This window comes from Manis javanica, chromosome 1, assembly GCF_040802235.1.
Source record: "Manis javanica isolate MJ-LG chromosome 1, MJ_LKY, whole genome shotgun sequence".
NCBI lineage: Eukaryota > Metazoa > Chordata > Mammalia > Pholidota > Manidae > Manis > Manis javanica.
Genome location: NC_133156.1, coordinates 183,122,265 through 183,383,323, shown reverse-complemented (window position 1 = coordinate 183,383,323; position 261,059 = coordinate 183,122,265). Strand labels below are relative to the sequence as shown.

General features: G+C 44.6%; 5 protein-coding genes and 1 long non-coding RNA gene across 18 annotated transcripts; 2 read left to right on the top strand and 4 right to left on the bottom strand.

Annotated features, from left to right (window-relative positions):
• Window positions 1–67,195: 67,195 nt before the first annotated feature.
• On the bottom strand, window positions 67,196–180,896 carry ADD2 (adducin 2). 7 transcript variants are annotated; one of them, XM_073211820.1, is made up of 18 exons: window positions 160,685–161,060; window positions 156,635–156,711; window positions 110,603–110,720; window positions 110,226–110,341; window positions 104,350–104,566; window positions 102,539–102,677; window positions 95,913–96,064; window positions 95,397–95,477; window positions 93,648–93,797; window positions 92,168–92,311; window positions 90,198–90,296; window positions 86,012–86,185; window positions 81,451–81,708; window positions 80,477–80,596; window positions 79,544–79,633; window positions 77,515–77,662; window positions 76,052–76,177; window positions 67,196–68,833 (listed from the first exon to the last, which is right to left on the bottom strand). In XM_073211820.1, exons 5-18 carry the CDS (start codon window positions 104,530–104,532, stop codon window positions 68,526–68,528), a joined length of 2,172 nt encoding a protein of 723 aa, XP_073067921.1. In that variant the 5' UTR covers window positions 104,533–104,566; window positions 110,226–110,341; window positions 110,603–110,720; window positions 156,635–156,711; window positions 160,685–161,060; the 3' UTR covers window positions 67,196–68,525. The 7 variants fall into 7 exon arrangements, with proteins under 7 accessions (XP_073067921.1, XP_073067886.1, XP_073067881.1 ...); XM_073211785.1 differs by lacking the exon at window positions 110,226–110,341; XM_073211780.1 differs by lacking the exon at window positions 156,635–156,711.
• Window positions 166,104–183,084, bottom strand: FIGLA (folliculogenesis specific bHLH transcription factor). 2 transcript variants are annotated; one of them, XM_017660899.3, is made up of 5 exons: window positions 180,787–183,084; window positions 177,935–178,087; window positions 176,228–176,381; window positions 166,492–166,526; window positions 166,173–166,234 (listed from the first exon to the last, which is right to left on the bottom strand). In XM_017660899.3, exons 1-4 carry the CDS (start codon window positions 180,985–180,987, stop codon window positions 166,522–166,524), a joined length of 513 nt encoding a protein of 170 aa, XP_017516388.1. In that variant the 5' UTR covers window positions 180,988–183,084; the 3' UTR covers window positions 166,173–166,234; window positions 166,492–166,521. The 2 variants fall into 2 exon arrangements, with proteins under 2 accessions (XP_017516387.1, XP_017516388.1); XM_017660898.3 differs by lacking the exon at window positions 166,492–166,526 and having other exon boundaries at window positions 166,104–166,234.
• A 4,588-nt stretch (window positions 183,085–187,672) lies between these two features.
• On the bottom strand, window positions 187,673–198,774 carry CLEC4F (C-type lectin domain family 4 member F). 2 transcript variants are annotated; one of them, XM_017660904.3, is made up of 7 exons: window positions 198,637–198,774; window positions 197,637–197,753; window positions 197,216–197,323; window positions 193,686–194,804; window positions 190,912–191,063; window positions 189,910–190,028; window positions 187,673–189,265 (listed from the first exon to the last, which is right to left on the bottom strand). In XM_017660904.3, exons 1-7 carry the CDS (start codon window positions 198,695–198,697, stop codon window positions 189,115–189,117), a joined length of 1,827 nt encoding a protein of 608 aa, XP_017516393.3. In that variant the 5' UTR covers window positions 198,698–198,774; the 3' UTR covers window positions 187,673–189,114. The 2 variants fall into 2 exon arrangements, with proteins under 2 accessions (XP_017516393.3, XP_017516394.3); XM_017660905.3 differs by lacking the exon at window positions 197,216–197,323.
• A 25,791-nt stretch (window positions 198,775–224,565) lies between these two features.
• On the top strand, window positions 224,566–234,511 carry LOC108404237 (RNA/RNP complex-1-interacting phosphatase-like). 5 transcript variants are annotated; one of them, XM_073211753.1, is made up of 5 exons: window positions 224,852–225,076; window positions 226,524–226,599; window positions 229,374–229,505; window positions 231,031–231,154; window positions 234,447–234,511. In XM_073211753.1, the coding sequence occupies exons 1-5, from the start codon at window positions 224,976–224,978 to the stop codon at window positions 234,509–234,511; spliced, it is 498 nt and encodes a 165-aa protein (XP_073067854.1). In that variant the 5' UTR covers window positions 224,852–224,975. The 5 variants fall into 5 exon arrangements, 1 of the variants encoding a protein (XP_073067854.1); XR_012120682.1 differs by lacking the exons at window positions 229,374–229,505; window positions 231,031–231,154; window positions 234,447–234,511 and adding an exon at window positions 227,697–229,366 and having other exon boundaries at window positions 224,566–225,228; XR_005055899.2 differs by lacking the exons at window positions 231,031–231,154; window positions 234,447–234,511 and having other exon boundaries at window positions 224,567–225,228; window positions 229,374–229,425.
• Window positions 234,512–238,240: 3,729 nt separating this feature from the next.
• CD207 (CD207 molecule) lies at window positions 238,241–242,514 on the bottom strand. Its single transcript, XM_073216527.1, is given in 8 exon segments — window positions 238,241–238,486; window positions 239,497–239,651; window positions 240,211–240,466; window positions 240,469–240,587; window positions 241,822–241,938; window positions 242,051–242,077; window positions 242,080–242,137; window positions 242,491–242,514. Coding segments are annotated over 8 exon segments (981 nt in total). The 3' UTR covers window positions 238,241–238,261.
• Window positions 242,515–244,527: 2,013 nt separating this feature from the next.
• LOC140843140 (uncharacterized) lies at window positions 244,528–247,150 on the top strand. Its single transcript, XR_012120686.1, has 2 exons — window positions 244,528–246,115; window positions 246,880–247,150. It is a non-coding gene; the product is annotated as an uncharacterized lncRNA (long non-coding RNA).
• The last annotated feature ends 13,909 nt before the right edge of the window (window positions 247,151–261,059 follow it).

Genomic DNA, 261,059 nt, shown 5'->3' with positions numbered 1-261,059 from the left:
CAGTAATGTTTTTTCAGTCTTTATCTTCTCTGCTTTTCAGTTTTGGAAGTTTCTGTTGTGATATCCTCAAGCTCAGAGAGTCTTCCCTCAGCTGTATCCAGGCTACCAGTAAGCCTATCAGAGGCATTCTTCATTTGTGTTCAGGGTTTTTTATTTTTAGCATTCTTTTTTGGTTCTTTCTTGGGCTTTCTATGTCTCTGCTGACACCACCTGTCTATTCCTGCATGCTATCGCTTCATCCAGTAGAGCCCTTAGCATATTCATCATAATTGTTTTAAATTCCCAGTCTGATCATTCCACCACTCCTGCCATGTCTGGTTCTGATGCTTGCTCTATCTCTTCAAATTGTGCGGTTTATTTTTTTCCCCCTTTGGTACACCTCATTATTTTTTCTTGATAGCCTGACATGATGTATCAGGTAAAAGGAACTTTTATAAACAGGCCTTTTATAATGTGGTGGTGGTGGGAAGGAAGTATGCTACAGTCTTGTGAGTAGGTCTCAGTCTTTCAGTGCATCAGTGCCTCTGGGCTGTGAACTTCACAAGTCTTTAAAATTTTTCTCTCCTTTTAGGTGAGAGAGGGTGGCTAGAGTGGGCTGGAGTTGGGGATTTCCCTCCCACCAGCTTAGTTAGACTCTGGTTAACTAATTTCCCTTGAGGGCAAGCCTTGTTAAGAATAGCTCTGGGTGTCTCAAAGTGGTCACTTTTCCCCTCCCCTTCTGGAAGCAAAAGGGTATTTTTTCCCAATATTTACTCTGGGAACCTGGTCATTCTCCTAGAGTTAAATCTCCAAACTTGTGGAGGCCTCTCTATGATTGGATGCCCCTTGGAGTTTTTAACTCTTAGTTGCCCACAGTCAGCCTCCAGCAATTCAGCAATTATAGTTCTGGTTTTCTTACCCGACAGTTTCCACTCCTGAGTCTCTGCTCTGGGAAGCCAAGAACCCCTGAATCACCTGTCTCTCCAATCTTGGAGGCAGAGTTAACCAGAGCACACTCTTTAAACTTGCTTGATGAGGAAGCCCCAGCAGGAAAAACACACTGATGTTTTGGGAGTGTGTGGGGGGTAGATGCTGTGTGTGCATCCTGAGGCGCCTGCCAGAGATGGCTCAGTGATGACCCTGTGGTAAGAGTGTAATGATGTAAAAATACCTGAAGGGACTAGTAAAACTGTCTCTATTTCTACTTTTCTGAGCATTTAAAAAAATGTCAGAATCTGTGGTTTCACTTTAGGAGTAGGAGTGTTTTTTTTCTCATCTGTTTTTGAAAGAGGGGCACCTGAGAGGCGCGCATGAGCAGGGGCTGCTGCAGGGTGGGAAGGGGTGTAGAGTCCAAGGGTTTACACTTTGTTTGGAAATCAGCTTCAGGTTTGGTGTTACACATTTTTCTGAGCATTTGGGTCTATCATTTCCTATTTTTCAAGCCTCTACTATTTCTTTAAAAAAGAAAATATCAAATAGCTAAGACAGAGAGAGAAACAGGAAGGGAAGGTGGTTTGATGCTGGGGAAACTTTAGATTCAGTTGTAAAACCCACTGGAATTTTAAACCTTTTCTTGGCCTTTATTTCTACTTTTCAGAGGGTTTCCTCATCACTTAGCTTCACTACCAGAAATAGCAATTTCAGACTTCAGTGGGGGTGAAGCAATTTCTGAGAAATAGGTTGGGAAATGGTAGTTTTGGGAAAATCTTACAACTTAGGATAGAAAGAAGCCTTGGAAATATTGGTATGGTTTAAACATAATGGTTGTAGACTTATTTGTGGAATGAAGGTTAAAAACCATAACCAAAACCATGTTTGTGGAGTTGGGCTGAAGTGGAAGCTGATTAAGGGGTTAGTTTGATGATATTAACATAAAAGTTGGGTGGGGGGCATAACAGATTAACTAGAAACATGTGGCCAGCATAGTGTGCTATAGAGGTGTTTTCAGAGTGGAAGACTTCTGTTCCTGGTTAGAGAGTTAACGCCAGAATGACTCTTCAGGGCAGAGCACGCTCCTTCTGTGGTCCCTTGTTTCACCTGATACATTCAGATGCAGGACACAGCCTCCTTCCCCGAAAGGCTATGGGGGGAAAGCGAGCCTTGGCCACGCCCCTCACCCCGTTTCAGGACCCATCCAAATTGTTGCCTGCCTCCAGCCACATCCCCAAATGCCCTGGACCAGGACTTGGGAAGGCTTTTGTTGGCCTGCAATTGCTGCACGGAGGTCTTCTGCCAGCACTCCTCACGGTGTACCCCTCAGTGCAATGTCAAGTTGACACTGTTCTCGAATCATCATTGTTGATCTCAGCAAGGTGAGCGAGAAGCAAGAGCTTCTTTTTTTCAAAACAATCCATCTGCTGTGTTCAGAGGTGCATCATGGGTGCCATCCCTGCCTGGGCTTTGATCGTCCCTGGTAAATGGAACTAAATCACACCAAATGCTCAGTCCGGAGCACAGTGGCCACCTTATTCATAACATGCTTGCAAAGCGTGGAGGTGGAGACTGGCACAGTCCATGATCTAATCATTGACCTTCACCCCTCTGCAGTCTCTAAATCTGGGTTAGCCCGGATTCTTTAAAACTGAGCCCAAAGGAACTGTACACAGTTTAAAGAAGAAAAGAAAAGGAAAGAAAAAAAGGTATGGAGGCAATACTAGCCTCAGAGAGACTCATCCAAGCTGTAAACTCTGGAATAAAACAGAAACCTTGGGAACAGGTAGGAAAGGAGCAGGAGGAGGTGACTACCAAAGGGTACAGAATTTCTTTTTGGGGTGATTGGAGTGTTCTAAAATTAAATTGTTGTAATGATTGCACAACTTTATACATTTACTAAAAATCATTGAATTGTATATTTATGGTACATGAATTTTAAGGCAATAAAACTGTTAATTAAACAAAGGGGGGCAGATCACAGAAAGTTATTATATATGCAAAGAGTTATTTTGTCTGTGGGATGGGCAATGACTGGTGTCCCAGCAGGACCTAGAGGCACATCAGAACAACTCCAGAAATTCCATTTCTCTGATGAAGGCCAGTGAGAGGGAATTCCAGAGAGGCAGGTTTTGCCTTGGTATCGGGAAGGGCCTTCTGACGGTTTGCAAGGCCCCATGAGAGACAGTGATTTTTGTGAGGTAGCGCTCCCCTGGCTGCGGGCTCAAGCCCTGGGCTCTACCAACGGAGGGCACCAGAGCCTCGGCAGTGTGCTGGGGGCCCAACGCCTCCCAAGGTGGCTTCTTGCTCTGAGCCTGGCCCTTCCCCTGTCGGGATGGGCAAATCCCCTTTCCACCCTGAGGCGCTGTTTGTCCATCCAGAAGCCGGGATGGTCTTTGCTGCGTTTCTAATTCAGCCGGAAGGGGATGTCTGCGTGCCGCTCAGAGATTTGCTAGAGGGGCACAGAGACTCCCTGAAGACTTAAGGCTCACTAACAGGAACTCTGCAACCGACAGACTGCAGCTGTGCCTCTACAATAATAGTAATTAATGCAAAAATAGTAACTTCATTTTTTATTTCCTGCTGCCACTTTCGTCCTGGGCAGCTCACAAACCCAACAGAAGGAATTGTAGCCACTTTGTGGGGTGAGACCTTAAAGTACTGTTTTTGTTTGCTTGTTCTAGCATTTAAGCTTTTATAAAAAATTATAGAAGTGTATGTTGCCTGTAAAAATTTGGAAAAGGCAGAAAGCAATGAAAGATAATACAAATTAAATGAGAATCCCACAAGCCAGTGATAATCACTACTGACATATATCTTCTTACATATTGTTTTACAAAAATAGAAATGTGATACATGTGTTCGGTAAACTGATTTCTAATTTAAGAATATAGTGCAGTGTTTCCAAGTCACTAAGGATGCTTCTGAAACATTTTAATGTATAGGCAATACATATTAATGGCATATAAATGTATATCTGACACTTAATACATTCCCTATTGCTACAGATTTAGATTTCTTCTAATTGTTTTTGCTATTGGCAATGAATATTTTGAAGTCAAAGCCCTTTTCTGAAGTCAAAGTGCATATTTTTGGGTAGAGACCCTAGATGTAGAATTTTGGTTCAAAAATATATATAAACGTTATTCAGGTGTTTGCTATTTATTTTCAAATTGTCCTTGAAAGAGTTTGTGCCTATTATGCTCAAGCAAGCAGGGCATGAGGGTACCCATTTCCCCATATCTTCAATTCTAGTTATTATTATCATTATTAGATATTTGTCAAATTAGTTGGTATACAATGGCATTTCATTTTTTAAAATTTGCATCTTCCTGATTATTGACTTTGGCCATTTTTTTAAACATCAGCATTTGTTTGTATTTCTTCTTTTTGAGTTTCATGTTCATCTTCCTTGTTCATTTTTCTATTTGGCCATTTGTCTTTTTCCTACTGATTTATAAGAACAATTTATGGATACATTTGCATTACATTTATTATAGATATCAAATCTTCGCTTCCTTAAAAAGGTGCAATTGTTTTCCCTCTGAATTGTTATTTGCTTATTAATCTTATTTAAGAATTTTTTGATATACAGATTTTTTTTTACATTGTGAAAGTCAGTGATTTAGTTCTCATGATATCTGTCTGTGGTATCATTCTTAGAAAGGATTTCCTCACTATATATATATTCAGTATTATACTAGAGGTCTAGCGAGTGCAATAAGAAAAAATATATTTTAATGTATGAAGATTGGAAATGAAGTAAAAGTTGCATTATTTGCAGATTTAATGATTATGTATATAGAAAATCTACAAAAATTAACTGAATTTAGTAAGGTAGATAGATACAAACTTAATATATACAAAGTAATTGTATCTCTATATGCTAACTACAAATAACAGAAAGTGAAATTTATAAAAACCCTTTACTTTTTAACATGTATTTTAGAACATCACAGTTAAGTACTCTAAGTTCAAATATTCTCCCATAGAAAGCAGAAAAATTATTCCAAAAGATGACAGATCAATCCTGAAGACAGTTTGCTATAATTCTTTCACATAGGGACAGATCTTCTCTGTAAACATATTCTCTTTCTGATTGTCTACTGGAGTCTGGAATAAACCCTTATTTAGACTCTGTGTGTTATATATTTTTAAAATACACTGTTCAAAAGATTTGCTAATATTTTGTTTAGAAATTTTCCCCTTCTGTTGAAAAAAGAAATTGGTCTGTAATTTTTATTGTCATTTTTGCCTTCCGGGATATGTTACCTTTATTTTATAAATCAGAAAACCTTTTATAATTTTGTATCCTCTGGGGCAATTTTTAAAAACTTTTTCCTTAACTATCTTTTTTTAAAGGCTTGAAATAACTCTCTGATAAATTGTTTGCATCTGTCCTTTCAGCGTATTACATCTGCAGTCTCTGATGAGGGCCCCTCATCAATGTATTCTCCCTACCAATCCTTATATTTTGCATCCCCAGGGCTAATGCCTCCAAGGTCCACCCTTGGATGTGCTACCTGGTTCCTGCCAGTAACTATGAGTCAGGTCCTGCAATTCCTCTTGGAGCAAGAACCATATTCTTATCCTCAGGCTGGACTGAGACATGTCAGCCCATCAATAACTATGAATGATAAGGGTCGATATACTTATCTCAGGTCTCTAGGCAAGATGAGACTGCTCTCTCTAATGAGGGGGTGGTGGCTCTTCTCCTAGTGCAGAAAATTCAGGGGAATCTAGGGATTTAGAATTATCAGAGTCATACACCCAAATGTCCCCATCCTATGTCTCACAGATTTGTTCCTTTCATATGAGGACCCTGACTCGAACATGTGACACCTATTGTGGATACCTGTCTCCTTTTCTATTTTCTACCATTATCATTAGATTCTGGGTCTGATTTTTTTTTTTGATTACTTATACTTCATTCAGGTAGTCACCTCACATATACCTTTTTTTTTTTTTGAGAGGGCATCTCTCATATTTATTGATCAAATGGCTGTTAACAACAATAAAATTCTGTATAGGGGACTCAATGCACAATCATTAATCAACCCCAAGCCTAATTCTCAACAGTCTCTAATCTTCTGAAGCATAACAAACAAGTTCTTACATGGTGAACAAGTTCTTACATAGTGAATAAGTTCTTACATGGTGAACAGTGCAAGGGCAGTCATATCACAGAAACTTTCGGTTTTGATCACACATCATGAACTATAAACAATCAAGTCAGATATGATTATTCATTTGATTTTTATGCTTGATTTATATGTGAATCCCACATTTCTCCCTTATTATTATTATTATTTTTTAAATAAAATGCTGAAGTGGTAGGTAGATGCAAGATAAAGGTAGAAAACATAATTTAGTGCTGTAAGAGGGCAAATGTAGATGATCAGGTCTGTGCCTATAGACTAAGTATTAATCCAAGCTAGACAAGGGCAACAAAACATCCACGGATGCAGATTTCTCTCAAAACAGGGGGTGTGAGGTTCTAAGTCTGGGCCTGATTTTTGACAGTGTGCCCTATACGTTCTGGAAATGAGAGGTTCACTAACCACTTCTGTAGAAGTAATCTGTTCAGAATTGGCTGTCCTGATTCCATCAATTTTTCAATGCAATTAAAACCTGGACAACTTCAAAACACTTTTAATTATGATTGACTCCAATAGTTCAAATACCACCCCTCTTGCTAACGCAACATTCCATCTTCCATCTGTACCTCATCCCAGTCAACTACGGGTCAGAGTCATAGTAACTGTGATGTCAATGTATGTTAAGAGTTATTATCACCTCACCCCCACCAGCTATGGGGACCTGAAGGCTATATGACCCGTGAATGACCCACTTATAAAGTCCCAGCCTGAGAGCCCACTTTCTAGGACCACTTCCCATACCAACAGTCTTAGCTTGGGCTCCCCTAAAAGCAGAGCCTGTTTTTCAGTGAATTAATCTCTGCTTTCATTATAGCAATACCTTTTCAAGCTTTACGTTTATTTTACATTAAAATAAGTTTGTTTTTAGTCTGAAATAGTCAAACTCATAGAAGCAGAGAGTAAAATGGGGGTTGTGGGGAGAGGAAAATGGAGAGGTGATGGTTAAATGATACCAAGTTTCCATTATGCAAGATGAGTAAGCTTTCAGGGGCTGACACGCAACACCGTGACTGTCCTGAACGATAGCGTGTTGTGTACTTGACATTTGCTAAGAGGGTAGATCTCACTTGTTCCCACCACACACACACGCAATAGTAACTATGTGAGGTAATAAGTGTGTTAATTAGATGATCGTGGTGATGATCATTGCACAATGTACACATATATCAAAACATCAGGTTGTATATCTTAAATATATGCAATTTTTATTTGTCACTTATACTTCAATGAAGCTGGAAAAAAAGGAATATACAAAAAATGAAGGCTGTTGGATAGAGAGGCAAGGCAGGTGAATACAGAGATGAAACTGCCCTCTCCAATCACAGTAAACAAACAAAACCCATACAACAAACTTTCCTTCTGAGATGAATATTTAATTAATTTATTTTCATTATTCCTTTTTTAAATTAAAAGGATTTTAGGAGGTGAGTTTTTTTCTGCGTATAGCCTTGTCATATGCAAGAAGTTTCGAAACCTGGTGTTATTACTCTTGTTATTTTCAAAACCCTATTTAATGACATGTTTTACTTCCTTTCTTACCCAAGAGTTATTTAGAATACTATTGCTTAACTTCCTGGTATTTGGATTCTATTATTCAATATTTTTCTTATTAATTCTCCGTTTTGCTGGATTATGGTCAAATGGGTTTACATCTAAGAACTTTTTGAAATTTCTCTTATGACCTAATATATAACATTGGTTTGTGTGAATGTCTAATGGCCATTTTAAAGGAATATGAATTAGGTGTTTGTGGGCTACAATGTTGAAAGCTTATTGATTATATTATTTAATTCCACTTGATTCATCAAAGTGCATAAAAGGTTACCATTAAGATTATAGTCTTACCATTTTCTTCCTGATTTCTAAGGTTTTTATTTTTAATATTTAGGTGCTGTTTTATGCAGAACATAAACATATTCGTGGTCCTTATATATCATCTTCTGTGATTTGCATCTTGTGTTGATTTAATATGCTGTATTATGTTTTTTCCTTGAATTCTTCTGTTTTTGATATTAAACCCTGTTTTCTTTTCATTAATGGACTAGCTCATCCTTTTACAGAAGAGTTTTATGGGTCGCTTTATGTATTTCTATTTTTAAACGTTAATTTATTTTAGGCCTGCCTTTTGTAAACAATATACAATACTCAGATTTCTGTGGAGGAAATAGAAACCACCATAGGTGTTTCAAGTGGAAAGGGATTTAATGCAGGGAATTAGGTTTTTATTAAAGTGTTAAGGGAGGTTGGAGGAATGGAGGTTGGGGACCTCCACTGGATTATTGATTCCAAGTTACTGTTCAGGGGTTAGGAAGCTATCACTGTCACCAGCACACCACCTCTCATCCCTCCATGTTAGGGACCAGACAGGGGAATAGAGGTCTGGTCCACCACCCATCTGCTCTTTGCTCAAACTTGTTTCCTGTCAAAATCTCAATTACAATACAAATTAGTCACAGGGATGAAAGTACAGCATAGAGGATATTATCAAAAATACTGAAATGTCTTTCTGTGTCAACAGATGGTAACTACACTTACTGCGGTGAGCATTAAATAATGTAGATAACTGTTGAATCACTATGTTGTGTACCTGAAACCAATATTGTATATCAGCTACACTTCAGTTAAAAAAAAGCTTGTTTCCCATCAACTGGCAGCAGAAAGTGGCTTCCACCTCACCTCCATTACAGCAGTGGTCTTCCTCGAGGGCATTTTACCGGCCCAATCTGAATTACACCCAGCACCTTCATTTTTGAAGGCCTTTAAAAAAGGTAGCTTTTAGTTTTACAACCTCTCCAAACAGAAGGAAGATGGCATGGAAGTGAGGAGAGCCAATCCAAGGACTTGCCACGCAAGAACCGTGCAGCATGCGCCCGTCTGAATTCCGGGAGCCCTTCTGGGTCACATGGGGAGGGCAGCCCAGGCACATTTATTAGGATAAATGATATGCTGACTTAACCTTTTATTCTTAGGCTCATTGCATTTCTACTCTTCTTCTTTTCCTATGTTGTCCTATGTTAATCAACTATCATTTGCTCTTTTTTTTGTTTAGTTATTTTCAAGTTTTATATCTGATTTTTTATTCTACTACTGATTATGTTTAGATTAAATATACCTAAAGTAATCTGTATTTAGATTATATATCTGTATTTATGTACATATACATGTGTATTCATATAATATACATTATAATATAAATTAACATCTATTGACATGTGTGCTAGTCAGGGCTCTTACGGCAAATAAGGGAGGCCCTCTGCTAATTTTTAGGATTTTAGTAGAAGGATATTTGGTGGGTTATAGACTGGTGGGAGGCTGGGGAAAGGGGCAGGAGGCCAGCACCCTAGGCCCAGGTCACTGCCAGGACCAGCCTGTTTAGCGTCCTGCTGCAGCAGCACCCCTCCCCCCACCCCCCCACCCCCCTCACCCCCCCACCCCCCCCCCCCCCCACCCCCCCCACCCCCGCCTCAGCCCCAGTCCCAAGGCACAGGCCTCTGTCTGGACTTCCCTTCCTCTCAGTTAAATCCTGGGTGGGGCTTCCTATGAGCTGCCCTGAGGCCACCCACCTGGGCTCTAGTTACCAGGGGTCTGCAAGGACAGTATTTGGCCTTTGAAAGTTTCAGTTAAGATAGGCTGACCTCACATCCCAGAAATTAGGAAGATGTCAGGGGCTGGCATCCCCCACATTGACGCATTACTGCACACGCCCCTCCTTGTGAAAGATGAGAGGTTTAGTTGGTTCCCCTTATTTCTCCTCTTTAGTCTAATCACCAGGCACTTACGGGTTATCTTCTATGAATCAGAAGCTGTTGTCAGCATAACATATGGAAATCAAGAAGCTAGTTTTCGTCTTCAAGGAATGTCCAGTGTGGGAGGGTTCCTCACTGAAAGGTGTTAACATCATGGTGCACATGCTTGAAACTTGAATGTTCACAGGGTGGCGTTGGAGCAGAGGAAGGAGGGTGCTGAGCCAGTCTCAGTGGGAGAGGACTAGAGTCCGACCTGACTTCAAAAGAGGAGCACGTTCCAGGTGTCCAGTGCCTCCAAAGACAAAGGACCTGAAAATGTGGAACCCCGCAGTGCACAGGAAGTAGAAACACTTTGCTGTTACCAGGGCATGAAGTGCAAGGTGGCTCAGCACAGCTGAGGCTGGAGGGTTGGCAGAGCACCACCCGCTAGGAGAGGGTGACCCAGGAGAACGCAGGTCCTCTCCACCTCCACCAAGCTGGGGCCTGGCGACTCTTTCTCTCTGAGCTGTGCTGAGTCTTTGGGCCCACAGAGCTTCTGGCGCTGCCAGAGCCTGGGGAAAGGAGTGGCAGGGAGATGGCAGAGCTGCTAGACGTGCGGTCTCAGGAAAGCTGTACCTGGGCCATTGGGCTCAGCAAACATGAGCATTTTCACAGTTCAGAAGACACCAGAGACGGTGGCTGAACTTGAGCAGTCTCTTGGGTGAGGGGAACCCGGGGTTATTTTCTGAGGGGAAGACCATTTGAGTCTGGGAAGTTGAGCTGGGGAGGCCTAGCTGTCCCCAGAGAGGACAGCATTTGGGTATCTACTAGGGTCCCATGTTGCCTAGAAAAGGAGCAACACCCACAGAGGTACCATAAAAGAGACCTCTTCCTTGTCTGCCCTCACAGCTTGGACTCAGGATGGGAAGGGCTGGGAGGTACTCAAGAGGAGGGCTCCAATCCCTACACACCACCCAGTCTGCCCCCTAACTCAAAGCTGCTGGGCCGACAACTTTAGCCTGCTTTGGAGTTTTCCATGCTGGAGTGAACCTGTTTCAATAATTAGAAGTGTTAAAGTTCTGGAGTCTTGACAAGCTGTTGACAGTGGAGCTGCTGCCCAGTGGGAAAGGGGAGTGTGGCATAGCACACAATTACAGAGTAAGAACAGTTATGGGAAAAAATGAAACCACTTCATGTGTCTACCCCAGTGAGCAGAGTCTTCTCTGTAAATTAGCTGGGTCAGCATTTGCGGGTGGCTAACTGAGGATGCTGAGGAGGGAGCCAGCTACGTGGCAGGGAACACTGCAGAACTTCCTAAAACCCCCCTCAGAACAGCTTTCTCTTCCCAGCAGCTGCTCAAACTCCACATCCTCTTGCTCCCCCTAAGTCTTTGTCCTCCCTGTGTTTTCTTATGTAAAGCAATCTCCTGTGGCCACGGGCTCCTCCCCACCTACCAAACCTGACTAGTCGGGGCCTGACCTCAGCAGGCTGAGTCACACCCACAGGATCGCTGGGGCCCAGGGCTGCAGCCCACTTGCATCTCAGTCCATTGGGTAGCTCCTTCAGGTTTCCTGAAGAGAGCTGCTTTTTCTTCTGCCTTCTGAGTTAGATTCCCAACAGCAAGAAACCGGGTTTCTTGGGGAAATCTAAATTTGTTCATGAACTTGACCATTAATTGTTCCTCAGTTATCTGAGCCACCTGTTCCTGCCTTTCCAAACAGCACTCAGCTGTGCCCTTGAATGAACTGCTGCAGAAGTCCTGAGGTCACTGCATACTCTGTCCCCAACTTCCCTTCCCCATGGTATGCAGTGGTGAGCTCTGCCTGAATTCCACTCTGTGGTAGAGGCTTTCTAGGGCTGGCAGGCAACTGCCACAGAGCTGGTGTCTGTGGCTTTGTGCCCACATGTAATTATTAGGCTGGGCCTTGCACACCTCTGAACCTTCTCTGCTTCCAGCCGCAGGGTCCATGACCCCTGTAGTGCTTGGGGGAGCACGTCTAACCACACTGAACGTGTGAGGTATAGCAGGTGGTTGGCCTGACTGCAGGTCCCTCCATGACCTTCTGCTCACCAGTGGCCAGACAGGGGTTTGGGACATGCCCAGTCATGTCTGCGCCTGACCTCCTCGTCCATGAAAGATCTCAATATTAGCAGAAATTGAATAGTTACATACTAATTCCCAGCCTATTACCCTCTGAAAGACTTTCTTAGACTCTGCCTTGCTTACTTACAGCCACATAAAAGTATGATTCTCCATTTCACACATCTGGGCCTACACCCCCATGCTGCCCCCATGGTTCTAATTCTGATTTCAGTCCAGCCCCACCTTTTTGGAGGAGCCATTCCAAGGACCGCATGTTTCCTGATGGGCCAAGCTCTGGCTCCCTTGCATCATGAGCATAAGCAACTTGGATAGTCATCTGAAAGCTCATTCTTAACTCAGTTCTAAGGTGATAATTTACCTAAAGGTTGAAAACCCAGACAAACCACCCAATATGTCCTGAACATTCCAGGCTACCTTGCAGACCATTGTCATGGTGTCACATCCAAATAAACACAAATCCCACCTAAAAAAAAAAAAAGATTGATAAGTAATGCAGATCTTTACTGAAGTTTTCTTCTAGACCCAGAAGTTACATAACACATCATACAAAAATATCTCCTGAAATCCTCTTTAAAGAAATCTTACGCTCAAACTTTGATTTCTCATCAGTTTCTTATAGCAAGTGTTGTAAATCTAAATATCTCCAGTTTTCCGTCTTTTTCCTTCCTCTCCATCCCTTCCTATCTTTCTTTCAGCCTCTCTGTCTTTCTGCCTCTCCTTCTGTTCTGTTATTACATTTCCTTAGCATATCATCACAAACACTTCTCTGGTCAACAAAACAAAACCATCTTCCCCTAGATGCCTTAAAAGGCTCAGAAGGGACAATTCTTTTCCCACTGCAATGATTTTTTTATTAATCTTTTTATTTTGAGATAAGTATAGAGTCACATGGAGTTGTAAGAAATAGTGCAAAAAGATCCCCTGTAATTTTATCCAGTTTCCCAGTGGTGACATCTTTTAAAGAAGAATTTTTTTTTGAATATGTATTATAAGATACATATATGTATTTACAAGGAGAATATTGTAAGTTGACATACAATATTATATTAGCTTCCAGTGTACAACATAGTGATCCAACAATTACATACATTATGAAATGCTCAACACACTGTGGTTACCATCTGTCACCATACAAAGTTATTATAATATTATTGACTATATTCCCTATGCTGTACTTCCATCCCTCTCACTTATTTATTTTATAATTGGAGTTTCATTTCTCTTTATCCTCCTCACCTATTTTACCCATCCCCTCATCCCCTCCCTTCCAGCAACCACTAGCTTGTTTTCTATACTTAGGAACCTATTTCTTTTTTTTGCTCATTTTTCTTTTTTTCAGATTCCAAATATATGTGAAATCATATTTGTCTTTCTCTGTCAGACTTATTTCACTTAGCATAATACACTTTAGGTCCATCCATGTTGTTGTGAATGGCAAGATTTCATTCTTTTTTTTTTTTTTTTTTTTTTTTTTTTTTTTTTTTGAGAGGGCATCTCTCATATTTATTGATCAAATGGTTGTTAACAACAATAAAATTCAGTATAGGGGGGTCAATGCTCATTGTACAATCATTAATCCATCTCAAGCCTAATTCTCGTCAGTCTCCAATCTTCTGAAGCATAACGAACAAGTTCTTACATGGTGAACGAATTCTTACAGAGTGAATAAATTCTTACATGGTGAACAGTACAAGGGCAGTCATCACAGAAACTTTCGGTTTTGATCATGCAATATGACCTATAAACCATCAGGTCAAATATGAATATTCATTTGATTTTTGTACTTGATTTATATGTTGATCCCACATTTCTCCTATTATTATTATTATTTTTATTTTTAATAAAATGCTGAAGTGGTAGGTAGATGCAAGATAAAGGTAGAAAACATAGTTTAGTGCTGTAAGAAGGCAAATGTAGATGATCAGATGATCAGGTGTGTGCCTATGGACTAAGTATTAATCCAGGCTAGACAAGGGCAGCAAGACATCCACGGATGCAGAAGATTTCTCTCAAAGCAGGGGGGGTGAGGTTCTGAGCCTCACCTCTGTTGATCCCCAAATTCTCACCTGATGGCCCCCCTGCGACTGTGCCTGTCTTAGGTTGTTCCTCCCTTGAGGAATCTTACCCGTCTCTGGCTAACCAGTCATCTTCCGGGGCCATACAGGGAAATGTAAAGTTGGTAAGTGAGAGAGAAGCCATATTGTTTGCAAAGGTTAGCTTTTTACTTCTTTGCAGATTTATGCCCTGTGGCTTCTATGCCCAGCACTTGTCTCGAGGTATCTTTACCACCTGGAGGAATTATGATACTTGGTAAATTCGATATGAGGCACGAATTCTATTTAAAGTTTGTAATTAGGAAGGAAGAAGAAAAGCTATAGATGTAGCATATGAAGGAAACTTGGGAGGATTGATTATTTCTTTGACATATCTTCTTGTATAGTACCTTAAGTATGTATAGGTTTTAAACTACTAACTAATTTGCACACACATATTGACATAATAGGAATACGGTGACATAAACAAAGCAAATCTATAATTACCAGCCATCTCCAGTGAAGCCAAGAAAACCATTTAGGCACCCTAGGCATTTGTGAAAATTTATCTATGATATGATGGATATTTTCCAACTGTACTTGAACCATCAGACAAATTAAAGCAGCCCATTTCTGGGATCTGTTCACATCCCATATGTTCTTTTAACCATAGATAGTCTATAGTCATGAGATTTTGGGGTGCTACAACTTGCACCCCTCCCAACTCCTGGTTGAGTTCCAACAGTACAGATCCAGTCAAATTCGTTGTCTCACTGTATGCACATGCCAGCCTAGACATCTCCCTCCTCCTTCTCATGGAAAGTCCAGGAGATGGTGGGCTGGATGCAGCCACAACCGCAGCATCGTCCGGATCCCTGTGGAGGCTTTTTGATGATCATCCCCCGGCACGAGTCCTCCAGAGAGTGCTGATGCCGGAAGCTCCTCCTCATATCGTATCTTAGTTCATTTTCTGGGTATCCAAGCTAGGCCTTGATCTTCTGCGTAGAAACAAACAGACCCTTTGCCCACACTTTGACATGCCCTCTATACCACTGTGCAGAACTCATTGGAGGTCAGCACACAGTAACTGCTTTTTTTTTTTTTTTTTAATTAAGAGAAAGGAATATTATCAGAAAAGAGTACCTCCATAGCTGATCATCTGACACCCTTTAAGTGATCAACATTAAGGATATTTAAAGCATGCGTTGATCTTTGATTTACCAATAGTTTTATCCTGTTAAGGAGTAATCCCCCTTTTCTTTCTTTCTTTCTTTTTTTTTTTTTTTAATTTTTAATCTACACTTACCTGAAGAATACTATGTTTACTATGCTCTCCCCTATATCAGGTCCCCCCTAACAACCACATTACGGTTACTGTCCATCAGCTTAGCAAAATGTTGTAGAGTCACTACTTGTCCTCTCTGTGTTGTGCAGCCCACCCTCCCCTTTCTCCCTCCCCCCCATGCATGCTAATCTTAATACCCCCCTTCTTCTTCCCCCCCCTTATCCCTCCCTGCCCACCCATCCTCCCCAGTTCCTTTCCCTTTGGTACCTGTTAGTCCATTTTTGGGTTCTGTAATTCTGCTGCTGTTTTGTTCCTTCAGTTTTTCCTTTGTTCCTATACTCCTCAGATGAGTGAAATCATTTGGTATTTCTCTTTCTCCGCTTGGCTTATTTCACTGAGCATAATACTCTCCAGCTCCATCCATGTTGCTGCAAATGGTTGGATTTTTCCACTTCTTATGGCTGAGTAGTATTCCATTGTGTATATGTACCACATCTTCTTTATCCATTCATCTACAGATGGACATTTAGGTTGCTTCCAATTCTTGGCTATTGTAAATAGTGCTGCGATAAACATAGGAGTGCATCTGTCTTTCTCAAACTTGATTGCTGCGTTCTTAGGGTAAATTCCTAGGAGTGGAATTCCTGGGTCAAATGGTAGGTCTGTTTTGAGCATTTTGATGCACCTCCATACTGCTTTCCACAATGGTTGAACTAATTTACATTCCCACCAGCAGTGTAGGAGGGTTCCCCTTTCTCCACAGCCTCGCCAACATTTGTTGTTGTTTGTCTTTTGGATGGCAGCTATCCTTACTGGTGTGAGGTGATACCTCATTGTAGTTTTAATTTGCATTTCTCTGATAATTAGCGATGTGGAGCATCTTTTCATGTGTCTCTTGGCCATCTGTATTTCTTTTTTGGAGAACTGTCTGTTCAGTTCCTCTGCCCATTTTTTAATTGGGTTATTTGTTTTTTGTTTGTTGAGGCGTGTGAGCTCTTTATATATTCTGGACGTCAAGCCTTTATCAGATCTGTCATTTTCAAATATATTCTCCCATACTGTAGGGTTCCTTTTTGTTCTATTGATGGTGTCTTTTGCTGTACAGAAGCTTTTCAGCTTAATGTAGTCCCACTTGCTCATTTTTGCTGTTGTTTTCCTTGCCCGGGGAGATATGTTCAAGAAGAGATCACTCATGTTTATGTCTAAGAGGTTTTTGCCTATGTTTTTTTCCAAGAGTTTAATGGTTTCGTGACTTACATTCAGGTCTTTGATCCATTTTGAGTTTACCTTTGTATATGGGGTTAGACAATGGTCCAGTTTCATTCTCCTACATGTAGCTGTCCAGTTTTGCCAGCACCATCTGTTGAAGAGACTGTCATTTTGCCATTGTATGTCCATGGCTCCTTTATCAAATATTAATTGACCATATATGTTTGGGTTAATTTCTGGGGTCTCTAATCTGTTCCACTGGTCTGTGGCTCTGTTCTTGTGCCAGTACCAAATTGTCTTGATTACTATGGCTTTGTAGTAGAGCTTGAAGTTGGGGAGTGAGATCCCCCCTACTTTATTCTTCTTTTTCAGGATTGCTTTGGCTATTCGGGGTCTTTGGTGTTTCCATATGAATTTTTGAATTATTTGTTCCAATTCATTGAAGAATGTTGCTGGTAATTTGAGAGGGATTGCATCAAATTTGTATATTGCTTTCGGCAGGATGGCCATTTTGACGATATTAATTCTTCCTAGCCATGAGCATGGGATGAGTTTCCATTTATTAGTGTCCCCTTTAATTTCTCTTAAGAGTGACTTGTAGTTTTCAGAGTATAAGTCTTTCACTTCCTTGGTTAGGTTTATTCCTAGGTATTTTATTCTTTTTGATGCAATGGTGAATGGAATTGTTTTCCTGATTTCTCTTTCTATTGATTCGTTGTTAGTGTATAGGAAAGCTACAGATTTCTGTGTGTTGATTTTGTATCCTGCAACTTTGCTGTATTCCGATATCAGTTCTAGTAGTTTTGGAGTGGAGTCTTTAGGGTTTTTTATGTACAGTATCATATCATCTGCAAATAGTGACAGTTTAACTTCTTCTTTACCAATCTGGATTCCTTGTATTTCTTTGTTTTGTCTGATTGCCGTGGCTAGGACCTCCAGTACTATGTTAAATAACAGTGGGGAGAGTGGGCATCCCTGTCTGGTTCCCGATCTCAGTGGAAATGCTTTCAGCTTCTCGCTGTTCAGTATAATGCTGGCTGTGGGTTTATCATATATGGCCTTTATTATGTTGAGGTACTTGCCCTCTATTCCCATTTTGCTGAGAGTTTTTATCATGAATGGATGTTGAATTTTGTCAAATGCTTTTTCAGCATCTATGGAGATGATCATGTGGTTTTTGTCTTTCTTTTTGTTGATGTGGTGGATGATGTTGATGGATTTTCGAATGTTGTACCATCCTTGCATCCCTGGGATGAACCCCACTTGGTCATGGTGTATGATCCTTTTGATATACTGTTGAATTCTGTTTGCTAATATTTTATTGAGTATTTTTGCATCTACGTTCATCAGGGATATTGGTCTGTAATTTTCTTTTTTGGTGGGGTCTTTCCCTGGTTTTGGTATTAGGGTGATGTTGGCTTCATAGAATGAGTTTGGGAGTATTCCCTCTTCTTCTATTTTGTGGAACACTTTAAGGAGAATGGGTATTATGTCTTCTCTGTGTGTCTGATAAAATTCCGAGGTAAATCCGTCCGGCCCCGGGGTTTTGTTCTTGGGTAGTTTTTTGATTACTGTTTCAATTTCTTTGCTTGTAATTGGTTTGTTTAACTTTTGTGTTTCTTCCTTGGTCAGTCTTGGGAGGTTGTATTTTTCTAGGAAGTTGTCCATTTCTTCTAGGTTTTCCAGCTTGTTGGCATATAGGTTTTCATAGTAGTCTTTAATAATTCTTTGTATTTCTGTGGAGTCTGTCGTGATTTTTCCATTCTCATTTCTGATTATGTTGATTTGTGTTGACTCTCTTTTTCTCTTAATAAGTTGGGCTAGAGGCTTATCTATTTTGTTTATTTTCTCAAAGAACCAGCTCTTGGTTTCGTTGATTTTTGCTATTGTTTTATTCTTCTCAATTTTGTTTATTTCTTCTCTGATCTTTATTATGTCCCTCCTTCTGCTGACTTTAGGCCTCATTTGTTCTTCTTTTTCCAGTTTTAATAATTGTGATGTTAGACTATTCATTTGGGATTGTTCTTCCTTCTTCAAGTGTGCCTGGATTGCTATATACTTTCCTCTTAAGACTGCTTTCGCTGCATCCCACAGAAGTTGGGGCTTAGTGTTGTTGTTGTCATTTGTTTCTATATATTCCTTGATCTCTATTTTGATTTGTTCATTGATCCATTGATTATTTAGTAGCATGTTGTTAAGCCTCCATGTGTTTGTGAGCCTTTTTGTTTTCTTTGTAGAATTTATTTCTACTTTCATACCTTTGTGGTCTGAAAAATTGGTTGGTAGAATTTCAATATTGTGGAATTTACTGAGGCTCTTTTTGTGAGCTAGTATGTGGTCTATTCTAGAGAATGTTCCATGTGCACTTGAGAAGAATGTATATCCTGTTGCTTTTGGATGTAAAGTTCTATAGATGTCTATTAGGTCCATCTGTTCTAGTGTGTTGTTCAGTGCCTGTGTGTCTTTACTTATTTTCTGCCCGGTGGATCTATCCTTTGGGGTGAGTGGTGTGTTGAAGTCTCCTACAATGAATGCATTGCAGTCTATTTCCCTCTTTAGTTCTGTTAGTATTTGCTTCACATATGCTGGTGCTCCTGTATTGGGTGCATATATATTTAGAATGGTTATATCCTCTTGTTGGACTAAGCCCTTTATCATTATGTAGTGGCCTTCTTTATCTCTTGTTACTTTCTTTGTTTTGAAGTCTATTTTGTCTGATATTAGTACTGCAACCCCTGCTTTCTTCTCACTGTTGTTTGCCTGAAATATGTTTTTCCATCCCTTGACTTTTAGTCTATGCTTATCTTTGGGTTTAAGGTGAGTTTCTTGTAAGCAGCATATAGATGGGTCTTGCTTTTTTATCCATTCTATTACTCTATGTCTTTTGATTGGTGCATTAAGTCCATTTACATTTAGGGTGACTATTGAAAGATATGTACTTATTGCCATTGCAGGCTTTAGATTCGTGGTTACCAAAGGTTCAAGGTTAGCTTCTTTAGTATCTTACTGCCTAACTTAGCTCGCTTATTGAGCTGTTATATACACTGTCTGGAGAGTCTTTTCTTCTCTCCCTTCTTATTCCTCCTCCTCCATTCTTCATATGTTGTGTGTTTTGTTCTGTGCTCTTTTTAGGGGTGCTCCCATCTAGAGCAGTCCCTGTAGGATGCCCTGTAGAGGTGGTTTGTGGGAAGCAAATTCCCTCAGCTTTTGCTTGTCTGGGAATTGTTTGATCCCACCATCATATTTAAATGATAGTCGTGCTGGATACAGTATCCTTGGTTCAAGGCCCTTCTGTTTCATTGCATTAAGTATATCATGCCATTCTCTTCTGGCCTGTAGGGTTTCTGTTGAGAAGTCTGATGTTAGCCTGATTGGTTTTCCTTTATAGGTGACCTTTTTCTCTCTAGCTGCCTTTAAAACTCTTTCCTTGTCCTTGATCCTTGCCATTTTAATTATTATGTGTCTTGGTGTTGTCCTCCTTGGATCCTTTCTGTTGGGGGTTCTGTATAATTCCATGGTCTGTTCGATTATTTCCTCCCCCAGTTTGGGGAAGTTTTCAGCAATTATTTCTTCAAAGACACTTTCTATCCCTTTTCCTCTTTCTTCCTCTTCTGGTATCCCTATAATACGAATGTTTTTCCTTTTGTATTGGTCACATATTTCTCTTAGTGTTGTTTCATTCCTGGAGATCCTTTTATCTCTCTCTATGTCAGCTTCTATACGTTCCTGTTCTCTGGCTTCTATTCCTTCAATGGCCTCTTGCATCTTATCCATTCTGCTTATAAATCCTTCCAGGGATTGTGTCACTTCTGTGATCTCTTTCCTGACATCTGTGATCTCCTTCCGGACTTCATCCCACTGCTCTTGCATTTTTCTCTGCATCTCATCCCACTGCTCTTGCATTTTTCTCTGCATCTCATCCCATTGCTCTTGCATTTTTCTCTGCATCTCTGTCAGCATGTTCATGATTTTTATTTTGAATTCTTTTTCAGGAGGACTAGTTAGGTCTGTCTCCTTCTCAGGTGTTGTCTCTGTGATCTTTGTCTGCCTGTAGTTTTGCCTTTTCATGGTGATAGAGATAGTCTGCAGAGCTGGTACAAGTGACCGCTGGAAGAGCTTCCCTTCTTGTTGGTTTGTAGCCTTTTCCTGGGAGAATAGCGACCTCTAGTGGCTTGTGCTGGGCAGCTGTGCGCAGACAGGGCTTCTGCTTCCTGCCCAGTTGCTTTGGGGTTTATCTCCACTGTTGCTGTGGGCTTGGCCTGGCTGGGGCTGTTCCTCCAAAATGGTGGAGCCCCGTTGGAGGGGGAGCAGCCAGGAGACTATTTATCTCCGTAAGGGGCCTCTGTGCTCCCTGCTGCCCAGGGGGTTAGAGTGCCCAGAGATCCCCAGATTCCCTGCTTCTGGTCTAAGTGACCTGTCCTGCCCCTTTAAGATTTCCAAAAAGCACTCTCCAAACCAACACAACAACAGCAACAATGAGAGAGGGAACAGAAAGGAAAAAAAAAAGAAAAAACACGCGATTTTTTTTTTTTTTCCTCAGGTGCCGGTCCCAGGCACCCGCGCACTGGTCCTGCTGCCCTGTCTCCCTAGCACCAGGGTCCCTGTCCTTTCAAGGCTTCCAAAAAGCACCCACCCACCGGTCCCGCAGGGAAGGAACGCTCAATATTCTTTGTCCTCAGGCACTGGTCCCACGCACCCGCTCACCAGTCCTGCCGCCCTGCCTCCCTAGCACCGGGGTCCCTGTCCCTTCAAGGCTTCCAAAAAGCACTTGGCAAAAAGAGAGAAAAAAAAGGGGAAAAACGCGCGATTTCTTCCGTCCTCAGGTGCTGGTCTCAGGCACCCACCCACCGGTCCCACAGGGAAAAATGCGGGATATTCTTTGTCCTCAGGTGCCGGTCCCAGGCACCCGCTCACCAGTCCCGCCGCCCTGCCTCCCTAGCACCGGGGTCCCTGTCCCTTTTAGGCTTCCAAAAAGCACTCGCAGAAAAGAGAAAAAAAAAAGGGGAAAAACGCGCGATTTCCTCTGTCCTCAAGTGCCGGTCTCAGGCACCCGCCCACCGGTCCCGCAGGGAAAAACGGGGGATATTCTTTGTCCTCAGGCGCCGGTCCCAGCCACCCGCTCACCAGTCCCGCCACCGTGCCTCCCTAGCACTGGGGTCCCCGTCCCTTCAAGGCTTCCAAAAAGCGCTTGCCAAAAAGAGAAAAAAAAAAAAAAAGGGGAAAAACGCGCGACCTCCTCCGTCCTCAGGCACCGGTCTCAGGCACCCGCCCCCAGGTCTCGCAGGGAGAAACGCGGGATATTCTTTGTCCTCCGGCGCCGTTCCCAGGCACCTCCTCACCGGTCCCGCCACCCTGCCTCCCCAGCAACGGGGGCCCGTCCCTCTAAGGCTTCCAAAAAGCGCTCGCCAAAAAAAAAAAACTGCTCCGGTTTCTCTCCACCCGCCGGGAGCCGGGGGGAGGGGCGCTCGGGTCCTGCCGGGCTGGGGCTTGTATCTTACCCCCTTCACAAGGCGCTGGGTTCTTGCAGGTGTGGATGTGGTCTGGATGTTGTCCTGTGTCCTGTGGTCTCTATTTTAGGAAGATTTTTCTTTGTTATATTTTCATAGCTCTATGTGTTTTTGGGAGGAGATTTCCACTGCTCTACTCACGCCGCCATCTTGGCTCCCGCCCCTCATTCTTTTTTATGGTGAATAATATTCCATTGTATGTATGTACCATATCTTTACCCATTCATCTATTGATGGACAGTGTGTTGCTTCCCTCCCTATCTTGGCTATTGTAATTAATGCTACAGTAAACACAGGGCCCATGTAACTTTTCAAGTTAGTGTTTTTTTTTTCCAGATAAATACCCAGAAGTATAATAACAGGTAGTATGGTATTTCTATTTTTAACTTTTTGAGGAACCTCCATATGGTTTTCCATAGTAGCTACACCAACTTACATTCCCACCAACAGTGCAAGAGGGTTTCCTTTTCTCCATATCCTCTTCAACACTTGTTATTTCTTCTCATTTTGATATTGGCCATTCTAACAGGTGTGAGGTGATATTTCATTGTGGTTTTGATTTGCTTTTCCTAATGATTAGCGGTGTTGAGCATCTCTTCATGTTGGCCATCTCTATGTCTTCTTTGGAGAAATATCTATTTGGGACCTATGCCCATTTTTAAATCAGACTGGTTTTTTGGTGTTGAGCTGTATGAGTTCTTTATATGTTTGGATATTAACTCTTTATTAGAGATATCATTTACAAATATATTCTCCCATTCAGTTTTTGTTTTGTTGATGGTTTCCTTTGCTGTGCAGACCCTTTTCAGTTTGGTGTAGTCCCACTTGTTTATTTTTGTTGTGTTTCTCTGGCCTGGGGAAACATATCCAGAAAAAATTGCTAAGGCTGATGTCCAGGAGTTTACTGCCAATGTTTTATTTTAGAAGTTTAATGGTTTCAGGTCTTATGTTTAGGTCTTTAAACCATTTTGGGTTTATTTGTATATGGTGTAAGACAGTGGTACAGTTTCATTTTTTTTTTTTCATGTAGTTGTCCAGTTTTCCAAACACTATTTATTAAAGAAACTCCTTTTCTCCATTGTTGCCTCCTTTGTCATATATTGACTGATCATATTAGAATGGGTTTATTTCTGAGCTCTCTATTCTGTTCCATTGATCTACATATCTACTGTTGTGCCAGAACCATACTGTTTTGATTACTATTGCTTTGTAGTATAGTTTGAAATCTGGGATTGTGATACCTCCAGCTTTGTTTTTCTTTCTCAAGATTGCTTTGGCTGTTTGGGGTCTTTTGTGCCATACAAATTTTAGGATGATGTACCAAAAAATGCCATTGGTATTTTGATAGGGATTGCATTGAATCTGAAGATTGCTTTGGGCAGTATGGCCATTTTAACAATATTAATTCTTCCTATCTATAAGCACAGAATATCTCTCCATATATTTGTGTCTTCTTCAATTTCTTTCATCAGTGTTTTATAGTTTTTAGAGGACAGGTCTTTTACTTCCTTGGGTACATTTATTCCTAGGCATTTTATTCTTCTTGCTGCAACTGTCAATGGGATTATTTTCTTAATTTCTCTTTCTGCTAGGTTGTTATTAGTAGGTAGAAATGCAACAGATTTCTGTATATTGATTTTGTATCCTATGGCTTTACTGAACTCATTTACTAGTTCGAATGGCTATTTGGTGAAGTCTTTAGGGTTTTCTGTATAGAGTACCATGTCATATCACACAGGGAGTGCTCTCTCAGTACGGCTGGAGCCTGAGTGGGCACAGGCTGGGGGATCCTGGGACACTGCACAGGGGCCACTCTGGTGGGACTGTTGGAACTGAAGAGGGTCAGCTATATTTAAATTTGTGATGTGTGGGCCAGGGCAGATATAAGCTTTTGAAAAAGTAAAGAGATGAACAAGATATTTTAGCGATGGTCTTTTAACACAGAAAACAAATGTTAATATGAAATTTGGTCTGTAAGACATCCATTTGCAAATACCACTGGTAGCAAGCTTGTATAGCTTGTGTTGTGTAATTATTGTGAAAGAAAGAAAGGAATTCCATGAATTGCCTATATTGCACTGTTTGGGCACAGAATCAGTTGAGGTCAGGTAATAATAAGCAGTCCTGAGACCAGCCTTATTCATCTAATCATCTCTTATGCTGCCAAGACAATGTTCTTCTTTGTGCCACGTAGAGGCCTGGACTGTGTGATTGTAGGAATTCCCACCAACGCAGTACTTGGCTTGGTGACCCGAGAGTTCTCAGGCTACATCATCAGAGACAGCGGGTGCCATTGACACATCCTCTGTCTTGCTCCCCACATGATGGCCATTGAAAACCCCAGAGTGGGGCTCAATGCAGATCCCCTGTTCGGCGCATGCAGAGCCCCAAGGAGAATAGGACTGATGTCATCCTGTGAGGTGAAAGGCCCGGACCCAGAGAAGGCAGGCTGTGTTCTGGGTCATGACAGTTTCTACGGAGAAAAGATGTGTGGCCCTCTTTCTACTGTGGTGCGTCTGAAGCTGGAGGGGCAATGCAGATAAGCCTTTTGGGGAATTCATTCACTATTCAGGAAGTTGCTGAGAAAAGCTGAGATGGCAGAGGGAGAGGGAAACAGATTGTATATTTTCAAGCAGAAGGCTACACTGTGCAACCACAGTCTAGTAGGTAAAGCCCTGAGACTAGTCATCCAAACAAATCCAGGAGTAAGAGGAGCCCAGGGTGATTCATCTGTCCCCGGCTTTCAGTCCTCTACTGGTCCCAAACTGGCTTGTGGCATCTCTTGCTTCCACTAAATAAGGTACAAGAACAGGCATTTATTTAACACCTGCTGTGGACACATTCTTGACTCGGCCTTCCCTACTCTTCACAACACCTGTGAAGCAGATCTGAGCATATCCTTTTTATAAAAGGGGAGAGTGGAAGTCAAGTGGGTTAAAGAGATTACCTACGGCCACACAAGTCAGTGGTGGGGCTGGGATTAGCACTTGGGCCAAATGACATGGAAGCCTATTAGTGCTCTTACTGTTGTATACAAAGAAGGTCATAAAATAATGTGTTTTGTGTTCCTTCTGCTCAGAGAACCTATTTAGGCATTGGTAAAGTTTGCAGCTTGAGACAAAATGACCTCAGAGGACAAGTGGGTATTTGCCCAGTGGCCTAGGGGGTGGGAGGGACATTTTTCACTTTTATAGGTTCTGAACTAGGTGCAGCTCATAGACTTTGAACTTACAGTGCTTGCAGCCTGCAGTACCCATTTTTACACTTGTTCCTGTCCTGATTCAGGAGAGACCTGAGAAACAGAGCCTCAGTCACTATGCCACTTAATACAGCAGGGAGGTGAAATGTTGGTCTTTTCTGAATCAAAATTTAGGACATGTGCCCTGACAAAGGCCTTTTTCTAGCTTACAAACATGTATGAATAAAAGGAGTAACAGTTAAACCCACTTATTTGCACATCTAATCAGTGATTTTTATGGAAGGGGTCCCAGTTATGAGACATTCTGGATGAATCTACAGTGATGGCCCTGTGCTGAGGATAAGGAGTACCAGGCTCCCATGCTGAGTGGAACTGATGTGGACTGAGCTGCACACCTGCCTGGAGACCAGGAATGACCTTGCGGGCTTTCCCCATGGACGTGCTGCTGCAACTGAGAGATGGTGGTCTAAAGCCAGTTTCTATTAATAACCATGAGTGATATTTTAGAAGTTGTTCTTCAGAAATGATGCTCATTTGCTCAGAAAGTGAGTCTCTTTGAAGCTTTTGAACCCCCTCCCCTAATCCCCAGCCCCTGGTTCTCTTAGCACATGGTCTCCAGATACATCTTTTGGGGACACCAGAGGGCCATGCCCTGCAATCTATTTGTAACTCTGGGCAAAGACTTCATGCTGCTGACTGGGCCCACAGCCCATGTGCCTTGTCAAGCCTCTGATGCCCGTCTGCCAGCCTCCTCCCTGTCGTAGTCCAGCCCCCTCTGTCAGAGGAAACTTTTACACCTGTCCCTTTCACACCACTGTGATTTGTTCCCTGATTCTTTCCTCCGTGAATAACATCCCTCTCAACACTGTGCAATAATGGGAATAATCCCTGAGAATATAAAATCCATTATAAATCACTGCTCCATATCCTCATGTCTTCAGGCTCTTCACAGACCCTTCTTTCTAACCCCTGCCTTGAACTGTTCTCTTTCTGAGGGCCTGGCACCCCCCAGTGTAGCCTCCAACATGGCAGCCTGGAGGTGCCGTATGCATGGCTGAGTGAGGCATCTTACTAGGTGCACCTGAGGACAGTTTCACAGAGGCATGTGATGCACGGAGGTGGGCAAGAGGGTCAACAGACCCAGAGAGGCTCTGTCCTTGGTCCAAGGAGGATAAAGATAGTGTGAGCCTGATAACTGGTAGTCTCACTTCAGTAGCAGATGCAAGGGAGCAAGAACATGTCAAGACCTCAAGGACAAACGGCCCTTCTGCAGAAGCCAGTGAGGCTAAAAGAGAGTCAAGGACCATTCCAGTACCTCCCTTTCAAAGTCATAATCATGTCATCTGCAATTGAGACAGTCTTTCTTCCTTTCCAATATCAATGCATTTTATTTATTTTTCTCATCTAATTGCCCTTGCTGGAGCTTCCAGTACCATGTTGAATAGGAATGGTAGGAGCAGATATTCTTGTCTTGTGCCTGGTCTTAGCAGGAAAGCTTTTAGTCTTTCTCCATTAGGTATGTTGTTACCTGTGGAATTCTCATAGATGTTCTTTATCAGGTTGAGGAAGTTGCCATCTATTCCTAGTTTACTGAGTGTTTTTATCATGAAGGGTGTCGGGTTTGTCTACATCTATTGAGATGACCACATGGGTTCCCCCCACTTTAGTCTATTAATCTTGCTTATTACACTGATAGATTTTTGTATGCTGAACCAACCTTTCATTCCTGGAATAAATCCAGTTTTGTCTGCTGGATTTGTTTTGCCTGTATTTGGTTGAGGACTTTTGTGTCTATACTCATAAGAGATATTGGTCTTTGTAGTTTCCTTTTCTTGGGTCGTCTTTGTCTGGTTTTGGTGTAAGGGTAAGACTGATGTCATAGAATGAATTTGGTGGTATTCTCTCCCCTTCTTTTTTTTTTTTAGAAGAAGAACTTATGATGGGTTGGTATTAATTCTTTAAACATTTGGTAGAATTTACCAGTGAAGTCATCTGGTTGTTATTTTCTTTGCAGGAAATTTTTTGATTGCTGGTTCAATCTCTTTCTTGTTATAGGTATATTCAGATTTTCTATCTATTCTTGAGTAATTTTTGGTAGTTTGTGTCTTTGTATGAATTTGTCCAGGTCATCTAGATTTTCTAGATGGTTGGCATACAGTTGTTTATAATCTCTTATAATTCTTTTTATTTCTGTAAGGTTGGTAATAATGTCTTCTCTTTCTTTCCTGATTTTAGTAATTTGAATATTCTCTCTTTTAACTTGGGCAGGCTAGCTAAAGTTTTGTCAATTTTGCTGCTCTTTTCAAAGAAGCAACTTTTTACTTCATTGATTTTCTGTATTGTTTTTCTATTCTCTATTTTGTTTATTTCCATTCTAATTTTTATTATTCCTTCCTTTTGCTTGCTTTGGGCTTGGTTTGGTATTTTGTCTAGTTTCTTAAGGTGCAGGTTTGGGTTTTCAATTTGAGATCTTTCTTCTTTTTTAGAGTGGGTGTTTGCAGCTATAAATAGTTTTCTGAGAAGAGTTTTCACAGTATCCTAAAGTTTTGGTAATGTGGCATTTTTGTTTTTGTTCATCTCAAAGTATGTTTGAATTTCTCTTGTGATTTCTTCTTTGACCCATTGGTTATTATTTAATTTCCCCATACTGTGAAATTTCCAAGTTTCCTTCTGCTGCTGATTTCTAAATCACCTCCTCTGTGGTCAAATAACATACTTTCTATGATTCCAATCCTTTTACATTTATGGAGCCTTGTTGGTAGCCTGGCAGATGGCCCATCCTGGAGAGTGCTCCAGGGCTTTCCACTTGTTTCCCCTTGCCTGACTTTTTCCAGGTTGGTGAGAGGAAGAACCTGGGCTTTGGAGCTCAAATCGTTGCTCCTGATTATCCAAGTGATCTTGGGCAGGCTGAGGACATTATTTTATTCTTCTGTAAAAACCGAACATCTTGCACACTTGTTTTAAGGTTAAGTGAGGTGAGTTGGTCACAGGTTTTATAGTCTGTGGTGTGTGGTATTAGGTGATCTCTCAATGCTAGTTTATCTTGAAAAAGATCCTTTGTTTCTGACTCCAACAGCACCAATTCTTTTCAAAGCATCAAGCGAATTTCAATTATGAATTACATCAGTGAGTGTAAATATAATCCATGCAGAAGGGGAAGAGAGAGTCCACTGGTAAGTAGCAGCTGCTCAAGGAGGTGGCATGCAGGGTGAAGGTGTGTTCTGACAGCCTAACTTTTGGACAAGATAGACAGGACCTTCTGATCACAAAGTCTTGAGAGAACTGGGATTCCTGGAATGTTAACAAATCTCGGAGAATAGAACATAGAGGAAACAATCAGATTCAAGGAATACGAAGTTGAGCTTTGAAATCATATTAAGCCTTCAAGCCTAATATATTGTACACAGATGCCTATGCATCTTGAAGAGAGGACCAAGGGAAGAAAACAAATCTTACCCCAAAGAAATAAAACACAATGGTGGATTATCAGACCTTATGGCTCCATGGTGCCCACATACTTTGCTCAAACATAATGCTACTCAAGGATATCTAATTCTGGTTTGAAGACTCCAGCATTCCCAGGGTCTGTTGGGCTTCATGGAAGGAGGGAGGGTCCCAGCAGTGGGCGTGTGGACCACTTCGGAATGGACCATAGGAAAGAGCAGGTCATTATTGTTTTCAAGGATACAACACAGGATGATGGCACACATGTAAGCTGGGGAAAGAGAATATAATCTATCATGGAGAACAAAGAAATTCTGAAGTATTTTCTAGATGGGGAGCATAGAAGAAAAAAGGAAAAGGGGACAAGCCAATATTGTAAAACTCTTCCTTCTAGAATTTTTGAGCAATTTTGGTTTGCTTTTGTTGCTATGAGCAATTAAAATGGATTTCTGAACTCTGTGTCATAATCTGATGAAAGGAAAACTTGCCATTAAATTTTCCTTCATGGTGAATTTCAATTAGTTATTTGTTAGAATGATAATTTGCTAAGTAGACAGCTTCCAGATATGACAGCATTATCTGATTTTCCCAGGTAATCAGAAAATAATACATTAAAAAGGTGCCCTTGCAAAAATTAGAGCTAAGATTTAGATCTGAGATTAAAAAAAAAAGACTTACCTTTATTAGGATTTCCTGTTCGTGACAAATACACTAAAGACAACAGAAATAAAACTGTCTTGGGTCATGCCATTCCCCAGCAAACAATTGGTGTGTGCATTACAAAATGCCTTATCTTCTAAGAGACTCACTCATAAAACTCTGATGGTAGGGGGCAAAAAACCTAAAGTTACGCTACAGTAATATCCTTTCACAGATTTGGAGAAATAACTTTAACTACAAATATTGTGAAAAATCAAATTACCAATCTGGATATAGAAGAGTAAAAATAATAGAAATACAATACCAACAACTACTGTAATAATCAAGAGAAACACTTATGAGACAGTTCTGCTAACATCAGGACAAAACAAGGTGTTTTTCTGGTAAGATCTTTAGAGGCTTTATCTGCTTCCCAAAGCAGACCAAATTGACCAAAGTATTGATTTGCCTAATGACCAATTACTCACAGGTTTGGATGTGTTAAGTGTTGCTTCTGCTTCTCCCAAGCCATTTGCCTTCGGGTGGGCCAGGCATAAGCAGGCCATGGGCTGCTCCTCCTGCTGCGCCAGGGCTATTGTGATTCCCTGACGCCTTTTTCTACCAAAGACAAGTTTATACTGATTCATGCCCCATGAAACTGTCTAAATAGCATTTAAGGATTTCCCCGTACATTTTAGTTTTTCTCCTTGCTTTCTGCCTCCTGTTTCCTTTGAGGTGGGGTTGTGTGAGGATGATGCTCAGAGCAGACATCCACAACCGCCTCTAACGCCTAGAAGATGCTCCTGGAACACTACCCAGGGCATCCCTGTGGCTGTACCCCTGGGGACAGCCCAGGGAATGGGATGAGCAGGACTTGCTTCAGCCCAGGTCCCCTCCACCCCCTCTGCCTGGCTTATGGGCAGAGGGGCATCACCATCTGCAGCTGCTTCCAGCCATCTGAGAGTTGGGGTGACTGGTGGTATGGTTGATTTTCTGTGACAACCTGGAGCCATCTGCTTCTCCCATGAAACTAAGGAGGGAAAGGTGGTCCATTCCTGCCAGGACAGGAAGGAGGGAGGTGGGTGGGAGCCCAAAGGGTCTGGTTTGCCCTCACTACCAGGCACCACCCTCAGGCCGAGAACTTTATGCATCAGTGATCATTGCAGCATCGGCTGAGAGAGGAGAGCCCAGCGAGGCTCTGGAGAGTGGACAGGATCCTCCAGGAGCCCAGACCCCTTGCCATGTGGTACCCATGGAAGATGAAGGCTGAGAAGGGATAGCCAGGGCCAGAGGGGGCCCTGACTCAGCTCTGGTCCTGCCTTGTGGGGTGAAAGTGAAATCCTGCTGGCTGAACCAAAATGAGCAGAGTGAAGGAGTTCTAGTGGAAAGTCGTGGTCTTTGGCCAGAAGATCCAAGGGAAGCCTGACTTCCATCTCACCAATCACTTCACCCCCCGTGAGGCTCCCAAGAGCTGTTCAAACAAGGAGAAAGAGCAAGAGGGCACCTGAGCGTCATCCGAGAGCGGCCCAGAGCCTGGTGACCTCCAGGAAGACCTTTCTGGGCAAAGCTTGGCTGGAGCAGGCAGCCGAGGTGCTCCCCAAACCTGAGACTTAGTCTTAGGGTATTGTCCCCTTGTGGTGGGTCCTGTGGCACAGGAAATCACAATAAGCAGCCTGCTGAGGCTGGTCCTCAGTGGGGGCAGGGCTCGGGACACCTAACATCCTGCAGCTGTAAGAGGAGACACAGTGCGGCTGCCTGGGCTTAGCAGGCTGTGAGCCTGCCCACTCACACACAAGGCCCAGTCATCTTCCTTGGTTTTGATCAATCAAATTAGCAACTTCTCCTTTCTGGAGTAATTAGGACCGGGCATGTAGGTTAGCAGAACAGTGGGCAGATAGCAGATAATGATAATCACGAAGTTCTGAAACAAAGCCGTAAACATCAACCAGATGAGGGGCACGTATATTCAAAGGGAATGGAGGAAAAGATTGTTCCTATTTGTGGCTAGACTATCCAAGAGAATTAACTGGGAAGCTATGCTATGAAGTAGTCATACTTTATCTACATTTCAGTTGTTTCCTTACACTAAATTTCAGAGGCTTCGAATGTTTCTATCATAAGAACATAACTGCTGACTCAAAGTGTGAGACGCAAGGATTTCCAGAGGGTTTGGGCTCATAATTATGTGGCGCTGCCCCTTTTACTGTAACTGTTATTTTAAAAAACTTTCCTAAATATGATAGCTAAAGGAGAGCTGCTGTGTTTTAAGTATACCATAACCTTGCTTTCTTATTTATCCTGTAAGATTAGTCTAGCAATTAAAGACTGATAATTAAGAAAAGACTGACAATTAGAAAACAATTTCTTTTCATCTGAACAAGTGAACAGAATAGGGACTAAGAGCAAGGGCTTCAGGGATAGAGCGGGCCCAGGGCCTGGCTGCTACCCTTCCGCCCTCACTCATCTTTACTCTGAACCAGGAGTAATCTGGGCCAGCCACAGGACTGCAGAGAGTGGAAACAGCTGGGAAGCACTGAGCAGGGCCCTGGGCTTGTCAGCCGTGTTGGGTTCTGGGGCAGTTACGATGGCCGCCCCTTCCCAGCCTCTGGAAATGCAGTATCTCTTGGGCTGCCTCAGGCTCTCAGTTCTGACATCACCCCCACGAGCTGCCGTTAGGGATCTTGTCTCCATATCCCCCCCTGCCTGCATGTGCACCCTGACCACGAGAAGCCCCAGCCTGATCAGAGGGCAGTCCGGATGCTCTCTCTCTGAGGGCTGGTTCTGTGGCCCTTCGTTTCAGGCTATGGCTGTGCAGTGGTCCTGGAGGGCTGCCCTGGGTGGTCTGGCCACATGAGAGATCAGCCCATCAGCCCCAGTGCTCAGGGCCCTCCCCTTGCAGATAACCCAAGCACACCTGGCATTGCTACAGTCCATACCCCCCAGCTCTGCCATAACAAGCTCCTTCCTCCCTGGGCTCTGATCTTCCCTCTGGATGTACTTGTGTCCACAGCCACTCCCCCTGGCCTCTTGGCAAAGGCTAAGTGATGGGTTTGGAATTGGGTCGAGTGAGCAAGTTTTCAGCATCTCCAATATCTACCTTCTCAATGTAGAATTATTTAAGACAGAATAACTCAGAATATACCCACTTTGGAGCCTGGTATTTAGATGTGATCGTCTCATTAGGGGCTGCTGCACAAGGCCACACAGTTTGGCATGAGATGTGGTTTCCCACTAACAGGAGCAGAATTTCCCATTGTGAGCCATCTTGGGATAGGAAGTGAGGAACTGGGAGGCAGACCTCGGAGGGAAGAGGTCCTAAAACTCGTACCTCTCCCTGGGTCTTGTGAGAGTTGGTTTGGACTTGGAGGCTCACGGGCAGAACGATGACAGAGGGAAGCTGCCTCTGTCACACAGAGGCACGATCCTGGGCCTGGGCTGTTGTCCAGCACTCACCATCTCAGAACCTTTAGTTCCTGGCTTAGCCATTCCTCCAAGGAACTGAGTGATGGCTGTATGCTCACTATAGGCAAGAGGTGGTTCAGATAAGAGCAGGAATGGCCTTGGGGAAATGACTAGCACAGCGAGCAGCATCCTGTTGGTGAAGGCTGCCTGTGGGTCAGCTGACCAGCATGACAGGCCCGCATCAAGCAGCAGCCTATAGAGATCTGTGGAACATATAATCATCTCTGCTTGAGACTCGGAAGTCCTGTGGGGGGAAGGAGACAATTAGATAAACAGTGGACTTCCTACATAAAGCATCATGGGGATGGAGACCATTTTAGTTTGGGGCATCACGAGAAATATAATCACATAGGCTGAGGAGGTCTGGGATATACCAGTGACAATTATAAACGGATAATTAGTTAGAAAATGGATTTTAAAAGTGGCATATTCAAACACAAACAAAATATGCTTGCAGCCAGATCTATGCAAAAAAAGTTCAAAAATCCAAAAACTTGATATACAATGGGGAAATGACAACCTCTTCAACAGCTGGTGTTGGTAAAACTGGACAGCTACATGTAAGAGAATGAAACTGGATCACTGTCTAACCTCATACACAAAAGTAAATTTGAAATGGATCAAAGACCTGAATGTAAGTCATAAAACCTAAAACTCTAAGAAGAAAACATAAGCAAAACTCTCTTGGATATACACATGAACAACTTCTTCATGAACATATCTCCACAGGCAAGGGAAACAAAAGCAAAAATGTACAAGTGAGACTATATCAAATTAAAAACTTCTGTACAGCAAAGGACACCATCAGTAGAATAAAAAGGCATCCTACAGTATGGGAGAATATATTCACAAATGACATATCCTATAAGGGGTTGACATCTAAAATATAAAAGAGCTCACATACCTCAACAAACAAAAAGCAAATAATCCAATTAAAGAATGGGCACAGGATCTGAACAGACACTTCTCCAAAGAAGAAATTCAGATGGCCAACAGGTACATGAAAAGATGCTCCACATCCCTATCATCAGAGAAATGCAAATTAAAACCACAATGAGATATCACCTCACACCAGGAAAGATGGCCAACATCCAAAAGACAAAGAACAACAAATGTTGGTGAGGATGTAGAGAAAGGGGAACCCTCCCACACTGCTGGTGGGAATGTAAGCTAGTTCAACCATTGTGGAAAGCAATATGGAGGTTCCTCAAAAAACTAAAAATAGAAATGCCATTTGACCCAGGAATTCCACTCCTAGGAATTTACCCTAAGAATGCAGGAGCCCAGTTTGAAAAAGACATATGCACCCCTATGTTTATCGCAGCACTATCTACAATAGCCAAGAAATGGAAGCAACCTAAGTGTCCATCAGTAGATGAATGGATAAAGAAGATGTGGTACTTATACACAATGGAATATTATTCAGCCATAAGAAGAAAACAAATCCTACGATTTGCAACAACATGGATGGAGTTAGAGGGTATTATGCTGAGTGAAATAAGCCAGATGGAGAAAGACAAGTACCAAATGATTTCACTCATCTGTGGAGCATAAGAACAAAGCAAAAACTGAAGGAACAAAACAGCAGCAGACTCATAGAACCCAAGAATGGACTAACAGTTGCCAAAGGGAAAGGGACTGGGGAGGGTGGGTAGGAAGGGAGGGATAAGGGTAATAAGAGGCATCATGATTAGCACACATAATGTAGGGGTGGGGCACGGGAAGGCAGTGTAGCACAGAGAAGACAATAGTGACTCTATAGCATCTTACTGTGCTGATGGACAGTGACTATAATGGGGTATGTGGTGGGGACTTGATAATGGGGGGAATCTAGTAACCACAATGTTGCTCATGTAATTGTAAATTAATGATATCAAAATTTTAAAAATTAAATGAAACTTTTTTTTAATCCAAAAAATTTCTGGTAATGTTGGAAACTAGATGTCTTAAAAAATTCTAATGGTACATGTATAATAATATTTAAAAGTATTAATTCTCTATAAATAAATCCAACAAAAGTTATGTAAGATATTTGTGGCAAAGTTTATTAAACTTTCTTATGTTTTTTACAGAAAGACATTAAAGAAGACCTAAATAAATGGGAACTTAAGGCATATTTGTGGAAGAAAACTCAAAATCATAAAGATGCCATACACCTAGCATCTAGATGCTATTGACATTTAGTTTGCCTGCTTTATCACGGATCTCTCTATGTATCCACTTACATCTATGCATGTCTGTGCATCTATACATCTCTCTATCCACTTGTCAATCCATCTTACCTTTCAGATGCATTACAGAGTAAGTTGCAGTTATCAGAATATTTCCCCCTAAACACTTCTGCACATCATAATTAGGGAGACTTGAGGATCTTTAAACCACACAGATAGTATGATTTCAGACCCCAGTTGTATGCAGGCCAGCTTTGGTTTATAAATTCTTAGGGGAGAGAGAACTTCTTTATCTTTTCCCTCTACCTAGAGCCAAGGCTGACAGATATGTGTTCTTGTTGCTTTCTTTTTTGTGGCATCAAAATTTTCTCTGATTCTTCCTGTATCTGATGTTATAACCCTTGGAAGTCACTACTTTATTTGGGTCTCCAATATGATGCTGCAATTCGGGAACATTCTGTCCTATGTGTGGCTACACAAACGAAGTTCCAGGTCATGGGAAGTTGTCATAAGCCCCCAGGACGACCACTGACCATTCCTTACCTCTCTGGATTCCTGCTCCTGTTCTGTGCCTTCACAGGCTTTCCTGACTTTCTCGACAGCATGTATTTGAAAATATTTTTAATCCAACAATTAGTGGTGATTTGTATTGTGCATTGTGTTATACAGTAGGTTTGACTATAAATTAATTCCCACTCTCCATACATCTGTATATATCCTAGGACTGCCCCTCGACTGGCCATTATCACCATCTGTTGCCATCGTGAGACTGGCAATTTCAGGATTTCAACATGCTGATTTACCAGATTCTAGGAGCCTCTTTTCCTCTCCTACTTCTTTTTCTCTTCCCCCCTTTCTCCTTTTGGCCCAATGCACATTATTAGAATGAATGAAACACATTCCAACCCTCTAGGTAATACTTTGAACCCTTGACTCTAGAAGCAGTTACTGGGAACAATTAAGTGGCACAATGTCACCAAAACCTGCTACTAATTTGTACAGAAGGAAGGCATCTGGCCATTGAGCTGCTGTTAGTGACTTCCACAAATGAGTCCCATTCATTCATTCATTCATTCATACTATAAACTCTAGCCCAGCCCTTGTCCATACGGACATTAATAGTGTGTGCTGACTACCTCACATCTCTAGCAAGGCTCGGGCTTCCAGAGGGTCTCTCACCTACCTGCATGTTCTGTTGATGATTCAGGAAATCCATGCAGGGTATTGCCAGAGACTACAGAAACCCACCCATAAAGCACTACATTTCTATGCATGAGCTGCTTCAGTAAATAAATGCTCTACTCCTGTATAGCCAAAGTCCACTGACTCCATTTGTGAAGGGTTAATTATTTATGGAGCTCTGCTCTGCCTCAGGAAAGTAAGGAAAGCAATGAGAGCAGGTGAAAGGAAGGTGACAGCATATTCGTGGCTCTCTGTGTTGGGGGAAATCTCTTATCCCAGTTTGGCAGCCTGTGCAGAGCATCCTGCTGGAGGTCGGTATTCTCTTGAATGTCCTTCTTCCTTGGTTACCTACAGGTAGAGGGATCCTTATGGAGCATTCTCCTGAGGGAGGAGACAGGTGTGAACCATACTTGGCTAGCCACATCCTGAGGTCAGGCTACTCATCTGCTATGAAACTTCTTTGGAGAATATTCTACTCAGCAGAATAGAGTGATTAGCCTGCTCTCAGATGCCTGTCATGGCCAGACAGGTCAGCCTGACATCACATCTGGAAGCCAGGCAGTAAAGCCCAGGGCATGTTTTAGCTTCTGGGTTTTAACTATAGCAGGTGTCTGGTGTAGACAGAATGGAAGGGCTGAGCCTGATACTCTGAAGGACTCACTCCTGACAGCTGGGCTGGCCTCTGGGCATTGGAGGGAATTCTACCCTTCTCTGTGAAACTGACCCAGCCTGCCTGTGATCCACTGCCCCCCAAACAGGGTGAAGTATAGACAGTTTGCCTTGGGCACACTCTCATGGAATGCACGTGGGGCCTCCTTTCTTGGGCCCCTCTGTGCTATTTTTTCTCTGAGAATAGAAGACTTGGTAAAGAGCCCTCTACTCCTCGCAGAACTTGAGAATTAACCATGTTGGAGCATGTAGAGCCCTGTGGTCTCAAACCTGAGTCCAATCATGATAGGAAGACAAAGCCTCCCTTTCAGAGAGGACATTAATTGACTGGAGCATGTGCTTAGAGTGTAGTAGTTACTGCAAATATCCTGGCTGTCCGTGCATCAAATGTTGTGAATTGCTCTCTTGAAGATTGTATTTTCTGAAACAGAAATTAGGACAGGTTATAATGTATCAACAGGGACATGCAGGCAGGGCTCAAGCCATCAGCACCATCCTGGAACTTTCTAATGCTGTAGTTGCTGGAGGAGGGAAAGGTGTCCATGTCCACTAAAAGATGGTGACTTGCTAGAGAGGTCTGTGGAAATGGAAACCATTTGCAGAATTCTAAATTCAGCCCCAGCTTGGTGGTAACCTTGAGTAAATCAAAGATAGACTTGGAGTATCTGTTTTCCACATCTTGGAAAAGGGCATGGTGATACCTACTACTTGATGTGCACTGGAGTATTTAATTAATGTTTGCAAATCATATTGTGATGCAGTTGTAGGGCCCACAGCCAAAAACAAAGCCAGCCTGTTTAGGTTGGCAGTAAAAATGTTAAGCGCTCCTTACTAATTAACACCCTATTAGTATAACAGCAATATCCATGTAGAGTTACTCAAGATCATGTTTATTTTCATCATTTGGCTTCGGTTGGTTTCTAAGCTAAGGAAATCTGAACTGAAATGGTGATACAAAATAATGAATTACTGAAACCTCTTTTCAAGCCAAACACAACCTACAAAGAAATATGCTGAGATGGGTGCATGCCAGGAAATGCCAGTCAAACAGGTGCCTGTCGGGGAAATATGATAACTAGAAACCCTGGCAAATGTTTCCCAAACCAAAGCTCCTCTGGACTCCAGATTGCACTTCCTGGGTGCGTGGACACAGTGAGGGCGCCCTCTGCTGGCATAAACGAGTGATTTCAGCGATTTGCTTGTAGAGTTGCTGGAGTCCAAGAATAAAATTTGAGAGAATTAGAAAAATTCAAAGGAAGCTTATTAGACCCACCTCCATTTTATAAATGGTTTATAAATCATTATGAGAAAGTGAAATACAAAAATATAGACCTCCATTATATCTTATACCTGGGAAAGTTTAGAAGGGAGCAGAGGTGGCTGAAGCAGAGAAGGAAAGTTGATGATGAAAAAAAAAAGGAATCAGAAATGATAAAAGAAGAAATACTGGAGTGGCATCCTCGAGCAGATGACGGAGGACTGGATCCGATGGACAAATAGGGTGTGTTCTCTGCTAGGATCAGGAGCTGTTCATCCTGTAACGGGAGGGAAGGCAGAGTGCAGACACAGGCAGGGAGGTCGGTGTCGTAGTTGCTTTGTCAATTTTGTCAGTGAAATGGGAAGCAAATTCGTCATCCAAGAGTGAATTTACAGGAGCAAGGGTAAAGTATGAAATACTCATTGAGGAGAATGAACGAATGATTACACCAGGGAGACAAGTAGGGCTGCCCAGCAGCCGTAAAGGGTATGAGGTCTTGATTTGAAGTGCAATCAGTGGAGACGTCACTTTCATGTAGGACATAAAAAGCCACAGATGTCACGGCTGTCTGACCTGCCGCACAATCACAATTTCTCCTGAAACCATCAGAGAGCTGAGTGCCCAAGGCAGCACTACTGGAATTCCTGAGAGGTGGGGTCTCAGGAGGAGAGCTGGGACTCATGGTGCCACCTGAGGTGGAGCCTGGGAGGAGGGTGCCAGCAGGTCCAAGTGGGGAAAAAGAAGTAAGTTTAAGTTTCAAACAACTGCCAAAGGCCAGATGGAGCTCGTGGGTCATTCCAAAAGAGCTGGGTATTCCAGACACAAGGGGAGCTTGCACTCTTACAAGCTTCTCCACAGGCTTCCACTGGGCACTCCAGAGGAAGAGGAAAGGAAAGGCAGGAGACTGGGGAAAGCCTTCCTGTGGCACCGGAGTGCAGAAGGTAACTAGTGGCCATGTGGGGACAGGTCTGCAGACCCCTCTTTTGAACAAGAGAGGAAAAGTGATGAACTATTCAAGAGATACTATCAAGAATTCCATAAAAATAATGAAACACATCAAACTAAAGATCAAAAAAACTCAGAGAATGAAGAAGGATATACACCAAACAAAAACGAAAGCCCCTGAACACATCGTAGTCTGATTGCTGAAAAACAGTATTAAAGAGGGAATCTTGAGGGCAGCTGCTGGAGGGGAAGGGAGGAGAAAAGCACATTATATTCAAAGAAACAAAGGGAAGAGTTACAGTTGAAGCTCATCAGAAACTATGCAAGCAGAAGACAACAGAGTAACATTTATAAAATGCTGAAAGAAAAAAGCTATTGATCCAGAATTCTATACCCAATAAAAATGTCTTTCAAAAAATGAAGGCAAAATAAAAATGTTTTCCAGAAAACAACAGCTGACAGAAATCAATGCCAACAGACCTGTAGAAATGTTAGGGGTTATTCAGGCAGAAGGCATATAATACCAGACAGAAACTCGGATCCACAAAAAGAAACAAAGGGCTCCAGAAATGCTCAAAATGAAGCAACAGAGGCAAAATGTCCTTAGCAGAGTGCAACATTCAGAGAGCAAATTAGGAGTCATTCTGATTCTTTCCTTACTGTGGAACAGGCAAAGTAGCATGGCAATTTTAAAGTTCAAATTGGCAGGTTGAGCAAAGAATGCTTTTCCTATCTACCTAAGAACCCATAAAATGATAGTGAAGGAGTAAACTCACATTATAGAAGAAAGTGGGAAGGGGACCATCAGTAGGTGAGGGGTTCCACAAAATTCTTGGAGATGAAAAGATACTTCATGAATAAGCAGGGTGAAATGAAGCATCCCAGAATGTGTGGGAGGAAACAGCAGCACAGGCTAAGGCCACTGGCCCCAGGAAAATCCAGTGAGACTCCAGGGACAGGGTACAGTTGGCAAGTATGATGGAAGGCAGAGGTGAGAAAGAGGGTCCCCAACTGAAGGATTTAATTCAAAGTGGGCCCCTCTTTACTCCCTCTTTTCAGCTCTATTGCCAAATGATAGACTGTAGGAAGTCCAGCATTTTCCTTCATGCCCCAAACTACAGGCCTTTTCCCTAAAGATACTGAACTTACTCCTAGGGGCCAAATAGGGCTCCCAGGGTGGGCCCAGCACCAGTGAGTAAAGACCTCCCCTTATGCATCTGGGAGCCCCCAGTGTAAATCTGGCTGCCTACATGCCAATCCAAAAGAAGAGAGTGCCTGCCGCTGAGTCTGCCAACCGTGCAGAGCCTCCAATCAGCAAACTCACTTCGAGGAGAGGCCTAAGAGAAAAACAGCCTCACCCTGCATAAGCAAGGAAACCCATAGCAGCTCTGGAGAAAAATCAACACATTCCCCATTATTAAGTAGGAATCAACAATCATCAGATAGAAGTCAAACACCTGAGCGTGAGAAGACTCAGATATGCAAACAGAACAAATCACTCCAAAAGAAACAGGTAACTCAGTGAAGAGAAGAAAACATGAACACAAACAACCCTCTAATTAACATCCTCAGAGTTTCTGAGGTGTTGTATAGATATAAATGAAAGCAATAGCAGGATGCTATTAAAAAAGGAACAATCATAAAATTAATTAGAAAAAAATTAATGGAATAGTTGAAAGATAAAGTCAAAGAAATTTCCCAGAACATAAGGCAAAGAGCTGGAAACTTGAGAAAAAAGATAAAAGGCCTTAAAGTATTAATCCAGAAAGTCAATTACCTAGTGGAAGTTCTATCCAGAGGAAAAAAATGAAGAAAGTAGATCAAGCAAATAATTATATAAAGCTTTCCCAGAGCTCAAAAGAAGTGTAGTTTTTAGATTTAAAAGTTTACATAGTACTGACAGCCACATACATTTTAAAAAAATTTCTACATACTAAGGATAGGGTGTATCTTAAAGCAGAGGGAAGGAGAGGGAAAGGGAAATGGAGAGGGGGCGGGGAGGGGAGTGAGGAAGAGGGAGAGGGAGTTGGGGAGAGGGAGGCAGAGACACTTTTTAAAAATCAGAAGTCAGTTTGACATCAGACTTTTCATCAACAGCTGGATTCTAGAAGATAATGGATCCAATTCCTTCAAAGTTCGAAGAGAAATTTATTTGGAATATAGAATTCTATAGAGTGTTAGACTATCAGTCAAATGTCAGGCTGAAATGAAATGTTTTCACAAATGCAAATCAAATAAACTGGCTGCCATGAGAATGCACCTTGTGGATCTCTGGTTATGGGCAGTATAATTGATGTGGGTCCTGCTTTTCTGCCTTAAATCCATTGACATAAGACTGAATATAGCAGAGACATTAAAGCAGACCTGTTTCTGGGAGACAGGAGACTCCAATGTCCCTCTCAAACCTTTCCTTTGACTAATGGCAGTCTACACACTTCTATCCAACCCTCTCTCCCATCTCCATCACTGGGCATCCGACCTGCATCATGGCCTGATAGCTGTTCAGGCCTTACCCAACCCCTTCCCTGTTTTTCCTCATGTAGGTACATTTAATCCCATCTTGGAATCTAACTGCTCAGTGGACCCAAACTAGTAGAAAATCTACTTCCTATGCACACTTCCTGAGGATAAACCAACAACTAGTGTAAAAAGGAAAAGAAAAAAATCAGAATGAGCAGCACATGAGATATAAATGGCCTAATCAGACTTCAGTAAACACGAAATTATGCAACAGACCTAAAAAAGCAATTAGAGTGGGTGTCTGGTTTGAAGATGGTTGTCCAAGTTACCTTCCCCCCATCCCCTGGAATTTATCCAATAGCAATAAGAATGATAAAAAAATGAAAATTCCATTTCAAGAAAAACTTAGAGACAGCTAAAACACCACTCCATATGACAGGTGAAAGGGTTGTCAGAAACAGAGTGTGAGAAGTGTGTTTGTATAGAGAAACAATGCTTCAAAGAGAAGGTGCCCTGGCCACAGCTCTCAGGAAAAGCCAGCAAAAGCACCCTTCTTAAAGATGAGAGGCAAGCTTGAGAGGCAAAATCATAATTTCTTTTTTCTAAACATGTTCAAGGAGTGCTTCAGTCAGAAGAGGCTTCCTTTAATCCAGTTTGGTTCTGAACTGCAAAGAAGATGGAACAAGAAATTACACTTGTAAACATTTTTACAGAAAGTGGTTTATCTCTTTGGCAGTGATGGAAAAAAATGGTTTACTTTAAAACAAACAAAAAATATTGCACAGTGGCCCTCTTTTATTAGCTGAGAAGAAATGAATGCTCAGCAAGCACACACAAATTCCAGTTAACCTTGGATAAAGCCCAGGTCCTACTAACACGTGATTCTCATCAAATAGCTGCTCTAGGAAACACTCCCCTCCCTCAATGATGAGTAAATGAAAAAAAGCAGCACAGAATATAATCAGAAATGCTAGTAGAAAAGAAGGAAACAGGAAAAACAAACAACAGGTGGAGAACCTGTAAGTGATATCACAGAGATAAAAATTTTGACACAAATATTTCACTGTGAATTTCAAAAACATGAATATAAGAGGACAGGGAGATGCAAGAACTTGGGGAAAAGATGATAAAACAATAAGAGATGGACATGGAATAGGCAGAAGTCAAGAAATAAGTGAAACCATGATTGAATAGGGAAAATAAGCACTGTGGAAAGCAAATAAGAGAGGTATAGAAGATTGAAATGAGAAAATCAAGCAATATTAAATAAAATATTAAAATGTGAAAAAGGACTAGAGAGAAAATTGGAAAAAATGAGATGTAGACAGAAAAGACCCAACATGCATATAATTGGAGTCCCTGAAGAAGAAAACTAAAATAATGAACCATATTTACTTTGTTAAATATCTGGACATTAAGAGAAGAATAATGACGTATGCTCAGTTCTCTCATTTTTGAGAGACACCTTCCAAAATTCTGAGCACATCCCAGATCCCTCCGTGGCTTTGGAACTATATGGACTTGAATTTGGCTCTTCCAGCTACTGCAAGAGACTTCAGCAAGTTACTTAACATCTGTGCCCTGGTGTTCTCATTTGCATAAAGTGCCCATTAATACCTACCACATAAGAATGCTATGAGGATAAATGAGAATTGTGTACAGTACCTGTCACATAGCATGCAGAGTGAATGAAGATATCATTTAACTAGAAAAGAGCTATTGAAGGAAATCCCACCCAGATGCCACTTTGTCTTTTGGTAACCAGGTCTTAGAGTAAAAGAGGAGAATAGTACCATTCCTTAGGCAAGACAGTGGGCAGTGTGGAGCCAGGTCTCCGGGCTTGAATCCCAGCTCTATCACTTACTGATTAGAAAGCTTTATGTAACCTCTATGTGCCTTGGTTTCCCTATTTGATAATGACAATACTTATCTCTGAGGTTGTTATGAGAATTGAATGTGTTAATATATATAGTTAGATGACTGCTTGAATCAATAAATAATCAATAATTAATAAATGTTGGTCATCATTGGGTTTGGAAATTAGCTTCAAGAGCCTCTGGGTTAAGATGCTTGATTGAATATATGTTTCTAACATTCCTCACCGGTAAAGAAATTTTCAAACAAAACAAAAACATAAACTCACAATGATAGGGAGAACAAGAGAAGACAACAGTTGCAAAATTTTTGAAGCTGGAAGTCAGAAAGGTGAGTGGCAACTGAATTAGCAGACCTGATAAAGCTGAATCTACAGTCATTTGTAGAGAAAGTGAAAAACCAACTTGATTTGCTCCACAGGGTCCTCCAGGGCTCAGAAATGTGATGCATTGGGCACCTCCCCAACAGAGGGTTAAGAGGGGCTGAATAAACAATGGAGTGAGAAGTGATTAGATTCCTTCTTTACTTCACACTGTTGGTGACGGCTCTTTTCCCACCCTGGTACAAGACTGGGGGTTTTTCTGTAAAGAAGGAAAACAAAAGATTTAGTGTTGCCTAGAAAACAGGGATATTGAGTGGGCATATACAACTGAAGGCTGAGACCCTCACATCCCCTTTTCTCCACAAATATTGGCATCTAGAACATTTCCCTTCAGGCAGGACAGAAGAATCTTTCTTGGGAAATCTGACCGACCTCAGAAGAAAGAGCCTGAGTTGGAGGTTCCCAGCACACACACCCTTCAGAACACTCCCAGAAGAAGCTCAACTTTGTCAAGGCCTTCACACACTCAGAACTTCTAGTCAATTTATTAATCCTTAGTCTTAGTCAAGAACAAACAGCCAAGACTTGTTAGACATTAAGACATTCCGCATTCTCTAATGTGGAATAAAGAGACCCAAACAAATAAATAGTGAAAAGCAATCTAAAGGAAACTAAGTGAATGCAGGTCAGAAGAAAACTTTTTTTAAAAGCTGTCGTTAATTCTCCTGGAGAATAGGAGAGATTGTATCACTGAAGCAAGAACAGTGTGTTATTAAAATAAATTTGAAGAATGATAACAACAAAAAACTCTTGCAAATAAATAAGAATATGGTGGTAGAAATGAGAAACTCAATAGAAGAACTGGCAGCTAAATGGGAAGACATTTCTTGGAAAATGGAGCGAAAAGACAAAGAAATGCAAATTAAGAGAGACCACATAAGAGCACTGAAGGCTAGGAAGAGCAGATCCAAAATCTGACCAAAAGGAATTCCAAAAGAAGACAGCAAAGACTGAGGGGAAGGGATCATCAGTGGTAGTTTAAGAACATTTCCCAGAACTGAAGAACATGACTTTCCAGATTCAAAGGGCCCAGTGAGAACCAAGTGGATTGATTAAAAGTAAATCCATGTGAATGCCCATCATTGTGAAATTTTAGAACTCTGATGACAAAGAGAAGATCCTACAAACTTCTAGAGAGAAAAAATTGGTCACATAAAACAAATTCAAATGTCACTGGGCTTCTTGGAGAAAAAAATAATTAGTGAGAATGTTTGATATCTTGATCTGGGTGATGGTGCAATGAATGTATGCACATGTCAAAATTCATTGAGCTGTTCATTAAGACTTGTGCATTTTATTGTGTGTACTTCAATTTAATGGGAGACATGTGGTGTTGGGGAGAGGTGGAACAGGGAATCATATTTTGTTACACTGCAACTTGAAACTATGTGCACTGTAAAAACAAAATTAATTGGAAAAAATGGATTAATTTCTCCTAGCACCTTTGCTTGCAAGTCTCATGGCTGCCTCTGCAATGGTACCTTTTTCTGGCTGCCCTGGCTCAATGGTAAGGCTTAGAAAATAACAACTACCTACCTTCCCTCCAACCCCCCAAAACCACCTCTTATTTTTCTAGAGGTGTATGTTACTTAAAGTGTGTTATTATTCAAAGAACTATGCTCTATATAAAATATCTCGGAGAATGAAGAAAGTGATCACAGATAAGAAAATTCTAAGTGTTCGCAGAAAACACTTAAATGCAAGTTAAACACCTTCCTAGATAGCAATCATCTTAATTTATCCTATAGGTAATTTCCTTTTTGACCTGTCTTTAGTTTCTCCCTCATCATGTTTCCTGGACAGGGGTCTCTCTCTCAGTCTGTCGATGGCCTCCTAACTCCTCAGGACCTGCTCTGGGGAACTTTGAGGGGCTCAGGCTCTTCCTGGTTTTAGCCCCTTTCCGCTTTTCCTAACTGGTTCATCTTCCCTTTGAGAGTCAGAAACACACCCTGCCTGAGAGCAGTGTCCTGCCCACCACCCCTAGCTTGGCACAGAATATACACCAAGATAATTAGTTAAGTGAATAAACTACCCTCCTAACTTGAGAGCAGTCCTTAGCCCATTGTTAAAGCTGGAGGGATCCTTGTTTATCTGGTGCACAATCTCCTTTTGCATAGCCCTGCTGGGTGCCAGCGTCTGTCCAGGTCATGTGGTGAGTTAGATACTGAAGCAGGTGTGTGCATGAGTTTCCTAGGGCTGCTGTAACAAAGTTCCACAAACTGAGTGGGATTAAATAACAGAAATTTATTCTTTCCTGGTTCTGGAGGCTAGAAGTACAAACTCAAAGTGAGGGCAGGGCCATGCTCCCTTCAGAGGCTCTAGGGGAGGGTCCTTCCTTAGCTCTTCCAGCTTCTGGTGGCCCCAGTTCCTTGATTGCAACAGCCTCGCTCCAATCTCTGCCTCTACTTTCACATGGCCGTCTTCTCTCTATGTCTGGGTGTCTTCCTGTCTTCACATGGCATTCCCCCATATCCCCATATCATCACATCTTCTTTTCTTGAGGATACCCATCACATAGGATTAGAGGGCCACTCTACTCCACTATGACTTCATCTTAATCAAATACATCTACAATGACCTCATTTCCAAATGAGGTCATATTTTGAGGTAGCAGGGATATGACTTGAACATTTCTTTGTGAGGGACGTAATTCAACCCATAACTGCATGGAAAACAGATTTTCTATCCCTGGCCTAGCAGATTTACCACTAGGTTGCATGGCTGCCCCTCTGTCAGGACTGGACAGCCTCGTACCACCCAGCTCCCAACCCTAAAGACAACTCTTCCAGCTTGCAGATAGGAATACTTTAATGTTACCCCTTAAAGGTGAGTTTGTATTTTAAAACAGACTCTTAAAAATCAAAGATTCCTAAAACCTATACATACTTAAGGTACTATACAAGAAGATATGTCAAAGAAATAATCAATCCTCCCAAGTTTCCTTCATATGCTACATCTATAGCTTTTCTTCTTCCTTCCTAATTACAAACCTTAAATAGAATTCGTGCCTCATATCGAATTTACCGAGTATCATAATTCCTCCAGGTGGTAAAGATACCTCGAGACAAGTGCTGGGCATAGAAGCCACAGGGCATAAATCTGCAAAGAAGTAAAAAGCTAACCTTTGCAAACAATATGGCTTCTCTCTCACTTACCAACTTTACATTTCCCTGTATGGCCCCGGAAGATGACTGGTTAGCCAGAGACGGGTAAGATTCCTCAAGGGAGGAACAACCTAAGACAGGCACAGTCGCAGGGGGGCCATCAGGTGAGAATTTGGGGATCAACAGAGGTGAGGCTCAGAACCTCACCCCCCCTGCTTTGAGAGAAATCTTCTGCATCCGTGGATGTCTTGCTGCCCTTGTCTAGCCTGGATTAATACTTAGTCCATAGGCACACACCTGATCATCTGATCATCTACATTTGCCTTCTTACAGCACTAAACTATGTTTTCTACCTTTATCTTGCATCTACCTACCACTTCAGCATTTTATTAAAAATAAAAATAATAATAATAATAGGAGAAATGTGGGATCAACATATAAATCAAGTACAAAAATCAAATGAATATTCATATTTGACCTGATGGTTTATAGGTCATATTGCATGATCAAAACCGAAAGTTTCTGTGATGAATGCCCTTGTACTGTTCACCATGTAAGAATTTATTCACTCTGTAAGAATTCGTTCACCATGTAAGAACTTGTTCGTTATGCTTCAGAAGATTGGAGACTGACGAGAATTAGGCTTGAGATGGATTAATGATTGTACATTGAGCATTGACCCCCCTATACTGAATTTTATTGTTGTTAACAACCATTTGATCAATAAATATGAGAGATGCCCTCTCAAAAAAAAAAAAAAAAAAAAAAAATCAAATGAATATTCATATTTGAACTGACTGTTTATAGTTCATAATGCATGAGCAAAACCGAAAGCTTCTGTGATGACTGCCCTTGTACTGTTCACCATGTAACTTATTCACTATGTAAGAATTTGTACTCCATGTAAGAACTTGTTCGTTATGCTTCAGAAGATTGGAGACTGATGAAAATTAGGCCTGGGGTGGATTAAGAATTGTGCATTGAACATTGACTCCCCTATACAGAATTTTATTGTTGTTAACAACCATTTGATCAATAAATATGAGAGATGCCCTCACAAAAAAAAAAAAAAACATATATATATATATATATACACACACACTTCCAATTGTAAAATAAATAAGTAACTGGGATGTAATGTATAGCATAAGGAATATAGTCAAAATATTGTAACAACTTGGTATGGTGATAGCTGGTACCTAGAATTATCATGTATATAAATGTTCAATCACTGTGTTGTACACCTGAAACTAATGTAATACTGTGTGTCAACTACCCTTCAATAAAAAATAATTATCTAAAAAAAAAAAATCAAAGATTCCTTTGAGAGCTAAATAAATAGCATAAGTGATAAATGAGAGATGGAATTTCAAACTCAGTGAAAGGCAGTGGGAGATGCTGAGGAAGTGTCCTTCTTGGAACCCCTTTCTTACACCATTAGTGTTTTCACCCTCTACTCATGAGCTTGGCTGTGCAGGTGGGCATCAGGGGTAGAAACACTTGTTTAAGAGGATAGATCTTCTCTTCTGCTTCCCATACCTCAGCACCCCCATATCTCGGGGCTCCAGCTATGGCTGGGAGGTTGGAGAAAGCAGGTGGCAACAGAGTTCTCCCACAATGCTCACCTTCCTCCTGCAGTGCGGGGCCTGGGCCTCTGTTGCATGCATCGTACGGCCTGTCTCCTTCCAGCTGCACGACAACCTAACTGGACCCACAGTGTCATGGAAACAGGAGCCCAGGTCACAGGCCTCTTTCTTGCCATGGAAGAGCAAGAATGACGGTCTCACCCATTCGGGATGACACATTCTTTTGTACTGAAACGTGTTGTCTTTTCTTTTTTAAATTGAGACCGCAGGTCTCTGTGGATAAGAACAAGTTGTCAGGTCATGCTGGCCCTGTGATGTTTATTTTAAAAGCCATGAGAATAAATCTGATTCATGTCTTTAATGATTCAGCCTTCCCCATAATTGTTAGGGAGGAGAAGTTTGTCTGGAGGCCTCCACTTCCCCCTGCCCACTCCCACCTCCTTATTTGTCGTAAGTTGCACCTGTCCTGAAAGCAATAGCCCTCATCTTTGAGTTAATAACCCCTGTCGTTCCCCACCACCCACTCCAGGAGGCTTTGCACAGTTAAGGAGCAAAACAGGGAGAGGGATACAGAAGGATGAAGACTTTGTAGGAAGGTGATTTGGGAGGGTGCAAGGGGTTCCCGGTAGCCCATCACTAATCCTTTTCAGAACTGATGTGTCCATGGCTTTCATGTTAGGAGCCCCATCTGCTAGCTGGACGAGGGTCCAGAGGGTGAGGCCCAGGGGCTGGCAAGAGCTATGGTGTGCACAGGGCCCAGGGGGCTGGCCACGTGGGTGAGACCTAGGGAGACCACCATGTTCTTCCCCCAAAACAAACTTCAAAGGCAGTGATAAGGCGACACGCTGGGTAATGACACACCTGGATTTCCTTTCATCTAAGCATCTGGAATCTCTTGAAAACATTAATTATGGCTTCCTCCCTTTAGATGGAGAAGGAACCCCTATCTTCCATGTGGTTGTCACCATGGCAGGACATCTCAGCACACGGGGAAAGAGCACTGGACTGGATCCAGGAGATGGGGTTCCAGCCTCGGCCCTGGCAACGCAGAGGTTCTTAGGCAAATTCCTTAACTGGCGTCTTGGTTTCATTTTGTTAAAAGTGGGAGAAATTTAATAATAACAGTAAATAACAACCTTTATTTACTTGCTGGCACTTGCTGGCGCCGGGTATTGTGTGTGGCTGCACCTGCCTTATCCTGGGAGGCCAGCCGAATGCCTCAGGAAGTCGGCTCTCCAGCGAAGTCCATTTTGTAGATGAGAAAACCAAGGCCTGGAGAGAATGACGGACTTTGCAGGTAAGTTGAGATGCTGGTATGTGGATGCAGGTCTGCTGATGGCAAAGCCTGCCATCCTGCCGTCCTCCCCAGGCCCCAGGCTGATGTATCTCTGGGTCCAACTTCCCTGCTGCTAGTGCTTGGGCAAGATTTAGTCAGATTGCCAGTGGCCTGATTATATAGCAGAAACAGCATGGAATGTCCTAGATTAAAATGTTTTGTTCCTTTCAAAACCCCTGTTCGGCCTCGAGTCTAGGAATGAATCCCTCAGTCTAGGAAAGCCAAACCATTATAGCCTTAATCAGTTTGGGGAAAGCAATTGTCAAAGTGGGAAGAAGATTAATGAAAAATATTATCCTATGTGTTGCTTTCTACTCCTTCCTGGGGGTTGAGAAGCATTATCTGATGGTGAAAAAAACTGGGGGCAGGATGCAAAGTGTCTTTTCTCCTTATCTATTGAAAAGATGTTGCTTTTGTAATCATGGTGTGCTTTAAATGGGTGGCATCAAGATTCCACAGCAACCAGGCCCTGACTCTCACCTGAGTGCATGTGAATTGCCAGCCAGGAGAAAGCTCTTCAGGGCCCCTCATACCCTGCACAGGAAGGGCAACCCCTCCAAGTGCCTCTTGTTCTCAGTTCTTCCTCCCTCCACACAGGATCTCTAGGCACTGTGCTGGGTCTGCACACACGTGGGGTGGAGGATGGAGATGCCCCTGTCTAGTGGCAAGCCGCAGGAGCCCACACTTGTACCGAGGATGGAAGGACAAGGTGAAGAGGAGGGCAGAGGAACACAGGGTGGCTGAGACATGGGATGGTGTCCCACATTCCAACAAGTGAGGTAAGTGGCACACTACAGGCTAGGCCCAAAAGGCTTCCTGGTAAGTTATGTGAAACAAGCAATGCACCCCATGGAGAATGCCCCACAATGTGCCTCTTCAGATCCTTGAAGCAAGACATGAAAACAATTCACGTGCAGGAGGGCGCCTCCTGGAGGCTGCAGGGCAATGCAGAGAGCCCAAAGGGATCGTCCACTTCCCCAAAGCTGAGTGGCAGGTCGTAGGGGTCACTTTGAGATTCACTTGGTGATAAAAATGACAAGAACAAACACTTACAGAGCACTTATTACATGTCCTGCTGTGTTCTGGGCACTTGCACCAGATCAGAGTGTTTTGTGTTCACCACCCACTGAGCTGAGCTTCACTGTTAACTCCAGACTACCAGCGAGGACTTAAACAGTGATACAGATTCTAAATGCCCAAGCTGGGACCTGAAACCAAGCAGTCTGGCTCCAAATGCCCCTGTCAGCCACTTCCCTGCCGCCTCATCACCTGACACGCCCAAACTGCGACAGGCCAGTATTTAGTGGCACTGCACATGAATATACAGTGGGGTTCTTCACCTGGGAGCATATAAGCCAGGTCCTCAGGAGGGAGAGTCTTTACTCTGGGCACCTTGTTGATCTCTGTTACTGAGAAGCAGTGTGGCCTTGCCTCACTTTCGTGCCTCAGTTTCTGTGCCTCAGTTTCCTTATCCACAGAATGAGAGGAGGGCAGCAAACTAAGTGATCTCAGTGACTTCCCCCCATGCTTGGTATGCCGCTACTCTGAGCTAGTTGGATAAATATCTGAGCCCCTACCAGGCACAGGACCGGCGCTTTGCAAGCCCTGGGCTCCAAGGAAAAGTGCCTCCAAGGAGCGTGCGCTCCCCACGGGAAACAGCCGCGAGGGCCAGTCTCCCTGGCTGACGGGCTGGAGAGGAAAGTCTGCTGGGACAGAGCCCCCTTGGAACTATGTGGCCACGAGGCCTGGAAGTGCTGGAGACCCAATGCCCCTGGCTGCTGCAAGCAGAGTCCTGTTCTGTGTGGGCAGGCGGCTCCCAACCCACACGGAGGATGAAGATTCAGCCATCCTGCTGAGCCTAGTGGGGCAGACCATGGGGCCCTGTCCAGCCTCATAGCTGGGCTCTGCGCTCCTCTGTCCCAGGGCCTCTCTTCCCTTCTACAGCCAGGAAGCTCCTCCTGCCCCCTCTCTCCTGAGGGCTCCCTGCTCCTCACCTGAGGCCAGCTTCCCACAGGCCTCTCTGTGTGGACTCTCTGCCCCCGCATGCCCATGTTCATCAGGGTCAGAAGCCTGGGTTGACGTCCTCCACATGCCCTCTTGTCTCTCTGGTGAAAACACAGAAACCCAAGCTCCTTCCTGGTGGTGCCTGCCTGCTGCCCTCCCTGCTGACACCAGGGCCAGGCCCCCGTGGCCCCCTCTGCCCAGGAACGCCTGACCACAGGCTCCACACTGCCTCACTTCCTGCTGTCAGGGCTTCGGCATTAGTTCCCTCTCCAAAATCCAGTGCTGCTGTTTTTGGATCTCCTCATCCATCGGCATAAGCCACTGTCTTGCCAATGGGTTTCAGCCCCTAGCAAGTTCGCTATGGACTCAGTGTAACCAAAGAAAATGACAGTAGAATGTTCTTGGGGTGAAAGGGTTATACCCAACTTTATTTCCATGGTGGCAGGTCAATCACTAAAACCCCATTCACTCAGAGCGAGTCTGCACGCACGCAGCAAGCCCGTCTCTGCCTCTCAGGCCTCTCTGTCCACACAGCCATCCCACACAGCCATCTGCTGGACCTCTCTGCACAGTTGTCCCACACAGACGTCCTCCAGGTCTCTGTCTTGGCGCTGCCACCACCCCAGCCTCTGCTCTGCTCTGCTCTCCTGCAGCCTTGCAGCCGTGCCATCATATTGCATGCAGAGTACAGCCACCCCAAATGTATTGCCCACACGTATGCAGTCTACCAGGGCCACGTGAGAATCCTGGCCACAGGAACTCTCATTTTATCCACAGCCACCCACCCCCTAGGGTCGCCCAGGGTTGTCATGACCCCAGGTCCAGACTCTGCTCTCCAAGTGGCCACCTCCAGCCATCCAGCCGCCTGTCCACCAGCCTGCACCGGCCTGTCTGGGCCCTCTCAGGGCCATCAGCCAGCTGATGCCCCCTGCTTTCCTCCCTGCCCCGTTCCCTTTGACAGTCACTCCCCCTTTCCAGCCTGGAGCCCAGTCCTTCAGAGAAGTGCTCTCTTGACTATAAAGGAAACTCCCAAACTCCCTTGACCCTCTTATCTTTTTAATTCCTGCCAGGCAAACTCCCACTGCAGTTCACTTAGAGTTGTTTGTTTTGCGCCTGCCGGCAGGCAGCTAAAAACTAAAAGGGTACACCACAGGCCAGACTTAGAAGCTACAAATCAATGCCCACCAGCCACATGAGAAATGCTGCCCCTGCCAGGCAGTGGCACAGAGTTTCTCTATGAGTACGTTTTTCACTTATCACTAATGGTGACAAACATTCTCCCTGCTACCTCTGAGCTCCCCTCTGTCTCTTCCCTGCATCCCAGCAGATGACCTTGCCTCCTACTTCAGAGGGAACTGACAAGTCATGGCAAAGGAACTCACTCACCTCTGTGGCCACGATGCCCACCCACCTATGCCTCACCCTTTGTCTGCCCCTCCCCCGCCTGAGCTCCAGTTATGATTGTTCTGAACTTCATGCATTTATTTTACATACATATAACTTAAAAGGCTAGCATGACATAGGCTACCTTCTGGGGCTTACTTTTCTCGCTTATTATACATTGCTAAGATTGATCCATTTTGTTGCAGTACCTGCAGTTCACTTGTTTTAACTACTCTTAAGTGTTTTGTGGGTGTATATACCACAGTGGAATGATAAAACGAGCTGCAGGGCGGGGGTCACTGCCAGTGCGGGGCGGCCAAGGGCAGGATAGGGAAGGGGGATGTGGTAAGTTACTGTCAACAGGCTGGCTTTTTTTTTTGGATGATAGGCTCCCAACTGCATCTTATAATATTAATTAATAAATGAATATCTCTGACATGCACCTAAGATGAGAAATGTCATGAAATATGATATACAATGAATAATATTACATTATTGTTACATAATCTTGTCATGAAGTATATTGATCATAATCCCTACGTGTTACAAGTTATGTGTTATGGATGTATATGTATTACATATTATGTATATAAATACATACACAAGTATTATGTACTAATAAAATATATTAGTATATATACATTAGTATTATACAATAAACAACATACTCTTATTTCATAAGATAATCTTTAATAAAATGAAAAATATATTTTATGTAATTATAATTAACACTAAATAATTTAAAATTAATAAAAATTAACCAGTAAGCTAAAGTCAAACACAGTTAATGATCTAAACACCCACACTTACCCCACAGTGCCCCAGCTCTCACTGTTCCTTTTCTTCTCTCTCACGTCCAAGTTGGTCACAATGTTGTCCATCCCCCTTGCCTTCCTTTCCCTGTCCTGAACCTTCCTCCCAGACTGCCTTCTGCCCCATCATCCCTCTGAAGCAGACCTTACCAAGGTCACCTGTGGCCTCTGTGCCACTGAACTCAGTGGCATTGTTCGGCCTCGGCTCCCCTGCCCATCAGCAGCTGCCACCACCATGAAGGACCCCGCTTCCTCTAGTCCCCTGGGCCACCCTCCTGTGTCCCTCCGACCGCTCTGGCTGCTCCTGCTCAGTCTCCTTTGCCAGGTCATCCTCCTCCACGTGGCTTCGAGGCTCCTCAAAAACCTCATCTAAGGTTCTTTTCTTATTCTCATCCTTCATCCATTTCCTGTCCTCATCTGTATGCTAAGCTGGTGACAGAGATGGAGCTCTAGATTCACGTATCTGACTAATTGACATGCACGTCTCAAAAGCTCTTCAAACCAAGCATGTCAAAACTAAACTCATGATCTTCTCTGGCCTGATCCTTCTCCAGGGCTCCCAGTCTCAGGATGGGCAAATGACCCAGCTAGGTCAGCTTCAGGAAGTGCCCCAGAGTGGGCATGGGCCCTCAGCCAGGCCAGTCAGAGCCCTTCCCTGGGATTTTTCTAATGGAGCAACCCTCTTGCCTCTTGGCTTAAGAAAGCTGAAGGTGTATTAGATGGAGGGTCCTGGAGAAAGCCTGTTTACCACAAAGAAAATGGTAAGTCCAGGAGAAGTTGAGAGTCCTGGGGCTTCAAGAGCTGGTTCCAGTCTTTGAGCTCCCTGCCCCTATTCCTGTATTGCTTCTTTGGGTTTGTTGAGCACCTTCATCTCCATCCAGTAATCGCTCCTTTTGACTTAAGCTAGTTTTAGTTAAGTTTCAGTCACCAGCAACTGAACAAGTTGTGACTACGATAGCCCTTCCCCCAACCTATCACAAGAGCTGCGCATCAGGCCCTGGACACCTACACCACCCACATCCACCCATGTCTGTCCAGCCTGGGGCACCATCGTCTCTCACCAAGACCCCTGAGCCAGCCACCTTGAGCCACCCCAGTCACTCTCTCCCACTCCGGTGTGTCTGCCACACAGCAGCCAGCCCTGGGCAAAGAAGAGCATGGCATTAACTGTGTGATATAGAGGCAAGTCACAGGGGGACAGCTGTTTGTTATCTGGGGCCTCTCCCTTTCTGGTGGTCCTGCTAGCCATTTAAATGGGGGTGAGTGTGCATTCTTCCCCTGAGAAAAGAATACAACACCTAGCAGGGGCTGCACCCTCTGAAATGCAGAGCTGTGGGGAGGGCTGGGGCTGTTTGCAGAAGGCCCACTGGGAGAATAAAGAAGCCAAGACTTTACAAGGTCCCCTGTGATTTTATTGATAGGGTGGACTAAAGTACTTGTGACCTGGGTCTGTAGGCTGGAGGGGACAAGCAGGACCCTAAGGCAGTGTGGCTGGTGTCCCAGGCTCAGCAAAGGCCCCAGGGGCCAGTGGGGGCTGAAGCTGGACACCCCACTGGATAAGGCCCCCCAAAGTGGCTGCCTCGGGAAGCCCTTGATCTCTGTGGGGACTGGGCCACTTCCAAGCACCCGGCAGCTGTAGACAAGGTCCCTCATACCATGTGGGACCTATTTTCACATCCATCCTGCACCTTCGTGAAAGTCAAGAAGGCAGAAGTGGGTTCATCTACTCTCCAGCTGTCTTCCTAGTGCTTGGGAGCTGGGCTTCAGACCCAGTCCTCTCTCTGCGCCTCCCCTGGGTGCTGTGACAGTTCTAGAGGCAACCAGTGGAAGTCTCAACACCGGCTGGCCTTCCTGCCACACGGTCCTGTGTGGACCAAGCGATCAATCAGTAGGAGGCAAATAAGAGACACAATCACATCTGTGCCCCAAGCTCAGTTGTGGGCCATGGGTCATATTTTTAGACAATACTGGGAGGTGGCTAGAGTCCAGGTCAGCACACACCACTGTCAATAGGGGCACTAATGAGCACTGAGATGCAGGGGCCCACACTGTCGTCCCAGAAGGAGCCCCAGTGTTGGGGAAATGTCTAAAAGATAAGATGAGGGTGCCTCCCTACATGTCACCAGGAAGTAGCCACCCCACTCTGCTATCTGTGGAACATAAGCTGTAATCCTGAGCAGGATCACCCCCGGGTGATCTGATAAAGTCAGTTTTCTGGCCCTACAAGGAGGTGTGTCAGATGGGTAGTGAACTAACCAACAGGCCAGCAGTATTTCTGGCCTGTATTTATCATGCTTCAGTAGCTGAGAAATACATGGAGGAGAGTGGGATGCTCACCATGACCCTTTTAACACTGTGAGGAGGTCACTGTCTCGCTGCATTTCAGTGTCCCGGAAAGACAGCAGTGTTTAGAACCAATTGAAGGCAAAAGGCTGGTTGGTTTCTTTCCATCCTCATTCACCTGGCAAATCACCCAGCCTTCTCAGACCAGATCCCAGTGTTTGTCTTCCCTTGTTGTAACAGAGCTGTTCCCACCCAAGCCCATGGTGAGTTTTTGCTTTTTAATTAATGGGAATGAGGCTATTATATTGCCCTCTCTGACTTCACAGAGGGTAGCCAACTGCTTCCGGGCCTCTCCCTAGAACTTCAGGCTGCAACACTGCCCTTAGAGTCCGGCGAGAGAGGCCCCTGCCCTGGGTCCTGCAGTACAGAGGGTCCTGCACTGAGGCTCTCTGGCCACACTCCTAATGGGGGCGAGTCAGTAGTGCCAAGGTGAGACAGGGCAGGGACATGGAACAAGGGTCATGCCATTATAAAATCTATTTAGCTGCAAAGAAGGCCCAGTTTATTCTTTAACTTCATCTATATGCTGTCCTTCCTCTTCTTCCAGCTCCTTAATCAATTAAACAACTTTGTAACCAGGACAAGAGATAGACCTCCAAAGTGTAAATGAACCTATGTGGATAAAGAATGCTAACATCTGGATCAGCACAGTCACCTAAATAACCCTACTCCTAAAATGAAATTTTAAAGGAATTATGAATCAGCTATATACATCATACCTTATGCTGACCCCTACCCAAACCCGAAATCTATTTATTTATTTATTATTAAGGTATCATTGATATACAATCTCACAAAGGTTTCACATGAGCAACACTGTGGTTACTACATTCACCTATATTATTAAGTACCCCCCACATACCCCATTACAGTTACTGTCCATCAGCACAGAAGGATGCTATAGAGTCACTACTTGTCTTCTCTGTTCTATACTGCCTTCCCCATGCCCCCCTACATTATGTGTGCTAATCATAATACCCCTTAATCCCCTTTTCCCTCCCTTCCTGCCCGCCCTCCCCACCCCCTTTCCCTTTGCTAACTGCTAGTCCCTTCTTGGGGTCTGAGTCTGCTGCTGTTTTGTGCCTTCAGTTTTTGCTTTGTTACTATAGTCCACAAATGAGGGAAATCATTTGGTACTTGTCTCTCTCTGCCTGGCTTATTCCACTGAGCATGATACCCTCTAACTCCATCCATGTTGTTGCAAATGGTAGGTAGGATTTGTTTTCTTCTTATGGCTGAATAATATTCCTGATACGAATCATATGGCTGAATTGTGTATATGTACCACATCTTCTTTATCCATTCATCTACTAATGGACATTTAGGTTGCTTCCATTTCTTGGCTATTGTAAATAATGCTGTGTTAAACATAGGGGTGCACATGTCTTTTTGAATCTGGGATCTTGTGTTCTTTGGGTAAATTCCTAGCAGTGGAATTCCTGGGTCAAATGGTATTTCTATTTTGAGTTTTTTGAGGAACCTCCATATTGCTTTCCACAATGCTTGAAATAATTTACATTCTCACCAAGAGTGTAGGAGGGTTCCCCTTTCTCTGCACCCTCACCAGCATTTGTTGTTCCTTGTCTTTTGGATGTTGGCCATCCTAACTGGTGTGAGGTGATATCTCATTGTGGTTTTAATTTGCATTTCCCTGATGATTAGTGATGTGGAGCATCTTTTCAGGTGCCTGTTGGCCATCTGAATTTCTTCATTGGAGAAGTATCTGTTCAGATTCTCTGCCCATTTTTTAATCAAACTCTAAATCTTTAAGCACACCTCCTCTCTGAGGTGACCCACACTCCTGTCTGAATGTGTACTGTCTTATACCAAATAAACTTTATTGTTGCATAAGCCAATTGCACTTGTCTCTGAACTCTTTTCCATGATAAAGACAAGAACTCACCAGCTTCCACCTCTGGTAGTAAATGTCTTTATCACTTTGCTATTTCATTCAGCTTTCTAGTCTTAATGCAATCTTTTCTGTCTCCTTATTTTATTTCAGACCAGTAGGAAGGTGGAAGTTCTCAGAACATAAACTCATTCCACCCAGTGTTCCACGGCTCTCCCAAATCCTGGGGCTTGGTTCCCATGCTGTGCAGATTCAAGTGGACACTGGATGCCAGGTGACCCTGGATTTAGGAGTAGGCAAGGAATTTGCCATATGCCAAGCAGGAGTTCAATGAGCTTCCCTTTCCTCCCTTTGCTCTTCCTTGCTGTCCACTGCCTGCATGCACTTGCAGCTATTCTCGCTTTAACGAATTCCTTCCTTACCTACACTTGTCTGAACTGGTCAAAATTCTTTCTCAGTCAGAGTCAAGAACCCTCCCCTGTCCAGGTTGACATTTCACCTAGTGCAGAGGGAGAGACCTCCCCAGATGCAGCTGTCCAGCAACAAAGGGGACATGCCCACCTGGTGCTGCTGCATGCTCTGGCCATCCAGGACCCCAGAATGCCCTGCCCAGCCCAACCCTAGTTCACTTCTAGTGTCTACACAGCTCTTTACAGAGTTCATATTCCCAAGGACTGAGAGGGGCCAAAGGCAGCTGTTCACATGGCAGGTACGGACAGAGCCTGAACATGAGGTATGGGTGTCTACCCTGTGTACACTAGGTCACTTGCGGCACAGGATGAACCCAGCATTGGGAAGAGAAGAGTAACAGGCCTCAAGCTAGTGGTGAGAGACTGCCATTTTCCTGTGAAACCCCAACAAGTCTGAGCATTCTGAATTTGAACCTGGACTTCTACCTCATTATGAATGCACATTCATAAAACAGGAAGATAGAACATATTTAACTTAAAATGTTTGGCTTAATTTAAAACGTTCAATATAAAGTATGTGAGCTTCCAAGTATACTCTGGCCTGGACTCCCAAAGGTTCAGAGCAGTTATGCAGGTCAGAGGCAAACCTTGCTGCATGCTGAGATGGCTCAAAGCAGAGACTCACCTCTAAGGAGGGACTCCTGCTATTGCTCTGAAGTCAGGATATTTTAAACAGAAACAATTATGGAAACAGAGATAATGCCAAGAGTGTGTATGACTGTGTATGTGTGTCTGTGGATGTGTGTACTTGTGGGTGTGGGGTGCAGTCCATAAGTGTGACTGCATGTATATGTTTGGCAATGTGTGTGATTGTGTGTATGTATATGGGGTATGGGTGTGTCTGCATGTGTTTGTGTAAATGTGTGTGAACCTTAGAAATATGAAGTAATGAAAATTTTATGGTGTTCCTCACTGTATAATTCAAAGTTAAAGTAATCTTAAATCATCAAAAATTAGTCACCCACAAATTCTGAATTTTTCCCCAAATTAATTATATCCTCATTGTACAGATGAGGAAACTGAAGTTTAGAGATGTTAAGTGACTTACCAAAAGGCACAGAGCTCACGAGCCCAAGGCCAGGATTCAGCCGAAACGGTGTGGCTTCAGAGCGCTGGAACCCTGCTCATTATGGTGCATGGCCTCTTGGCCAGGACAGATCGCAGGGAGCTTAAGGCCATCAGGGAGTCTGCCCAGATGGGGGCTCAGGAAGCTGAGCAGAGTAGTGCATTTTAGGTTAAGTGTTAGGGCTGCCCAGAAAGCGCATAAGTTCTTAGGCCTTGGATGAATAAGGAGGTTCACTGATCATCCCTAATCTCTGCTGGTGACAAAAAGAGACCAAGAACCCTGACAGCAGCACTGGGGGCTGCTTGCCAAAAAACAGGCAGAGTAGTGCTAGGGGCTGTTTCTGAAGGAGAGAAAGGAAATGTCGCTACCTGGTGGGCACATTGGTAGTGGCATCAGGAGGCCTAGCCGTCTGGTATGGGCGAGCTGGGAAGATTAGGAAATTTAGTTGTGTCCTGGTGGATTATCGACCTAAGTATCTTAAAAATTCATTGTTTCGTGTATTTTATCCAGTATTTGGTTATTTTAGGATGGTAAATATAATCTCCGTTACTCCATCTTAACTGGATTCCTCTCAATTCATTTAATTGTTCTCTCTTCAAAGATTTGTAAGCAGTAGTGCCCTTTAATGAAGCTTCTTTTAATTTTTGTAAGTCATCTCTAAATTCACAACTTTATATGTAATGGAACCAGTATTTCTATAGTTACAATTTGAAAAATGAAATAATCCTTAGATTCTTACCAATGATAAATTTAGCATATTTTATCCCTTTGCTGCTCCAAATTTTTGTGTGCATTTCAACACCTACTTTTTGAACAATCGCTTTAAGTTTATTCAACAAATAATTAACAACTAAATGTATTTGTTTGCTGACTACCATTTTTTAATCCCATTTCTTTCCCATTCTTGAGTAAAGGTTTACTTATATTGATTTTGCAGTCAACTAGACGTGTAATTGCTACTTTTTTCAAGTGGTGAACTTGGGATCTTTACATGTCTAAATATATTATTTATCAGCAATATTCTACTTGCTGTTCACTGTCTATGCTCCACTTTTAAACATGGCATTGTTTTTCATCACTGAAAATGTTTTCTTGATTTAAAGCACCCCCTTTCATGACTGGCTGGTCTTTTTTGATAAATGGTTATAATTAGAAATCTTCTTAACCCTTCTCCTGCTTCTTGCAGTAACTTGGCTTCATTGAGGTACATGTCTTCCAATTTTTCAGAAAAGACCCCTGCTTTTGAATTGCCAAATCATTACCACATTATTTTTCCCTGTGTTTATTCTTGGAGTAAGATCTTTATCAGATTAAAGATGGTTCCCATCAAAGATGTGCGTCTCCTTGTCCAAAGAGACAGAAGAGAGAAGGAAAGATGCTCTGTCTGATGGTTACCTTTTGTCAGTTTAGAAATCTAGTTACCTGTGGCAGCAGTGGAATCCAATGTAACTTGGCTGAGAGATTCCTCTTCCACAGTCATTAAGGTAGCCGGGGTAGGCTGGGGTCATGAGACCCTCCTGAGGATCGCGGTGCTGAAGCATTCCCTCCCCGCCCCCTCAGACCTTGCAAACAGGCTTCCAGCAGTGTGACCCTGGCACCGCGCTCGCTGCTCTTGAGGTCACGATGGGCACCCACATTTCCCGCTTCCGCTGCCTTCCTCACTGCCTCCAGCTAGCTCCAAGTGGGAGCTGGCTTCCCCTCCGGGCCCTTCCCGCTTCCTCCCCAGCGGACTTTGGCCCAGGCGCTTCTCTCCTGCGCTGTCTACTCAGAAGAAATGCCTTAGCGCCTTTGGCAGGTAGAGTTCTGCTCCCGTATTTGCATCTCTTTAGTCTGCCGTGTGTTTAGGAGGAGGAGGAATTCAACTTGAGGGTTTGCATCACCAATGTCAACTGCAGTGAGCAGTATAAAGCGGGCTCGTCGCCCCAACTGCGGTCCTTGGCCTGATCCACACAACACAGCTCTGAAGCCACAGAGAAGGCAGCTCCCTTGGTGACTTCAGGGGAGGCCAAACTGATGGCCCTGGAGCAGGGGAGGGCCTGGACTCCTTGTATCTAGGGCCGCAGGAGCCCATGGAGCTTCAGTGCTGGGGTACAGGAGATAACCTCGGGGAACGGGCCTGGGTGTGATGGTGGAGACTGCCTCCGTGGGGCTTTGCTCCAGACGCCTGGGTGTGGGAAGCAGTGGAAAGAGCAGGGCTTGCTTACCTGGGAGACCTCGGCTTGAGTTTGGGCTTCACCACATAATAGACGGTGGCCCATGGAAATCTAATTTCAGAGCCTGTTACCTCATCTGTAGAGCTGGTAATGCCAGGACCACCCTCAAGGTTTTGGGGGAATGAAACAAGGTACTGTGCATGGAACACTTGATGCCTCACCTGTGGGGGGGGGATGCTCAACAGATACTGGGCTCCTCATCTGAGTAAAGATGAGGGACAAAATGGGCTCCTTCCTCTTCTCTCCTCTAGTGTCACCACGGTGCTCCCACCATTTGGGGTGACATCTTGGCTCTCCCCAGCCCTCTGCTTCTGGACCGATGCCCCTTTCCACTCCAGCCCATGAATCCACCCTGGCTGCTTCGCCGAGGGGACCAGTCACCCGCTCATTTTGGCAACCCTCTCCCCTAACCCAACCCAACTAAACTGATCCTCCACCTTCCCCCTCTCAGGACTATAGCATTTTATTACCTCCCTTCCTGACCAGAGCTCAATTATTCATGTGATCAGCTTTCCATGTCTGAGGAAAGGTTTCAAGGATAAATGTTTCCTGTGTGGTGGACAGAGATGGGTCACACACAGGGCAGCCAAGTGCAGTAGCTTTACTAGGGTAACGCCTGCCGGTGAGATAACAGCACATACATACAGAAATCCATGGGCACAGGTGCCTCCGGCAGCACAAACACCAACGCACAGGGAGGGCTCAGGAAGTGGCTTTGGAAAGTTCTCTTGAAAATCCAAGGGCAGCTTTGGTGCTCAGAGATTCAAACAGAAAACTATACAAAACCAACCCATAAATATATATATATATATATATATATATATTATATATATGTGTATATATATATAAAATTGCAAAATAAAAGCCCAAGAAATAAATCATCAATCTGCACATCAGTGGCTCAAAAAGTGTAGCGCAGAGAAAGGCCGTCTGTGGGGACGATGCAGGGTCCAGGGGGCTGGCATTTCAGTAGCAGAAAGAGTATTTACATGGAACCCCTATTCCAAACTTCACAATACTAGGAAAAGCTAAACACAGACAATGTATGTACAAGGAAGACGATTGTCAGACACAGACATTTCACTGAAACCACCCAGGGCCTAGAGCACATGGCACTATCTAGGCCCCCACCCCCCAGCCAGGCAAGCCCCGGGTCTGGGCCCTTTCTTCTGCCCACCCCACCTCCTCCTGGGGAGGACAAACCCTGGGACTTGGCAGTAGCATAGATTGCAAGGATTTAAAGGCAGAGTGGATGACAGAGATCAAACAATTGCTCATAAAAGCAGGTTCAATAGGCATGAGGTGGAGTTGAAATGTGGGGGTGAGGGTCCCCACAGTATGTTCCCATTTGATAAGGGCTTGATGTATTTAAATGTGACCCCTGTACTTAGTTTAAGTGTCTTGAGGTCACGATGGGCACCCACATTTTAATCTGAACTTTGAGCTTCTAAACTTTATACAAGATGATTTGAGGGAGGGGAGAAGCGGTTAGGGTGTTTTTGCAGTGATTCTCCCACCGCCCCCTACACTCTTGCCATGTTTTCTTTACACCACTGAGGGGTTTGCCATCACGGCTGGCCACATTCCGCTGCTTGGGAAACAGCGCATGAGAACATCCAGGAGCCGACCGCGTGGACCGCACTGCCACAGCCCCCAGGACCCTCTCACATGCAGCCCTGGCCAGCCATGCCGGAGGGTTCCCCACCTCCCCCTGTGTCAGTAACAGTTACCCCTTCTCTTTCTTCTTCAGGCCCCCATTTCTCATAGTGATGATGCAACTTCTGGGGAAATCTCAAAGGCAAATCAGTTTGGCAAAACCTAGTCCCTAAAACTAAGTGCAAACCATCACTTCTGGATTTTCAGAAATCCTCTAGCTGGAGATTCTAATTGCTCCTGAAAAGAGAAACCTGTCTCTATAAAAACAATAAAAGCTTTGTCCATTAGGGACATTCCTCTTGAAGCCCCCATATTGGTTCCTGGGTGAGGGTGGCTTCTCACCATGAGGGGCCCAGGAGAGTTGGGTGTGCCTCGGTGACACCTCTGTGTGTGTATGCTATTTCTGCAGAAAGTATGCCCCTGGGAGTGATCACTCTGCTGTCTCTGTGCTGGCATCCTGGGGCACCAACGGAACCGAGACAGAAGATAACCAGTGAGCACATTTCATCCATCAGGGCCGGCCTCTGACTTCCCGTATTACATTAGTCCTTCTGGAATAGATGTGGATCAGTGCCACTGCATTTTAAACTGTGAGGTGCCCTGTCCTTCCTGAGAAAGTGGAGAGCATAGATTTGTTCCCTCTTTTCCAGGCTCTTTGAATGTCACTGCCTTAGAGAGCTGCTCAGGCCCAAGAGGTGCAAAGGTCTATCGCCCCTATGCTCATAGTCACCTGCAGTTGTGCCAACCAGTTTCAGGCCTTCGGAAGGCTGCAGGAGTACAGGGAGGAAGGGCCACGTGTTTTCTCATTTGTTCAATCATCAAAAGCTGAGTACTCTTAGCCTGGAACTAGAACATAAAATTTGCACTTGTGCAAAGGATAACATACAGGTCGGCAGTAGGCTATGTTTATGTTTACCCCTACACATCCCTCCATGGAAAAATCCGAACTTCTTCTTAACCTTTTACACTTTCAGAAGTGCACTGTGCTGCAGGGTGAATGGCCCTCTCAAACCCACGGCAACCCGAGAAGTGGCTTTCTAGCCCTCCTCGTGCTGGCAAGAGTGGTGGCCCTGTTAGGACAGTGCCAAACGACATCTGTGTGGCTTTCCTGCCACTCTCAGGAGTGACACAGCATTGGACTAAGGGAGCAGGATTCAAGGATCACACACACGAACTGGGAGTAGAAGGGCAATGCCTTCTGGTGGGGAATCTAACTAGACCGGGCTTCTCATCCGAGGTCCCCACAAGTCCTTTAAAAAGACCTAATCTGTCTGCAGAGGAAGAGCAGCATTTTCATTACCAGAGTGTGAGGGAGGTTATTTTTATCTGGGTATAACCTAGCTGAAGTCAGGCAGTTCCTTGGGTCATTGGTAGGCCAGGAGGCTCTAATGGAGCCCAGGTCCAGGCTACGGGGCTGTCTCTTGGCAGTGTTTTCTTTACAAAGTTTAAGATCACATAGTGTGGACTCTTCTCCCACATCACTGCTGGTGCCAGCCACCAGCGCACAGTTAGTCACTGGAGCCATGCTTCTCTCTGTACCCATTTCCCCTACCTCTTCATGCCTAACCCTGTCCGTCTTCCCACAGAGAGAGGCTCAGAAACCTCTCCACTTCCCAGCTCAGCATCCATAACACAGCAGATTGGTTCAAATTCTCTCCTCCCTCTTCTGCAGCATATCCAAGCACAGTAGCTTTACTAAAAATGCACCTATTGCCTACCAATTCTAAGCTCTCCATATATACACTTTCCCAGACAGATACGGCTTTTATCCAAGCCAAAGAAAATGCCCCTTCCTCTCACCCTAAAACCCGGTTGGTTTGGACTGCATGTGTGCTTCAACAGCATTCAGTGCATGGCCTCAAGGCTGGAGCTAAGCAGGCACAGCCGAGGCATGCAAAGGAAGAAGGAATTGGAGTAACTCAACAGCGCTCCCAGCAATCCTCCACCAAGACAGGACTGCCCCGGAAACTGCACTAAGCATTTGCTCTTTGAGTATTTCCCTCTTCTTGTTGAAAATCTCTCTTAGGATGCCTGATCCAAAGAATTTCAAATGAATTCTGTGCTGGAAGCTCACTATTTGCTATAAAAGAAACTATAGTTTCTTTTGGTGGCCTGAAAGCAGGCCACCAAACGTGCTTTGGTGCTGACCTTTCGGGAGGGCCTCATGTGAGATCTCCTATGCTTCTCTCCTCCAGGCCCTCTCCACTCAGCCACTAAAGGGCTTGTTTCTAAAATGCAAGATGATCATGACACCCTGATAATAAGCCCGCAGCAGCTCCAAACCCCGTACACAGTGAGGTCTAGCTCCTCCACCTTTTCTCCAAATTTCTTTATGACCCCGCCCTGCCCATGTGCAACCAAACCCCCTCCTCATGGCTCATCGCCGGCTGTACCAAATCACTCCACGGGCCTGTCATGGAGTTCCATTCTTCTAGCTTTGCACAAGCTCTTCCCTCATGACCAATGTCCTGCCAAGCCTTTTGTTCTCCTGGAAAATTCCTCTGTTTTGAAAACATAACTCAATCATTACTCCTTTCAGGAAGGTTTCTCTGGCCCAGAAGATAGTAAATCACAGCTTCCTCATGCCACCGCTGAGCTCTTGCCCATTTTGTAACTTGTCTACATGCGTCCTGTACTTGTGAATTTCCCACGGGCAGGAACCATGTCCTGCCCCCAGGCCTGACCTGTGACTGAAACTCACATACTTTTGTTTTGAGTGCACTTGGAATGAACAAATGGCTAAGTATGAGGTGGACCCATACTTAATTCCAAGGGCAGTGCTCCAGCAGGGCTGGTCTCGTGGTTTTAAAGGGAATAAAGAGAATTTGAATGCCAAGAATCAATTAACATAATCTCTGAGCTACAGCTACTCAAACAGGAAGACCCGCATCTGTGGTTGTGGCCACTCCACCATTCTCTGAACACTGCCTGCCGCTGATTCTAGTAAAAAAATCTGTCCTCTTTTAATGACAGCGTAATGCCTGACGCCTAGTGGGTGCTGAACAAATATTGTGAAGAGATGGATGAATGGATGTGAGATCTCTTTCTTAAAGAAGGCATCAAAGGATTGGCTTTGAAAAGCATTTCCTGTATCACAGATTTTTTTCTGGGGCTTTGGTGCCCCTGACCATTGGGTTGCCCATCACAAAACCCAATCAGAAAGTAGGGTGGGGGTCTGGGGGCCTGGGCTAGCAATTAGGTAACTGCACTAGAGAAACACAGCCTCAGGTTTTCCTTAGTCATATATCAAGTTTCCTGCCTTCTAGAGAAATAGCCCAACTATGTATGGGACCTCCTGCCCTAATGGCAAGGCTATTGCCACTCCTGTCACAGGACCACACTGGCCTTACCGCAGTCCACATTAATCAGGGATTTAATGTGATGAGGGAAAACGCAGGTTGTTTCCTACCTTCATTTCCAGTGCTGACACTATGCAGAGGAGATAGTCCTAGAAGCGGGTCTTGGGCTAAAACCACCACTACTGGAGATTAAAGGATTAAAGGATCACCACAGTTGTTAAAAGCAAAAGCTCTGGATTCAGACTGACCTGGCATCAAACCCAGGCTCCCGATTTTTCTAGATAAGTCACCTGGAACAAGTCAGTTGTCCTTCTGGAGCTCAGTTTCCTTAACCATAAAATCAGAATAATCTTGTCCACATCACAGGATTATTGTGACGGTCAAAGGGTATGATGTATGTAAAGCCTGAACACAGTGTCTCTATATATAATAAGTGCTCAAAAATGAAACACTATGATTAAGAACTTTCAGAAATAGTTTTACAATTATCAGGACAAAAGGGGAAAATATTCTTTAAAGACACTGTGCTTTAAAGAGAATAGATTGTCTGTTTTTGAGGAGCCAACAATGTTGATTAATCAGTGCCCCATGGAAGGATATGAAAAGACAGTGTCGGAATTCGCAACAATGGCTGTGGTTAATACAAAGCCCCAGGATGGACAGACGATGACAGAGCCGGGACACCCAAGAATTTCTCTGACAGCTGGTCCAAGAGGATTATTCCCAAAGGGCTCGTCACACCCTCCTCTGCTGGACCCAGAGTGACTGAGTCAGAACCCAAAGGAGCCAAAGTTAAGGTATCACGGGTAAGATGCCCATTCCAGTCTGTGCGCCAATGCATCCAGGCCTGCGGGAAGGTCAGGGGATACCTGACTCTGAACGGGAGTGGGACAGGTAGAGCCACACCATGGCACCTGTCATGCAAAACTGGAGAGACATAGCATTTCCTGTGCTGTTTTGATCCCCCTTTGACAACCCAAAGCCAACAGAGGATCTAAATTTCCCCATATTTCTGCCCTGAGCATGAGACAACTTTTCTCTAAGCTGAATTTGGTTTTACTTTTGAAGCGCCTGAGATGCACAATTCAGATGGGTCGAATTTCTGGCTCCTTTTGTCGATTAAACTATCCCCCAACTATGGCTGACCTGGCTTGTCTTTATGTCTGCCAACTCTTACAACTCTTCCATCTGTCATTCAGGAGGTTCCATGAAGAAAGCTCAGGGTTAGTGGTTGCAGAAGCACAAGCTAAGCCATCAGCCCTTGGAAACAAGGATTAACTTCTGGTGGAGGGGATGGGGCAGTTTGTCTGGTTACTGTGAGCAGCAGGGCAGGGACCCTACAGAAAAGACAGATTTCTAAACATGGAGACAACTCCATCAGCAAGAGACTGGGTTTCTGTGCGAAGGAACGTGCTTGGGGGAAGCCCCAACCTGTCTGATTCAGTCTGAGCCCGGAAGAGTTTGCAGCCCACTTGGGCAGCATCCTCACAAAGGCAGTCCACAACTAGGCAGTGTTTTGTAGTGGGAAGAGCACTGAACTGGGAGCCAGGAGCCTTGAATTCTGGTGCAGGCTCTGCCACTAACTAGCTGTGTGACCTTGGGAAAGTCACCTGATTTCTCTGGGGCAGCTGTAAAATGAGGGTTTGGTCAGGTGATCTAAGTTCCCCCTTGGAGAGTGGTCCAGGGTCCTATTCTATCCTTCCTTGGCCCTGTGCTTCCAGGGACAGAGATGGGAGAAGGGAAGGGAGGAGAGAGCAGATACAGGTGGGAGCCCAAGGGTGTACGAATCAGGACTCCACTTTCTCCTTCTTTTTGCTCTTTTTCAGGAAGGATGGGGTTCGGAATTTCTTTTTCTTCTTGGAAGGAGACTTGGAAGGTGAGCCCTCTGGGGACATGGGGCCACTGGTGACCGACTCGGTTTTGTCCTTAGAGGTGTCGACATCCGTGTCGGCATTGGTGGTCATCTGGCTGAGGCCTCTGCTGAGCGTTTCCTCCGCGGTCTGCTCCTCCTCCCTCCCGTTGACCACCACTCCTTCTGGCTGTGCTGGTTCAGGCTCTGTGGTGGCTCTGTTTGTTTCTGTCTTCTTAGCACCTTCTAGAAACAGATCAAGAGACATGACCCATAAGATCTCACCCCCAGAGAAGTGATAACTTCAATGTGGGGTTAAGAGAACCATTTCTAGGCAATTCTGTAAAGTCAGCCTAGAGCAACCAGGGGGCAGGCTGACAGTGGAGGGGGGTTCTCCTCCAACCCCTGGCAGATCAGTAACTCTGGGCTTTTGTCTATAATGTAAATGGGTAATGATGTTCAAACATGTCAGGAGGCCAGCTAAGGCCCAGGTGAGAGCTTTTCTAGGCATGGAATGAGGGACAGACGCAGGCGAGGAGAGAGGTGTGGGAGGGGAGAGCAGGGTCGTGTACAGTTCAGCAGGGCATCTAAGCATTGTAACTGGTTCCATTCCATCAGTGAAAATAAGGAAATGACTTGTTTTCACATCCATTTCATTTCTGACAGCAGTGGGGAACCTAGGGGAATGCAGAGGGAGGACGGAATTCCCTGAGTGATGTGGCCGCTGTGTTCCCAAGGTAAGGAAGGATGAACCCAAAGGGGAGGTGCCTGGGTGGCCTGTTCAGCAGCCACCTGGAGGGAACCTGTGTCTGCCACCACGTTCAAGGTCAGGCCTGTTTGGATTGCCACCATGTTCAAGGTCAGAACTGCCCAGACCCAGCATCTGAACCCCCTTGCCACCCTTCCTCCCCATTTCTACTCACGCCACCCAGCTTCCACTCAAGCTTTGAGATGCCTGGATGCAGAGGGAGGAGGAGAACTTACAAAAGCACAGACATTGAAAAGTAGAAAGGAATGTAAAGACCTAGCTCACCTCCTCCCATTTCACAGGCATGAAAACAGTGAAGCAGTAATGGTGGGCTGACAGTCTCCTACACCCAGTTTAATAATGTTCTTTTCACTCAGTGAAAATGAAAGGAGTAAGTGTGAGCGTGTGGAAGCATGTGTGAGTGTGAGCAGTGAGTGTGTGATCATGTGAGCATGAGCATGTGTGTGAGCGTGAGAATGTGAGCATGTGGGTGTGGGTGTGAGCATGTGTGTGTGTAGGCATGTGAGCTACCACATCACAGGTAGGGACCCCGGCACGCTCTGCTCCATAGGAATATAGGTAATGGGGAAGGTCTAGCTGGTATAACTTAACACAAGGAGGGGGTAGAGATGTAAATTTTAGCAAACGGGGTTGTGACAGGAGTAAAGATGGAGCAATATAAGATGGGAGAGAGGGGAGGAAATCAGTGGACAGTCAGAATGGGCTGGCTTAACTCTCTGGGAAAACTCTTACAATGAGGTCTTTCCTTACTTCTGAGATTCTGTGGGCAAGCCCAAGTGCCCTTCCAGACAACCTCTGAGGGCTGTCTCTCTCTCAGTACCAATGACCTTGACCCCCAGCTCCCATTCTTTCTGCTGTCCAGCCCACGTCCTGCCATCATCCAGCTACCAAGTTCTCTGACACCCTTGACTCCTAGAGCCTCCCAAGCCCTGCACCACCTAGTCCCTCTGTCCTCACCTGGTGGTGCTCCTGCATGAGGTATCCAGTCTGGACATGACCTTGTCTCTGTCCACTCTCCTTGTTTTGCTGCTACTTGGCCTCGTCAACCCTCCACTCCTGGACCTCTTCCCACCCTTATGACCTATCCCCTCTGTCTAGAGGGCCCGTCTCTCTCTTCCCTGTGTCCCCACCCTTCACCCCATACAATGAAGTGTTACCTCTCCCTTAAAGTCTGTCCCAAACCATCCCTGCTTCCAGGGAGAGTTTATCACTCCTTCCTTTCTGTCCCCACTATACACATTTCCATCACAGTAACTAAAACAATCACACTTCCTTGTTTATGCCTATCTCCCCACTTGAAATTGAAATACATTTGACAAGACTGTGTCTGATAATCTATGTAAGTAGCTTGTAGTGTAACAGGGTGAAAGATCATGTGAGCATCTTGGCAGTTCTGCCTCCATAGTGTATCTCTCTCCTTCGCTGCCCTTACCTCTGGGTTAAATAGTTTCTACTCAGCCCTGCATGCAGACATTTTAATCATTAGAGGAATTTTGCTTACAGCTCAGTTTTACAAATAATCCTCTTATCCAAAACTTGTCTTGCCTTAAAGGAGATAGGGAAGTATGTATCAAAATAATGATTGTCCTGTCAAAGATTTATAGGACCATCACGATCAGGACCTAGGTAAACAAGAGTTAACTAACCGAGGACAAAGAATTTCACAGCTCTCCCTGGACCCTCGCCAGCACCCAGATGTCGCAGTTGCCTGTCACCTCCTAACTTCAGTCCCCTCCTGCTTCCCTTTCCCTAGCATAAAAGAAGCTTGAAACAGACCCTGAATTAAGATGGTTCTCAGCCACCATCTCTTGGCCTGCTGGCTTTCTGAATAAAATCGCTTTCCTTGCTCCAACGCCTCATCTTTCGACTTACTGGCCTATTGTGCAGTGACTGGCATGAACCTGGACTCAGTAACAATAGGAGATACTCAAGATATGTTTATGGAATCCATGAATGCCCGACTGCCTGAGCAAACAAATGGATGTGTGAATGGTTTTATTCTAAGCAAGCCACCACCACCCCTCACCTTCTTTCTTGTCTGTCCCAGCCTCAGCCTTCTATGCTGAACTAGACCCAGTTGTGTAAACAAACAGTGGCCTTGAGTCTCCGGTTCCCCCGTCCCCATTCTCATCCTCCTAGGCTGTTGTACCTTCCACAGTTCTGCACTTCAGTCCAGACCCTCACTGCAGGCCCTTCATCTGGATGAGCCATCAGGACATGCTTCTCTAGTCTGACCCTCTCGGATGGCTTTCGTACTTGCCTTCTAGCTCCATGAACACAACTATGGATAAGAGGGGCTCCCACTTTCTGCCCAGATGTCTGCCCTGGTGGTGACAGGTACTTCCACTCCAGGGCCCTTCATTCATGCCCTTCACCCCCACCTTCCCTGCTGTCAGCCCCTGGTCCATGTCTTGGTTTAGGAGAGAGGCACCCAGGGTTCTTCTCACCATCCAGAAAACAAAGCCATGTGAGTGTGCCCAGGTTCTCAGACAGCTCTCACACTATGAATTGTTTAGGGAGTAGCAGCAAGTGGAAAGTGGGGTGAGGGAAGGCGCAATGGGCCTTGGAAGAAACATGGTCTAAACTGAGGTCACCACTCCCTCAGCTATAGAGGACAGAGACCACTGGAGGCTTCGCTTGGCTGAGAGAAGGGGCAGTAGGAAAAGGCTCCAGAAATAAGCACGCACTGGGCTTCTAGAAAGTATCAAGGATCAGCTCTGAGAGCCCAGACTCCTCCTTTGTTAACAGCTCAGGATATTTAAGGTTGGAACTACACAGAGCTCTCAACCCATCTTCAGCTCTTTGACCCGGCTGGGAGGGGCCCCAGGGGCCAGGGGTAGACAGGAACTCACCTTCTAGTATCCCTGAAGAAGAACCACTAGCTTTTTCTCCTGGATGGGACACTTTGGGCTCTGGGAGTAGGGGACAGGTGAACGGGTAGGTGGAGTGGGGCAGAGCCTGGAAAATACGGGTGTCCAAGAAGGATGGCCAGGAAGCAGGGGGAGGGGAAGAGGAAATCAGGAGAGCAGGTGATCTGAAGCAAGACTGGACTTGGCAGGATCCTCATCCAGACCCCTGCGGGTGGGGAGACAAAGGGCTGAAAGGTTTGCAGAGGCTGGAGAAAGGGAGGTGCTTCTGTGGGGAGATGCTAAGCTTGTTTGGACACTAACCGGTCAGACTTGACTTCTCACTATCCCTCAGCCTCCAAACACTTGTCTCTCAGTCCTCCAATGCCCACCCCCTCAGCTCCTGGCCACTGCCCCTGGGCAGCCCACTCTACTCCTGTCTGCCAGTCCAAGTATTTATCTCCCCAAGGTCTGGCTCAAGCCTCACTAGACATTTGACAATGATCTTGCCCTTCTTTAAACCTACTGCCAATATACTCATTTTACATTTGTATGTGTCATTTATCTTTTATTTTTAAGAGCCCACACTTGGGTGCGGTCCCCTCCCGCCTGAACTTGGGCTGGCCCAGTGGCTTCCAGGAACCAAAAGAATACAAAGAAAGTGCCACGGAGCCTTCAGGCCAAAGGCTGCAGATGGCCTAGCAGCTTCTTCCTGTACAGTCTGGGGATCCCTGACCTGGCATGTATAAAGTCTGACCGCCTGACGGAAGCACACACAGAGAGCCCTACAACCACATGGAGAGACACAGAGAAGCCCAGACAGAGAGGCCCAGCCATTCCCAGTGTTCCAGCGGCCCCTGCCAAGATACCTGACATGCGAGGCCACCTGGGGAGTTCCAGTTCAGTCAAGCTGCCAGATGACCGCAGTCCCAGCTGACATCAGAGAAGAACCATCCAGCTGGGCCTAGTCAACTTTCAAATAACTAATTTCTCTAAGACCAGTTCTTATTATGCACCATGATTTGAACTGGCCACCCCAAAATGAAGTGGCTTAAAATTGCAAGGCGTGTATTGTCTCTCATAGTCACAGAACTCAGTACAGTAAGAACTAATTCACGCAAGCACACTACAAGGTCCTTTCACATTCATTAGCTCATTTCGTCCCGTTAATGCTGTGAGTTAGGAAGGGCATGGATTCATGTAATTCCCCCACTCGGCAGTGTTTTTCAGCGACTTATTTGAGAAGGATAAATTAGTAAATGCCAGAGCTGATCTTCTGATGCTGAAGTCACAGCTCTTCCTTTGCAGGCAGAGCTGGTGCTCCTGAGGCGGCCTGGGAAGATGGGGTCAGGGGGCAGGGGCAGCCAGGAGCTAGTCAAAGAGGAGGTGATGACAGAGATGGCCAGATATGAAGGAAGATCTGGAAGGCCCTCCTTCAGAGAAGCTGATGGGGCAGGAGACAGATGAGGAGTGAGGCTGAGGTGACTCAGAGAAAGAGGATTTGAAAGCACAGTAAGAAACAGTGAAAAGGCCATCCCTGGTCCCATGGGTGAGCTAACTGTGAACGTGCAGGTGCTGCCCGGAGGGTCAGCCCGGTCTGCCCTGAGGAGCTGGGCAGGCCATCAGACAAAGACAAAGCCCCGAAGCCCACTCCACCCCAGTCACCCCAGGCAGCTACAACTCGTGCCTCACTCTGTGGGGCCGGCTCTAGGAGGTGATGCTTCCCCACTCTGTCTGCATTGTGAGAAGGGTCTTCAGGGAAGACCTGCACTTCTCTAACAACCCAGTCAGGGCGTGCCTCCCCATAGGGGCACGGAATGAGACCAGAGAGCAGCAGGAATCCTGTGCAGTAGGAACAATGTCAGGTGGTGGGCAAGCAGTCCCCCGACCCATCACACACACCCTTCCTGCCTCCTGTCCTGCTGAGTAGCAGAGGTCACTCCAAGGGGTTCCCTTGCCAGGGGCTGAAATAGAATCACCACTCCCTGTCCCACTCCCTCCATGGGCCTCCCCTCCAGTCCAGAATTCCCTCCTGCAGCTGGTGCACATGCCCTGAAGGATGCCAGGTGCTCTCTGCGTCCCTATAAGGCAGTTGTTCCTCAAGGCTGTTCAGGCTGTGTCCCACGGCTCTAGAAGAGGTCATGGGATCCTTCAGTGCTTCTGCATCAGGCACAGGGATGCAGCCATGCTCCTGAAGGCCCTAAGCACTCCACCACAGGAGCGTCCAGGAGCTGGTCCCACTGCCCACGCACTGTGGGGGCTTGTGGCTTCTGGATGAATATTGGTGTGCGTTTGTGCAGGTATGTGTTCTGTGTGTGGCATCCTAGGGGGAAGCCTTGTCATACACAGCACATGAGGACTTGGTCATGAACTTTAGAGCCAGGAAACCTCTCAAACATGGGATTGTGAGATGCATAAGAAAATACTGGGGAGAAACATATTTCTTTTGAAAAAGTCCTCCCTCCCCCATTGAGAGTTTTGGAGTGAGTAAACAGCCTCTCTATACTTACTACAGAGACAAGTATTCAGAATCGGAGGAAACTCCTTTGATGAAGGCACAAATGGGAAGAGAAAGGAAGACGTTGTGGAGACAGGTTGACAACACCACGATGAGACACAATGAACACAAACAGTCAGGGGATATCCACTTGGGGCTCTGGCCTCAAGCAGATGGGTTTCTTCTGGCAATGCTGGGCCTGCGTTCAAGGCAGCAATTTGCCCACGCAGGGAGCTCAGTGGGTGCGGGACTCTATCAGCATCCACATATGTGGCCATTCCACCCAGAAGGGACAGAGTCCCACCAGGCCGCCAAGCTGATGCTCCCTGTGTGGCAGTACAGCCCTTCCTGGCCACAGCCCCAGGGAGGAGTGTTCGTGCCCCAGAGGGATTCCAGGAGCTCAGTGAAGACACCTGTGTCATCTAGGTGGCACGGACTATAACAGTATTGTTATCCACCACAGGTGTGTTATTAATTGTTATCATAATTAGATCTTAAATTATGCTTGTACTCTTTGAAAGTATGTTTTCATCTGAAACTTCCCTTGCATATGTAAGAAACTTAAAAAGGGAAAATATTAGTAGCCCCATTTGACAGACAAGGGAATTGAGACTTAGAGACTTAGAGATTCTCTGATTTTCTAAAATTAGCAGTTAAGTTGGGCCAAGACCTCAGTTCTCTAAGTAGTATCTGATGAAGTGGTTCTGACCTGGGCTACACATTAGATGCACCTGGAGGGGTCTTAAAACTCCACCCCATCCTCACTCAGACCATTTAACTCAGAACTGGTGGGAGTGGGGCCCAGGCAGGCATCAGGATTGCTGAAGCTCCTCAGGTTATTCCAATGTGGAGTCAAGGTTGAGAATGACATCATCAGCCTCATCTGGAGCACGCTGGAAATGCAGGGTCTCAGGTCCCATCCCAGGCCTAGAGCATCATAATCTTCATTTTAACAAGATCCCTAGGTGACCCATATGCATGCTAAAGTCTGAGAACTGGGCTAGTGAAATCAGAAAGGCCCATCAGCCAACCTAGGCTGAGTCAGAGGTGAGAAGGCTCTGGGTCAATCATTAACTGAAATCATCATTGCTTAGACTGGGACTTAAAGTCTTAAAATTTAAGACTTGTTGAAATTGCAAGGTATATCATTACATTTCATGAAGGAAACAAGTTGGAGTTTGGGAACCTCTATTTCAAATTTCCTAGAAATGGCAGAGGGGAAAGCTTTTTGGGTTGGGTTAACACCTGCTGAAATGCAGGCTCCCTATAACAGGCACACCTGCCCTGACTTCCATGCAGTCCCTGGAATGTGGGGGCACTTGCCTCCCTCCCAGCTGCTCAGCTCCACTCACCATCTAAAGACTTGGCAGGAGAGAGCACAGGGCTCTTCGTCTCTGACTTTGCTGGACTCTGTACCGGAGAAATAGGTGCCGACCTTACAGGTGAGCCAGGCTCCTCTGTGGTGGTTTCTTTCTCTCCTGAAAACACAGAAAATCACTTCAGGATAGAGGTCATGCAGAGGAGAGACGGGCAGAGAGAGTACTTTTTTAAAAACTGCTTTCTTCTGCTTGGTCGTCATTTCCTGGGCTGAAGCTAGCTGCTTCCCCAACCTTTAGATTTCTGGTATGTTCTGGGGGAGGCAAGGGCAGGAGTCAGAGTCACGGTCTGTTTCCTCCAAACACATCCACAAGCGGAACGTGTCACCCCTGATGTGGACAGCAAGGCTGCAGGAGACTTACCACCTGGGATTTGATGGTGCTCCTTTATTATTTAACTGATCTAATTTACATTTACAGTCCAAATAATTCTTGGGGATAAAAAGCACCATAGTTTTCTATCTACTTTCTCATTTGTGACATAGAACTCCAAGCAAGCCTGCTTTGTGCCTGGGAAGATGGCTGACTCTGGGTGGGGCCTGGGGTTGGGTTGGGGGGGCCCTGCCCTGAGGGAGGGAGGGCTTAGCACGGTGGACAAAACCAAGAGCTGGATTCTGTGTCTCACCAAATGCGCTTAAAACAAAGAGCAGGAACAGTACAACATGGAGTGTTGGGTAGGGAGGGACAGAGGGGGCTTTTTAGCCAGAAGGGGGCTTGAGATGGAGCCTGAATGTGGTACAGGCAATTCTGGACCAGGCTAGCGGAGAAGGGAAAGCTGCCAGGAAGGGATAAAGGTATGAACAAGGGCATCCAAGCCATCACAAGTATGAATATTTTGGAATCAACATGGAGAGATGGACTCGTCTGAAGATTCTGAAATGAAGGAGTAAGAAAAAGATGTGAAGGAATCAGCTGCTGGAGTGTTTTGATGGCCAGGCTAAAAGGTCTATATTGGGTCTGTTAGATAATCAATAATAATTATCACTATTATAATTATCTTATCATAAACATTTATCTGGACTTTACTGACCTAAGCCATATTTACAGGCTGTTCTAACACTCTACAAGGCTTAACTCCTTTATACCCAGCTGAGAGGTCAGATGAGGTCACAAGGGCACCAGGTAACTGCCAGCCACTGAACAGTAGGGGGCATCACATGATGAGCAGCATTACACTAATAAGAATTATTACTTGGTGACGGGGCAGGAAGGTCAGATTGAGGGTATGACAGAGGAGAGAGAGAAAAGCAAGTGAAGGTTAAAATGAAAGCAAATGAGACTGGATGGAACCCCAGGGCCCCACCAGGTGGGAAGGCAGGGGTCCCAGGGCCACTGGCAGGAACGAGCATTGCTGGTTGCTCTGCTCCCTCTTTGGGTACCCCCAGTTCCCCGTCCACCCTGGGAGATTCCTGAAGGACTGATGACCCGGGGTTATTTACCATCAAGTTCTAGATTCTTCCTCTCCACCTCTTTCTTGTACTCCTCAAGCTCCTGGTCAGTGAGTTGGCTGAAGGGGTTGGGCACCGTCTCCTCTGAATCATCTTCGGTATCCACGTCACCCTTGGACATCAGCTGGCTCTCTGTGGACTGAAAGTTAACCACAGAGTGTGTGTTGCTCTCTGAATGCTGCACTTGGGGCCCAGGCCCAAGCTTCCTTTCAGACTCTTGTGGCTGCTAGTGGTCTTGCTAGGGATAGCGTGGCATGCAGCTCCTTGGAAACAGCTCAGGGCCTCAGGGTAAGGGTTGTTCACTCCTCCCCACAGCTACCTCACTCCACAGACCCAGGTTCTTTGCAACTACCTAGAGGGATGCAGGGGAGCCACCCTCTGCCCCGGAAATAAAATCAAAGGATGCTCCCAAGCAGAAGGAAGACACACCTTTATTGCAGTCCCTCCTATGGATGCGTGCAAGCCATCACTACACAAATACAGTCAGCAGTCCAAAGTCTTTTAGCCAAAAGCCAGCAAGCAAAGCGTTGGCTCAAGCCAGCTTCATTCCAGCCATTCCCCACCATGCCCCTCCCCACCCCCAACAGCAGCACAGGCCACAGCACACAGCAGGAAGTCATATGCAACACACACAGTGGCTTCAGTGTTCTCAGTTCGGACTCTTAGTCCTGTTTCGCACAATCATAAATTACAGCAGGCCAAGGTACTGAGTCTCGGATCTTCAGCCTGCCAGTACTGCAGGTCCCTGGAGGATACTGGCAAAGTTAGTTTTTTACCACTTCTGTGGAACCCCCTGGCTCTGGGACCTTGCACAATCCCCTGACCCTTCTAGCCTAAGATGAAGTTCATACCCTGCAGCTTTTTCTCCTAATTCACCTTCCTCATCACGGCCTTTGAGGTGCTCCGAAGCTGAGGAGCCAAGAAGAATGAACCTGGGAGTCAGCCTAGAGCAGCTGGCCTACGGCATGCACCCCAGGCCGCCTTCCCTGGCCTACCAGGCCTTCTGATGATGGGTCCTTGGACAACTTCCAAAAAGGGGCAGCACTGGGCCTACTTTTAGAAATCATGGAGTTCAAAAGAGAATCCAAGACCAGGATGCCAAGAAAAGGGGCTCCAAGGAGAGTAGTTGGGGTACACGGCAGAGTTTTTGACAATATGCTTACTGTATTGAACTCCCCCTCATTGCCAACACAGTATCATGGGGCAGTTCTAATCCTTGACCCTGTGGCACATTTGATGTTCCTCATCTGCACTGAGGTGGTGGAGAAGTGGGAACAACGGTAGACCCTCCACACTCCCCATGCCCAAGGGCGCCCACCATGGGGGCTGCAACCTGATCTAAGTCATCTCGCTTTGCTGGGCAGAGAGGAACCGTTCCTGGATTTCACCCTCCCGACTGCTAAGGAAGATGCTGTGCCCACTGCTACTTGGCAGCGAGCAGCAATGATTCCAGCAGAAGCTGGAATTCTGACCTTCACTCCTTTTGCTAGGCACTAGATGAACACTGTTCTATCTCACACACAGAAACGATTTTATACTTTCTAACTCTGTGGGTTTATGTGGGCAGCTAACTGCCCCTGTAAGGGCCCAGTTCCTATTTACATGCCTACGCTGTGAACACATGAGCATCTTCCCAGAGCTATGGCTTGACGATGCCCTATCCACGTACAGGGGCCAGAAATGCTCAGGGCAGACAGGCCTAGGGAAGCTGGGAGCCACCAGCCATGCTCCTGTGATCCCAGTTTGCAGAACACTAACAGGTGGCAGAGTGGAGTTCCATGGGGAAAGCATGGAAGTCGCCGTCACTCCTGCGGCCAGGCAGGGCTGCTGCTTCCCAGCCCAGTACCCACAGGGGGCAATTAGACACTGTCCCCCATCCTCACAGCAACTGTTTTGCAGCAAGAGCACCAGCGCCCAAGATTCGCATGAGGACTCAGGGGTCCTGCTGCCCAGCCCCGGGCACTGAAGACCCAGAGGGCAAACATGTGTCCCCTCCAGACAGGGGCAGCTTCTGCTGTACCGGGCTTCGGCTCTTCTCAGCAATGACGCTTGCCAGGAGCTGGGACTGAGGCCCTGCTGACTTCACATCTTGTCGGTTTTGTTCTCGAATCTGTATGCAAAGGGAGCGGGAGAGTGAGTCAGCTGCTCAGTGTTAGGATGTGGAGTTTGGGAGGGCATCCCAGGGCATCCTGGCATCCAATAGGGTCTGCAACTTGAGTCTCAAAAGGTCCTCTGGTGGTGTAGGAGTCTGTCCCCTATATTTCTCACATAGTATGTCCTCCAAGGAGCAGTCTCTAAGTCTGTTTCAGAGTGAATATGTAGTTTACATAAAACACCAGGTTCTCATTAACTCTGAGAAGGTGAGAGGTACAGAGTGAAATGAGGCATAGTACATCCTTGAGGGGGGCCCTCAAATTTGCATATTCCTAAGAAGTACCTCTGAAATGTGTTTAAAAAATTGATTCCTGGGTCCAACCCACACCTACTGAATATGCATCTTTTGTGGGGTGGGAGGGGGGTTGGGCTGGGGATCTGCAAGTCCTGCGGCCCCTGGGAGGTGGTCCTTTAAGACTTAAGTTTTTAAAGTAACATTTGAAATATAAGTGAGTGAACTGTAAAGCAATGTTGAGAAATAAATATAAAGGATTTTCAAATCTTGAAAATGAGCCAAAGAGAAAATAGCATAACATTTATAAAAACTCAATTTGTGGGCAGGATTCACAGACACATGTAATATCTACAGCAAGCAGCTCTCCAAGTAAGAAGGCTGTATAGGACGAAGTCAGGACAGCACTTAGCACAGTGCCTGGAATACGGCCAATAAATGGTAGTTTCTTTCCCATAAGGGGCACCCGGGATATTGGTAAGACAGGCACATCCCAGGAACTCAGCTCATTTTTGGGGGACTTCCCTTGAGGGAGAAGAGTTGGCAAGATAAGCAGCTACCACCTACCTTGTTCCGCATGTCCAACACTTCCTGGGGGTCGGTATAGAGAGGCACAAATTGGTTTGGATTTTCGATCCGTATTGGCATGCCACTGCTGGATTTCTCCACCTCGTCAGCCTTCATCCACTGGACACACACAAGGCCAGGTGGGTAAGGCACAGGAGTGAGGCCTGTGCGGCATCCCAGGGACCCACCCCTCGAGATCAGGGCCAAGCGGCCTTCAGGGAGAGGTCAGCCAGCCTGCACATAGATGTTCTCCCCTACTGAGTCTCTCTGTTGTCTGTTCTCCCAGGACAGATGGACATCTAAAGACCCAGCTGCCCAAGAAGGCCCCCAGGCAATCAACAGTCATCCATAAAGCACCCTGGAGAGCAGGGATCAGAATCTTGGTAACCAGCGGTGACAGCTGGCCACTTGAGCTTGGGGATTAGATGACTCACTGATTTTAATTTGCAGGGCTCTTTGCTTTTTATAATGGAGAGCCATTCTACCTGGCTGCCTTACTCACTACTTTATTAACTACTCTAATGTTAATGAAAAGCCAAAATAAGAGTCAGGGTATGAGTAGAGGGGGTGGGCAGGAAGAGGACAACTTAATAGAAACAAATCCCCACCTAGCCCCTGGGTTTGCATCAGATGTGCAGTTCAAATATTGGGTACCCATCCCCTCAACTCCCCAGAAGCCCCCTTCTGGATGCAGGAACAAGAAGCAAAACCAATTTCTCCTGGGTTTTGTGCTTCTGGGGGTGACCTTGTCTAGCCACCCTCTGGAGAAATCTGCTCCTCAGACCCAAAAACTCAGTGCAAAGGGGCAAAAAACAGGTGATCAGAGGTGTGCGCAACTACTCCCAGATGCCCAATAGGAAGCCCAAGGGGAAACTGTACGAGCCCAGGCCCAGAGGAGACTTAATCTGCTCCCCCTTTTAAAGCTGCTGAACCCACACATGTAGCCACGCAGGAGCTCCCCCGGCTGCCCTTACTGTGGTCTTGGGTCGGGGGCTGCCCATGCTCCTCTGGACCTCGTCAGCCACGCTGACCCGCAGGTAGGTGTTGGGGGTGTTGAGCCAGCGCGTCTTCTCCTTCTGCTGCTTCTGGGCGTGCTGCCGTAGCATGGGCACTGGGGCACCGTCCTCCTCCAACACAAAGGCTGTGACCGTGGCTGGGATCTCCACCTCACTTTTGTGTTTGGTTTTCTCTTGAACGAAGGGATAGCGGTACGTGTAACCCGTTCTATAACCCTAAAAATTGTAATAACAGAACCACTTTTTGTGGGGAAAATGGTCTGCATACACACCCGCATGCCCCATGTACGATCTGCCCTGTTTTCCTGAAGGATTCAGTTTCAGCCAGAATCTCCAGGACAACCCAGGCCCTGCTGCTCCTCTGGCGTATTTCAGAGCTGTTCCCTCGTCCTGGTCCCCCAACAAGCCCTCTGACCAGGGCTGAGAAAATCCCTAGAACCTCAGGTTCTTGTGGACCAGACGGACCAAGCTCCCTACCCAAACAGAGCGCCAACTTCTCATCTGCCCCTGTAGTTCTCAACCCTGGCTGCTCACTGGCATCACCTGGCAGCTTTACAAATGCTGAAGCCTGGGCCCACCTCAGCACTGCCGACTTCACCAGACATTGGCAAAGTCAGGGCTGCAGGATTTTCAGCTTTGCAGCTGATTCTAACCATCAGCCCTCCCTTAATTAAGATGCCGAAGCCTCTGATTATTTCCTTTTGGGAACCCTGAAATCTGATTCAAGAACGTCTCTGTCTCTTAAGCAAGGAAGCCCATGTCCCACCAAGGTGGAAATGATTGCTACACAGAACACTTATTCAGGAATCTTGGCAGATGCTGGAGCAATTCTTGGCTCTCCCTGTCTTTTATTTTTTTACATTAAAATGGTATTAACATTTTCCTGGTTATAAAGAAAATGTAAGCCGCATGTAGGAAAATTAAGCACTATGGAGAAACATAAAGCATGGGTTTTATGCAAAATCTCATCCTCAGAGACAACCATTAAAAATCTTTCCAATCATCTCGAAGCATGCATATATGTATATGTAAATCATATAATTACAGAATATATGTTAATTATATATAATATATATTTATAATATATAATTCATGTTTTATAATTACATATTACTATATATATAACTATGCATTATGTATATATATAAAACTATGTAGGTGGGACCATACTACACAAGCAGTTTTACAAGCTGCTTTTCTAGCTTATCAGTGTGGTTTGGAGATTTCTTCATGTTATTGAACCTATAAATATACAAAACTTTAAACAGCTGTATAGTATGCCTAGGAATGGACATAGAATTGATCTAACCAATACTGGCGGACACTTTGCCATTTTCAAAATATTATAAACAACTCTGAAATGAGTATCTTTACATATTTCTCTTTAGGCAATTAAACGATTCTCTCCTTAAGATAAATTCCTAGAGTGAAATTTTCTGGGTTAAAGGGTACATTCAAAGTTTTTTGATATGTATCATATCCATCTTCTCAAAATATTGAGCCAATTTATATTTCCACCAATTGTGCTTGAGTTCCCAGTTCTTATCTCCCTTCCCCCCTGCTGAATATTGCTGAAGTTTATAAAAGAAATCTTTGTCAATCAGATGGATTAAAAGTAAAACCCGCACTTTTTTTTTTTGCTTTTTGATTATGAATAAAGTTGGATACTTTAAATTTAATAGCTACTTAAATCTCTTCCTTTGTAAATTGTGTTCTTGGTTCATTTTTCTACCAAGATGTTTACCTTTTCCACATTGATTTGTAGTCTCTCTTCTTACATTAGGATATTTTGACTACCACAGATGTTGCAAATATTTCCCCCCATAGTTTGTCTTTTTGCTTTGTTTATGGTGGGGGGAATGGCTTATAAGAATGCACATTTTTAATTTCAATGTAACCACGTCTGTCAGTATTTGTCATCGTGACTTCAGACTTTCCTGCAATGCTTGACAAAGTCTCCCCCAACCCAGGAACATCAAAACTGTCAATCTATGTTTTTTAATACCTGTATGAGTTTACTTTGTATGTTTAAATTTTGGATAAATCAGCAACTTGCCTTGTGGAAAGGAATCAAACAGCAAACCACCTTAGTTTCATTTCCCCAATGGCTAGTAGTCTATCTTTTCCCCACTGCTTTGTAAGATTCCTGTTTGCCCTGTGTTAACTTCTCATATATTTGGGATCTACTTCTGGACTCTATAAACTATGGCACTGATTTGCCTGCCCTGGTGCCACTCCGTTTAGTAACTACAGCTTTATCACGCTTTACCATAGTTGTGGGACACAGATTCCTAATGACTCTTTTTACAGGATTTTCTGCCATTCTGAATTTCTGATTTATTGACTAATTCAGAAAACTGACCTCTTTACCCTATGGAACATTCTGAGAATAAATTATAGCTCTTCACTGATTTCAGGTTTTCTCTGATATCTACTGGTAAAGTTTTATGATTTTCTTTAAATGGGTTCTGATTAATGTTTTATGATTTACCACATTTGCAAATAGGATTATGTCCTCCCACTATTATATTTTTGAATATATTATTATGTACATGTTAAGATGCAAAAAGAAGCTACTAATTTTGTATATATTTTTATAATAGACCACTTCAAAAATACACTCATTTCTAATTATTTTTTCAGTTGACTCTTTTGGACTTATAGGCATATATAATACTTTCTATAAAGAATAGTAATTGTTTCCTTTGTAATATTTTTATGTCTCACTGCCTTAGACTGAATTCCAGTATTTTACCTGAACATTATTTAACAATAGTGCTGAGAGCAGGAATCATTGTTTTGTTTCAAAGTTTAATGGAAATACTTGAAAGGTTTTACCATGATACTGGCTCTTATGTTAAGAAAAAATCACTTAAATTATGTTCAATAAGTGTCCTGTCCTACTTAACAGCTATTATTTTCATAAATTGACACTAAATTCTTATCAAATACCTTTTAATATTAAAATGATTAAAAGGTTTTTATCCTTTGACTCATTAATATCATGAACTATAATTAAAAGATTTATAATATTAAACTATCCTTGAATACTAGCAATGAGCCTTCACTTGGTTGTTGGGTATTATTATTCTAATAGTATGCTGGATATTATTTGCTAATTTTTATGCAGCACCTTTCATCAACTCAAAGTAAGATTGGTCTGAATGTGTTGTGTTCATCTGAATTGCATGGTTTGATGTCCTTTCACTCTTCTCTGAAACAATTTAAATAAACATAAGAATTGTCTGTTTCTTGCAGTAGACTAACAGACACTGAGAAGTGACTAGAGGTTACCAAGGGGTAGGGGTTGGGGAGGGTGTGGGAAGACGTTGAGGGGGATAAAGGGGAAAAATTATTCACAATCACAATATAAGTTGGTCACAGGGATGGTAGTACAGCATGGAGAATACAGTCAATGACTCTGTAACATTTTTCTACATTGATGGATAGTAACCGCATTAGGGGGGTGAGGATTTAACAATATGGGTAACTGTTGAACCACTGTGTTGTACACTTGAAACCAATAGAAGGTGGTATATCAACGGTACCTCGATTTTAAAAAAACTCCCTGAAAACTAATTGTCTGTTTCTTAAAGACAGAAAGAATTCCTGTATGAAACTATCTGGCCCTGATGCTTTATTTGGGCATAGATCTTCAGGAAACAAATGTTAATGGGAGTTGTATTTTCATCGTGGACTGTACCTTCATCATTATAAAGTGGCCCTCATGGTCAGCCTGGTGATCTGGAGTAACTGGGGGATAAGGATAAATTACTGCAGTGACCCAGGAAACAACAAGGAAGGTCCAAGGAAGCAGCAGTGAGGAGGGGGAAATGAGTCAGATACAGAAATGTTACAAAGATAGCTTTTATCTTTCACTTTTCTGGGCAATCTAAGAAGTTACAATCTCTTCCTGCAATTAGCTCCTCATTGTACATACTTTCCTCTTGTTCCTGAATAATCTACTGCTTATATGTCACAACTAAATTATTAGTCCCTAGAAGAACAAAGAAGGATCTTAAAATTCTTTTGTATTCTTTAAAGCCCACTCTGAGGGAGATACCAGTTAATTCCTTACATGATGGATTCACTCAATCATCACAATAGGATATTGTTATAATGTTGCTCACCAGGAATGAGGAAATTGGTGGTTTACTGTGTTTTCTGCATTAAAGTCATGAGACAACAAAGGCAGAACTAACTACAAAAAGGTGAACTCTTTTGTGAATAACCAGTATCTTCTTATCTTCTTACCCTTCTCCAAAGAGCACTCCACAGGTATGCTGACATCCACAACCCTTGGAAGGGGGGTGGCAAAGGCCCTCATTTAAGAAAACTCAAAAACTCAAAAACTACTAGAATGACCATAAATTCTAGGTCAAATTGCCAATCAACGGGGCTTTAACAACTGAACTCTGATGATGGTGGTTCTCAGGCCCATCTAATGCCTTGTCCTGGCTGGTTCTCAGGGGCTAAGCCTTAACGGAGTGGCCTGAAAGGGCAAAGGCAGGAGACTCACCAGGTTGTCTAACATCCTCATGAGGGCCTCGAACTCATGCTCCCCCAGCCGGCTCTTCTGCAAGGGCCCAAAGGTACTCCCTGCCCACTGCACAGAGCCCACCTCATGGGGTCGGTGCTTCTGCTCCAGGAGGATGAGGTTCTCTGCTCCCCCGGCACTGGACAGGGCAGACACCTGCGGCAAACAACAGAGAGCCCTCAGCTCGCGTGCGTGCGTGTGTGCATGTATGCACACTTACCCATGCACTTACCTGTGCTCATGTGTGGAAAGAGAGTGGGGATCAGGGAAGGTTAGAAACAGAAATGTCTAGAAAACTGAGGAGTATTTGGCTTCCTCCTCCCAGAGGGAAAGCCACTCCAAATTTGGGTGTGCACTACTTCTGGGGAAAGGTTTTAGCTGTTTCTTAATTTCAGTTCTTGGAGACTATAGAGAAGGAAGAAACAGAAGTGTTAAATCTTAAGAGTATAATAGTGGAAAGTGACCCGGGACAGAGACCAACTTCAGATTGATATTTCTGGAGGATGAGATCAGAAAGGGCTCCAAAGAGACTTCAGTTCTTATCTGTAATATTTTCATTTTTTAAGACAAAAATATCTGAAATGAAAAGGCTATTAATATGTATTAATCTGAGTGATAAAATATACTCACTATTGTGAGTATATATTATTCTCTGTGTATTTGAAATCTCTATTTAAAAAAAAATGAAACTTGAAAGAAACAGGCTGGCTTCTGGGCCAATGACTAGTGAGTATAGCCTGATGGGCTGACTGGCAGGTCTAAAGGAAGAATGCATCATCCACGATGGGGTGAGTCAGTCAAGGAAACAGAGAAAGGAGACAGGAGCAGTACTGACTGTGCACAGCCAGGCACTGTGTGGGGGTTAGGCAGCTTTCCTCAGGGGCGCGTATTAGGGCAAGACGTATGTGTATACAGCAGGGAATTTTACAATCATACTAGAAAACATTCCTTAATCTAACTGATCTCCTTATTTCCTAATGCCATGCTCACTCACCTAGAGGTACAGTCCATTTACTCCCTGTATCCACCACTCAGATATAACAGGTTACTGCTGGCTTCCTGGGTAAGTCCAGCTACAGAGAGAGATGGTGGTTTCAGAGTATTCTAGTGAGCCAGGTGTACTGTGTTATACATCAATACCCTAGCGTTCTGATTAATATTGACATCCCATGTAAGTCTGCTTATTACAGTGGAATGGCTTCGATAAATAAACTTTCAGTGTTCCAGTTTTTACTGAAAATGAAAGGATGCAATTTAGTTTGCTGACAAACACAGGTCCAGGAACCCATGAGGATCCTAGACACACCAGAATGTGTTAAATTCACCAGCATTACAAATTGCTCCTGTGAGATTTCTTGGAGGTCAGCCAGGCCCTTTCCCAAGGGGACTCCATCACCCTGTGAAGAGGAGGAAGCAAGAACACTCATTTTCCACACCCTACTCATCGAAGACCTGTGTCCAAGTGAAGCTTCCATTTTTACCTTAAAAAGGTAACTCCTCACCCTGGCAAAAACAGAGAGCTTAGAGGTCCCAACTTGAAGGGCCAGCGCCCTGAGGAGAGGTCCCAGCCTGTGAACTGACCTTTCCCACCAACCCTTACTGTCCCAAAGGCAGCGTAATGTATGGTGTTTAAAGATAAGGTCTTAGGCATCAGACTGTCTGGTCTGAGTCCTGGCTCTGCCACTTACTCACTGCGTGACTTTGGGCAGCTATTTACTGTGTGCCTCAGTTCTTTCATCTGTATAATGAAACAGTAGTATCTACCTCCTAGAATTATTTAAGGCAATATTTGTGAAGCACTTAGAATAGTGCATAGGGAGTGCCATATAAATGTTCATGATACATGCATTCTGAGGTCTTGCCATGAAAGGCTGAGAAGCATTATCCCCTGGGAACTGGTCATTCCTGGAGGAGGAAAGAGCTGCTGACATCCTTGTAAGAACTGCCTCCTCCCACCTTCCTCTTCCCCTGCCAGTTTCCATGGTGATGAGTAGCAAATGAAGAAAGCCTGAGCTTCTTTCCATCAGCCTGGAAGCTGCCTCTCCCAGCTGGGGATGACCCAGTTTCCTGCAACCCCAAACTGATGGGAAGCAAAGAGAACATGGTCCCCAGAAGAACACAATAGGTTCTTCACCTCGAACCACTAAAACAATCACAGCCATGTTAACCTGTTTGCCAAGGTCACCAAGGGGAGTAGCAGGCCCGCAATGGAGGGCCCTGCTAGCCATTCACCCAGCAACAACCTGGCCAGTGGCTGCAATCCTAAAACATCTGCAGGTTGCTGGTAACCAGGGCCTTCCATGCCTTAACCGCCCACACCTCTGGTCTAATCGTGCCTGCTTTTCTTCCATACCTTCCAGCTTCATTTCTCCCTCTAGAAGCCTCCCTGCTGCACTAGCTGGAAAAAAGCCACTGGAGCTGTTCTGGGGATTCCTGCCTCTCTCCTGTGCACTCTAACATGGGGGTTATCCGCCTCTACCGCCTGTGCACTTTAACAAGGTCACATCAAACCAGTGACTGAAAAGAAACTGACAGCAACAGGGCCAAGAGAGGCAGCTGGAGGGCTGTCTGAGCCAGTGGCTGGCAGCCCCGCCCTTCCATCCCCCTGGGGCTAGACGGCCATCCTGCCTTTGGTGAGACTTTACAGTGGCCATTCTGAGGGTCTGGCGCCTGGGAGAGGTGTGCTTCACCATGTGGGGGACACATGGACATTGCCCTCCATTCACTGTTAGGATTTGCTATCTTTGCAAAGAAATAAGAACTATTTTCTCACAGAAGCCTCTTCTTCAGAAGGAAGATGGGGAGCTCTAAGAGCTCAGATGTGGGGAAGTGCAGGTGGGCTTCTCAGAGGCTCTACCAGGCTCCAACTTCACGAGGGCCAGGGCCAGGGCCAGGGCCGGCGTCACTAGCTGGGGCAGGGAGGCCCACAGCAGTACCACCTTGGTCCTGTTCTACCTTCACCACGTTCTCCTATTCTGACCACTGATGTTTGGGGCAGGAGGAGGGGTCACTCACCCATTTCCTCTAACATCTTTTCAACATTGTCCTCACAATTGTCTTATCAACATATGCCTTTAAAATCGACTGGGAAACACACCACTTATAGAGCCTCCACTAGCCATGCTTATTATCCCATCCTCCCCACTCACCCAGGAGAAGGGCGGCCTTCTCCTGGGTGCTGCTCTGCCCAGACCGGCCAGGGAAGAACAGATGGTCCACCAAAAGGAGCCTGGAGAGAGCTGGTTCAGCCTCAGCACCCAGCCTCCCCCTCCGTCAGCTGAGTCCTAAAAATAAGACCAGCAACACCTCTTCTTGTCTGAAAGGCCCTGTCCTAGCAAAGACACTATAGGCCCCACATCTGCAATTGAGGAAACCTTGATCCAAGCCCACAGCCCCGAACTGGGAAGGATGGAGCCCAGTCAGCTGGGTGAGGCCCCTTGCTCACCTGAGGGCTTGCCACTACGAAAGGACCATATGCTCCTTCGGATAATGGTGGTTATCCAACATCACCTTGTTATCTGATAAAGCTATAGGGGCTGTGATTTCCTAATTCTCCTTCACCAACTCCTTTAGGGGTCGCATGGCCCTGATGCTCCACCCACCCTCCGGCCAACCCCTTACTGGTTAGGAGAACTTCATGATCAGCTGCCTGGACATCACAGTGCGGTTTCCCTGAGTTCAGGCCAGCCACGTCAACACCCCACCATGGCCTGATTTCCACTTCTCTTTCTGGACTTGACCATGGTTTGCAAACTAACCCCTCCAAACAAAAAAGGAAAAAAGACCTCCTGTGTGGTGTGCAGTGACTGTGCACAGTTGGTTGGAATGGGTACCCCCCAGGTAAGATATGAGCCTGGCCTATTACAGTTACTCCCGCTAACTGATGGGCCCAGGCAGCAACCTGTCCTGGACATGGACCCCAAGATTTGGGTGTTGATTTTTAGACAATGGTGACAAATTCTTTAAAGCTATAAAACCGATGCTAAGTGTGAAACTTTAATAGTATACGGCAGTGCTGAGGCAGAGAAATAGGGAAATAGGGTAAGGCTTTCAGATGGTGAGGCTCGCAGGACTCCCTCAATCACAGCCACTGAGCAGGCCCTCCCTGTGCCCACAGGCCCCTGGTCAGGATCACTCCTCGGCCCAGTTGCTGGAGGAACTTGCTTACCTGTATCTCACATGCAGCCTGCAGGTGGAAGATCTTATAAAACGCCTCCTCCACAGTGTCACCGAGGGCAATCACTCCATGGTTTCTTAGCACCAGGATCTGCAGGGGAGCAAATGAACAGTTAAACTTTAAGCCTTTTAAATTGTAGTTAAGAGTGAGAGATTCTGCATTTTATTCAGATCAATGTCCATATCTGATCCCAGAGCTCTCCCACTGCTTGTTAATTCTCTCTGTACAAACACCCCACCACTACCCCACACAAGATTTTAACCCTAAGAATCCATCCTAAGAAACAGAAGATGTTTTATAACATTGAGACTAAATAGCTTGGTGGATTTCTTTGGACAGCCTGGATTATTAGGTATTAAGAGAATTTAGAAGTCTGAAAAACTGGTGTTTTTTGCTGTTAAAGTGAATGAAATTACTTGATGTCCAATATGAAGGTCCAGTTGACTTGGGAGTCAAAGCTTAGGGCGTGGCTCTCTGAGGGATGCTCTGCAGAAACGGGCGAGTCGCGTCACCTCTCTGGACCTGGGGTTTCCTCTCCATGGACTCAGGGAGGCCCTGGCAGCTCTGTGGCCCCACAGTTCTATGACAGAGCTTGGGTAACCTTCTACTCTTAATTCACTGGTTGTACTCTAGAGGAAATAGAAGCCTAAAGAAACTGAAAGTCTCTCAGCTGATTAGGGGCAGAATTGAAACTAGAACCCAGGAGTTCTCACTGTTGGTGCCATGTTTCTGACTCAGCCAGGGGCAGGCAGGTAAAAGGTGGTGGTGGCGGGGGGCCAAAAATGAATTTCTACCAAGAGCCTAACTCCCCAAGCACCAGAAACTCTTCTTGGTTGCTTTGATCCCTAAGAACTCTATGACACCAGTTGCTTCACACCTGGGAGCTGGAACGCAAACTTATGTGTTGCTCTGTCCTTGCAGACCTGGGCTGAGGCCTGGTGGTCTAATCGTTACATTCTCTCCTGCTGAAAACAGCTGGAGTTTCTTCCTCTCAAGTACCAGAGAAACACAAAGAGATGTTGACTCTGGCCCACAGAAGGTTTTGCAGATAACAAATGCCCACCTCTCAAATTCCTGTAGTATTTCACAAATGTGAACACCCCATCCTTCTCCAGGAACTACTAAAGAGTTCTAGAGAATGCCAGGTGAGAGCAGGCCATCTCCTCGGAGTTAGAGATGGGAAAGCAGGGACTCTCAGGTGGGAAATGACCCAGGCAGCGAGTGCCTTTCGAGGACAGAAGCAAGTGTCTATCAACCTGGGCTTGGCTCTGAAACTTCTACTGATCTGACCACCCCTAATGACATGCTATTATAAAATATGTCTTCAGATTTAAACCAGACAATAGTGAGATCACGTTCTTCTCTATCAAATTATCAAGAAAAAAAAAACACTGAAGTCTGGGGAGACAGCAGAGAAAGAGCACTCTCATGTTCTAGCCACTGGGTGGGGGAGAGGGCAGCTTGGCAATACGAATTTAGAGTTTTATGATATGCATCTCTAGAAATGTATCCTAAGGAAATCATCTCAAGCAATACACAAAGACTTAGCTGAAAACATTTTCACTGCTGTGCTGTTTACATCAAGAGAAAATTCAGGAAAAAAAAAAATCTTCCAATATCCCATCACAGAGGACTGTTCAGGTAAATGGTAGCATAGCCATTCATATTCTGAAGTATAATTTAATAATGTAAAATAGTGATGGAGAAAATAATAACACACAAAGGTGTTTACTATACATTGCTAAGGGGAACAAAGGAGACTATACTTTATGATCCTAGTTAAGTACATAGGAGTATATTTTGGGTGTGTACCAAAACTTAAGGGCACAGTGAGAGAATTTTATTTACTTTTTTGGTTTCTGGGAAACTTCTAAACATTGCCCAATGAACATGTATCACTTGTGATGTTGGTTTGTGACAATCCCACCCCCAAGCATCTTCCCAGAACAGCTGAGCCAAACCTTGCAGGTGGGTCCAAGGCACTTCTGCAGGTTGATCCGATCAGCTTCCTGCTCCATTTCGCCATTGAAGTCATAATAGGCCATGTCCCCCACCAGCAGCGCATTGTGGGAGACGGGCAGGAGGCCACTCTTCATGGCCGACACCTTTAGTGAGATGACTGAAGTTAGCCCCTGCGGGCTCCCCCACTAGTCTGTCTCGTTCGCCCTTTCCTCTGAGTGGCACAGCCATGTTCTACTCTGGGGCCCACGTGGGGAAGGAGCCAGCACACAAGAAAAGCACCTCCCTTTGACTGTCTTCCACCTGGCCGGGGTCTTGCTTTCTGGCTGCTTCCCCTCCTGTCTTTCCTTCAGTTTTCACAGCAACCATGTCAGTATATCAGCTTCCACAGTTGCTCCAGAGAATGCACTCCAGAGAGCTGCTATTGCCACCCCTGCCTTGCTTGCGTCCTAGGACTCTGGGCAGCAGCACTGGCACCAGGCTGGGGCCAAGCAGGACTCAGGGTTCCCTGGGGTGGCTGGTGGAGACCAAGAGCCTTGAGGTCAGTGCAGACACAGCCATGACTTCATTAACGTAGAGTCCCTGTGAGAAGCCCCACTTCACTGACAACATGGCAATGGATGCCAGCGTTAAATCCCCGCTGTAACCCCCATGCCCAGCTCTTTATTAAAAGCAAGGAATGTGGAGACTCCCGCCCTCCTTCACTCACTTCATCCCACAGCTAAGCCGGGGCTCTGCAGAAATGGACACTGAGCACAAACACATCATCCATTCTTGTTCCAAATTCTGGAAGGTCTGAGTGCTTGTCATGGGTGTGTGCTGAGAAAACCAGAGGCCAGTAACAAATCTGCTCTGTCCCTGGAGGTGTGTGGCTGGGGGTCAGTAAGGTGGGGTGCAGGTTGAGGGAACACCAAGAACTTAGGGCCGTAGGAACATGTGGAGAAACAACTCAAGGGCACACCTGCTCCTCAAGGGTACTCCTCCTAGTCTCTCCTGGTTTTTCTTGCTCCTGTCCCCTCCTCTCAGCCCACTCTGGGCTATGAAAAGTGGGCAAGTCCAGGTTCCCACCATCTGATCTTCTATCAAGATCTCTCCTCTAGAGCCTGAGCCATGGGCGGCAGGCACCAGCCCTCACCGGGTCCAACAGGACTGCTCTGAGCTGAAACTCAGGAGGTGCCACCGCCTGGGAAAGTGGCACCAGTTTATCTATGTAGTGGGGCGGGGGATGCAGTGGGGCAGACATTATACACCTTTACCTGATCCCCTCAACCAAGACTTCCGTAGCTGAAAGAATGGAGAGGATTACGGTCCCCTCTTGGGGTGGTGTCCTTACCTCACCTTGGCCTGAGTTCCAGGAAATCTTTCCAGAACTGTTTCAAACTCTCTACTAGCCTAGGGAGAGGGGGGTCATGTCTTTCCTCTAAGAGACTCTCTGAGTAGCCAGCTTCGGAGAGGGAACGTGGCTGAGGAGCAGGCACTCACCGCCGCCGTGGCTGGCGTGTGCAGGTGAATGACGCACCGCACGTCGGGTCTGGCTGCATAGATGGCCGAGTGCAGACAGAAGCCAGAGGTGTCCACTGGGAAGCAGCTGCTGCCCTTCTCCACCACCTCGCCCAGAATGTTCACCTTGATCTGGGCCACAGAAGAGAGACTTATGGCTATAGGGAAGGCAGAGGCCCCTCCAGTAGGCTGCACATGCCTACCCACCAGACTTCATTCATTCCACCACACCCTGAGCAAGACTGGGCTTGGTGTTGGGAGAAAAAGCCCAGAGCAGGCCCTTGGGGAGTGCACTGGCTGACAGCAGACACAGGGGACTATAATTCAACACAAAAAATGCTCATCTTTCTCAGTCTTCACTGTGCATAAAAGTCCTGTCAAAATGCAAACTGATGCAGTAGGCCAAGAATGGGGCCTGTGATTCTGCATTTCTAACAAGTTCCCAAGTGAACAGAAACTTGATCATACCACTCACCCACTTACAATGCTTCAGAGGTTCTACATGTCCGGCAGAATAAAGCCAGAGCACCAAAACAGAGCCTCAGTGCCACTCATCATCTGCTCCTCATCCCCTTCCCAGCCTCACCCCCAGCCAGTGAATATGTGAGCCACACTTGGCCACTACCTGTCCTCCCAAGCGCACCAGGTCAGGCATGCATCTAGCCTTCGTGAGCAACGCACTCTTGCCAAATCCCTGCTGCCCAACCTGTCCCTGCCTCCTGGCCTAAGTCTGCTGTGGGCCCCTGAGGTCTCCGCTCTGTCACCCGAGAGGCCCCACCAACCTCCTACAGCACCCACTGGGCCTGTGCCCTCTCCCCAGGCCATGCTTCCTTCGTCTCAGAACACTCTCACTCTAGAGTTTCATCCCCAATTGCCTCACCTGCTCCCCCAACCAGACCAAGAACTCCTTAAAGACAGAGCCTGTGCTGTCCTTGTGTTGTGGTCCTAGTCCTTGGCCATGACCTCCATGGGAGGCCCTGTGCAAGTCACTTACCATCCTTTCCTCCTTGTAAAGGGGACTTTGCAGTCCTTGAGGTCCTGTCCTGCCCAGATATGCCAGGATTTCTCAGCCTGCTCTTTTAACGGAGCACCTGGACTCAACATGTGAGTGTGTCTCAGGCCTGGCAGAGGCCCCGAGGTGGCACCCTCCTCTCCCAGGCACACAGCCACAGAGCGGCCCATGCATCTAAACACCATTGGGCGTCAACTGCTTCTGAGACAGTCCTTTCTACTGCTTTCCTCCTCCCACCGTGAGATCTTTCTTGATTGAAACCAACTTCTGGAAATTTCTTCCTACCACATCTAAAAGGAGCAGGAGAATGGGAAGGGGTCCCAGGAGCAATCCCTAAAGGCTCAGTACTAGACGAGTTTTGCATGGTTTTGGGACAAAGCATGGGCTGTGGCTCTAACGTACCCCCAATCCAGGAAGGCCTCCCCACTCCTAGCCTTTGTGGTCCAATCTCTGGGTCTGGGGACTCCAGGCCCATCTCTCGTCCCTCCTCCCTCCTACCGCACTTTCTGACTGCACCTCACGTGTGGTCTCATGGCCACATCATGCTCTGGGCACTCAGTTGCTTTGGTGTACGTGTGTCTTCTCTTCCCCACCAGACTGCAAGCTCCATGAGGGACAGGACTGCAGGGGCCAATGTGGAGATGACCTTCTCTGAAGGAGCAGAGCGGGAGCTGTCATTTCAGTAAGGAATGGGCAGTGGGACACCAGGCTGTACTCACCAGGCTGGAAGCTGTGACCTCGCTGCAGGAAACTCCCTTCGGGCTCATCAGGAAGTGGTCCTGCTCCTTGCTGACTCTCAGCTGGTGGAGACACACATTCTCAGTGGCAAGGAGGGAGAGGGGTCATTTCCAAGGATACTCTTCTTAAACCCTTTCTTACCCTGAATCCACTGCACTCGAACCTCCCTCTCAAGAACCCTTATCTCCCTTCTGACCCCTCAGAGATGAAGAGGACTCAGCCTTTATTTGGCACTGGGAAAATGGAACTACAATAGGAAGCTCCCAATGGTCAAGGGCAGCCCTAGAAACAGGGTCCAGGAGCCCATGGCTCCTCAACCACAGGGTGGGTTATCTATTTCAGGTAATCACACTGGTTAGGAACCTTGAAGGGGCTCACTCAATTTTGACCAAAGGCCCCCAGTGGTGCCACGGCCATGCCAAACATCAGGAACTCTCCCTTCGGGTTTTGTGGGGACCACACACAGGGCTTCCCCCACTCCAAGATGCCCTCCTCACCGTGACATAGGTGTCACTCAGCTGAGCCCAGCCATAGAGGTCCAGGAGCCGGTAGACACTGCTGATCTTGCACCGCATGAGCCGCTCCCCCTTGGCCAGGTTCAAGGAGTCAGCTGTGTGGAGGTCGTTGATGGGCGTCACCACAGAGAAGTCTGCAATTGCACAGAGTAGCCCTCAGGCCAGGGGCTTCCATCCACCACCTCCCGACCCCACCCTCCTTGGCCCTGGTCTTTTCCAAATTCTCACTGGTTCTACAACTGCACAAGAGATTCTGCAGGCAGGGAATTAAACATTCTTTGACCCTTACTAGGGGAGAAAGTCCACAGAATGGAGAGCTGTGCTCAACAAAGTCCTCTGCTTATTTGGGTAAAGATGGCATTGCTTTTGGACAAAAATCATGGCAAGACTTCATGTTTGGGTTCTTGGAATGCTAAACTTACCATAAATTCAAAAACTGACACAAAAATATATGGGATGAAAGCAAGAATACATTTCTGAGCAGAAATATGTGTACATTTCATTAGTTAGTTTTAATGAAGTTGTTAATAATCATCAGGCCTGCTCTTATCATACTGTTTTAACTATACCATGTAATGCAACTTTTTCTCTGCCTTGGAAATAGGGCAGACAGAAAGCCACGTCAGCCAGGAAGTAAATGCCTCAACTTTTTCTGACAAGTCATAAACTTCCAGAAGTTAGTGTGGCTGTGGCTGGATGGAGGACTCAAGGACTCAGGCAGGCCACATCTGCTCCCTTCCCTCCGGATATGCAGTTCCTTGATGGTTATTTTTGGTTCTTTCTGGGAATCTGGTGTGGGGTGGTGTAGAAGGGATTTGCAAATGGGCCTAGACAGTTTGACAGTCCTGTCCTTACATCTAGGAGATGACCTCCATTCTGTCCCATTAACCATGATGACTGCTACCTGAATGCCTCAGGAAGGCAGGAGAGGGCATCTGAGCCCCAGCTCTCTGATCAATCAGTGTCCAGGAACTAATAAAAGAATCAATAGGAAAGGGTTCCTGCTTAAAATGTCTGGCTGGGAGCCTTCTGATGCTGCCTTTCCCAGAGTCCCACTAAAAACTTTAATGGATTAAAATGCCCCTTGGAAGCTTCTACCATTTCTATAAACCTCACTGCTGTACAATGTGGTGCATGTCCTGCATCCGGTTTGCCACTAGTGGACATGACGAGGTGGTCTGGGAATGTGCGGGTGGACTGGGTGCTGCTGGGCCTAAGCAAGCAGAGCGAGGAAAGCAAGTCTCAGACACTGCGTCAGGAGAACACACCCAAAGGGCCTGTCCCACCAGAGGTGGGACACCTCCAGGGCCTGTGCCAGCAAACACAGTTGACAGGGACAGAAGTAGTCCAAAGGCTCAGCTGAACTGGCAAGAAAACTAACAACAAAATTCCAAAATCAAGGATTTCTAACTCATATTGGCCAGTCTGGGATCCCTTCTGCCTCTCTGCATTCCCCAGGCAAGAAATTACCTCTCTGCTTCATCCCTGGCAACAACAGGGAGGCATATCAAAAGCATAAGGCCCCAGGCAAGCCAGGCAGGGTGGTCTATTATAGGGAGAGTCTTCAGACCGGAGTTCTTTTCCTCCTTTTCTTACCAATAATAAGGAGTCCCAGCGATAGGAGGCCAGCATAGGTCTGTAAACACCCTCTCCATCACGACCTCGTGTCCTGTACCAGAGCCCCCCTCCCCCACCCCGCCACGCTTGCCATGAGGGTTGCCCCACCCACAGGCCCTAGGCGGAGGAGACCCGCTCTACAGGAGTCCCATCCTCTGCTCTCAGGGTCTTAATAGAAACAATGCTTAGTCTGACCAGTCTCACAAAAGTTAGGGTAGCTGAACATCAGATTTATGACTCAGATATGAGTCATTTATTCAAAGTACCTAGGAAAGCACAGAAAAAAGATGACAACTCACCAAACTCCCTGAAAGCTAAGACTGAAGGACACCCTACTGAAAAGGAACCAAAACCCAAAAAACAAAACACATTCTAAGGACCAAGGAGCTGGAGAAAGAGAAACCTAGCTGGGCTTGAACTCATAACACTTGGAACTCCCCCGACCCCCAACATTCCCTGACTCGGATGCTCCGGATGTGCACCAACCGCATTTTCAGGCATCTAACATCTTCCTGACAGATGCTGCTCATTCTCATTGAGGCAGTGGGAATGCTGGTCAGCCCTATTTCTCAAAAGGAAGAGTATAAAGTCAGAGACATGAAAATGATGAGAAAGAATATGATAGATAATGCGAGACAAAGACCAGAGAGCCAGCATATAGATAATTAGATAATCTTTTTTCAGATCCATGTTAAAAACTGCAAGGATATAACTGCTATCCAGGGAAAAGTCCATAAAAAGAAAAAACCTACAATTACATGCTTCCTGACAACATTTCTGAAATACAAGGATAAGGGGGAAAATCCACAAGCATCTAGAAAAAAATTCATTACTTACAAAGGAACAAAATATAGGCTGTTTCAGATTTCTCTGCTGTAGCAACAGATGCCAAAAGACAGTGCCAAGGCTTACACAGAACAAACACTAAGGTGAAGTGACATGAAACAGGTAAAAATAAACAGATCACCAAAAGTATGCTAAGTAAATATAAAGAAAAATAAACATAAGTCATAATATTATCAAAGTAGAAGTCAAGGAATGCAATCTCTTTTTGGACAAAACGGCATTTTTGTAGGGCATTTATACAGATTAAAGGAATATCTACATAGCTATAGCTATAAAGAACTCTGATGTTTGAATAGCACTTCATCAAGATGTACAAAGCAGAAGTTATCAGAAATATACAGAGAAATGAACAGAAATCAAATATAGTGGGAGACATAATACAGCTATCATTTTTTTATAAAACCAGAAATACTAAAGATAGAGATTTTTAAATAAAAACCTAAAAATAGAGTCTATACCCATACTTCATTTGAAAATATTAGGCTACAAAGAAAATCTCAACAAATCCCCAACATAGACATTAAAACATAATACAATAGAAGTAAACATTACCAATAAATCTTTCAAAGAATATAAGTTCAACCACTTGGAAATGAGAAAACACACTTTCAGAGAGTTCTCAGAACAAAAATAAAATCAAAACAGCACCTGACAACTACCTGAAAATTAACAGTAAAGGAAAAACTATATGTCGAAATTCATGGGGTAAGACCAAACTATACACAGAGAAAAAAATACTCATAGCCTTAAATGTTTTTGTTACTCAATTAAATAAGAAAATAAATCAAATCCATTTTATTCTATTCAATAAAAATACAAAGAACTAAATAAACCAAACAACAGTGATGTAAAAGAATTAATGAACATAAAAACATAATCAATGAATTGGGAAATGAAAACTTAGAAGAACCAACATGTAAATTCATGAGTTGGTTTATGTGAGATCTATAAACAAACTAACATCTGGATTGGCCAGTAAATACAAAGTGGGAATACACAGCACCAGGAATGAGAATGGGATGTCACCTCAGCCACAATGAAAGTTTAAGTGACAAAAACAGTATTGCCAATCACAACTAGTAATTTTGAAAAGTTCTATGAAATGGATTATTTTATGAAAAATAGATGACCAAAATTTACTTAAGAAGCAGCAGAGTAAATTTTTAAAGAACCTGGGTGAAACTGAGAAAGATAGATGGTTTAAAATGTGCTAGAGCTGGAGGTCCTTACAAGTGATAATACATCTTCAAGGAACAGAGACTCCATCAAAGCAAAGAAAAGGGTGGGATCACCCTGATTCAACTTAGGAAATCATAGCCTGAATGCCAACACAAAAGAAGACTGGCCCAAAAGTAAAATGCTGACCAACCTCATGTGTGAATATGGAGGCAAAAGTCCTTAATAAAATTTTAACAAATCAAATCCAGAAGAGTAGTTTTAAAAGAATATATCAAAACCAGGGATGATTTATTTCAGGAATGTAAAAAAAGAGTTCAATATTCAGAAATCTATTAATAAAATTCATCACATCAACAGTTCAGGGAAAGAAAAATCAATAAACACCCCAAACGCATTTTATAAAATTCAACATCCATTTCTGAGAAAAACCTATATTGAACTAAAAAGATATTTCCTCAACATAATGAAGAATAACTATTTCAACTCTTGTGGAAAAAAAGATTTCCATTAAAGTCAGAAACAAGACAAGGATGATTACTCTCTGATCTATTATTAAACATTATTCTAAGAGGTCTAATAATTGCAATAAGAAACCTGGGAAAATAAACAAAACAGTAAATGTTGGAATGAAAGATACAAAATGACCATGATTTGCAGATGATGTGATTTTTCTATATATAAAACCCAAAATAATTAACTGAGAAGATAAGAGAATTTAGAAGTGCGATCAGGGGCTGGCTTAAATACATATATTCATTAGCTTCCCTAGATGATGGCTGTAACCACAAAGAAAACTGAATGGAGCATCTTTCAAAATAACAAATTACATAAAATTTCCAGGATAAACACAAGAAATTAGTAGGGAGTATATGAAAATAACTTTTCTGATGGACTAAAAATAAATAGAAGACACATCATTTCTGGAAAGATTTAAAGTTCATTCATGAAAGTACTTTTTATGCACCTACTATGTGTCAGCTACTTTTCTAAGTCCGGGACACTACTCTAGGATATAAACATACACATATCCTTTCCCTCAAGGAGCTTACATTCTAATATGGTAATTTAAATTTATAAAGTCTCCACCAGATTAATGTATTCACTTAATGTAATCCCAATTAAAATACCAAAAGGAGTTTTTTGAGATGGATGGGGAGACTTGATAAAATACTTGCAGTTATTTTAAAGAATCAAGTTGTACAAAGAGTTGGGAAAAACCAGCAAATGAATGATGAAGGGTATTTGTCCCATCAGATGATAAAACATGGGGAAGGTGTTTCTAAGCATGAGATCAAGGGCAGAACAGAGTTCAAGGAAAAGAGCAATGGATTCAACTAAATGGAAATGAAAGAATTATGTACCACAAGAACACCATAAAGAACATTAAAAGGCAAAGGAGCCACTGGAAAAAAAACTGCAATCTATATGACAGACAGTAGGGAAATTGCCTTACTTTGTAAAGATTTAAAAATTTGTAAGAAAAGAATAAGCAAGTAGGAAAACTGGCAAAAGATGTGACAGGCAATTTACTACTAAATGAAAATTATGTAGTAATTTTATCATTAGTAATCAAATAGATGCACATTAAAACACAAATAAAGTACCTTTATATCACCTATGAAATCATGAGGATGAAACAAATATAAGATAGACAGATGAGAGTGGAGAAAATGGGCACTCTGGTGGGAATGTAAATTAGCTCCATCTCTCTCCGGGTAATCTGGCATTACGCATTAAAGTCTTTAAAACATGTGTAGAATTCAGTCTAGCAATTCACTTCTCATAATTTGTCTTAATATAATCACAAATATGATCACAGACTTATTTACAAGGATATATACTGCATTGTTAATAAAAGGAAAAGCTGGAAATGACCTAAAAGTCCAAATGTGGGAAATTGATTAAATGAACTGCCACATTCAGCCATGTCATAGATTAACATATGCCTGCCAAAAATAATATTACAGAACCAGTTTTGTTATGTGAAAAATCAGTCAAGATATATTAAAGCTATCAAACTTGTATGAATAATGTGATTCCATCTTTGTTTGAATATCCTATATATATTCAGAGAAAAAGGCTGGAACAATATACACCAAAATATTGACAAGAGTAATTTCTTGGTTGTAAAAATACAGTACAGTGATTTTTATTTCATTTTCTTGATTTCCCTAAATTATGTCACCATAATCCTGTATTCATCATGTTGAGGAGGAAGTATTTTTTGCTGTTTCTTAAAAGTTGGGGACAAAGCTTCAGCTCCCAGGAAGATGGGCTCATGGTTAGCCCTGGCTGCTCCTGGCCCTGACCTATGGAGTCAGGTAGGCCTGTCTGGTGGGGCCTGTCTAGTGGAGACACTGGCTTCAGTGGCCTGCTCCCATCCCCACCACTTCATCTCCAAGGGAGTGTGGCTCCAGCAGACTGAGGACAGGGCAGCCTGAGTCAGGGAATGCTGCTAGCTGCTGATACACAAATAATCTTCTTGGGTCCTGTACCCATAGCTAGAGTGACAGGAGCAAAATCCTCACTCTCCACTCCTGGGGTTATCAGCAAAGGCCAGGTACGAGACCTTGAGTTGCAACCTTCATGCTGATACACTTATGAGGGGTTGGAGTGGGGGTCATGTGTATGCTACCCTGCCTCTCAGAGCAGTGATGCCCTGTTATCCTGCCCCCTTCTCCCCAGGATCAGAACTTGGTTCTTCCCTAAGTCACCACCACCATGCCCTCCTATTTCTGGGCATCAGGGAGAACTCCCCTGTGGGTCTTTAAGTCACAGCAGCATCAGAAGCCGAGCCAGGTACCTTTCTGGCTGCTGCTCAGCTACCCCAGGCCTGCTAATTTAAGTGCACAGCTCATTCCTCACTCTGTAGCCTGGCAACCACAGGCTTCTTGCTGCTCCTTCCTCCCTTCTCCTCCTGACTTCCTCCACCTCTGCTCCTGGCAGCTCCCCAGCTCCCCACGTACTCATGGAGGATGTTGGGAAGACAGCGTGGGAGGTGCTGGCCATAAAGTCCGCGATCTGCCGCAGAGCCCAGATGTTGGAGGAGTTGTTCCCCTTCTTCATCTGTTCCTGGATGAGGCCCTCCAGCTCCTCCCTGAAAGACTGAAGCAGACCCCCAGCTGTTGGTCCCCCAGTGGGTCTCACGCAGGAGACTAAGGGCCCCCTTCCTAGCCCAGGGTCAGTGAGGTCAGGGCCACACTTGGGATCCCTGGGCCTCAGAGGACATCAGGAATTGCACTGGGACCTCAGGAGCCTCCCTAAACTGGTTCGGTGGCATGACCAGGAGATGCTGGGAATGGATCCAGTCCCCCTTGCCCTGGGGGGTAGTCCTCCAGATTCCAGGGAGGACTACTTACTGTTTCTAAGTGATAGTCAAGACTGCTCCACATTCTCAGACACAGCAGGACTTCACTTTAATGATTAAGAGACATTTTATAAGGCAGAACCATCTTCCCTGTCCATTACCCATGCCTATGGCCTCTTCTGGACCTCAGTTTCCCCACATTCAGAAGGATTTGATCTCTCAGGTCACTTCTACTTCTGAATCCCACTACTCTAAGGCAGGCTTTTCAGTCTCATCAGATCACACACGCCACCAGCTGGGACACTCAGGAGGAAAAACACAGCCATTTAGTGTTGGTGAATCTACAAAAGGACAGAAGCATGAACTCCTGTCCCCATCTCTGGCCTGAGAATACAGTCCCATCCTTCAGGGCCCAAAACATGGGTTGGTATTAACTCTGCCACTTCTCCTACCACACCAGCCACTCTCCTAGGCACACTCAGGTTTTTCCATCAATCCCAAAGCCTTTAGCACCTGCCATATTCCTCCACAACAATGTCACCTGTCACCAAGACCTCAGGCCCATCCCCTCTGACTGTGCTCCTCTGAGAGGCCTGAGCATCTACTCTGCTCTCAACCAGGGCCACGCACAGCCCTACATGCCCTGGCTCGCTGAAGCCCAGTGAGGGCTGAGGCAGAGCCTGCCCTGGCATGTTCCTGGAGATGCCAGCTCCAACCTGAGCTTCCCAGCACTTAGGTCACACAGTTTCCTGAGGACTCCCCAGCATTACCACCCTGACTTCCATTGCCTCCTTCCACACTGCTCTTCCTCCCCAACCACAGCCTACATCGCCTCCTCCTTCAGTGATCCATTAGGCCTGTGCTCTGTCCTTCTCAGTATCCTCCACCTGCCTCAATGATGAGCTGTGGACTCAAGTCTGGGACCACGGTGGGGTGAGCACGACTTGCCTTCCCCAGCCCCTGTCCCACAGCCTCTGTACACTCCACTCTCCCCACTTCTCGGGGCTTCCAGGCCCTCTTCACCTCCATCCTGTGGATGTCAGCCTTACTGCCTGGCAGTGAGTTCTTTCAGTGTTCAGACAGGGAGCCCCTATCCTCCCACGTGGCACCACCTGCTGGCCTCTGGTTTCCAGGTATATGCCTCTTCACCATTACAGCTTTTGGTGAGAAGGGAAAGTAAGACTAGAAGCTGAGGCTCACAAGGGGCATAGGAAGAGGAGCTGGGGCTCCTGTCTCCCAGACCCACCTCCTCCTGCCACCAAGCCAAGGTTTTGCCATCCACCAGTGACTAGGAAGAGAATCAAACACCCACACGACCAGACCCCATCTTGCTCAATGGCCTTAAAATTGCTACGACCCTGAGCAAGGGGAAGGGAGGTTCTTTATCTTTAGGTTTGTCCAGAGGAATCAGCGCCATCCGCCTCCCCGCCCCTACTCCTCCCCCGGGCGCCCAGCCAGCAGCCGGCTCACTGGGCTCCGCAGGATCATGGTGACCCGCTTCTTCTGCTCCATCAGGTTGAAGTCCTGCCGCAGGTCCGCCGCACGGCTGCGAAGGCGCAGGTACTCAGGGTCGTCCTCGGAGAAGCGGTCGAAGTACTGCTGCTCCTGCGGGGGCGGCGGGGAAGCAGCCTCGGGGACAGTCTCCTCACTCATCGTCCTGGTGGGTTTACGATCCACTCCCGGAGCCCTGCGGAGAAGGGGGAAGGGAAGTGGACAGGTCGGTGCTCCCAGGCAGGGTACCCATTTCCCGAGGCCGAGGGGCCGGATTCGGTCGCAGTCACGGTGGCATGCAGCTCTTCCCCGCGCCCGCCGAGCCCCGGGGTTAGAGGGCAGGGCGCAGGCAGCCGCCGAGCTACAGGGGGCGCTTATGCACCACCGGACTGAGTGACAAATACGGCAAAGGCGCCAGGGCCTCCGCCCTCCCTGACAGACCCACCAGATTAGACCGCCGCGCTCCGGACGGAGCAGACAGTTCCTCAGGGGCAAGCGGGACCTGCAGACTTTTTTGAGCGTTTCCGTGATGCAGACCTACAGAGTGTGAAGCTATTTGCTGGGAATTAGTACTTCATCTAAAATGCAAACCGTCTAAGAAGTCCCCTAAAAAAAATGTGGCAGGAAATTCACAGAGAAAGCTGGAAGGAGAACAGGAACTACTGAAAGGTGGGAGACGCTTTGGGCAATGCTTTTCCAAACAAGGTGGACTTTGTTCTGGCCTCTGGAAAAGAATTATTGGTGAATCTGCATAAACGTGTCTTAATGCAGAATCAGATTCTTAGTCCAAGTTTAAAAGAGGTGTGCACTTTTTATTAATGGGAAATTAGTTTCTCCCAAAGCCCACTAAATATGTATTTAGAAATGGTAAGAGAATTAACCACTGTTTGAAGGGCACCACTTTGTCCAGAGTCCCACATATCTTAACCCGATCCTGGAATGAGCACCAGGACAGTCTTTGGAGAGTTGGGAGGGGGAAAAGCAACAGGTTTTTTCTACTCAAGCTTGCTTTTTGAAATGCCTGACAGAGAATGAAGGAATGTCTTCTCTTGCTGTGTTGGAGCCCTTCTGAAGAAGCAGGCTGTAGCTCCAGCCTCCACTGCCCAGCTCTGCGGCTTTGGCCACACCTGTCTCCCTTTGCGTGTCAGCATGGGAGGCCCTCAGATCTGTACTACATGCCCTTCAACACAGGGCAGCCATACAGAGCTTCGGCCTCATCCGTCTTGGCTGATCCCCTCCCTTCTCCGCAACAGACAGGAAGTGCCTTGACTGAAGGATGATTAGCTTTTGAACAGGAGTAAGGAATACTAACAAAAGTATCATAAGGGCCCAGACACCTGGCTTTCATCCTTAACCTGCCCCTCGGTCACTTTACCTCCCCAGGTTCCCAACCCACAAGGCGGAGTGCTTTCTATTTCTCTCAGAGTTCCTGGTCTCTCTGGTCCTGCTCTTCCCTCTCCATGGATCCTGTCAAGCCTTAACTTTTATTCCAGCTAGCTGCTCATTATGAAAGCCCGGAAAGCCTATTCTTGTCTGTGAGCTGTCTGTGACCTCTTCCATCTTTGTCAGGACACTGCCTACACCGTACAGTTCCTCTGAGTGGGGTGGGTGGGGTGATGCGCTAGGGTAGAGGAAGAGTGGACATCTACCCTATCAGCCCAGCACATGCAAGCAATTTGTTTTTCCTCCCAAGGTCCCTCCTTCCTTTTATCCCCCTTTTGGGGATAAGCAAATAACAAGTTCAAGGGAGGGCACAGGTACAGAAGGGCCAGCTGATAACCTAAACCCCTGGCCTTGAGCAGTGTTTCTCAACCTTGGGGGCACACTGGAATCACCTGGGGAACTTTAAAAAAGGCTGACATCAGAGATCTTAATGGTACTAGTCTCGGGTGTGACCTGGACATCAGGATTTTTAAAAGTTCCCTAGGTGATTCTGACAGGCAGCCAGAGTTGAAATACCACTGGCTAGATGTTAGTGGTTGTAAAATGTTATGGAAGGCATCCACTCCAGGTATTGGCCATCTCTAGCAAGTCTGCAAGGTGGCACAAAGCCTCATGTTTCTAATGCTGGTGCCAGGCACCACTTCCCATGGATATAAGAGATTTTGAAAGGAATTTTGATCCCAATTGTAAAGATAATGAAACGTGACCTTTTTAAAGAGTTAATTTGCTTTTAAATTTTTTTTAAAGTGTGTTAAAAATATTACACAATTAGAATTTACATATATATATAGTATAAGAATGAACTCATTACCTTATACCTGGGAGAATGTCCCTCCCACTCCAAACCACCTGCCACCATACACTTGACATGGGACAGCAAGAGTGCTCCAAATGCCACTACAGCCTGCTTTTGCAAAGTTGCAAAAGCATGACCTCTGACCTTAACTCTTTCACTGACTCGTCATCTCCATATGAATCCCCTCACCACATCTCCCCAACCAGCACCAGCCTACCAGTCCTACAGATGACATATTTGGTTTCAAAAAATGGGGTATGGAAGAAGGGGTATTCTGGGAGTGGCAGCTGACACAAAAATTCTCTAAAGAACAATTTTGAAACAGATTTGGCAGGTTGTTTGAATGGCTGAAGTTGTACTTAGTAACACTTACGCCAGGTTCTTCATCTAAGTGAAGAAGAGTGACTGAGTGTCAAGGATGTTTCCGGTGGAATTAGCTCTGGACTAGAAGTCAGCCTGCAATGTTGCTCCAATTCTATCATTCTCTAGCTGCACAGACTTTGATAAGTAATTTGTGCCTGCATCTCGCTTTGTCCATTTCTAAATGAGGGAGCGATTGAATGACCTCTGGGCCCCCTTCCAGCTCTGATATTCTATGGAGAGAGACTGATTCATCTCAACAAGGCAGAAGGATGGAAGATCTAGGTTTCTTGGAGAAAAAAACCTTTTTCCTGCACTTCTTCCTCTCCCTCAAGCCAAACGGCAAGAGAAAAACATCTGCAGAGAACACATATGACCTCCTAATAGTTGCCTTAAGGGTGCAAATCAACCCCGTGTGCATGGGGAGAGTTAACTTCATCATGTTCCCAGACAGCCTCATCCCTGGAACTTGGGCAACAGGGATTGTGAGGTCAAACACAATGGGAATACATCAAAGCCATGCAGACGTGTGGTCACCACCCAGATTCTGCTGGCCAGACAGCACTGAAAACGAAAATTCTAGAGGCACTGCACCACTGCACCCCATCGCTTTTAACTCTCTTTGGAACATTCACAGACCTAAATCTTTGATGTTGTTTTTAAAACAGCAACAAGCAACCTCACAATGGGTGCACTAGAGATAAGCATGGGACTGAGCCCCCTGCATTCCTTCTGACTCAGGTCCCTCCAGTTCCAAAACCACTTGAACTCCCAGCTTCTCTGGGACTGGGATCATTTTCGCCTGCACAGCCTAGTACTGAGCCTTCCTAGCCTTAATCCTTTCCATTCCGGCAGGAAAAAGCTGCATCTCCCCTCCTCCCCTTGGAGAGGCTGCATTTTACAGGAACAGGTCTGTGAAGGCTCTAAAGTAGCTCCTCTCTCCCCAAAGCACAAGGAATGAAGATGTTCTGGGCTAATGGAGAGGAGTCCTTGCCTCCCAGGCCTGCCTTTACTTCTTAGAGCTCAGCCCCTGAGAGCTGCTCCAGAGGTGCTCCGATGAGGGTGGGGTTGGAAATGGAAGCCCTGACTCCCTCACGGTAACGGGCCTGGGCAAACCCTTTGGCTTTGTGAATCAGAAGTATCATTTTGTGCTTGTTCCTTCCATTCCCCAAATGTCCTGTAGATGACCAAAGTGTGTGCAGTGTAGCTTAGTGGCTAAAAGTATGGACTCTGAAATAAGACAATGAGTTAGAATCTCAGTTATCACACTTGTTAGCTGTGTGGCCTTGGGCAAGTTACCTAACCCCTCTGTGCTCCAGTTTCCCCATATATAAAATGGGCACAGCAACTATTTAACTACCTCTTTAGGTTGTTATGTGGATTAGATGAGTTAATGTATATAAAGTACTTAAAATAGTGCCTGGTGCATAACAAGTACTATTAAGCATTTGCTCTTATTATGTGTCATTTAGCACCTAGAATCATCATAGCATTAGGAAGTCAAGCAATGAGAGGCTTATGATTCAACTGTAAACAGGTGCACACTAAATAACTATAATTATATGTTTTAGTCCAAAAAACTAATTCAATCTTGAGCACTATTAACAAAAAGAACATCCAGAAAAAGACTGACAAGAACACCTAGCTCTCTGACCAGATAATGGGAGCACATCAACCTGGAGATCACAAAAAAGAGGGTAAGCAGGATGCTGAAGATCAGAGGAGGCCAGAGCTTACTGGGCCAGGTGTGACATGTAGAACATGGGGGCCTTTGTCCCAGGTTCCTGGCACAGAGCTTCAAAAACCTGTGGGATTTCTAAAATGTCCAGAACACTTTAGGGGTGTCTTTGTTACTCATCATAGCCCCTTTCACAAATCTGAGTTGATGCTAATGAGGTGACTTATGGTAGGTTCTTTTTTGTGACCTCCAGGTTGACATGTTTCCACTATCTGGTCAGAGAACTACGCATCATCGCCATTCCTTTCTGGATGTTCTTTTTGTTAATATAGCTCAAGATGGAGTTAGTTTCTCAAGGAAGGGACTGGCCACCAAGAAAGACCACGGGCATGATTAGAGGGCTGCAACTTCAGCCCCACCCCCAGCCATGGAGGACAAGAGGGGGAGCACCTGAGATTGAGTCAAGTGGCAGATGACTTGAACAATTATGCCAAGTAATACAGCCCCCCTCCCCAGCGATGCTCCCCAGAGATTAAAAATCTCTGGACACTAAGGCTTGGGGGAGATTCCTGGTTGGTGAGCACATTGCTGTGCTGGGTGTGTTAGAAAAAGCATAAAAACTAAATGTGATTTATTCCCACCAGGAGATTTAAACATTTTAACAGTAAGGTATTGACAAAAGGCCACGTGGTGAAAAATATGCCAGGAAGTTGCTCAGGCCGGGAAGGGGGTGGGGGGGATTGTAAGGAACGGGCTGTACCTATTTGGGAAAAGAAAGAAATTTTAAACCTTCCAATAAAATTAAGGCAAATGTAAGGGAAATCCTAACATGGATATAACTTGCTTAGGTGATGTCCAGGAAAGAATGCGAACCCTGTAGTATTTAGCCATTGAGGAACCAGGGGAGGGACCTACATGCTAGGGAGCAAATTACTTGTGCCAACTGCCCCAGGTGTGCCTGTTCACCAGACACCTGATCTTTCAAGACCCCCTTAAAGCCTTGCTCTACTGTTCTCTTTGTCTCTGTGTCCACTTACTGAGTTTGGGCCAGTGAGCACGTTTCTTACAGGTGACACCCCTGGATTCCACAATGAGGGGACACAGCAGCTCTGCACCAATCCCCCAACCCTGCCCCATGCGCTATTTCCATCTGGCGGTTCCTGAATTGGATCCTTTATATTAAAACTGTAACACACAATGCCTTCCGTGAGGTCTGTGAGTTGTTATAGTGAATTACAGGAACTAAAGGGGGGGGCAAGGGAACCCCCAAATTTATAGCTAACTTGATCAGAAGCACAGGTTGCCTAGGGCCCCAACTAGCAGCTGGCATCTGAAGTGGGGGCAGTCTTGTTGGTGACCTTGCCCTTCAACTTGTGGTAGTTAACTTGTGTGCCCTTTAACTTGGAATTGAGTTGAACTGTAGGACACCTAGTTGGTGTCAGAGAATTGGTGACAGAACAGCACCAGGCCACTTCTCCTCATACTTTATTTTCATTCCCAGGACCACGCCCTAAGGCAGACATTATTGTCCCAGTTTTACAGATAAAGAAACTGAATCACAGAGGTTAACCAACTTGCCTGAGATCACAAAGATAACAGTAGAGCCAGGACTTCAGCCAGGACTTCAACCAGGACTAGCTCTGGCTTCAGAGTCTGCTCTCTTCCTTTCCAGTTGTCCTCAAATACCTGTTGGGCTGCCATGGAAGAGGGATTAGGCTGAACCCTTAGGGCCTCAAAGGCCAGAACTAAGCAGGCAGATCTTAGCTGAGGGTGCCAGAGAGAACTTCCCACCAGAGGGAGCTGCTCAGTCACAGGAAGACAGGACAGGCCACCCTGTCAGGTGGTGAGCTTTCCCCAGAGAGATGACCTGAGTGTCTGCAAGGTTATCCTGATGAAATGGACACAACCAGAAAGTGCCTCATGCCCGCCACCACCCAAAACTGCTAACTACTTACCAAGAGGCTGGCTCAGCCTTGTCCCAGGCTGCCTCTTCTCAGCACTTGGCCTGTGCACCCCACTCTGCTCTCAGGGACGCTGACCACATCTACAGGATTTCAAACACGTGGCTGAAAACTGGAAAACACAAACAACAAATATCAGGGGCTTGTCTGCCATGACTCCTCCTCACCCTGTTCTTGCAGCACCATTAGATACTGATTTGTTTTAGGGACTGCTGGGGATTTCTTAAAAATGGACTTCCAATGAATTTTTATTTTAAAAGCAAACTGTATCTTTAAAAAGTTAAAGAAACTGTCATTATCTTTGTAATTGGGATCAAAACTCCTTTCAGAGAGGAATTGGAAAATCCCCTTGCGTTTGTAGAGTGCTGGCCTGCGAGGTCTTGGGAGGGAGCAGAACTGGAACCCCTGCGTGAGACCAGAGGGGTCACAAGCTGCTGGGAAGGAAGGCATATGACCCCTTCCTGACCTCCTGCCATGTGAATACCTTACTAACAGCTACTAAACTCACAGAAGCTGATGTGAGTGATTTTTGGATGCAGCCCAAAAGGCAGAAGGTTGAAGAATATCACACCCCAGGAAGTGGGAGGGTTTTAGGGTTGCACCAGCCGTACACTGGCGGTTTCAAGACAATTCCACCTAGAGTTCAAGAGGAAGAAAAGTCCCCAGCTATACCTGGGTAACAGGTCATAAAGTGCTACTGAAGGTGGAATGTAAAGTTAGTATCTTATAAACAAGGGCAAGTCACTACTCCAATCCTGGGGATCAAGGTCTTCAAAGGGTTAATCATCAAAACGTTAAAGAAAAGTGAGTTTTCCATTTTCTCATGGGCTCTCTTGTTCAGACGCAAGGACACTTGCCTCACGCAGGGCCAAGCCCACTCCTACCCCCACTGTGGCTCTGGGCCAGGCCCTGCCTGTCCTGCCTCATCGGCCAGCTCAGCTCCATCCGGGAAGATTCTCTCACCAATGAGGGAAAAGGAGAATCCTCTTGGCAGGTATGGTGCGGCTGAGGAGCCCAGGACACTGCTTGCCCACTGAGGCACAGCTTCCTTCCCAGCCTAGCCAGGGCACACAGTGTTTCGGTGCCAGGATGACCCCCTGAGCCCAGTCCTGATGCTCACACTCTAGTTAGGGGCCTGGAAGTTGCTCCTACACACTATTCTCTGTTCTCTGCATGTCCAGCTGCCAGCGGGGCTCTCCTTCCGCTGACCTTATTTTTAGCTGGAACAGGGTTACAGCCACCACTTGATGCTGCCTCTGTCCAATGCCCACCAGCACGGGAGCCCTCCCTTCCAGAGCCGCTGGCTCCTGGGCAGAGCTTGCTGACATACCTCTGAATGCTATTCTTTGGGTGGGTGACACTGACATGCCAGCCACCCACAAGGACCAATTGTGCAGCCACGTAAATTGTCTTACCTGAAACGCAGCTTCGTTTCCTTCCCAGCAGTCCCTGCCAGGGAGGTGTGAGGATGTCCTACGGCTACAACCTAAGATTGGGATTTTGAGAGCCTGAGCTATTTCTTGTGTCACTGACAGAATGAATCCTTTGACCCCACAGGTGACCTATGCCATTCATGTAAAAAGATAGACATCTGTTCCCCAAATAAGTAGACACCAAACACAGTAATCCCCATCCCAATCTCTTTTGGTGTCGAATTTCCACTATTAGAGCTCCATTCCTTTGGGTTATAATGTTATCTTCTGATTAAAATGAAAAATGCCCTGAGAGGTATTGGAGGCAAATGCATTATTTGTAAAACATTTTCCTGTGGTGCTGAAACTACCACTCGGGCCAACCCTGCACAGCCAGCCCCTCCCCCCATCCCTACCTCACAGACACAACCCAGCAAGAGGCCCAGGAGCACTTGGCTCGTCCCTCTTCTCATCTGTGTGCTTTCTCTATCACCAAGCTCTCTGGTTTTCTGTCCTAAATATCTCCCCATCCACAGCACCGCACCCTGACCCATGCTGCCGTCTTCTCCAACCCTTTCATGGTCTCTGCCCTGTCTCTCCTCTCACACCTACCGTCCAGTCACTGACCCACCAGAGTCACTGCTCTAAAATGCAGATCTGACCCACACCTGTCACTGCCCTGCTAAAAGCACATGCTCCTCTAAAATGTAGTCAAATTTAGATTGTATTACAAAAGTGACAGGTATTCTTTTTTACATTAAATACAAACTTTTCATTCTGAATTCACTTTTTCAAAGAAAACACATGTTCATGTTGGAAACTCAAACCCACCGATCACCAACCAGGGACCAGAGGTCTGTGTCTTTCTCTCTGCCACCTTCTTCCTCTTGAAGATGACCACCCTGTAGAATGAGGTCGGAGGTTGGAGGTCGGAGCTGGCACAGAGCCTCCTGAGCCTCTCCACCCCCACCCTTCCTGCCAGTCTCTGGTGCTCTGGGGCTGTTCCCAGGACCTGGAAGGCACCGACCTGGTCTCTGCCTGGAGCACTCATTCCTGCCTGGAGAACTGTTTTCTCCCTTCAGTTCAGGTTGTCTTCTGCCCCTGTCCCTTAGGCTCTCACGTCACCTTTACTCACCTCTTTCATTCCACTTACAGTCCAACAGCAACAATCTATGCCCATGAGCTGCTAGCAGACAAGGCCTGTCTTCAGCGTTTCTCTATTTCCTGTGTTGCCATGGGGCCTGGTACCAGGTTGATGCTGATTTAGTGTTAGCTGAACCAAAATCCAACTAACAGTGAACTGTTAGGCCTCTCAGCAAAGCAGCCCTGCGTCTCAGAGGAGAGTGAGGCCCTGGGAACCTCACGGGACAATGTGGGGAGACAGACCCCTAAGCAGCCCATTTCAGGGTAAGGTACTGAGTGTTAATGGAGGTGTAGATGGAAGGTTTCATAGTTAATATCACTTTGTCTAAAATAAAATGGTCTCTTGTTATATAACCCAAAAGGCAAGCTCCTTCTGACAACCATTCTTTTTGCCCATTTTGAAGTAGACTTCCAAAAACTTTTTGCAACTCTCAAACGAACAAATCCAGCTCTACCAAATAACACTGATTATAGGGAGAAGTTAATATAAACCACACTGCATGAGCCACAACCCCCTTCGCCCTCTCACGCTCAGCCCTTTCCCCTTATCTGTCTCTCTCACTTCTTCCCTCCCACAGCCCTTCCCCTGCCCCCACCCCAGGACCCTCTCTCTTTGCTCAAGGGAGCCCTGGAGCTCCCCCAGCACATCCAGTTTGCATCTGCACATGCTGGACCCCTACACAGCCAAGCGTCTGCATTGGGATTCACCCTCCTGGGAGAGCTGGAGATTGCAAATCATGAAAGACGCTCTCTGTCACAGGTCATTTTCTTCCCTGTCCCACTGAAGACCAGGTATATGTAATCACTGGAGTATAAAATCACATTACTATGGGTTGTTCCTTGTAGCTATAAAAAGAACATAAGGGCTAAAGAGAGGAGTAACAGATGCCAAGTTGTCTGACTTCCTGCTAAAATCTGTTGAAGCTCTGTGCGCACTGAGGAGAGGTGGGTGTCTGTCTCCTGCCACTTCAATGGAACATGTCTGGACGGGAACAAACAGTCTGAGCACCCCAAGCCCAAAGTGGAAAGACACTGCAAGTTGTCATTTTCCAGCTACTCGCACCACTGCTATGGGCACAGCTGCCCCTGGGGTGATGCCAGCCTCTGAAAACCGCAGGCCCCCAGCCCCACAGCACACCATTCGATCCACGTCTTAGAATTGAACTCAGAGGCCAAACTCACCGATCCTGAATGAACCTCCAAAAGTGAGGGCAGAGACGGCCGTGGCCTTGCTGCTGTTACTCGGTAGAGTAAATGGAGACGGTTGAGTAAGGGCCTGGACACACCCTGCCTGGTCTGCTCAGATAAAGAGAAAGCTCATGCCTCTGTATGGGGGGATTCGGGTGACACATGTCATCAGCTTCTTCACATGTTTCTGGATTTCCAAAGTTCTACATTAAGTAGTAACTGCTGTGACCATTTAGGACAAAAATAGTTTAAAAAAAGAAAACAAGAAGGAAGAAGGAAAGAGATGATAAAGTCCCCCTCTGTCCATCTCTGGAAACCCCCTTGACTAGAAGAATCCTTTGACCCTCTGACTGCAGGCCTAAGAAGGGCTCACGTCCCAGCATCCCTGATGCATACTTCCCAAGTGGAGTCCAGTGAATTTTAAAAGCCTTCTAAGCAAAGAGCGCCAAACCTACTGGTTGGTGGGCATTTTTCCTCCATTCTTCTATTATCCAGGAATTGCACTGCTGTGAAATGAATGGACCCAGCATTCTTTCTTACCACTTGGAATCATTCTATTCCCTCTCACTGGATAAGCAGTTATTTATTGATGCCCAGGATCAATATTTATTCACTGAATATTTATTGTTGAATATTTATTGCCCAGGAGTGAGCAAGAACTGGAATTGGGCAAGAGAGAAGATTCCCAAAAGAAACGAGATTGGTCTCTGCCTACTCGAGGCCCACAGTCATGTTAAGGTGAAAAATACGAATCAAATAAGACTATATGTGTTTATATATAAGCAAATGTATATATATATATATATATTTCCAACAAGCACTGAACACATTCATTCATTTCAGGCTATCTCTGACATTCATTTCATAGTCATATATATATATATCTACATTATATATATATATAGTAGTCAACTGTTAAGTTCATCACAATATAGGCTACTGAAAATAAATGAATGTGTTCAAATGTTCCAGGAGACTGGAAACTGGGTCCACATTTAAGAGGTCCTTAGTTAGACCTTGAAGGAAGACATTATTCAATCAACAAAATTTAGGCTGCTAAACCCAAAGAGGGGCTGGTGCCATGCCAGGCCCCTCACATCCACGTGGCCCTGAAGGGCCTGTCACCCTGGTCTTCAGGTGAGGAGATTGAAGCTCCATGGAATGGAGTGACTTGATCAGGGTCACAGAGCTACCTAAGGGCAGAGCCTGGATTTGAACCCATCTTGTTCCAAAACCTGTTCTCTCCTTTCACTTCACCATATTTTCCTCCCCTCCTCCAAATGAAGCTATGCAGATGCAGAGGGCCTGGTAGGAAGGTGGGGAATGGAAATCAGCAAATGGCCAAAGCTCAAGGCACAGGATCCATATTCCTGTAAGAAGCCCCAAGGATTCAGCCAGTATCTTGAGAAATAATTCTGGTTCCTATTTCTGGCATGGTACACCAAAGGAGGGAATTCACAATCCCTGCTCTTAAGAGGCCCACGATAGAGTTGGGGCAGGGGCAGCCCATAAATACATCATTACAATACTAGGGACAGTACTCCAATAGAGACTCATGGACCATGGGGCTCCCGGATTATACCAACCCTGAGGCTTCAGTACTGAACTTTAACCCACTTGTTAGGTACCTCTGCTACCAATCTCAAACCATGCAGATTTCATGCCTTCAATGAAGGGGGAAAAAAGGGGGTTCAGGAAGCCTTGGTGATACAGAGGCAATGCTGAACTAGCAAGACAGATGGGCTCAGCCTTCAAATACTCTGTCCCTTCTGTGAACAGGCCAGCTAAACCTGCATACTATATGGACAACAGCTCATCAAAAAGGCCGCCTAACTGAACTGACGTCCTCTGACTCACTGTTCCACACCTCAGGCTGTCCTAGAATCCAGTCACAGACACTTACAAGCAGTCATTTTGTCTACCTTGTGCCTTCAGGTAAGACTGTACTTAAAACCAATGGACCTATGTTTGGAAAAGTTTCACCTCTGACAAGTTCAAACATAAAACAGTTATTCTGTTTTTTGGCCTAATCTGACAGCATTTGTCCTTCAATGGGAAAGTGAAGTGTGACCTGTTGAATCATGTGGCAGGACTCCCCTTGCCCCTCAGCCCCACCTCCAGCCAGGAAACCCAGGAAACAGTTATTGGATGACATGTCCTTCTATGTCTAATAGAATAAAGCACATCCTAGGCCATGGGGGTGGAAATAAATATTCTTTTAGCACATTAAGGTCAAAGTCATTTTGTTGGTGTTTTTGTTTTCTCACTAACTGGGCATAAAAGAAAATTATAAAAACACCTTTCATCTAAGACTGGAGGGGGATCTGATCTGACACTGTCCCTCCCCTCTCAAGACTGAGGAAGTGTAAAAATTCACAACTTCAATGAGACTTGGGACTTGCTGAGGTGGGGAAAGGAGAGGAGAATTAGTAGGCCCAGGGAGAAAGGATGGTGGGAACTGGAGGATATGTTAAGGGAAAGGAGTGTCTGAAGGCTCACATGGGGAAAGCTGCTGACCCCTGAAACATCAGTGTGAAGACATCCCAAAAGACTGAGACGTGAGGCTCAGGTTAGAGTGTCAGGAACAAGATGGAAAAATAGGAGGTATGTTGTTTGACTTTCAACCCCTCTCTCTGATCCTCTCTATGATCCCATAAGGTTTGGATTTTATCTTAAAGATATTAAGGAAAGACCTATTTAACTTCTCCATATATTTGTATATTTGCATATTCATGTGCCAGAGACAATGCCATGTGTTCACCAAACCCCACTTCCTCTTCTTCCTGGGCACCCAATTTCCGGGTCCCCCTTCCATCTAGATAAGGCCGTCTGTATGTGGAATGTGAGTCAATGGAATATAAGCACAAGGGACATGCATCTGCTATAGCTGGGGCATTTAAGAGCAGAGGTGCCTTTTCCACACCTTTTCTTTCTCCTTGCCTCTCTCCTGGGTGCAGAGGATGTAGTGGAAACTCTGGGGCCCTTGGGTGGATGCAGCCACCAAATGGAAGGAGCAGGGGGGTTGCTGATGGCAGCCCACTGGGCTTCTGATGGGAGAGTCTGAGGTTGTTAGAGCAAGTAGCCTACACTGAAAAAGCATATCCACACCTTTTCTTTAGCGCAAGATAGTCTTCTATTAACTCCATGGTTATTGCTTCCACTCCACTTCCTCCAGTGTCTCCTTCGGGATCACCAATTATCCATATGTTGAATCTCTGTCCTTTAAATTTTTTCATTTTTCCTCTCAGTTTTATTATTGACATTTTCCTTGCACTCTGACAGTTTGTCATGGCCATTTCCAACTTCACTGATTTTAATTTAGCAAACTTAATGTGGATTTACAGTATAATATTGAACATTTTATCTTTGGCAAACTTCTCCTTACTTTATCTCCATTTTCACCTCAGATCTTTTTATCTTAATCTGTCCTCTCCTAAGACTGCCCTCTCCTTTTTCTTAGAGGCTGTGTCTTTCTGAATTATATTAAGGATATCAAATAGTTTTCTGATGTTTTTCTTCTGATTCCTATAGCAGATTATTACAGGAGGTAAGTTCTTCTTTTGAGTCATCCAGATCACTTATTTTCTTCTAAAGTGTCTTTTCTCAAGACACTTCTGTTTTCCTTTATTCTCAATAAGGTGAAATCAAGTCCCCTAAGATGCATTCTACAGGGAAAATGGCTTCTAGCCAAAGGTGACCAGGAAACCACATTTGCTGGAAATCAAATGTGGTGACACACCATTGATGTGACTTTTAATACCTCCAGGCAATTTCTGCAGTAAGTTTACCATAGCAATTGCCTTAATAATCAGTTCATTTAAGATCAGATAAATAAAAGGAAAGCTATTCGGGAAACCATCCACATTATAAAGTGGGTATTCCTTTTATAGAAAACTTAATAAAGTTCAGTCAAACTCATTTCTAGGTGGAAAGGTGATTGGTCTATTGATGTTAGACTTGAGGAAATAAGTATTTAGGTGAATCCACAAATCTTACCCTCTGCTTCATAACTTCCTAAGATTCTATAAAACTACTACTAAGATTTAAGAAGGAAGGGATGAAAGATAAACGTAGTAGCAATTTGAGGGCTGTCAGATACTGAAGACACAGCCTCACTTCCTGGACATCTTCCACATGAAGGAATGACATGGGGGGTTAGTCATATAAGCAAGTGCAAGGAAGACCTTTGATAGGGGCCAGAAGTGAAGGCAGAGAGATACAAGCCCAACTATTGCCTTGATTGTTAGGGGTAAAATTAAACATTGGCATCACTGTATTTCTTCAAAGCTAAGACATTTTTTATTGACATGCCGTTATTTTATATATTACTAAAAAAAGAAAAACCACTGCCGATTATAAGTCATCAGTAATTGGAGGACTCATCCCAGTTTGTGTTGACGTATGGAGGAAAATGTGTGCCTTAGAACTGATGACGTGTGGGAACCCAGCTTAGAAGTTAGTGCCACCAACTTTGAGACTGCCCTTCACATGGGGGTGGCAGATCATTCACTGGGTCAGGCAGCCAAGGGATGAGACAGGAATAACAAGTATGGGGCTTTAGGAGAACCTCTCAAATCCAACTCAGGGTTTATTGGCACAGGATTACGGGCTGTCAGTTTATGTGCTTCTGCCAGGAACAGCGTCCTGAGATCTACAACAGTGAGACTGATGTGCGGCTCTCAAACAGGGTCCACTCAGGGCACTGCTGAGGAGGCACCTTCCTCCTCTGTGAAACAGGAGCCTCCTGTCATAAGGCAGAACCAGATGAGGATGAGAAGGTCAAAGCTTAAAAGACAACAAGATGAGAGGAAAATGGAGATGGACCCACTACCTGGGTTTCTGACTTGCTGAGCCAATGAAAACCACCCTTGCTGGATGGAAGTGTTTTCCAAAGGGAACTGGCACATAGGAGGTGCTCAACCAATGCTGGTTCCCATCCCCTATATCCTCCCTCCAAGAAACCGCCCAGAACTGTCATTCAGGTCTGCCCTGCCTTTCCCAGTGTTGGGATTAGGAAGATTCAAGACAAGGAGAGGGAAAATTAAGAACTACTGCAGTGGGGGTAAGGGTGAAGATGGTTTGGGATGGGGAGAGGTGGAAAATAACTCAGTGGGAGTCCAAAGCTATCTCACGAAATTAAGGGCCTAAGGAATTGGCTCTCCCATAGAGCATCGCAGCTAAGAACTCAGGCTCTGGTGAGCATTAAGGGCCCAGGATCAATCCCAGCTCAGTATCTCTCTAGCTGTGTGACCTTGGGCAAGTCACAAAGTTTCTCTAAACTCCAGTTTCTTCATCTGTACAATGGAGAGAGGAACAAAACCCCCTCAGTGGACTACATGGAATAATACATGAGAACACAGGGCCTGATAAAGAATAAAGGCTCAATAAATGTTAGGTGTGACTATTAAAGAATTTTCCTGTGGTCTATTGACATTGTAACAACTGAATTTCTAAAAATCACAGTCTGGATTCCATCTTGCCAGCAAGCACACATCTGAGCTGACTGTCTCATCAAATGTTCTCAAGGGAATGTCAATGAATCTCTGAAGCTGAGCTTAATAAAATGAGGCAGGTTACGTTTGCAGTTGAATTTCTGTACTAAAGAGAGAGGTAGACTTTTGGCTGCTAAACAGTTTTAAATGGTGGGCTCCACTTTTCCAGCTGAGCTGGTAATCTAGAGTTTCTGGTGCTGATTTTAAGGCTGCTTATATCACTGATGAGAATGCCTGGACTGGGTTACAGGTTTTCCCAGTTAATTCCCTAACCTCCCCCCTGACCTGGCCATTTACTATAGGCACAAGAGGCTGTGCCCAGCCATTTGACACCCTTGTGCCTTGGGAAGGGCTAATGGCCCTTCTCAGCAGTCAGGCTTAGAACTCAGGAGAAAGGAGTGAGATTTTCAGTCTGGGAAAAATAAAGGTGGCAAAGGACTACATACCAAGGTAAAAGATCATAAAGGGTGTGTAAGAAGATGAACGCCAGGGGAGATCTCAGTTATTAGCCCTCCAAGTAAAGGCATTTAAAGCAAGTTAAACAAGGTTTCACATATTGGTTAGTAAACAAATGGAGTATGTTAGACCAAGGCATGATTCAGACTGAAAGTGTAGGGAGCCATACTAAATATCCATCCGAAGATCTCCTTTGATAATAAATGCCCAAAAGGCATTTTCCATGACAAGCTATCTCACAGAAAAGTGTACCTATACGGTGTTAAAGGAAAAAGGTCTTCTTCGTGCCCAACCTCCCTGGGAATTGGGATCTGAGGTCATCTCTCCCCTCTTCCTTCTGAACCCTCCATAATTTCAGAAGCATTATTATATATGGTGAAGAGTACAGATTCTGGTGCAGACTGCCTGGCTTGTATCTCAGGTTCACCTCCACCAGCTTTGAGCCCTTAGGCAAGGTACTGAACCATCCCATGCCTCAGTTTCCTAATCTATAAAGTAGGAACACTTATTATGATAGCAACCCCAAAAGGTTGTTGCAATCAAGTGGATTCATCCATGTAAAGCACATAAGACAATACCTGTGACAAAAGAGGTATTCAATAACGCTGGTATTAGTTTCCAGCAGCATGAGTAAATCAGAACACTGTGCTGGACCAGCTAAGGAGGGTGGGCACTGCCAGGTGGCTTGGGAGTGTGCTCCCTGGGAATGTGCCAAGGGGGTCTGCAGTGGGTTGAATGGTGGCCCCATAAAAAATATGTCCATGTCCTAACTCTCAGAACCTGAGAATGTAACCTTATTTGGAAAATGGATCTTGACTGATGAAATTAAGAATCTCAAGATTAGATTATTCAGATGGGCCCTAACTTACTTCACAGGTGTCCTTCTTAAATACAGACACAGACGAGATGGCCCCGTGAAGATAGATGCAGAGATGGGAGGGACACAGCCATGAGCCAGGGAGCACCGGGAGCCCCCCTCGACCCCAATGCTGAAGAGGGGGAAGGCCCCTCACCTAGAGTCTGTGGAGGGAGCAACCCTGCCAGCACCTTGATTTCACACTTCTGGCTGCCAGAACTGCCACAGGGCTTCTACAACCTTACTGTGCATACAAACAGCTGGAGGATCTTGCTAACCTCTGGTTCTGATTCAGCAGGTCTGGGGCGAGGCCTGAGATTCTGCATTTCTCAAAGTTCCTGGGTGATGCTAATGCTGCTGGTTCACAGACCAGCCTTGAGGAGCCAGAGTTCAGGAGCATATTGTCACCGGCAATGCCGTGATGACAAAGGGGATCCCTGGCACAAAGACACAGAGGTTGCAGATCCACTCAGCCACCTCGCTGGGCCACTGTGACAGTGGAGGAGCCCAGCGTTCAGCTGCAGGATAGAGTAGATGCCAAGTCATTGACCTCTGATGGCATGTCTCCCTGGGCTTCATCGATACTTCCGAATTGAGCAGCAGCTCACTAGGCAATACTAATGGCTTCTGACTGCTCCAGTTCATCACTCTCTAACAGGGTCAGTCAAGAAGTGGTCTCACCTTTTCTGATGAAAAAAAAAAAATAAGATTCCCTCATTCCTGGCTTAGAGAGCCCAGAACGATTTCTGGGAGGATGAAAACTTTGGTGACAGAATCCTAGTCTCCGAATTTCTGTAATCTTTGGCTCTAATGCTTGCATGGAGGGGAAAACACTGGTTTCAAAAAGGAGATGCGAATTTGCCTCAAACATAGTCAGGGCTCTTATGTGACTGGTGCTGAGAAGCTCAGATTGGCCAACAAGACAGTGAGGTCACTGGTGTACATACTCCAGGATGAGGGTGGGGCTGGGGTGGCTTTACCCACTAAAAGAGTCTAGTTTTTAAAAACAAAAGAGGCTGGCCCACCAAGTCCCATGTAGGAAGGGGCAAGAGAAAATACAGACATTTCTTGGACAGCTTCTCACCACATTCAATTTCCCACTCATCTCTTCTCCACAGTCCCCGTCTCCAATCCAGTCCACACACATGGTTATATCTCAGTCTCATCTCACTGACCCCCCTGTTTCAGCTCCTCCATCACTTGTGTAAATGTCCTACATTAAATTCCTTTTGTTGAGATAGTTCAAGAAGTTCCTATTTTCCTTGTTAGATCCTGACTTGTTAGCGCAACTGTCCCCTCTTCTCCATTAAACCCATGAGGAAACTGAAGCCGAGAGTGTGTGACAAGAGAGATAATTGGCCCTCAACGGCCAGTGACTGGCCTGGGTTTCCTGGCTCTGTCCTCCTCATCTCTGCAAAATACGGCAGAGAATGTTTGCTTTTCCCTTTTAAGCCAAAAGAGTCACAAGTCATTGCAATCAACCAGTTTGAAATATGTGACTTCTAAGGAACAAACACAGTTGATTTTCACCACTGTCCGTTCACATTCTAAATGCATTCTCTGAATGTCAGGAGTGTTTTAAACCTTCATTCTGGAAGATGGAGGCACATCAGCCAGAGTAGCTAGTCCAGGCTGTGGCCACAGCTAAGTCACGGTCTGATTCTGTGCCTCAGTTTCCTTAGCTAAAGAAACAAGTGACACAAAATTACCATTTAACATTTAATATATGCAGCAAAATTCAACTCCTCAGATTTTCTGACCAGATGGTTTCTCAACTCTGCAAAGTATATTTAATTTAATAGTTCCCTAAATATGCCGTACATTTTAAATACACAGTACTTCTGCTAATTAACACTTCATAATTTCTCAGGAGTCCCACAGGCAATTGTTACCATTTGTCACTGGTGAAAGATTGTGTCAAGAAAATGAATCCTATTTCCTTCCGGAATTGCAGCCCTGGGATGGTCTATGTCAAGTATCATCTCTTCTACTTCATGTGAATGGAGCAGTGGGAGATGAACTGTGACTCCCCTGGGGTTGGATGATGGGGACATGTGAGTATAGCCCCACCTCGGGCACTTTGAACCCAATGTTCTTCAAAACAACAGATGGGCCAAGGGGAGTTGCACAGATGCACACAAGTTAAGAGCTACCTAACAAGGAGGCATGGCCATGCGTGCACACACACGTGCATATGTGGTACCGGTAAGAAACAGCCAGTCAGTAGGGCAAAATGACCCCCGTCTGTGTGAGCCTGGGAGGCAAGACAAACAGAGCCACCCGTGCAGTGTGGGGTCTAGTGGTGCTGTGCCCCCTGATCTCACCAGGCTGACCACACATTCCCACCCCACACCTCTGTGCCTGATGGTCAATCATTTAGAGGTTAACCTGGCTGACTGACATCTCTTTGTAAAGGCCAGCACCCCTGAGAGAGCTGACCTGCTATTTGTTGATCCTCCCACATCAGTGTGACCTGATGAGACAGCCTTCTTCCCAGAGCTTTGCAGGCATCAGGGAGGATAGGCCACGGAGCAAGGACGGCATGGGGTACTTGGGGTGCTGGGAGGATACAGGCTGCCTGGTTTTATTCTAACAGGGACCCTGGGCATTCAGGAGTCAAGGCAGGTATATTAGAGGCTGATGGGCACCAGAGATGGAGGAGGAAGGTGTGTTGACTTCTCTAGGGTTCTGCCTGGGCTGCCCTCACCTGAACAGGCTCCCACCCTCCACAGCCACCACAGCCTCAGGATGGCTTCTTCACTGAGGGGAGTGAGGAGACATGAACAAAAGGCTGGCACAGGCAGGGAAGACTTGAGTCTGATCGGGAGAAGCTCATTGTGTGGGGCCTTCTTCCTGAAAATTCTGCAAAAACAAAGAACTAGACAGGCATTCATCTGTCACTGAAGTTCTAAGAGGGAAGGGTGTTGTCTAGTTTTGCTCATCACTGTATCCCCAGCACCTAGAATAATGCCTGAAAGATAGGAGGATGCTCTATAGGAATTAGTTAAATGAATGAGATGGTACAGACGAGTGTGCAATGAGAACTTCGCTAGGCCCTTCGGTCACATTTCTGCAGAACCACTGACCATTCGTGGCTGCCCAACCTCTTGTGGAGTTATGGATGGGCCTCTGGAGAAAAGGAAAAGCCCTCAGCTGACCCTTGCAGAGACATGTGCTGAGCCCCGCTGGCACTGCTGTTCCGTCAGGTCACTGCCCTCATTAGGCTGCACCTGCCATATGGCCAGCCCATGCCACACCAGGCGGCATGAGCACCCGCCCTGCTGACGCCCAGGTTGGGAGGCAGACTCTGCACCAACCAGCCTTAAGTGTCCCTGAATCAAACCTTTCTGCCATTTGACCGGCAGCAGGCTCTGCACCTGAGGACATTGAAGGGAAATTCCTCGGGGTGTTTTCCACCTTTCATTTTTTCAGGCACCACAGGCAAAATCCCAAGGTGATGTCTGTGGCTCTATTTCCAGTCTTCCCCTCCCCTCTCATTAGGTTCAGAGGATTAAGTGCCACAGGCTGCCCGCAAGAACCTAGCCATGATTCTGCAGAAAGGCAGGACAAAGTGATTTGTAACCAAACCATAAAGCAGTACAAAAACATAATCTCATGAGGCCTACAGATCTTTATAGTTTGGAGAACCATTTTGTCAGCCAATCAGAACAGCACTGGATTTAGCCAGTGACACTCCTACAAATGCCCATCTACAAAAAATCTAAATCTACACACAAGCACCTTGCTCAATGCCAGGCTCAGCGAATCCTGGGTTAAGTTTTGTCCGATCAAGAAACATTTGAGTGTGATGTGTATCTGGACCAACTGAGATCATACATATATGAAATGAAAAGCTTTTCTCGATCCCTGGAGAGACACTTGAACCGTGCCCCATACAGAGAGAGCAGGGCACTCAGTGGGCATTCGGGGGCTGTGTCCTGGGGAAAGAGCACCAGACAGATTCAAGAGACTGGCGGTCCAGTCCTGGATCTCCAACTAACTTGGTCTATGGTGGACAGCAAGCCACTCAACATCTCTGGGCCTTCATTTCCTGATCTGTAAAATGAAGTGTGGGACAAGGCAGCTCCTGAAGTTCCTTCCAATGCAAAGGTGCTCTCATACTATGAGTCTGTGATCTGAACATCTTCAGAGGTGTCTCTGGTCCATGTGGGGGAAGGGCTGAGGTAGGCAACACTGCTCCTGGGCTCACCTCCCCAACCAACCTCAGACAGTGCTCAGGACTGTGGGAGGTAGGGATGGAAAGGAGGATCCTATGTCACCTAGACTCAGAGCAGCAAGATCTCAGGAGGGAGGGAGGTTGCCTCTCAACAAAGAACTCAGCCTACAGGCCTCCTCTAAGCAGAGCTGTTTGCCTGGGGGAGTCGGTGTCTTTCCTTTGGAGCCATGAAGGAAACAAAGGAACACATGGAGGGCGTTAAAAAGCCACTGCCCATCTCCTGGCTCCTGGGGGACACTCACGAACCAAATTTGAGCCACAGTGCTGTGAACCTCACAAGAGGAAAGTCACCAAATTCTGGCCCCCATCCGTCTGTTCATAGTTTGTCTGAACTGCCTTCCTGGGCTAATTAATTGCATCGCAGACACTCTTGGCATGTAGGTCCTGCTCACAGTTTCCCACCTCTATTCCCTAGCATTCAAGAATTCTGTGTACTGACAGACACACAAAAAGTAAGGCATGTTTGAACAAATTAGCTGCTTTTATAAGCCCAGGGTCCAAGGGCCATCTTTATTAGATCTGCCACAGGCTACAGTTTTGCAGGGCCTTGTTCCTGAGGTTTTCGGCAGCAGATGCCGCTTCTTTCAGCAGAGGGAGACATGAAATTGCTGCTGGCACAGCTCCTCCCCTGTGATCCTGAGGCTACTTTTTAAGGAGGCTTTAATAATGCATAGAAGGGAAGGGCGGTACAGGAATTAAACACCCAACTGTTACCAAGACGAGCTGCCTTGAGATCACGCCTCGTGTGCAGCTTTTAGCCTGAGTCTTCCGGTTTCCATCCAGAATGAGGGTTCAAATCCCAAAGCCTTTTCTGAGCATGCCATCTGACAAGTGCAGGGTTGAGCCGACATCAGCTTGTCAATTGCTGATTTTTTTAAATCTCCTCCCAGCAGCCAGACCATACAAATCATTGCTAGCTAAGGAAGGAGGAAATGCTTTTCATTTAGCTTTCAAGAGTGGTAGGGGTGAAAATGTATTTGACTGACATTTTGAAACATGTTATCAAAAAGGCGTTGCAGGTCTGATAAAATACATCAAGGATCAGAGGCAATGCAGAGGAGAGGAAGGGGAGGCTCTATATCTGGGCTCCCAATGTGCAGATTACATAACTGATGTCACTGTGCTACCTGGGAAGTTTTTAATACTGTTAAGAATACAGGAACCATTGGTGAATTTTCAGAAACAGGTTGCTGCACTGATAAAGGGTCTTCTTTCTGGTCCTCAAGTCCCAGTGCTTTCCACAGACACACAAAGCCCACCCACAGGAGCGGATGAGCAGACATCACCTCTGTTGTCAAGGAGACCAGTCTGTTCTTAGCTCTAAATTAGAAAGCCCAGGCCTGGCCTCAGCAGTGCCTTCTGCCCACTTCTGACAGGGCCAGCCATCTCTTCCCCACCGGGAATACTAGGACCCTTTCACAAAATGGCTAGCATCAGCCAGCACGGTGCGAGCTCCATCAATGGTGTGAACCAAGTAGTGGATGGGGGCACAGTCCACACAGACAAATCCATGGGGAAAAAATGAGTTTATCCACACAGAAAGGGAGAAGACAACTAGCAAGGGCCTGGGACACAAATGACTGAGCCACGTTAACAGGAGTGCCTTAGGGAAACAGGGTGGGCCACCCAGGGCTGGCCCAGCAAGCACTTCCTCTCCAAAGCATACCCCCCATGGAACAGTCAGCCTCCTGGCATCCAGCGACTGTTCAGACCTTGTGCTACACCTGAGACAGGGAGTACAGCCCAGGGACACCTTCTGGGGGAAGGGGCCTGGGTAAAATGCTCCCTGGCGGGTGGGGACACTGGGTGAGTCAGGGTAGGACAAAGATCTGGGAGGACAAGAGAGGAGAGCCTCAATGTTGGTACCACTGAGATGGAAGAAAAAAAGAGATGGGTGTGAACAGGCTGCTGGCAGGAGAAGGGTTAGTGCTGTGAAAAACAAGCGTGGGGAAGAAATTAAAGGAGCCCTTAGGTGACACCTGCTATGACCAGTCTTGCCCAAAAGCAACCCATGTGCTTGATCCTCAAGCCAACATGGTCAGTACCCCCACCGCAAATAAGCACCCTCTACCTTGCACTATACCTATTTGGGTACATATTTCATGTGTCCTTTAGACTATGAGCCCCGAGGGACCCATTTCTGACTCCTCTCTCTATCTTGCAGAGCCCTCGAAGGACAGCCTGTGCACAGTAGGGCTGCTGGCGGTCTGCCGAATGAAGTGAATGAATGAATTCTTATTCTAGACACTGCAAATAGCCTACAGAAAGTGCTCACAATTTTGAAGTGATTATGAGAAAGAATTTTAAGATTTCTAGCTCTAGAGTATTTAATTGGGTTTTTACTTCAAGCAGTGCTTTATCTGATGGTCCCAATTATTACAATTGCCTTATTATTGTTAATAATACAAATGATGGTGATGATTCTTGTCAGCACAGGCTAGGTGTAGGGAGACACCTGAACAGAGAAGTGGGGGAGCGTCCCTCTGAATTAAACCCGAAGAGTACATGCAGTGCTGTAGGGCAGAGACTTACATAATGATTAACTGAAAGAGGAAATGAGTCCTTGGCCAGTAGAACTAGACTTTAATCTGACAGTGTAATAGCACAAGGACACTTCATCACACAATACACCTGGGCCAGTCCTGAGGGGTGTCATATTCCAGGGGACACAGCTCATGAAACACAACATTTAAAATATCTCAAATCCTTCGCTTGAATTTCTCAAACACCATGAAGAACAGAGAGTCTCCAGCATTACTTTTTAAAACCCCCCCTCTTCCACTGATTCACTGCAGTCACACACACACATATCACACGCATTTTCGTCAAGGCTCAGCCTCCCCACCCCTAAAAAATCTTCCTCTGCCAGAACCAGCTCTGCCTCTTCTCACACACCAGCCACAACTTGATCATGCAAATTTACAACCTCCTTCAGTTAGTCCTTCCTTCATCTCACCCTGCCCACCTCTCCTCCAAGCCCTGGCTCTATCCCCCACTTTAACAGAAGCCTAACAGGCCTCAGGCTCTCATGCTCCACCACCCCACTCCCCAACAGGAGGGTCCAACCTGGTAAGGGGAGGAGCTGTGGGCAAAAAAGCGGAGTCTGCTTCAACTGTCAGGGGAGCAGAAAAGCTGAGAACAACCAGATAGAGGGTAATGGCTTTTGTCCCATCACCCAAAGAAAGATCATGTCAGAAGGAAGAAGGATTGGGCAGGCATGAAGGCCTAAGAGTCACAGGGGCAGTAACTGGATCAGAGCTGGATTAAAGGATGGGCCAGCTGGGCAGATGCCAGGAGCCCCAGTCACCAAGCAGCAGTGCAATGTCACTTGCACAAGTTAAATCAAGTTTATGTAGAAATACAGTGTCAGTTAGCCAGGTTTTCATAAAAACAGCATGAGTTAACTCAAGCTTCTCTACATGACTCCTCACATTATTGTGAAATTTAAACTGGTTCTGCTCCCATTGAGTAGACAGAAAATGTATGACAGCTCCTGGACTGGGCTGATAAGGTATAAGTATGACAGTCTTGTGAAGTCTGTCACCACATTCAGTGGACATTTCATAACCAAGTAAGGCATGATTGAGTGCTATGGACTGAAACAAGTCTTTTACTTATTATATAACTTCTGGAACTTTTCATATGCCTAATTCATAAAATTTTATTAATATTTTCCTTATTTTGGACATGAAGAGATATTCCTAAAATATATATACATAATGAAGTCATGCAACATAATAAATAATTAGCCAGATAAATTGCACCAGGAAAAAAATAAGTGTAAACAAACTGCAAACTGTGGGTTGCAATATTTACATCAAAGACAATAACATCAAGGTAAAAAACCTCTAGATGACACAAAATTATTTTTATATTTGAAAAGAGAATTCCAACAATGAAAATGCCATATTGAACTACTATGCATCAAATAACATAGTATTGGACAGTATATGGAGAGTAAAAACTATTGAAAATTAGTGAGAAAATAACAAAAGTCCAATAATAATGAATGACATTAATATGATTTTCAGTCCACTACAAATTTAAAAGGGTAAAAGTGGAGAGCGGGTGGATAAGGAACCTGAATACACTGCTTAATTAGATTTAAAGGTATCCCTCATTGTCTACATTCTCACAACACAAACTTAGGAACCTAATAGATTTGAGCAACATGATATGCACTTAACATTAACATCATGGAAAGGATTTCATTATTCCAAGCATCTAGAGGAGGGTAAAATGCCAGATAAAATGAACACTTCAACAAAGCGTTTTTTCATTCTCAGCATCATTTATCTTGAGGAAATAGTGGGGGGTTTTGTTTTATTCTATTTTCTGGTCTAAGAAATTTTTATGGGCCTTTAAAATATGAAAAGTGAGCTCTTACCTCCTTTTCTGTGAAACAATAAGAAATATATATACTAGTTCTCTGCCTCAGATTCTGAAACAGTTCTTAAAAACCCTTATAATCTCCAAGTAATAAGGGTGCTAGCAGCATCTCTAATTCTAATATTTGGTCTTTGACCCAGGTTCCCAACACAGAGCTCCTAAAACCCTTGTAATTTCTTTCCTAAGTGATGAGGATGATAGGGACATCTCACACAGAGTTCATAAATCCTTTGGAATTTCTCGGGTTATAGGAGCATCTTTTGTTCTAATGAGGTGACTGCTGGTGGGAACCTAAATGGGGGCTGGCCGCCAGAAAGAACAAGCTGTGATTAGAAGCTTGAAATTTCCAACCCCCATTCTCTGGGTAGCAGGAAGAGGAGCTGGAGATTGAATTAATAATTGATCATGCCTACGTGATGAAGCTAACATAAAAAAATCCTCTAAGTACAGGGTCTGGAGAGTTTCCAAGCTGATAAATGCATCCACATGCTTGGATAGTGGCACACCCCAACTCCACAGGGACAGCAGTTACTGTGCTTAAGACCCTCCTGGACCTCACTCGGCGTATATAGAGTGAGGTCCTTTAACTGGCTGTTCATCTGCATCCTTGATGGTGCCCTTTATTATGTAATGAAGTGGTGGATGTAAGTGATTCACTGAGTTCTGTGAGCTGTTCTAGCAAATTATTGAATCCAAGGAGAGGGTTGTGGAACCCTCATCTTACAGCCAGTCTGTCAGAAGTATGCAGAGGCCCAGACTTGCAATTAGTGTCTGAAGTGGGGGGAGTCTTGTGGGACTGAGCCCTTACCTTGTAGGATCTGATGCTAACCGCAGGTAGACAGTGTCAGCATTGAATTGAATTACAGGACACCCAGCTGGTGTCGGAGAATTGGTCAGTGTGGGGAACACCCACACTGTTGTCAGAAGTACTGTAAGGGACATAAGTATTTTCTTTTACTTGCTAACCCTTGATGTGGCAGCCTTGATGTGGATAGAACAAGGGTAAAACAAAGGAATAAATTGCTCTGCAGGGGAAGTAACAAAAAATAAGAAGTGGTGCACCAAAAGCAATTGGAAAAGATGGAAGACACAAGGACAGGTGGGGGGGCTGGGACAAGAACAGGACAAAGAACAGAGTTCTATAGAAACAGACTGAGAAATTCCCTGCAATGGACAATGGCCAGTAAATGTTGATACTCACTAATGTCTGACATTGAATGTAAAAGTCAGTTCGGCCCTATCCTATAAACACCTCCTGTATGCCTAATTCTTTGATTAAAAGTCTGACACGCAGAAGAGCCTTGGGAGAACAAGGACAGTGTTTAGTGAGGGCAAATGTATTAACAAAGAGGGCAGCTCCTCCGGGAGGCAAGCTCTCAAGTATGATGGACGCTATTGCTCACCAGTATATGTTGCCTCCCTACTTTCTGGTATAAAAGAGAATGAGTGTTTCCCATCCTCTTCCAGTTCATCATTGCCAGTTGTCTTTTTGTGGTCAATGAAATATGAACAGGAGTTCCACTGAAAATAAGTATTTTGGAAGCTATCCTCCTGCTGCAGCCACCAGTAATTTCCAGATGGTGACAATTCCATCAGCCTGTCTCTCAGTAAGGAGGACATGGGGCAGGTCCCCCACCAAAACTTAACAGACATGCTGCAGGAGCACGAGAGAAATCTCTGCTCTGTTCAGCCACTGAGATCATGGGAAGGCTTGATATGCAGGGTAACTAGCCTTTCATGACCAACAGCCTGAGTAAGGTCAAGGGCAGAAGCACCAATAACACAGAGTAAGAGGCAGACCAAGAAGTTCATGCCCCTCTACCCAAAAAGTCTTGGGGGTCAGTGAAAGACATGGCCTTCTCACAGTTTGTGGAATAGGGACTTGAGTCATTTCAATTGCATATTAAAAGAAAGGTAAATTGCATATTAAAAACAGCTTCAAGGTCTTAGCCACATATGGATTATACATTAATGGAACATTTATAAGAACTTATTACAAATTAAGATACAAAGGAAACTCCAAAAAACCCTAAAAATTGAGAAAGACATATTCTCTAACCACAAAACATTAAAACTAGGTAATAAGTTCTAACAACAAAAACCTGCTATCTAGAAATCTTTGAAACTCTCCCCTAAATAACATTCATTCAGAAAGGAAATCTAACCTGCAGTCGCATGTTACTTAGAAAATGACAAGGAGGACACAAAATATTGACAATTGGGAGCTACAGCCAGAGTCACATTTAGAAACAAACTTACATCCTTTGATAGTTTTATTAACAAGAACAAAGAAAAAATATCTAAGCATTCAACTTTAAAAGTTAGCAAAACAGAATAAACTAAAGGAAAGAGGAAAGGAATTAAGATAATAAAAATTATTGAAACAAGACTGAATTAATCTAAGAGCTGGTTATATATCAATAGACACATTCTTAGCTCAATACAGAAGAGAAGTAGCAAATTCATAAAATTGGGAATGAGAATAAATAAGTATAAGTACAAAAAACAAAAATCTAGGAGGGCTGGAGGAGGCAAGAAAAAAGGGGCAGGAGGAGGACCACCTGCCAGCAAAGCCAGCCCAGCTGTCAGGTCAGGGGAGGCAATAAAAGGGAAGGAAGAATGTGGGATGTTACTTAGTAATGGCCTCGTTTTTGGAAAATGGCTGCTAATTTGCACTGGATGCTAGTTTAACATTTAACCTGGAAACTTCTAGGGAGAGTCATCATTCAATAATAAGCCTCATGCATGAGCCTACAAGGAGCACAATTCTAAAGATACAGAACAATCCAGTTCCAGTTTTCCAGTTGTTGTGGAAGAAAAGACTAGATCCATTTCCATGGCTAGTTCTTTGGGCATCACATTGCCTTGGATCAGAATGGTTGCCTCACTCTAGGACTGGCTTAGTACCACTAGTTATTGGAGAGGTGGGAGGGAGTGTGTGTGTCTCTCTCTCTCTCTCTCTCTCTCTCTCTCTCTCTCTCTCTCCTTTTCTCTCTTGTCTCTCCTTCTTCTCCTCTCACTTCAGACCAGTCCTCACCCTCTGGAGTCAGGAGGAGAGGATCATAATCTCAGTTCCTTCACCACACACCCCACCCAGCCGTGGACTTGCAGGCAAATCAATTAATCAATTTTGACATCTCTCTAATCAGCAATAAATGAGGATGTTGGTCTGGATAAGAAGACTGTGTTTTGAGAACCCCAAAGGTTCTAAAGAAATGCAGCAGGAGTTCTACAAGCATTTGATTCCATCTGTTCTAACTATCTGAAAGACTATAGTAAGCCACCCCTTTAATATTCCTAATTGGTATTTGTCTGAGACTGTCAATACCTTGTGCTAATTCTTTTCCTTGACTTCTTTTCCTCCTGCAGATTTGAAAACAGCCTAAAACATGTCCTTGAATAGGGAAGTTCTGTTCCTGAGTGTTAATTTCTTGAAGAACAAAACCAGTTCATGTCTACACACATGAAAATGTACCACCAGTGCGTCACCAGAGAACACGTGCCCTGGGCCCAGTGAAACAATAGGAGCTGCTCAGCTACATCTGCTTAGAGCCAGCTCCTGGCGTGGCAAAACTAAGTTTTGGGTGTTCTTATCTAATGTTTAATATTTATACATATTGTGTCTTTTAGGTGAAGTGAAATAACTGCCCATAAATAGGCAAATGGACTGCTGGTTGGGAAGAGAGGGAGTTTTAAAAGAAAATATGATGATGCTTATGACCAGTGATCAAGTTCAAGGTGAAACATCAAGTCAGCTAGTACCTACTGATCCTTCAACCCTGCTTGGCTGCGGAACAACAATGAGTGAAACATGAGGAAGGCCAATACAAACTCAAAGACACGAAAATACAGTAGTTATTACCGGTCTGTGGGGCTCAGGTTTTAGGGCAAAAAAAACCCACTCAAGTCTTTGACGAGGCAAAACAGCTCTAGGGCCCCGCCAGAGAACATCTATCTTGTGAGCCTAATAAGGTTCTTGGCTAAAATCATCACAGAACAAACATCTTAATGCTATTTTTTAAAGTTACGTAATATTTAAGTTTGACAATGAACATTAAACACTGCCCATGAGGGAAAAGCATATGGCTCTCTGCGAAAAGCTTATTCAGTCCTACACTGTAGACCTTGTTATACGTGTCAGATGAGAAGTCTGCTTCAACCATAGTACTGTAGTCAGATGGCACAGTGCTCCCAAGAATCCAAGACTCTGTATTTAATGAATTAGTTAAGTAGGTCAAAATTAAATTTGGAAAATTATCACTGCAAAATTATGTCTTATTATGGGTTAGCTTCCAAGGTACATCAGTAAGGCCAAAATTAGTTAGAGTCAAAATTATCCTTAAACATCTCAGCGGCCATGAAGAACAGAGAATGGTGTATGGATTGCCCTACACAGTAATGTGCATGTGCAACTGTATAATATACACATAGTAATGTACAATTCATAAGAGGGTGTGTGCAAAATATAATCAGGTCATATTTTTGCTATCTCTGGGAGCTGGATCTCCATGAGCTACATGCAAGCCTAAGCACCTCTGCTCTTCAAGAAATGCTCAGAACTGTATGGACAATAAAGCAGTATCTCTGGTTTATGCTACTTCTTTGTGCATTACGATCGCCCAGGTCATTTATAAGGGAGAAGACCTGCTCCAAAACACCCAACACTGACTCCGGAAGAGAAGAAAACGTCATTTCTTCTCAACAAAAGTGTAAAATCTCAAATAAGCTGGTGAAATTTGGAAAGATTTGTCAGGTTTATGTATAAACCTGGCTTAAAAAAACTTTTTTTTAAATTAAAACCCACAAGTAAAGGACTCCAGAAGCTGTGACTGTAGCTTATTTAAAGTCATCTCTGTGCATGGAAGACAAGCACAAATATCAGGAAGGTGGCAATGCCCTTCAAATCAGAATTTGAAATGAGCCAAGCAAATTAAGTCTCTAAATACTCACTTCTCAGAATTCCCTGTAATACTTTTGTGGAGTGAATTCCAGAATATTAGTTTTTCCTTACAAAATGTATTGGCTGTTCCAAGGCAAGGTGATGGTATAAATAGTTTAAATGAAGCAAGAAATTATTCTGAGTTGATTTTTCTGATAAGAAACTTACTAGAAACCTCTAAACCTGATGAGAAAACCCCAGCTTGCATATCTTGTTGATATTTTTAATAAATCAAATGAGCTTAATTTGGCAATTCACAGCCACAATATTACCTGCTTACAAATCATTCAGCTTTGAAAATAAAGTCATTTGGACTTAACATGCCAAACAAAAGGTATTTGAGTATTTTAAAACTCTAAGTGAATATCTGACAGAAGTAAAGGCTGAAGAAAACTTTAATAGCATTGTTGGACATTCTGTATTAAAAAAAAAGCACACTGAGAAGAATTTTCTAGCAAACACTGAAGATTTAATTGGGCTGCATTGCTCATTTCAATCAATTCCATCCAAACTGAAGACTTGGAGAAAAGAAATGAATGCTGTTGTTAGTCGTTGCCAGTGATTCAATTTAGGAAAAAAGCATTCAGCAAACGCCACGTAGAATGGTGAGCAAAACCAGGTAGAATGGTGCTTCCCGGCAAGCGTGGAAGTCCAGTTTGGTGCAGGAAACAGGCCCGGACCAGTAATCACAGAAATAGCTGTACTGCACTCGGGGTAGCTGCTCTGGAGGGGCACACCTGGGCCAGGAGTACCCCAAGCTGGAGAACTGGAGCTCCTAATGAAACAGGTCAGAGATAGCTTCCCTGAGGAAGTGACATCTGGGTGACATTAAGGAAGAATAAGAGTCAACAATAAAGCAGGAAGGGAAATTCATTCAAGATCAGGGCACTAGCACATACAAAGGCCCTGTGATGGACCAGGATGGCAGGCATGACTCAAAGGAAGAGTAGGGTGGTAGAAGCACAGTTAAGGAACCTAGAGAAGTCAATGGGAGGCATGTGGGAGCCAAATGGTGCTGGTCACATTCATCCATTCAGCCATTTACTCACTCACTCGTTCATCATCATTCACTGAGAGCCTTCTATGCGTCAGTGTACCAGGCACCAGGGAAGATACAGCAATGAATAGGGCAAGTAAGGATCCTGTTTTCCTGGAGTTTATATCCTAAATGGATAATAAATAACACACTTTTTTAAACTTAGAGTGATAAGATCTATGAAGAGAATTAAAAGAAGGCAATCACTAAACTGTACACTTAAAAATGAGGAAGATGTTTTGTGTATTTTATCACAATAAAAATTTTGAAAGAAATAAGAAAACAGACTTTACACAAACAAATAGAAAAGAAAAATAACCTGAGTATTGGCAACCAAGAAACATCACTGGATGCTAAAACTATTGGGCAAAGCTACTATGAGAAACAGGATGTTTACTACACCATCTCAGAGTCTATCCCCACAGGACTTAGTGATTACAAGAGAGAAACAGTATCTTTACAGCAGGACGGCTGCCAGACACCACCATACTCAAGTCAAGTTGCTGCACGCCACCTAGAAGGATGTGTGAAGAACAAGGCACCACCTAAGTGAAATAAGTCAAAAGACAAATACCATATGACCCCACTCTATCTGGAATCCAAGAAGCAAAACAAATGAACAAATTAACAAACGAACAAACAAATAACAACAGAAGACAGAAACAGACTCATAAACACGGAAAACTGGTGGTTACCAGAGAGGAGGCGTGGGGGGGGGGGGTAAGGGGGGATTCGTGAAATAGGTGAAGGGGATAAAGAGGCACAAACTTCCAGTTATAAAATAAATAAATGACAATGATGAAAAGTATGGCACAGGAAATACAGTCAATAATATTTTAAGAACTCAGTACAGTGACAGATGGTGACTACACTGACCCTGGTGAGCATTTCACAACATATATAACTGAGTCACTATGTTGTACACTTGAAACCAATATAATGTGGAATGTCAGCTAGACTTTAGATTTAAAAAAAAGAACACAGTATCACCTCTCGGGTAGTCTTGCCAAGAATTCATAATTTCAGCCTAATCATAAGAATATATCCGACAAATCCAAAATCCAAAATGAAGAACATACAGCAAAATAACTGGCCTGCACCCTTTAAACATGTCAAGGTTATGAAAGATACAGAAGACTGAGGAACTGCTCCAGACTGAAGGAGCCCAAAGAGATTTCAGCCTGGATGGAATACCAGGCCAGAGAAAAAAATTGTTTTATTTTGCTACAGAGAATGTTAGTGGAACAACTGGCAAAATTTAAATGAAGTCTGTAGATTAGACAATAGGACTGTGCCAATGATAACTATCTGGTTTTGATAATTGGATTTGGTTATGTAAGAGAACATCTTTGTTTTTAGGAAACACACACTGCAGTATTTAGGGGTAAATGGGCAGTATTATGTCTGCACTTGACTCTCGAATAGTTTAGAAAAAATCATATATGTGTGTGTGTATAGATGTATATGTTTGAATGTTTATTATGTATGTAAATGTATGGAGAATTCTGAAGAGAAGATACTTAAGTTGAGCTGCAAATGACAAGAAAGGGCTGTTCGACCAGTGGGAATGGCTAGTGTAAAGGCCCTGTGGCTGGGAGGCACCTAGGGAGTATAAGGAGCAGAAAGAAGTCCAGTGTGGCTGAAGCTAAGTGGGCAAGGGGGTGGGTGCTAAGAGATGCAAGCAGAGAGAAGTTTTGCCTCTTTTAAAGACTAACAGGAAACACTAATGGTTTCACAGGGGAGAGAGCGATGTTCGATTTGCATATTGAAAGCCCATAGTGGCTGCAATGTGAACAACAGAGCAGGGCAGCATGGGGCACAAGTGGGTGGGGAGATAAGCTAGAGGCCACTGCGGCTGTCCACATGGGGCTGATGCAGATGTCAGAGCCCGGACCCAGGGCAAGGCGCGGGTGGGCGGAGAAAAGTGCACGACTTAGAGGATGGTTAGAAGATAAAAAGAAAATCAAACAGGGGGGTGACCTGGATGTGCCCTTAGGCTCTCTTTTTCAAGCTTTGGACCAGTCAGTGGAACTGAAGCTAAGATTTCAAGGCAAAATTTAAAGTGCCTCTACCACATCCTGGCTTTAGTTTTGGGGGGTTTCTGTTTTGTTTCTTATTCCTAGCCCCCTCTTCCAGACAGTGCCACAAAGTATAGAACCAGAGACAGAGCAAGGGAGGAGGCCTTAGGAGTGTGGAAATGATACATGGACAAAGAGGGAGCTGGTCTCCTCCTGGCACACACAGGCAACATCTCTGAGGTTACCACAGCACCTCTAACATCCCAGCGTAGAGCTAGGAAATGCCATGTGCCGAGGGCCAGGTCCCCAGGCTCAGCCAGATGGCAGCCTCAGAAGCCATTCCTCCAGGGAGGGCAGCTGTCTGCGCTGACAGGAGCTTGCCTGCCCCTCGCTCTTGAGAAAGCACAGCAGACACTTTCTATATCATGTCCAGTTATTCCAAGTCATCATTTCTATGATTAATCAGTTGTATCCACCCAGGTGCATATGTGGGGGGGTTATCAAAGACAACAGAAGACCCTGTGGAGAGGAGAGCTTGTGTCCAGCCTCCATAACCAATACAGAAACAGGTTAACTGTATATATAACATAAATACGTCTCTGTGATATTTAAACAAGGGCTAATTTAATCTAAATTCCCTGTGAAACAAATCTATATTTAAAATCTACAGGTCATGGAAATGGAGGGTCAAAGTTGTAAATAATAAATATCCCCTTGACAGAACTCTAATAATGAGCTAGGAGCTTGGAACTGTGATCATCACTCATAAAACCACACCCAATAAATGCAAAATAGCTTTTGTGCTTAAAAGGAGTCTTCCAAGAAGGAATCAAGTCAAGCAGCAGTATTCCAATGTAATGTCAACCCCTTTGTGAGGGTTTTTTCTGATCTCTCCAGCTGCATCAGCGATTTCTCCTCCAAGCCCTCCAGCACTCATCAGTGAATAGTGGAATAATTTATCATGGTACGTCTCTCTGACGATTCTCAATTTCAGTACAGCTCAGCTTCCTTCTCATTCTGAGCCTTTAAAGAAGATGGAAATTAGAAAAAACAGTAAAGAAGGCAGCTTCGGTGCAGCAGGTCTAGGCACAAAGCCCGGGCAATCATTTCTTTAATCCTCTCAATAACCTTAAGGAAGTAGGTTCCAGAAGGTGAGGATACAACGAGAGAGGCGAAGAGATGTGTCCGTGTCACACTGCTAGTAAGTGGGGACAATCAGGATTCTAATACAGGCAATCTGACTCTGCCACCTCCCAGACTGGGGTGAGATGGCCAGAGTCAAAATCCCTGCTCAAGCCTTTATTTGGTGCTTTATAGCTGCATTGCCCCCCACCCCTGGCCTTTGGGATTTCCTGGCAATCCCCAAGGGCAAGGTCTCACCCACACTGAGGGCAGAACAGCAATGCCCCCTGGCAGGGCGTCCCAACACTGAGCGCAGCCTGCAGCTGCAGGATCAGCACTTGAGCCAAAGGTTTTTGATGCAAAAGATGATGCTGGATGGATTTCCTGGGGCATCATGGCTTTCTGAGTGTCTTTACTCATCTCACAGATGGATTAAAGTAGCTCTCAAAGACCTATGCAGGCACTGGGTTAAGTGTTGGGAGATAGCAAAGATTAGCAAACAGTTCCTGCAGGCCAGGAACCAAGAGTCCTAGGATGGTTTCAAACAAGAATACCAGGTCTCCAGGTAACAGCCCAGAGGCCTGCGGCACGCACTCTCCCATCCTGCTCCAGCACAGTCACCCAGACAGGAGCAGCTCCTCCTGGTTTCCCGTCCATTGCCCTTTTCCTTACACCTTCTACACGCATTTTGTGTCCCAGGGACCATCTCTCTTTATGGGTCAGTGGCTTGGGGACATCTTACAATTTTCAGACTGACCTTTCTGTAACATTATTCAGTGACAAACTAATCATGTCCTGTGCACGCAGAGGAATTACAATTTGAAATTCAATTTTTTTGGTACAGTAGGCCAACCGCCAAATGGAACCAGGGTGTTTGTTCCTCTCAGCTGCTGCCTTTGGATATGAGGCCAGTGCAACCTGTGTTTTCTTAAGAACTTATAGTGACATACAATCGTAATTATTTAGAAGAAAAATCTTGACAGGCTTTTGCTGACAGGAAACTGCCGTAATTCTGATGCCCCAGATTGGTTACCACCACCCAGAACAAAGGAAAGAGGGTGTATCCACAGCAGAGAATGGAGAACGGCACAATCTACATGCCTGTTCCTCCCTCAGGCCACTGGGACCCCCACTCAAAGGACATTCCTGCTCTCCGGCTCGAAGACCTCAATGCCTTATCCTTTGCGTCCTTTCCTTCCTCTCACCAGGATCCAAAGGTAAGGCCAGAAATGGCACATATTCAAGTAAAGATTGAAAGGAAACCTTTTTTTTTGGATCTATTCTATGTCTCTACATCTTTCTCGCTGACATGACTGCCTGCTGTATTGACCAGGCTGAGCCAAGTTATGCTGTACTAACTAGTCTTCCTTCCCCGGATCAGTGGGCCCTACCTGACCGCAACAGAGGGCTGAAAGGAGAAGTAGAGTTGTTTGTCCCCTTCTTTACCATAGGCTCCTCGTTGCGGGCCCCACCTGGGAATGGTGGCACGCACTCTGGCTCCCCGGTGACTAGGATGTGAGGCCTCAGCAGTGATCTTGAAGACCCCAGCCACGCGCTAGGTTTCCTGAGCCTCAAGGCAGCATCCATTGTCTCTGAGAAGGAGGAAGCCTCTGTCTTTTCACTGCTTTAAATGCTGGCCCCCCAAAACAACAATGCTTCTACAATGCATTCCAAATATATTAAACATGGCAGCTATACATTTAAGGGATTTGGGGTTGTAAAGAAGGAAGCCCCAAATTCCACTAGAGCACATTAAAGAAAATGAAATTACCTTAGGATTGCAAACACACATCAAGCCATTAAATAATTTAAAAAGCACTTAGTATAGCATGGAGCTATTCAAGTATAGGCACTCTTAAGCTGCTTGGATTGTACTGAGCTAAAATGTTTGGCAAGATTAAACTTGGAGGCTCATCCTAAAAACGTGTAATTCTATAGGAAGCACTCTCTTGTGAAGGACAATGGGAACAAATTTTAACAAGGGTAATATTCTGGTCACTGATGCCATGGGAAATTATGTGTGTGGCTGGCACTGCCAGCTGCCCAGGCAATATTCACCTCCCCCTCTTCCTTCCTAATAGAACTTCAACTTTGTCCAAGCTACGATATGCCCAACAAAATATGGAATTTTCTCATCCTTCCTGGAAGCTAGTAGTAACCATTTGATACAGTCCTGGTCAATAACGTATAAGCAGAAATCGGCTGGGAATTTCTGGGAGAGTCTAATTTCCTGAGAGAAATGCTATCCCTCCTCTCTTCTCACTTCCTCTCCTTTTCTATGTTGAGAAGGTAGTTGGGAAACTGGAAATGGAATAGCTGGTTTGCAAACTTCCAAGAGAAAGAACACAACCACAGCAGAGGAGAGAGACAGAAGGAGCCTGGCATGCTGGTGCCATCTTGAGCCGTTGTGCCAACCCTGAACTGCTGACCTCTGAATTTTCTAGGTGAGGAGATGAACTCCTGTTGACTAAGTTGCTGTGGCTGAGTCTCCATTTCATGAAGCTGGAGGCAACAGTCAACCAATAGAGTGAGTTAACAGACAAAAGAGCTCCCTGTCCAAGACACTTTGGAACTGGTAGGGTAAACAGTCCTGGGTACAGGATCTTTCCCAACTATTTATGTCCTAGATGCCTGATGATGCTTTGAGAGGAGGGGAGAATACAATACCTCCCAAATCCTCTAGACCATGGAAACTTTTGTTTCATGTTACATTTCTTGAGAATAGAGTTCTACCAGATATACTTTGGGGAATGGTCCTCCAGGTACTGCCACCCCACCCCCCACTGCCACTCACTCACCACACCACCTGCTGGACTGAGGAAACGACATGCCTTTCTAGGGCATGCAAGTATAAATTCTTAGAAAAGTTAAAACATAAAATCATTGTAACTTGGCATACTGCACTGAAGACTATCTCCCAAAACTTTGTGTCCAAGTAGAACCTGTGAGTGTGACCTTATTTAGAAATAAGGTCTTTGCGGAAAGTTCAGGTGAAGTCATCGTGGATTAGGATGGACCCTAAATCCAGTGGTGGGGTCTTTACAAGGAGATGGAGATTTGGACATATGGAGGACAGAGGACACACAGAGGAGAAGGCTACATGACAGTAGGGGCAGAGACTGGAGCAACGAAGCTGCACGCCGGGGACACCACGAACTGATGGCCACCGCCGAGAGGAAGCGGGGCAAGGAAGGCTTCTTCTCAGGACCTTTGGAGGGAGTACAGCCCGGCTAACACCTTGATTCCAGACATCTACCCTCCAGAACTATGGGAAAATAAACCTGTTGTTTGAAGTCACCCAGTTTGTAGTACTTTGCTAAGGCACCCTGGGAAACTAATATGCTCATTTAAATTGTGTGGGTGTTTTTCTCAATGTCCAGGGATGAGAATGAAAGGTCAACATGGAGGCCTGGCCATGTAGGCAGCTGGCAGCAACCCCACCCAGCTCCCCTTCTAGGGAACTTAAGAGTCTTCCTGTCTCTTTTCCTTGAAATCAAATAGCATCCTGAAAACTCCAACATTAAAAAAAGGAGACATTCAGAAGATCAAGGCCTAGCTTGGATACCCAGAAAATGAACTAAGATACGATATGAGGAGGAGCTTCCGGCATCAGCACTCTCTGGAGGACTCGTGCCGGGGGATGATCATCAAAAAGCCTCCACAGGGATCCGGGCGATGCTGCGGTCGTGGCTGCGTCCACCCCACCGTTTCCTGGACTTGCCATCGGAATAAGGAGGGAGATGTCTAGGCTGGCATGTGCATACAGTGAGACAACGAATTTGACCGGATCTGTACTGTTGAAACTCAACCAGGAGTTGGGAGGGGTGCAAGGTGTAGCACTCCAAAATCTTATGACTATAGACTATCTACGGTTAAAAGGACATATGGGAGGTGAACAGATCCCAGACATGGGCTGCTTTAATTTGTCTGATTTCTCTCAGACTGTTCAAGTACAGTTGGACAATATCCATCATATCATAGACAAATTTTCACAAATGCCTAGGGTGCCTAAATGGTTTTCTTGGCTTCACTGGAGATGGATGGTAATTATAGATTTGCTTTGTTTATGTCACCGTATTCCTATTATGTTAATATGTGTGTACAAATTAGTTAGTAGTTTAAAACCTATACATACTTAAGGTACTCTACAAGAAGATATGTCAAAGAAATAATCAATCCTCCCATGTTTTCTTCCATATGCTACCTCTATAGCTTTTCTTCTTCCTTCCTAATTACAACCCTTAAATAGAATTCGTGCCTCATATCAAAGTTACCAAGTATCATAATTCCTCCAGGTGGTAAAGATACCTCGAGACAAGTGCTGGGCATAGAAGCCACAGGGCATAAATCTGCAAAGAAGTAAAAAGCTAACCTTTTCAAACAATATGGCTTCTCTCTCACTTACCAACTTTACATTTCCCTGTATGGCCCCGGAAGATGACTGGTTAGCCAGAGACGGGTAAGATTCCTCAAGGGAGGAACAGCCTAAGACAGGCACAGTCGCAGGGGGGCAATCAGGTGAGAAATTGGGGATCAACAGAGGTGAGGCTCAGAACCTCATCCCCCCTGCTTTGAGAGAAATCTTCTGCATCCGTGGATGGTTTATTGCCCTTGTCTAGCTTGGATTAATACATAGTCTACAGGCACACACCTGATCATCTACAATTGCTCTCCTACAACACTAAACTATGTTTTCTACCTTTATCTTGCATCTACCTACCACTTCAGCATTTTATTAAAAATAAAAATAATAATAATAATAAAGGGAGAAATGTGGGATCAACATATAAATCAAGTATAAAAATCAAATGAATATTCATATTTGACCTGATTGTTTATAGTTCATAATGTGTGATCAAAACCGAAAGTTTCTGTGATGAATGCCCTTGTACTGTTCACCATGTAAGAATTTATTCACTATGTAAGAATTCGTTCACCATGTAAGAACTTGTTCGTTATGCTTCAGAAGATTGGAGACTGACGAGAGTTAGGCTTGAGATGGATTAATGATTGTACATTGAGCATTGACCCCCCTATACTGAATTTTATTGTTGTTAACAACCATTTGATCAATAAATATGAGAGATGCCCTCTCAAAAAAAAAATAGTATTCAATAAATGGGAATTACGTCAAGTTGAAAAAAAAAAAAAAAGGAGACATTGACATTTGGAAAGAAATGCCTGGAAGAACAGCTCTTCAGGAACCCAGATTGGCCAGTGATTATGGCCTCGCCGTGGGTCCGGCACCTTGTCTTCCCTTGGCTCCATGTGCCTGGTCCCTGTACCTCAGGGAGTGGAGATCTCTCTGGTCCCTTCCACTTGACATGCTGGAACTCCAGTGGGAATTATTTACCCATGGGACATGGGACACATGTTACTCAGAAAAATAAAGACAGGCCCTTGCTAATGGTTAGGGCTCATTTTGAGCTTTTCTGAATTCATTTATTCATAAGAATCTTCATAGGATATTTCTTTGAACTGACTTAGAGAAAGGGATGCAGTGTTACACTTGGTGCCCTGTCTGCTTGCCATATTTAAAGTTCTAAAAGAGAAAACTGATTCTTTAGAGAAAGGTGTAATGGAAATTACTAGTGATGCTGGGGTTCTTGTTCACAGAGTTGAAGAATGAATTTTACAAACACTTGAAGTAGGAAAGCAAGTGAGAGGCTTTTATTTAGAGATAAATAAAGTAAGAAGAAAGAGCTCCTGGCTTGTGCCAGGAGTGAACAAGAGTCCAGGGTGGTGCCTTGACTAGAGGATTTATACAGGGTTGAGAGACAAAGGGATAGGGATGCACACCTGACAGATGGTCCCAAAATGTTTATTTTTGAAAAGATACTAAGTTTCTTATCGGTGGGTTATTTTGCAAAGTTAGCTTAACACAAGAAATTTGCTGCTCTGATTCTTTTTTAGGATAGCCACTTTTTGATCTGAGAGATTATCAATTAAGACTGCCTGCCTTGTTTGCAAGATGGGCTGAGTTACTGTTTGTTTGATTAAAATGCAATCTTAGCTTTAAGATATAATTTTTCCTAAATAAGCTGGGCCTTTGAGCAGGCTAAAGTAAATCTTACAATGGTATGTTTTAATTGACACAGTGAAAACATAGGCTATGCTGAAATACTTTCATTTGGGGAGTGTTCAAAGTTCTAGGCCAAATTGCTCCTGGCTTTTTTTTAGTTTTAACTAATCTCACTAAAAGTGTTTAATTCCTAGTTTGATATTTTTACTTTAGAGTATTAATGTGACTCTGGCTTTGCTTAATTGTTTAACAGGGGGTTTTGGTAGGGGTCTTTATCCAGAGGCTCTCACCCTACTCTGTCTAAACCCAAGGTCCCTGTCTCAGTAGGACAAGGGTGAATGCGTGTCTCCTGCTTCCACCCTTAAGAGAAACTCAACACTTATAAAACCAAGTAAATTATTCACATTATAAAAGCTGTCTTTATTTTATGAACAAGTTTCCTAAAGATTTCCTTCAAAATAAAGAGCACAGCAAAGTATTGGATTACCCTGCTCTTCTCTGATGTAAACAACCCCGGATCCTTTTGACTTTCCTCATATGAACTACTTTCCACCTACTAGAACATGGAGGTTGCTTGGACCCTAGCCACTTCTCATACTTTCTAAGTGTGAATGACCAACCCAGAGCGCAATACTCTCAAAACTGGTCAGCACAAAGGAAATTTAGGAAAGGAATACATCTTGGCTCTTGAAGGTCATTTTCTCAATGTACACCACAGGTTATAACAAACACAGGAATGGAAATAAAGGCATACCTGCTCTTTGCAAGGACACGAGACACAATGTCTCTGTAAGGCGTATCATGATATTGTAATTATCAGGCATAAATACTTTTAATGTTTTAAATGCACATAACCTTTGCCAAAAATGGTTTGAGAAAGCCAAAGAGGCTATAAATTCTGAACATGCATACCCTTTAGATATTTGTCTGTGCACATTTGCAATTTAGTTTGTGCTTAGCAAGGACACAAAAGTCTTAAAGTAAGATACTGTTTCCCTAATTCTCTAAGTCTATCAATAGCACTATTGACTATTATATTTACAAACAAAGAGAAAAATAAACCAAAACAATGAATAGGTTTTTAAAATCATCAACGGCAGGCCTACATAGGGTTATCTAATTGTAAGTTTTTCTCATTCAAAAATTAGATTAGTAACACCATCTACCTTATAGGGTTATCATGATCAGAGTGTAAATACCTATAAATATAAAAACAAAAACACAGCACTTGTCTTAGTCAGCTTGGGCTATTTTTACAATCCCACAGCCTGGATGGCTTATAAACAATGGAAATTAATTTCTTACAGTTCTGCAGGCTAAGAGGTCCAAGTTGAAGGTACCAGCATATTCAGTGTCTGGTGAGGGCCTATATCCTGGTTCCCAGACAGCCATCTTTTCTCTCTGGTCTCACAGAACAGAGGAGTGAGGGAGCTCTCTGAGGTCCTTCTCAGAAGAGCATGAATCCCATTTTGAGGGCTCCACTCTCATGACCTAATTGCCCCCCAAAGGCCCCACCTCCAAATCCATCACATTAGGGATTAGGCTTCAATACAGGAATTTTGGAGGGACACATTCAGTCTATAGCAATCATTAACACAGCTTGGCATAGAGTACCCAATAAATGGCAGCCACTATTATTATGGAGCCAAGTAGAAAGATCTAAGATACGTTTTGGAGGATTGAGCCAGTAGGGTTTGGTGATGGATTGGATGGGAAAATAAAGAAGAGAGGGAAACCAAGGACAATTCCAAGATTTTTGGCATGAGCAACTATGAGGATGATGTAACAGATAAAAGTAGGTTAGAGCAAAGGAATCAAGAATTCTAATAGAGTCATGTTAGGTCTGGTCAGTGATGCTGTAAGATGTCCCTATGCAAATGTCAAGGAGGCAGCTGGGTGTACAAGTCTGTAGTCTTACCACTCAGCGATGCTCAAAACAAGCTCCTCGGACCAGCAGCATCAGTATCAGCTGGGAGCTTACTGGAAATGCAGAATCTTAGGCCCCTCCTCAGACAAACAGAATTAGAATCTGCATTTTAATGGGGTCCTTATGCACAGTATAGTTTCAGAAATGCTAACTTCTGGGGAGACAGAGATTTTGGACTCATCAGCATATATAATGAGTCTAAAGCTAAGGCCTGAATGAGCTCCCTACATGAGAGCATGTAGGGAAGTCTAGGTGGCCCAGGGAAGCCATGGGGCTCTTGCACATTTAGAGGCCTGCTGGACATGAAGAGAACCTTGCAGAGAAAGAGGTCATGAATGACCATCACAAAAGTAGTCTCTGTAGCAGAGAGAGGACAGAAGGCCAAGTGCAGGCAGTGGGGAAGAGGAAGGGAGACAGTGAGCAAGGCAACTCTTAACAGAGAGGTGTTGAGAACAGAGAGAAGGGGGGTGGTAGCTGAGATGCTTTGGCAGAAGACACTAGGGTATGCCTGACCCCCAGGGGTGAGGCCGCACCTGAAAGTCAGGGAGAGCAAGAGAGAAAGGAGAGAAAGGGAGAAGAGACAGAGACAAAGTGTGACGATGCAGAAAAGACCAAGATGGATTACTGGAGAGATAGTTTTGAGAAGGTGAGAGGGAAGGAAGGGCCCAGAGTCCAGAGAAAGGACAGCCCCTGAGAGAAGCAGGGCCACTCTGCTCATTGCTTCTGTTCCTCAGTAAAGCTAGGGACACCCAGCAAAGTGGGTGAGGATGGGAATGGAAAGAGATTTAAAGAGAGGAGGAGTGATAAGATATTTTGCAGAGTGGGGAAGTAAACACCTCCATATTGCCAGGTAGTGTGGGGTGCATTTTTGAGATTTGTGGCCATGCATTTAAGAAACCCACCCTTTCTTGTAATATGCTTCATTCCTCCCAGTGGGCTTGTTCTACTGCATGAGCCATGAGAAAGCACATCTTCTCCATCAATCCTCATTATTCCTGTTAGCAGTAATTACATTAAAGGTCACCATCAGCAGAGCAAGGCTAGACAAGGGAGTCATCGCAGAGCCACAGCAAGATGGTGATACTAAAGGACAGAGCCTCTGTCCCCCTGCATGAGATTTATGGCTGGGGACACAGGAATTAATGACATGAAAACACAAGATGCCTCAAGAAAGGAAGTCTTTCCTTCTCTTCTCATAATTCACAAGAACTGCTAGGAGATCTCTCACGAGACCACTGCCTTGGTAAACAACACCAGATACTGTTAATTGCCTTTAATTGAGTTTTGAACAAACCCAAAGTCAATAATGCCTCCTTGGCTACCTTCCTTCTTGCCTGAAAACCAATCTCACTGAACAATCGCAGAGTTCTTTACAGCACTCCCTAATCCAGCTACATGAAGCCCATTTCTGTAATCCAAAAAGCAAGTCTAAAGTCTTGACTCTCCCCTGGAGTTCGCCGCTCTCTCCCAGCACCCACTGCACATGCCCAGAGCCCAGGCACAGTGGGGAGAGCCTCCTTCTACCCTGCAGCCACCATCTATTTCCAACGCTGCGTCAATCCCACTGCCTTGGGAGTCTCCCAACTAGATCCACGTGCCCTCAACCCCTCCTTGTCGCTGTCCTCCATCGCCCACCCTCATGTACTGATGACCTAACCACCTTCCCTCCCCTCCATCACTCTCATCCTTTCTCGTTCCCGGTGACTTCAATATTCACTCCAGGCAGCGATTCACCCACAACCCAGCCTCACATTTCCTCAGTCTCTAATGTCACTCATCTGCCCTTCCACCCCAGTTTCAGCCACCCACTCCCATAGTCATATAATCTAGATATCTTACCATCACCAAAAAGATCACCACCACCAACCTCTGGATTTCATATCCTACTCCTTGACCATCCAGCCCACCTACTCAGATATTCCCCCTCTAGCAATTCTTCAACGTCTCTGAGAACTTCTACTCACTTTTTCACTATCTATCCCCAAATCCCACTCTCCCCATCCCCTCCTTATGTATCCTAAGTGAACTAGTACAGCTGGGTAACAACTCCCTTGCAAAACACCTCTCAACTCCTCTGTACCTGTCTCCTACACTGCATATCCTCAAGGTGCATCCATGTTACAGTATCTGTCAGAATTTCCTTCCTATTTAAAGCTGAATGTTATTCTACTATATGGATACACCCCATTTTTTAGTTGCTTCCACATTTTAGCTATTGTGAATAATGCTGCTACAAACATGGGCGTACAAATATCTGAGTCCCCACATCAATCAAATTGAAATACACATTTTCTTGAATATCTTTTATGTAACCTTCCCTTCCTCTTTCCTTAAGAATTAAACAGTACTGGTTGTCTGGGCCAAACCTGCCTATTTTAGAGATATTTACTGAACTAAAAAGTATATAAAGACGAGAACTTGGAATAAGCAAATGAAAAAATGGTATCAATATTACAGCTGTCTTCCACCTCCCCTCCCTCCTCCCTTTCCTGAGGGGGCAGCCCCTCTTAATACAAACCACAGAACACTCCAGAGAGGAGCTCCCAAAGCGGCCTGTGCAGGACGGAGGGGACAGATACCCCAGCTCCTGCCTTCACCCCCCTGACATCACCTTCCCCCTAGGCCACTCTCCCCACAGCCCACCCAGAGGCTCCCCGCCTTATGCTTCAGCTCCTCCTTTGAGACTAAGGAAACACCTCTCCCCTGTTGGCTGCAGGATGGCAGGGGATTGCTAACATTTAAAAGACGAGAGACAACCACAGAAGAGGTACAGTGGCATTCAAACTCACGCAAAGTTGCTCAGTCTCATTTTAAAACCACAATGAGATACTACCCCACACCAAACAGGATGGCTAAGATTGAAAAAAAAACAAAAACAAACAATACCAAGTCCAAAGCAACTAGAACTCCCTTAAATTGCTGAATGCAAAATGGTGCAGTCATTTTGGAGACAGTTTAGCAGTTTCTTATAAAGCATACTTTTCCCACACCATGCTGCAATCCCACTCCTAGGTATTTACCCAAGAGAACTAAAATCTTGTGTTCACACAAAACCCATATGTCAATATATACAGTGGCTTTATTCATAATCTCTAAAAACCGGAACCCAAACGTCCTTTAATGGGTGAAGAGCTAAATAAACTGTGGCACAGCCATCCAAGGGAACTACTAGTACTCATAACATGGAAAAAATCTCAAAAACAGTATGTAAAGTGAATGAAGTCAGACACAAAAAAGGCTACACGGTATGACCCCATTTCTATGACATTCTGGGAAAGGCGTAACCAAAACCAGATGGGCAACTGGCTGTGGGCGAACAGACATTCACTACAAAGGGGCATGAAGGAACTTTCTACCTTGAATGTGGTGGTGTTTACATGACTACATATTTGTCAAAATTCAGAGAACTATACATCTAAGGAAGGTGGATCTTACACTGTGTATTTCACTAAGCTTGACTTGAAAACAGTGGCCTTCTATGTAATACTGGGGGACACAATAGTAAATAATGCCAGTGACACAAATGAACCAGAACAAATCATTTTTAAAGAACTGGTTTCTAATCCCACAGTAGCAGCACCGTAGCCTTGGAAGAACAAGCATAAGGATATGGTACCTTGCCCTGCACTCCCAGGATCCTTTTCAGGTCATCTGGAAGCTGGGCGATCATCTATCTCAGCCCTCCTTGAACAGGGCACAAAGGAACTCCCTCCAAACCCACAGCCACTTGGACCGTCTGATCTGCAGAAACAAAATGACTGACATCCTGAAAGGCAGAGCCACCCTCGCTGCTTTGTCCAAGCGCCTGAACCAGACCGTCTTACAAGCGCAGCCGCAGAAACATCACTAAAGCAGGTGGGACATACCATGGGAATTAGAAAGCAGGAATGAAGACTTTATTTTTCAAAATCTGGCTCACTGAAAGAATATTTTAGCAGACAAAAGATAATGGAGAGACACCAAGATAGTTGCAGATCAGCATGTGGGCCTTGCTCTGCAAATAGAAACCCTGCTTTCTTGGCCCAGCTCCTCATTTTCCAACAGGCTTGATCTTTCTGAGGATTCCTCCACCCATCTGTGAAGTCCTGATGAACCCAATTCACAGCAATGAAAACAAGACTCCTTTGCATAACTAAAGCTATAGATCTGCTTTATAACACTGTCTACTTAATTTAGTATTGCTTCCTTGGTGTCCCAGTTGCAGAATCTATGGATTTTTGTCCATTACTATAAATCAACTTAATAGATTTGTCCTTGAACAATATTCTCTGTTTTCATGTTGGAAGTAGACTGACATTTAATATCATGGTTAAGATGAGGGCTCCCATTTTAATAAGACTGCAAACAGTACAAAACAGTAGACATTACTTAATTATGGAAAATTTTGAAAATATACAAAATTAGAAAGCATGCTCTAATAAACCCTAAGTCCCACTCACCTAGCCTCAGTGTAGATTGCAGTTTGCCTGAGAGTCCAGCTTATGTCTCTTGTTTCAATGTAATTATTAATAGCGCCTCCTTTCAACTCTAAAAACTGCCAGGTTAGATGACAGATTATATCCAACCTCAACAATGATCAACTCATGGTCTATTTTAATTCACCTCCACCCCCCTTTATCCTCCGATAAAAAAGAGATTATTTTGAGACAAGCCCTGGACATTGTATCATTTCATCCATAAATATAATAGACTTTGGAAAGGAGATTTTAATTCTTTGACATTCTTAATCTGGATATATCTTGAATTCAGAACTAAATATAACAAGTACAGGCTTCAAAGTTGGCAGAACAGTTTTGTTTGTAACTTTAACAGAATTAGACATATAAAGCAGGTTCCCCAAAACAGTTCTCAGTCTTAATGATCATTGCTAAGGCTGCCAAAGGAAGCAATCATCTCCAAATTTGATGGAAACGTAGAGGCAACTGAAATTTCTTATACATCATAACTCCAGAGTCACTTCCTGAACCAAGATTTACTTTCTGAACTTTGGCACCCACAAATTCCTGCTTCTCATCCAGGTGATAAAAGCCAGCAGCCCCTCCCCCTTTGAGCATTTTCTCTTAGTTCCTTACTTTCTGGATCTAAATCAAGTATTGGCACTCTGACAAATGATCTTCTGTAGCGCCTGGCAATTACTGTAACCCACAGTCCTAGAAGTTTTCATCTTCTCTGAATCCTCATTTTTATCCGAATCTCTTTTAGACTATTAGCTAAATTCTTCTTTTAAATTTGCCACTTCTACTTCTCTGGAGTCTGAAGAGAAACAACTGAGCTTGTTAGAATTTAATGTAAGCTAGAAGTCAATCACCTTTGAGTGAGGTAGAAGAATGTGTCAATGCTTCTGGACTATTCTAAGTGGCAAAAGATACTGGAATTGCGTTGATAGGTATTGCACCTCTTTGAAAGTATTTTCATAACAAAGAAAAACAAACTGCTTTGCTTTGAATTTAAAGCATGGCCATGCCAATACAACTGACCCTTGAACAACGGAGGGGTTGAGAAGCCCCAACCCATCAAAAAAGTCTGCATAACTTTTGACCCCTCTTAACTACTCATAGCCTACAGTTTAACAGGAAGCCTTACAGATAACATAAACAGTCAATTAACACATATATTGTATGTTATTATATACTGTATTCTTACAATAAAGGAAGCTAAAGAAAATGTTTTTATAATGGTTGCAAATCTCCAAAAATTCTTCCAATGTATTTATTGAAAATAATCCATGTATAAGTAGTCCCACATAGTAAAAACCCATGTTGTTTGAGGGTCAGTGGTAGTTTGTTTTATCACTACTGTGCATGGCTTGATTGAAAATTAATGTCCTTGGCTTCTAATTTAAGATGTCAGGCCTAAGCCCACCTATACCTATGTTTCTCTTCTCTTTAGATTCCATTAAGTTGATCACAAGGGAATAAAAGTAAATAATACCATAATGACAAAGTGGAAGCACATCTTTACCAGAGGAGAGAGTTCAAAGATTTCTGGAGGACAAAAGGCAGGTGGGGAACCAGTGACTAATGTTTGAAGGCAGAAGAAACCTCAGCCTAGATTTTAGGCAGAGGATGCTGGAGTCAAGGAGGCAGATGATCTGTCTGGCAGAGCCCTAGAGATGTCCTGGACTCTGAGATGGCAGGTGTTAGGGAGGGCAGGGAGAAAAAAGGAGTCTGAACACCCGGGCACAGCTGGCAGGTCTCTGTAAGGAGCTCCCCATCTCCTGTCCCACGTACAGTGGTCTCCAGCCAGGCACTGAGCAGCAGTTACCTCTGTATCTCAAAACAGTGTGCCTGCACTGTATTGTTCTTTCTGAACTTAATCATTGGATGGGACTTCTTAGGGAAACTGCACACACTACAGGGAGCCAACAAGAGCAGCTAGGACAACGCTGGTGCCCCCAGCGTAACAGAATCCATTTGAACTTTACCCTGAGAGCATTTTCCACTTAAGAGCTCAAAGTTTGAGATATGGAGCCCTGAGAAGGATAGGAAATCCTTGCATGTTACTTATTGTGCAGTGAACAGTATCAACCCAGGCAGATATTAAACACTGTTTTCAGCTTCTGGAATTACCATAATTATAGACGAATCATAGAAACCAACATGGCTATGGAACAGTGAATATTTTATCAACTTTGATAATGCAAAAGTAAATGGACAGCAACAGGGAAGGAGGAAGCAGGCAAGGAAGTAGTTTGCAAACTACATTCTTGACTTTCACAGCAGAAAGTCACCAGATGATGATCGAAGTTGGCAAATTCAGAAACAGCAGAATATGCATATTATTTTGAGATACAGAAGTTACTATAGGAGAACAGAAAACACAGCTAAAAGTGGTTTGCCTATGGATAAAGGATGAGGGGAGGGGGTGGGGCAAGGATTGCTGCTTTCTGTTAGATGCCCTTCAATCCTATTTGATTTAGTAACTATGCACATGCATTGCTTTAAAAACGATAAAAATTGAGGGACAGGCAAAGGAGAAAGAAAAGCAATGGCACGTTTTATGAAATAGGAGAAAGGAAGTCTCATGTGCATTCGGAGGGAAGAGGCATGGAATGGGTTAAGCTGGATACCGCATAACTATGGTAACAGATGTAGCTAATTCAGGACACAGATGAGGGTGCTGGAAGGATCTAAGAGAAATGTGGTGCTAAGAGGGAAGGAGAATAAATTCTAAATAAAGGAATGCTGAGATAATCAGTATGGATGCTCTGCCATCTGACACAAGTAAAAGCAGAAAGAACTGAATCCACTCTCCCTTCTCTGGTGTCTTTTCACCATAGATTTTTTATTTTCCACCATAGATCTTTAGAAGCAAAAGCCAAGAGATTATTATATGGGCTCCAGTCAGAGTAAAGAAAGCAAACATGATGAACATACTCAATAAAGTAATACAGGTGGAAAATTATGTCTGTTGTTAGATGAAATTCTGTCTTCATCAAGTCGTCATGCATTCCAAAGTTTAATAACTTCATTTGTTCTTGGAGAAAACAATTTATAAATGACATTCAAATGCATATGCATTTATTTTTCCTTCAATAAAGTGATTTGCCATTGAGCTACCCATTTCAAAAATCCATAGAAAATTACCAGAATATAAAAATAGGAATAAATCTGCATCACTTCTGGTTACCAGGAAGGCTGCCATCAATCGAAGTCTTTGAGACATTGATTCTACCCATCCAGGAACATGACATTCAATTTCTGGAATAAGTATTGGAAGTTCTTATTTTCTATGCAATTGTTCATTTCATCAAGATTTTTACATATGTTAGGATACAATAATGCATAATGTTATGATTTCAAATCTCTTCTCCCTTCTGTTTGATATGTTATTTCTAGTATTGTTAATTTTTTTCTTTTTTACCTTATTTAGGCAGCTAGAAGTTTGTCAATTTGCTGGGCTTTCCAAAAGACCCAACCCGCCAAATAAAAAGTAGGGGTGGGGTATATAAAGTGGAGGAAAGAGTCTGAGGAAGATGTTGATGCCTCAGAGAGATGGGGACAGGGGACTTGTCCAGAAAGATGGTGGTTTGGCCCACCTAGGGGTAGAGTGTGAAGGAAGAAGATGTAAAGCATTCAAAGTAGGTGATTTTATCTTGAGGATGGAGGGATGACAAGGTTCGATTTTTGTTTTGCAAAGATTGCTGTGGATGGATGGAGGGAGGTCAGGTTTGATGGAAGGAAGAAAAGTGGGAGGCTCTGGAGTAATCTGGAGTTCTAGCCCAGAGCAGTGTGGCTGCATGAAACAGAAACCCGAGCACACTAGCCCAGGGAGGATGGAGAGTAATCTCATCAACACAGGGACCAAAAGTCTAGATGGGCCTCATGGAAGCTACCAGAATTGGAATCACTATTGCCACCTCCAGGAAGCCAAGCAGCTTCTTCTCTAAATTGGCAAGGAGAGTAGGGGCATGACCCATGATTTCCCTCATGCCTGTATTTTTCAATTTTTTACTTTTTGGTCACCTCACCCTGACCCCACTCTCGTTTGGGAAGTCTGGGGGTATAAATCAAAGGGCTCTGGGAACTCTTTCAGCACCTTCCACCTTGAGTGACTGGACCCGCAATCTTGGCCTAATACAGCCACCAACCCTGAGATTCCAAGTCCTCACAGGTCCATGACTGGTACAATTAGCTGTCAGTGCATGTGTGGGAGGATGGCATACAGGGTGCCAAATGGTCCTTAGAACTGCCTCTCATAGAAGCCAGGGGTATTTGCTACTTGGCTCAGTAAATTTTTTCTATCCATTTCAAGTCTGGGCCCAGGGAAGACCATTCCAGGTATCAACTGAAGCACACTGAAATTTGTTTTCTGGAAACCACATCCTAAATTCCCTGGCCTCCAGGCCCTGCCTAGGTTGCTTGTGAAGTAAGGTCCTGTGTCAGATCAAAGTAGCCAAGGTGCATTTATGTATGTACTTATATATCCATACTTCTAGCTGCAGCTATTGTGGGGATCAAAACTGCCCTGGTTTGAAGCAGATTGTTAAAGTTCCACTTTACTGCTGGTCCCTCAGCACATGTCAAGATTGCGGGTCCAGTCACTCAAGGTGGAAGGTGCTGAAAGAGTTCCCAGAGCCCTTTGATTTATACCCCCAGACTTCCCAGACTATGCCACAGACATCCAGAGGCACTAAGCCTGAGAATTACTCTAGGACTCAGCTAGGAGAACACTCCTGCTTCTTCCCAGGAGGGCCCCTTTTGAATCACGGGCTGGCTGATGTTGGCTGGCACAATCTGTACCGCATCTTCCAGAGAGTCCTTAAAGAATCTGGGCACACTGTTCTCTCCCTGTTCTCTACAACTAAAAACATCTATCTTCCCTTGCCTGGCGCTGTCTTGGTTTTGTCATGGAAAGTCTCCCATCCCAGGAAACCTATAAGACCTGGGCAACCTGGGCCCTAAATAACACAGCATCAAATATAACTCTGTGTGTGTGTGTGTGTGTGTGTGTGTGTGTGTGTGTGTGTGTGTGTGTGTGTGTGTGTGTGTGTGTGTGTGTGTGTGTGTGTGTGTGTGTATTTGGGCATTATATATATGCATATGTCTGTGATATGTATATATTAAAATGAAAGCTATCAAAAATACTTTTGGGATTCTAGTGGGAGACTAACATATTTTCTATAATCTTTGACAGATCACTTATTACAAAGGAAATTTAAAAACAGATTTGAACAATAAACACAATAAACTTGTTTCAATCCATACATCAAACATCACACTCTACAGAGAATAGATTTTCTTTTCACCTCATTCAATAACATCGGCAAACCTTTCCTATGTACTTTACCTTGGAAGATAGGCAAAGAGGAATCTTGGCCAGAAGCTTGCCATTCCACAGGTGCTCTTTGAGTCTGGGGGACTTTGCTGTTGTTGAAGACAGAGGCAGGTTTCAGTACTACTGCCTTAAAACTTTTTCAGGCTAAGACTATGGCAGTAAAAGTATATTGAGTCAAATATTGGGGCTGCAATCTCTGTTTCAGAGATTCAAAATTCTGTATCAAGAATCTTGGATGTGTCCTTGTACACAATTCAAAATGCAAAAGTATACAGAAATCCCTTTTGAAGAAAAAAAATGTTCATGGACCCAGGGCTGACCTAAGTCACTTTTATTAAAATGTAACTTACATTTCATACTCTCATAAAGACCAATTCTAAACACCTATGCATTATAGCATTTATATAAATATATAAACTAAAATACCAAAACAAATGCACCATAAATACAATGATCAAACTTTAAAATGGCAAATTAATAAAATTAATTTACTGTAACAGATAATACTGTTTTGCTGAACTTAAAACACCATTTTGAGTTTAATGATAGAGATAGCCTCAGGTTTAGTTACTACATGTTATCATTGTATGAATTTTTACTTCAACAATACTAATGCAGACAACTCATAAAGCATGTGTGCAAAACAATTTCATAAACTCGAAAATGTATACAATCATCAAATCACTGTTGTACACTTGAAATCAATATATTAATATCAACTATACTTCAATTTTAAAAAGTTTTTTAGATTTCTGAAAACTAAATAACTTCAAAAACATGTTTACTCTTTGCAGATAACTAGATATAATTAAAAAATCCTGTTATCAAACCACCCCAAATGTCTACATAAATGAGGTACCATTCCATACTAAAAAATAGTAATAATAGTTAACACTCATTGAATCTTACTATATGCTCCGTCTTTCACATGTAATAACTCTAATTCTTGCAATATCACTATGAAACCAATACCACCTATTTATCCTGTATTTTTACATTCTTCTTTTAGAAGAAACTGAGGAACAGAGAGGTTGAGTAACTTGCCCAAAGTCTCACAGCCAGTAAAAATAAATTTGAAGTCAGGCAGCCTGGCTTTACTTAACCATTATACCAAATAACCTCATTGCTTTGGACATAAGGTAGTTAGTTATCAGGGGGTTACTAAATCTGCATTAAATGGAGATCTAATCCAATTATTGCTGAAACCAGCAACAGCACCTTTGTCCTTGCGTTTTTACCACAATACTTGCTGCTAAGAAATTGATGCAACTTGGTCCATACGAAGGCGGAACTAGCATGAGAGCATCATTCCTTGCCAATATAGCAGTGGTGGCTAGGAACTGTTCTTAATGAGTTTGGCAAGCCTGTGCCCTGAGATTCACCTCTTTGCCTCTACGTACTTCTCTGTAATAAACTCCTCTCCTTAGTGTCCCAAGTTACCAGGCCTGCCCTTAGCTCATGCAGGTAGATACAGAGCCAAATGCAGACCCCAGCATCAGTTTTCAGGTTGCCATCAAGATGATACAGAACACACTTTTATTACTAATTATTTAAGATTATCACTGAAATAAAACCACTAAATTTAGAGAAAACACAGATCCTCAAAATTCTACATCCTCAGAACCCCAGGGATTCATGAGCTCACACTGAAGGACACTAAAAAACAGCTGTATGAGACTATCCTTGTGTCTGCCAAGGACATGATTGAAGACATCGTTCCAAATACTGTACCATATTTGAACAAAGTTCTTTTCTGCTCTTAGGATCAAGAAATGTGCTTCTCTTAAGAAGTTTTTATTTTTTGTTTTTATATTCTGGACATGTGACATTTGTGTTTCATGCTTTTCCTGTACAGCTCTTAGTACAGTTAGTAATTATATATTCATTTGAAGCATTTCTTCATTAATGTCAGTTACTTGCATTCATCTGTAAGTGCCACCAAGGCAGAGACCATGTCTGTCTGTCTCATGCCTTTGTTCCCACACCTCTCACAGAACCTGGAGTGGAGTAGGTTCTCAGTGAATGTTGAGTGAACGAGTGAGTGAATGAGGCAATGAATAAATAAAATGTGTATGAGCCATGGACTGGTCAATTTCCCTTTTTGCATGAGCTGCTAGAGAGTTTACAGCTGGGACGAGCTCTAGACAAGGTAGCTGATAAATGTCAGCCTTTTAAAAATCTTAACACTAAACTCTCTCAAGAAACATATTTGCTAATTCTAGCACCATACTAATATTTAAAGCAATTTCAACCCAAAGGTAGAAACGGCATGTGGCATATCATTTTAGGCAGTGTTGCGCATTTTGTACGTTAACAGGCACATTTCTAACAGGGCTGGGCAACTGGGTAGACAAGAAAGAACATGAGACTTGCTACAAAAATGTTATAGATATTGGATCAAAGAATGACTTATCTTTAGTGGGTCTCAAAAATGTATTGACATCATACTAATTATGAAAGATTTGTTTTTACAGTGCCTTATTGGGGGGAAGGGATGAAGAGTGGGGGAGGAGGGTTAGGCAAAATCCTGATCCACAGGCATTGAGAAAAATCTCATCAGTTTACAGAATGTAGGTAGAACATTACAAAGTAAAAGTATTAAATTAGATCAAATTTTAAACAGCCTAAACCCCTTTTTAAAAATCTCTAACATATATTATTCATACGCTAGTGGGAGAAGTGACTTGCAAGTCTGAAACTTCAGCTATCTTCTCTGGTCTTATTTATTTAAAGCACTTTCACTTCAAATGTTGACCAACTATTTTTTCGTTAAAATGAAACCTAATGTTCACATCACATTAATGAGGACACCCCTCATTACACAAGTTAAACATCTGTTACCTCAACTAGACCCACACACTAGATGTGAGAGCTGAGTCCACCCTCTCCAACCGTTTGCAACCGCCAGGACATCAGACCAACCCACCTTTTGGGCTTCGTCAGAAAGCACAAAATATCCATTTAGGAAACTGAGATTTGATTTCTATTATTTACAAGGCTCTTTTGCAATACAATCTTACACAACAGACTGCTAGAGGAGGGAAGAGTGGGTGTAGAGAAACAGATGGGAAATAATCGTGTGTCACAGATAAATGACAATTTTTTAAAGATTGGTAGGGTGTGGGCCGGGGCTTTTGTTTTTGTCACTCTTTCTTTCCTCCTTTCTCTCTCTCCTCTTCCTCTCTCTCCCTTTGGCAGGGGGTGGAGATTACAGAAGAAAAGAAAGGGGGAGAAAAGGCAAGACAATAGGCTAGACCCGAGCGCCTGACGAGCATCCTAAAGCAGTCTGCCCCTCCCACCCTTCCCCCAACACCAGGTAGCCTGCGGTCGCGATTTCAAAACAAGCTGACGCTGGCCCCTGCCTACGGACTGAGGGTGGGCTCCTCCCCGGGTGCAGGAGGCGAGGGGAGCCGGCAGCAGATCGGGAAGGTTAGACGGAAGCTAAGAGATGAGCAGACTGGCAAGACCTCCTCGGGGACAGTGGCCTTTTTTCCCCTCTAAAGTGGTGGAGGCGCAGACAAATCCAAACCCACCCGGGCCCGCTCACGTGCCAGCACCCCTGGTCCAAAGCCTGGCGGCTGCCGACGACACACCTGCCGGCCCCGCAGCTGCGACAGAGCGCAGCGCTACCAGCAGCGGCGAAGCCCGGGGGAGCTCGCCCCGCGCGGTTCCCCGGAGGGCGGCGGCCGAGCGGGAAGGGAAGGGAAGGGAGGGGCGACCCGCCCGGACCGAGAAGAAAGCCCCACCTGCCGGGCGTTAAGCTCACGGCGAGGAGGTCAGACAGTGGCCACGCAAAGGCCAGCGCTTGGGAGCCCCGCTTTCCAAAGAACCTCCAATGTCACATGGTCAAAGAAATCTTTAGGCAAAAAACACAGCTGCTAGCAAGGGCTGCATCGCAGACGCTCTCGCCGACAGACGCTCACCGAGCAACCAACCCGCTGCTGCACAGAGGAAGGGGCTGTAGCGGGCGCGGGGGTGGGGGAGGGGGGCGGTGTCTCACGTTCCTTTAAAATAAACAAAACCAAGGCAAGCCCACGGTGCCCACTCCCCAGCCGGGCTTACCTCCTCGGCATCTTATCCATCTCTGGTCTTCCAGTGTGGGTGGTTGTTTTGTTCGTTTTGCTGTTTTCTCTTTGGGGGATCTGCTTAATGAATGCACCCAGCTAATCTGCAGAGCAGTGTTTTCTACCCATCCTGCAGCCCAGCACTTGTCAGAGCTGCTTGCAAATCCGCCAGCAGTGCAGCTCCTCCGCGTCAGTGGTAATTACGGACAACAGGGGCGGCTACTCCTTGACAAAAGGCTTTCGTTGCCGCGCGTGCCTCACAGCCCGGCCGTCAGAATTAAATCCATTTCCCGCACGAGGCTGGGAGGAAATGCGAGCTCTCCTGGCCGCGCGCGCTGACAAAAGGACGCCGGCGGGGCCCACAGCGCCCCCTCCAGCGGGCGCGGCCGTCAGCCCCTAGGCCCGGAGCTGCAGTGCCCCCGCCCGCCCGCCCGCCCGCCCGCGCTGCCGCAGTCCCGCGCAAGGCCCTCGGCGCACGGCCACTCCGGCCCCGCAACTGCCCGGAACAGCCAAGAGCTAAGATGAAAATTTTGTGACTAGGAAGAAAGGCTGAAAGGTGAGCTCCGTTAGAAGATGTAACCTTCCTGGGATTCAAAAAGCAAAAAGTCTCACACTTGGGATATGGTTTGGGAAGGACATCGTACTTTAGAAGATTAACTCTGTTAGTGATTTTAATAGCAATTGATTGACCATTTGAATTCCGAGCGAAGATTATCCCTAATTCTAACTCCATTTTTAATTAGAGTGAAATTTTTGTTGTTGCCCTACCCTCTGGGCTGTGTGGCCCCAGCTCCCTCCAGTTCTCCTCCTTTCACCCCTCTGCCTCCCCCAGTCTCCTAGAGAGAATATGCGTGTAGTGAGCTGGGAACTCAACAGAGAACCACAATACTTGGTTACAGTCTCAGACCCGCCGTTAATGAGCTGTGCTACCTTGACCAAGTCACTTAATCTTCCTGGGCTTTACTGGCTTGTTCTGTAAAATGACAGTGTACCTAAGGCATCTTCCACTTCTACTTTCTGAGTGTGTGTCTCAATATGTGGTCCTCAGAGAGTAAAGATGTCAAGTGGTAGCTTGGGACTTTAGACCCCCATAATCTCCACCAGCTCCCCAAAACTGCGATATAATGAGTCATAAGAAATACATATTTGGTCATTCAGAGGACCAAATAAATATTTCCCAGGTATATTTGGTCTCCATCCACAGTTCTGGAAAACACTGCAGAGTCTTAAAGGTGAAATGGGTGTCTTGTCATGTTAACAAGAGACCTTTGGACCCTACCAAGGGCCAGGGCTGGAGGTTGAAATTGGCTTGGAGAATTGCTTTGTGTTATGTGTGGGAAGACCCCCTCCCACACACATTGGAATCGGGTCTGGGAACCCAAAAGGAGTTACAATACTATTACTGTTGTGTGTAATACTATTATTGTTGTCATATATGAAAGAACACAAAACACTCCCCTAAATCAACACTCACTCTGTTTTTTAAAATGTGATTTCAGAGCAAGTACAGCTTCCAGAAAAACCCCCTGGTCACTGCCTCCAACCTGATCATGGCCCCTGTTCCTTCTGATTCTGGGGCACCCCAGGTCTTGGGAAGTCCCCTAAAAATATCACCAGGCCCCATCACAGTGCTGCTGCAGAATCAGAATCTCTGGAATTGGACCCAGGAATCCATATTTTAAACAAGCATCTCTAATGATTCTTCTGCACACAAACCTAAATGCCACTCTATGTAAGCTACTACTAATGTAGAAAAAGAGAAAATGGCCAACACAACAACTCTAAGACAACTGGCAGGCATGACTAGTTGACTTCATGGCTTAGATGCTTTGATTAAGCAAACAGTCATTTGGGGGAGACATACATGACAAGAAACTGATGGTGACATCTGGCCAAAGGCCAGCTAGAAACTGAGAACATCAGTCCGAAAGCCCTAGAGAAAATGAATTCTACCTTCTACCATGTAAGCCTGGAAGCAAATTTTTCCCCGTCCTAGCCTTCAGCTGAGACCCCAGCCTAAAGCCACACTGTGCTTTCTGCTTTGAGAGAGACCTTGAAGCAGAGGACCCAGCTAATCCATGCCCAGGCACAATCTGATCCACAGCTATTGAAATAATAAGTGTATTAAGTTGGCAAGTACAGTAATTTGTTACACAGCAATAGACAACTCATGCAGTGCCTTAGCACTCTCCAGGCTTGGACATACTTAACAAGTCTTCCCCAGGGCATGCCAGTGGTGCTAGAGGAATCCACAAGCCAGGGAATCAGCTCCTAACCAATGGCCATCAGGAGTTAGTGGATAAACAGCCCAACTCCCTCATCCCTAAATGTATGGAGGACATCTCTGATGCTAGGACTCCAGGGTAGCAGCACCTGCCCTCTGTTTTTGGCTGAAATATGTCCACCCCTCCCACTGCCCCCAAATTCCTATGTTGGAGTCCTAACCTCTGATTACATAGCTTCCCAAGTGCCACAGCAGGACTGGGCCCCAGATGCCCAGGGGCCCCAACCTGCTCAGTATCCTGGCTTCTCTTCCCTATATCACTTTCCCAATCCCCCATTGGTGTTTCCTGGGCTTGCCTCCCAAACAAACCAGAAATCATGGCCTAATTTCAATGGAATCAAATTTAAGACAGGAGATGGGGTTAAAGACAGTGCTCTCAAAGCCAGGCCAATGATAAACTCTAAGTCTAGACCTCCTGAAGATACCACTCTCCCAGGAAGGATGGAAGGAAGTTCGGCCAACCTTGTAGCTGCAGCTAGCTGTGCAGAGAACTGACCTTAGAGTTTAAGGCCTGGGGCTGCAGTATTGGTCCCAGGGACTATGTGACCTCAGGAAAGACTCTGACCCCAGGGTCTCACTTATGAGCTGTAAAGTGAGGGTAGCAGCCCCTGCCCTCTGTTACTGGCTGAATTACATACTCCCCACCCCTGCAAATTCCTATGTTGGAGTTCTAACCCCCAGTACTCCAGAATATGACTGTATTTGCCAAGAGGGTGTACAAAGAGATACTGAGGCAAAGTGAGACCATTACGAGATTGAAAAATTAGGTCATGTGGGTGGGCCCTCTAAATAGGATGGGTGTCCTTACAAGAGGAGGAAATGTGGATAGAGACCCGCATAGAGGGAAGAGCCTGTGAAGACACAGTGAGAAAACAGCCATCCCCAGGCAAGGAGAGAGGCGTCAGAGGAAACCAATTCTGCTGACGCCTTGGACTCTTGATCTCAGAGAAATTTCTGTTGTTCAAGCCACCTAGTCGGTGGTATTTTGTTATGGCAGCCCTAGAAAACTAAGAGTCTCCTACCACCCAGGGTTCTCATGTAGACAAAAAGGGACACCCAGTGAAAGGGCTTACACTCTTGTCATTGCTGATTAAAACGAGACATGCAGCAACGGCAAGCTTAGCCACATGAGGAGAGAACCATGCAGGGCAGTGAGGCACCACATCCAGCTGGTACAGAGGTAAGAGAACCCTTGTTATAAAGTAGCAAAGAACTTGGCAAAATTATGTTCTGGTGTTTTGTAGAAGGTAGAAATTGCAAGTGATGAAATTAGATATTTAGCAGAGGAGATTTCTAAGCAAAATATTGAAAATGCTACTAGAATCCTCTTTACTGCTTATAATAAGTTCCAAGAGGAGAGAGAGGAATTAAAGGAAGAAATGTTAAACTAAAAGGAAGCAGAACTAGGAGATTTGGGAAATTCTTAGCCTTTCTATATTGTAAGAACTAAGTTCGTTCTGAAGAGGGCACAGAGGCCCTAGGTGAGCAACCATGTTGATAAAGAGCCCAGGGGTGCACCTCACGGATTTAGTCAGCCATCTCAGCAGAGGCCAGGAATAGGTAGGATTACACCATCAAAACCACTGCCTGTTTGAACTAAGGGGGACCAAGAAAGCAGGACAGAATAAAGGCAGGTCGTCAAACTTCTCAGATTCTACAGGACTAGCCCAGAGAGCTATTTAGGGGCAAACGTGCTCTATTCTCCAGAAAAGGGAAGAATGACCCCAAAGGTGATTCCGAGATTGGGGTGCCACTCCTCCAGCCACAGGCCCAGAGGGAAGTTAGTTTCTTGCTGGTTTCAGAGGGCAGGGCCACCAAAGAGAGCTGTGGGCCATGATGTGGCCATTCCAGTGGGCCTGCAACATAGGACACTGAGCCAGGCGATTCTTTTGAAGCCTTAAGATAAAGCAGAATTTGCCTAGCTAGGTTTGGGGCTCACTTTGGACCCATCACCTCCTTCCCTCTTTCCAGTTTCTCCCTTTTGGAATGGGAATGTCTATCCTATGCCTATTCACCACTCTATTTTGGAAGTGCATAACTTCTGATTTCACAGGATCACAGTTTATAGAGAGGAATTTTTGCCTTAGGATGAATCATATCTTGAGTGTCACCCAAATGTATTTAGATGATATTTAATGAGACTTTGGATTTCAGATTTTAGAAATGATACTGGAACAAGACTTGGAATGGAGTGAATTTTGTGTAAGGACATGAATTTGGGATATTTGGGCAGAATGCTATGGCCTGAATTGTCCCCCCAAAATTCTACATTGAAGCCTTACCACCCTGTATAACTATTTACTAAGAGACAGGTAGGAAGTATCAAGGTTAAATGAGGTCATAAGTGTGGGGCCTTAATCTGCCAGTGTCCTTAGTAAGACGAGAAAGAGAGACCAGAGTTTGCTCGCTCACACACAGGCTCTCTCTCTCCATCATGCGAAGCCAGAGAGAGAGAAGGCAGCTTTCTGCAAGCTACATAAAGCAGTCTCACCAGAAATCAAACCTTCAGTCCTTGGTCTTGCACTTCCCAGCCTCCAGAACTTCAAGAAAAAAATTTGTTCTTTAAGCCACCCAGTCTGCGGTTTGTGTTTTGGCAGCCTAAGTGGACAATACATGCTCCGTGCCTTGGGTTCCACATCTGTCAAGCAGGGTTTATCATGCCTGTCTCATAGGACTGGTATGAGAACAAGTTGACATAGTATGGGGAACAGACCCAAAATATATTAAGTGCTGTGTCTTTGTGAGCAATTGTTAGAAAGATGGAGACTGCCTCTGTGCTCCAAGTGCTTGGGTGTCTAGCTGGCAAAGGTGTCAGATGGCCTTAGCAGGGCACTTGGATAGCCTTGAAAATCCTCACGCCCCATGGCCAATGCTTACCACTATGCTCTTTTAGCTTCAATCTGTATTCCTATTAGGCACTAATTTCCTCAGGAAGGGTAACAGGCACTTCTTCTTCAAGTGATGAAAACAGATGGAATGAAATATATTAGGTGTAGTCTTGAGAGGAGGATGGAAACCTCTTTGGGATTGAGAGATAAGAGTGAAGGCTGAAGGCCCTGAAGCCTGCTTCTTCAAAGCATGAAATTAAGGAGAAAGTAGAATTGAGTAAATTTGTGACAGGCAAGGCCATTTAAAGGGTAACTGATAAACTGAATTATCACACAATGTTGCTAAAAAATGAGACTCCAAAATTTTCAAGAACTGCATTTATTGGTCTCTACAAAGTAGCCCTGGGCCAGCCTTGTCACTTTTCATACTTGGCACCTAAAATAGAGAAGAGAGTCCTTTGTAAATGTCTAAAGAATAGGAACAGTTCGTGAAAGAAATATGTAAAAAAAAAAAATCATTTCATTAGTAATCAAGATATTTAAATTTAAAGATAAAATTCTAATGGGCAAAAAAAAGTGTCATTATTAATGTATCCCATTGTTGGTTTCCACGGATATGATGAAATCAGCACTCTTACATAGCTGAATGCAGTATAAATTGACACCACACATCAAGTCATAGATTATACCCACCTGTGGCTCAGGAGTTCTACTTCTGAGAATCTATCCTAAAAAAAATGCAGAAACTCAGCCATAAGAAAGAAACAAATTCTACAATTTGCAACAACATGGATGGAGCTAGAGGGTATTATGCTCAGTGAAATAAGCCAGGTGGAGAAAGACAAGTGCCAAAGGATTTCACTCATCTGTGGAGTACAACAATGAAGCAAAACTGAGGGAACAAAACAGCAGCCGACTCATAGACTCCAAGAAGGGACTAGCGGGGGACAAAAGGGAGGGTTGGGGAGGGAGGGAGAAGGAAGAGTGTATATCAGTAATACCTTAATAAAATAAATAAATAAATGCTGCAGAAAGAGCTAAACACATCTGGTTATTTGCCATGTTTATAAGAACAAAAAACTCCCAATTTAAATATCCAACAATTAGAAAATTGCCCCATTTAATGAACCATTAAAATTTGTTATAAACACTATATACTGACCTCAGAACATGTTAGAAAAAGAACAGGACACACAACGCTATCTACCCTATGATAATTCATAATTCAGTTGTACAGGAAACATTTTAAAAGGATTTTAGCATATTTGCATTAGTGGTTTTACAAAGATGGTGAAGATCATTTGGGGTCTTCTCATTTTTCTGAAATCTCAACTTGAAGAAAAAACAAATCCGTAACTACAAAACAAAGTCACTCAAATCATGGTCAGGCAGTTCAGATATTAGAACCCAGGTGTATAATCATTGTGGGCAATAAAATACTGCAATCAAATGCTTTAATTTAGCTTAAAAAACACATTTCTCTATATGCTAGTCCACTCTCATTTACTCTCAAGGGTGAATTTGTTAGATGAAAGGTAGCTACTACCCATATGCCCAACTCCACCTTTCATTGATGCACTCGATATTGGACAAGTTACTTAACTTCTCATCCTTAGTTTCCTGATACATAAAATAGACATAATTGTTTCTACATCACCGGGTGGTTATGAATATGAAGTAGGTTAATATGTATAAGCCACTAGGAATAGTACCTGGCACAAAATAAGTATCAATAACTATGTTTTTCTGATCTTGGTCAAGTCTATCTACTATACATGTGATCAAGTTTTCTTTGAATTCAAATTAACTTTAGAAGTTTTATTTAAGAATTTTTTTAACCTTTTACATATCCAAAATGTTTTACACCTGAGAGAAAAACTCATGTATTGCTGCATTTACCTGAAGGATTTAAGGATAATTTAATCCTATCAGCCCATAGTCTATTTTAGATCATTGCCTTAGAATCAGAATATGAAAACTTGCTGAAGTTTATCAATGTCTCATTCTCACAATTCATTTAAAAATGCCCATTAGCCTTGCCTCTTCTAAGTCAAGGAATTGAAGGTCCAAGAAGAAGGTATCTGAGGAACAGAAACCCAGTGAGCTGCTCAGCCCCTCTAACAAGGCGGGCATGCTCCTGTTATGGGTTGTGGAGATGGACAGCTTGACACATTATCCAGTGCATTTCCCTCCACCCACTGAGCCAAGGCTTGGTCGGGGTGTGGGGAACAGGGGCAGATAGATATGGACAAGAAGTCCTCACTCTCGGCTTTAGATCTCATTTCCTAGCTGAACAAAGCAAGCCAGTCCCTTGAAAGAAGACGACTTAGATGAAAGGGAAAATAACAAACATGTAGGTTCTGGTGGGCCGGGGCTCAGATGGCCGCACATCACATGGTCAGAGGGCAGGGAGGAGGCAAGACATATTGTGTGAAAGATTTCCTACAACCAAAAATGGAGAAGAAGGTTGACACAGTAGGAAAGAGTTACTCAGAAGGGATGGAACTAGTATATAAAAGCTGCCTGACCCCTGGGAAGGGCCCTTATACCATGCCACCCTGGGCCCATCCGAGGGATAAGAAAGAGTTATATAAGGAATAGAACCCAAGATAAAGTAATAAATATCTCAAGAAAGCAAGGATTTGCATCCACTTCTTGGGACATAGTCTCTCGCGGAAGTTTGGTGCTTACATGGCTGGGGGACATCATCAGGTATATGAGCCCAAGGGCAGCCACATATCCAGGAAGACAAGAAGCAGCCTGGGTTTGGAATTAGAAGGCCTATCAAGCCTGACCTAGAGAGGAGAAGCCACAGTGGGGCCATGGACATCCACAGCAGATGTCAGCTCAACAATGCCCAAGACTGGAGGCCAGAGGACTAGCTGGGGTCAGAGATGGGACAACACACAGAAGAGCTCCTGTTTCAGCCTCAACAGTGCATACACCTCTCACTGCACCTGAAGGAGGACGAGGAATGGGGAGATCACTTAAGAAGCAAAGAGCCCCCATAGGGATTATGAACACTGAAGCAGTTCAGTATTTACTCAAAGAAAGATCTTAATAGGGCAAGATTAAGACCTTTCCCACCATCTGAATCATAAGGGTCTCACTGGGTTATCAACAAGTACAGTGTGGAAAGTTATATATCTTCCCATCTAAATTGTGCTCATAATTGTCAGTCCTGCTTCAGGGCATGAAAGTCCAACCAGAACACAGAGATCAGAACCTAGTGTGCTGGCCACAGCCTCACTGTCTCATGTCTAGAGGGAGATCCGCACACATGATCTTCCAGCAAATGAAGCTCCTTCAAAAGAACCAGAGCTTTGCCTACCAAGCTCCATGTGGTCTGTCACTTTCCTTGGGGACCTGGCTGAAATCACATAATGCAAGAAGAAGGACTCTTCCCTCAGTTCCTCTCACCTCAGAGCACCCTGATGAGGCAAGTGCCCCAGGCCCATCCTCCACACTGGAGTTGCTAGAAGGACACATTCCCAGAGGTAAATGTCTTCTAAAAGGAGGTGAGTGATCCAAAGAGAATTCCTAAAAGCAATCGAGTTGTACTTATCATCCCTTACCCTCCCAGTAGAAGATCTACTTTTAACATTGTGTCTTTAAAGTCCATTTTATCCCTGATGTTTTAGAAAATCCAGGGATTAAAATAAAGGGAGAGGATGGAAGGTAGGAAGACACACTGACCTCCTCAGGGGCTAGCTTATGGGGTCCTAGCATCTGGCAGTTTTCTGCTAACCCAGAGAGCCATCTGTCCCAGGGGAGATCAGCAGCACAGAAGTCCTGCCTCTCCCTTAGAAAGAACCTTCCATCCGATGTGTGCCATTTTCCTCTATCCATGTGGGACCAGTGAGATAAGCCTTTTATAAAACTCGTAAGTAGTCCCTCAAGAAATCCACTAGAACAGATGAGGACTTACTTCAATTCATCTAACCACCAGACCCACTGTACGTCAGAGAAAGAGAGAAGGAACTATTGGCTTTCTCAGATTATGCTCAGCTCACTGACTGTTAAGGGCACAAACCAGGTAGAGACCTTGTCAAACGCACCAAACTCCGTGGGCAGGCACACACTGACACACTCTCACACATATGTTAAACCCACTTCCTTGATGGAGTCAATCTTTTGTCTCCACAGAAAAATTAGGGTACCAACAAAAGAAATCTCCCTTTCATTTTCAGAAAGAAATAGAAGTTTATCCTCCCGCTAACATTTTCTTATCTTGATCAGATTGGGCTGTCCTTGGGTGCTGCTTGGATCTCCTCCTGAGTAGCTGCAGCCTGGAGAACCCTCCACCAGGAGTGGCGTCAGTCCAAGGTCAGATGGACCCTGTCCTGCATGCCCCAGATCTCACCTGCCAAAGGTCCCAGGGAACCACCAGCGTTCATGGCTTCAGAGCACCAAACCCTAAAGCCCCAAAGCTTAGAAAGATGCCGTAACTTCCCAAGCCAGATGCAACCACTGCAGAGTCTTCCCTCCAGCACCAGTGCCCTTGGTTCAGGGCTGCAAAGTTAAATGCCTAAACTGGTGATATAACAAGGGGTGGTGGAAAATGACAAACTAGAGAGCACGGACCCATCAACAGGGAAGTTCAAGTTTTTCAAACACTTAGCTGGCTAAACTCATCAGCACATGCCCCCGAAGCCACCACTGAACAGACAAATGTGCTTCCCAGAGGAAAGCCTAGACCTGCCACGCCACTGCAGTGCAAGACCTGCAGTCACATTTGGCCACTACTTGGGGTCGCATGAGATGGAAGGCAAGACAACAGATGGTTCAGGGAGTTCAAGGGTGGTAATTCATCCCCACTAGCTGGACCATCTCAGTCCAGAGCTTAAAATATGATTAGAAGAAATGTCTCCAGTGATTAATTAAATGCACAGATTACCACAACCTGCAGGGGGGCATAGTGGAAACCTACTACCCACAAACTCCTCATTCTCTCAGAAACTCTCCAAGGAACACTCCCAAGACAGGCCAAAATTCAGAAGTGTATGAGGCTGGCATATCCGGGCTCCACAATAGACACTTATGTTCATCCATATATCCCTTTCCAGAACCCCTCTGACCCCAGCACAAGTGGCATCTCACTCCAACACTGAGGGTGGTCTTTGTCCAGGGACACAGACTCTAGAGGATCACAGGCAACTGAACAAAATTCAAATCCTTACACGATGTCAAATGCCATAGCATGGGTGACAAATAGAAGGAATAAACAATGGTAGGTTAGTGAGCATCTTGTCACCCAGCAACATCCAGGCCCCAAGTAGAAAAACCCTACACTTTGAAAGTCTATTTCTAAACAAGCCTTACCTGGACCTTGACACGAATCCCTGTCCCCCCAAAGCCAGAGGTTCACATGGCTCAGGGCCTTCTCCATCCACACATATACTTGCTGAGTCAGTCCCCAAGTGAACCTGCTCTGGCCTGAGCAGTTAATCTCCATCCCTGCCATCAGCAGATTCTTATGAACCTCATTTGGGATTTTGCCATTCAGGAATGTTGTTGATCTTGCACAGCCTGTTCTGACCCCATCCCAAAATCCCCCAAAATGCAGTCTCTGCCAGCAAGCCTCAGATCCTCTCCAAGCAGGAAGAAGGCTAACCACTCCCACATACTGAAGCTGGTGGGGGAAGGCGGGGTACAGCATATGCCTCTCAAATCCTAAACCCCTTTGTACATAGGCATTTCAGACCAACGAGCCTGTTAATAGCTGTCCCCAGCTCTCCAGTTAGGGTATCTGGCCAGGATCCTGAAAACCTATGTAGTCACCCTTTCAGGTAAACTGGGCTGAACCCTTATGAAGATCATGTGGCAAATAAAGGCCAGCCTGAGCTTTGTGTCTTTGGTCCCTTTATCTTGCTCCATCCTGGTTCCTGACTAAGATGCAAGCTTCTATAAAATTATTAAAAGTGATACTAAATAACTGCTCAAGCCATATGCAAATAAGGATCTCAGAATTAAATCTATTAACAAAAAGAAAATCAGCCAGAATGACAGTCACACAGTAGGCACTTGAAAGAAAAAAGATTTCCCCTCCCTGAACAATTCAGTCCTGATGGCGTAGTGAACAGTGAGATGGGGAGCCTGGAGTGCAGCGTTGCAGGCTGAGGGTGAGGACTGCATTCAAACACGTTGGCAGCCCAGCACAGACCTAGAGGACGAAAGAGGTCACACCAGGGGGGAAGGAGGCCCTGTGCAAATTAGTAAAGCCCAAGCCCAGTTAGGGTGAAGGGTAGCCTGGCATGGGAAGTCAGCTCCAAACAAGGTAAGGAGGGCATGAGGAGGGTGTCCAGGCAGATGGGCGGCACAGCACTGGGAAGAGAAGCCCAAGCCGAGTATGACAGGCATCCATGTGTGCAGGCCACCCAACATGGGGACCCCAAGCAGGTGAGGAGCACCTGTGTGGGGGGTGAGGGTGAATGTCAGAGCCAGAGAGAGGGTTCTTATGGAGAGGCAGCTTGTCATAGGTACTGGGGGGCAGAATTGTGTCCCCCCAAAATTAAGTGATTGAAGCCTTAACCCCCAGCACCTCAGAAAGTGACTGCTTGGAGAAAGGGAATAGAAAGGGGTGATTAAGTGAATATGAGGCCATTAGAGTGGGCACTAATATGCCTGGTGTCCTTACAAGAATAGGAAGTCTGGACACACAGACACCAGGGCCACACACACGGAGGAAAAGCCATCTGCAAAGGATAGAGGCCTCAGAATAAATCAGACTTGCTGACAGCCTCTTAGACTGCCAGCCTCTAGAACTATGAGAAATAAGTTTCTATGGTTTAAGCCACTCAGTCTGTGTATGTTGTTACAGCAGCACTTGTAAGCTAATACAGGTGCTAAAGCCCAAAAAGGGTGAGGCGAAGAGTCATGGAGAGATGGCACAAGATGGGAGATCAGTCACACACAGGGTCGCCTTGATGAAAGGCTCATTTCAGGCCTGGGGGTGGGCGAGTACAAGATGCTTGAGCTCAGAACATCTTTTTACTAGAAAGGAAGTGATCAAAAAATGATGGAGACATGTCAAGCACAAAGCCCCACTTGAAGGGGCCAATAGGACAATTTGAGTGACAAAATAAATCATGAAATATATATATATTATATGACAATATAATAATCTACTGAATTAAACAGAAAACCATGTGTCTATATTATAAAAAATGAATACAGAAACAAAGTGTTCTATAATAAGTAAATGGCTCAGCTGCAGCACATCCATCCCATGGTTAATGTTTAGCAGTAAGAGGAACAGACCATTGATAGAATAGCTGGGATGATTTCAGGGGCTCTGTGCTAAGTGACAGAAGCCAGTCTCTAAGGATTCCATGTAGTATATGCTGTTCTCAAGATGGTAAATCAAAGAGATGGAGAACAGCTTAGTGGCTGTCAGGGATACATGGATGTGACTATGAAAGGGTAGCATGCAGGAGAGCTTTCTGGTGATGAAACAGCACTGGATCCTGATTGCAGTGGTTGGTTTTCCACAGATTTACACATGTGATAAAATGACATGAAACCATATACATGTAGTACTGATATTGATTTTCTGGTCAGTACTGTACTATAGTTACATAAGCTACAGCCCTTGGGGGAAACCAAGTTAAGAGTACATGGGACTTCTCTGCATTATCTTTATACTTCTTATGAATCTATCATTATTTCAAAATAGAAAGGTTAATAAATGTAGAATGCTTAATGAGTAGTAAGATATCTAGATAGTTTCAAAAATCTCTGCACAAAACACAAAAGAAAAAGGCTAACTCTAAATTAGAGAGGCCTGGTGTTCACCACACTGAGTATGCGAATATCCTTAGCAATAGGACGAATCAAAATCTGTCCCATCTCCAAGGATGCAACGCATAGGAAACTGCACCACTTCTGTGATATTCCTGCCAAAGATGCATTCTGAATCCAACCAGGAGGAAACAGACAGACTTGAATCAAGAAATGTTCTCCAAAACAGCTAGCCTGTAATGTTCGAATGTGTCAAGGTTGTTAAAGAAATAATCATCAAGGACCAAGGAATTATACCAGATGGAAGGAAACTAAAGAGACATGACAACTAAATGCAACTCATGATTCTCAGCTGGTCCCTTTACTAGAAAGGGCATTATTAAGACTGTTGGTGAAACCTGAGCAGAGCCTGAGGATATGTGGCAGTGATGCCATGAACTTCCTGGTTTGGATGGCTGCACCGCAGTCGTGCAGGAGATTGTCCCACTGGAAGGAATTCACACGAAAGTAATTAGAGGCCATGGAGCATCTTGTGGGCAACTGACTCTCAAATGGGTCAGGAGAAAAAGTTCTTTGTACTGTACTTGCAGCCTTTCTATAAGCTGATTATTGTTTCAGAATAAATGTTGTTTACTTTAAAAATGAATTGTTCGAATGCCAATGAGAAACCATTGACAAAACTGATGGAAATCTAGAATACTTGTGCAAAAATGGCACTCTTTACCTTCAAGCCTGGAAAATCACACTTGCCAGGAGTTACCTGCTAAAAGAAGTTACATTGAGATAAACATCTCAAATATGTGATTCATTCTTTGTTCATTCTAAGAATTAGCACACTCTTCCAATTAACAACTTAACCTTGGTTAGTTAAAAGACTTAAAATTTAGTGTCTTGTTCCTTTTTAAAAGTAAAGTTCCAGTCAGAACTTTTCTGTTTCTTACTAGAAAATGTTGGTCTGCCCACTTTAAATCTACTTACTGTAAATGGCCTATTTCCAGGATCAACTATCCCGGGAAAACAAGGACCTTCTGTACACACACTGTTGCTGCGGCTTTTGCAAAGTGTAAGCCTGCTCTTCTACCAGCCGAGGTCTAACAGTATTGGCCAGAAGGTGGAGTCACCTTCTGGTGACTGGCATGGTGATACCTACCTGATAAGGATCAGTGATATTAAAGGCAAGTAAGATTCTTGCCTTAATACCTAGTACATATTAAAACTAACATTTATGGAAGCATTACTAACTTAAATAGCCAAGGCGAAGGTTCAGCTTCATTTTTTTCTGTTGTTCTCAGTCACCCCCAGTCCGCTCATATAGTAGCAACAGGAATTCTGTCCCCTAATGGTTGACGGGCAAGGGAAGGTTTCTATTTCAAGTAGCCAGAATGTGAAATCGAGATTGAGCATGTGCACAAGTGGAATTCTTAGAAGACAGCAATCAAGTCAGAAATGGGAGCCAAGGCTAGCCACTCAGTAAGAAGCCTGTCGGAACTCAAAGCAGAGTGGTGCATGGGTGAGAACCAAGCAAGAAAAGCCAGAACACCTTTTAAGAACAGAGCTGCAATGCCTGTAGTGTACTGCTGATTGCTCACCAGTCAACACTGACGCTTCATGGTGAGTCAAACAGGTTTAACAATGTATGCCCAAGGAAACACTGACAAGCTAGATACTGTGCTAGACACTTGACCAAAACGATGTCATTTGAACCTCACAGTTACCTTATGTACAAGGTAGGCACAATTATCATTTTCATTCTATAGACACATAAACTAAGGATTAGAGATTCAAGAGCCCACCCAAAGTCACACAGCTAGCGAGTGGTAAAACCAGGATTTGAACCTTAAAATTCTGTCTCTAGAGTCCTGCACTCAACTACTATTCTAAACTGCTGCCCACCAACCACTGTTTGTTACTCCATGGCCCTACTGTCCCTTCTGTCACAGTAAGCAGCTTGCGTGTTACAGTATGCCTGGTTCCAGACTCCTACAAGCCTTTCTTGCTTCAGTAGCAGCCATGCTGCAGGATGCAGCAAAGGCGTCTCACTTGTGTAGCACTGAGACACAGCAAGGGGAAAAAAGTCCACTTGCTAGACTTGGAGAAACAGGCTGCTAATTTCAGCAGCTTCCTCAGCTTGGAAAAGTAATAAGAGCTGTTAAATAAACTCCTTTGCTATTATTTAGAAAATACTGCCTCCTACAAGGCCAACTCAATAAAAAAACAAATGTGTGCAGGCATATATGGTATCACCATGCATCGGTATGTATAACACGCTGCTGTCTTTTTCTGGAGACCTCAGAATCAGGAAAACTTTTGATGCACTAATTGTTATTAAAAGTATCAATATTTTACTTACATCATATAATTATGGTGTCTAGTTATTAATAAAAAATATGCTCAGCTCTGTATTTAGGTGATTCTGTAAGGCCTGCTTTTCCCTGGAACTGCTTACCAATTAATTTGGAAACATAATAGATTTTCCAAACAGGCAAACTCTATCTCCCCACCTAGGTGCTTTCACAAAATGATGTTGTTTCAGTCATCTGTTAGCAATGGAAAATATCACACACCTCAAGGAAGATATTCTGAATTTTTGACATCTACAAAAAAGAAGAAACTCTTTTACCAGACTCCTGGTTGGGGAGATAACTCCAGTTGCAGACATGACACTGACGACAAGTGTAGGCTAACTCACCACTGCTACCATCTGCCCAGGGCCCTTCTTCCTCATTCTTCAAGCCCACAGCACAGCTGGCATGTTGGGTGATGTGTCTCGATAGCTCTCTGGCCAAGGATATATGTGGTTCAGAAATATTGCTGCTATAGTTCTGGTGATCTGGATCTTGTTTCTGGAAACCATATTTAGTGGTCAAACAGTGTTATATGACAGTCAGACTTTGAACATTTAAATCAATATATTTCAAAGTTCTGACAGACGACGTTTCATTTAAGTGATAAGGGCAATGCTTACATTATCATGGAGAGGAAACCATTGCTCAATTGTTATGCATTGGCAACTGCATCAAAAAGATTATAGCCTGGAACAGATCCTCTATTTTATAATGAATGTAGCACCAAACAAAGCACTCCTGTTATTACATAATTAAGCTGCAAAGAAAAACTAAGACAGCCACCCGCACGTGTGCAAACACTCTGACCAGGCCCCTACCCGGCCATCCAATCTGATGACAGGAAAACCCACTCGCACCATTGCAGAAGGTGACCTCCCAGTAGTCACCTAAGTAGGACTAGCAAATAAGGGGAAAACCCTAAAAGGACCATGACACACCCAGCTATTTCTCCCTAAGTTTTTAGGATCAGGTTTCTTTAGTCTTTAGTATCTGCCCTTCTCTTTGGTCCCTGAACATGATCACATTGTTAGTTAGAAAAGACCTTTACAGACCTAACAGCTTTTCTTCCATTCTTTTGAATCTTCTTTCCAGTCTCAGGCTTCCAGGTTGAATGGACTTGAAATTGGCCATTTCTCTCTACTTGAACCCCAGAACTACATCTCAACACCCTTTGAGCTGACTTCGAGCCCACTCCTATTCCACATCTCAAATGCTGGGCCAGGTGTTCTTCCCTGGCCTCTCAGTAGCCTTTCACACTACTGCTGCCCATCCTCAGCATCCCACAGTTCTACCCTGCCTGACCTAGGACCCCATCTTGCTTCTCTACCTTCTCCTCTCTGATGGCTCTTCCTTTTTGTCAAGTGTCACTTAGGGCTCATTTCTGTCTTCATATCTTACCTCCTCCTCTGATGACTCATCTGCTTTCAGACCTCCAGGGTCTGCCTCTCCATTCAATGACCCATAACACCAGCTCACACCTTCCACTGCTAATGGACATCTCTGAGCAATGCATCCTGATAATGGTGGTGACACCACGGGGCTTATTTGCAAAGCAGCTTCATTCGTGTCCTCCCACTGAATGGTCACAAAAACCCATGAGACTCACACAACCAGACCACTGCTGAGCTCTCCAGTAGGGTTGGCCCTCAGGGAGGGCCTCTCCCAGGGGAAGACCTTCTGTGCCCTAATGTGCACCCTGCTGAAGGGAAACCACCACCACAGAGTGGCTTTAGGAAGCCTCCTCTCATGTGCCGCTGTCAAAGTCTTATTAAAGATTAGGAGCTAGGTGCTCTCGACAGTGACAGGAGGCAAGTGCATGGATGGCTGAGACCTTGGCTCCAAAGCTCTCACAAACCCGGATTCAAACCCCAGTCCTGACATTTTTTAGCTACATGGCCTTTACCTGTATTTTGGTTTTCTCTTCTGTAAAACAAGTCTCATAAATAGCTCAGAGGATTGTTATAAACTAACTGGAAGGTCTATTCAAACTGGCACATAAAAGGGGTTCAATAAACAGTGAGTATCATTGTTCTAAACTTTTAAGCCTTTACCTCAGAGTCTTTGGCTCCTTCCAAAACATCACTGAGAACTTGTATGTACTCAGTTGCACCTTTCAGAATATCAACTTTGCTAGGCTTCCTGCTTTGGGGGAGAAATGGCACAAGTGCCTTCAGTTTGGCAAAACCACGGTTGAGATTTTTTATCTGGAAAGCAAAAAAGCACAGTGACACACAGAGAAGCTAATTTGTACAGACAACCCCCAAACCACAGAAGGGTTTGTAAGGGCTCGTTTCCACAGCTCTCTTGTCCTGGTGGCGAACATAAGCAGGCACCGGCCACAGTCCCCGCTCCACAGGCAGTGCAGCTCCTGGCACAAACTCAGCACTGCAGGTGGGTGGGCTGCAAGGGGCACCTGAGTCCACGCTGACCTCCCTCCTCTTCCTCCAAGAGCATACCCACTGCACTGTAACGTCGAGGCAGTGGGTAGTGGCCAAAAGCTCTAAGTCGATACACCACAATTTAAAACCCAGATCCACCATTTACTAGCTTTACAATAGTACGTAGGATACTTCATACTGCCAAGCCTTGGTTTATCTGCGAAGTGGAAAATACCCTCCTCATGGCTCTTTTGCAGCGATTAGGAGACATAATTACAATAAAACACTTCTTCCTGACCTGGCATGTGGAAAGCCCCCAATAAGTGGTACTGATGATAATTAATAAAATGTACAAACACTTGTCTGCTCAAGCATTTGTGCCATCAAGCCTTCAACCTCTTTCCCAAATGAACTGAGAGTCAAGTGGTAGAGTCCAAGTAGTCTGCATGTTGGTGAAATTTGAAAAGTGGAAAAAGGCTCGTCATTTTTTTTTTAATTCTCTAGGGCCTAATCCCTCAGAAAACCTGGAATTCTGATGATTACCACCCTGGGGGACACAAGCCCTGAAAAAACTGGCTCCCACTACATCATAAAGCCAGTATACTCACTTATATTAATTGAAAGCCCCCTCCTATCCCAGATCACAGTGGACAATGGACATAGCCCATTACAGCAGAATACAATGACCAATAAACAGATAAAAATACTGAACTTTAATAAAAGAGCTACACATTAAAACAGAAATTAGATACGATTTTTCATGTACCAAGCTGGTTTCATTTTGTTTTGTTAATCATACCCAGCACTGGGGATGGACAAACAGAACAGTTCCTATATCCTATAAGGGATAAAAATTTCTTCAAAGCATTAGGGCAACTTGTAGCAAGTCATGAGAGTGTATATGTCTTATGTCCCAGTAATTCCACTTCTAGCATAAATTTTATGCTAAAGCAATTATCAGACAAACACACAGATTTATGTATCAGGAAAAAGCTGGAAAACTCATTCATGCCCAACAATAGGAGACTGGATAAGTTATGGTCCACTTACAGGCAGACCATGTAGTCAAAAGCTTGTTCTTTGAAAGAATGCTTCAGAATGAGCAAATGCTTTTGATAATAATAAGTGAAAAACATTACAAAGTTACTCTAGATCACAATTTTATAAAAGTATATAAAGGGACATACATAACTAGAAAAAACTCTGGGAGGATATACACAAGAATAATACTTCATGGTAGTTGTATCTGTTATGGATGTTTTGTTTCCCAGTCATTTCTATGTTTTCCAGATACATCAGTTTTATCATAAAGGTTGTTAGTTTTAAAATAGTTGATAAAACCAGGATCAATTCTCCGCAGAAAGTAATTATTTTCTGGTGAGAAGGCCTACTTAAAATTCAAGCAACTGGATCAGAATCTTGTTTGAGACCACATCTTGACATCAGATTCCGGGTTATTTTCATAAATACCAGGTTAGCGCCTGGTAAAACCCTGCCTCTCCACCCCCGCGGTTATCCCAACTTGTTTCCCTTAAGTCTTCTGCTCTTGGACCCTCCTCTTCACACCCTTTCCCAAACACAGCTCCTGACTGATTCACTGGGGCTACACTTCCAAAAGGCCCCGGCTGTGGAGGCACAGCGCCCGGCAGAACAGCCTCAGGTCTCAGGCCTGAGGAGTCTCCCCTGTCTCTTCCAACCCCCATTCTTCCCTCTGTAGGACCGCCTCTGCTGCGACCGAACCCAAAGACTGCGACAGGCAGAACGGAGCCCAGATCCGACAAGTTCGGGGCCCGAGCCTAGTTAGAAATACTGAAAGCTACCAGCAGATGCCGCTCCGACTCCGTCCCACAGGGCCATTCCGTTTGCGATTTACCGCGTACCCCGCCTGTCCGCGAAAGTCACTTGCTCCTCACAGGGAGTGGAGTGAGGGACTGGGCGCTCCCCGAGGCATTGCGTCTCCTTACTTTAAAAAAGAAAAGAGTAACTTCCAAGGGGTCCCTTCACCCTAGTCTCGCTTTCAGGCAGAGATTCAGAGGTTAACGAAAACGGGTGGTGGGAGCCCTTTGCACCCCAAGCACCCACCCAGCAGTTTCTGTTGGGAGACTGAAGCGCAACTCCCGGGCGGGCGCCAAGCTTTTTAAAAGCACCTGCCACTGGGAGACATTTGTGAAGTTGGGGGCCTCCTCCGTCTCCACTCCCACCCTCAGACCTGGTCCCTGCACAAGTGCCCGAGGGTTCGCAGGGAGAGGGCCATCCCAGCGTCAGCGAGCAAGCAGCTGGACGGGGGTGCAGGGTAACACGGCCACCGTCACTTTCCCAAGGTGGGGCTCGAGGGGCCTCAGTGGTCCAAGTTGCCCTCGGGAGCCGCCGGTGAGCGGTGAGTGGTTGCACTGGGTCCTGCCCGGGGTTTGGCGGTGGGTAGCGGGTATGGGCGCGGGAAGAGGAGAAGTCAGCCTGCCCGGGGCAGGGCCGGGGGTCGCCAAGCCCGGGTGGCCTGGGCGGCCCTCGCGGGGCCCGGCGCTTACCCGCTCGCGCTCCTTGGCGTTGGCCACGCGCCGCCGCTCCAGCACCAGCTGGAGGTCCTCGGTGGAAGAGTAGCCGCCCGAGGGCAGCCGCTTGAGGCGGCAGATGGCGGCCAGCTGAGGCAGCGGCCCGAACTGCTCCCGCAGCACGTCCTCCAGCACCTCGGCCTGCGGGGCACGCAGGAGGGCGGGCGCAGGGTCCATGGCGGCCTGCAGGCCCGCCGGCCGCCGGGCCTTTCATCGCCCGCACCTGGGGCCGCACGGGGCCCGCGGGGGCGTGAGGGGCGTGAGGAGCGTGGAGGGCGTCCGCCGGGCGCATCGCGAACCGGGTCCCTGTCTCCGGAAGTCCGTCCAGGAATCAGTTTCACACGCGCCGTATAGGTGATTCAGGTGAACACTAATTACGGAAGGCACTGGTTCTCAAATTTGGCTGCACACTGAAATCACCTAGGAAGTTTTAGTTTTAATCCACAGATATGGGTACCAATCACCAAAATTCTGATTCGATCCATCTGGGTTGGGGCCTGAGCTTCAGGATATATGTATATACCCATGTATGCAAACATATTTATGTACATATATACATTTACCAGAAAAATTTGATGGATACACACAAAACTTTTTGAAAATTCATTTTCAAATAAAATTTAAAAGAGCAGTAACATAGAGGTCCTCTATCCCCTTTGCTTAGAGTCTCTACTTGTTAACTTTTTTTTACATTTGCTGCATCACCCTCTATAAATATCCCCATTTTTCTTTTTCTAAAGCATTTCTTCAGTCTTGCCCTGTCTCCATGACTTTGATGATTTCAAAGAGTAGAAATCTTTCATTCTGAAGGCTGTCCCTCAACCTGGGTCTGTCCAGTGTTTCTTCTTGCCCAGTCCCAGGTTGCGCCTTCCCCTCAGAGGCTCCGTGAAATGGTGCTCAGCTTTTCTCACTTTGTAGTATCAGGAGAAACATGATGTTGACCTGTCCCACCGCTGGCGATGTTAACCTTGATCACTGGGTCAAGGTGTTGTCTGCCAGGTTCCTTCACCATAAGTTAACAAATTTTTCCTTTTAATTGACAAATATTTTGTGAGGCGATATCCTTAGCCTCCTTGCTGACTCCTGCCTAAATTAACCACTACTCTTCTAGCCAAATGGTTGACATCCTAGTAAGGGGAAGAGCTTTCCCTTTTACATTTATTTATTCATTTTGTATTTATCTCAGAATGAGTTCACGAATTTCTATTTTATTCAACAAGATGTAATTCATTCACATCATTATTTATTTGGTGCTCAGATTATCCCAGATCTGGCATGTGGGAGCCCTTGCAAGTCGGCTCCTCTATCCTTTTGTTCTGATCCCGCATCATCCTTTGAGTGCTTTCTGACTTGTGCCAAAAAAGCACATGTTCCAGTGTCATCTTGAATTTTCTCTGCCCCAACCCTGGAATCAGTCAACTCTTTTAGTGGAAAATGGGATTTAGAAACCAAGATCTGGATGCTTCATTCCTTTGGAATGTCTTTGCTTTTAAGCCCTTTTTGCAGACAGGAAATACACATATGTACAGACACAAGTGCACACACTTATATAGCTATATGCATAGCTGTGGGTATATAATGGATTTAAGAAGCATGAGTTCCCCTCCAATTCCAATCCAACACCTCAGATTCCTCTCAAGTTACCCCTTTCCATGCTTAGAACTCCCTTCTCCAACAGTGAGAAACTTGACTCCCTGTGGTAAAATGAGAGTTTCTGTGGCCAGGATTCTCACCGGGCCATGGTTGACTAGCTCACTGCACACCTGTGGGCAATACATGGCTGTTGACTCTATATAAAGAGCTCCACCCAATGGTCTGGGCATGACACAGTGGCAGGGCTGCAGGAGAGCAGAGCAGAGGCTGGAGTGGTGGCAGCGCCGAGAACAGAGGCCCAGAGGAAGACTGTGCGGGACGACTGTGCAGAGAGGCCTGGAGGATGGCTGTGCAGACAGAGGGGCCCAGGGACAGAGATCGGCCTGCTGCATACAGACTCACTCTGAGTGAATGGAATTTTAGTGACTGACCTGCCACTGTGAGAATAAAGTTGGGTATAACCCTTTCACCCCAAGAACATTTTGCTGTCATTTTCTTTGGTCACATTGAATCCATAGCAAACTTGCCTGGGGCTGAAACCCATTGGCAAGACACTCCTAATATCCTCAGTATATTTATTTGCTCAGTTCCACATATATGCCATTTCCTAGCCACAGAAGCCAGCTCCTTGGCCCCATCTCCTCAGTTCCTGACATGGCACTGCTCCAAGGGAAGGACAGGGGAAGAGGACACCCCCAAATGCTTAACTGGGGTCCCTGAGCAGTGGACCTGAGAATGAGAATGAGCATATTGCTGGCATTTTTCACAATAAGCATGTGTCATATCTATGATTTAAAAATTTTATTTTTCTAGAGGAAAATTTTGTTTGCTCTAAGTTCATTTGGTATTGTCTGCTAGCAGGCACGTAGAAGGCAACAAGTGCCAACTGTGTGGAGATAAAGCTTCAAATGGAGTTTACCCATTTTGTTTCTTTGAGCATCAAAAAGGACACTATTGACATTATTCTATTTTATTGCCAGTCCCTTGAGTGGACAAGCTGGTGTGCATAGTGGTGTGAGAACACCAGACAATTCCTTTATATGTGCACTCTCCATCAACTCCAGCTATAACTTTCTGGCCTCTTGACAGTTAAAGTCCTACCTTGAGCCATCTGTTCTGAGGAGAGCAATCACGGGAACTTATTTGAGCTAAAGCGTTACACCTGATAGTGACTTCATGCTGCTGTCTTGCCACCACCCAATACTGTGACAGCCTAATGAACAAAAAAGGTTATTTCTCCCTGCCCTGGCAGCATGAAAGGTGTAGGTCAGCAGTGCTTCTCTGCTCCTCATCGCTGAGGAACCTGGGCTCCTTCCGGTCACTGCTCCTGGGTGTCATTTCCGGAAACACAGCTGTCCTGTTACCAGCTTCTGCCATCACCAGGGCCAGGCAGGGATCAGGCCTCCCAGCAGCAATGTCCTCAGAACATTCATCCAAGACGAGGTTCAGAGCAGGGTCATAACCTCTTCTGGGAATTCCAAGCAGATGCCAAGGGACTTCCTTCAGGGGGTAGGTGCTTACACAATCTCTGGGAGGGCTCGAGGAGCATGAGGAGCTCTGAGTTCAGAACACACACCAAAGCTGCAGTCCCGGGAGCAGGACACCCCTGTCCCTACAACTGCCACCTGGCCCCCAGGGCTGAGGAAGGGGCCCGAACACAGCTGCAGAGAAACACCGCCCCCTGGCTTATCCGCAGGAAGAAGACAAAAGGACAGAGAGTGAGCTCTGCCTCTGGTACACGCTCTCAGTCTCACAAAACTGTTCCTAATGAAATCATCTTAATTGGCATCCAGAACCCAGGAAACACGGGGTTCTGGAAAAATGGAGCTTTGGCCTTCCTGCCTCTGCTGTGCAAAAAGACACCGGGAAGAGGGAGGATGGGGGTTGAGGGTGCCGATTCACATTTTATCTTCCAACTCAAGATGCAGAAAAATGGCCTCTTGCTTCATCCTGTGCCCCAGCAGATTCCCCTCTTCAGTCTTTCCTGTTCCTTACTCTGCCTCATCTACATGTGCCCTTGGCAGCCCCTCGTCACACAGACCAGATCATGGATAAGACACAGCGGCCTTGAGCTCCTTAGCTCAGTCAAGACATGAAAGAGCTGCTAAAAAAGTTTGATAAGGGGAGGCAAAGAATGACATTTTATAATAAATGTCCAGAATTCCTATCCAAATCAACTTGGAAATTGCACACTATTATTCATATTCACATAAATTCATATTATGATTTTTGCATACTATTTATTACATAGTACATATTATTTTTATCTCACCACATTCCTGGGAACTAGACTTTATTCCCATTGTACAGATGAGAAAATCAATGCCAGAAAAGTGGAGTCATGCTGCTGGTCAGTGGCCAAGCTGAGCCTAGAACTCAGATTTCCAGCCCCACTGATCTGATGGCCTCTATTACCGAGGTCATAGGGCCCAGACTGACCTGGCCCACCGGCACACAGACCCTACTCCTCTCTCGAGGCCCTGCTTGCCATGCCCCACACTTCACATACCTGGAAGCCCCTCCTCCTCTACCCACAGTAGAATGACCTGGGGTTAATATCTTGGCCACATCACCAGCAGGGTTAATGTGGGTTAGAAGTGCTTCTCCACCAAGAATGGAGAAGAGGAACAGACTCACAGGCTTTGTCCCCAGGAAGCTAACAAAAGGTCATTTCCTCACAAGGACCTTCAGCCAGAGGGCCTGTCATTTCTGCTGCTGTGCTTCAGCAGCAGCCAGTAGCCTCAAGCTCCAGCAAGATACAGAAAGATGCCTGTCAGCCTCTTGGAGGGGGAGGTGGAAGCCTGGACCTGGAGGCTGGGGTGGCCTCACAGAAGAGCTAAGACTTGAGCAGGGCTGGAGGGTTAGTCACGGGTGAGAGGGGAAGAGCTTCTGCAGCGCAGGGGTCATAGGATGGCTGGGCAAGTCATTCAAACTCTGTAGGCGTCATCTTGCTGTCTGTGAAGCAGAGGTTATAATAGAACATTCCTCATACTGAGGAGTCAGGCCTTTGGGGTGATGTGAACAGCCAGTGCTGTGCAGTGGGGAGTCCACAGCTGTGCACTGTCACAAGCTCATCCTAGGCATTAATTTCCTGATTCACACAACAGGCTCATGTACTCCAATTTTTTCACAAAGGAAAATTGAGACACAAAAGTCAAAGAGTTGGCCTTCCCAGCTAGAAAAGGGCAAAGCTATGATTGGACCCAGTCTGGTCCCAGAGCCCGGGTCTATAACCACCAATATCTCCTACCTCACATAATTCCCATTACATTGTGAACGATGGTTGCAATAACAATGATGATTTATGAACCTATAGAATGTCCAGAAACTCAGCTGTTGTACAGAAAAATGCCTGAATGACCCAGGCAGAGGGTGTTTTGAGCAACAGTACAGAAGCTGTAATCAGAGCTAGTTAAGGGGACACTCAGCCACCGGGCTCGGTTCCAGTGACCCAGCAGCAGAGATGTCAGGAAAGACTCGTCAGAGCCACCTTGAAGAGGGCCTGGCATCCCGGTCCTGGGACAGACACAGCTGGGAGTGGGAAGTGCTGTGAGATCCAAGGAGGGTAAGGTAGCCACAAAAGCATGGCTTTGAGGGGAAAGAGGAAGCAGGGTGCAGGCTGCAGGAGTGGGCAGGATGGAGGGAGCTCAGTGGCAGAGCTGTGCCATGGATACTGTGCTCTGTGGGGCCTTGTCCTGCAGGCGGAAGCCTTCTTGATGCTCAGCTGGCCAGCCCCACTTCTATCCTAAGTCTCCCCTCCCAAAACCAGGGCAGATCTCCTCACTTTTCCATGACCCTCACTGGAGTCTGGGACTTTCATTGGTGGAGGGGGGCCCTGAGGTTGGTGGGCTTTGAGCCACAGGACTTGCTAGCAGCAGACAGAGGTAGAGGTACTTACAGGTGGCCTTTGTAAAAGCAATACAAAGGGAGAGGGTCTTTCCCCTAGGCCTGGTGTAGACATACAGGGGGGGATTGGGCCAAGGCCCTGACCCAGTTCTGGATGTGCGGGAGCAAGTGTTACAAGAATTCTGGAGCATAGAGGGCTAGGGCATTAGCTGGCAGAAGATACTCAGAGTTGCTGCCTAGACACACAGATACATTTTCCTCTAAACTAGTGACTTCTGTCATCCTCAAAATGCTGTGCCGTCTTCCAGAATGTGTTCACTGTCCTGACTAAGAAATTGTTCCCTGCCCCTAGAAAACCAGGTCTGGGAGCTCATTTAATTAACCAAAAAGTCTATGCCACCTTCTTCCTATGCTAGAGTCAGGCTCTCCCCTAAATCATAATGTCTAGACCCCAGCCTCTATCAGGTTGGGTCGTTATACCCAGAAAGACTGGAAACAGCAGCTCTGGGAGAAAAGGCTGTGGGCACCAGGCTGCCAATGGCACCCCCATGTGGTGGTGATTGTCTCTCACAGCCTGTTGTTGCCACCCACGCAAGCCAGGGTCACCGAAAGTGGCGCTTTGCAGGGTGGGGCAGGCACTCCAGGGTGACAAGTTGACCACTTCCTCCCAGGACAGCTGGGATTTCACTCTCTCTCCCCAGATGGCTCCGCTCAGTCTGTGGAGAACTTGATTCCTCTGCCTTTCTGACTCTGGGGGAAATTGCAGCTTTCAGAACCTCCTCTGGAGGAGAGGGAGGGCCAGCCCAGGCATGGGAATTGACCCCGGAGTGTGAACAGGAGAGGGTCCTGCATGCTCACCTGTTGCTGTTCTGCTAGCTCTAGACCACAGGCCCTGGTGGGCTGGTGAGGATGAAAAGCCTGCTGCCCCAGGGTGTCACCACCCCATCTTTCAGGCTCCGCAGGCCTCCCTCCTGTGGCTGTGAGAAGGGGCTGGATGTCCTAACTACCTCGCCTCCCTACTAGATAGAGCATGGGCTTCATGAGGGCTGGGATTTTTATCTGTTTGGTTCACTGTTGAATCCCGAAAACGTAGAAGAGTGTTTGGTACACATAGTAGAGGTATAATCAATATTCTTTGAATGAATATTGATAAAAATTAAAATTCTTTAAGTATATTTAATGGTGATGAATCTTTAGACATTAAACAAAGTACCATTGACATAAATCAAAAGCTATTAGAAAAAGTGTGGCAAAGTGATAACATAGAGAAATATTAAATAGGAGAGAATTTTTTAAATCCTCTTAGAGAAATTGATAGGTTAAGTAGATAAAACTTGAATGATGATATGAAATATCTGAATAATGAAAATTACAAGCTTATGTAATAGATAAGCCTATGAAACAACTATAAAAAGTGAGCATATGCTAGGCCACAAAGAAAATCTCAGAAAATTCCAAAAAAGTAGAACATCTAAACACTGGCTCCTACTTCTTTTTAGTATAAGCTAGGAAAATCCTAAAACAAAGAATAGAAACACATACAAAGAAAACAATAAACCCTTCTCTATATATCTATATTGCCATGGATACAAGGAATATCAAGGAATAAACTAACAGGAAATCAAACCCAGCAACAAAAGTAAATCTAAAAAATAAAACTATGGAGGTACTACAAGAAATGTAGCAAAATGGTATTTCAGTTCTGGGAGAATGAATGTCTAAGACTGATAAAAAGCTAAGAAGCCATAAAAGAAACAGCCAAAAGGAAAATATGAATACAAACAGATTAAAGTCCTGGTCAACCAGAGATAACAGAAAATATTATTTCTGGTTATAATGGAGTAACTGGACCAGCCCTTTCGCTGTAAGCAACTAGGAAACTGGGCAAAATACATGAAATAATTGTTTTCACACATTGGACAACAGGCAGAGCAAAACTGTGATCAGAGTTCCTGGGTAGGGAAGCCAACTGGTAGAGCCCTTAGCCCCATGGGTCTCTTGCAGACCACAGTGCAGGGAGGAGGGTCCACACCTTCACACTAAGCTGGAGAGAGAAAGATGGGAGTTTGGGGAAACTTAAGCATGCTGGAGTTTGCAGAGGATATGAAGGGCAAAGAAAGAGTTCAGAAATCTGCACAGGATTCCCTGTGCATGCATAGGATGGGACTCTGCAAGGCAAAGCAAACAACTGCTCTAGAATTCTCATTCCAAATTGAGCTGGCAGAAAGCTGAGTCCCTGGAAGGGTGACAGGACCACAAGAAGAGGCTGAAACCAGAGGTAAGGTTCTGAGAGTTAACAGTCTAAAGATGAGATGGTGCCAGCCACAGGAGAATAAAAGTTTTTGGAGTAGTTCAAAGGCCTGGAAAAATCCAGCTCCAGCCCCATCTGTAACAGAGGAATACCTGGGATGGGTTCTAACTTCCTGGGAATTGCACCCCCTGCCATGTCCCTGTAGTTTGTGTTAAACCTCTGCTGTTTTGTGAATGAACTAACTAAATGTTCCTAGATGTAAAGCCCTTAAAGAAAGATGTGCTTGTTGCAGGGCAGAAGGAGCAATAAAGAAGGAGAACCAATCCAGGAAGAAGAGTACATGGCTGTCAAAGAGATAAGCACAAAGCTTCCATTCATCCAACTAAGTATTTATTTATTTGCTGAGAGGCATGGGAATACTCTTGCACTGAGTCCTCGATCCTACTGGGTCATATGAGGTACATGTGTTCAAAGAGTTAAAAAAAAGGACAGAGCAGATAAGAAAGGCCAAATGGAAGGCCCCAGAGAATGAGTTGGGCTCAGAGGCTCACAAGGCTTCCTGAAGGAGAGGGCCCACAGCTGGCAGCAGCACAGGCCCCTCACCCTGGCTCACCTCAGGCCACCCCCTGGTCAATGGGCTTCTTGCAGACCCAGTGATATGGGGTGTCACAGGCCATGTCATTCCACTTCTGCTGAACATGGACACAGTCTTCAGTCTGCCCGTTCTTGTGCTGCCAGTTATCTGGCTGATTCCTATCCCAAAACCTGGAAACAAGAGGGCTTTATTCTGCTGCAGGAAGGTGCTGTCCCTTTCCCCCACTGGTGCATAGGGAGCTGAAGTGACATGGGTCCCTAATCACCTGGTGGCCTCAGGATAGGGACAGAGCTGGGGCTAGGGGAGCCTTTGAGGGAAGCTTTGCTGAGGTTGTCCTTAATTACTGAGAATCAAGGGAGAGTAAGAGTATCTGAAGCTTCAAACCCCCACCCCAGAATTCACATTCAGATACCTTCTGATGAGGCAGGTATCTCCCATTCCTTTGCACTGGCCATACCAAGTGCCTATGGAAGGGATACGATACACAAAACAAAACAAATAGGAAGACCTACTCATTGAGACTCACTCATGCCAGCCCCAGGACCTGTCCTGCTCAATGCCCCTCTGTGGAGAGGTCCAGGTGAGGATTACAACTATGCCTGGGTGTACACACACAGACCACACACATCATACACATCACATACACAACCCATACACACAGCACACACAACCATCATACACAATTATAGCACACATGCAAATGCACACAACACTAACACTGGCTGGGCAGGGATACACACAAGATAGGGACACACAGGAGCCAGGCCTGCCCAAGACAGTGCCCAGGACAGCACCAGACGGTGGCTGGACTCACGCTCTGATCTGGGCATTACTGAATGGTGTTCCATCCACCCAGCGCCAGGAGCCCTCTGTGCCCCTGTCAGTGAGGCCAATCCAGTGGTAAGAGGTGCCTGTGGTCTCTGTCAGAAATGCCTGTAGAGAAAAGGTGGTGTTGTTTGACCCTGCGTGAGGAGCTGTTCTCCTGGTCTCATGGAGGAAGAGTCCAGCTCATCCCCTCCCTGGGCCTGGGGGCATGAAGCCCACTCTGTAGGAGCTGGCCTCTTCCTGTTTGTCCATGGTTTATCCAAGACCAAGGGCAACAGCCAGGTCCCCACAGAGGAAGTCTAGGTCTTCCCATCTTGACTTGATGAGGAGTGTGGCTTTACTGGGACAGAGCTAGACCTGCCACAGTTTACTAAGATGTGTTTTACAAAATAGCATGTCCTTTGACAGACACACAAGAACAGTCTCAGGAGAACCACAAGAGATGGGCAGTTCTATGGGCTGGACTGGACCAAACCTATTGTGGCCCTCTATAATAACCCTAATAAACTCTAATAATGACCTTCTGCAATGGGCTACCCAGGGACTATTATTTTGCCTTTGGTGGAACTCAAACTCCTAGTATGTGTCTGGCCTTCCCAAGAAGTCTGGATCCCCTGCGCATGGGCCTTCCACGGCCACTGGATTAGTTGACTTTAAAACCAAGACTTTCAACTAGAAAGGAGGAGGTACAAATGAGGGGATGGAGAGGGAAGTATGCCCGCCCCCATTACTCTGAGGGCAGCCACCTGGTGCTACCTTCCTCCCTGCTGACATCCATGGGCCTCTAGATGTGTCCCTCATTCATTCAGGACACTGGGGTTTGCTGTCAGTGCTTTTGCCCCTGGTACAAGATGCTCATGGGAACTCATTAAATATTTGCTCCCTGGCCAGCAGAGGAGACATGAAGATCTCTGCCCCACCCGCTCCAAGAGAAAGCAAGCTAAACTCCGAAGTCCCTTCCCCACACCCACCCCAGGCCCACAGCTTTCACCTGCTCCTCCTCAGAGGTCACCGAGGCCAGGTGAGCTCCCTGGAACACGCAGAACTGCTCAGCCTCATGCCAAGACTTCTTGACACGAGAAAAGTAATACAAGCTCTTGCTGTAGACCTTCCAGCCTTGCAGGATCAGCTGGAGAAGTTGATCTGGAGCAAAGGTTGGGGAGGAGAGAGAACCAGGGGCTGGCTATGGATGTCCGGGAGCTGGCCCTCCTGACCTCTCCAGAGACCGACACTGAGGGTCTCAGGCCAATGTAATGCCTGATCCCAGTGCTCTGGGGACAAGGCCTGGGAAGCGCACCCCCAGCCCACTACCCATTGTGCCAGGAAGCAGAAGCTCAGGACACCTGGCTCCATCACCCCAGGGATCCTCACACAGCTTTGCTACCCAGGCAATACTGTCTGTCCAGATCTCTGATTTCTGGCACTGTCTTCTTTCCCAACTCATTGCTGTGCCCTGACAGTGCCCTGCCCCTCAATTCCTGTCATCTCCCTGGGAGATTATACAGCCATCCCACAGTGTCACTCATTTCCTTGAATTCATCTCCATCCACTTCAGCTGTCACACCCAGAACCATCCTTTGGACTTGGTCTACCCAACCTCACAACTTCAAAGTCTAATAGCTCCTACCATTAGCACAAGGCCCGAGTCTAGTCTCAGCAATGTCATCCCTCCCTGCCATGACACTCTGCTCTTTCATACCATCTATACCACAGCTGTCTGAAATGATACCACAGCAGACTCACTTATTCATCCACTTATTCTTTTGCTCAGCACTCCTGGTTCAACATTCCTTAAATTCTACAAATCAGGGACTGTTACACAAAGATCAATAGACTATGAGTCATGCCTCCAGGTAGCTTACTATAGTAAATAAGGCAGATATAAAACAGATGTCGAAGTTGGACTGATTTGAAAACTACATGCATCGTAGAATAGGGGTATGAAAGGAGGTGTGGTTTTAACCTGGGCTGGAAATGGGGCTCGGGAAGGACACCCTAGGTGAGAAGTCATCTGAGCTGAATCTTGAAAGAATGAGGAAGACTTTGCCAGACAGTCATGCCAAGAAGAGCATTCTAGGCAGGGGGAGGAATGGACACAGAAGCATGAAGACGTGAAACAGAGTGGCACAGCCTAATTTGTTCAAGCACTTGGTATGGCCAGTGCAAAGGGATGGGAAATAAACCTGGGCAAGTTCACCAGCACTAAATCATACATCCCGTGTGAGGGAGTTTGAGTTTTCTACCCTGTGAGCAATGGAAGCCCTGGAAAGTTTTAGGAAGCCTGGTAATATGCTCAGATTTGTACTGTAAAAATGTCCACTAGCGACAGTATGGAGACTGCACTGGAAAAAGGCAGTTCTAATTGGGCCAGAGACACCAAATAGGGCACAACTGCAAATGTCCATGTGAATATCCCCAAAGCATCTCAGCCTCAGCATGCACAAATCTCACTGCTCTTCTTCCCCTTCTATTCCCTGTCTCAGTCAGGAGACCCACCTGCTCAGCCTCCTGGAAGCCCTCCAATAGATCCTCATTTCCTGAAGGATGAAGCCCAAGGTCACAGGCCTTCCACATATAGCCGGTATCTCTCCAGGTCTGCCTACCTTCCTAGCATAGTGTTGTTCAAAGTGTAATCAATCATCAACCCGTTAGGTTGGGTGAGGGTTTTTTTTTTAAGAAAAGATTATAAAATACCAGAGTGCATTCATGGGGTAGAAGTTTTGCTTTTTTAAATGCAATGTGTGTGTGTGACTGTAACACAAGTAATCCTTCTGAATCACAATGTAAAATGAGTTTCATGCTGTGGTCACATTCAAAACAGTTTGAAAGCCACACTCTGGCCCCACCTGCTGTCCTTTCAGGCTGCACCTCAACTGGCCTCTTGGCCATGTCCAGTCAGACAGAAGTGCCTGAAGGTTCCTGAACCTCACCGCTTCACATCTCCATGCCTGCAAACTGGCCGCTCTCTTACCCCAGTTGTTTGGTAAACACCTACTAATCCTTTATGACCCAGTTCAAGGGCCATCTTCTCACCAAAGCATCTTTTGATCTTTTCTCCCCAAAAGATTTCTTCCCTGCTCCCCCCCAAAGATCCTTTCTTTCCCTTCTTTTTGCTCCCCCTCATCCCCAGTTCCTAGACCTGCTGCTAATGTGACACCCCTTATGCCCCCCCACATGTCTTTCATGTGAGGCTGCTCCACCAGCCTGTATGCTTCCAGGGCAGGCATCTCATCTGAGGCAGCTTTATGCCCCTAACACATAATAGTAGCTCAAAAATTCTGTCAGATGAATCCATGAATGCTGGGTCCATTGTTGAATGCTTCACATGTGTGAACTCATTGCATCCTCACTGTGAAGCAAATATTATTGTCCCCACTTTGCAGATGAGAACAGCAAAGCTCAGAGAAGGTGAGCAACTTGACCAAAATCACCCATTTGTGACAGCAGGAAGTCAGAAATAAGGCTGTCTGGCTCTCCTAATACAATTGTCCTCATTTCACACCCTTACCATGCAGAGTTTGTTTCCCAGGGCTTCATTTTGACACTCTGGCCAAATGCTAAGCAACTTGAGAGCAGGGACTACTCTTATGCCACCTTCCCTACTGCCTGGGAACATGGAACCTATTTGGTTGAGCTCAACCCCTCTCTAGCACCCACACTCCTTCCCAGGGAGATGAATGCTGAAGTACACACAAGGCTGAAAGGATAGGGGACTCTCCTCCCAAGAGACTGTACCCTCCATACCCACGCCCTCCACCCACTTACTCTGGGTCCTATGTAGCTGCTCCTGGGAAGCAAAGGCCTCTTGTAGCGTCTGCAGGCTACTCTGCTGCTCTTGCATTTTTGTAGTTAGTGTTCTGGTGTTCTCCGATTCCCCCTTTAACCTCTGGATTTCAGCATTGGCCGTCTGCAGATTGCTCTCTAACATCTGGGTCTTGGAATTTAAGGCCGCAGCATCCTTCATTCCTTGTTTTAGGGTCTGGATCTCTTTGCTGGCATTTTTCAACTTGCCATTTAACACCTGCATCTTGGAATTTAAGGTACTGGCAGATTCCAGCTCTGCTTTGAATGCTTGGATCTGAGCATCTGTCTGCTCCAAGTGGCCATTCGCTATTTGGGTCTGGGCAGTGAGTGTTTCCAAATTTCTTTCTAACAGGTGAGTCTCATTGCTAGCTCTTTCCAGATGACCTCTCAATGACCGGATCTCAGCACTGGTGTTATCTAAACCTTCTCTTATAAAGGTCTGAATATGGGAGTTAAAAGCATTTGCATTTTGTAGACTTCCCTTTAGCCTCTGGATCTCAGCATTGGCTCCCTCCACACTACTTCTTAAAATCTGATTCTGGGCTCTTAAATCATTGACGGTATCCAGATCTCCTCTCAAAGCATGGATCTGCACATGAGCATTCTTTAAACTACGGTTTACCAACTGGGCCTGAGCGTTTGCCATGTCCAACCCTGCCTTCAACATCTGGATTTCAGCATTGGCATTTTCTAAGCCTGTGCTTACTATTAGGAGCTCACCACTGGTGTTTCCTAAACTGCTTTTGAAGAAAGTCTGAGCCTGGGAATTTAAGGAATTTGCCTTTTCCAGATCTCCCTTTAGCTTCTGGATCTCAGCACTGGGTCCCTCCAAGGAGCTCTTTAACATCTGGTTCTGGAAACCCAAGGTACTGGCATCCTTCACAATGCCTTTTACCATCTGGATGTCAGCACTGGTGTTTTCCAGATGAGCACCCAGCATCCGGATCTGAGAATTGACAGTGTCCACTCTGCCCGTCAGCATCTGGATTTCCACACTCCAGGTGCTGGAATTCTTCACAAGGCCTTTAAACGTCTGGATTGCTTTTTGCAACTCTGCCACCCTGCAAAGGTGATAGGAATCTGGAGGGAAGAAATGGAAAAGGCAGCTAAAAAGGCCCATTTCATACAGAAGCATTCATTATATGGGCCAACCAAAGTGGACTTAAAATGACCAAGGGAAATGTCTCCAGCACAGCCCTGAATGCTCCTCAAGCAGCCTCGTGCTCACTGTGACCACCCAGTCAAGGCAGATGGACCACCTGAGAGTGTGGGCCACAAACTGACATAAAGGTCTACTTGGCTACCCCACATCAACAGAGAAGCAGAAGGATGAAAATACTTGCCTACTTACTGTAAGCTAGCTGCAACCAAGAATCATGGTAGCAAGGTTTAGATTATTTTGCCATTGTTACTGAACTTGAAAGTAACATATTATTTAGAGCTGTTGGGATTTAATTTCACTGAAATTATAATGTTGGAACATTAGATGGGTCATTATGAAAAAGAAGCTAGGTATGAATAAAGCTCATGTTTAGTCCTGCCTCTATTCGTACACCAAGCATGACACCTCTTGATTAATCTTTGTTACCTCCTGAGAACTATGTAGACCACAAACACAGAAATTTTCTAATCACAAATTCCCTGCAAAAAAAAAGAAACAAAACAAAATAGGTGGCAGAAACACTCTGTAATCCACAGGGCATCGGTGGCCTTCCAGTGACCCTGGCCCCTGGAGCTGAAATGGCCTTTTAAAGGTCTGGCACCCCCAATGTTACATAGAGCAAGGGTGCCTACAGAACAGTTTGAGGATATGCGAGACCTGAGTGAAGGAATTTGGCTGTTGGGGTCATTCAAGGACACTGTTGCCCCTTCCACCTGCATGGCCTTTCCCCACAAACCCACCTGAGCTGCCTCTTCCTACTAGCACCCTTTGCTCACCACAAGAGCTAATCTCAGACACTTACGGCCTAAGGCTCCTGATGCCAGCCTCCCCTCAGGAATAGCAAGAAGGACCCAAGTAGGAAGGGGCCCTTTCTGGAGGAGTCTACCCACCCTTTTCCTCGAGTCCTGCCTAGGTAGGTGTATGAGGCCTCAGCCACTATGCTGGGTCAGATGGCCTTGAACTGTGTGGGAAATCCAGTCAAATATTCTGCCTTGTAAAGATAGACAAATAGATCAATGGAACAAAACTCCAGAAATAGAACAGAAATCCAGAAGTAGGGACAATTGATTTGCAAAAAAAATACAAAGGCATGGAGCTCAAGGGTATTATGCTCAGTGAAATAAGCCAGGCGGAGAAAGACAAGTACCAAATGATTTCACTCATCTGTGGAGTGTAACAACGAAGCAAAACTGAAGGAACAAAACAGCAGCAGACTCACAGAACCCAAGAAGAGACTAGCGGTAGCCAAAGGGGAGGGTGGGTGGGGAGGGAAGGAGAAGGGGATTGAGGAGTATTATGATTAGTACACATGGTGTGTGTGGGGGGCACAGGGAAGGCAGTGTAGCACAGAGGAGACAAGTAGTGACTCTGTGACATCTTACTACACTGATGGACAGTGACGTCAATGAGATATTGATAATAGGGATGAATGGGATTTGATAATAGGGATGAATGTAGTAACCACAATGTTTTTGATGTGAAACCTTCATAAGAGTGTATATCAATGATACCTTAATAAAAAAAGTTTTAAAATACAAAGGCAATTCATGGAGAAAGGATAACCCTTTCAACTAATGGTGCTGGAACAATTTGTATATCCATACGCAAAAAATATTTTTTAAAAAGAACCTCAATCCATACCTCACACAATTATACAAAAAATTAACTCAAAATCAATCACAGACATAAATATAAAACCATTAAAAACTATAAGATTTCTAGAAGAAAACATAGAAAAATGTCTTGATAACCCTGGGATAAACAAACATATTTCAGATCTAAGACCAAAAGCACAATTCATAAAAGAAAAAAGATTGATGAATTAGACTTTATCAAAATTTAAATCTTGTTAAAAAAATGAAAAGCTACACTTATAGAAAATATTTGCAGATCACGTGACTATTAAAGGACTAAAAAAATAATACATATTTTTACATAAAACTCTAAAAAATGCCAAATAACCTATACTATAGTGGGTAAACCAGTGGTTGACTGGGGGTGATGAGAAAAGTGGGGAGGGAGAGATGACAAAGGGTACAAGTAAAATTTGGGGGAAGGATGATGAATATGTTCATTATCTTGATTGTGGTGATGGTTTCACAGATATATACATATGTCAAGACTCACTAGATATATACTTTAAACGTGTACTTCATATGTCAACTGTACCTCAATAAAGCAATTTTGTAAAAAAAATCATGCCTGTCTAGGAGGAGAGCAGAATCCATTCAGGGGCCTGGAGTGTCAGGGGAGAGGCTCATCCTAGGGTCTGGGCACCTGAAAGCCCAGCTCTCTGCTACCCAGTCTCCCTCCTCTGCTAGCTACTCACTGTTGGGGTCCACAGGTAACTGCTCGGTAGTGTTGTCTCCCAGAACCATGCCTTGAAACTCTTGGAAGGAGGAATATGCTTCCAGGGCAGGTCTTGAGTTCTGTAGAACTGAGACACCCCATTCCAGGGTCAGCATAGTCCCTCAGCACTGAGCCTCAGGGAACAGAGTGGCCCACCCCCAGTTAGGATGCCAGAAGGAGGGAGAGGGTACCAGGAACCCTTCAGAGTTTCTCTCATGGGCCTCAGCCCTTAGGAGGCTCTCCTTGGATAGCGGCCTTGCTTGGATTCCAGGAAAGTTCTGGTTTAGGGGCTGGAGGTGGACTCACCTCCTGGGAGCAAAAGGTATGTGTCTGGGTCCCTTTGGGGCCTTTATGCAGGAAGGAGAGCAAGTCAGTGGGGTGTGGGTCACCTAGGAGCTTACCGACAACACAGAGAGCCACAAGAGAGGAGATCAGGGTTATGGCCATAAGAGCCACCGTGGCCCGAACAAGCCTTGGCATCTTGAGGATTGCGGGAGCTACTGCCTCAGAGTCCAGCCCTGCAGAGGAAAAGCAAGAGTCCAGGAGTGCTGTGTGGGCTGGACACAGTCAGCCCCTTGGGTCCAGTTGGTCGGCCTGACTGAGGGTGAGTACACCTGCCACCTTACCATAGAGAACAAAATGCTCCTGGAACTAACTGGGGTGTGGTAGCCACACAAAGGCTCAGAGAAGACCACAGCCCAGAACCCAGAGGAAGGGCACTGGGCCCAGAACCTGGCGCTGCGGACGAGTATGATGGAAGTGTGGTTTGAATGAAAGGAGGGGGAGAAGGAGGAACAGAGAAGCAGCCCTGACCTCGGAGTCCCAGAGCCAGTCTTTGCTCAGGACTCCTGACCGACCAGAGTGTGGCTCGCTACCCTTTGGGACTGCTGCCTCCCCCCAAAACTGACATGGCCAGTCCTGGAGTTCCCTCTGCTGGGGACAGGGCGTCCTCTCCCCACTCCCGTGGGTGTCCTAGAAAGGGCTGTGCCTGGTTGTCTGGGGGCTGTTTAGGGATAGAGTGAGCAGGGAAATCCACTCAGAGGTGGAGAAACACTGGCCTGGAGTCCCTGAGGCCTCATGGGGCCAGCCCACTGTGCAGAGATGGGCTTCAAAACCAGGTCCCTCGGAATTCAAAGTTCATTCTCTTCCTCTTGCCAGGTTGCCATCCCTAAGGAAAAGAATCTGAGGAGATCTACTGCAGAGATGGGGTGTACCCCAGGCTCTCTGTCCTCACCTCTCTGACCCTCACCCCTTCAGCCATTGCATGTTTATTCTAGAAGCTGAGACAGCAATGAGCTGAGTTCTGGCCTGTCAAGGAAAGGCTGAGAAAAACGGCCGAGAGCTGGGAGCCAAGCAGGCCAGTTCCTGATGGAGGGTGAGCTGCCACCCCTATTTCCTCACCTGAAGGGTGCAGGGAGACGCTCTGGCTGTTTGTGCGGAAGTGGACCGTCTCACAGTTCATCTCTGCTTCCTTCTGCTCCCTGCCAGGGCCCCTAAGGTGCTGTCCTAGAGCGTCAGGGATGGGAAGTGAAGTTGACATATCGGGACTTATATGCTCCCCCAGGTCCTGAGCACTGCGAGGCTCCGCCTCCCTCCCCTCCTGACTCTGAGGAAGTACCCCTGGGGCCCTACCCTGGGGCTCTCAGGCGTCACTCGGAGCCTAGCCCCTTCCACTCCCCATCAGCTCCAGCCCTTGCTCCCGCCTGAGGACCGAAATGCCAACCCCCGCTCTCCAGCATAGCCCTCAAACGCCTGCCTCTGTCCCAAAGTCACAAACACCTTTTCACTGGGCCGCTTAGGAAGGGTTTGGAGTTCCTTCTCAGCTTTGCAGAAAAAAACCCTTGCGATGCATGGCTGACTCTTAATCCTAGCTCCAGACCCCCTAAGTAACAGGAAATCAGGTAGGAAGGGCTGGGGTGACTTGCTGCCCATTCAGGACCTCACAACTGGCACGACAGGAGTCTGTGGTAGAATAAAAATATATGTTTGGTCCTGGTTCTTGACACAGGACTCCTAAAACCTTTGGAATTTCCTGAGTAATAGAACTGTCTTTTGTTACTTACAACAAGCGCCTTTTGAGCATGCCTGAGTTTATAGTTTTGGGAATAAGAGCTGGTCCCAACTCCCACTGTTCAAACCCCACCCTTGAAAGGGTATCTTGCCACGACCCTCCCTACCCTTCAGAGAGGCACGGACCCACCCAAGAGATTTTAATGGCTGAAAGAGGTAGAGGTAGAGGTAGAGGAAGCATGTTTTTAAGGAGTAGGGGTAGGGTGTGTTCTGCAGTGGTGATTGGATCTTAAGGGGTGGGGCATTTTAGCGCGCCAGAATTTGCCTTCATTCCCATCTTTTTCTTTTCTTAATAGGGGCCTCTGGGGAACTGGGCATAGAGTCTAATTCTCTAGCTACTTCCTGCTGGAAGGGGGCACAGATTTTGGGATTAGCAAGGCCATTGCTGTAGAGTTGGGGAAGGGCGGGCATCTTGAGATGATTCGTGATGTCATCATGGCTTGTTTCATTATTCTTCGTGAGAAGGCTTTGATAGTCCGGGAGGAGCCAGTGGTTGACAGTATGGTTAGAAGTTTTTTGAAATTTGATTTTGAATGAATTTTTGGAATAGGTTAATGAAGCAGAGAAGGAAAAAGAGAATAATAATAATAAAGGTAATAGGGGCTAGGAGGGGCAGGAGCCAATTGAAGGGGTAAGGGAACGAATTGTTAGGGAGTTTTCTAGAAGTTTGGAGGCTTGTTCACAGAGGCGTTTTGCGCCATCCGGGACGAGACCGGATTTGTTGGTGTAGAAGCAGCATTGTTCTTGGAGTAGGGCACATGTGCCATCTTGCGCAGCTGTAAGGAGGTCTAGACCTCTGCGGTTCTGGAGAACAACTGAGGCTAGAGAGTCTACTTGATCTTGCAGGTGTTCTAATTGGTTAGAGTCTTCTTTTAGCCCTTTTGTGAGTTCCCTTGATAGTTTAGAGAATTATGAAAGGGATATTCCTAGAGCTCCAATTCCTATACCGTACCCATGATTATTCCTAGGGTAGCGATTAGGGGAACTAAGTGTACAACACAGCGCACTCTGATGTGGGTTATAGGGGAGACAGGAATGGGTAGGTCAGGTGTGGCTTAAGGAAAGGGTGGGAGTAAGGAGACTTAGAGTACAAGTCCCGGTCCAATTGGTTGGCAAGCAGGCATATGCTCTATCTCCACATACCCAAAAGATGCCTGTTTCCAAGGGTAGACATCCTATGAGGTCAAAGCAGGACAAGAGGAGGAGATCTGGGGGTGATTTGGGGAGTAAATGTTGGACTGCCTGAAATTTATGCCATATTTGAAAAGAGGAGCTTAATGCTGCAACTGTTAGAGAGGATAGAGGTGAGGCTGGTTGTATCTTGGCTAGACTTTCTTGGCTGAGAGTTGCATATTTTTGGTTTAAGAAGATTCTACCTTCGGGTATGTTGAGTTGTTTGCATTCTTGGTTTCCCCTATGAGCTAGGGGAGTGTCCTTTAGGGGGTCTTTTCCTCTGTCTTGGCAATATTGGGATGTGGTGGCATTTAGACTGCCTTGGAAAGAGTGATATCCAGGGACTCTTAAGAGAGCTCCTAGTTGGTTAGTATTATGGTGGTTTGGTGGTGGAAGGAGTTGAAGGGTGTGTTTGCAGAGGGAAGGATCTAGAGAGCCTACTGGAATATAGTGGTCTTGTTGGGCTCGAGAAATGCACAAGGGGGCAGGATGGGTCATATGCAGTTAATTTGGGATGGGCCGATAACGGCTCATTGGGGAAGTTGGTGGGTTTTCAAGGTTTGTCTAATGCTTTTTAGTGCTCCGGGTAGTCTGATGTCTGATCCCTCAGCTAGGGCTGTGCCCCTGGGGTTTGCTGTTTCGATGAAGTGAAGTCCTGCTGAGGTATTGATCCAGGCTGTTAAGGGAGCAGGGGTTGCTGAGTCTGCTAACTGAGAAAGGTGAAGACAGACCCAGCAAGGGGGTTAGATAGTTCTGTTAAAGGTTTGGATGATTCGGACTGTGTGAGAGATTGTTTGATTGAGGTATGTGGCAAGGGTTTGAACCATAGGGTTAGAGGTTGAGTGAGTATGTGTTATTAAGAGAATAATGCTTGAAGTAAGAGAATACATGAGGAAAAGGTAGTGATTTCGTTTGAGGAGAAGTCTGGAAGGGTTCCCTGCAGCCATAAATCTTGAATTATTACATGTAAGGGGGTAGAGGGTGAGTATTGGGGAAGTTCTTCTAATAAGATGGCTAGGAAATGAGCAAAGTAATATAAGTTCGGGCTCATAGGAAATGAGTAAAATTATGTAGGTGTTGTACTTATCCTTTTGTATCTTCGGGGGTGTGGTGTTCAGGGATGGCTGGAAGAGATGTAGGCCAAGATGAAAACTGGATTCAGAGAGGTCCTGTTTGGGTTGTAGAGTAGTTCCTGGAGGATTTGTAGTCTGTGGAGTTGAAGGGGTAAGTGGTCCCACTGGGATGGAGGAGTAGGAATCTGCGGGAGGTTCAGAGGAAGGGGAGAGGATGAGATAAAGGGTTTTATATGGGAGTTGTGGATCCAGTGAGGAAATTTTGTAAGTTCGACTATAGTAGGAGTGGATAGGACCACTTGATAGGGTCCCTGCCATTTGGGAGTTAGGGGTGATGGTCCTGGTTAGAAGAGAGGAGGACTGAATCTCTGGGTTGATAAAAAGTAGAAGAGGGAGGGTCATGAGGCTTTGGCATGTAGAGGTCAGCATGGGACCATAGTAGAGAGCAGATATGTTGGAGTAGTGGAGATATAAGATGAGAAGGAAGAGTGGGGGTTTCAGAGTTAAGACCTGGAGGAAGCATAGGGCAGTCATACATGAGCTGGAAAGGAGAAAGTGAGGCGGCTTTTTAGGTAGAGCCCGGAGTCGGAGCAGAGCTAAAGGGAGAAGCTTTGTCCAGTTGAGATGGAGTTCTATGGATAGTTTGGTAAGGATGGATTTCAGAGTTCGGTTGGTTCTCTCCACCTTACCTGAGGATTACGGATGGTATGGGATATGGAAATGCCAGGGGATATTAAGAGCTTTAGCAGTTGTCTGGGAAACTTGGGAGATAAATTCAGGGCCATTGTCTGATTGTAAGGAAGTAGGTACTCCAAAACGGGGGATGATCTCTGATAACAAAATGGTGGGCACTGTCTGAGCTCATTTGTTGGTTGTAGGAAAGGCTTCAACCCAACTTGAAAATGTGTCTACCAGTACTAGAAGGTATCGGTAGCGCTTTACTGAGGGCATATGAGTGAAGTCAAACGGCCAGTTGGTCCCAGGAATGAGTCCCTGTGCTTGATGAGTGGGAAAAGAAGGAGGTTGAGAAGGTGAATTAGGATTGGCCTTTTGGCAGATTTCACATGAAGCGGTAAGTGTTTTTAGAAAGGTAATGTCTGAAGAGGAGAGAGGTAGGTGGGTTTTTAGAAAGTGTTGTCAAGATTGGAGATTAGGATGAAATAGGTTGTGTAGATAGGAGAGTATGGCTTTAGTAGAAGGTGATTTAGTCAGCAGAAGAGGGATCATTAGGCATAGAAGTGAGAGCACCTATTATAGAAATCATTGCTGCCCGTCTGGCTGCTTCATCAGCTCTGTTATTTCCCTGAGGGATGAAAGATTGATCTGATTGATAAGAGCGGCAGTGTACTACTAGGCCTATGGCAGGTGGTAGGTATGAAGCTTCTAATAGTTGTATGATGTAGTTAGCATTGGTAATGGAGCGGCCCTTGATATTGACGAGTCCCCTTTCTTTCGAGATTGCTGCATGGGAGAGTAAGATATGGAAGGCATACTTGGAATCAGTGTAGATGGTAAGTGAACTTCCCTCTGCTAAGGTATAAGCACAGGTGAGGGCAATTAATTCCGCCTGTTGGTTTGTGGTGTTAGGGGGAAGGGGCTTTACCTCAATAGTTTGATCAAGGGAGATAATGGCATATCTGGCTCGATGGACACCCTCATGGATAAAAGAACTACTGTTGATGAACCAAGTATGTGTGGCCTGAGGGAGAGCTCCCTCCTGGATATGAGAAGGACAGGGTAGTAACTCATCTAGGATTTGTAGGCAGCTATGAGAGTCAGGGGAAGATTCTATTTTTTCCCGTGATTTGGTAGGAAGTGGGAGAAGAGTAGAAGGACTGAGGGGAGGGCAGACTTCAAATTTGATGGAAGTATCTCGATCAGAGCTACTTGAAGTGACAGAATCCTACAAGGGGGAAGAGTCTGTAAGCCCCTGTAGGTGTGGAGTTCAGAAAGACGGTGAGGAGAAAGGACAGTGGTGGATGATCCAAAAGTGAGCTGCTTTGATTCTTGTATGAAGATGGCGGCTGCAGCCAGAGTCCACAGACAGAGGGCCCATCCCTGAATGGTGGGGTCCAGCCATTTTGAAAAATAAGCAACAGGGGCAAGGAAGGGCCATAGCCTGTGGCCTAGGATTCCCAGAGCAAACCCTTGATTTTCTGAGATGAACAGGAAGAAGGGGCGCATGAGATCAGGGAGATGGAGAGCAGGGGCTTGGAAAAGAGCTGCTTGAAGTGCATGAGAGGGCTTCTTTATGGGTGTTAGGAGAGGTTCCAAAGTGGATCCTCGGGATGCTGCATGGAGGGGAGTGGCTAGGAGGGAGAAATTGGGACTCCATGAGTGGAGAAACCCAGTGAGTCCTAGAAAGGAGAGGACTTCATCTTTTGTATGGGCAATGGGTATGTTTTGAATGAGTTTCTTTCTGTCTAAGGTAGTGGCTTTATGGCCAGGGGTAAGTAGAACCCCTAAGTAAGTTATGTCAGAGGTGGAAAGTTGGAGTTTGGAAGGCGAGACCTAATACCTGTGTTTTGAGAGAAAGTTGAGAAGGACAATAGTATTTTGCTGAGAGGTTTGTAAGGAGGGACTGCATAAGAGAAGATCATCAACATATTGAAGAAGAGTAGAGCCTGAGAGAGTGAGGGATTTGAGGTCTTGTGCCAAGGCTTGTCCAAAGAGGTGGGAACTATCCCTGAAGCCTTGAGGAAGGACTGTCCAGGTTAACTGATAGAGGTTTGGGTGATGGGATCCATCCATGTCAAAGCAAAAAGGTCTCAAGAGTTGGGATGGAGGGGGATCATGAAGAATGCATCTTTGAGGTTGAGGACAGAGAACTGAGTAGAAGAGGTGGGGATAGTGGATAATAAAGTATAGGGATTAGGGACTACTGAATGGATTGGAATAACAGCTGCATTGATAATCCTTAAATCTTGAACTAGCCTATAAGAGCCATTAAGTTTTTTGATAGCCAGTATCGGGGTGTTATAAGGAGAATTGGCTGGTCTCAAAAGGCCTTTTTGTAGGAGCTCTTGGATGATGGGTTGTAAACCCAATAGGCTTTTGAGAGGTAAGGGGCATTGAGATTGTGAGGGGAAGGAGGTAGGGTCTTTGAGTTTGATGGTTATGGGTGGGCAGGTGGCAATGGAGGAGGTAGAGGTATCCCAGTATGGGGTTAACTTGACAAGGGGGTAAGGGGAAAGGGGAGGGAGGTGGGTCTGGAATGGTTTGGAGAGCAAGTAGAAAAGGGATCGAAGGTGAGTCGGGGTTGAGGTGTGGGCTAAGGTTAAAGGTGATGGAGGCCCCTAGCTTAGACAATAGGTCCCTTCCCATAAGGGGAACTGGGCAATGGGGAATTACCAGAAAGGAGTGAAAGAGAGCAATGCCCTTAAAGATGCAGTGAAGCATGGGAGTTTGTAAAGGTTGATAAGCTGTGCCCTCTACCCTGACTATAGAGGACTGTGAGAGGGAGGTGGGCCCCCAGAACTCCTTCAGGACTGAGTAAGTAGCTCCAGTGTCTAATAGGAAGGAGATGGGCTTGCCTGCTACCACAATGACCACCCTAGGCTCCCTCAAAGTGATGTTAGTAGCTGGATGTGGGAGTCCCAGGCCCCCTCAGTCATTGGTGGCCAGACCTAGAAGGTCCATAGGTGGGTTGTCCGAGGTGGATGGCCTGGCACCTCTCGGTGTGTGAGGACAGTCAACAGCCCAATGTCCCTCCTGATGGCATTTTGGGCATGGACTGGAGGGCTTCCGGGGATTTGTGCAAGCTCTAGCCCAGTGTCCCAATAGGCCACATTTAAAACATGGACCTGGTTGTTTCTTGAGAAGTGGGGTTACCTGGATACCAGTGGTTGAGGCAGGCTGGAAGGCCTCAGCCATTATTTGGTATTTTTGTTTATAGGCTTTATCATCTCTTCCATTGTATACCCTGAAGGCTACTGCCAGGACTTCTGCCTGAGGAGTCAAGGGTCCCTTCTCCAGGCATTTAAACTTAGCCTTTATGTCGGGGAAGCTCTGGGAGAAAAAGTAAGTCATAAGTAGTTGTCTCCCATCTGGGGTTTCAGGGTCTAAATTGGTATACTTGTAGAAAGGCTTTAGTAAGATGGTCTAGGAACATAGAAGGATTTTCATTTTATCTTGGATAATTTCTTGGAGTTTCTCATAATTGATAGCTTTATTGGCTGACTTCTTGAGACCTGCCATGAGACAAGTGATAAATTGATCTTGGCTAATGACTCCCCTGGGGGTGTTGTAATCCCAGTGGGGGGTCTCAATTGGGAACTGCCTCAGCACCAATAGGGTGAGTGGGTGTGGTTTGGTGGATTTCATCAGCATGTTTTAGCCTGTTCCCAGACTAGCCTGCGCTTCTCGGGTAGGAGGGTATTGGAGAGAATCAGGTGTACGTCATGAAAGGTTAGATCATACAATTGGGTCAGGTACTGAACTCCTTTATGTAAGTGGCTGGGTTGGAGGTGAAGGAGCCCAATCTCTTTTCTATTTGGGACAGGTCAGAGAGGGAGAAAGGGACATGGACTTGAACAACTCCTTCTGTGCCCATTACCTCTCATAGTGGGGCTATGACTTGGGTACAAGAGCAAGTAGCTGGGGACTTGGTAGGGAATCTCGGGATGGGAGGGGAACTGGATGTAATTGAGGAGGCGGCATAATGGGAGCTTGTGGTGGAATGCCTGGGGGGGTTGAGGGGGAGGAGGCTAGGCAGTTTCTGCAGCGGCACGGGATGGACTGGGTGGTTGAGGAGGAGGAGGAGGAGGTGCCATAGGGATTTGGGGTTGGTAGGGTGGGGGTTCGTCAGTGGGGTCAAAGTCAGAGGATGTAGTGGGATCTGTTTTGTTGGAGGATGAGGACTTTAAGGAGAGCAGTAGGTGTTTAGGATTGCAAGGAAGACAGAGGACTTGGTTCAGAGGTAGGAGGAAGGCTGGATATAAGGAATCTCTTTCCACTTGCCCATATGCTCACAGAAGTTATATAAATCTCAGAGAATATTAGGATCTAAAGAGCCATTGGGTGGCCACTTGGACTGATTATCTAGAGAATATTGTGACCAGACCTCATTACAGTAATGAATAAGCTTGAAAGGTTTGAGGTCGGGAGTAAGGCGGAGGGATTTGAGATTATAGAGTAACATCCCAGCGGCGAGTCCATGGGGATGTAAGGGCCAGGTCCCATGGTGAGAATGAGACTGTTGACAGATCGCAAAGGCATCCCAGAGCAATAGGGAAAGGTTGAGGAGAAGACCAGACATGGCTATGGGGTCATCACCACCTCTAACCAGATGGTCGAGGCGAAAAACGCCGAGGAGGCTTGGTACCTGGTACCAGGATTTTACGAGTAGATAAAGGGAGACTGGGCCTCAGTGAATGAGTATTCTCACCATGGGGAGGCAGAGAAGGGTAGACTATGGGGATCAACCGTGGCTGTGAAGGCTGTGGCTGGAGGTTCTCCTGCCCCCAACCTCCCAAACGCTCAGTGGTCACTTCCCGGGTTCCACAGGGGCATTTGCCAAATTGAAGGCCTATGTTGGGTGGGAAATTGAGTGACCAGGGAGATGGAAAGTGGGTTCATGGAGGAGGATCAGGGAGTGAGGGCTCCCAAGGCAGCTCAAATTCCTGGAGGAAGAGCAAGATCAATGGGAGAGCCTCAATCCGAGTCATGGCACCATTGAAAGGGTATCTCACTGAGACCCTCCCTACCCTGAGATAACTCAGGGAGGCACGGACCCACACAAGAGATTGAATGGCTGTCTCTAGGTGGAGAGAGAGCTCGTGGGTGAGGAAGCGTGTTTTTAAGGAGTAGGGGTAGGGTGTGTCTGTGTTGGTGATTGGATCTTAAGGGGTGGTGTAACCATCTGACTGTTGGTGCTTGGATCTTAAGGGGTGGAGTGTCTTAGGGCTCCAGAATTTGCCTTCAACCCTCATCCCTGACTTCCGGGTATGGGAGAGGGCCTGGAGATTAGATTACAAAAGCTCATCAAGAGAAATTCAAGAACTTTCAAGGATTTTCCTGGTTGATGAATACATCCATGTATATGTGCTAGGAGGGTATTGCATCCTTACTCCACAAAGAGAGTCTCCTGGGCTCTGGACCTGTCTGGACCTTGCCCTGTGTACCTCGCCATCTGATTGTTCATTTGTATCCTTTATTATAAGCTGTAAGAATAACTATAGTGTTTTTCTGAGTTCTGTGAGTCCTACTACTGAATTACTGAACATGAGAGGGACAGTAGGAGCCCCTAGCTTTGCGGTCTTACAGGCAGAAGTGTGAGTTACCTAGACATCCCACTTAGAGGTGGTCTTGTGGGACTGAGCCTTTCACCAGTGGGATCTGTGTTGGCTCCCGGAGTTTGTGTCAGAACTGAATTGTAGGAACCCAGCTGATGCTAGAGAACTGGTTGGTGTCAGAACATACCACACATTTGGTGTCAGAAATAATGTTAGAAAACACCAGATAGGACCCAACTTGATCCAAGACCTCACCTCTAGCTGATGGGATCCATGCTCCAGGGTTGATAAAGTTTGGAACTAATGTAAAATCTGACAGGTAAGCCAATGTGAAAAGCATTTCAGTGAGACTGTAACTTCCAGGAGGAGCAAATACTGCTTCAGGGGCCTCATGCTGCTTGTGGGCCTGGGCTCAGAAGGCAAAGAAGTAAGGGGTCCCAGTGGAGCTGTGCAAGCCATCAGTCCCCACCCCTGTTGCAGCGACCAGCTGAACAGGATTGATATTCCCACTGGATGGTCAAGGAACCCCTCCCTAAGTCATCCTCTAGGGATGATGGCCGATTCTTATTCCTTGGTCCCCCATTACTTCGGGTGGTTAGAATCTTATCAGAATGGATCACATTTTCTTTAACTCATTAAACTCTAATTACATATTTGTGCCCTATCTCACTGATAACGCATTTACAAGATGTGAGTTACAACCTTGCAAATGGCTTGTTCCATCCATACTGTGATGCTCTTTCCTGTTTTCATCCTCAGTGTCTCCATGTCCTGTTCCCACAGCTTTTTGCCAAATCCTGGAGCCAGCCTCTGATAGGCTCCTGAGCACTAATTCAGTTAGGCCATACTGGAAGTGCCTCCTCCTGAGGCTGGGCCTGGGGGCAGCTTGGGTCTGGGAGGGGCTGTGTCATGGATGGCCCCTGTCAACTCAGCCAGCAGCTAGTGGAGTACACAGCTGATCTGCAGGGAGAGGAAAGGGTGGTTGCTGACTCCCAGTTCACAACGCTAAGGCATTGTGTGTGTGTGCATGCATGTGTGTATACAGTGCAGAGCCACCATCCATCAGCCTTTTTCCTTCTGTCCATGGAAAGCTGACCTGAGAGGAAGGGGCACAGGAGGAGAGTGAAGGTACCCAATTTTGGAGCAGTCAACAGCCCTATCTGAGACCCCAGGAGTGTCCACCAAGCCCCTTCCCTCGTGTGGGAGGGGTGTTGCTACAGGTACCTCCCCACAGGCCTGTAAGAGGCCTGGGGTGGTGACAGAAAAGAAATGGCCTCCTTGGTTTCTATTTCCCCACACATAGAAAGGGCCCAGGCCCGGCCCACTCGGTTGATGATTCCTCCTAGCACCTGAGAAGCTGAGTGAACCTCCAAAGCAGAGCTGGGCCAGGAGAGGGGCATTGTCCTCTAGCTGCAGTGGCCTCAGGCATGGCCAGCTGGACTTCTCCCCTCACTGCCTCTTACTTGGCCCCATCTATGCCCCAGAGGACCATCTGCCAGCAAGAAAGAAACACCTGGAGGTGGCCACATCCTTGATGAGAAGGTTCTCTGTTCTTTGGACAGAAAAAATCAAATGGGCATTGTATACATTAATACCAGAACCATTCATTGGCCAGGACCTCTCACACACTGGTTTTTCCTGTCCCTACTGAAGGATATAGAGTCATGCGTTTAGGAGGCAGACCTGAAGCTTCAGACAGCCCAGAAGTTTTTCAGTCATCCATATCAACCCCAAACAACACCAGGTAATCATCTGTCCCTCAGGGACTGGCTAGATCCAGCAGTTTTGACAGAAAGGAGAGATCTAGAGCCTGAAGCTGGAGCTCTAAGCAGCTGAGAGACGACAGTCTTTCTTCTTCAGGCATCTCTCTGGGATTTGCTTGAGAACCACTCTTCCCTCACACTTCCCTCTGTCTGGTAGGCGTGAGGCTAAACCCAGGCCCAATTCCCAGTCCCAGGAATGAGGTTGTGGCTTGATTAACATAACCCATCTCCCTGAGCTATGTTATTGCTTCAGAAATGAACATATGACCCAATGCTCGATTTTTGTTGAAATTGTTGAAAGAGAAAAGTTCTTGCCTCTGAAACTTCAGAGCCATGAGGTTGTAGGCTTGGAGCTACCAGATCACCACTCTCTGGAACTAACGCGAAATCAGAGGCAGCCAGAGGCAGGGCTGGAGAGAGGCAGCTGTTGTGGGATGGTGGAGCACCTACACCCGGCTGTACAATGTGTTCTGAATTCACACCCCATGTCAAATCCAACAGCAGCAACTCCAATCCCCACCTCGCAGGCCTCCTTGCTAGCCAGTGTCACCCAGCTTTACCTCAATTCATTCTAACTATCCTCCCTGTCTCTAGTCTTCCCCCTCCAGTCCTGTGACCATATTGCAGGCATGATGATCTTTGGAAAAAACAACTGGATGTATATACACACATCACTTTGGTCTCTCAGCCAAGAATGAGTGAGGACACCCAACAGCGGCAGCACCCACAGCCCCCAGATCTTGGCTCCTAATGCCACTCTCCAAAAGAGGAACCAGGGCTCTTTGGAGAAAAGGCTGATTCAAGGATTGGGGCAGGAAATACACAGAATGAACCTGGAGTATCGTGTAGTGGCAGACAGGAAATGCTGGGTAACCACACTTCCTCTTTCCTTCTTTCTGATTTACAAATAAATCAGATGTTGTCAGAAAAAAAGGTAGGAAATGTTTTAAAAAAATGATGAAGGTATGTCAAAAGGACTTAGGAGCCAACTGAAAGAGCTCCTGACGGCCAAAACTGGGACACTTTGAGCAATAAAATCCAATCCTGCTTTTTTATAGTATAAAATCCATGGATCCATACTAATATAAATAAATTTTGAATAAGTAAATAAATAATACATCTCCCATTTATAAAAATTGCAAATAATTTATGTAGATATTCCATCCTCAAAAAAGTAGAACAAAACTCCCCATTAAGTGGGGGCTGCACACAGTGACTGCTATGGTCTGTATGTTTATAAGCCCCCAAAATTCATATGTTGAAATTCCTTACCTGATAATATTGGGGTGGGAGGCTTTAGGAAGTTATAAGGTCTTGAGGGTACAGTTTTCAGGAATGGTATTAGCGCCCTAATAAAAGAGGCCCTAGAAAACTTGCTTGCCTCTTCCGCCATGTGAAGACACAACCAAAAGTCTGTGAGCTGGAAGAGATCCCACACTCAACCACGTTAGCACCCTGATCTCAGGCTTCCAGCTTCCAGGACTACAAGAAATAAATCTCTGTGCTTTATAAACTACTCAATGTGTGGTATTTTGTCATAAAAGCCCAAATGGACTAAGACAGAGACTTCCTTCCAAAGAGCACAACATGGGGAGTGGGGGGAAAAGAGGAACTTCACAGTGAATGGGCCCTAACAAACATGACATCAGCCTGGAGATCAGAGTCAACGACAAGAGTTCTGTGTCGTATTGACAGCATGTACTCATCATGAAAGTAGCAGTTTACCTCTGAAGTCTTCCTCCCAAAACACATTACACCAGTCTGATGAAAAGCATCAGTCAAGCCCAAATAGAGGGACATTCTACAAAATACCTGACCACAGCTCCTCAAAATTGTCAAGTTCCTCAAAAACAAGAAACATCTGAGAAACTGTCACAGCCAAGAGGAGCCTAAGAAACATGGTGACTAAACGTGATGTAGGATCTTAAAGGAAACCCTAGGATGGAAAAAGGACATTATGGGAAATGAAGGATATCTGAATAAAGTATGCGCTTTAGCTATTAATAATATATTGATATTGGTTCATTAATTAGGACGAATGTACCATATTAATGTAAGATGTTAATAACAGGGGAAATGGGTGGGAGTATTTGGAAGCTCTTGGTATATCTTCACGATTTTTCTGTGAAGCTAAAGCTATTATAAAATAAAAAATTGTTTAAGAAAAGATATTATATAGTTTATGGAATCTCAGAAGAGCAGAAAGGCAGTCTTTGGGGCCTATGCTGATAGGAAGCATGCTCTGAGAAACACTGAGATCCTTCTAGGAACAGCAATACTATCCCTGTCTGGACCCTCAATAATCATAGGTCTCTCTGGTTGACTCTGATTGCTGGGGCTTGGATCGCTCACTTGCACTTTTCTGCAAGGAAAGCTTCAAATGCTGCTTCTGCTTGAGAAGGTGGGACTTGAAATTACCTAAAACAAGAGGCTGCTCAGTGTGAAAGAAGAATCACAAAAGCATGAGAAATCTTGGGAAAAATAAGAATAAAGAGAAATAGAGAAAAGAGAAGGAAAGAAAAAGTAGGAAGGAAGAAAGAGAATGAAAAAATTGAATGAAAGAAGGAGAGGAAGGAAGGTAGGGAGGTAGGGAGGTAGACAGATAATAGATATAGATGGATAGATAGTTGATAGATAGATATAGATGATAGATAGATCGATGTAGATAGATTAAGCATAAAACAAAAATAAAATATTATAGTAAATTCCAGTTCACCAGAGCTAGGATTAGTCAATCAGTAAGAGCAAGTCAAATATTTTTCTATTCTTCTTTTACATTCAAATACAAAAATACAGACTTTTTAAAGAACATTTTATCACCACACTGGGAGAGGGAATGCCATGCATTGTTAGCCTGTTGAATCATGTGGTATTTGTGGGGGGGGTGTCACAGGGAAGACAGTGTAGCACAACAAGATGAATAGTGACTGTGGCATCTTAACTACACTGATGGACAGTGACTGTAATGGGTTATGTGGTGGGGACTTGATAATGGGGGGAGTCTAGTAACCATAACATTGCTCATCTAATTGTACACTAATAATACTAAAAAAAAAATAGTTTTCAGTTCAATGAGGGTCCATAGCCTGGATTTTGATCTGAGTTGAGTGTGGGCAGCAAAACAGCTGTGGGAGGAGGAGATGGTGAAGGTTCAGGCCTCTGCAAGGTTGAGGGGGTGAGGGTCTGTGCCCCACCTCTGTTGGCCCCCAAGTTCTCTCCTGATGGCCCTTCTGCGATTGTGCTTGTCTTAGGTTGTTCCTCCCTTGAGGAATCTTATCCATCTCTGGCTAACCAGTCATCCTCTGGGACCAAGAAGGGTAATGTGAGGCATGCGAGTGAGAGAGAAGCAGCATGCTTTAAAAGCATCAGTTCTCTGTCTCCTTGGTGGTTTATGCCCCCATGGCCTTCATGCCCAGCACCTGCTGGGGTTCCCTCGCCAGCCAGCAGAATCCTGACTTTTGGACTACAGTAGACAATAGAAAATGGCCTCCCTGTTGTATGCAGCAGGGAGATTTAAAAAGGGCTTTGTTGGAGAAAGAAAGAGAGAGATAACGGAACCAGAAAATTGAAAAGGCAGTGAAAAGACTGGAAAAATCTCCATCTCAAGGCAAAGCTGGGAGCTCTCTTCCCTCCTGGAGCTCTCTTTCCTGTTTCTTTAGTTGAAGCTGTAGATGATGTAGGTTCAATCAGTCTGCATGAATTATTTTCTTGAGGGCTCGCCAACCAACTAATAATAGGCTAAATAAAATAATAGGCAAACACTAAAGCAAGCAGGTACCAGAGAATATGTTTCAGCATACTGAAAGGATTGAAGACTTTAAGATGTTCCACAACCTGCTTTGCCAGGTCTTGGGGGTTTATTATATCTAATCGAGCTTTTTGAATGTCTAATATCTCATGATGCAAGTTATGTAGATCAAGGCTAAGGTTTGTATGGTGCCATACTCCTAGGAGATAGCTAAGAATTTTGTTCCATTCCCAATGTGAACTATTACAAGGTGCATTGGTAACACTGACACTCCTGTACGCAGCACAGCATTGAAGCCGTAACTGCCATTGGAGGGTTTCCACCTCATCACCTATGGCTGTCACTGTACTTTCCAAGGCGGCAAGTTGGCTCTCTATGTTTATATCAATGTCTTCCTGAGTTTTTAGAGCTTGAGAGTGTTATGAGCCAGCTGATTAACATATTGGACAGTGTGTATGGATTGTGAGAGAGCCACAGCTGTAGTAACAACAGTGATGAGAATAGAAATAGCAGCCACTAATCCAGCAATTATGAGTGCAAAAGCTCTCCACCTTCTGAAGGGGTCATTCTTCATCTCCACAAGGGCTTGTGCCCCCGGGTCATCATACCATGGTTCAGGTAGATTAGAGGGCAACATAATATATGGTGGTTGGCAAAGGACTAGGACATTCTTCTCTTTATTCCATGTAGACATGTGGTTAGATTGCAGTTTATTCAGGTAATGTTATACCAATTTCCCTGGAAAGAGACAGTAAAAGGTCCTACAAGCAGCACATACAGGGGTCGTATGCAGGTTTGTGCCCCATAAGGATGCATAAGATGTGAGGCAGTCGAGGAGGGGGAGGAAAAGTTAACATATTCTGTGGCAGCCTAAATATGCCACAACTTGCATTGCATCTTATGCCGTGAGGTGGTAAAAATGGGTGATATATATCCTCCAGGTGTCATCCCATCTCAGACAGGTCCAGTTAAGCGATGGGACTAGTCGAACACTAATTCCGAGGAATGACTAAGTTTGTGTTGGGAAGCCAGAAGGTGAGCACAGTCTACCCAATGGACTAATTTTCCAATTCTACGTTGGTGGTGTTTGCTCAGTAAGGTAAAGGAGGATGAGTTGGGGCCACAACAATGGTGGTAGCAGGTAGCCCTATAAAAAAGATCATGGATAGGTGTTTCTCAAGGTCCCAGGGCCCAGAAATGGTAGCTACCTGGGCACCTCCTGCAGCAGTTTTAGTTACATGCCCTAGCAATAAGCATCCATCCATGGGTTAGTGGATGCCACATAAAGGAGGATCCACCGTCTGTCCAGAATAATTAAATAGTGCTGAGTGCTGCCAGCATGGCCCATCTTGTCCTGGGTGCCCTCCTGGGACCTGGGAGTCATTAACAGATACTGGGACCGATTCATCACCCCAGGTAACTGGGTGTAACACTGGGGGATTCAGATAAAAGGTCCAGTAGGTCTCTTCTTGTACTAATCCCACCTGGATGGTGATGATGGCGAGCATCGCCAGAAGCAGCTTATCTGGAGTCAGAGTCAGATCTTGTCTGATCATCGCCTTTCTCTCCTGAGTCAGCCTGTGGAGCAGCCCCCACATCAGAGGATGGGCTCTGCACGTTTGTTGTGATGTCAGGCATCAGAATTCTGGGGAGGTCCTCATCCTCATCTTGAGAATCGACCGCTATATGATGATGCTGGACCAGTCACTCAAGGAGGCAACGAGGACCTGCAACAGACTTAGGGAAACACGATCATGGCCTCTCCACCAGATAAGTCCCAGGACAGGTCCTTGCCAAAGACCCATTAGGGGGTCTTTCCATTTGCCTAATGCAAATTTGTTGTTACAAGATGTTTAAAATCTGTCTGCTGCTGTGAGGCCTTGCTCACCCACTGAGAGAAAATTAAATGTAAATAAAGCAACGTTTAGTTGGTTTGCGGGGGGAGGTCCCATATTTTCCCCCCTCCTGTTTAAATAATTGATTTTTAAGTGTGAGGTGGGCTCTTTCCACCGTATCTTGGCCTTGAGGGTTGTAAGGAATTCCTGTTATGTGTTGAATTTGAAAAGTGGAACAGAGATGCTGGAAGGCTTGACCTGTGTATCCAGGCTTCTTATCAGTTTTTAATTTTAGGAATACCTATGATGGAGAAAGTGTATAGATAATGAGAAATAACATGCTTACTGGCATCTCCCATATGAGGGAAAGCATATATAAAGCCAGAATAGAATAAGTGTCAAGGGAAACATGAATAAAAGGTGTATTTTTTTTTCTATTTGAATAAAACAATGTAATCCATAGACAAATTATAGGAATTAATAGGTTAGTATAACACAAGGACTGCAAGATCAACATACAAACATTAATTGCATTTTTACAATCAGCAAAAATAGAAAACAGATTTTATAAATGGTAATAAGGTATGTTATAAATTGCATATATAAAATTATCTTATTTAAATATTTTTTATTAAGGTATTATTGATATACACTCTTAAGAAGGTTTCACATGAAAAAACAATGTGGTTACTACATTAACCCATATAATCAAGTCCTCACCCAAAGCCCAATGCAGTCACTGTGCAACAGTGTAGTGAGATGCCACAGATCCACTACTTGCCTTCTCTGTGCTACACTGGTTTCCCCCTGATCCTGCACACCATGTGTACTAAACATAATACCCCTCAATCCCCTTCTCCCTCCCTCCCCACCCAGCCTCCCACACCCCTCCCCTTTGGTAACCACTAGTTCCTTCTTAGAGTCTCTGAGTCTGCTGTTATTTTGTTCCTTCAGTTTTGCTTCGTTGTTATACTCCACAAATGAGGGAAATCATTTGGCACTTGTCTTTCTCCACCTGGCTTATTTCACTGAGCATAATGTCCTCCAGCTCCATACATGTTGTTGCAAATGGTAGGATTTGTTTCTTTCTTATGGCTGAATAGTATTCCATTGTGTATATGTACCACCTCTTCTTTATCCATTCATCTGCTGATGGACACTTAGGCTGCTTCCATATCTTGGCTATTGTAAAAAGTGCTGCAATAAACATAGGGTGCTTATGTCTTTTTGAATCTGAGAAGTTGTATTCTTTGGGTAAATTCCAAGGAGTGGGATTCCCGGATCAAATGATATTTCTATTTTTAGTTTGTTGAGGAACCTCCATATTGCTTTCCACAATGGTTGAACTAGCTTACATTCCCATCAGCAGTTAGGAGGATTCCCCTTTCTCAGCATCCTCGCCAGCATTTGTTGTTCTTAGTCTTTTCCATGCTGGTCATCCTTACTGATGTGAAGTGATATGTCATTGTGGTTTTAATTTGCATTTCCCTGATGATTAGTGATGTGGAGCATCTTTTCATGTATATTGGCCATCTGAATTTATTCTTTGGAGAACTGTCTCTTCATATCCTCTGCCCATTTTTTAATCTGGTTATTTGCTTTTTGGGTGTTGAGGCATGTAAGTTCTTTATATATTTTGGATGTTAACCCCTGGTCAGATATGTCATTTACAAATATATTCTCCCATACTGTAGGATGCCTTTTTGTTCTGTTGATAGTGTCCTTTGCTGTACAGAAACTTTTTAGTTTGATGTAGTCCCATGAGTTCATTTTGGCTTTTGTTTCCCTTGCTCAAGGAGATGTGTTCAGGAAGAAGTTGCTGGTGCTTATATTCAGGAGATTTTTGCCTATGCTGTCTTCTAATAGTTTTATGGTTTCATGACTTACATTCAGGTCTTTGATCTATTTCAAGTTTACTTTTGTGTATGGGGTTAAACAATAACCAGTTTCATTTTCTTGCATGTAGCTGTCCAGTTTTGCCAACGTCAGCTGGTGAAGAGGCTGTCATTTCCCCATTGTATGTCCATGGCTCCTTTATCATGTATTAATTGACCATATATGGTTGGGTTTATATCAGGGCTCTCTAGTCTGTTCCATTGGTATATGGGTCTGTTCTTGTGCCAGTACCAAATTGTTGATTACTGTGGCTTTGTAGTAGAGCTTGAAGTTGGCGAGCATAATCCCACCCACTTTATTCTTCCTTCTCAGGGTTACTTTGGCTATGTGGGGTCTTTTGTGGTTCCATATGAATTTTAGAATGATTTTCTCTAGTTTGTTGAAGAATTCTGTTGGTATTTTTATAGGAATTGCATTGAATCTGTAGATTGTTTAAGGCAGGATGGCCATTTTGACAGTATTAATTCTTCCTACACACTAGCATGGGATGTGTTTCCATTTATTGGTATCTTCTTTCATTTCTCTCATGAGTGTCTTATAGTTTTCAGAGTATAGGTCTTTAACTTCCTTGGTTGGGTTTATTCCTAGGTATTTTATTCTTTTTGATGCAACTGTGAATGGAATTATTTTCCTGATTTCTCTCTCTGCTAGTTCATTGTTAGTGTATAGGAATGCCACAGCTTCCTGCATATTAATTTTGTATCCTGCAACTTTGCTGAATTCAGATATTAGATCTAGTAGTTTTGGAGTGGATTATTTAGGGTGTTTTATGTACAATATCATGTCATCTGCAAACAGGGATGATTTAACTTCTTCCTTGCCAGTCTGGATGCCTTTCATTTCTTTGTGTTGTCTGATTGCTGGAGCTAGGACCTCCAGTACTATGGTGAATAGAAGTGGGGAAACTGGGCATCCTTGTCTTGTTCCCAATCTTAAAGGAAAAGCTTTCAGCTTCTCACTGTTAAGTATGATCTTGGCTATGGGTTTGTCATATATGGCCTTTATTATGTTGAGGTACTTGCCCTCTATACCCATTTTGTTGAGAGTTTTTATTATGAATGGATGTTGAATTTTGTCAAATGCTTTTTCAGCATCTCTGGAGATGATCATGTGGTTTTTGTCCTTTTTGTTGATGTGGTGGATGATGTTGATGGATTTTCAAATGTTGTACCATCCTTGTATCCCTGGAATAAATCCTACTGTTTTGATGTATTTTTGTTTGAATTCAGTTTGCTAATATTTTTTTGAGTATTTTTGCACCGATATTCATCAGGGATATTGGGCTGTAATTTTCTTTTTTTGTGGTGTCTTTGCCTGGTTTTGGTATTAGAGTGATGCTGGACTCATAGAATGAGTTTGGAAGTATTCCCTCTTCTTCTACTCTTTGGAAAACTTTAAGGAGGATGGGTATTAGGTCTTCACTAAATGTTTAATAAAATTCATCAGTGAAGTAATCTGGTCCAGGTGTTTTGTTCTTAGGCAGGTTTTTGATTACCAGTTCAATTTCATTGCTTGTAATTTGTCTGTTCAGATTTTCTGTTTCTTTCTGGATCAGCCTTGGAAGGTTGTATTTTTCTAGGAAGTTGTCCATTTCTTCTAGGTTATCCAATTTGTTAGCATATAATTTTTCATAGTATTCTCTAATAATTGTTTGTATTTCTGTGGTATCCATAGTGATTTTTCCTTTCTCATTTCTGATTCTGTTTATGTGTGTAGACACACTTTTTTTCTTGATGAGTCTGGCTAGGGATTTATCTATTTTGTTTATTTTCTCAAAGAACCAGCTATTACTTTCATTGATTATTTCTATTGTTTTATTCTCGATTTTATTTATTTATGCTCTAGTCTTTATTATGTCCCTCCTTCTACTGACTTTGGCCCTCATTTCTGATTCTTTTTCTAGTTTCATTAATTGTGAGTTTAGACTGCTCATGTGGGAATTGTTCTTCTTTCCTGAGGTAGGCCTGTATTGCAATATACTTTCCTCTTAGCATGGCCTTGGCTGCATCCCACAGATTTTGTGGTGTTGAATTATTTTTGTCATTTGTCTCCATATATTGCTTGATCTCTGTTTTTATTTGGTCATTGATCCATTTGTTATTTAGGAGCATGTTGTGAAGCCTCCATGTGTTTGGGGGATTTTTCATTTTCTTTGCATAATTTATTTCTAGTTTCATACCTTTGTGGTCTGAGAAACTGGTTGGTACAATTTCAATCTTTTTGAATTTACCAAGGCGCTTTTTGTGGCCTAGTATATGATCTATTCTTGAAAATGTTCCATGTCCACTTGAGAAGAATGTGTATTCTGCTGCTTTTGGGTGTAGAGTTCTGTAGATGTCTGTTAGGTCCATCTGTTCTAATGTGTTGTTCAGTGCTTCTGTCTCTTTACTTATTTTCTGTCTGGTTGATCTGTCCTTCAGAGTCAGTGGAATGTTGAAGTCTCCTAGAATGAATGCATTGCATTCTATTTCCCCTTTTAATTCTGTTAGTATTTGTTTCACTTATGTAGGTGCTCTTGTGTTGGGTGCATAGATATTTATAATGGTTATGTCTTCTTGTTGGATTGACCCCTTTATCATTATGTAATGTCCTTCTTTGTCTCTTGTGACTTTTGTTGTTTTGAAGTCTATTTTGTCTGGTACAAGTACTGCAACACCTGCTTTTTTCTCCCTATTAGTTGCATGAAATATCTTTTTCCATCCCTTCCCTTTTAGTCTGTGTATGTCTTTGGGTTTAAAGTGAGTCTCTTGTAGGCAGCATATAGATGTGTCTTGTGTTTTTATCCATTCAGTGACTCTATGTCTTTTGATTGGTGCATTCAGTCCATTTACATTCAGGGTGATTATAGATAGGTATGTACTTATTGCCACAGCAGGCTTTAGATTCATGGTTACCAAAGGTTCAAGGTTAACTTCCTTACTATCTAAGACTCTAACTCAACTCACTTAATATGCTATTATAAACACAATCTAAAGGTTCTTTTTTTTTCTCCTCCTTTTTCTTCCTCCTCCATTCTTTACATATTAGGTATCATATTCTGTAGTGTTTGTCTATCCCTTGATTGACTAGTGACTTTGGGGGTAGTTAATTTAATTCTGCATTTGCTTGGTAATTAGCTGTTCCACTTTCTTTACTGTGGTTTTATTACCTCTGGTGACAGCTATTAAACCTTAGGAACACTTCCATCTATAGCAGTCCTTCCAAAATAGACTGTAGAGATGGTTTGTGGGAGGTAAATTATCTCAGCTTTTGCTTATCTGGAAATTGTTTAATCCCTCTTTCAAATTTAAATGATAATCTTGCCGGATAAAGTAATCTTGATTCAAGGCCCTTCTGCTTCTTTGTAGTAAATACATCATGCCACTCCCTTCTGGCCTGTAAGGTTTCTGTTGAGAAGTCTGATGATAGCTTGATGGGCTTTCCTTTGTATGTAATCTTATTTCTTTCTCCGGCAGCTTTTAATAGTCTGTCCCTATCCTTGATCTTTGCCATTTTAATTACTATATATTGTCTTCCTTCTGTCCCTTGTGTTGGGAGATCTGTGTACCTCCATGGCCTGAGAGACTATCTCCTTCCCCATAGTGGGGAAGTTTTCAGCAATTACCTCCTCAAAGACACTTTCTATCCATTTTTCTCTCTTCTTCTTCTTCTGGTACCCCTATAATGTGAATATTGTTCCATTTGGATTGATCACACAGTTCTCTCAATATTCTTTCATCCTTAGAGATCCTTTTTTCTCTCTGTGCCTCAACTTCTTTGTATTCCTCTTCTCTAGTTTCTATTTCATTTATCATCTCCTCCATTGTATCCAATCTGCTTTTAATACCCTCCATTGTGCTCTTCAACGATTGGATCACTGACCAGGATTCATTCCTGAGTTCTTGAGTATCTTTCCATACCTCCATGAGCATGTTAATGATTTTTATTTTGAAGTCCCTTTCAGGAAGATTCATGAGGTTGATGTCATTTAAATCTTTCTCAGGAGTCGTATTAATAGTTTTACTCTGAACCAGGTTCCTTTGGTGTTTCATATTTGTATATGGCACCTTCTAGTGCCCAGAAGCTCTACTCTCTGGAGCTGCTCAGCCACTGAAGCAATGTCAGGGGTCGCAGGGGAGTGGTATTGGTGACTGGGGGGAGGAAAGAGCTGTTTCGTGCTTCCTGGCCACTATGCCTATCTCCACTGCCTGAACCAGTGGGCTGAGCATGCAGGTATAAGCCTCTATGCTTTGCATTTGCAGTTTCTGTAGACAGATCTTCCCTCTGGCTGGCCTAATGCCAGGGTAGGGTTTGCTGGTTTGCAAGCCAGCTGGGGCTGGCCAGGAAAAAGGCGCAGTAGGCTGCGTATCACGGAGGGGGGTCCTTTGAGGTGTGTAGGCAGCCAGGGAGGTGGAGTATCTGAAGATCTTGAAAGCTCCCAACCTGCTGGGAAGAGTGCACCCAGATAATTTTGTCTACCTGTCCTTTCTCATGAGCAGTAAGCTCTGTGCAACCCTTGCCCCTTTAGCAGCCCTCTTGCTAAGGGCTTCCTTGTTAGGATGTTTCTCAGACTGTCCAACTTTCTTTTGTCCAAGAGCATCGGGATATGGATCCCTGCTTTCCACAAGTAGCTGGAATCTCTGTCTCTCCAGGAATTCTGCCTGTCCTACCTTTCCAACCCCATAATCACAAGAGTATCATGCAAGCACCATGAAATGTAGGTTTGTGCTTCCAGGGCAGATCGCCAGAGTTAGGAACTCATCAGTCCCAGGCTTCCACTCCCTCCCCACTCCTTCTGATTCTCTTCTTCCTGCTGGTGAGCTGGGGTAGGGGAAGGTTGGGTCCCACCAGGCCACAGCTTTGTTACATTACCCTGTTCTGTGAGATCTGCTCTTTTTTCCAGGAGTATACAGTCTGGTGCAGTCCTCTTTCCTGTTGCTCTTTCAGAATTAGTTGTGTTAATTATATTTTCATATTATATGCGGTTTTAGGAGGAAGCCTCTGTCTCACCTCTGACACCACCACCTTTAATCCTTTTCAACAGGTGTATTTAAAAAAAATTTTTTTTATTTTGGTATCATTAATCTACAATTACATGAAGGACATTATGTTTACTAGACTCCCCCCTTCACCAAGTCCCCCCCACATCCCTGTTCACAGTCACTGTCCATCAACATAGTAAGATGCTGTAAAATCACTATTTGTCATCAACAGGTGTATTTTTAAAGGATGGTATGTGCATAATATCCATTTGCGAGATTTGATTTGGAACCAGGTCTCAAAGTCTGATACCAAGAGGTGCCGTAGGCAATGAAGAGTGACAATTTTGGCATGAGCAAGCTGTCTAGCCTATTTCTGGGTAATCTGAATCTGTTTCTTCAGAACCTAAAGAGCTTTGGTCTAACACTCTGGAACTTAGCATTAAGCCCTACCCTGACCTAAAGACTTGTTTTTATGGTTAGATATTGTCTTGTCCCGCATACCCACCTCCTGTATTTTGTACTCTTCGGGATAACTGGGACTGTCTTGGTATAACATAACAAGCTGATCCACCCCTGAGGCTCTTCCTTACTCTCTCCATTGTCACTTTTTGATTTGATTAAAGACTGAAATCCCTTAAACCCCTGGGGTTTGGTACCTGGGGGCCCTACCAGATAGCAGTAGATTTTGTTAGTGTCAATTTTTTGGTGGTTCAGTGCTCCAGATATCCCTCATTCCTATATTTTCCATTCCACTACATACCTATCAAGGCATTCTTATACCTCATGTTCAATGCAGTCCCATCTAAAGACCCAATCTTTGTTAGTTCACATGCTTTCTGGAAACCCTGTTATGCCTCAGTCTGGATTTTCTTGTGTCAGCTATAACTGAGTTTGTTTCCACTTATCTTTTAGCAAACTGGAAGTGCAGGATCAATACAGTTTTTCTAGTTTCTGATAGATTTATGTCACAGATTGTATATTGTCATGTCTGTAGATATTTGTACCATTTGTACTTTTTGGCCTCTACATGCCTATTGGTGATTTTTTTCATGAATTCTAATTTTTTATGATTTTATTCTAAAAAGGTATTTTTTCATGAATTCTGAAAGAATACTTAGCACCAAATTTGAATTGCCTAATTGTAACTTTGCAAACTATGCTGTGCTAATAATTTATGTCTTTTCTTTTTCCAAATAGCAATTTACTAATATTGACTGACTTTTAATTATTATAATTAAAATTGTAAATGCTTGTGTATTTTAGCGTGGTCAGAATATGACTGTCCCACCGATGTTAAAGCTAGTGATCTTTTTACCGATTCATTCATTCATTCATTCATTCAGTAACCCTGGCTTTTCTGACTCTTGTTTTCCCAGCTCTAAATGGTTGTGAAGAATACTAACAGTGTATGAAAGGTACTTTCAGAAATTAGTAAAAAAGTTCACTATTATAATTTTCTACAGTTTAATCTAGGATTTAGTACTCTGCCTTCAGACGTACTGTGGGACATGCTGCCTTTGCTGTCTCGCTGTGGCAAAATTCAGAATTTTTCTAACAAGTACAGATACCTATGCCTGATACTGTGTGCACATTTCAGACTCAAGCTTCATTCTTACCTCTTGGTTATTTCTTGGTATTTTCTAAAAATGTAAACACATGTTTATCCACCTCTAGCATGATACCTGGCACATGACAGGAACCCAAAAGAAGTTTCACTAAGAGTGGGTATGTACTTTGATACAATATTTTTGGAGAGTAGTTAAGCAGTATCTTGCAAAATTTTAAGTTTGCATATTCTTCATTCCAGCAATTCTACTAGGAATTTAGATACAGTTGTATACATGTGTTAGGCAACAGACAGCAAGCAACTAAAACCCCTAACTAGGCACTCCTCTCTCTGAGGTCGCCCGCACTTTCTAAGTGCATAACCTTTTAATTTTAAAGTCTCTCTTTTCAACCTTTCACGGTGCTCCTCTCTCTCTCTGAGGTCGCCTGTATTTTTTTTTCTCTAAGTAATTTTAAATAAAACTTTTACTCTGCTTCACTACTGTGTCTCTGCCCTTCAATTCTTTGTCGTGGCGAGAAGAACCGAGGAAAGCACACAAGGCTCCCCGAACACATGTATAACGATGCTCACATTGCAGCCTGTCTTTAAGGAGGACAGAAAATTGAAAACAATTGAAAGTTAATCAATATTGGACAGGTTATGCAAATTGTGGTACTTATAATCACAGGAGTACTTTGCAGCCTTTAGAAAGAATAGAAAGGATGTTTGCATAAATTGACCAGGAAAATCAGCATCTAATATAGATTTTAGGAAATACATATAGTGAAGGCAAATTCTGGCACGCTAAGACTCCCCACTCCTTAAGATCCAATCACCACCGACCGGGATGGTCGCCCACCCCTTAAGATCCAGTCACCATCGCAGAACGGACCCTTATCGCTACTCCTTAAAAACACGCTTCCTCACCCACGAGCTGCTGCTCCCTCTCTCTGTGTCTCCTGAGTCGTTGTGGGGTAAGGAGGGTCGCGGCGAGATACCCTTTCATATAGTATGGTGCTTTTATGTAAAATAGAGGATACCCATGTCTGTAAAAACAGGTACTTATATACTTAAATACATATACAGCAAATGTGAATCTAAGCCCTTGGAAAATGTCCGAAGAACCGCACAAGGAAACGGAGGAGTGGGACTTGACTTTGATCCCATGTCCTGTACTACTTGAATTCTGGTGGGTATGAAAGCTCATCGACCTGCGCTACCCACCGCCGGCTAAGGAGGGCGCTGTGGCCTCCAGCATCCCGTCGGCCGGCGCGGGGACGACATCACCACGGGCGGTGCCGCATGCGCAGTAGAAGGAGCCGAGGTGGTGTGGGTGCTGCTGCCTAAACTCTTCCGGACCGAAGTCTTGTTCTGGCCGAGAGGGAGCCGGACTGGCGGCTTTGGGGCTCTTGGTGCTTGGTGGACGGCGTCTTGGGGCTCAGATGAACCAATGGCATCCTGCCCGCTACGGCTGGGGCCAGAGAGGCATCTTTTCCGGACGGCCCTCCGGCGAAAGGAAGGGTGGAAGCCACGCCCCCGAAAGGTGAGCCGCCTCGGCCCGGTGCGGGCCCGTCCCGCTCGCAGCTCCCGGGCCACGGTAGCTGCCTGAGCGCTGCTTCCGCGCGTGGCCCGCGCGCCTCTTCCTGGGAGGCTGTGACGCTTTCGCTGCTCTGCTCACAGTAGCTGACGTGGACGGTATGATTTTTTTATTTCTCCGCGGGCCTTATAAAAGCGAGGCGCGGGCCATGGCTCCCCGGGTGAAATAGAGAGGGACTGCCCTTTAAGATGGGACTGTCAGTGTTGGGGACACCCCTTACTTACCAAAATGGAGGCCCCAGCATTCCTCAAGCTGCGCTATTTGGCACAGAAAATATTACTAAGAGCAAAGGTTGAATGAAAAACCCACCAGTACAACCAAACTTTTCACTGAAAAAATGTGTGTTGTTTCCAGGAATCACAAAGGGCATGCTGTTGCTTTCTAACAGGTCTCATTTGAGAACTCGCCCTCTGTATATTCAAATGATTAATTTTGAGGCTTTGCTTTCAGTGAACTCTATTCCTTGAGACCTTGCTTTCCGCCATCTCATAGCTCATTAAGTCCCCTTCGTTTTATGTCCTGAAGATCTTTTTCAATCTGCCCTCTCTCCTCCATCAGCATCCTAATACAGAACTTGCCTGATGTATTGCTTTTAGGTCCTAATTAGTGTATATATTTATTGATTCTTGTTTCCGTTCACTCCGTTCTTCACATAAGACATCTTTTTAATAGACAGCTTGGAAAGTTCTCGTAAATATCGTACAAAAGCATTGCTTTAAGAATAAAAACAAACTCTTTTCCAATGGCCCGTAAGACTCTGCGTGGTCTAGAATCCCCTCTCTTTCCTCAGACCCATCTTGTGTCACTTTTGCCCCAACTTTCTATGCTTAAGATATGCTGAATTAACCTTAGTTAATTCTATATAAAATCCTACTGAAGGCAGCTCAAATACTACCTTTTACTGTTACCCCTAGCCTTATTAAGTGAAGTTCACGGCCCCCTTGTCTATCAAATTTTCTTTTAAAATATGAACTTGAAGTTCACTACAGTTGCATTTGATGGCATTGGTTGTATTAGGACTAAAAATAAAGTGTAAAGTGAAAGAGTTAAACTGTTTCAGTCAGCATGTGTGTATTAATGGCACCTTAGTGTTCAAGATTGGGCTAGATTTTATTGGGGATGCACAAGTTCTGGCCGCCTCTGGTTTTAGATGTGTCTTATTTGTTGAGCCCTTTGCACTGTTCTGTTGCCTTGTCTGTTTTCGAGATGGGGAAGCAGAAAGAAGGGGAATATAGGTTGATACTAGGTGGGGTTGAATAGGTGGAACAGTGAAATGCAGAGTAGAGAGGAGAGGACCTACTTTTGGGTTCCGTTTTTCATTTTCAAGGAGATTTCATTTATGCAGAGAGACTGGCTGACCTAAAATTTGGCTATTAAGAAAATGTATTAATAGGTGGAAAGACTACAGCCCAGTTGGACAGCGGATGCCAGGGACCCGTTTCATTGCTTTCAAAGTTCCTTTGAAAAAAGTAAGCAGTAGTCTTTAAGAAATCCAAATTCACCGTGTAGAACACTGGTTCTCAACTGTGTCACACCTCGTTTTCCCTTTTTTGTAGCAAATACTTTGTAATACCCTTTCATATCCTGAAATGAAATTCATATAAGTACAACCTATTTCCATACTTAATTTTAAAGAAAGAAAAACAATGTAATGCTCTAACTATAACATAAAGAATAAGTAAGATAAAGGAATTCATAATAATTAATATGTATTTACATTTCAATAGTAAATGGCCATAACTATGCTAGACATAAAGAAATAGTTACTTGTTCCGTGAAATCCAAAAACTAAATGAGGACTGATGTAGGTGAGTTACTTTGCCTAAGTGGCCGGAGTTTCCATAATCATGAACAGCTCTTGCTTAGCAGATTTCCAAATAAAGCAAAGCCTTCACTTGGTCGATAAGGTGATGACTGTCCTGGAAAATGGATTATACATTAAAACTGCAAAAAAAGCCTTCGTGTTTATTCGTGAGGTTTGATTCTAAGGCTTAACTTACGAACAGTTTTTTCACCTACATGAATGTTGACTAGAACATTCAGAAGTCATTAGGGGGTAAGACACATTTGTGGGACTGTTCTGAATTTTGCCAGATGCCTGGCGTCTATGACCCTACGCACTAAATGCCACTGAGACACCTTTGTTAACCACTGTCACAACCCAAAAAATAACGTGGATCAGTATGGTCATGATTTCAGCATGGAAACTCTGAAAATTGAACTCAGAAAGGAATAGGTGGGGAAAGCATTTGACTGACATAAAAAAGGTGAGAAGAGGTTCATGTCTCTAATGAAACTGCCCAGCATAGCGTGGATTTGTCTGTGGAAGAACTCAACTTTTAATGTATGGGGAATTGATGTAATTTGTGACTCATAGGTCAGGGTTCCTTTTTTACTTGCTATGTCAGTTCTTTTGCATCTCTGTACTTAAAATCTTAGTCGCTTCATAAAGATAAACACGTGGTTCTTATTTACATCCACCAACCCCAAGCATAGTGTTTTTTGACATATAATAAATACTTAACAATTTTTGTTGAATGAATGGACTCCCCACCCGTATTTGCAGTTCCTGAGAGGTTGCTCCTGTATTCCTCCTTTCTGTGTGATCGTCCCAACGCCTCAATTGCCTATTCCCTGGCCTCTAAAAGTGGATTCCTGAGATTCCACGAGGGTCCCTGCTCAGTGCCTGTCTGGAAGTCCACCAGCAAGAGAAGCACAGGGAGACTCTTCCGTTTCCTTTCCTCCGCGTGGCCCCAGGTCTCTTGCACACTCATTATAAAAAGCTTCTGGCTCTGTGTACTCAAGTAGTTTTATTCAATGTTTGGATTAAGGTACGGTAAAGGGGATAACAGGGCTGTAGAACCACTCCCAGTGTACCACCTGTTCATACAGTAGAGTTAGGAAGATGAAATATCTCTGTGTGGCAGGGAAATGTAACATTGGTCTCCTGTGTGATTTATGGAAGTCACCTAAGAAAAGCAGCCTCAGTACTTGCCAGTCTCTCCTCAAGCACACTGGAATACAAAGGAGAATATGTTAAATGTCAAATATTTGCCATGGCGAGAAATACCTGGGAATTCAAAGGAGGGGAAAACCATAGTAGGGTTAATCAAGGAAGGCTTCCTAAAGGGTTAACATAAATTAGTTATCTGAAATTAGTCATTGTTCAGATAGCTGAAGGTGGTATTTGATCCATCAGCTCCAACTTTGCGAGAAACTGGAGAGAGTATATGCCTTTATGTAATATACTCTTCAAAACTTTTACAATATTATGAAGAAGACTCAACACCATAAATCTGTCAAATCTTCTTGCGTTAATTGTAAATTTATCATCATCTCAAATAGGCTGATTCTAAAATTCATATTGAAGAATAGACTTAAGTAGCCAGGAAATTTTTGAAAGAGAAGAATAATGGTGGAAGGGGGGCATCTAGCCGTAACAGATATTAATCTATATTAAAGTGTTGCTGGACCATAGGTACTTTTTAGGGCAGTGAAACTATTCTGTATGTCACTGTAAGGTAAATACTTGTCATTATACATTGGTCAAAACCCATAGAATGTACAGTATGTTGAGTGACTCATAACATAAACTAGGGACTTCAGTTGATAATGATAGATCAGTGCTGGTTCATTGATTCTAACAAACAGACCACACTGTTCTGGAATATTGATGGTAAGTCTTTGTCGGGTGAAGGAGAGAGGGTATAATTGGGAGTTCTCTGTGCTTTCCACTCAGTTTTTCTGTGAACCTGAAACTGCTCTAAAAACTAGTCTGTTAATTGATAAAAAAGTATGTTGCTGTCACTTGAATAACCAAACATATCAGTATGGAAAAGAGTACATAAGTAAGCCAAATACATAAAAAATTGTTTAGCAATAAAATCCACCCTTCACATATATAAATACTCTAGAAGTATTTGTAAGTGCATATTTATAGGCACTCCCCTTGGAGCTGGAGATGCAGTGTGGGACAAAACTGATGTGGTCCTTCGGGAGTTTACTGTCTGGCTGGGAGACCAACATGAAACAAATAAACACAGAAATAAATTATAGAAGTGAGCTTATTTTCTTCCTCTCATCTTTCTGAAAGAAAGCATTATACAATAGTTTGTAACTTCCAGAAGAGTGAAAATTTTCCTTTGCATCTCATTGTTAGCATCACGGGGCTTGAATAAATGGGTAATAAAATAAAGGATATTAAGCACCCATCTGCTCTTTCTTACCTCATTCTCTCTGCCAGAGTTTTGAAGACAATCTTGCTCCAGAAGAATGCTTTTCTCCCTTGGATCTTTTTAACAAAGTCCAAGAACAGAATGAAGAACTTGGACTGATTATTGATTTAACATATACTCACCGCTATTATAAGCCAGAGGTAAGTGAAACCCTTAATTGAAAAGAACCTTTCAGATACTGTATTAGTTCATAGTCATTCAGTAGTTATCATCTTACATTAAAGTGAATCCAGGCCTTCTTTCATGGGTAGTAGTTCAAAAAAGTAACCAAATGGTTTCCTTAATTACATATTTGGCAGTAAGCTTTGTATGTGCTTAAGAAATGCTGTAAGCTTTCGTGTTCTATGTTTTGAAAATGAAGTAAACTTGTAGTAAGAATAGTAGTAGTCTAATAGAAAGGAATACCTTGTATGTCCCTAGCACTTACGTTAAGCAGTTGCCTGAGCATGTGTGAGCATCAGAGGAAAAGACAGTTCTCTCAGCTGCATGCTCTCTGTTCCTAATACCTTTTGCTACTGATAAAGAAACCCATATGATCTGTTGGCCCATGTAGCATATCAGTGGGAAAGAATTTTCCTTCTGACAGTTGCATGGCCTTGGGAGACAATGACACCTAACGTTTGTTAGTATTTGCGTAGCAGTTTGCCATGTAAAAACTACTTGCAAAAACACTGATTTAGTAGATCCTCGTAACAGTCCTTTGCTGATGAGGTAGTAGTACTAATATCTCCTAGTGATTGTCTTTCTCTGATATTAGCAGTCATGGATGATTGATAGCTACATCCATAAATTTGTTCGGGGCTTCGAGAAATGGTGAATTCTGTTGTTGTTTTCTTCATTTATTAGCTGGGTATATTTCTATCAAGAGAAGTTGCCCCTCATTATCTATTTGGTTGCCCAGATGTAGTGTCATGATTCTTTCCTTTTATTTAACAGTTTTCAAAATAATGAGTTGATTCACTAGTATCCTCTAGTGGTGACCAATGAGATTTTATTTTGTTTATTTATTTGTATCACTGTGGACTCCATTGTAGTTACTATTCTTAACTGAGGCCCCGTCTTTGGCCAGTTGGAGCTTCTCAGTTTGGCTCCTGAGTCCTTTTTTATCAGAGCTGGGTCAGAGCTAGGAAATGTGTTTCTATGTTTGCTTTAAAAATAAAATACATCAAAAGTTCACATTGATACTTTCCATTTAAGTTCAGAACAACAGGATTTTCAGTTAAGCTCTTCTGTCTTTTATCAGTACCTACTTTCTCCCAAGCCAAGAATACCATTTCTCTGAACAGTGTCTGAAATTCACTTTGTCTCACAATTCAAATCCAAGTTCTTCTCCGACTCTGTTCTACTTAAATCACAGCTGCTTTGTGGCCCCTAAAATGTAAAATATTAGATAGAACTATTTATGTAATTTTTAGTTACATATACATTCATTCACATGAACTTTGCTTGCAGATGCCTATTGACTATCCATCCTGCAGTTTTAATGAAAAGCAAGTGATACTTCCAGATTGAAGCAGCTTTAGGGGGAAAACTGGCTCTTTTAGCAGAATTACTGACATGCCAAGTTTATTATACTCTCTTGGTTTTATTCTGGCTCGTCTAATTCATTTTTAATTCTTTCCTGACAAATGAAATAATACACATTTTCATTATTTTGCATTACAGGGCTTACCAGAAACTGTTCCTTACTTAAAAATGTATACGATTGGGCATCAGGTACCTGATGATGACACTATTTTTAAATTCAAATATGGTGTTAATGGGTTTTTGAAAGAAAATAAAGATAATGGTGAGGGTTTTTTTTTTTCTTACCTGAACTTCAGTATGCATTTTGAATGGGGTTGGGAGTTTTTAATATTTTTAATAGTTTTGCCATTGGGCCTATTGTGTTTAATATTATTAAAGTGGAAATGTCAGAGGTCAGATGCTAATAGAGTGAGGTGTTACTTCTTCTTATGGCCACAAAGTTAGTTTGGAAACTGATTTTAGTGAGAGATATGAACTGAACTAGCTTATTCACCTATTTTTTAAAAATTTGAATGGGAAATATAAAAACGTTCTTTTATATATTGGTTAAGAGGTGGGACATAAAGGAAAAGATAAAGAATCTCAGGGTCTTAGAGTATATAAAAGAGACAACAAAAGGCAAAGGTTTGGAGTGAGACAGAGCCCTAGAAGTGAAAAAAATGGACCAGTGGAGTGGCTTCCTCATCATATGTATTTAAGATATTCCTGCTATTTTTCCACTTTGAGTTCAAGTGGGGAAGGGCACTGCCACCTCTTACTGTCATTCTGCAGACAGAAAGAACTTAAAAAGGCCAGTGTTTTCTTGTTCCTGCTTTAAAGTCTACCTTACTCTGTTGAAAATAGATCTTAATAGCTTCTGAATTTTAAGGATCCATATGCCTTTTTCTGGCATCTCACTATCAGCAAGAATATTATATTTGTCATATTTTGAAACTGAGGTCTCTTGTCTTTGGAAAGTGACTGGCCCACAGTGTGAAGTGTTCATTTTGCCATCTTTCTAAATATAGCTTGAGAAATATACACTGTTGAGCTGGACAGACAGTAATATTGCATATGTGTGTGTGTGTGTGTGTGTATACACACACACACACACACACACATATCAACAGGGAGAAGGCAGTGGGAAGTTAGGGGATGAGAGAGAGAGGCAAGAGTTTTAAGATTAACTTTTAAACTACAACCTTGTCGTTTAATGCGGGCACTGGCTCTTAAATATCATAAGCCCCATTCACATATCTTCCCTCCACTTTGACTTTAGAACTTGGGAGGCTGAGCCTTGAGCAGGGCTTCTATAGAGGAGGTAAATTTTCTAATTTGTGTAAATTGTAGTTACAGAAACATCACCTCTTAAGATGTTAGGGAGCCACTGCCAGCTTGCTCGCTCCTTCAGGCTCCTTTCCCTAGATCTACCATACGGCATCCCGTCTGTTCCATGAGGGCTAAAGGTCCTTGAGAGTGCCCGAGGGCACATTGGTAAATCTCTGTCCCTCTCAGGTGTAGTCGTTGCACAGGCTGGCCCCGTGTTGGTCATCTGCCCCCATGGTGCTAACTTGACGGGGCTCTGCCGTAGCGGTCTCGGGGCCTTGCTTATCATCCATTCTGGCCACCTCTGTGATAGGCCCCTCCACAGACACCAGCTCCCAGATGAAGAGGACAAGGCATTTTCCACCTCCTAGAACTGGTAGAGACTCAGAAAATAAATCGATTCAGTAAATGCTGAGTGTCTCTTAGTTTTATTGTTAGGATATGGGAATACGGTGTGAATAAGATTTTGTTCAGTAGAAATGTATAGTTATCTAGGACATTAAACATGTAGCAACTGTAAGACAGTGGGTTAATTATAATAAAAGAATTAAGTGCAACGGGAGAGATAGAGGAGAGATTGAGGAAGGCCTCACGAGGAGACAGCATCTGGGCTAGGTGGTGAGAGGATTTCACTAAAATGAGGAAAGGACAGCCCAGGTATCAGGAAATGTACAAAAGGCACAGAGCTTGGACATGTGCCATGGAGAGGCAGCCTCCGCTGGGTGAGGGGGTAGTGTGAAAGGGTGAGGAATTCGTATGTTCACTTCCAACAAATATTTATGTGATACCTGCTAAGTTGAAGGCACTGTTCTGGGAAGTAGGAGCAGAGGACAGTTCTTGCTCCTCCATCCTCTGCATTCTAGCCGGGGAGAGAGAATGAAGAGAGTACATGGAATGTCATGACGATAAGTGCTTTGGAGAGCACCAAACAGGATGGAGAGGGGAGGGAGTGTGCTGGGTGGTCAGGGAAGGCGTATGAAGATGTTGTTTGAGCCCAGCCTAAAAGGTAATGAGGAACCAAGCCACTGGGTATTAGAGGGGTGGTGGAAAAGTGTCCTAAAGTACAAGCACAACTATGCTCAGCATGTTTGAGGACTAGTAAGGAAGTCGGTGTGGCTGGAGTAGGGAGGGAGCACTGAGTTTAGAGCAGTAGTAAATGGGATCAGAGAGGCTGGCAGGGGGCAGGAGGGAGGTGGGTCATGCGGGTCCTTGTAAGCCATAGTTTGGATCATTGTGGAATTACAGGTCAGTTGGAGACACAGATTGATATCTTTATAAAGAGTTCTAAATGCTGTGCTCAGAGTGTGGGCATTACTGTATGCTAAATGAAGATTTTTAAGCAATGGAGTAACCCAACCAAGTTTACATTTAGGAAAGAGACCGTCTTCCATATGGAGGAGCAATTGAAATAGTAGCGATTAGAAATAGGGAGGTAGTAATCCAGACAGGAAAAAACAAGTCCTTTCTTACGATACACCAGCTAGTCACAGACCTACACTTTGCAGGTGTAAATAAAAAACTACAGTTTTAAAATTTAATTTCTATATAATGTTTTTAAATGTTGGACTAAGAAATACCGTGGCATACTTGGAGAAATCTTAGACTTGAGTCTAGACTTTGTTCTGTTTGCCTGCTGGGTAGCTTAGACTTACATATTTCCAAGTCTTGCTTTTTCATCATAAAACAGGAGCAGAGCTGTTCATCTGGGTACTTGACGGGGTGCAGGGGCCTGTGGTGTGCGGGGATCTGACAGTGAGAGGAGGAGCAGAAGCACCTTGGGGCCTTGAAGGGAGTGCCATGGGAGCTGTTCTTTTTAATAACTCAGCATCAAAAGTGATCCTCCCATTTGTGTCACTCCAAACCAAATTTTATTCTTCTTCTAGCCTGTTTTGATTTTGTTTCCACTCCCTTTTCCTGTACTTAAATCAATGACTGAGGGGTACTCTCTAGGAAGACAGATGGGTTTATCTCAATATGGTTTAGCTGTTCAGACCTGACCAGGCCTTCTCCTGTCTATACCCTATGTCTAACTGGGGGCTCTTCACAGTTTCCCAGAGACAGTGAATTTTGACTTGGTATTAGATAATTCTTTATAGTATGTTCCTAAACACAAAACCACATTCCTCTTCAGAGTTACTCCTTTTCAGGGTAGTGGTAGTGTTGTGTGACTAAGAAATGTCACTCTCCAGAAAGGCGCATCACTTGTTGGTAGTGTGTCAACATGACTTTAACTCTATTCCGTTTTACAGACAAACTTATTGGCGTCCACTGTACCCATGGTGTAAACAGGCCTGGCTACCTCATCTGCAGGTGAGTTGCCAACCTCGAGAGGCAGACCCTGTTCCAGTTGTTTGGTTTACAATCGTAATGGAGGCTGGTTGCAGAAAATCAGCATAGAAGCTTATGAAGGAGAAAGCAGTCCTACCCCCACCCAGAGATACCACCGGCCATCGTTTAACCTGTTTTTTCACACTTGAAAAATGCAGACATAAGCATATACATGTATTTTAATGGTATTATATTTATTTACTTATTTATTTTGAGAAGGGATTTTATTTTTTATTTTTATTTAAAAATTTTTCATTGAAGTATAGTTGACATACTAATTTCAGGTTAATGGTATAATATTTAGACATCCTGTTTTATAATTTAGTGTATGGCAGATGTCTTCATATAAAAGTCTTTGGAGACCTCATTCTTTTTTAAGGTTGCATTGCTCCTTCGCTTACTGATGACCATAAGAAAGTCATAAGTTGTTGATATTATAAAATATTGAAGTAATGAATATTCCTGTATGAACATCTTTGAATACATATATACTATCTTCTCAGAGACAATTTCACTCAGAATGGAATTTCTGAATCAGAGCAACCCTTGTGTTTTTGTGGATGTTGCTGCACTGTGCCAATTTATGTTCATTCAGAAAATATTTATTAGGCACCTTCTATGTGTAAGCACTGTGCTGGGTGCTGGCAAAAAGACTTGTGAGACTTTGTGGGCAGAGAGACTTGACCAGCCTTCTCTGAATCCTACCAGTCTAGAGAGGGACTAGATACTCTAGAATCACATAGTTGCCTGTAGAATTACAACCCGAACAAGTGCCAGGATGGACAGGACATGGTACTGTGAGAGCACGTTACTAGGGAGGATTTGGCCTCATCACAGAGATTAGAGGTTTCCATACAGATGATTGAGTTGATACCTGAAGGATAAATAGGTATTAACCAGGTAGGGACATTGGGGGGAGAATTCTAGGTCAAAGGAATAGCAAATACTGACAACAGGAAAGCATGTGCTGTGTTGGAGGGACTGGCCTGGGGTCTGGGCCTGGAGGGAGTAAGGTGTTAAATGGAGCTGGAAGTATGGAGCTAGGTCATGCAGGCCTCTCTTTAAGGTTTTAGACTTTGTCTTATGAGTAGCAGAGAACTGTTGAACTTTTTTGTTCAACAGGGTTGAAGGTGAGTGTGTGGAGCATGATCAAATTTCCATTTTCAACCTATCATTTTGCCACCAAGTGGAGAATACATTATAGGGGAAAAAGTGGAAGCAATGAGATAAGTTAGGAGATTTTTGTACAAGAGGCATAATGGTGGCTTGGGTGTGGCATGGTCATTTTTGTGTAAAGCTGTGAACATACTCTAGAGATACTTAGGTAATACCCTTGTTACAACTTGGTGGTGGGTTGAGCAGGGGGATAAGGAAGAAATGGCTGATAGTGATGGTGACTTCCAAGTTTCTAGCCCATATAGATGATTAGATAGTGCTTTTTAGATTCAATGTTAATATTTTTCCCAGTTTGTCTTTTGGTGTTTGTTGGTTCCTGATAAATATGCCATCATACTAAGTAAGTCTTACTTTTTTTTTGTATCATTAATCTACAATTACATGAGGAACATTATATCTACTAGACACCCCCATCAGTAAGTCAGTCCCACATACCCCACTACAGTCACTGCCCATCAGTGCAGCAAGATGCTGTAGAATCACTACTTGTCTTCTCTGTGTTGTACAGCCCTCCCCATGCCCCCACCCCCCATATTATACATGCTAATCATAATGCCCCCTTTCTTTCCCCCCCATTATCCCTCCCTTCCCACCCATCCTCCCCAGTCCCTTTACCTTTGGTAACTGTTAGTCCATTCTTGGGTCTGTGAGTCTGCTGCTGTTTTGCTCCTTCAGTTTTTTTCTTTGTTCTTATACTCCATAGATGAGTGAAATCATTTGATACTGGTCTTTCTCCGCCTAGCTTATTTCACTGAGCATAATACCCTCTAGCTCCATCCATGTTGTTTATCCATTCATCTACAGATGGACACTTACACTGTTTGCATTTCTTGACTATTGTAAACAGTGCTGTGATAAACATAGGGGTGCATATGTCTTTTTCAAACTGGGCTGCTGCGTTCTTAGGGTAAATTCCTATGAGTGGAATTCCTGGGTCAAATGGTATTTCTATTTTTAGTTTTTTGAGGAACCTCCATACTGCTTTCCACAATGTTTGAACTAATTTACATTTCCACCAGCAGTGTAGGAGGGTTCCCCTTTCTCCACAACCTCGCCAACATTTGTTGTTGTTTGTCTTTTGGATGGTGGCAGTCCTTACTGGTGTGAGGTGATATCTCATTGTGGTTTTAATTTGCATTTCTCTGATGACTAGTGATGTGGAGCATCCTTTCATGTGTCTGTTGGCCATCTGAATTTCTTCTTTGGAGAAGTGTCTGTTCAGCTCCTCTGCCCATTTTTTAATTGGATTATTTGCTTTCTGTTGAGGTGTGTGAGCTCTTTATATATTTTGGATGTCAACCCTTTATCGGATATGTCATTTATGAATATATTCTTCCATACTGTAGGATGCTTTTTTGTTCTATTGGTGGTGTCCTTTGCTGTACAGAAGCTTTTCAGCTTGATATAGTTCCACTTGTTCATTTTTGCTTTTGTTTCCCTTGCCCAGGGAGATATGTTCATGAAGAAGTTGCTCATGTTTATGTCCAAGAGATTTTTGCCTATGTTGTTTTCTAAGAGTTTTATGGTTTCATGACTTACATTCAGGTCTTTGATCCATTTCAAATTTACTTTTGTGTATGGGGTTAGACAGTGATCCAGTTTCATTCTCTTACATGTAGCTGTCCAGTTTTGCCAAAACCAGTTGTTGAAGAGGCTGTAATTTCCCCATTGTATGTCCATGGCTCCTTTGTCATATATTAATTGATCATATATGTTTGAGTTAATATCTGGACTCTCTATTCTGTTCCAGTGGTCTGTGGGTCTGTTCTTGTGCCAGTACCAAATTGTCTTAATTACTGTGGCTTTGTAGTAGAGCTTGAAGTTGGGAAGCAATCCCCCTGCTTTATTCTTCCTTCTCAGGATTGCTTTGGCTATTCGGAGTCTTTTGTGGTTCCATATGAATTTTAAAACTATCTGTTCCAGTTCACTGAAGAATGCTGTTGGTATTTTGATGGGGATTGCATTGAATCTGTAGATTGCTTTAGGCAGGATGGCCATTTTGACAATATTAATTCTTCCTAGCCAAGAGCATGGGATGAGTTTCTATTTGTTAATGTCCTCTTTAATTTCTCTTAGGAGTGTCTTGTAGTTTTCAGGGTATAGGTCTTTCACTTCCTTGGTTAGATTTATTCCTAGGTATTTTATTCTTTTTGATGCAATTATGAATGGAATTGTTTTCCTGATTTCTCTTTCTGCTAGTTCATTGTTAGTATATAGGAAAGCAACAGATTTGTGTATTAATTTTGTATCCTGCAACTTTGCTGAATTCAGATACTTGTTCTAGTAGTTTTGGAGTGGAGTCTTTAGGGTTTTTTATGTACAATATCATGTCATCTGCAAATAGTGACAGTTTGACTTCTTCTTTACCAATCTGGATGCCTTGTATTTCTTTGTTTTGTCTGATTGCTGTGGCTAGGACCTCCAGTACTATGTTGAATAACAGTGGGGAGAGTGGGCATCCCTGTCTTGTTCTAGATCTTTGAGGAAAAGCTTTCAGCTTCTCGCTGTTCAGTATGATGTTGGCTGTGGGTTTGTCATATATGGCCTTTATTATGTTGAGTTACTTGCCCTCAATACCCATTTTTTTGAGAGTTTTTATCATGAATGGATGTTGAATTTTGTAGAATGCTTTTTCAGCGTCTATGGAGATGATCATGTGGTTTTTGTCCTTCTTTTTGTTGATGTGGTGGATGATATTGATGGATTTTAGAATACTGTCCCCCTCATGCCCTGCTTTGGTCAGGCTGATCCAGTGGGAAAGCCCACCAGCTGTCTTGTACAGATACTCCTGTAGGAAAGGAGGGTGAACAGGGACACTGCCACAACTTGGAGTTGCCACAGCTCTCTGGGTGTTCCTCACCTGTCCTCAGTGACAGCCCCACAGACACACCACACACTCTGACCTCTCCCAAGCCTCTTGTCCCTGTCCAGAGCCTAGAGTCCCCCTTCCAAATTCTGATGTGTCTTTGGCCTACAACTAACAGACTCAACACCCAGGCCTTTCTGCCCCTCAGGAAGCAGCTGCTGGGGTACAAGAAAGGCTCAGCTAACCCCCAGAACAAAGACCCCGGGAGAATGGCCCAGATAATAAAAGCTAAACTTAGTGAGCGCTTAATATGTGTGAGGCACTCTGCATTTATGTGCATTCACTTACTTATTCTCTGAGGTAAGAGCTATTACCTATGGACTAATAGGCTGAGGCCTGGTGAACTTAAATAAACTCCCAGGGCTCCAAGAGTAGTTACAGGCATGGCTGGGACTCTGGTCTCTGACTCCCCAGCCCATGCTCTCACCTGTTCTGCTAGCCACATCCCAGAGGAAGGGGATTATTCAATATTCTGCCTCACCAGGTAGAAGCCTACTTGGATTATGTAGTGTCACTAATGCTACTCACAAACACATCTGTTTTCTGGGCACATGAAGAGACTGTCCCTCCTTGCCCTCTTTGAAGCCAGGAGTTCTGCGGCATTTGCTTTGGCCAATGAAAAATGTGAGCAGAAGTGACGTCTATTGTTTCTAGGTATAAGCTTTAAGAGCCAACACACAATTTGCCAAGTTCCCTTTCACTGCCTCAATAACTGGGAGAACATGCTGAGATGAAGTCCCCTTTGGTGAGGTCCTTGCATAACCACGGTAAGCAGAAAACTCTTTGCCAGCCCTTATTGAACGTGCAGTGTAAACGGATGCAATCCTTCACTGTAAGGCCACTGATATTTGGGAACTTGGGGTATCTTTGCCCATCCTACCTGATAGAGCTACTAAGACAGCCCTTCTTAGAGCCCACAGGGACAGCACTCACCTGTCACTCTCTGAGGTCACTGAAGTCAGGTGTGAATCTCTGGACATGCAGAACTGCTGCGCACTGTACCAGGTCTTTGGTATTTGAAAAAAGTAATAGAAGTTCCCATTGAAGTACTTTGAGCCTTGAGAAACCATTTGTAGAATGTCATCTGGAAAACAAGGATGAGCAGGAAGCTTGTCGCTCCTGTGTGCTCTGGGTGCTGACCGAAGAGGGTGTTTGAGGGGGTTCTCAGAGACAGTGGAGACTGGGGTTGGGTCCTGGGGTCCTTGGAACTTGGGGACATTCTCTCAGATCCTGAGAGCCTGACTGACAATGGTAGGGTCTCTGGGTTCAGAGAGAGGAGAATGAGAGGATGGATTACGAATCCATCTCTCCCATGAGGAAGAAGCAAGTCTCCATTGATCATCACAAGTGGCTGAGTCCCTGGGCTCTAGGGAAGGAACTTAATGAAAATGGCCAAGTTTGGGCCAGGGCAGAGAGAGTGCCTGACACCTTCCCACTCTGTGCCATGGTGTGGGAGCCCAGGCTGGTCCCTGGTCCCTTCTCTCCTGAACAGCCCCTAAGCACATCCCCAGCCCAGTGCTGAGTACTCTGTTCTTAACTTTCCAGCCATGCCTGCCCTGCTCCTCTACCCCTTCCCACCACATACATCAGCCCAATGGCCCCATGGGCCACTGGCTGGCAACATTCTTTCCTGAATCACTTACTTTGCTGTGTGAGCAGCTTGCTGATATTCTCCAGGCTGCTCTGGAGCCCCCGGACCTTTGCATTTAAAGCACTGGCTTTATCCACATCTCTTTTTAACTTGGAGATTTGGGTGTTTAAATCACTGAATTCCTCCCAACTTCTTGTTAACATCTGGATCTGGGCACTGGCTTCCTGCATGCCAGTTTCCAACCTCCGGATCTAAGAATGCACATGATTCAGGCTGGTATTCACCATCTGGACCTGAATGCCAGGTACACCTCCACACCACCTGTATTCCTCTTAATTTCAGAACCCAGGGTGCTGATGTTGTCCACACAACCTTTCAGCAGCTGGGCACTGGTCTTTACATCTGATATTGTGCCCATAAACCAGGGATCTGGATCAGAAAAAGTCAAAAGGTCAGTCAAAGGGATCCCCAGGTCAGGAGTCAGGGTGTTGTCCCAATGATGAAGGAAGGGCAGGGATAGGCTCAAGCTTCTCAAGGACCCTCTGCTCCATTCACTCATAGTGCTATTCATTCAACAAACATGGGCTCTTCGGCACTTCACATGTGCCAGGAACCCTTGTAGATGCAGATGATGCAAAGATAAATAAAATACAGGCTCTCTGTTAAAGGACCTCACAGGAAGCAGAATCAGGGATTAGGACCCAGTCCTTTAAGAGACTCCTCCAATGGCCATCAGCTAAGGCAACGTCCTCCCACATCTGCCCGCATGCCCCTCACCATGGCCATGGGAGGGGCTAGCCAGGCAGATTTCTAATCTGGAAGTGACTTCTTTCCCAGAGAATACTGAAATGGAGAATTACGAATCCACTTTCCCCTCCACTTTTCCAAACCACTGTCACACTTTGTTTAAGTTACAGGCTTGGGTGCCATATAGGAGACCAAAAATAAACCAAGAGGGCTCACAGCAGAGGCTCCAAGTCTGAGCCTGAATATGTCCTGGGCCTTGGATAAAGGCAGATGTTCTGTCTGCTTTCTGGAGACCTGCTGGTAGGGATAAGGCTCTGCTAGCAGCACAGGCCATGAGGCTGGACAAAGCAAGGAAAGGAGGAAAGATAAGTCACATATCCAGTGAGCCAGCAGGACGGCTCCCTTGTTACGGTCTCCTCGGGAGCAGGAGGATGGAAAGAACAGGAAGGGGTCCTGGTGATGAGATGAACCATGGAGATTTGTTGCCTACCAGCCAGGTTCTCCATCTAATTGGGGCTAAGGATAAGTTGGGACTCCAGCTCTTTGCTCACTGTTGGGGGCTGCCCACAAGGATCTGAATCAAAGGGACACGGAGCTGAGAGGGGGGAGAAAGTGACACAGCATGCAGAAATGAGTGGACGTTACCTGGGAACAGAAGAGAATACCCTTTAGCACAAGCATGTGAGTGCTCATCCCAGTCAGGAAAATCTGCTTGGAATGGGGAGGCAAAGAGTGGCAGCTCATCTTACTGGGAATGGGAAACCCTGTGACTCCTGGTGGAAAGAGGAGAAATGAAGCAAATGCAAACGCTACAGGCAGGAGACCCCTGGAGAGTGGTAAAGAGAGGGTCTGGATGTTGAGGGAGGTGACTGGCCTTGGAGAAGGACCAAGCAGGCAATAAAACCTGAAGACCTACAGAGAATGGCCTGCAGCAAGATGGAGGCGACCAGGACCAGTATCAGGAAGATTCCTGCAGCACGGACCGTGGATGGTTCCCTCAGAACCAGAGATGGACCTGTGTTGGCAGGAGGCTCTGCTGGAAGAGAAGACAATGTTGAAGGGCTAGCAAACAGCTGAGTACAGAGCACTGAGTGGATCCTGAGCACAGAGCCCTGGGTGGGTCCCAAGCAGTGACCAGCATTTGCCTCGGGGCCAGAGGGAGATGTTCTGCTATCTACAGAGAAGTGCACATCAGGGGCCTCGCTCTGTAGCCTTCGTCCTGCATGCTCCCCCTGCGGCCCAGGTGCTTTCAGCTGGCTGTCTCCCCAGGGACCTCTAATCTAGAGGAAACGGGAAGTGAGTTCTGTAGGAGGTCGTCATGTCATCCCAAAGGTCCCCATTCCTGGCTTAGACAACTTGGGAGGCCTAGGCCACAGCTCAGTCCTCTCTTCATTCAGGAAGAGGCCATCTGTAGTCTTCTCTGGGGGTCTGTTACATGGGCATTTTAACCATTGATTCCCAAGACTATAAGTCTCTGCTCACCCATCATCCACCCACCCACTCATTCATCCCACAAATACATATTGAGTGCCTTTTAGGTACCAGGCACTATACGAGGACTGGGCCACAAAGATGAATAACTCACAGTCCTGGCACTGAAGCAACTCATAGTCTGGTAGGAAAGACAGACCTGAGCAAATAAATTGTAGTACAGGGTAAGGAGCATAATAAAAGCATATGCATAGCTCAAAGGAAGTACAGAGAAAAGAGTAACAGTAAAAAGTTCCAGGTAGAGATGTTAGCATGCTCAAAAGGATGGAGGCATAAGACAGCATAGAGTCCCTGGCAAACTGTCACTAGCTTGGTGGTATTGGGACATAAAGTATATGACAGAGGGGCAGTGGGGCTTGGGGCCAAAGAGGAAGAATATGATGAGATCAAGAAGATCCAAAAGGCATATGGGTGACATGGAGCCAGTGAAGAACTTCAGGCAAGAGAGAGACAAAGACAGGGACACTGTGGAAAGAGCCCTCTAATCATGGTAAGGAGCATAGATTAGGATGTGGAAATCATGGAAGCAACGAGACCAGTAAGGAAATCTGCAATCAAATAGTCTACTTTCTGTTACTAAGGCATCTTAAATGATACAGCATCCCTCTATAAAAATGGGGCTTGCAGGGTTAAAATGTAAATGTAAAACTTGGGTTCTCCTCCCAGCTTCCTGCACTTGTGAGCTTCTCAAAGTGGTGGTGGGGGCAGGGCCGGGGCAGTTTCAGCAACATCCGACCAGGAACTGTTCTTTCATATGTGTGTGATGCTCAGGGCAGAGAGGGGTTGGTGTGGGCCTCTGTAAAGGACTGTTTTCTCTTGGGAAGCTGCTCATGAAAGCTTGAAATCCACCAACTCTGAGAAACCTTGTACATTAACAGATTCCAAACAAATACTTCTTGGAAGGTAGGGATGAGAGGAAAGGAGAGAATGAGGGAAACAGAAAAGGAAGTTGGTCCAGATAACTGGATGGATGGATGGATGGATGGATGGATGGATGGGATGGGATGGATGGAGGGAGGGAGAGAGGGAGGGAGGGAAGATCGATAGATGGATGGATGAAAGATAAATGAATGATCAGTTGATGGCTGATCATTTTTCAACTCTGAAGCCTACAGTCTGTAGATTAGGATCTGTCTTCTAGAAGCTACTGCTTCTTTCCAGCAGTTCTCATTCATTTCCATAGCAAAGGCATGAGAGAAGTGATTTATATGGTACCAGCAATGTATAAAAACTTGGCCACAGGACCAGAAAGCTGGCCCAGTCTTGCTGAGTCTAAACCAGTGGATCTGGGTGACAGGGTAGTGTCAGGGACAAGGGATGGAAACTAAATGAGCAGGGCCAGTGAGAAAGCTGCCTATACTTGCAGGGGCTCTTGCTGCCTTTGATATTTCAGAGGATCCTACCTCCCTGCTCAGTCCATGCTACTTATAGGCCCCCTACTGCTCCCTCTAGGCAGACTAGGCCCAAGACTGGAGCCACTTCTCTGACTGGATGAGAAAACCTAGAGGGGACCCCACGCCATACTGCCCAAGTGCTGGGAAAATGCAGGGTCACAAGGATGGTCCCCCATTCATCCTACCTCATTTCCTCCCTACCCACATTCCACCTGTAACTCTCAGGACTGCTATCTGTTCTAAGCTTTGACATTAGCTAATTCCACGAACTGAAGGCCTCACTCTAACTCACGGCCTGTCCCTGGACACTTAGGACTATACCAGCGTATAGTTGCAGAGCCTTGGTTCCACCAGGGTTCAGAGGAGTTACAGCATTCTGCTTCTGGCTCTGCCACTTGATACCCACTCTAACCCCAGAGTTACTTTCTGCTCTTGGCCCTACATCTACAACCTATCATAGTCCAGGGCCTGGGGGTGGAGGAAAAGTTACTCAAGACCCTGGTAGAAGAGGCCTTTGGGGGTCCTGTTCTCCTCCCGGGGCCTTGGAGGGAAAGAAGCTGCCACACAACACAACTTGGGAGTGTCAAAAATGGACTTCTGTCAGTTTCCTTCCCTTTCTGTCCAAAATTACTTCCCCAATATCTGCTTGTTTGTAGCATGAGTTACTGATGGAATGCCCACATGCCCAGGAAAGGATCCGGAAGCCACCCCAAGCTGGGGCCCGCTGAGTAAGAGGGGGCTAGGCCTGGGTGGGCATTTACTCCAAGTGAGGGAGATGGGGGCCTCAAGTAGATATTCTGCCAGTAGCTGGGCAAAAGGCTGCTCCAGCATGAGGAAGCTGAGCAAGAGCACCCAGAATCCTGGGCTGTTGACACTCTGGGGTTTCACGGACAGTGGCTGCACAAATCCCAGCCATGAGGAGTTTCATTTCCCACTTTGCAGGGCCCAAGTGAGTCACAGGCCAGTTTCACTATGGCCCCACTTACCTGCAGGTACGGACTGAGCAGCGCTCCCACGCATTCCTCCAAGCGTCCTTTCTGGCCCCTGCCCTGGCAACCTGGGCAGAGAAAAGTCAGTGCAGAAGGTAGATGCCCCAGGCAGGCCTTCCAGCCAGGAAAGCAGCCAGTTCTCCAAACACTCATGAGATCCCAGTTCTTCCAAACAGAGCAGGAACTTTGCGCCAACCTTGAGAAACCACAAATCACTGCAGTGGCGAGAAGAAGGGAAGTCCGTGCTCATTGTCCTGTTTCCCCAGTCACTATGCTCCTGGGTTTCTGGGACCTTCACTAGGTAAGGGTGGAGGGCAAAAACCAGTTTGGTCACTTTCCCCCCTTCTCTGGTTAAGACTCTCCTATGCCTGGAGGTGAACCATGGATGTGTAATCAATGGGGTGGAAAAGAGACCAGGTCTTTTAAAATGCCCAGCAGTGCCCAGAGTCCTCTCCATGGAGCAGTAATCCCAATCCCTCTAGTCTCACTAGTCAAAGCCCAGAGGAAATCAGAGTGGACAACAAACTAGAGACAGGGGCAGGAGAATGGCTATTAGTGAGAATGGAAACACATGGCCCCAATGATCTCTGCCTCTAGTGTTCATGCCTTTGTGAACTTGGAAGCATGACCCTCCCCAACCAGTTGAGTCTTCAGATAAGACCACATCCCCAGCCAACAGCTTGAATGCAACCTCATGAGAGACCTTGAGTCAAAGGTGCCTAACTAAGCTACACTGGATTACTGACTCCTAAAAACTGAGATAATAAATATTTGTTGTTTAAAGTCACTAAGTTTTGGGGTACAATTTGTTATGCAGCAATGGATGACTAATACAGGGAGCTGGGGGATTATGACTGGAACCCAACAACAGACACACTGAAGAATCTTCTAGTTGAACTTGTAAAGTTTGGAATTCTTCTGGAATTCTTGACAAACAGAATGACCAACAGACTCAGATAGCTTTGAAATGAAAGTCTGATTTATCCCACCAAGTAAAGAACTAGGCAGTTGATGTACTGACGAAAGGGAAAAGGAAAACAATACAAGTTATGGAGGGAGATCATATGCCTCAGAAACATAACAGAAACAAGAATTAAAGCTACTACTTGTATTTCTTTCTTGCTGTGTCATATATATTCTTATATTTTTTTATTTAAGTTCATTTTTCTTTCTTTTTCCTCTCACTTATCACTGGATATAACTGTTCAGATGATTCAGATGGAATCATGACAGAACTAAAAAGGAAGATCCACTGCTGAGTGACCCTGTACTTGAAGCGGATGCAATAATTTAAGGACAATGGGTTGTCTGCTCTTGGAAAGAGGGTGTGTTTCAGGTGGGTAAGATACAGCTGCACTAGGCCAAGTGACAGCAGCTTTGGGAAGTGTCAGTATGAGGACAAGGGTGTTGGGCTGTAGAAATAGTTGCGTTTTTCTTGCCTATCCAGGATATTAATACCTTCTTAGTCAGAGAAATCTCAAATTCTCTGGTAGACAGGACACTAACTCCTAGTCAAAACAAAAGTCAAAGGAGGTCAGACATTTCTTCTTCACAACTCCCTCACAGCTGAATCTCAGACATATTACCCAGATTCAGACTATCGGATGTTACCAGCTGTGTGATCGAGACAATCATGCACTGTCTTGGAGATATCTGAGATTCTTCAGGAGACATCCTGGGAGTCTTCCCTCATGCCCACCCTTTTTTGGTCCTGCCCCATTTGTAAGCCTTCACACTGTCTGAGAACAAGTGATTGCCTTCCCAATAAATTCCTTGTATGCTTAAAATATACAGACATGGGCTTGTTATTTCCAATCATGAACCTTGAGTGATATACCCATGAAGAAATCTCCTTTCCTATTAAGAGTGATCTAGCTTTCCCAAAGTATGCTGCATAAAAAACTAGTCCAGAAATATGTACAAAATGGGTTTGAAGGCGAAATAAATTTGGTGACTATTCCATGCTATATGACTTATTTGAAGATGTATGGTGACTGTGGGCATATTAAAAGTTCTGAGAAGTCCTGTATTAAGAAAATCAGTTTAGCATTGTTTATAACAATGTTTCCATTACCATTTTTCTTTTATACTTCCTTAAAGGATGACACTTCTTATGCTGACAAAGACTGGCCTGAAGCCAAGAAAGGAAGATGCAGAGAGAGAGTGAAGTTCCTCAGATTTCAAGTTCAGTTTGCTCTATAAGGCCCTGCCACTTCCCCAGGTGAATCACACAAAGAATTGTCACCCTCTTCCAGAGAGGCCATGCTACCCACAGAATTCCATGCCGTTCTGATGAGTAATCTGTACCTTCCCCATCAATTTTGGACACCTCCTTTGACATTAATAAAGTGTTTTATTCTGGGTCTGTTAAGGGCCTTTCTGTTCTGTTTCACTGATCTTTGAATTCTTTTAAAATTGCCAAATGAATAATTGCTTTGCAAAACATCTTAAAATCTTCTAGGCCCCCATTTAACTGTTTTTTAATTAAAATTTTCTTAGCTCTTCTCAACTTGCTCTTTCTAATTACCTTTTGGCAAGTTACAAAAACAAAGTCTTGTTGAGATTTTACATAAAGCTTAATATCAGTAAATTTAGTAACTCTACTAAAGCTGTAAAATAATTTAGGAACTTCTGATGTCCTTAAAATAGTCTTTACATATAGATAGATGCACATGATGTTCATTTCCTTTATAGCTATGAGTCAACATTTTTTAGTTTTCTTCTTGTCTGTCCCCCTTTTTTTTTTGAAGGGAAAAAGACAAAATTATTATTTGTAGATGCTATGATTTTTTTTAACTTATGAAATCTGGAAGAGTTATTTAAATTGGAAAGAGCTCAATTATCATATGAACAAAAAATAATCCACATAAATAAGCTTTCCTATATATATATAAAAAAACACTAAAAATATGGATATGCAGAGATTGGGAGGATTCCAGGTATATGTAGAAACAGAATTCATAGGACTTGGTAATGGGTTTGGTGTGGAGTACATTGGGAGGCAGGATCAAGCAAATTTGTCAGAATTTTGTGGGACCCCCTTTTGACCCACTACCACACTCCACGAGAAGAACCCCATTGTATTACACAATCTCATCTCAGTTTTAGAGTCCAGATTTTTGCATCTCGATGACACTTATCAAAATTCTTGGTATTCCTAGCTTCAGCACTGCTGGTGAGATCTTTGCTATGTTTGTTTGTTTTATTGTTCTCATTTCAGTTGGGTGGAAGTGTGTTTGGTTTTAAGCTAGTCAGCTCTTACCTCACCATTTCCCAGACATCTGTCTGTACAGATCTCTATCTGACCATTTCCCCTCATTCTTTCCTGGTTGGTTGATGAACTAGGAGGAAAGATCATCTGCCAGAGCTGCCTAGGGGAACAGCACAGGAAAGTGAGAATTTAGGAAAAATCTATCAGGGCATCAAACTATTAAGTGACAACCAATCAGAATTATGGACTTTTAAGTCCCAAAGATTGCACCTCATAATACATAACAACAATCTCTGAACTCCAGGAATCTTAAGATTCCTTGTTATCTGAAAACAAAACAGGATTATATACTTTTAATAAGTCTTTCCACTGGGCAGTAGAGTAAAATTGATGCTCTTTGTGAATATTCTCAATACAACTCTATCAGAATTCATTTTAAATAGGCCTAATTTCCTATAGTTTTGTGAGAGGGAATATTTTCTTGAGTTTCTAAGGTCATTTTTATGATCACCATGCTCCAGGTTAAGCCTGTTCACAAGGTTAAATCCATTAGCCCAGGAGAAAAGTCCTGAGAAACTTCAATATGGGAGGAAAAAAGAGGGGCAGGCAAAAGAGTTTTGACCAGATAGAATATACAGTAGTATTCTCAAAGAGGTTGAACAATCAGCCCTCTGGTTCTAGAGGGGAAACCCTGAGTTGTAGTATTTGCTGATTACTGTTATGTATAATTCCCATCATGGCAAATTTCCACTTACCCACATGATGTCATTGAATGAAGAGTTGAGAAGAGACACTCACAATAGGCTTTAAGAGCCTGTAAAGGCCAGTTCCAGCACGCCACTAAGGGACAAGTCATGTTTCCCTCCTATAGCGCCAATCTATCCAGTTGTGTTTCTCTCCAGCTTTGCACTCCAGAAGGACAGAAAGGGGATTTGGCTGTAAGTTTGGGAAGGAAGGAAAGGGTACTAGAGTAGGGCCCTGATAAATGCCATCAGGCAAACACAGAGCAGCGAAAAGATGCAAAGACCCAGGGGAAAATGGAAGGAACAAACCCCTACTTCTCTGGGGGAATTCTCCATTCTGAGAACTTGTCCGTTTCTACCAGTTTCTACCAGGAACTTGCTGTTGCTTGCATTAAGCTCTCTCTATAAATTCCAGAAAGAACTGTTCTTCCCTGTCCACAAGAGGCCTGGCTAACTCCCATGACCACATCTCCCTGATGCAGGCACGGCTGTCTTTCCTGGGCGTGATCTATGGTCACCTTCTTGGGAGTGGGTGAGCTGACAGGGCATCTCCCGGGTTCCTGGTTGCTTCCCCTGAAGCAAAACCACCCTGTATTTGTCTGCCAGAGAGATGGGTGGGGGAACAGCTAGGTGTCTACAAAGAACAAAACCCTTTCCATGGGTGGCTATGGCAGCTCCAGGGACCTGGGGACATTTCATGGGTATATGGGAAGAAATGAGATGAAGAACAAGATTTTAAAATGTGAACCTGATCTTGTCAGTTCCTTGCTTCAAAGGATTCTCATTACCCTTAAAAGAAAATAAGAAATCTATCATCTTTGACAAAATCCTTCAGGACCTACTGCTCATCTGTCTCCACATTCCCATCCTTCATGGCTCCCCTCACAGGCTGTATGTTGGGAAATGTGCCAAACAGTTTCTTCCTCAGGCCCTCTGCACTTGCAAGTGTGGATATGTATACATATGCGTGGATGGATGGATGAATGGACACATTCATATTTTTTCCTACTGAACCATCTGAAAGTAGACTGCAGCACTACAACATTATTTGATATTTTAGTCTTTATTGCCTAAAAACAAGGATATCTCCTCCATAATCACAATACTGTTACCATGCCCAAGGAACTTCACATGGTTACAATATCCAAGCTGTATATAAATGTCTTTTTAAAACGGCCCACTTTTTTCTACAACATCCTTCCATGTTGACAGATAGTAACTGCACTAGTTGGGGTGAAGATTTAATGATGTGGGTAACTGGGAGACCACTGGGTTGTACACTTGAAACTAATATAAGATTGTATAGCAACCAATAAGAGGGCAAGTACCTCAACATAATGAAGGCCATATATGACAAACCCACAGCCAACATTATACTTAACAGCGAGAAGCTGAAAGCTTTTCCCCTAAGATCGGGAACAAGACAGGGATGCCCACTCTCCCCACTTTTATTCAACATAGTTCAGGAGGTCCTAGCCACAGCAATCAGACAACACAAAGAAATAAAAAGCATCCAGATTGGCAAGGAAGAAGTCAAACTGTCACTATTTGCAGATGACATGATATTGTACATAAAAACCCTAAAGAATCCACTCCAAACTAGTAGATCTAATATCTGAATTCAGCAAAGTTGTAGGATACATAATTAATACACAGAAATCTGTTGCATTCCTATACACTAATGAACTAGCAGAAAGAGAAATCAGGAAAATAATTCTATTCACAATTGCATCAAAAAGAATAAAATACCTAGGAATAAACCTAACCAAGGAAGTGAAAGACCTATACCCTGAAAACTACAAGTCACTCTTAAGAGAAATTAAAGAGGACACTATTAAATGGAAATTCATCCCATGCTCTTGGCTAGGAAGAATTAATATTTTGAAAATGGCCATCCTGCCTAAAGCAATCTACAGATTCAATGCAATCCCTATCAAAATACCTACAGCATTCTTCAATGAACTAGAGTAAATAGTTCTAAAATTCATATGGTATGACAAAAGACCCCGAATAGCCAAAGCAATCCTGAGAAACCTATGAGAATAAAGCAGGGGAAATCAAGCTCCCCAACTTCAAGCTCTACTACAAAGCCACAGTAATCAAGACAATTTGGTACTGGCACAAGAACAGACCCACAGACCACTAGAACAGAATAGAGAGTCCAGATATAAACCCAAGCATGTATGGTCAATTAATATATGATAAAGGAGCCATGGATATACGATGGGGAAATGACAGCCTCTTCAACAGCTGGTGTTGGCAAAACTGGACAGCTACATGTAAGAGAATGAACTGGATCACTGTCTAACCCCATACACAAAAGTAAATTTGAAATGGATCAAAGACCTGAATGTAAGTCATGAAACCATAAAACTCTTAGAAAAAAATATAGGCAAAAATCTCTTGGACATAAACATAAGCAACTTCTTCATGAACATATCTCCCTGGGCAAGGGCAACAAAAGCAAAACTGAACAAGTGGGACTACATCAAACTAATAAGCTTCTGTACAGCAAAGGACACCATCAGTAGAACAAAAAGACATCCTACAGTATGGGAGAATATATTCACAAATGACATATCTGATAAGGGGTTGACATCCAAATTATATAAAGAGCTCACACACCTCAACAAACAAAAAGCAAATAATCCAATTAAAAAATGGGCAGAGGAGCTGAACAGACACTTCTCCAAAGAAGAAATTCAGATGGCCAACAGACACATGAAAAGATGCTCCACATCACTAGTCATCAGAGAAATGCAAATTAAAACCACAATGAGATATCACCTCACATCAGTTAGGATGGCCCACATCCAAAAGACAAACAACAACAAATGTTGGTGAAGTTGGAGAAAGGGGAACCCTCCTACACTGCTGGTGGGAATGTAAACTAGTTCAACCATTGTGGAAAGCAGTATCCCAAAAAACTAAAAATAGAAATACCATTTGACCCAGGAATTCCACTCCTAGGAATTTACCCTAAAAATGCAGGAGCCCCGTTTGAAAAAGACAGATGCACCCCTATGTTTATTGCAGCACTATTTACAATAGCCAAGAAATGGAAACAACCTAAGTGACCATCAGTAGATGAATGGATAAAGAAGAGGTGGTACATATACACAATGGAATATTATTCAGCCATAAAAAGAAAACAAATCTTACCATTTGCAACAACATGGATGGAGCTAGAGGGTATTATGCTCAGTGAAATAAGCCAAGCGGAGAAAGACAAGTACCAAATGATTTCACTCATATGTGGAGTATAAGAACAAAGCAAAAACTGAAGGAACAAAACAGCAGCAGACTCACAGAACCCAAGAATGAACTAACAGTTACCAGAGGGAAAGGACTGTGGAGGATGGGTGGGAAGGGAGGGATAAGGGGGGAAAAGGGGCATTATGATTAGCACACATAATGTAGCGGTGGGGAACACGGGAAAGGCAGTACATACAGAGAAGACAAGTAGTGATTCTGTAGCGTCTTGCTATGCTGATTGATGGTGACTGTGGTGGGGTATGTGGGGGGGACTTGATGGTGGGGGGAGTCTAGTAACCATAATGTTGTTCAAGTAATTGTACATTAACAATATCAAATAAATAAATAAAGAGTGTATAGCAACCATACTTCAATACAAAATAAAAGCCCCATTTTAAAAGTCAGGGAACATGTAAGAGATTTTAGAAGGACATGGAGCAGCTGTTTGTGTCAGATATCAGAGAAGCAGGAGAGTGCAGTGATTAAGACCTAGGCTCTGGAGCCAGACTGCCTGAGTTGCAGTCTTAGTTTCTACATGCTGTGTGGCCTTGGGAAAATCCCCTAACCTCCCTGTGCCTTGGTTCTCTTATATGTAAAATGGGGCTAAGATTGCATTTAACTCACAGGATTGTTGTGCAGCTTAATGAGCTTGTCTTGGAAAGCTAGGAGAACGTTCGGCACTTGGTAAACCAGTGTTGGGATTATTAAATAACTAAGGCACACAGACCCAGCTCTCCAGGCTGCATTGGACTGAGTCCAGACCCGACCCTGTCGCCAACCTGGGGTCCACAGCCTCTCCAGCATGAACGCACACCTCACCATCACTGCTCTTCTGTCACATTTCTGAAAGGAAGCCTTCAGCCCTGCTCTTGTAGGACACAGATATCCACAGCTTGAACTTTCTCCCTAATTCACACCCAGGCTCACATATGGATCCATGCATCTCTTGTGTTGCTGCCAAGCCTCTGGTCATTAAACAAAGCTCTTGTCAATGCAGAGTTCACCCATTAATCAACAGGAAGAGCGTGGAATCCTACTGCTGAATGCCCTTCCGCTTTGGCTCCTCCCTGTGTGTCCCTATACCCATGATTTCTCCTTCAGCGACCCATAGATGGCGCCAAGAAGGCCCTGCTAATGCTTATGATGATTTTTTGGGTGGCGATCTGGTCCTTGAAATTTTGGAGGACTGAATGATAGTTATAAGGGAATCCCGGCCCTCTGGGGATTTCAGACCCCTCCCTAATGTCGCAGTAGTCCTGGTAATCCCATCCCTATCCCTCACTCCCTAGGTCAGGACCGTGAGACCAGTATATGTATAAAGTTGCCAGATTCTTTCAACAGAGACAGAGTATGACTTCATGGAAGACAGACAACTTTGGGCCTTGTCCCCAAAGAGCAGACACGGCCATGGTCTTGGGGACCTAGCCAGAATGTACATGCATCTGGAGGGGACACTCTTCAATCCACAACCCTTTCACTTCCTCCACAAGCTAACCTAACCAATTCTACCTGCTTAACACATTGCATCCACTCACACCTCTTCACTCATGTGGTCAGACCACCATTTCCTGGGTCACAGCACCTTGTCCGGGTCTCCAGGACTCTAGTCTTGCCTTTTATCCACTCCCACAAAGCCATCAGAATAGCTGTTTCAGAACAAATTGAACTCAGCTCCTCACCTCACAACCATCTCACACACACACACACACTCTCACATACACCATTTTCACACACCACACTTGCACACACACACACACACACAGCACTTATAGTCCTTGAGAAAAGCTCAAACTCCTTAGCCAGGACACCAGTCCCTTTGTAAACTGCTCCTGCCTTCCTCTCTGGCCTAACCTCTAACAGCTCCCCACCCCTCTGTACCTCCCTTCCTCATGCTCCAAGCCTCACTGGACCAAAAGTGCTCACATTGCCCATGCCCATCTCTGGAGATGCTGTTCCCTCTGCCTGAAACGCCTCTTACCCCATGCCAGCCTGACCTCGCTGCTGCCCTTTGCCCCCTCACTGACTCCAAGTCTCAGATTAGATACAATTTCCTCTGCTCACACATCCCTGTCTCCCAAATCAGGTCAGATTCCCCTTGGACTCTCCAGCTCCCCAGACCACCCCCAGCACAGCACTGGGCATACTGGACTGTCTTCCTCCAGAGCAGCACTGGGTCATGTTCTCCATGTGGCCTCTGCACCAGCTCAGACCAGCATCTAACTACAACAAATGACACATAGTGAGAGCTCAGTAAAAGTCAGGCACTGTCCTCAAGCATTTTACCTGCATTGACTCTCTACTCTTCCCAACAGCCCTGTGAAATGGTTACCTAATATCAATGCTATGTTTTCGATATGGAAACAGAGAGATTAAGTAATTTATTCAAAGTCACAAAGCTATTAAGCATTAAATCCAATATAGACATTCCAATATAGATGACCTAATTCCAGTCAACTCTTAACCATTATGCTATACTCAAATATTTATTGAAACAATTAATGAGTGATTCTGTTAGTTAGATCCTGTAAAATGAGCCACCAAGACCTAGAGTAGTTAGCTAATTTTCCCCAAGGTCAGCTGATGAAGTCAGAACTTTGACTTATGCCCTGACTTCTAGACCTGGGGTTGTTATGAACCTACTGGAAAAGGGCCAGGGGCCAGGGACATGCTGCCAGTGCAGGATTCCCAGGAGATGCCCAAGAAAAAGGGGGCATCTTCCCTTGCCACCCTGACCAGAAGTTCTCATTATGTTCAGAGAAAAAGTCCTCCATCTCAAAAAAAAGACACCAAACAGTAGGAGTCTGCTGGTGAGCTGCAGGAGGAAGTACCCAGAACCACTTGTGAGGTTGTATTGTCCAAAAGAGTCAAACCTGAATCTTTTCAGGCCTTTAAATCTAATTGCCAGAGGATAGAGCAATGTGGTGAAAGACACCAGAGGGACCAGCAAAATCCAGAGTGGAAGATTCTAAGGACATATAATCTAGTTTTCACACTTATATACACACACACACACACACAAACACACGCATGCACGCACAGAGGAGTGAACAGGTTACAGATTTTATAAGCCCTGAAGATGTGTCAAGAGGGCACAGTATACAGAGTTTGTTTGGATGCTGACTGAAACAAGCTACCTGTAAAAAGACACACATGAGTTGATACGGAAAATTGAACAATGATTAGCTATTTGGTGACATTGAGAATCAGTACTAATTTGTATATATAATTATTATGATTTTTCTAAAGAGTTCTTCTTAGAAATACATATTGAAGTATTTACAGTAGGAATGATATAATATCTGGGATTTGCTTTAAAATAACTTGAGGAAGAACAATTGGAATATAGATCACATAATACTGGTCAACTTTTGAAGCTGGGCAAGGGGCAAAGGGGGATCATTAAACTACTCTCTGTTCTTTTTATTTGCTTTAAAGTGAATAATAAAGTGTGTGAAAAAGAAAAGAGTCCCCAGCACAGTACACCAGGGAGCCACTGTCAGCCAATCAGGGTTGAGATCATGGATCAGACTTCTCCACTCAGCTCTGGGCTGGAGGGCAGCGATCCTGGGAAGGAGGCTGTGCCTGGGGCGGCTCTGGCTGGGTGAGAAGCCTGACCCTTAGAACCTGGCTATGTTTACAGACTGCATCTTTTTCTCTCTTCCTCTTTTTCTCTCTCTCTTTCTCCTTTTCTTCCTTCCTTGTCATTATGCTCCCCCTTAACCTTTAGTAAAATTCTCTTATGAAAATTCCAACCTCCTTCAGATGTAATTAGAGGAACAACGGAACGTTGGGTTTGTTTACCAAATGTTGAGACCTCCACTCCCATGCCCAGCCTTCTCCTCCTACTGGACCCAATCTGCTGGCAACCTGGCCTTTCCCTCTAACAGGAGACTGGGAGAAACTTCTCTGGGAAATGGGACTGGCCCAGAAGAAAGAGATTCCTCTGAAGAAAAAAACTGATAGATTTTTCTGAAGTTATGAAGAGGAGTCTTAGAGAGCTGGCAAAGTTTAATGTTGAATTATTTTAAATGACACAGAAAACTAAACAAATGAAAAATAAATTATTGTTTTAAAGTAGTACAGGAAAGGAAAATATACTTTGTGACTCAGCTGTGAATAATATTTACATATTCATACTAATAATACTGGATCGATGTGCCAAATGCCTTACCTTCATGGTCCAGGGGCCTCTTCCAGGCTGGGACCATGAGGTCTCCATGGGTGCGACATGGCCATGTCATCTCAGCCTGTTGAAATCCTCCCCATTTTTCACAGCTCATCAGAAATGCCACTTCCTTCATTAAGCCTTCTCTGAACACCACAGCAAGGAGGTTCTCCCTCCTCTGAACTCTCAGCCCATGTTGGGGACAGCTATTTTAAGGTCCTGATGGCTGTCTACACATAATTCTGTTATTTTCATATATCTGTCATTTCTCCACTGCTTGGTTATCCATTTGGCCTTGAGGAATGCTACCTTGTGCTGAAATGGGCTCAGTATCCAAACTCCACAAATTCCCAGTGGCATCCTGCAGGCCCATTTTAGATGATTCTCATTCATACAAGCCACACATCTGTCCTTATTATGAATGTCCCCTGGTGGCCACTGTCCCAGTCAGGGGTCCCGGCCAATGACCACAGGAGCACCAGGATCCCCCAATCAGACAGATCAATGAATTCATGGCCCGGGGGCCATTTCCTCCAATTTTGCATATATGCCAAAACTGAGCCACAGAAACCAACAGTCCAAGGGAGCCAGATTAAGGGATGAGAGCAGCAGCCCCTGACTCTCCTCTGACTGTTCTCCTGGAGAACCATCCTCAGTCAGGGAAGTCCTTCCCATGGACAGAAAAGGAGGCTGGAAAAGGCCTGTTCTTCCAATCACCAGGAGGACCTGCCTTCCCTAACATATTTGGTGTTCTTGTTGTTATGTTTTGCTTGTTCAGTTAAAGGTAACGATTGTCCTCTTATTTAAGTTGGCAAACACAGTAAATAACTATCACCCACATGGTCTCCTAGACCTAATCTGCAGCCTACCAAGATGTAAGGCACTAGCTCAGGAAGAAGACAGGTATGGTCTGGAACAGAGCAGACACAAATGCACATCAGAACTGCGCTTCTGCACAGGGAAGATCCACCTGGTGGGCTCTTCTATTCTACCATACTTGCTCAGGTACATCTCTTGGTGACCCCTGACCCTTCTGGCACCGGTTTGTGCTTTATACCCACAGTTATCCTTATTTATCACCCTGCGTCATTTGGCCTTTTGTCCGTCTCCCCTACCAGACGCTGAAAACGGCCTCTAGTCACTCAGAAGAGGAGGAAGGTGCCGTCGGGCCACGGAGCAGCCTTGAGGGTGGGGGCTGCCAGTGTTCACTACGGCGGGGGGCTGTTTTCATCATCCTCGTTCCCTCAGCCCTCAGGAACTACTTCAAGAACGGATACAGGACGCCCCAGGGGCCCCGGCCACAGCTCCCTGGGCTCCGGGTCCTAAGCGGGCCCTCAGTCCCGCCCTTCCCACCCACTCCTGAGACACCAGGGTCAGGAAGCGGTTTCCTGCACCGGGCGCAGACAAGTAAACCAGAGAAATGAGACACGCAAGGGGGTTCCTGGGCCTGGCCTCTGCTCGAAACACTATTCCCAGCCTCACCTGTACCCCGGACCCGGGTCGTGGAGGGGAGGCCTGCGGGACATAGAGGGCCAGGGCACATCGTCTAGGGCGCTTGCGCAGGGCATTCTGCTGGGAGGAAACCCTTTGTCGCTGTAAGTTCGCGGCCAGCAGGGGGCAGCACGATGCCGCTTCCCTGGAAGTGGCCGGCGAGCAGGCGGTTTCGCTGCTGGAGCACCGGCTGGCACCAACTGGGGACAGCTGCAGGAGAGAAAGGGGCCCTTTGGGATTAAATCAGCGCAAAGACGGCGAGGTGGCATTAGTGCGCATGCCTGGTGCACCTCCAGCCGTCCCTGACATTGCAGAGTAGTTACATGCTCGCCCCGCCGTCAGTGCAGTATGGTAAGGGGTCAGTACTCCGTGGTAAGGGGTGTTGTGGTGCAGTGGTCGAGGAAACAGGTTTTTGCCCTAAAGCTGAAAAAAATTTCAGTCTCAGAGCTTACTTTGTGACTTTTGGCAAGTCACCTAACCTGTCTGAGCTTGGCCTCCCCATCAATTAAATGGGGGAGGTGGGGCCAACCTTATTGGGTCATTATGGAGGTGATAAACACACAAGTGAGTCCTTAGTAAATGTTAACCCTGATCAGCACTTCTCTTATTGCATCATAATTCCGTGTGTGTGCATGTCTCTTCCTCCACCCCTCCCCCAGCCCACCACAGTGATTCATACTGTGAGCTCCCCTGCATAAGTAAGGCAAATCAGTCATCTTAGCAGTACCAGTGTGCAGCGTCAGCCCTGATAAAGGTAACCACCCCGATTACTAGTGAGAAAGCAAGCAGCTGAGTTGGGATGACTTCGTGGCCCTTCCACATGGGGCCAGTCAGACCTTCAGACTCCAGCCCCAAGGAGCCCACCGGCTTTGCTCTAGCTCAGCAGCCTGCCCTCCCTGCTGTATGAAAAGACGGGCTGTTTCCTCCACTAGTCCACTGCAGGTGTTTGGTCCACCTGAGAGTACAGCCACTTTGGAAAACAGTGCTGCAGTTCCTCAGAAACTTAAACATATAAGTTAGCTGTTTGACCCAGAAATCCCACTCTTAGGTAGATATCCAAGAGAAATGAAGACAAATGACCACACAAAAACCCTTACAAGAACATTCATGGCAGCATTATTCATAATAGTCGAACAGTGGAAACCAGCCAAATGTCCATCACCTGATGAATAGAAAAATAAAACGTGGATCATCCATACAATGGAGTACTATTCAGCATTAAAAAGGAGTGAAGTACAGTCAGCTAAGTGCTACAATGTGGATGAACCTTGAAAACGTTATGCTAAATGAAAGAAGCCAGTCACAAGAGACCACATATTGTACAATTTCATTTAAATGAAATGCCTAGAATAGGCAAAGCTATAGTTGCTTAGAGCCTGGAGGCATGAGAGGATTGGGAGTAGAAGAGCTAAAGGGTACAAGGTTTCTTTTTGGGGTGATGGAGATGTTCTAAAATGGATTAAAGGGCTGGTTGCACAACTGCAAATATACTAAAAACCATTAAATTGTACACTTTAAATAGGCAAACTGTATGGTATGTGAATTATAGCTCAACAAAGCTGTTACAAAAAAAAAAAGGACACAGAAGCCAGCAACTCCCATTGACTACATTTGGGACAATTTACAAATAAGCAAATAGTAATGGTGACAAGTTATAACTCATTGAATACAATAGGAATCCATTGTATTTACTGATATTAAAAATGCATAGAGAATTTGATGAATAGCTGGATATATACATAATCTCAAAGTTTCTAATGGAAAAAATACTTATTAATTACAAAGGGGAAAATAATAACTTCACAAGGAGAAACTTAGCAGACACCACCTCACACAAATGATCAGTCAACATCACCAGTAATGGGATAAATCAAAATCATGCTCCACTTGATAGGATACAATGAGAAGAATTCAGCATCACTTCAGTGACATTTATGCAAAGGATTGCATAATTTGATCTGAATGATGAGGAAACAAGACAAAATCACACGAATGGGCATTGCATTCTAGGTAGTAACTGGCCATGAAAATAAAAAAAAGACGAATTGTTATAGATTGCAGGAGCCTGAAGAGACAATGCCAATTATACGCCACACGTAATCTCTACTGTATCCTTTTGCTATAGGGATAATGACAAGACAGTCGGCAAAACTTAACAAGGTCTGAATAGTTGATGTTGATAATGTTAATTTTGATTCTGATGATTGTATTGTGATTATGAGGGAGAATGTCCTGTTTGCTGGAAATAGAAAATAAAGCATCTGTCAGCAATTTATGCTCAAAATGGTCAGTGGCAGGGTGAGTTCTTTATACTTGACAACTTTCCTGTAAGCTTTAGATTGTTTAAAGGAAAACAAGAAGCCATAATATATATAAAATAACTGGCCCATGTTCTTCAAAAAAATGTTGATGTTACAACCAAACAAAGGAAAGTTGATTAATTGTTTCCAGTAAAGGAGACTAACAAGAACTTGAAAACTAAATGCAATGAGTGACAGTGGATTAGATCCCTGACCAGAAAAAAATATATGTATAAAGGACATAATTTGGACAGCTGGAAAATTTTGAATAAGAGCTGAAGATTATATAATAGCTTTGTATCAATGTTAAATTTCCTGATTTTGCTCATTGCACTATGGTCATGGAGGTTAAGGTCTTCCTTCTCAGGAAATACTCACTGAAGTTTTTTAAGAGTAAGGGGGCACGATGCCTGACACTTATTCTCAAATGCTTCCATACAATAATTTTATAAATACGTAGGCAAAGAAAAAGCTGATAAAGCAGAAGTGACTAAGAAGTGGGTATACTGGAGTTCTTTGCACTATTCTTGCAACTTTTCAACACATGTGAAATTATTTAAAAATAAAGCTTTCTAAAATAATGTTTAAAAAAACAATGAGATATAACCTACTGTATGTGAATGAAAGACATATGCACACAAAACAATGCATATTTTGTGAGACATACACAGTAAACAGCCCAGTGGTTCCTTGTGGGGCCAGGGGAGGAGAATGGAGTGTGTAGACTAAGAATAAATAAAACACATTTTTTAAAGACTGGAGGCACCATCACCAAATTTCTCACTTCACACTTCCAAGGAATGGGGTGGGATAGGAGTGGAGGCAAGCACAATGAGGGGAAACTTCAAGATGTTTCATATTTTATCTTTATATTTTGGCATTGTTTGAATTGTTTTGTGATATAAAATGTATTCACATATTATTTATGTAATTTTTAAAATAGAGGGAAAATAGTGGAGCATCCATATAATGTTATCTAGACAGCTGTTAAAAATGAGATAGAGCTACACCCACTGCCAAGTAAGAACTCCATGGCCTATTATTGTTTGTGTGTTTTAATGGCTATTTGCAGAGCGGCAGGGAGAGTATGAATCTTTGTTGTAAAAACATAGTTT

What these genes read in the sequence shown, in the direction of transcription:
- FIGLA (XM_017660898.3), bottom strand. Translation starts at nt 180,987, where the DNA reads ATGGACCCTGCGCCCGCCCTCCTGCGTGCCCCGCAGGCCGAGGTGCTG. An exon ending in ACGCCAAGGAGCGCGAGCGG is followed by an intron (nt 178,088 to 180,786) that starts GTAAGCGCCGGG and finishes TTTGCTTTCCAG; the next exon opens with ATAAAAAATCTCAACCGTGG. An exon ending in CTGGGCAGATGGTAGCAGTG is followed by an intron (nt 166,235 to 176,227) that starts GTGAGTTAGCCT and finishes TCTCTATTTTAG; the next exon opens with GTGCCAAGTATGAAAAGTGA.
- LOC108404237 (XM_073211753.1), top strand. Translation starts at nt 224,976, where the DNA reads ATGAACCAATGGCATCCTGCCCGCTACGGCTGGGGCCAGAGAGGCATC. An exon ending in GGAAGCCACGCCCCCGAAAG is followed by an intron (nt 225,077 to 226,523) that starts GTGAGCCGCCTC and finishes ATGTATTAATAG; the next exon opens with GTGGAAAGACTACAGCCCAG. An exon ending in ACCGCTATTATAAGCCAGAG is followed by an intron (nt 229,506 to 231,030) that starts GTAAGTGAAACC and finishes TTTGCATTACAG; the next exon opens with GGCTTACCAGAAACTGTTCC.
- ADD2 (XM_073211810.1), bottom strand. Translation starts at nt 104,532, where the DNA reads ATGAGTGAGGAGACTGTCCCCGAGGCTGCTTCCCCGCCGCCCCCGCAG. An exon ending in CCATGATCCTGCGGAGCCCA is followed by an intron (nt 102,678 to 104,349) that starts GTGAGCCGGCTG and finishes GGTCTGCTTCAG; the next exon opens with TCTTTCAGGGAGGAGCTGGA. An exon ending in GCCCCCGACCCAAGACCACA is followed by an intron (nt 80,597 to 81,450) that starts GTAAGGGCAGCC and finishes GTGTGTGTCCAG; the next exon opens with TGGATGAAGGCTGACGAGGT.
- CLEC4F (XM_017660904.3), bottom strand. Translation starts at nt 198,697, where the DNA reads ATGAACTGTGAGACGGTCCACTTCCGCACAAACAGCCAGAGCGTCTCC. An exon ending in TGTGGCTCTCTGTGTTGTCG is followed by an intron (nt 197,324 to 197,636) that starts GTAAGCTCCTAG and finishes GGGGTGTCTCAG; the next exon opens with TTCTACAGAACTCAAGACCT. An exon ending in GCAGCTACATAGGACCCAGA is followed by an intron (nt 191,064 to 193,685) that starts GTAAGTGGGTGG and finishes CCTTTGCTCCAG; the next exon opens with ATCAACTTCTCCAGCTGATC.